Source organism: Numenius arquata, chromosome 14, assembly GCF_964106895.1.
Source record: "Numenius arquata chromosome 14, bNumArq3.hap1.1, whole genome shotgun sequence".
NCBI classification, from domain to species: domain Eukaryota; kingdom Metazoa; phylum Chordata; class Aves; order Charadriiformes; family Scolopacidae; genus Numenius; species Numenius arquata.
In genome coordinates this window covers 4884807-5163807 of record NC_133589.1, presented here as the reverse complement: position 1 = coordinate 5163807, position 279001 = coordinate 4884807, and the positions used below count along the sequence as shown (strand labels likewise).

The 279001-nt window shown below is 54.2% G+C and overlaps 9 protein-coding genes across 12 annotated transcripts; 6 read left to right on the top strand and 3 right to left on the bottom strand.

Moving 5' to 3' along the window:
* The first annotated feature begins 44570 nt into the window (after positions 1 to 44570).
* PEMT (phosphatidylethanolamine N-methyltransferase) lies at positions 44571 to 88243 on the top strand. The gene is made up of 8 exons (XM_074158614.1): positions 44571 to 44696; positions 47081 to 47188; positions 67718 to 67833; positions 76557 to 76702; positions 80970 to 81081; positions 85134 to 85208; positions 85990 to 86050; positions 86810 to 88243. Exons 1-7 carry the CDS (start codon positions 44571 to 44573, stop codon positions 86042 to 86044), a joined length of 738 nt encoding a protein of 245 aa, XP_074014715.1. The 3' UTR covers positions 86045 to 86050; positions 86810 to 88243.
* An 8372-nt stretch (positions 88244 to 96615) lies between these two features.
* On the top strand, positions 96616 to 97718 carry RASD1 (ras related dexamethasone induced 1). The gene is made up of 2 exons (XM_074158669.1): positions 96616 to 96901; positions 97168 to 97718. Exons 1-2 carry the CDS (start codon positions 96616 to 96618, stop codon positions 97716 to 97718), a joined length of 837 nt encoding a protein of 278 aa, XP_074014770.1.
* A 1719-nt stretch (positions 97719 to 99437) lies between these two features.
* On the bottom strand, positions 99438 to 105046 carry MED9 (mediator complex subunit 9). The gene is made up of 2 exons (XM_074158676.1): positions 104886 to 105046; positions 99438 to 101256 (listed from the first exon to the last, which is right to left on the bottom strand). The coding sequence occupies exons 1-2, from the start codon at positions 105029 to 105031 to the stop codon at positions 101040 to 101042; spliced, it is 363 nt and encodes a 120-aa protein (XP_074014777.1). The 5' UTR covers positions 105032 to 105046; the 3' UTR covers positions 99438 to 101039.
* Positions 105047 to 133200: 28154 nt separating this feature from the next.
* On the bottom strand, positions 133201 to 138289 carry NT5M (5',3'-nucleotidase, mitochondrial). Its single transcript, XM_074158621.1, has 5 exons — positions 138026 to 138289; positions 134523 to 134623; positions 134069 to 134129; positions 133567 to 133681; positions 133201 to 133358 (listed from the first exon to the last, which is right to left on the bottom strand). Exons 1-5 carry the CDS (start codon positions 138287 to 138289, stop codon positions 133201 to 133203), a joined length of 699 nt encoding a protein of 232 aa, XP_074014722.1.
* Positions 138290 to 140090: 1801 nt separating this feature from the next.
* Positions 140091 to 155341, top strand: COPS3 (COP9 signalosome subunit 3). Of its 4 annotated transcripts, XM_074158213.1 has the most exons (13): positions 140172 to 140299; positions 141142 to 141241; positions 142863 to 142992; positions 144723 to 144835; positions 144927 to 144976; positions 145835 to 145927; positions 146649 to 146828; positions 148353 to 148493; positions 149602 to 149775; positions 150596 to 150682; positions 151028 to 151141; positions 151739 to 151819; positions 152082 to 155341. In XM_074158213.1, the coding sequence occupies exons 3-13, from the start codon at positions 142868 to 142870 to the stop codon at positions 152133 to 152135; spliced, it is 1212 nt and encodes a 403-aa protein (XP_074014314.1). In that variant the 5' UTR covers positions 140172 to 140299; positions 141142 to 141241; positions 142863 to 142867; the 3' UTR covers positions 152136 to 155341. The 4 variants fall into 4 exon arrangements, with proteins under 4 accessions (XP_074014313.1, XP_074014315.1, XP_074014314.1 ...); XM_074158212.1 differs by lacking the exon at positions 141142 to 141241 and having other exon boundaries at positions 140091 to 140299; XM_074158214.1 differs by lacking the exons at positions 141142 to 141241; positions 149602 to 149775 and having other exon boundaries at positions 140167 to 140299; positions 152082 to 153320.
* A 2404-nt stretch (positions 155342 to 157745) lies between these two features.
* On the top strand, positions 157746 to 168746 carry FLCN (folliculin). Its single transcript, XM_074158458.1, has 11 exons — positions 157746 to 158024; positions 158824 to 158970; positions 159631 to 159852; positions 160351 to 160511; positions 161294 to 161385; positions 162130 to 162320; positions 163585 to 163698; positions 164077 to 164200; positions 164570 to 164701; positions 166368 to 166473; positions 167271 to 168746. Exons 1-11 carry the CDS (start codon positions 157776 to 157778, stop codon positions 167470 to 167472), a joined length of 1740 nt encoding a protein of 579 aa, XP_074014559.1. The 5' UTR covers positions 157746 to 157775; the 3' UTR covers positions 167473 to 168746.
* Positions 168747 to 170642: 1896 nt separating this feature from the next.
* On the top strand, positions 170643 to 172869 carry PLD6 (phospholipase D family member 6). The gene is made up of 2 exons (XM_074158641.1): positions 170643 to 171066; positions 171183 to 172869. The coding sequence occupies exons 1-2, from the start codon at positions 170643 to 170645 to the stop codon at positions 171422 to 171424; spliced, it is 666 nt and encodes a 221-aa protein (XP_074014742.1). The 3' UTR covers positions 171425 to 172869.
* A 1963-nt stretch (positions 172870 to 174832) lies between these two features.
* Positions 174833 to 258591, bottom strand: MPRIP (myosin phosphatase Rho interacting protein). The gene is made up of 24 exons (XM_074158366.1): positions 258472 to 258591; positions 246294 to 246371; positions 244060 to 244125; positions 221880 to 222031; positions 218676 to 218760; positions 214002 to 214212; positions 212457 to 212973; positions 206334 to 206475; positions 205666 to 205782; positions 203950 to 204006; positions 202499 to 202567; positions 202197 to 202286; positions 201709 to 201818; positions 196723 to 197308; positions 195682 to 195798; positions 188760 to 192629; positions 185607 to 185754; positions 184881 to 184998; positions 183988 to 184147; positions 183738 to 183857; positions 183155 to 183241; positions 182337 to 182499; positions 181804 to 181889; positions 174833 to 177697 (listed from the first exon to the last, which is right to left on the bottom strand). Exons 1-24 carry the CDS (start codon positions 258589 to 258591, stop codon positions 177626 to 177628), a joined length of 7341 nt encoding a protein of 2446 aa, XP_074014467.1. The 3' UTR covers positions 174833 to 177625.
* A 10193-nt stretch (positions 258592 to 268784) lies between these two features.
* TNFRSF13B (TNF receptor superfamily member 13B) lies at positions 268785 to 274517 on the top strand. Its single transcript, XM_074158728.1, has 5 exons — positions 268785 to 268902; positions 271129 to 271269; positions 272246 to 272362; positions 272968 to 273219; positions 274243 to 274517. The coding sequence occupies exons 2-5, from the start codon at positions 271131 to 271133 to the stop codon at positions 274515 to 274517; spliced, it is 783 nt and encodes a 260-aa protein (XP_074014829.1). The 5' UTR covers positions 268785 to 268902; positions 271129 to 271130.
* Positions 274518 to 279001: the final 4484 nt, after the last annotated feature.

Genomic DNA, 279001 nt, shown 5'->3' with positions numbered 1-279001 from the left:
GGACCGTGCTTTAAGCCACCTTTGCCTTGAGCGGGGAGATGCCAACCCGCCCCCCCTCTCCTTTTCCCAAGATCTGGGCCAGAAAGACTGAACACTTCATCCCCTGCGCTCTCCCCCGGTGCCACAGCCTCGTGGGCTATTTTAAGAGCTCGTCTGGGAGACTGGCACAGGCACCGCGCTGCCGGGAACTCCCTGCTTCTGTTTCAAAAAAAGCTGGAGGCTGGGAGCCTGCTGGGACTCACCCCTGTGATTCCCAAGGTCTGACCCTCCTCTCGCCGGGACTGGCGCAACGCTGCTGAGTCAAACGGAATTAGTCCCAATTAGCACCGGTGAAACAGGAGGAGAACCGTGCCCTCCCCGGCATTTTCAACCCCTTCAGCCGGAGGCTGTGACCACGAAGCCTCCCCCTCCAGCGATGCCCCTGCTTTTCATCTCCCTGCTCTCAAACCCTCTCCTTCCAGTGTCGCCATTCCCTGCCTTTTCCACACGGATACTCTCTCCCTTTCCCATTACGATAGGGTCTTTGATTGCACGATCGCATAACTATAATGAGACAAATATTTATTTTGCAGATATGGGTTAATCAGACCGAAGCTATAGAAATATTTCATGCGCTAATCAGCGTACCTTCAGCAATCAGTATAGTAAATAACTCAGGTAAATTAACATAGGAGAGTTCCCTTATCAGGTTTTAGTCTAAGATATATGTGCATTAAGGACTAATTTGCCCTCCCCCCTCAGATTTGGGCTGGAGCCCAAGATGAGGTTCAGACCAAGGTTCCCTCCCATCGGCTTTCACGGGGAGCTGTGCGGGCTTTGCTCCTGGCAGGATCAGACGCCGGGATGAATATTCAGCAGCGCGATCGCCTCCTCGCCTTTGTTTTCTGTGCTCTGCACCTTTAAATTTCCAAGGGCTTCGCTGTTTGCGGCTCAGACAGCCTTTTTGCATTCAGTTCGTTGAGAGCTGACACAGAAGACAGGATGGAGCAGGTTGTGTCTCCTGCTCTGAGCCCTTCACGCCACCCTGGCAGCGTTCAGGGGCCATATTAAGAGCCGCGAGTAATTAGTGAATTCCTCCTGCCCCAGCATGGCGCGCAGCAGCCGTACGTGGCACCTCGTGGCAGGCTGGCAGTGGCTGGCCAGCCCTACGTGGTGACAAGAGCCAAGGTTCAGCAGTGGCTGTGGGGATGCTGGGCTCCCGTGAGGGTCCGCAGGGGCCGAGAGCGGGATGACCCAAGGGACAGCCCAAGAAGGTCTCCCCCGGGGTGCTCACCCAAGCTCCTGCAAATTAATGGTCCCAGGAGACACCTTATGTGGGAGCGCAAGAGCCGCCCAGATCCCCTGGCCTCCGTGTCCCTTGCTCCCGTGTCCCCAAACCAGAAGGGGCCATGCTCCTGCCCCAAAGAAGCTCCTACAATTGCGTTTTCCCAGTTTTGCTCAGAAAAAACTCCCGCAGAGGCCACATGGAGGACCTGGAGATTCTGCCCTTGCCTCTGTCATGTTTTGGGATCCCTGAGAACAAAAAGCACCAGAGGAATGGCAGGCATTATAGTAACGATGGTGACAAATTTAATTAGAGCAGGAAGCTCTGGAGTGGATTTCAAATGGCAACACGGCATTTTGTGTGAAAGCATTGCCTCGCTCCCCCCCTTCCCTCCCCGCCTCCACCACGAGCCTCCATCCAAACCCACTCCACCCCGTGGGATGCATCCCTCTAATTTTCCCACATGTCATCCCCTTCATCCCTCCCACCACCACCCCCACCTCCAAGGACCAACACATTCCCGCGGTCTGGAAAATGCAACCGTAGAGCAATTCAATAATACAGCGGCCAGATGTGCAACAGTATATCCAACATGTCATTCAAAGGACCCCTTCAGTGGAGCCGAGACATGCTATCCCGCAATCTTAACTAATACATCCTGGGGCCCTGGAGGAGTTGATGGATGTATACAATTCCCTTTCCTACAGCTGTGGTCCCTTTTAGAGGGGGCATCCAGACTCAACAATAGCCCCGCTGTTGCTTTCAAGAACAGAACCTCTTCAGACAAACCGGGGCTTCATCCTGACCCCACTTTACGCCCGCCCGGACTCTGCCGGGGTCGGTGGAGTTTGCGAGCCCAGGGCCGGGGGCAGGATCCGGCCGCACGGAGACGATGTCTGCCGTTTCACCTTGTGCTACAGCCTCTGAGAAACCTTGGTAACTGGTTGGAATATAACCACCTTGGGGAAAAGGCAAGCAGAGAGAAGCAGGTAATAAGATTTCTAACTGGTGCTGGTGGAAAGAAGGAAGTAATATAACAGTTTAATTAATCTATGCCTATTAGCGTTATTAAAGAAAACAGGGAGCTATTGGAGATTTACCTCGGAGAATATCATCAAACGGGGACCTTCTGCGGGGAATTTTATGTCTCTGTGCCCAATTTATAACCAGCACGGAGGTGTGGTGTTAGTGACAGCCAGTGCTGAAATGTCACAGTGCTTAGAAGTCATTAGCTGGGGACACAGGGAGAGAGAAAGAGAGGATGGAGGAGGGGACAAGGGAGAAATGGGGAAGGAAGGAAAAGGAATTAATTTAATTAAAAATATCTTTAGAGCCTGTCTCTTGATTTGTGTGGTTTTGGGGCTTGGCAGAGCTGCTGAGAACGGTGTGGAAGGAAAATCAAGGTTGCTGGGGCTTTTTGAAGCTGATAAAAAAAAATAAGCACACTTTTCATGTTCAGGAAGATAAATCCCCATTTTCTCAGTCTCAAGACAATCCAGTTATTTACTGACAGTTTTACTGTGAAATAAAAAGGGCTTTAAGCTTCTTTCTACTTGATGTCTCCATAGCCTGAATATTATTAGATCCCAGCCTGGTGCAGCTGGAGTTTTGGTTAATAAATTTAACGTCATTAGACAGAAAAGCCTTCTACTGAATGTTGCAATTCTTTTTTTTTTTTTTTTTTTTTTTTTTTGCCGTTGCAGTCAGACTGTATGTAGGTGGTAAGAATCAAAAGAAAGGAAGTACGCTTGGCAAATAGGGGAGTGCTAAAAAAAGGTTTCGCTCGGGTTCGGCGCCGGGGTGTTTCGCCCATCGAGGAGGCAGGGCTGAGCCCCCCGCCCCGGGCAGACAAACCCCATCGCCATATCTCTCTGGAAAACACTCTGTTTTCACAGAGATGTCGGGTCTTGGGGGTGCTGGCCCCACTGGAGGGAATGACACTGCGGGCGGCCATGTCCACCGGGTCGGGGAGGCCTCGTGTGGTGGCGTTATACCCCTGGGAGCAGCAATGCCATGACACCTTGGCACCGCCACCACAGGGCTGTGCTTGGGGTGGCTTTTCTGAGAGGAAAAGTCTTCTTTTCCACCCAAAGTCTGCCTTGGGGCCATTGCAACGCCAAGAGTTAGCGCAGCAAAATGCACCTTGGTGGGACAAGGAGGGGAACAGCCATGATGGGGTGGGCGAGGGGAAGGCAGATGGTGGCAGTGCCTCTCTCTTCCCCCGTGGGGAGCCGGGCAGCTGCAGCCCCTCAGAGTGGGGCTCACTCTCATGGAGGGAGAGCTCCCACTCCAAACCAGGCAAGGCCCCGTTCTCCCCTCTGGGTAGCCGCCATCTTGAGTCTTCCCCGTGCCACCCCTTCTCCTCAGCTGCTGCCCCTGCCATGGCCGCACGCCTTCTCCTGCCAGGAAACACGCCAACTGTGAGGAAGACACTGAGGAAGATGCTGAGGAAGATGCCACAGCACTCATCCCCTCGACACACACCTACCCTTGTTCTTCCCCACCTCCTGCCCTGCTGCCTTTCCGCCACAAGCAGGAGGCTGCCATGGCTCAGCCCTCCCTCCCTGCCAACAAGCCTGAAGCAAGGCAGGGTTGGGGGGACTCTTAATTTTGGGGAGCTGGTCCCTGCAGTTTGGCTCAAACATGTCCCACATGGTGCGTTCCTAACCCCAAAACCCCGTGGGTGTCGCGGACACCAGGAAAAGCGCTTTGATGGCGGCAGCGGGGCCATGAGTCACCTCCCACCCCCGCAGAAAGAGCCTCTGCGTCCGAGATAAGCCCTTTTACAAAACAAATAGCGTTGGCTGGAAGCGAAGGAGCAGAAGAGGGGTCTCGGGGAGATAGCGAGGGGCCAGGGCTGGCCGGGGACGGTTGTAGAGCCGGGGGCTGCCGGGACGGGAAGGAAGTGGTTGTTGTGGGAGTAACGTCAGGAAGAGCCTCCGCTGGGGCCCGGGCGGGCAGGGAGAGGGGAAGATCCGACAGATGACGGGACAGGGCATGGGGAGGAAGCGCTCGAGGGAGAGGAGGCCGAGGGGAAAGGTCCAGCGTGGGGACGTGGCTTAGATCACATCAGTTTTACATGAAATTAAGACTGTCCAGGAGGGCACGCAGCTGCTTCCATGGCGAGCCCCGGGGCAGCGGTAAGCTGGAAGATGCTCGTCCCGGGAGCACAACCAGCCCCAAAATACTGCTGGATTCGGTTTACTCTCCTGCCCAAAGCCATTTCTAAAAAAGATTGTGGTGGTGATTTTTTTTTTTTTTTTTTTTAAAAAAATCCCCCCTCCAGTGAATGAAAGCAAAACAAATAATCGGAAGAAGCGAGGCCGGGTAATTAGCAGCAGATGGCTGACGATGACAGGTACCTTCATACCTGTGCACCCCTCGTTAACAGCCTTCCCGCTCGGAGGGGGCTCCCGGATGGGATGGGGGCTCTCGCCAAATGAACGGTCGCAGCCCGGCGAGAGGCACCGGAGGCACCCGTACGGGAGCGCAGACGGCAGCGCCCGAAGCTGCTTGAGGGAAATCCAGTTTAGAGCCAAGGCAATGCATGCAGAGTCATTAATCTAGGTCTAGTGCCAATAGGGATGGCTTTGCATTAGCGCCGGGCCCCTTTGTAGTTCAGACAATCAGTCGTATTCAAACAGCGCGAGATAACGCTGCAGAAAGCTGAGACCATCGCAGCTCATTCCTCCTGTAAGGGGCGGGGGGAGAGGATTTACAGGCAAAATAGCATTGCATTAATGGGACTGCTCAGTATTCTGCACAGACGCTCGCGGATAATGTCTTTGCAAACTAACTGCAATAAATTAATTAAATTAATCTACTATGCCGTGCTTGTCCCCACCCAACATCAAATTCAAGGATGATCAGGGCTTGCCTTATCCTCCATAGCCTACGAAAGAATCTGATCTCACTTGCTCTAGAGTTTCTGAGGCACTGAATTGCAAAGTACCACCTGCCTCACTAAACTAATCACCAGCCTGGTGGTTTAGATCACATCAGTTTTACATGTAATTAAGACTGTCCAGGAGGGCATGCAGCTGCTTACATGGTCGTTCCCTCTTATACAGCAACGTGCCTCCTGCTCAGATAGGTGCAATTAAACAAGCCTGTTCACAGTCATTAAGCATTAATGCACCTCATTAGCATAAGAACTGGAAGAAGCTTTGATGCAGGGAACCCCGCAGGAGAAGGAGATAGAGAGAGATGTACATACAGACAGGAAGGCGAAGGGCTGGGCCACCACCTCCTCCTGGCCCCGACCAACCATTCCAGCTCCATTTCTCCAAAGCAATGAGCCATGCCGTGCCCTCCTCCCCAGAAATGGGACTGGGTTATCTTTCTCTCCCCCTCCCCCTCTTTCTAAATTATGCTGGTGAAAAAAAAAAAAAAAAAACAAGAAAAAAAAAAAAAAACCCAAACTGTTGGGATATTAACCTAGCAAATCCATTAATAAGCTGAACTCTCTGTTGGCTTTGACACAGCACACTAAAGCTTTAAAGAGACAGGGCCCCAGACACTGGAGATAGGGGCAGAGACAACAGCGCTAACAAAGAGCCACTGTTGCCACGGCCGTGGCCATCTCGGGTAGGTCCAGCTGTCTTTGGTGTTCTGTTTTCCAGACACAAAGAGCAGACTGAACCGTTTTGGTCTGAATGGCTTTCATTTGATGGTAGAGAAAATGAGAGGGAAGAAAGAACCTAAGTAAAGTGTCCAGGAGAGGGGGAAAAAAAAAAAAAAAGAAAAAAAAAAAGAAAAAAAAAAGAAAAAAAAAAAGAGCATGGTGTGCTGCAGGTCTTCAGTGAGAAAGGCTGCAGCTCCCCGCAACACAAAATGGGGCTGTTTCAGGGCGCAAAGGAAAGGCGACATCGTGATTTTGGAGCAGTGGATGCCACCACAAGTGCGGAACTGTGGGTAAGCAAGGATGGAGGCTCTGGGGGAGCCGGGATGGACACTGCCCGTCTCTCACGTGCTTGTCCACCACTTTGCACAGGTCTCTCAGCATTGCCAGACCACAGACACCAAACACCTTGTCTAACTTGGGTTTAATCTCAAGGGAACAACCTCTGTTTGTACAGCTTCTGGCACAACCAGGCTCAGAGCCTGTGAGGAGACTCCAGCCTGGACCACCACGCGTTAGGATACAGAGCCTTGGAGAGCTCTACTGTCAGCACGGCAAGAAATGGGCTTGTACCGGAAACGTGAATCAGCTGGAAAAAGTGAATCTCCGAGTGAAATGGCTTCAAGGAACCACCACGTTCACATGCTGTTCAAAATCCACACCTCAGCCCAAACCATATCCCGAGGCTCCATCCCGGGATGGGACGGAGATGCACCCACCCTGAACAACCCTCAAGATGCCCAAGTCATGCCCTCGCATCTCTACCAGAGGCCCAACCTGCATCCCATAGACTTGAAAAACAGGTCTGAAACATCCAGGCCGGATTCCTCTGTTATAAAGTGCAGCTCTGAAAGACAGAAATGGAAGCTGAGACCTCTTAAATCCATAGACGCACCCACTGGAGAGCCACACGGGCTCGTCCCTACAGTACGCGCTCTGGCCCTCCATCCAGTCCAGTTCGTAAGTGATAAAAGCGTCCACGGCTGCAGCTCTCATCTGGGAAGAAGAACAAACAACCCAAGCAGATCTTACCACTGGGAAATGGTTTCTAAGGGTCTCCAGAGATATCCTCTTTCCTACGCTCATTCCATTAGTGCTGTGCATGCTCCATTGTCCCAGTCTCTCCCTCCTTAGTGGTTACATCCTACAAATACAAACAGATTTCGAATCCCCTGTAGCTATTTGGCCCACGTTGGTAATAATTTTCCCTCCTTGAGCACCTTTTATCTAGAGATCTGGAAGCATCTCCCTGGCATTAATAGTGATTAGCTCTCCACCATCGTGCAACATAGGGTTAGCACCGTTACATTTTACAGCTGAGGGGAACCCGGGCACAGCACAGTCAGAGATTCAGTCCTGCCAAGCGGAGCATCCCCTCCCGCCCTATGGAATGGCTCAGGGATGGCAGCATTTGGCCCCTTGCTGAATCCTGCCCGAATCGGGCCCCAAACGATTCGCCAACAGCGTCAGAGAGAGGAAGAGATCCCAGGTTTGTGCCTGAGTCACCAAACCCTCTGTTTTCCCTTCTGCGCCTAGAGAAGTCAACGGAAAGTCTCCCATGGACAGCAATGGGAAGTTCATGCTTTTTGAGTCAGTTGAAACAGCTTTCTTTTTCTATTTTTTTTTGGGGGGGGGGGGGGGGGCGAAGAGGCTTTTACTGCGCAGTCGTTTCGATAAACCAAGGAGCCGGGCTTTTACCCAGCAACAGGCTGGGAGAATGACTGATGGAGACCATGACCCCAGTGAACCACAGCCTTGCTCCCCAAGTCCCTTCCCATTTGCCTTTTGTGATTACAATTAGTAGTGGGGGCCGGCAGGTGGGGGAAAAATAAAATAAAATAAAATAAAAGCCCCCCCGCTCTCCCCCCCCCCCCCCCCCCCCCCGGCCCCAAGCCCCGCTTCCACCCCCTCATTGTCTGCGTGAGGCTGGCTGAGCCTCTGCACGCTGCAGTCCTCTGCCCATTGTACTGCTGAGAACACGCGAACAGACGCTCTCGGGCGATGGGTTTTATTGAACGCAACTTCAATGGCAAATGGAGGGGGGGGGGGGGGGGGAAAGGAAGGAGAGAAAAAAAAAATAAAGGAAAAAAAAAAAAAAAGCCTTGAAAATCCATGCCAAAAAAAAGAGGTGGGGAGGGTGTTTTTTAATGCAATCAATGGCTCCTTCCTATAACTCTGCCTGTTGTGAGGAAATTTCTTTCCAGTAGCAGCCAGCAGCAGTCCCAAGGCTGTGACATTGCTGTAACGCTTGGAGCTCAGCTCTCTATCTCTGGCAGCAGCCCCGTCTTTTTGTCATTATTGGCTGTGATTGCAGGGGGTGCACGCCAGCTCGCCAAGTGCTGAGATATTGCTGTCTTCCCCTCCCTCTGGACAACCTGCCCTCGGAGAGAGGAGTTTGGGAGGGCGGTGGGGAGGACATGGGGGTGAAAGAGGGAGCTGAATTCTCTCTGCCTCCCCTGAGTAAGCTTCTATCCAAACCCACATGGATAGGTAGAGGTCCCCAAGGCCCTTTCGGAAAGCTCATTAGGAAAGTAGTGACAGATGCATTAGCTATTAAAGAAAAGGGGGGGAGAAGCTATCATAGAACTTAAAAAAAAAAGCAGCAGCAGCCGCCCGACAGTTTTATTGCTGTCAGATCCTTTTTTTTTGGTGGGCACGTTGCAAAGCAGGAGAGGTTTGGGTAAATATCTGACACATGCACACCCTTCCCATGCTCTGGGCTGTCAATAAACCAGCCGGGGTATTTCTCACCCCCCCAGGAGGGATCTACCAGCTCTGCCTATTGCCACCACAGCCATTTGCCCTCCCTGTCCACCACAGCACCTCCCGGAGAGGAGTTTTTGGGACAGACGTGTCTGGCTGCGCGTGAGGCTGCAGGAAGAACCCGTGGAGATGCCACGGGGGGCCAAAAAACCTGGGCATCAGCTGCTGCCATTGCCGACTCCAAGCTGCAGCCTGGGGAGGACAGGTCTTGGCATGAGATGTTCCCTCCTGATCTAAGCAGAGGCCGCTGAGATGGTGATAGAGTCCTGCGTGCCGGGACCTGCTGTCCCTGCAAGTTCCGGCAAAGGCGCTCAGTGGAAGGACGGGTACAGGTCACATTGTGCAATTGCATGGGATGCGCAGTCGGGCTCCCAGCCCCATCTCAGCCCCGGTCCCTCCATCGCTCCAGCACAAGGTTGCAACCTGCAGCTCTGGGAGCCTGGGGAACAGGTGTACACACCGGCAGGAGTGCAAGGAATTGCCTCCCTATGCCAAGGGAGAGCAACACATCTGGCAGCAGCTGGCAGCCACGGAGACCCCATGCAGGGACTGGGGACCAGACACGGAACAGGGTGGGAAATGGTGGGTACTGGATGAAGACTGGGTGCTCTGGATGGTGGTCTAGGCTGGTGAGCTGTGGTGGGCAGGGTGGTAGATGATGGGAAGGATGGGGAGGCAGGATGAAGGTGATGGGGCAGGTTTGGTTCCCCCACCGTTGCCCATCCTTTGAACCAAAAAGGCCACCACCGCTCTCACACCTGCGTGAAGAGCAGACCCCAGGTAATAGCAGGAGAACAACAGATGTTACACCTGCATGACAGCTCCCGAACAGCACCAGACGAGCTGGAATTCACATCTGAGCCACAACGGCAAAGCTCTTCCCACAGACAGCAGTGGGAAGCCGGGATCAAAACACCACTTCCACAACCGCGCTCCCTCCTCCTGCTTCCACGCATCACGTTTCCCACGGACCATCCTCATCCCTACAGGACACTCACGCCAGGCACAAGCAGATCCCCTCCGAGACCTCTGCATCCCTCAAAAAGGGGCGCAGCTATTTCAAAACCAACCAGGGGGGTACCAGAGGCAGCCGTCAGCCCGTGCCCCGCAACCTCCCCTCCCGCCGCCTCCCAACCGCAGTCAGGAGGCAGAAACCTCACCGGAGGAAAACAGCAGCAGCAGAAAACGTCCCCCTCGGTCGAGTTTTAAATGGCTCTCGGATCCCTTCAAACAAATCTAAATGCACCGATCCTATTGTGTGCATAAATCTTTGCACCGGGGCCTGCACGCCTCCACACTATTGATAAAGAGAAACGAGTCTTAAATATTTAATGAGCGAATAAACCCGTTAAGAGGATATGATTAACTGCACGCCACAGCTCTGCATTTAAGGTGTCCCTGCTGTACCTTTAGAGGGGTTTTATTTTTAAGGGAAATCGGCAGCAGCAGCTGGTGGAAGCGAGCAGCCGGGGTGTGCGGGTGCCGCACGAAGGGGAACGCCGGCGCAACGCTCCACTTCGGAGGCATAAATATGCCACTGGAGCCCGTGCTATTAAAGGGGGGGGGGGGGGGACGGGACACGGGGACGGGGATGGGTGGGGTCCCATTGACTCAGCCCAACGGCAGGGAGCAGAAAAAAGAGCCAAGGAGGTTTTACAAGAGGTGGCAGGAGCCAGGCTGTGGGTTAGAGAAAACATCTGAACTCTCCACCTTTCTGTCTGGCCTCGTGGAGGGGAGGGGGCTGCTGGGGGAAAAATCGGGAGACCTTGGAGCTATTTCCAGCTGAACCAGGGAGCTGGAGTGTGACCTTGGGCAAGTCACTTACGGTCACCCTCTGCCTGGAGTCGAGCTCTGCGTGAGACAACCAGGGTCTTGTCTGCTGCGGGCGCGGATGGAGGCTTGTACACGGAGCCAGGCTGGTTCCACATCCCTTCCCTCGGCCTCCACCGAGCCTGGGAGCGCCAAGCAGGGCCAGGGTACCACCTCACCGCCCCACACCGGCCAGCCCACAGGATGTCTCTCAGGCACACAGAGAGCCGTCGATGGAAGATTTTATGCAACCCAGTGCTATAAATGTCCCCTTGCTGTGTGACTTCGTATGTTTCTGAATTATTTTGATCATTACTTTTACCAGAGCGAGGCGAATAATACAAAACAAACCACCGTGAATCATCACTCCGGTTTTCAGATATGTTAAATTTAGCTGTTTTGGTGCCACCTTTTTGTTTATATTCTCCAAGTGTTTCTAGCCAACAAGTTACCAGCAGGGATTTTTGGCCAGGAAGGGGGAAGGAAAAAAAAAAGACAAGACAGACTGTTAATTTTAAGCGGCAACTGAAGATATTGGAAGAAAGTGAATTTCAAATTCTTAATTGCAACAGTTCCCTCCCCAAACCTCAAGTCTAAAAATTAAGCCTGCCCAATCGGGAAGCCAAAATCCATCATGTGATCTAAGATCCCAATTAAAACAACTCTCATTCTTGAGACCAAGTATTCACAAAAGAGCAAAGACCGCGAATTATTTGCAGAAATTATCTGGAGAACAATTTTGAATAATGAATACGATGGGGGAAATCACAGTCACTTTGAATACTTAATGCAACTACAAAAAAATCATGAACAATTTGTGAATAGAAAAGAGGTGAAACACGTGGAATAGATCATTTATCACAGTCCTGCCACCATCGGCAATTATTACATAGGAACGATGCCCCTGTATGGCTGTAAATGCTACAGAAATTAGCGATAGCGACTGATGGACAGATGGAAGTCATGCTTGGAAATACACCTAATCGAAGAGGCTGTGCCACCACGGCCAAGTGAGGGACCCACATGCCCGTGACCTAGTATAAATCAGGGTGAAATAACTCGGGAAACGGGATGTACAAAGCAACCCCGGGCAGGAGGAAGGGATGCTGTGGGTGACGCAGCCGAGTGGAGAGCAGCTGTGAAGGAAGAGGCACGGAGCCTGGACACACACTGGCCAAATCCCAAGAGGCACTAGAGCAGAGTAACATCAAGGACAAGCTTCGGGACTGTGTGACTGTGACCAGCAGAAGGGGTGGGAGATGCCTGCTCCCCTCCTGTGCATGGGCAGCAAGCAGGGAAGGAAGAGGCTCCAGGTAGGTTTGGACGAAAGGCGGGTGGATGCTGCTTCACTAAAGGCTGGCTCTGCAATCATAGAATCATAGAATGGTTAGAGTTGGAAGGGACCTTAAAGATCATCGAGTTCCAACCCCCCTGCCACGGGCAGGGACACCTCCACTAGAGCAGGTTGCTCAAAGCCCCATCCAGCCTGGCCTTAAACACTTCCAGGGATGGGACATCCACAGCCTCCCTGGGCAACCTGTTCCAGTGCTTCACCACCCTCACAGGAAAGAATTTCTTCCTAATATCTAATCTAAATCTCCCCTCTTCCAATTTAAAACCATTACCCTTTGTCCTGTCACTACACTTCCTGACAAAGAGTCCCTCTCCAGCTCTCCTGTAGGCTCCCTTCAGATATTGGTAGGCTGAAATGGGAAATACCCATGGGAAATGGGAAATTGATAGGCAATGGGAAATACCGTCCTGCCGGCCACAGACTGAGCATCCAGACATCTGCAGGGTCTGAAGCTGAGAGCTGGGGCTGCACCAGACCCCACTCTGTCTCAGCCACCTCTCCTCAAGCCTTGGGCTGAGCCAAACTCTGGCTTCACCCTGAGAACTGCTCCCACGGCCACCTTTGATGCTCAGAGAGTGCAGGACCAGAGAAGCAGGCATCTGCTAAAACCTGAATGGTTGTTCTTGCCCAGTAGTCAAACTCCACGTCTTTGTTAGATTTACTTTATCACAGCAGTAGCTTTGCATTGCATCTACCAGCACTGAACTTGGAGGCCAAACCCTCAGCAGACTTGCTTTTCTGCCAACGAGGTTCAGCTGGGAGGGAGGAGCTGAAGGGAGAAGGCAGGGAGAGTTTGGGGGGCAGGAGTAAGTAAAGGAGAGAGGGTGCTGGAGGATCTTAGGAGGCCACAGCAGGGCATGGAGGAGCTGGGAGAAGACACCAGCGTGGAGAAGCAGGGCAGGTGGCTGCAGAGGATGTGACACGATTGTGACACTGATGAAATAGAAGGGAACAAGTGCCCCCAAGCAGCATCGATGGTAGGGTACAGCCATGACACTTCAATAACACTGTTTTTTTCCTCTCCGGTGCACAGACTCTCTGCAGACCACCCGTCCCAGCAAAGACCCCTTCATCACAGGCTGGATCACTGCATGCTGGAAACCAGGGACCCTGCCGGGCGCTGCCACCAACTTCAGCATGGTCAAAATCCGCTCTCGCAGTCGCTGCCAACGCTTTCCCCACAGAGCACACAACTGCCCCTGCATCGGGCAAAGTCTGCAAGCACCGCTCCGGTGGGGAGACACTGGGCCTCTTCCTGCCCAAATACTGTGTGTGCAAGGCACCGCAGCAACGGTCTGGTAGAGATGGAGCTTTTTTACATCCCAGTCTGGTCAGCTGACATTTATCAGGGTAACAAAAGGTTACAGCCCGATCACAAGACAGGCTGACAATGCATCTTCCCCTTCTGGGGAGGAAAGTCAAGCGCCAAAGTTGTAAAAGGAGTCCAGTCATCTTTCGTATCTTCTTCTGCCTGCAGTTTTTGACGTGCGGAGAGATGGTGCCTCTCGTCTTCCTTTGAGATGAAAGAGGAAAGGAAAATGCAGAAAGTGCTGCATTTTAGGTGGAAGAATTAAAAAAAAAAATAAATCAAGTTCTAATGTTTCAGGTCAAATATTCCCCAAAGCTTCTGTTGCGGTACTTGAAGCAAGTAATGGTTGGATCTCTTGAATTCACTTGAATTCAGGATGTTTCTATCAATTTGTACCAGCATTTCAACAAGCCTGGCTGCGTATGCACAGGAAAGCCTGGCTGTTACACGCCTGGACTGAGGCATCGAGAGAGCCACTCAGGAACCAAGAGTCATTATTTGTTATTAACTCACCTGGAATCTGTGATTTCTTACATGTTATTTTGCTACTTGGCTGCTGAGTGAAACAGCTCCTTAAAAAAAAAAAAAAAAAAAAAATGGAAAAAGTGAACCATCCACCAGCGCAGGATGATCTTTCCAGTGGACTCCAGCAGGTCACCAGCAACCTGGATCAAAAGCAATTAAGCCTGTCCTGGTGGCTTCAGGGTTTTTCTTCTTGTACCCCTTTATTTACTATGAATTCCCTCTGTGGCAGCACTAACCAGCCCCTGCAGAGATCGTCCTGCTCCAGCCTCCTGCTTTTCCAGGTTTGGGCAGGCGCTGGGTATTGCATTTGGCTGTTTTCGGAGCGTGGGTGTTTGCTCCACGTGTCCCCATAGAACAGAGTCCCATCGGAAGGCTGTTCCAGGCAGGAAATGCTGCTGCTCCTGGTCAGGGAATTGCATGGAGAAAAATCAGTCGCTCTTTCTTTTATAAAAGCCTCTGAGTGAGGAGTTTGTTCTGGAAAGATGGAGAACTGCCGAGATCCCCCAGGCCCTGCTCCTGCCTGTCCAACGAATTCCCCACAGCACCAATTTGGCTAGTCTCGTGTTTGCCGTACTGATTTTTTAGGGATAACAATTTTTTGGGATAACAACTTGCTGGGATAACGACTTAAGGTGCGCAGGGCACTTCTGTGCCCCAACTCTCTCACAGCATTTGCGTGTTATCTTGCTGACGGGGAAATCGAGGCACAGAGCTGACTCTGGAGATGGCCCAGGCTCCAGCAGTTATCTCCAGTTGCAGCACCCGGGTGCTCCAACGATGCTGCCCACGTGCTGCGATAACACCATATCGCCCACAACCCAGCTGAACTTCCCCAAGGTCCCCTGATGAGGGATCTCCTGCGTCCCTTCTGTCCCCAACTCATCCACCACAAGCCACCGGCCTTGGTCCCTCTCTCTTGAGCATCGGTCTCTGGAACCCAATGGGTGCCTCTCCCAGCATCCGGGCTCTGCCCCCCTGATGCTCAGGGTACCAGTTTTCTGCCCACCGTCCCCAGGAGGGCATCACGGCAGGGCTTGTGCATCTCTGCCGTGGCTGGGGATGGCGGGGCGGACAATGACATTTGCTGCAGGAGCCTGACATTGAACCCAGCCAGTCAGAACGGCGGGTGTTTTGCTGGCAAGGGTAGCAGCTCCGCTCCGACACCATCAGCGAGGGGACAGGAGAGGGAGGGGAAAGGAAAAAAGCCGAAGCAGCAGCCAGACAGCTGCCTCTTCCTCCTCCTCCTTTTGTGCAGAAATGTGTTTTTGTTTGTCAGTCAAACAGATTGTTTTCTCCTTCTTTGCAGGCCAATTGTTTCTGCTCCTGCAAGATAAGGGATTGAAAAGGGCTATATTTTTATGGCACTGAATCTAGGCCCTCCGAATTGGAGGGGAGACATCAAGTGGGAGGAGATTCCTGTTCAAACCAACACTCCTCTCCCCAGTTCCACTCTCCAATCCTATTTCCACCCCCATTTTCCTTTTTTCTCCTTCCTTCTCCCGCCTGGAGCTGCCTCTCAGCCCTCTCGCTATTTAATCTCTGTCTCTCTGGTGGACTCGGGAGGTTTACGCAGCTTCGTCCTCTTTGCACCATCTGCTGAAAAGAATCCAGCTGTCCCCTCACCGCTCTGTCCGGCTTTCTCCTGAAAAAGGGGAGAGCAAAGCTGGTGCCGCCGCACATATATGTCCAGATGGAACAAAAAACAGGAGGGGTTTTTCCTTTTCTGTGAAGGTTTTGCCCAGAGAGCACCTTGGAGAGACAGACCCCAAAGCGGGGCAGGAGCAGGAAGCAAAAAAAAAAGGGAGGAAAATGGTTAATAAGAGCAAGCCCAGGCCGTTTTCTTCACGGTGAGGGTGACAGAGCCCTGGAACAGGCTGCCCAGGGAGGTTGTGGAGTCCCCTTCTTTGGAGATTTTCAAGACCTGCCTGGATGCAGTCCTGAGTAGCATTCTCTAAGCAATCCTGCTTCAGCAGGGGAGTTGGACTAGATGATCTATATGGTCCCTTCCAACTCTAAAAAAAATTCAGTGAAATTCAATTCAATGAAATTCAGGCCAGGATAAAACAGCAGGTTCCTCTCCTGGCTTCCAGAGCGGGTTCAAGGAGCCTGAGTCCAGCCTCCTTCCTTTCTCTTGTTGGACTCTCCCAAATCCGCAATCCAGGTGGGATGCCGTGACCAATGATGATGGTGGAGAGCGGAAACACCAGAGCAGTGACCACTGGAAAATCATCAGCATCGTATTCACGCCATTGGAGAGGGTCCCCAAGCTCCTCCCCTGGAGAAGGTCCTTGCTCCAGGGACCACCAGGGCTGGAGGCAATCCCAGCCCTGCAAGCGATGGGGACGCTCATGTCCCAAGCACAAGTCCTTTGCTCCCGTGGGCTGGTCACATCGCGCTTCGTTGTTCGATGCTGAGGACCGGAGGGAGGTTTTGCCTCCCCTCCTTGGGGGGGAGGAGAGCCTGGAAGGGGGCAGCGTGGTTCATATCCAACTCCTAAGCCTCTAAGAGCTCAGGCTTGAGGACTGAGATTCACTCAATTAATTTCGCTTTGGCAAAAAGTCCATTTTTATTGCTATTTCATGCCTTCAGTATAGATTTTCCCTGCTCGTCTCAAAGGGATAATAAAACCCGACTCGTTCTTTTTATAAAAGTCTCACACTCCCTCTCTCACCAGGCTCTGTGTTCCCCAGCTAGAGATGTAAATTTAAAGGGGAAATGCTGTCATTTAAAACAAAACAAAACCAAAAAAAGCAACTCAGAAAGCCCATCTTTGAGCATATTCCAGCTCTCAGAACTAGGCCGTGCAACCGAAGCAAAAACCAAGCGGCCGCCTTCCCGCAGCAAAGCGGCCTCCCCACAGGGATGCCCATCCTCCCGCTGGGGGACCAGGGGTGACTACCAGCCCCAGGAAGCCCCTCGCCATCTTGCACAGCTGGCGGTGGCCCTCAGCTCGCTGGGACGTGTAGTTTTTGCTGGCTGGGCGATGGCGAGCGCAGGTGGCGACCGCTGCTCGGAGCCAGCTCTTTGCACTTGGCCATGATGCTGGTTCCCCAGAGCCTGCACCTGCCTCCCTCCTCCTCCTCCTCCTCCTCTTCCTCCTCCACAACGGGTTGAAAGCCGGCCCCGAGCAGCTGTATGAGCCCTCCTGGGGGAAATCCCAACTCCACACCATGCCAAGCAGGTGGATTTTGAGCATGTTTCCAAATGGATGGTGGGACAAGACACTGGCATGGGTCTGCCCACTCAACCCCAGCTGGGATGCATCCTGCCCGGCCTTCGGAAGGGCTGTAGCTGTGGAGCATCCCTCCGAGAGGTGAAGAAGGGAAAGGGAAATTGCCTTTCCTCTGCCTCGTGCCCTGCTGCAGGGGATGGGATGCGAGCGGAAGCCACCCTGCATTGCTGGAAGTCTGTCATTAGTGAGTGGCAGCAATTGCCTGGGGACAGGGTGGGTTCCCCAGCACCTGCGGTTTTTAGGAGCGTGTTAGATTCCGGTATCCACCAGGAACGGCCTGAGGACGGACTCAAGACAGTTTCCTCTGGCCCTGGCTGTGCGTCTGACTCAGTGACGTGCATAAATCCGCTGCCACCGGGACTGCCTCAGCGGAAACCAGGAGCGAATCCAAAGCAGAGCAAAGCCGCGTTGAGGCAAGAGGAGACATGCTCGCACTAGCCACACTAGCCACACTAGCCCAGCGCTCAGCCCTGCGCCGCAGCACGGGACCAGACCAGCCGGGAACAGGCCGAGGGGTGACAGCCGAACAATTTGCGTGCAAATGTTTCTCCTTCTCCTCATCTTTTTCCCTTCGCCTGTGCCCCACGGCGAAGCTGCCGGCACACCCCGGCTGCCGGCAACCCAAACCCTGCCTGCATCTGGCAGGGCAGGCAGCGCCCACGGCGAGAGGAAACCCGCGGCTCGCTCTGTTCCTGCAGGTGTGTCTTCAACCGACAAAAAGTTTTTGGGCAACTGGCACTGGGATGGGCAGGAGAGGAAAGATGAGGGTGAGGAAACCCCCGGCGATATCACGCTTCCGGATGGCCCGTCACCTCCGGGCTCAGCTGGCCGTGCCCCCGGCAAGGCTGCGGCACGGCTCCATCAGTTAAACCAAAGTTGTGCCGCTTCCTCTGATGGCAGAACAAACCGTCCTTTCCCCACCACCAGCTGCCAAGCCTGAGGGATGCTGCAGAAAATAATTCTGCAGGTTCCCCCGTTTCGGGGGAAAAAAAAAATCAGTCGGGGTGCTTAGATTTTCCTGCAGAGCCCTGGCAAGACTCAACCCTCCGGGCTGGAAAATCCTTAGCGAGCTGTGACAACCTCTGCAGCTCAGGCAGAGGCGAGAGATGATTAAGACTGGCTGAAATCTCCCAGGACTCTGACGTCTGAGAGGCCCCATGCAAGAGAGAGAAACACCCCAGGCTGCTCCTCGCAACCCGCGACTCCCCTTCACCTTCACACGGGGGCCGAAGGGAGACCGGGGACCGAGGGAGGCCAGGAACCAGGTCACCGCTGCTGGTTTCCAGGCAGCAAAGGTTTGGAAGAGCAGAGGATCATTTAGCAGAGCGACAGTGAAGGTTCAGAGCAGAGCCTTCAAATTACACGCTACAGAGCACTTTTCCTGCCTAAAAGGTCTCTGAAATGACTGTGGCGGCTCTGAAACGAAGCACTCTGTATGCAATTGTTCCCTGGGGCTTCCAGAGGAGACAGAGCCGGGAGAGGAGAGGTGGATCTGCGGTCCCTGGCACGGGCAGCTCCTCATCAGATGAGGACAACACGCTTCTTCTGGGTTCCACGGCAGAGCCGTGCCCGCTTCCCTAAATCTCCCCAGGCAGTTTCTACCGGTCGTGGTGTATTTTTTTTTTTTTTTTATTATGTTTTTCTTAATTTCTCACTTCCTGCCTTGAACTTCACACAGCTCCCGGCCCCGGGCTGCAGAGCTGCTGCTTAGGGTGGCCCCAGCTCCGAGCCCAGACCCCTGCTGAACCCCTCCACCACCGTGACTCTCGCCGTGCCTCAAGGCACACCTCGATCCCGCAGGGAACGGGGAGGGAAGAGCACTCAGGGGGAACATGTCCTTTTCTCCATCTCCCTTGGCTGCTTCCCATCCTTCTCCACTCCGTCCCCTAGCAGCTCGAGGTCCATTTTCATCAGCCAGCGACAGACACCAGGAGATGCGGTCTCAGCACCAGCTGAGCAGCACCTGACCCATGCAACGCTGGGCCACCATGCACAGCCAACCTCCGCCTCGCCCCTGTGGGTCCCCCCACCCTCTCCCACCAACACACAGGTGACCCACATCCACAAAGCCACCATGGCACTGCTTACCCCACCTGGGGAACACGAGCTGCCACCCCAGGGAAGGCAGCTACGGGGTAGAAATGCTCTGCAAAGTCCCAGCACCCAGCAGAAAACCATTCCTGGACCCTCAAGGAGGCTCCAGCGATGCCCATGAGCTGGGGCAGCGGGAGCTGACTTGGAGGAACCCTCAGAAGGTGGTGGCACCACCAGCGACGCCTTCCCTCTGCTTGCACAGGTCCCTAGGAGCGTTCTGCCACGCAAGAACCCCCACTGTTGTTTTTTTTCCTCCAAAACATCACTTCGGGAGGTCACCTGAGGGCAGCCAACCCGGGCACCGCTGGCAGCCAAGGGGAGAGCAGGCGGGAACCCAGTGGGCACAAGAGCTTCTGCAAAGCCAAATGTGCTCACGTCTAAGGGAGGGCATCGCGCTCCATCAAAGGCGGCGGGGAACGAACGCGCACCCCAACAGCTCCCCGCTCTGACGTCAATGAAAACCTCCGGCAGGTCTGCGACGTCAGCCGCGACGCTTCGCCACCGGCCGGAGAGCCCTGGGGATGCCGACCCCTGGGCCGAGGGAAGAGGCCGGACAGCATCTCCGTTGGGATCCCCGGCCATGGGAGAACCACCCTGCCCTGTTCCAGCTGCACATTTCCAGGGGGTGGGTGGGAAGGGGGAGACACACACACGCACACACACACTGGAATTTAGCTGGAATTTAGCAGCTTAAAAGCAGCTGCAGCAGAAAGAGGGGGGGGAAGAGGGGGGGAAGATGGGGGTCCCGGGGCGGGGGGCTTCAAATGCACCAATTCTCCCCCCCCCCCCCCCCCCGCGTCCCCGCGCTGCCAGCCGGGAGCACCGCGGCCACCCGCAGGGCCGGGGAGCCCCTCGCTGTCCGTCCCCGTCCCCCCCCCCCCCCCCCGTGACGTCACAGAGCTCGGGCCAGGCTCGCGCTTGGGGGGTGGGGGGGGATCGAGGCCGGGGGGGGTCGGGAAGGATGGGGGGGCCGGAACGGGCTGCGGTTGTAAATGGGAGCGCGGGCGGAATGGAGCGCTGGGCAGCGGGAAGGGAAGGGAAGGGAAGGGAAGGGAAGGGAAGGGAAGGGAAGGGAAGGGAAGGGAAGGGAAGGGAAGGGAAGGGAAGGGAAGGTGCCGGCGACGCGGCGGGGACGCGGTGCCACCGCCGCTCCAGCGGCAGCAGGAATGCAGCGAGCCCGGCGGGAGCCGCGGCTGGAGCCGCCGTTGCGAGGCGAAGCAAGCGGGGCGGTAACGCGGGGCGGCGGGCAGGGACCCCCCCACATACCCCCCGCACGCCGGCAGCCCGCCCCTCTCCCCCCGCCAGACAACGGCTGTCACCCCCCCCACACACACACCGTCCTCCCCGGAGCCGCCGGCCTCCCCCCCCCCCCCCGGGGGCCCGCCCGGAGCCGTAACCGGAGCCTTCTTACCTGGCGGGCCGTGCCCCGCTGGGTCTCAGCGGCGGCGCTGGGCGGGGGCGGCCCCGGCGGCCATCCCCGGGCGGCCGCGCCGCTCTCCGCCGCGCCGTGCGAGCCGCCTCGGCGGTGTCAGCGGGCGGGAGCCCCGCGCGGCGCCGGGAGGGAGGGGAGGAAAGTCGGGGGCATGACCGAGCGCCGTCGGAAGTGCACGCGCGCCCGCCGCCCTGCCCGCGACGGCGGCGACACCTGCCGGCCGCCCCGCGCGCCGCCGGTAAGGCGGGCGACGCGCGCGCGCCGCCGGCAGCAGCGGGCAACGGCAGCGGGGGCTGGTAGGCGCATCGCCTACCGGGTAACCGGAGACCACGCAGCGTACCGGGACTCCGCACCGGGCGAGCGGCTGCTGGGCGCCAGCAGCGGGCATCGTACGGCAGCTGCTGGGCACCGGTTACCGGGCACCGGTACGGGGTGCGGGGCACCCCGATGGGCAGCACCCGCCGGGGGCTGGGCATCGGGGGCTGCGCGGCAGGGGGAGGGTCCCGGGCGCTGGGCGCCATGCACCGGGGACCGCACACCGGATCCGGGGTCAGGGCTTGGATCCGGATTTGGATCTGGGTCCGTGTCCGGATTTGGATCCACATTTGGATCAGGGCTGGACCACATGTGGAGCTGCACTTGGATCTGGATCTGGATTTGGGTCAGGATTGGGGTCTGGATTTGGACCCACATCTGGATGTGCATTTGGAGCTGGATTCACATCCTCATCTGGCTCCACATCTGCATCTGAATCTGGAACACCCATCCTTTGCCAAGGATGGAGGTGGCACGTCCGACCCCCTGCTCTCTGAGCATCCCACGGCAGCCCCAGCGGGTGACGGAGCACCCTCATGCCCCGGGGCGCTGACTCCCCAAGGGTGCTGCCCGCTCCCCCTGCCCCAGGCATCTTGGGGACCCTCGGGGGAAATCTGGGATCCGCAGCAGCCGTGGCAGGAGCCGAGGGGAGGGACAAAATGGCAGCGGTCCCGCTGGCCTTGGGCTGTTGCTCAGCGGTGCGTCTGGGGCTGAACGTGCTCCAAGGAGGAGCTGAGGTCAGGGAGGGGGACGAGTGCAGGAAACGTATTAAGCCAGGAAAATTGGCTGCAGCCAGCGCTGCTGCCTGCCTGGGATTTTCCTCTCCATCAGGTATCTGCTATAAGCCCTCGCCGTTCGGTGGTCACAGCTGGCCAACCACTCGCATCTCAGAGGTGCCACCAGCCACCGGTACCCGCTCTGCACCCAAGAGGGGTGGCACCCAGCACCCCTCCTTGCTTGTGTCCCCGGTGCTGACACCCGGCTTTGGCCACGGCACCACGTGCAGGTATTTTTTAACGGGAAGATTCTAGGCTTTCGCAGCCGGGCTGCTAATTTATAGTCCTGGGGTTTTTTTCTGTTAAAATAAAAGCCTCTCTCTTACTCCCGAACGTGAGAGCCAAAGTGAAACTATGAGGAAGTCCCTGTTTGCAGAACACGCTGTGAAACGCACAAAGGAAACGGAGCGAAAACAGCATTTTGCACGTTTTTTAGCCTCATTTTAGCTGGGACTTGGAACCGCAGAAGGGAAATCTTTTCCAGCAGGATGTGCACAGCGGGGGGGTGCGTCGAGCTGCTGGTGTCCCTTTGGAGCGGGGCCACCTGCCTGCCAAGGGACAGCAACCTCTGCGGGTCCTTGCTTTGTCCCCAAGGGGTGTCAGGTCCCTTAGGGGTCCCAGGGACGCGGGCTGGAGCAGTGTGTCCCCTGCCAGGCGGGGATGGCGGCCGACGGCAGGAAATACCTGCTGCTCCGCTGCTTCTCCGGCCAAAGCGAACAAGAGGGAGAGTGTTCCGAGGGCGGCTGGGGCCACGTGCGGCAGGAGGAGCCTCCGAGGGACACACGGGCCATTGTTCCTTGAGCGCACGGGCCGGAAATTCGGGATGGACCCCTTGTGTGCCGCCCTCCCAGCGCTGCCGGGGGCTGATCCCGGGCTGTGACCAGGGGATCCCCCGAAGCGGATTAGGCCGGGAATTAGTCAAGCCTCACATCTGGCTGCTGAGCCGCTGGTGGCGGTGGTGGGACAGCACTGGTGGAACAGCCCTGGTGGGACAGTCCTGGTGGCACAGCACACCTGAGGGGGCTCTCCTGCTCCTCATGGCTGGAGCCTGGCATGTGCCCAAGGACTTTTAGCCTTTCCAGAGCTCTCACTGATAATTGTCATGGCCCTGCCGTAGCGCTGCTGTCTGTCCATCCGCACCCCCGCCGGCAGCCTTGCAGTAACCTGGAAAGACATTTCATATGGTCTGGTTTAGATCCACACTTTGCCATTTCTTTAAGCGCTCCCTGATGTTTTCCTTTCGCTTGCACGGAGGCTTTTACCACCAACACTCCCCCATTTCTTTAAAAAGGAAGAAAAAGACTTGCAGAATACGCCTGGCCTTGCAAATCCCTAATTACCCTCCGCACATCCAAGGAAACGGGCTTCCCTTGGAGCAGCATTGCTGTCAGCAGGGAAGGGCTGCAGGCTCTCCCTGAAGCAGCCGATAACGCCAGTCCTTCCCGCTGCCCTCGCAGGGAGAGCAGAGAGGGGTTTGTCTCGCTGCTCCCGGCCAGCTCCCCTCTCCTTCCCCCGGCCCCTGTCCCTGCGCTGGCTTCCAGATCTGAAGAGGTTTTTTTGGGAGGGAGGCTGCGAAAAGGGGGAGAGAAGAGAACGTGCTGCTCTCCTTCCTGGCTGCCGCGCTCTGCCCTTTCTCAGGAACCGGCCAGATTGTTTCCATTAGGAGAAGCTGAGGATCCAAGTATTTGTCAATGGCCAGGAGAAGATTTGCTGATCCTGACTGCCGTTCCCTAGAATAACGTCGAGCGAGGTGCTTGGTGTCTAACCATCCTTTTATGGTAAAATTAGGGATAAACGCTTGGTGGATTTGCATTTGAAGTTGATTGATACGTGGCGTTAATGCACACGTAGATAATTTTGTATTTTGAGATCGCTGAGCAAGGAATAATTTTTATTTTGGGTCAAAGATAAGGGCATTGTGTGGAGATGAAATATGCAGGGTTTTTGATCTGTGTCGCAGGCGGTGTGTTTCTCTTTGCTGGGTAAGGTGATGGCAGCCCCGCATTACACATTCCTACCCTTGCTTTTAAGTGCTTTGGGTCTGTGCCCGACACAAGGAGTAATCCCCTGCTGTCACTTAACGCCAGGACGTGGTTCCAACTTTCTGAGCTTTGGAGTTTCCCATTATTAAAAAAAAAAAAAAAAAAAAGAAAAAAAAAAAAAGAAAAAGGAAACCTGTGTTTTATTTTATTTATTTATTTTTGTGCAGGCAGAAGGCTGTGCCACTGAGAAACATTAACTAAATAGAGCAGCGCAGCTTGATCGGTACGGGGAAGGTACAGGCAGAATACTGCCAAGATGGAGATGCCTTTCAAACCCACCTCTGGCAACCTGGACTGAAGCCATCAGCAGCACCTTGGCCCTCCCCACTGCTCAGTGCTGGTCCCTGCCCTTGTGCCAGCCCTCATGGCACATCCCGGGTCGGGCGGCACAGCCGGTGTCGTGCCGGGAGGTGCATGGGACTGTCGGCTCCCTCACGTTGCTCGACCTCTCTGGGTTTCTGCGTGCTGAATGCGCTCAGGCTTTTGGGAAGCTAAAGCCTGGGGTATGTCCCTCTCAGACGGGCATCTGTTCCCTTTGCAGCAGGACATGGGCTCAGCCCCCCTGGGGACTTGGTGGTGGAGGAGAAGGGCTCCCCTTTGGGTCCCCAAGCCACAAGGGCCAAGGAGCTGGGGGATACTTTGCTAAATGCATCAGCACAGGGCATCTGCGGACAGGAGAGGTCATCCATCAATCCATCCATCCTTCCTTCCTTCCATCCATCCATCCATCCATCCATCTCCCAGAGGAGGGTGCCTCCAGGAGAGTGGCTTCCAGGAGGAGCACGTGGGCTGTTTCGGCAGGGACAGGCAGCAGGAGGTGATGCCATTCACAAGGTAAAGGGAGCTTTAATGAGAAGGAACCATGCAGACATTAATTAGGCAGGCAGTTAGATCCTCGGGTGCAGATAACTCAGCAAAAGCACCGGGCCATTTGCATGCAGGAGACGGCAAGCGATTGTGTCCCAGAGATACACACTGAACCCCCCCGGCATCCCTCCTTGCCCCTTTGGTCAAGTCCCAGAGCCACCACAGCCAGTGGGGCAGGGGCTGGTGGTGGGGGGATATGTGGCAAACCCCCTCCTCCTCCTCCAAAGCAGGTGGGGGGGGAGGAAAAAAGGAAGGGGAAGGAGGAGGGAGCAGAGCTGAGCAGCAAAATAAGCAGCGGTACAAAGCGCCCCGAGCAGTCACTTGTGCTTGAGGCCATCCCTGCTGTGTGGCCGAGTGGCTTTTTCCAGGCCTGGCAGGAGAAGCCTGGAGGGGTGGGAAGGGAGATGGGGGCGAGGAAAGGGGGGAGACGGCCCCGGCTCAGGCAACGCGCGTTCGAGCCTCAATAGGTTTCAGAGGCTGCGGCGTGTTTCGGGGATGAAAGCTGCCCTGGGGCCCCTCCCAGCCGGCAGCAGCGCTGCGAGTGAGCTGCGGGCATCGCGTTTGTCTGGCTGACGACTTCCTTGTTACGCTGAAAACAGTAATAAAATATAAAAAAAAAAAATTACAAAAAAAAAATAAAAATCAAGACCTACAACAACAAAAATTATAGCACCAGCGCCCCCCGCCCCCCTCCACCCCCCGTTTCCACCACCCAACAACAACCAAGAAAGGCAAGATCTTTCATAAGCCCGGAAGATGTCACCATAGAAACAGAAATCAGACCCACTCCAAGGATCCTGCCGCCTGGGAAGGCGATAAAATGTTTTCTATCGATTGCTGTCGGGAAAGTCACTGCTGATAAGCCATCCGAGGAGAAATGGAGCAGGGATGCAGGGACGCGAGAGCTCTTCAAGGGAGCCTCCAGATGGTCCCGGAGCTGCCCCTGTGCGATGGTCGGGGGCCGAGGGAACCCAAGCTCCCCGGGGGGGCGGCTGCTGTGCCCCGGGCTGGTGGCAGCGTGTGTGTGCGGGAGAGGAGGTGCGAGTGTTTCGTGCTTTTGGTGTAGCGATGTGTGCGTGCCCTGGCTGTTCTGAGCATGAAGTGGAAAGCCAGCTGTCTGCTTTCCCGTTTGATTTTCCGGCAGAGCAGCTGTTCCGGGCGAAAACGCGCCATGTCGGGGCAGAGGCGGCTGAACTTTCCCTTGGCTCCTGGCGTGGCATCGCCAGGGTTTGCCATCCTCTTGCCTCCCCTCGGAAGCGGCAGCGATAAAGTGCCCGCCAGCCTTGTTCCCTCACAGGACTTGTGTCCCCGGTCCCCATTTGTGTGCAGGGGGATGCTCTGCAACTGGGAGCATCCCCGCGGCTGCGGCGCCAGTCGGGATGTGCGGGATCTTCCCAACAGCTCTTCCCAGGGCGCCGCACAGCGCCGGGGCCTGGCTTGCGCACCCTTTGAAGAGACGGAAAATCCTATTATCTGCTCATTCTTCTCACAGTGTGAAGCCTCAGAGCATTCAGCAGCAGCCGAGTGTGGTCTGCTGCCTGCAGCCCCGAGCCTGCCTCCTCTCCCACCCACACGGGAAGGTCCCCAGGTCACCACGGATGGACATTACCTTCACATCCCCTGATCCATGCCAGGTCTTGGGGATACAGCTCTCCCCGCAAAGCCATCAGCAGCATCCAGCTGTGGGACGCAAGGGCTGGGTGTACAGGGAAGCAGGTTGGGGGGCTGTGGGCTGATTCCCCCCTCCCCGGCTCCGTGGGGAGCTGAGGCTGCCGCTGCAGCCTGCAAAGCCTCACGTCATTAGGGCCGGGAAGGTGGTAACCCATCTTGCATACTCCATCCCCGCGGCATCTTTGCTGCCAGTAATTGGCAGCAATAAAAGAGGCAGTTAATCCAGGCCAGCGTGGGATGCAGGCACATTGATGTCTGCGGTGAAAGGCACCCTGGCAAGGAGGAGCTGGGGAAGAATACGCTCCTGGGCACAATTTGCAGCCCTGGAGAGCTGGTTGGATGCCATGGGGAGCATTTGCTGGGGATTTTGTTAATGATGCAGGCGCAGCCTTCCCAGCTTGGCCTGTGCTAAAGCTCTGGCTCCCACAAGCTGAGGCTGTTTGGCTTGAACTTAGACCAGCTGCTTTCCACTGGCTGGTGGATTTTTGTCTTGTTACTGGGTGGCTCCGTGCAGGAGATGAACAAAGGAGCAGTTAGTGGGTGATTTCACCTTGGGGTGGTTTTTTTTTGTTGGAGGAGGAGGAGGAAGGAAGGGTTAAACCGGGTCTTGTTACTCAGTTATTTTAGGATGGTAGCACTGCAGAGACCACAAGAGGATTTCTCTGCACATGGGAAGATGGAATTTAATCAATATTGACAAGAACCATTCACCAAAACAGACTCATTCGCTAATGAAAGCCAGACCTGGTGACTCCCTTGGGAAGGACAGCTTTGGGAAAGAGGGGAAGGAGGCACTGGGAAAGCCAGGGCTCCTTCTCCCATACTGCTGGTTCTTATGAAACCAGGCTGCATTTGGGGCTGATTTTCCCAGCATGGAAAGGCTTTGGCTTGTTTGCCTCGTTGATGCAGGATGCCCAGGACTGGCCCTCGTAGCAGTGAAGCAACGGCCCCATTCCTGCCCAGGGACCTGAGTCCATGTCACCCCCCCAGGCACCGATGTCCCAGTGTCAGGCAGAGGCTGGGACACGTACGATGACAGCAAAGCCGTCCCCAGACCGATGGCGAGGTGGGGCAGGATGGAAGTGCAGGGCTTTGCCCTCCAGCTTGGACCACAGCCGGGGGTCCCTGCACAGTGAAGTCTCCTTCTGTGAGCCAAGATCTTTCCGTCCAAGCCATGTAATCTCTTGGGATTTCCAGCACCTATTGAACTCAAACACCCACTGAGGCGGTGGCAGAAGAATGTTTTGTCAGAGTTTTGTGTTTCCCTATCTATCCTTGCAATTAAAAGCAGAAAATAGCCAAGTCACCCCCGAGACCAGCCCCTTCCGACAACGTAGCGCATGAAGAAACCTATTTTCTGTGGCTGGCAGCTGATATTTCCCTGTCGCTGCTGGCTTTGTGCTCTGGAGCTGACCTGAGCTCACTATTCCACAGTGCTGGGGTCTGCCCAAAACCCTGTGGGCGCAGACAGGGGCTCGGGCATTGCCCGGGGGCAGCTGGGGCTGCCGGTCTGGGACCTGCCTGGTAATTTCCCTGGGCACGCAGGGGTTCGTCACCGGGCCAAGCCACAGCCAGTTGGCAAGTGTGACCTTGCAGGCATGCCAGTACCTGAAGCTGCCTCCCGGCCTCCAAAATCACTAGTGTGGATTTGTTGGGCCATAAGTTTGACTCTGAGATTTAGGATTTAGCAAAATATCCAGCTGTTTACCCCCTGTGTGTCCCAAACTTCCTGGAAAGCTGTGGAAAACAGTGAGCCCAAGCATCATCCTGCTCCATTGCAGCATCGGTGCAGTGCAGCGACCCGTCCCTGCCATAGTGGGGGGTCGGCTTAATTTGTTGGGCACGTTTTTCTCCTTCTAAAAGGCAGCGTTGAGTCCCCCAGCCTCCTGGTGGGGCCGCGGGGCTGCTCCCGGAGCCGGGGGAGGCTGAGCGGGATGCGATTGGAAAGAAGGAAGATTTTGATCCCCCGCCAAGCCCACACAATCCCGTCCAAGTTCACACTGGCAGATAATGAGCTTTAATGAGCAGGCCACACTAATTGGTAAGTGATCCCAGAACCGTCTGTGGCAGAGGCGAGGGAAGAGCAGCGGCCGCTCTGGGTGAGGAGGGGGCCAGGGCTGTGCAGCCCCCGGCGCTCTGGAGGGCAGGTGGTGCCAGAGCTGGGGCTGCCCGTGGCAAGGGCTGGGGTTGCCCGTGGCAAGGGCTCTGCCTGTCCTGCATGGGGGCTGCCGGTGGGACTGCAAGCAAGACCACGAGATCTCTTCCTTGGTGCCCGGCCGGCTTTGCAAACATCACCGGGGTGAGATGCATGGGCAAAAAGAGCCATGGGAATCCCCATGCCTCCTGCTCTTTAGTGGGTGAGAAATAGGGCACAGGGAGCTGGAGGCTTTTGGACCACGCGGTGATGAGCGGCCAGAGGTCATTTGGCACCCGCAGCCCTTGAACCCGGAGCAGAGCAGGGTGAGCCCGTGTGGCCGGCCTGAGCGGGCAGACGTATGGTGCTGCCAAGACAGTCCTAATCGGAGATCATTGTAAATTCCCCTCTCAAATGGAGTGGAAAAATGCTATTAAGCTAATAGAACATCACGGGGGAAGGACGTTCCACCACCATGGTCTCTGGGGAATTGGGCTGTAATGAGAGCAAGGAGCAGGAGATGACAGCAGCCAGTGTGCTCGGGGCGATGGGAGCACAGATCAGCTCAGGGCCACCCAGCCCCGCTTTGCTGTGCCCTGCCTCGGTTTCCCCACGCGGCCAAGGGACAGTGAGCTCTGCTCCAGCAGCCAGCAGACCCTGGGAGTTGGCTGAAGGGCTTATTCGCCATTGATCCATCGTACAGTCTGGGGAAACTGAGGCACAGGAGGCTTTGCCAGTCACCCAGGAGATCACGGACAGCGGCAGAATCCTGCATTCCCTGGGTGCCTCAGTGCATATTCCCTAGGAAAAAGATGTATGAGGCACCTTGTTTAAATAGAAATGTGACCAGGAGGGCAGCTGGAGTCAGGGGTCATCCAAACTCTGGGATTTGAGTGCCTGTGCTGGCTGGGGAGCAGGAGCTGGGGAGCAGCATGGGCTGTGGGTTGCTGGCAGGCAGGGGGCTGCTGGTGTTGCTGGTGGGGGCTGCTTTGATTGATGCTGAAAAACACGATGACGGCTGATGCGGGCAGTGCCTGGGGAAGGTGAGGACGTATATCAGCTGCCTCAGGGGTGCAGGGCTGGCAGGGGGTTACACAGCAGCAAAGGCAGCGGGGTGAGTCCTGCCAGCACCCCAAGGGACAGGGCAGGGGGGTGGAGGACCCATCAGCCCCATTAGCAGTAATTAGCTGGGCTGTTTTTAGATGGGACCACCAGCACCCAGGGCAGGCTGGGCTTTGCCCAGGGGAGCTCAGGCACCCTGGGGTGTGAGCAGGAGCCTGGTGGCCTCTCCAAAGAAGCAGAGGGGTGGCCTGTCCTCAACTGCAGGCACTCTGCCAGGTCCCTACAGCAGCCGTGCTCCCTTCCAACACTAAGTGGCAGCCTCTGCCCGGCTTTGGGGCAGCCCCGGGCAGCAGGGCCCTGGGCAGCAGCATCCTCAGGGGGAGCATCATCATCCTCAGGGGGTGCTGGGTCCCAGAACCCCCAGCCTGGCTGATACCTGCCTGGGCGCAGACCACACTGGAGGTCCTGCTGGGGGATGTCCTCACCCACCCAGCCATGGGTGTCAGGCTGGGCCCTGCTCGGGGTCAGATAGGGTCAGTGCTGCCTGCTAGGAGGGAGATAAGAAGCAGGGTTGGCAGCTGTTGGTACCATCTGCTGAGTTAGAATCACAATGCGCTACACAAATAGTGTCGTGGGATAAAAACGTGCTGCTTAAGGCAAGGAGGTATTTCTGCTGCAGGTATTGCTATGACCTGCTAACCCACCGCGGGGATTTGCAGTGCTATAAAGAAGCGCAGGGACATAAATGAGCGCTGGGAGCTGTGTCCTGCCCGTGTGCGTGTCTGTGTGTCCATGCCTAAGGAAGCACGTTGGGTCTTGTGCTGTATAAAGTGCCGACACTTTGGGGAAATGCTGCTCTGGATTTTCTGCAGCACAGAACGAGGGGATGGGGAGGAATAAATCAAATGACTGTCGGGGTTTTGGCAGAAGCCACCAGTTCAGCCCAGCATGAGAGATCAAAGAGAAGGGCAGCGTGACATCGGGGCAGCCCCTGCTCTCTCCCAGGCATTGCCCTTGGCAGGATACCAAATATTATCCTTGGGGAATCGCACCCAGCTTGCCAAGATGTTCCTGTGCAGAGCAGAAACCTTCACTCCCACACCGAGCTGCTGCTGGTCCTACAGCCTGTCCTGCACCATCGGGGCATGAAACGCTGCGTGGGAACTCAGCATCTCCCCAGCCCTGGTCTACCCGAGCCTGTGCAAATAACACATGCATGTAAGGTCCTGCATGAACCTTATAAAATAGACATAGCAGGCTATATTATATATGTACCTCAACTCTGTAGTCACCTAGAGGGGTACATAGAACCTGCAGGGCTGCAGACAGTTTTTCCCCTGGGTTGGGGACAGGTACAGCTGATGGTCACCCAAGGACATGATGGCTTTCGGCAGCACGCAGGTCCCAGCCAGCCCCGCTCCTGGGAGCCAACACCGACGCTTTGCATCTGCGAACGCCGATAAAGCAGGGCCCGACTCGCCGGCCGCCAGCTCACTCGCAATGTAAGCCCCTCGGTGCCGATGCTTTGTCACAGCTAAGCGCTCACGCCGGGTTTAACACAGCCCAGTCGGCTGGCACGCATTCCACTCCACATTTATCCCTTCCAATTTTGGAGCAACCAGCCGATCATAACTATTCGCCCTCCTGCAAACAGCCCCGAGGCTGAGCTCGGTGCCTGCTCGCCCCGTGCTGCGCCACCCATGCTTGGGAAGGCTGCATCTCCTGCAAGCTAAACGAGGTACATGCCAAAACCCCCCAAAATCCTGGAGAAACCCAGCCTCCAGCAGGCCTGGGAGGTCGTGAGGGAGATCTTTTCTCCCTGCTATCCTGCGATAGGATGCATGGGAATGGTTCAAAGCTGCTGCAGGGGAGGTTTAGACTGGACATTAGGAAGCATTTCTTTACCAAGAGGGTGGTCAAACACTGGATCAGGCTTCCTGGAGAGGTGGGTGATGCCCCGAAGCCCGTCAGTGTTTAAGAGACATTGGGACAGTGCCCTTAACAACATGCTTTAACTTTTGGTCAGCCCAGAAGTGGTCAGGCAGTTGAACTAGATGATCGCTGTAGGTCCCTTCCAGCTAAAAATACTCTATTCTATTCTAAATTTTGGAACACATTCCTACACCCACTCTGAAACACCTTTGGCTTTAATGTATCTCCCTCATTCCCCCATGCCCGAGCTCGGACCGCTGAGTTATTTCTATCGCAGCCAAACGATTTGTGGCTGCCTGCCACCGCTCAGAGGACAGGGATGCTCAGATGAACCATCCAGCATCTCTCCCCACCCGGGCCCTGGTATAAATCAGCACAACGCTGCTGATTTCAGCGGGGCTGATTTACGCCAGCAGAAGGACACTCCAAAGTAGGGCCGTGATTTAGCAATCCCATTAGGACCTTGCCACTTCTGCAGAAGAGGCACAGCAGGTCGGTTTGTCTTCTCCTCCCCAAGAGAAGGATGCAGCGACGAGCAGTGACGGCGCTGGCAGCCGGCTCTGCCGCTCCTCATCGGCTGGCTCCAGCAGGATCAGTACTCAGAGAGCACGGCTTCATCCCGGGAAGGTAAAAACCTCCTCTGTGATTTACAGCAGGCAGGAGATTCCAGTCCCATCTGCTACCCCAGGCACCTACTCTCTTTTTTTTTATTAAAGCACGAAAGCTAACTGCGAGAAACAACAGAGCTGCAGGAAAAGTGTCTTTCATGGGCACGGTTCCTGGGGAGGCAAAAGCTGCAAGGCAGCTGGAGCTGAATTTACCTCCATGGGAGCTCTGGAAAAGATGAGTATCATTTTGCAAATGGGAGAGTGAGGCAGACAAGCCAAAAAAGTCACCCAGAAAAAAAGGAAATCTCCTCTCAATGCTCTCTCATCCTCCTTTCCTGACCCTTCCTCTGGTCCCTGTACTCACTGAGGGCATTTTACCCTACACGGTGCTCTGCAGCCGGTGCTCGTGCGCACAAGCAGAGCACGGCCACCCAAATCACCCCTCAGCCAGGATAACAAATGACTAAACAACTGCAAAGGCACTTTGCAGCATCTTTTTTTTTTTTTCCAACAGATTTAGCAGCAGACTGGCTTTTACGGTGCAGCTCTCCCTTCAGTTGCTTTATCCAGCCTCCATAATGTACCACCCCCTCAAGAAAAAAAAAAAAAAGAAAAAAAAAAAAGAGAGGAAAGCAGTTAAAAACCAGGCCATTTCAGAGAAACAGCACCCACATACAAAATGGCTCCTTGAGGGCTGCTGTAGCCCTCCATGCTCTGATTTAAAGGCCAAGCAATTAGCGCAGCAAGCTGGGAGAGCGCTTACAGTGGTGCTCAGGTAGGAGGTTGGATGCTATTTTGGGGTGCTGAGGCCGGGAGCAGGAGCCGAGCAGGCAGCGCTCAGCTCGGTGCAGGGGTCAGGGGGAGGTTTGCAGGTCCCACTGGTGGGAAGGGGTTGCTGAAGATGAGGAAGACCTCTCTGGAGGATGCAGCTGGGGGAGATGAGCATCCTGGTTGAGCATCCAGGACAAGGTCCTAGTCTGGATGCTGAGTGACCTGGTTGAAGGAGCATCTGGAAAACGTCTGGGTGCAGGGTGGCTTGGGCTGACACAGATAACACCAACCCATCGAGCAGAAGGGTGTTAAACTTCCCGCAGGCAAAACCTGTCTCTCACCTGTCTCAGCCAGCTTTCTGTCTGTGCCTTCTTTGTCTCAGCAGTGGCCTCAAGGCTGTGGGCTTCTCCATGTATTTTTGGGGGATGGTTCCTGCTGCATCGCCCCAGCAAACAGCCAGGTCCCACCAAGCGCAGCCTCTCTCATCCCACTTGGGCACCCCCAAAGGCTGGTTTACTGTCTCATGGCACCACCACCGCTGGGAGCAGCACATCTTCCCTTGCTTCATACCAGCAACATCACCAGGATGTCTCATCATCATCCCTGGAGGTGGGGGACCCGTGGGGCCACCCCTTCCCCACTGCTGCTCGCCTCACAGCTGAAGAATCATGGAATGGTTTGGGTTGGAAGGGACCTTAAAGATCATCTAGTTCCAACCTCCCTGCCATGGGCAGGAACACTAAGAAGAGCTGCTTAGGGGCAGCTGACTGGGGAAAAGGAGGTTTTAACCCAAGACGGACCACAGAGAAAAAGGCTTTCCTGTGGAAGTGTTAATTGAGATTAATTGAGCCACGGGGAAATTATTTGCATTCACCAAATCAATCACCTGCTGCTCATCATCATGGGTGCATTTTGGTCACAAGCCACTACTTGACCTGGGCACGTGGCTGGCATTGGGCTTTCCTGCTTCTACACCCCAAAACACGCTCCTGTTTTCCTTCCTGATGGCTTTCACCCGTGTCCCCCTGTCCCAAAGACTCCCTGGATCTTTGCTGGGCAGATGTGTCTCCTCCTGGGTGGAGAGATTTGCTTTCCCAGCCCTCCCCTTGGCTTCTGTCCTCTGTATCTTATGGCTTTTGGGGCCCTCGTCCCCTGTCCTCCTTCCCCAGGCGCTGACCTGCAGGGATGGTTGCCCCGGCACGGCTGGCTCGGGTTGGTGACACTGCCCGAACCCTGCCCAGTGCCAGGGCAGCCACAGGTGCCCGTGCCACGGTGGTGCCCTCCCCATGCTCTCCTCTTGAGGCAATTTAATGACATTTCAGTTCCTTTTTGCAGTTTATTGTAACAAATATCCTCAGGTTGGGTTTTTTAGTGCTTAAAAAAAGGGGTTTTGTGGGTTATCCATCCTGCCTTTCCCCTTGCCTCTGCTGATGGCAGGATCAGGACAAGATGCCAGGTCTTTTCCCTGGTGTCCTTAAGCTCAGCGCTGTCATCAGCTGTATTTTGGGGGGGATAGAGGAGCTTTGAGCTCTGGGGAAGCCATGGGGCAGCCCAGGGACACCCCCAGCTCCCAGGGCAGAGTTTGACCTCCACTGGCCAAATCTTCCCCCTTTCTCCACCTCCCTCGTCCTTCCCTTCCTCCTCCAGGAAAACAAAACTTCAGTGGCTTGTCTCCCGCAGAGCTTGGGCTGGGGTGATGCTGTGCCAGCAGCCGCAGCCTTGGAGAGCCGGGGACGGGCTGTCCCTCCAGGGAAACTCCCTGAAAAGTCAAGGCCAGGCTGGCACTGCATCCAGAACACTCAGAGAAGGCTTAATTTACTTCTGACCATAATAATCGTGTAATAGCACAGCCTTGCCGTGTGCCCTTGGTCACATCCCTCGTTCCCCACGCTCCCCAGCGATGACGATGCTGCTGGAGACCGTGGGTGAAAACATAAGCATGATGGAGGGATGGAGCAGGAGGCTGCCGGCCACACGCCGTGCTCCTGGCAAGTCTGGGAGCTGCAAACATGTAATGCTGCTTCTCCCTTGCGGTCTCTAGGATTAGCTTAATAGCACGGGGAAATAACAGGATGAAAAATTCGCTCCCCTCCAAGCACTAAAAGCCAAGTTTCAAGGTTAATTGTCTGCCCTGTAGGAATAGCTTTTGCACGCTGCAAGGGGCTTAATTAGTGTCATTTTAGCCAAGCAGAGAGAGCGTGCCCTGAACCCATACCGCATGCCCCCAAGCCTATTTTCCTCTCCAAGCGCTGGGCGGAGAGGTGATAGATTGCAGGCAGCTTCCCTCCGCCAGCACCTGGTGAGGCCGGATTTGGGGCGGATCAGGAAACCCTGAGATGCTCTTTGGCAGCTGCAGCGCTGCTGTGGGTTCATACCCCATCCCTGCCCCCACGGCACCCCTGAGTCCTGCACCCCTGGGTCCTGTGCCCGGTGCTTTGCCGGCCTGTCGGGGTCACCCCATCATGCTGCAAGCTGATGGAGCAGAGGAAAAGCATCCGGATGCAACCACATGGGGAATATCCAACATGGGGGGTGAAGGGCAGCGTTTGAGAAAAGTTGGAGCAGGTTTGCAGCGGGTACAGCACAGCCCAGAGTCCTGCCCAGCGCCACAGAGGCGATGCCCAGCTGCCATGCATTGAAGTGGCTGGATCCTGCCTTCTTCCCCACATCCACCCTTGTCCCCCCCTGGCCAGGGGGGTCACCTTCCCCACCGAGTACCCGTCTGGGAGAAAAAGTACATGCTGCCAGGCTTGGATTTAATGAGAGGCACAAGGAGATGGAGGTAATTTCTCTTCCCAATTAGGGTTGTCCTGCATGCCTCTACCAGCTGTGGGACATGACTGTTCTCCATGCAGCTGAGACTTGTTTGCAGCCCAATGCCAATCCCTGGCAGCTGGTGTGGGGGCCAGATGCTGTCTGGCACCAAGGGAGGAGGAGAGACAACTTCTGTGAGCCCTGGAAACCAGGGCTGGTGCCAGCAGTGGGGTCTCTGATGGCACAGGGACAGCCCGTCCACAGGGGCCACCCAGGGCAGCTGCTTCTCATCGCAGCATCCTCAGCAGCAGGGTTGACCGGGGCCCTGGGTGTCCCCATGGAGGGTCCCTGTGCCCTGGTGTGGAGCCACCAGCCACCCCCCAGTGTGGTTTCCCATCACCCAGCACCCATCCTCTCTGGGCTCCGGCTCGCAGAGCCCACAGGGACAGCCGTGACCTCCTGCGCAATCCAGGCCAGGAGGCTCCCCTGGACGCCTGCCCGTCTGGGCTGGAGCAGACCTTGGAGAGGAGCAGCCTGTTGGGATTTAAAGTTTTCTCCGTACTGAAGAATTCACAGCAGCCCCCGCTAAACCCAGCTGCTGGCAATACCTCCTTATGCCTGCTCCAGCCATGCTTCCAGCTGGGCCGTTGTCCTCCCACCCCTGCCATGGGGACAATGGCCTGCCGTGGGGCTGGTGGGTGCTGGGTCCGGCCCATGCTCCCAGCCCCACTCCAGCCTCTCCTCCTTCCCCCTCTGCCCTTTGGATTCAATTTCTCCCCCCGGCAGCCGACGTCCAAATGGGGCCCTAGGGGCTCCCCACCAGCAACAACAAACTGTGGCAGAAAACATCCGTCCCGACGGCCGGGGCTGGCATGGAGCCTCTGTGCCCCTGCCCGAGCAGCGACCAGCAGCCCAGCCGGTTGCCCTTTTTATGGGGATTTGCAAAACTTCCCCCCCCTCTCCCCCCCCCCCCCCCCCCAATTCTTGGCAAGTGGGTGATGCTGCAGGCAGGCACTCCAGCAAAGGGGACGTCTGGGTTTCGGTGCTTCCAGGCAGTTTCTGGCTTCTCCCAGCGTGGGAGGAAGAAGGGATGTGTGGAGGAGGGGAGCAGGGGCAGCATTTCGTCTTTAGCAATAAGGGGATTAAACGCCTTAAACCTTAAACGAGGTAAACAGTCTGCTTTTGTTTGGGGGGGGAAACACCAGACCTTTTGTTTCAGGCCCTGTTTTCTACAAAGCAGGGATGAGTTTGTGCTCAGTGTTCTTCATCTCGCTGAAAAGGGGAAGGAAAAAAAAAACATTGAAAAGTTGGCTCCAGCAGCTTCTTCTTGCTGAAAAGACCTGAATCGGCACCCAGCTCCCAGTCTGCCTGCAGGGAGGGTCATGGCAAGGAAAGCTGGGTGCGTGATTTCAGGAGGTCCCCATGGGAAGGGTGGCACCCATGGCTCTCCCTCCCCTCCTGCCACTGCAATTCAGGGCTTCGGGCTCATGATGGTGAGGACCAATGTATTTTTAATTTGTTTAAGGGAATTAAGCTCATCTGTGTCTGACTACTCACATTGCCTCCACTTTCATTAATTTCTGAGCTGCTTGCCTGGTTTCCTTTGGCTCTGGCAGGGCTTTGGCATCGCAGGGAGACCAATTTCCTGCAAATTCAACAAATGCTGGTGGCTGGGCAGCAGCAGGAGACCCCGTCAGCCCCATCCTTGCAGTGGGTGGCTCTTTTGGTCACCCACCACATCAGTCCTATGGGGACCTGCCGCCTTGTGACCAGCCACCGATTCAGGGATGGCTCGGGGAGCTGGCGTTGCTGGGAGATGGCAGCACTCGGTACTGGGATGCATCCGAGCGGGACCGGTTCATCCCAGCAGAGGAAAGAGTCTGGCCAAAGGTTGGATGGAAGTGGAGCAGAAAGCCCCTGGGATGCACCAGGGAGAAAGTGGGAAAGGCTCTGCTGGGATTCTACAACTCTTCTGCTTTCAAGATCAGTCCAGCCCAGGGCGAGTGCGATGCCTGGAGTGGAGGAGCTCCCTGCTCGAGGGGCTGCCGTGCCCCTCGCCAGTGGGATGTGAGGGCAGAACTCTTGCTCATCATGTGTTGCTGGGAGGGCAGCACCCTGGGAGCTGGGGAGCTGCTGGCCACAGGACCTCTGCCCTCCCGGGCTCCCTGACCTTCCCCCCTGAGTTCCCGACTTTCTTTCCGTCTTCCTTTTGAGATGCTTCTGCAATGCAGCTCGTAAACAGCTGAAAAAGCAGAGGGGAAAGAAGAGAAGATAAAAATAACAGCAGCAGGAGTGGGTTTGAAGTAAATAACAGCAAAACATCAAAGCAGAGGGGGAGTGATGCTCTGAGGAGGTATTTATAGCCGGTTCTGTGGTTCCTCAGGATAAACCTGCATGCCCCTGTGGAAGCATCTTCCCTGGCCCCCGCAAGTGTGTGTTTGTGTCTGAGACCTGCAGGTCAGCCCTTCTTCAGAGGCTCCCCGGGTGGTTTAAGGCCGGAGGCAGAGCACATCCCCGCAGACTACTCAGGAAGGGCTGATGCCCCCAGTAGGCTCCGAGCCCAACTCTCTGCGGCGCTGAGCACTGGGGCCAGGCTCCTGCTGCGGGGACCGTCACGCACGGCACGAAGCAACCCCCACTACCAGGCTTTAACCCCCACCGAGTCCTCGATGGGTTTTTTTTTTTCTCTCCGCAGCCCTCCTGGGTGTCACATCTGAGAGCAAGGCTGATTGCCTGGGAAAAGCCATCTGCCAGCAGAGTGAGGGATGAGAGATGGCCGTGGAGGTGATGCTGGGCTCCGTGACTCAGCTCCCTCCATCATCCCTGCTGCGGCGAGCATTAGGTGAGAGCCTGGACCGCTCAGCATCCAAAACCTAGCTGCTCGGCTAATGGGGACACCCTGATTATATGTGTCCAGAGCAATGCCCCATACCCCAGGGCTGATGATGTGAAGTTTTTTGGAGGCTGGTTCAGCCCTCTGCAGTTTGAACCATATGGGCAAAGGTTCTTGGAGTGCGCAGCATGGTTTTTAGGTGCAGAAAGGACCGGGAGATGCAGGCAGCGTTAGGAAAAGCTGCCCAGTGTCCTTGGATGGACCTAGGGGGCAATGAGGACTGCTTCCACACTCCAGCGTGGGCAATGCTTGTGGCTGGGGGACATGGTAGCAGTGACCTATTCAGCTGCCCCCCTGCCCCTGCTTTGGGAAGCCACAACTTCTCCTAAAGTATCTATCCCCATGAAAGATACTTTGGAGGGATTTAAAGGGTTTGGGGGATTTAGGGCTTTGAGGGAGAGTAGATTGGCAATAAACCCTCCAGCCAGCTGTGCAGTATCAGTATCTCTTTTGGAGAAGAGAAAGCCAGGGGGATTTCCACCCTCCTGGAGCCCCAAAATGTCCTCCCTCCTTGCAGCCATCTCCCAGGCTGGGGGAGCAGCCGCCACTCCGCCGGGCTGTGGCAGCGAGGGCTTCTGCACACCCTGGCTGCTGCTCTCTAATCAGACACGGGGTTTGCAATTAAGCGACACGGAGTACCCTGGGGACAGAGCCTTCTGTTTGAGCGGAGCTCAGACGAGTTCGGGGAGGGAGAGACCTGATTTCCCACTTAGCAGACAGGTCACGATCGGTGGATTCATTGATCCCAGAAAGTAAAGCCTCCGCTTCATTAGAGACACGCTGGTGATGAACGTGGCCTCGGGGAGCAGGGAAGCTGTTGTGAATCCTTCCCTAAGTGTTGTCTCCACCAGGCTCAGAGTGCGGATGCTGGGAAGCTCCTCCAACAGCTCGGCTTCCTTTGGAGGGAGCCTGCTCCTTCCCACAGCGCCCATCACACGCGTGGCTCGTGGGGCACCGGAGCTCCCTGGAAATAGGTTGGAGGCTGGAAAGATGCCCCTTAGTGCCTCTGTGTCACCTCGCTCTGCGGTTCTCCCCACCGATGCGTGACCAGGGCACGATGCCCCGGGTTAAAGCAAAGCGAGCTGTGGTTCTTGCCAGGGCAGAGCACCGAGGTGAGACCCATGGCGGGGGGGGAGCTCCCCAGCTCCGAAACGCTGAGGTAAGGTAGACCCAGAGCCAGCTGCAGGCTTCCCAGAGCCTTGGGTGCTCACGAGGGGTGTTCACCCAGAAGCATGGACACGACAAGGCCATGGAGAGCCAGTTCTGGTGCACGAGGAGAGCCTTGTGGAAGGTCCTCCTTGCTCTGCTCCCAAACCAGGACCTCGCATGCGCAAAATGTTTTGACTGTAAAGGCAAAGGGGCTGTTGTTATTCCCCTTTGCCTGCAGGAAGGGCAGATCCTGCTCCGTCCTCTGCTGCGTTTCTGATTTGCCCTCCCCAGATCAACTCTCCCCGGAGGGAGGTTTCCTCGCTGGCTCCTGCCAAGAGTTACTGGCAATAACTTCTCGGTGCCCTTCGATGCAGCTGCTCAAGACAGCAGATGGGGACGTGGGTTGTAGCTGTGCCAGACCGGTTGCTCTGCAAGCCTGGTTCAGGATAAGCCCTGTTTATGCAAGTAGCTCCATCTACACCCAAAGCTCCCCTTCCCTCCTGTAAATATCGACTGAGATACCGGTGTGGTTACTGGGAGCACAGCGGGAACAGCTTCACCAGGGGTGAGCACTGCCCACGAGCTGGAGTGGGGCCCTGTACCGTCCCCTTCCCCGCATCACGACTCTGCACATAAGCCAGCACGGTAACAACACCCACAGGCCAAAAAAAAAAAAAAGCAAGGGAAGGGCTGTGAGCCATCAACGTGAAAATTTTGGAGGTTTTCCTGGTTCTCTGCGTGAGGGGAGCCAGGCGGCGGACATGGCTTTTAAGGAGGTTTCTGCTCCAGGGAATGGCGCTGTGCTGCTGGTTCGGGGCAGGGATGTGTCATCCCACTCCTGCGGGTGTTAGGACTCTTTGTGGCTAATTCTTTCTTTCAAGAAAGCGTCTCCCGTGGGCAAACCTGCCTGGCAGGACACCCCGACGCCAACACAGGCATCCTCAGCTTCCGATGGTGACAAGCCTCCCACGCTGTGACACGTCTCCTTCGCAGGGGCTGCCGTTCGACAACCGCTCTTGGGGCAGATCTCAAGCTCCTGAGCATTTGGCTCCGGTTCCTGGCTCATGCCGGTACACGGAGGAGCTGGAAGTGAAGCATCCTCTTCCCAGCCTGGCTTTCGGTTCGGGAGCATCTCAGGCTTTTGGAGAATTTAGGAGTTGATCTTGGTTGCTCCCTCCACCTTTGGGCATTTAAGGGAATGCAAGGAGCAGTCGGGGCACGGAGAGAAGGAAAGGAGCAGCTGCCTCTCTGGATTTACAGGGATCAGCAGCCGAGCGAGTCCCCAGCATTAACCAGGGTGTAACTGGGAGCAGAGCCTGACTCACATACCATATGTTCCCAATCCACCGCGTTCAATCAAGCCTAATAAAATTGATAGGGGAGCATTGAAAATCTCGTGATTAATTCTTTATGATCTGTAATAGGGGAGCTGTGTGCCAATTACTCGAGTAAATCATTCATCAGAATATAAATAGAGCTAACCTCCAGCACAAACACCAGAGGATTTCCACTAGGATTGCAGGTCTGGATTGCAGCATTGCACTGCTGGTGACAACGTGTTATCTGATGGAGGACAGAAGAGGATCTGCAATTTTGCTGCCTCTGCCCAAGGTTTCAGCTCTGTGCTCCAGCGTTATTTGCTCCTCTCCAGGCTTGCAATGCTGTCCTTTACCGTGTGTTTTGATGCTCCGTCCTTGATCCCTGTGACCTGTCAGGCCAAGCAAGGATCAAACCCACGAGGGTCAGCTTTATTTCGGGGCAGGTTTGAACACGTGGGCCGTGACACAAGGAAGGGGACACAAAGGATTGTGGAAAAAGCCCCCTGCCCCACGCTGTCCTCCATCAGCAAGGGATGCAGCTGGGGTGGGACCAGGCGGGTTGCAAGCTCAGATGTGAGAACCCAAGGTTGCCAGCAGAAAGCAGCCCTTCCTGGTGACCACCAAGGCTCACTGGGGACAACCATGGTTCACGTGGCTGGAGCGATGGGCGAGAGAGGTGTTATAGGAGCTGCAGGCAAGCAGGGGACTTCCTGAGCTTGTCCTGCTTTGCAGAGGATGGCAGAAAGAGTTACCTGCAGAGAGTGGAAGCTGTGGGTGCTTTATATCCCCTTTTTTCCTTTTTCTCAGCAAGGAGACCAATCCTTTGGCCTGGAAGCCTTCTCTTGGGCTTGTAAGGAGAGCTGTCGCTCTGTGCTGAAGTTGACCTGGCTGCAGTTTCCCAACCGATGTCCCGTTTCTAAGGGAAACCCGCCCAACAGCACTCCCTGCCCTGGATTTCCACGCGTTGGGGGAGTCCCCTGGGTCTCCTCATGTTTGAAACCCTCCCGAGCAAACTGCAGCTCGCCGAGTCGCAGTGTCCTGTGAGTGTCCTGAGAGCATCCTCCACCGGGCTGACGCATGCACGCATCGCTGAGCTGCATGCGCTGAACATGTCAAACGTATGGAAACCCTTCGGTGCCACCAACGTGCCTTAGAGGGACACCACTGCTGCAGCGGATGCCAGCAGGGACCGTGGTGGCCGCACGATCCCTGGGTGCCATTAACAGATGCCAAACGGCTCCCGGTCCTCCCTCCGACAGGGCAGCCCATCGCCGCCATTACGAGTGACTTCGTTTAAGCGCTTTCTGCCCACGCAGGCGTTTGCAACTCCGTATTCATCTGTGACCTCTGAGGGCCGTGGTGGGATTTCAAAGGGCTCTTGTGGAGGGGGTTCAAGCTGAGAAAGGACTTGGGAAAGCCGAGGGCAATGCCCTCTCCCTCAGCTCGGTGCTTGGAAACAGGGAGCTGGATAAAAGGCACGCCACGGGGAGAAGGGGAGGGATGGGGACACAAAGGAAAATCCAGCCCCGCAGAAAGCCCTCTTTGTCTCCTTCACAGCTGCTGGGATGTTTCCGAGGCGGGACAGAGGCCGGTGTGGAGGGGCCCTGCCGCCGCAAACACCCCCCCCCCCCATCCCTCTTACATGGAAAATGCTCCCTGGACAGGGGATTTGGCAGCAGGAATGGCGTGGAGGCTCCGGGGTTATTCCCTGCACCACACACAGCTGAGCTAGTGGTAGGACACTGGGCCCTGCAGCACAAGCCATCACCGGGTGCCCCCCAATGTGGGGTGACAGGATGGACGTGTCCATGACAGCCTCGAGCAAGGAGCCAGCGAGATATCTCACCCCTCTGCACCTCCTCACCATCCATCCCTCCCTCCATCCCTCACCCAGATCCGCTCTTCCTCCCAGCCCGCCACGGCATCCTTGTCCTTTCCCAGCTGGCAGCACCAGGACCTTTGGAGAAGGTTTCTCCCTGCTAATTCCCTCCCTGGGGGGACGTTTCCTCCTCTCTGAACACGGCCATCATTGCCTTCCCCACCGCGTCCCCTTCACCCTCCCCGCTGCCCCAAGCACCCAGCTGGTGGGATTCGCAAAATAAACATCCTCCCATCTGCTCCCGCGCCCCAGCCTGGGAGATGACAGAGGCGATAATTACACACTCGGCACAGCAAAATTATCCAGCGCGAGGGAGAAGAGGCCGGAAGCAGCTGGAGATCATCCACGGGGAACGCTGCTCCCACCCACGGCGCCTTCGTGCGTGCCTCTCCCCAAACTACTGGCCCGGCGCTGCAATTTGTACCGGGAATGTGCTTGTCGGGCCCAGGGCGATGGGGTCCAGCCCTGTGCGAGCACCCGAGGGCAGGAGCTGACCCTGCCGGCGGGGAGGTGGGGATGTGCTGGAGCAGAGAGGGGCTTGGAGCAGCAGAACTAAGGAAAGACAGTTTTTCGCGAAGCCGAGAGTCACAGCTGGGATCCCCTGCATCTCCTGAAGGGCATCCTCCAAGGATGCCATTGTACCGGGAAGGGCTTCACGTGAGCCATCACTCACACGTGTTTATGGTGCCGACCAGGGCACGAGCGCTCAGACATCCCGTCCCTTCCCCACCCCCAGGAGACCTCTGGGAGGGACACTTGCAGCTCATTCGCGAGGGTTCCTCTGTACCAAACTCCTATTTGAAGAAAATTTATTTCCCCTCAAAGGAAGGTCTGCGAAAGTAGAGATCCTCAGAGATGTGAGGGGATGATACTACCTGATTTCCCACACATAGAGACTGCAGCCCATGAGGTGCATTAACCAGAAACCTCCTAGAGAGCAGTGAAGAAGAGAAATAATATTGGTATGAATAATAACAGCAATTAAAAAAAATAAATTACACCTGCTGAAGGGGATTAGGGCGCAGTGAATTGTCCTTAAAATAGATCCAGACCTTGATGGCTTTATATTTTGCCCTGGAATGAGTAATATTGGGCAATCAGCATTTAATTTCCACAGTCTTTCCTGTAGCAGAAAAAAACACTGGAGCTGTTTCCATCCTCCTGGCCCTGCTTCGAGCGCTGATCAGGGGCAGCGGACAGGCAGGGGGACAAGTAGGATGGGCAGGGGGACAGGCAGGGGAATAGGCAGGGGGACAGGCAGGGGAAGGGGCAGGGGGACAGGCAGGGGAAGGGGCAGGGGGACAGGCAGGGGGACGGGCAGGGGGACGGGCAGGAGGACGGGCAGGGGATGGGCAAGGGGACAGGCAGGGGACAATCAGGACAGGCAGGGGACAGGCAGGAGAACGGGCAGGGGACAGGCAGGGGACAATCAGGACAGGCAGGGGACAGGCGGGGGCTCTGCCTCCCCTGCTGTGCTGGCACCTCGGTTTCTTGCCCACCCTCCCCTCCGGGCTGTTTTTACTCCCACTCCCACGCTCGGCCCCGCCGCCAGCCCCACGCCGACTCCCCGGGGGGGGGGGGGGGGCACAGGGGCCCCGTCCCGCCCGCCCCGGTGTGTGTTGGCGGGGGGTTGGTGGTGGTGGTGGTGGGGGGGGTGTTGGGGGGAGGCCGACCCGCGCCGCGGCCCGGTTGCTTCACCGGGCAGGGTCGAAGTCCAGCCGCCGGCAGCCCGGGCCGCCCTCCCCGCTGCGGCCGGACACACGCTCCCAGCCCGCGACGGAGGCGGCCGGGCCCGCGGCGAGGTCAGTGCTTTCCCCGGCGCCGCAGGCCCCGACCCGGCCACCAGGCCCGGCTTTCCCCGCGCTCTTACCGGCGGCGGCGGAGGCGGGACTACGGTTCCCGTCAGCGCCACCGCGGGGCTCCGCGCTCGACCGGCCCGGGGCGGGGGCGGCGGGGAAGGGGGGGAGAGGGGGGGTGCGACCCCGGCCCCGCGCCATGGCGGGGCGGCCCGGGCCGGGCGCGGGGCGGCGGGAGGAGGCGGCGGCGGCGGCGGCGGCGGGCGGGGTCCGGCCCTTCCCGCGGGAGTGCTGCGAAGGGCTGGGCGGCCTGGAGTACGGCCAGGTACCGGCGGGGCCCGGGGAGGTGGCGGGGGGAGGGGGGGGCGGGCGGGGAGCGCCGGGCTCGCTGCGGGCCCGGGGAAAGGCCCGGCCTGTGGCGCTGCCGCTCGGCTGCGGGGGGCGGCCCCGGGGCCGCTGTCCCCCCACCTTGGTCCCCCCTCCCCGGCCTCTCCCGGTGCCATCGAGGGGCTCAGCAGGGCTGGTTCGCACGGGGGGTGGCAGTAACACCACCACCACCACCCCCCCCCCCGGGCTGTGTCTGGGGGTGCAGCACACCCCGGGGATGCTCGGTACCCCATGCCTGAGGTGCAGCCACCATCGACCCTGGCCTGCTTCCACCCCGGCACGCTCTGGACACGTGGCAAGGGCTGCACCGGCACCGCACGGGAGTCCCGGATGCCCGTGCAGCTCTTGCCCGGGTGCCCACGCAGCTTTTGCCCAGATGCCTGTGCATCATTTGCCCTGATGCCCGAGCATCCCTTCCCCAGATGCTCGTGCATCACTTGCCCAGGCACCCGTGCAGCTCTCACCCGGGTGCCCGTGCAGCTCTCACCCGGGTGCCCGTGCATCACTCGCCCGCCCTGACTTCGGGGCTGTGGGCAAGCAGGCAGCATTTGCCACCGTTATTGATCACCCATTGGGGAGGAGGGAGCAAAGTTGGATGTTCTGTGCCTGTTACGTGGCTGTCCCGGCAGTTTGCAGAGACAGCTCATCCTAATGGGCTCCCTTTTTATCCCTAAAAGCACATCCTAAGGCACAGGCCAATCTGCCTCCCGCTGGCAGCGGCGGAGTTTGGTTGTTGAGGAGGAGAAAAGAAGGTGAGAGCAATGCTAACGATGTTGCCAGCCAGGAGTTAGTAGGTCAAGAAGCTTTTGTTCAGCCCGTGCTGGCAGTGTGCTCAGCGCCGTACGAAATGAGAGGAAAGAAGCCGTCCTGGTCCCACGGGGTTTCCAATTGAAGCGGGACCAGACAGTTTGGCCCCGGCGCCGGCGGCTGTCTGGGTGCCCGGGTTACGGCATGAAGGGACCAAATCTGATGGCAAAGGGCTGCTGAGGGGCGAAGGGAGGGGAGACAAGGCCTGGGAGGGTGGAAATAGGGGAAAATGGGTCAGGATCAGGCCCTGGGGACTGTTCCCTTCGTTCCTTGCCAACACCCGTATCCCGAGGGCTGGGATGGAGGAGCTCAGGGGAGCTGGGGCGGTTTGAAGGCAGCTGCGGACCCCCGTGAGGATCCCCCCCCATTTCACCGGGGCGGTATGGCCTGTGCTTGTGCACTTTGCACCGTGGGCGTCCCGAGCGGCTGGACGTGTCCCAGGACAGTGTGGGAGCCATTCCCAGGGCCTTTGCTCTTGGCTGGGAGAGACAGCAGGTTTAGCAGCCCCTCTCCAAGAATCCCACTGCGGCTCTGGTTCCTTCAAAGAACCAGTGAGGAGCCAGGGGGGAATTTCTCTCAGGCGAGGTGGAACTGATGCCTTTTGGAGCCTTTCCTGTCCCCTGGCATCCGAAGGACTTGCAAACGCAGCTGTGTTTGAGAAGCAAAAACCTTCCACGTCTCGATGTTGTCTTGATTTTGATTCAAGTGAGGGAAGGGCTTGGGCTGGGCTATTTTGTCTTTTGTTTTTAAAGTTTTTTTGGGGAAAAAAAAAAAAGTCGCTGGCTGTTTTTCATCCAAATACCACTGCAGGGAGAGGGGGCGGGGAGAGAGAAGCAGCATGGCTTATTGCACGTAAAAATGCTCACAATGTCAAGGAGCCGTCCTGGGAAAAATACCTCTTTCTTAAAAGGAGAAAGGGGGAAAAGCAGCAACCTTTAAGGGGTTGTTGTTGCCATTAATTAAGACAGGAAGGTCTTTTGCAGCTTCTTACAATGCAAATTTATCCCCCCTCACTGTGGAGGGGGTTTGAATCACTCAAGTTTGAGGCTGACGCAGTTCATTGCTTGGGAGTTTCCATGCAGACCAGCATCCCTGGGACAGTCCCCCATCCCTGGGGACACTGTGAAATGGTGCTCCCTTCCCTGTGGCTTGGAAATACGCTTGGGTTGGCAGCTGCCCCGTAGGGCTGGTGCTTGTCCCCACCACAGCAGTGTCCTCCCAGCGCCCATGTCCTTCTGGGCACTGCTGCAAACACAGAGCTCCCAGAGAGCCTGGTGCCCCCCAGGTGCGGGGGAAAACAGCTCGGAGGAGTCCCCACCCCTCTTTTTGGCTTTGCACCCTGACACAGTGCTTTGCAAGCCCTAACAACGCGTTGCTTGGGGACAATTAAAGATTTGTCCGCTCCTGCAGGGCACCTGATGGGTTTGGTTTGAGATGAAGTGCCCCGTATTCGGGTGCAATGCCCGATGCTCCCGCGGGAACCCCCACCTCCAGTAACTGGCTCTCCCTCCCCAGGTGGATGTGACAGCCATGGCGCGGCTCTTCGGCTACGTGGACGTGACTGACGCTGGCTTCCTTGCGGCTGTTGTCTCCATCGCCTTCAACCCGCTCTTCTGGAATGTGGTAAGAGCTGCTTGCATGCCATCTACCCCCATTATTCTTAGCTTTCCTTTTCCAGCTACAGTGGGCTCTCCTTTGGGCCACACTGGAGGAAAAACCTCTTTTGGGGAAGTCTGGTGGGCTGGGTGGGCTGAGCGGTGCTCAGTTATTAGGCGTTAGAAGTGGGGGAGCAGGGAGCTGTGCTGCAGAGGGAGCTCCTGGGGCTGGGGGTGGCTGTCACTGGTGTCACAGAGGAGATGAAGGTGGGAGCCAGTGTGGGATGCTGAAGGAATTAGGAGCTAAGCTTGAAAGGGGGGGCAGAGCAATCAAACCCGTCCTTCTGGCACCTCCCACCCCAGCAGCCAGGCACTGGTTACCACTGGGACTGAGCATAAACAGCATTAGACCCCAGCGGGGGCTGCACTGGATACGTTGCCTGCTGCTTCCCCTTGAAATTTGTTGGCAGCTGGTTGTGTGGATGGCAAGACACAAAACCAGTCAGCCAAAAGTTAACCTGAAGAAATTCCCCCTCCATCATGCCCCGAAGTCTGGCAAAGAGCTGCAGAGCTTGCAGCAAGCCAGCCTTAAGCAGGAGCAGTGGTACCTGTGATGCTCGCTGTCTCGGTGGGGGCCATACAACTTTGGGAGCTGGGACAGGAAGAGTCTCCGCTGCCCTTTACTGCTGTGGTTCACTACCTCCTTGCCAGAGCAGTGAGAATCTTTCCCATCCCCATTTCGGAGCGTTGAAGAGCCGTTGTGGCAAGTGGGGACCCCAGGCTGGCTGCCACGGGAGGTGACTCCCACCCTGCAGCACCCTCAGCAGCACAGCTGAGGTGCAGGGTGAAACCTTCTCCCCACAAGCGCTTATGGCAATGGGATGTCATCTCAGCCAAGATTCCCAAAACCGCCCGCCAAACCTCCCTGTAGGGTTTCTCACCCTGAGGAGTTCTCCTTAAAAAGGCTTTATTTTTCCAGAGGGGGAGGACTCGGCTCTCTCTGAGTGCGGGGGCTCTTGAGATTGTCTCACGCTGGGCTTTGGAAAAGCGAGGCTCTCCTGGCTGTGAGTCACTTTGGAAACCTCCGTCGGAGCTCTTTGTTGCAGCCTCCCTAATTTTTCATGCAACTCGTTATTAAAAAGTCTCACGGTGTCTGAAATGTGAACTAGAATATGCCACATTATTTCGACTGCGGAGTCATCATTTAGCATAAAGAATCAATGAACAAGAAGATTCAGGATGTGGTCTCTGGGGGGAGAGACCGGCTCCAGCGAGAAACTGCATAAAAGAAAAAGAAAAAAGTACTTTATTAGCGTCTGCTGCTACGCCTGCGACTCGTGGGACGCCTGCAGCTTGGGAAATAGCGTGGTTTTTTTGGATCAAGAGTTTGGCTGCTGTTAAAGGAGAGGGAAAGCTGATGTAACAGCAGGAAGTTCACTGCTCTGTGTTGCGGTTGTCCCCTTCCAGTGTCTGAAGAGCATTGCCGTTGGCGGCAGGTGGCACTGCAAGCAAGACATGCAGGGCCTGCGCCGGGCAGCAGAAGGCATCTCTGCATGGGTTTGCAGTGAGCAACCCGGGCTGGTTGTGTTGGTGGAAAGCTCTGGGGAGGTGAGCCTGGCACTGGATGCTTCCCCGGCTGCAGCCAGGCTGGGTGGCTCGTGCAGTCCATGTGCCTCCATCCATATGCTTGCTCTGCACAGGCCCTTCAGCATCTCCCTGGCATTTTCAGGCTCTGCCCCCAGCGTGTGGCTCGCACCAGGCACTGCTAGAAGGTTCTTGTGGGGGGCTGTGGGACCTGCAGCCCTGAGCAGGCTCTTGCGTGCATTTTAGCAGGAGTGGCCCCAGCCATCCCTGGATTTTCCCTTTACCTCCTCGCCATCCTTTTTTCCATGTGATCGGTGTCCCCTGCCTGCACCTAGCCAGCAGCTCTTCTTTCTTTCTCTGCATCCCTGCACAGGCTCCCTTTGGTTTTTTGCTATTTGAGTTCCTTCCCAGCAGCTGAGATCGCTTCTGCATCTGAATTAGTTTGGGCTCGCAAGAGCTTTAGTGCAAAGGCTGGATTTCTGTGCAGTGCCAAGCCCTCTCCGCTCTCTTTGCTTAACAAGTAATGTGAGACCCTGGTCCAAACCCCTCCTGTGCGTGAAATTCCTGATTTGGGTAGAAATCGGGTGGGGATGCATTGGTTTAGTTCAGTGTCTTAATTCCCCATTTCTGCTGAATTCCGGCCAGGTCTGCCTCTTGCAAAGTTTGGCGCCGGGTTGTCCTCGCTGTGCAGCGTCTCTGAATAAATACGTGGTGGGGAAAGCCCGGCTCCGAGCGGTGCTCGGCCGACGGAGAGGCGTATCCCAAGGCCTCAAGCATAGCGAGGCGTTTGCCCTGGTAAACACCGGCCATGTTTCTTTGGGACAAAACCTGCAGGGTTTGGGGAAGAAGCACAAACTCCGAAGGCTGTGGGGGAGTGTGGCTTCGGAGAAAACCCTGACACTCGTCGGGTCGATTTATGTACTTTGGTTAAGAGAGCAATTTAGAAGACCAGAGCCTAAGTGGGGCAATTTGCAGGACTCCAGCCAGGCTGTGCTGATGCTCCCTCCTGTTCTCCGCAGGGGAGAAAAGCTCTCCAAAAAAGGCCTCAAGACTCCTAATCCCCAACCTCCTCCCTGCAGGCAAGTGCCGGGGGGTACCATGAATGTCCCCCCAGGTTTGCCCGCTGTTTTTCCCCACCGAAACCAGGCCTCACACTCCCTCTTTTGCTTCCCCCCCTCCGTGCCAATTAAAATCTTGCCTGTCCTTGGGTGGCCCCCAGGTTATGTTGTCCGTGGCACAGCTTGGATGTGTTCCTGCACTATTCTCTGGGTTTTTTTCTTTTTTTTTTCATCTCTCATCCTCATGCTGTCTCTGCTTTCCCACCCACCGTGGCTGTTACGAAAGGAGCTGCTGGGAGCCACGATCCCATGTGAGACACAGCGCAGGCGAGGCCCCGAAAGGCAGCAGCGGAGCTGTTTTGGGGATGAAGTTGCTTAAAACTCCCCAAGGATGTTCAACGCGGCTGGGAGACCTCAGCCACCGTGGGGCTGTTGAGGGGCACCCGGAGAGGAGTAGGCGCGTCGCTGGAGCCGTGCTGTAAAACGTTAATGAGGTCAGAGTGATAGAAGCTTCAATAAATCCCATCTGTGTTTGGAAAGCTGCAGAACGGTGGGAGAAACTTCCCGTCCCTTGGTAACTAAGGAAGGTATTAAATAACAGCTCCTCGGGGACAAACATTTTCAAGCCAGGAGAGGCAGAGAACCTGCATGCAGGAGGCTTTGAAGAGCTCGCTGAGCCTTGGCACATGGGGAATTTCTAGAAAGCGGGGAGGTTTCTGGTACCCTCTCAAAAACAAACAGGCCAGGGACGTAGCTGTGAGCCAGGTAGTCTGACGTCCATCACCACGCAAGTGAGTTTCAAGTGGGGAGCACGTCCATCAGCAGTCCTTTTCTTGATTTGAGCCTCTTAAAAATTTACGGCTGGCGTCACAGACAGATTTAGAAATGGCACATCTTCAGCTGCCTCCCGAGAGCTTACTCCTCCCGTCACCTCCGGTGACCCCCTCGAGACACCCGTGTCTCTCGCAGGAATCTGCAGGGCGAAACCTCAAATGTCACGGTTAGGAACAGGCTTAGCGTAGTTTAGCATGATTTTAAAGAAAATGGACCCCATTAGACAAACGTGATTTTATTCTTCAAGGTCGCAGCTTTTCCTGTTCAGGGTAACAAGATCTCTGTTCTAGACTTCTGTCAAGCGTTTAAACTGCATGAGGTTTTGATTAAAGAAGTAGTTGCACAGGGACCTGGGCTGACAACGCCTGGCTCCTGATGGATGTGTATCTCTTGGTTCATTTATTTTTAATTTCCCATCCTTTTCTCCCTCTTTGGAGACTAGAGGAATCTGCCAAGTGGATAAAGAGTGCCTGTGCTGGCAGGGAGGGGGGAGTTCACAGGTGCTGGCAGCCCAATTTCACCTGCCTCTGACCACTTCTTGCTAAACTGGGAGGAAGGTGCCTGGCCCAAAACCTCCCCACACTGCTAGGAAGTGGCTGGGAGCTCGGGAGCTATTGGGATTCAGACCTTAGTGAACCAAACTCTGAGAAACCTCCTAGGGGCAGGAGAAAAAAGCCTGATGCTGGGTGATTTCAGCAGCTCTCGCTGATTGTCTTATAGAAGGGAAGGATTTGAGCAGCGGTTTGATGGCGGTGTGTTAGCACCTCGCTGGGGAAAGGAAATTGCAGGGCATGAAATGGCTGTGCGAGGGCTGGAGCGGGAGGCAGAGCCTCGCGGGGAGTACACCTGGGTGAGCTGAAGTTGACAGGGTTGGGAGATGAACGAGTCGGAGTTGATTTAATCATTTTTTCTGGCCTTCGAATTTGGCAAACCTGCAAGAGTTTCCTGGGCTCCCCTGCAAACCTCTGCCTGCAGCTGTGGGTGAGAGCGGAAAACCAGCCCTCAAACATCTTCTGGAAAGTGCTTTTAGATCCCGTTGTAGAAGCCACAGCACAGCGACGATGATTATCTGCTTACAACAGATGCTAGATCAATAGCGGGGCTTCAAGCTACGCTGCGAGGCAATTGACTACAGAAAGTGTTTCTTTATTGGGGTAAAGCTGGGTTTTGCAACGAGGCTCGGATTCGCTCTTACATCTCCGTTTTTAAAATGTCACCCCAAGCTCTGATGCCTTTCATCCTTTGTGCAGGGAGAGAACGCACATTATTCATAATTGGACTCTCTACCAGGCAGCAGTAGCCGTTTTCATTTCCTACAATGCCCGAGAAAGAGCAAGGATTTGCTTTTTTTTTTTTTTTTCCCCTCCCCCCAAACAGCATTTAGTAGCAATTTTATTCTGAGTGACTTGGTAACGCTTCCCACTCAGGCTTTGCAGCGATGCTGTAACGCGGACGGCGAGCGGACGGCATCGATTCTCCGGCTGTCGCGTAACCGAGCAAGTCCTGGCCGGGTGCGTAACGCTGTTTGGCTCCTAAATTTAGCTTTTCCAGTGTGTCGGCACCACTGCGAGCCACATAACAGGCACCAAAACTGGGTCGCATCCTCCTGGCCTGCTGGCTGGAGTGACACAAATAGGAGTGCTGTCACCTTGAGGGAGAGGCACATCCTTCATCCCAGCACCGCTCCCCTGCAGCCTCCCAGCCAGGGGTGGTGGTGTTGTCATCTAAATCCTCTTTAAGAAGCTGTGCAGTATCTTTTTACGGTGTCCTTGCAGGCTGAGCTGCCTGCGGTGATTGGGGGGGGATGATGGAGCCCAGCCTGGGTTGGCAGCTGTGAGCTGAGATGCTTCATCTGTGTGTCGAGCCAGGCAGGGTCTCAGCCCTGGGGGCTCCATTCGAGCAGCCACCCAGCCACCGTGCATGGGTACCTGCCCAGGCAGGGTGTGCTGGGGCGGCCGAGCTGTTTCCGTGCCCATTCCTGGCGTGAATTTGGGATCCAGCTGATGTGCGACGTGCCTGCTCAGCGTTTCCCTGAACTGAGGTCAGAATCCGTCTCTCACCTCACAGTCCCCTATGGATCGTGGCCAAGCTGACCCGAAAAGCAACCTCCTTTTTTTAGCTTCTGCAGAATGCTTCTCTAGAAACCCGGGGTGCTGCTTGTATATACTGGACTTTTCTTGCTTAGTGTTTTAAAAATAAACTGTGGGCTGCTGGCAGCCCTGCTGGAATAAGTCAGCACAGGCACAAAGGATGAAAAAATGTATTTAAGCCAAGAGTCTTGTTTCCATATGCACCAGAGGTTTATCTGTAGACCCTAGAAGCTGGGAGAGGCTCCTTCCTCTCTGTTCCTCTCCATCCCTATCCTGCCATGCTGCTGCTAAACGCTTTCTCCTGCTGAGGTGCTGCTCAAAGATGTTAGTCTATGAAATGGCAAGTCTGTGACCATCTGCATCCCATGGGAAAAGGCAAAAAACTGTGGCTGGAGGCAAAAAAGAAAGCAGTATGATCTACCCAGACCTGGAGGCGTGGAGAACGTCAAGTCCTCCCATGTGGCCCTGGGCTTTGACAGCATTTGTGTGTTGCCCCAGGGCTGGGAGCTGCTGAAGAAACCCATTGCCTCCCCCAGGGACATCAGCTGTCCCGGGGCCGGATGGGGGCTTCCCAGGTTGAGTGCCTGCCATGATCGCAGACGTGAGCTGGGTGTTTTCTGGCTGTGTCATGGCGCAAACCGTTTAGCAGAAGCCTGCCCAGTTCCCAGAAGGATGGGATCTCCCAAAATAGGCTGCTTTGACGAAGAAATGCAGAGACACGCAGTCTGCTGGGTGCTCTTGGGAGGTTATTTCCGTAAGACCCGCTGCCTGGCTTCCGTCACAATGTAATTGCATCTCCTGCGTGCCTGGAGACTTGTGATGGGGAGGGAGGCGCTGGGGTTCCATGGTGGGGTTGCTGGATCTGGTTTATGGCAAGCTGGTGGCACACAGGGTTGACACCCCAAAGAAAGTGCTTCCTCGTTTTCTCTATTTTCTCCCCACTTGATGAACTCCAAGGGGACACTTATCTCCCGTTGCTCACACGGCAGTAGCAAATGGGTAGTACAGCAGATTAGTAAATCAGTAAGGCAAAACCTTCCTTCTCTTTTCCACCTGTATTGTGTCCCCAGTGACATGAGTGGCTGGAAATGGCACTTGGCAGGAGCATCCCACATCCCTGCTCTCTTGAGTGTGAAGCCAGGTAGTTCAGCAGCCCAATGACAGCAGCGCTTGGTGGGCACCGGTTCCTGGTAAATATTAGGAGCCTCATCCCAGTTAAAGCAAACAAGTATCTGTACTCCCCCCAGGGCTGCCTGCCTGCATCGGCTCCCTTACATCCGCCTTTCTAAGGCATCCTGACAAAGCTTTGAAACCCCTGTACCCCAACCCGGGGAGAAATAACTTGATTTTTGGAAGCTTTTGGGATGAAATAGACCTACCCAGCCAGCCGCTGCCTGGTTTTCCTTTTCCCTGCCAAGCCATCCAAGCTTCCATGCTTGTTCACATGCAGGGAAAGAGGAGCAACTCTGTTAGAAAATGATGAATTTGGTTGCCAGAAAAGCTAGAAGCCCCAGACTTGCACACCTGCCTGTGGCTTCCTCAAACTCCCCCGGTCTCCCAGGGAATGTTGGGGTCAGGGAGAGAAAAGCTGGAGGGAGCTTTTGATTTTCCCATGTGTCATTGAAATCGTGAACCTCCGCAGTGCATTACCTAGCCATCTGGATCTGGTAATGTCTTCCTTGTTTTTTTTTTAACTTGCAAAACCCTTTTTGTTCCCTCCTTTTACTCCTCCAGACCAGGGATGATGCAGACGTGGGCTTGTTCTGCAGGTCGGGACGTGCGAGCTGCTGCTTTGTCTGGCTGAAGGGTTTTCACTGGCTGTCTGTGTAGGCGCAGTCATTTTTGGTGTGATCCTTTTTGCGCTTTTGGGAAGAAAAAGCAGGCTGCGAGCAGCTCACACCCCTGAAGTGGGTGAAATGGAGATGGGTTTTAGCAATTTTCTCTGCCGTCGGCTGTTGGGGGAGGCTTGACCGTCAGGGCTCATAGAACGCCTTCGTTGCCTCCTTTGTGCGGTGGGAGGTTTGCTCATTATCTGGCTTGTGCTTTGCTTATAAAAGAAGCTGTAATTGTAACAGCTCCTTGCCATAAAAGCGCAAAGACATTTTCGGGGAAGGAAAATGTACGTGCGGCTTTTGTGATCTTTTACAGTGCTCCTTCTGCCTACTTTTCTCGCCTCCTGCCCTTTCTCCAGCATCAGCTCTGTGCCTGCCTGGTGCTCAGTGTCACCGCCTCTGGCTCCAGCCTCTCCTTTGCTACAAAAATGCCCCTTGTAGAAAGAAAAAGTTGAGCATCCTCCTCATCAGTCTTGTTGGGTGAAGAGGGACCCCAAATCTCCCCCAGGAACAGGGTGTTTCTGTTCCTGCCTCTTCCCTCAGGGCTGTGTTTTCTGCGGTGAGTCCGACAGCAGATGCTCAATCTGCAAAATCCTGGGGAGGATTTTGAAATGGGAAAAGAAACCCTGTCCATCTGTCTGTGACTACAGTGTTCAGCCGTAACAGGACTGGAGTAATACCAAATCAGATCACCGTGGGGCACGTGTGGCCGTTCCTATTAAAAACTGAATGACCTCAGATGAGATACAGTATTTTTAACTACGAATCATTCCTATTAAGTGGCCTTTCCGGTTTATTTTTACCAGGACCTTGTTTTAATGACTGGAGAGTTACTCATTTGATTCCCAAGGCTGGAGAGCAGCAGTTTCATTTCGAGACTCTGTCGTGCAATCGTTTTCCAGAGAGTGATGTACTCGGAAGCCAAAGCGAGTATGTTGCCCAACTGAGGAACATTCCTGCCTGTAGCCATCAGGTTTTGGTCCCTGGTGTGGATGTGCGGGGATCCTGAGTTGGAATGACTTTATCAGCCTCCCCCATCCACCTCCGTGCAGGGCTCCGTTACAAAGGCATGGAGCAAAAGACGGTAAGAGGGTTTGAGCAGTGCCTGTAGGGCTGGTACGTGCATCTCAGCGTTGGGCTTTGAGTTTGAGGAAGGAGAAAGGAGCTCCCCTGGGGTGCAGATCGCTGGTTTTGGGGATGATTCATTGTTCACTCGGCTTTTTGGGTTACGTTTCTTGCATTGAACAAATACCATGGGGCACGTGGTTACACCCACCAACACCCACAGGAACCCCAGCGATAACACCAGCAAGCCCGAGGGGTCTGGTGGTTGTATTTAACCCTTCAGTTTGTTGTTACTTGTTGTGCCGCCCGGTGTGAACATCTCATCCCCGAGGAGAGGGGGAACAGAGCGCGCGGCTGCCCGCCGTACATAAAGATCAAACTGTCCCTCTCTATTGTTGGCCGCCGGGATGACAGCAGCATCGCAAACATGCGTGTCCCCAGCGCCGTGGGAAATGTTCCCAGGGGAGGCTTAACAGGGAGCGGGGAACGTGATATGTCGAGCAGCGAGAGGACGGGAGGCCAAAATCCCGGCCAGTGCAACCAGTACCTCTTTTCCAACGAACTCTCACTACTCTGCGAAGGGGTATTAGGTTTCTCTTGCATTTTGTGCTCTGCGAGGCGTATTTATTTCTTTTTCTCCCCCTTTCCCTGTCCCCCCCTCCCATCGCAGCCCCTGGGGGAGAGATGAGCGAGTACACGCTGTCCAAAGGACGGGTGTGTTGGGAGTCCTTATTAGCAGACTTATTCCAGAGAATTAAACCCTAATTTCACAAAAGGGCACCAAGAGAGCGGCTGCGGCTCTGGGAGAAGCTGAGCCGGCTTTGTGTGTTGTTTGCAAATGGCACAAGAAGTCCTGGTCCAAGACTGCTGGTCCTGGTCATTGGGGTATTACGACCAACAGAATAATTGTTGTGTTTCTTTACTGTTTAAAACAAAAACTGCAAAGTAGTTTACAAGAAAACCAGTCGTGTCTCTGCCGGTCTCTGCCACGCTGTCGCTTGTGCCTCCACTTGTTTTGTTTTCGGTTTTGGGCAGGGTTTTAAAATGTTCCTGATCATCTTCCGCTTCACCTTCTGACAACCCTGCTGCAAAATGTGCCTCTGCGACACCCGTCATTGTCTCTCCCTGAATTAATTGTTGTGTGTAATTGCGACCTGCTGCAGGACGCTGTCTTGCTCTATTAAAAAGAGAGATGCTAATGAAGAACATTGGGTACCATATTACGGGAGAGCCAGGCTCGACTCGCTGGGACGTGTACTTGGCGTACTGTTATTGCCAGCCCGGGCAGAAATGGTGTTTCTGTCTCTCGTCAGTCACTGGCTAATGATTGTAATTTTAACTTGCTGAGAAACTCTGGATATAATGGACTTCATTAACGGATACATGAGATGCTACCAGACCTGCATTAGGGGGAAGAGAGGAAGAAAACAACCCCTGCGTGGAGACAATTTTATTATTTATTTGTAGCAATAGGAGTGATCCAGAATTAGTGTCGGATGCAGCGGTGTGGCTAATGAGCTGGGCTGAGCTGGAATCCAAGCAAACCTATTAACGAGAGCAAACGGCAAAGGCGATGCCCAGGTCTACAAACCCTCACATCAAACACAGGATCCCAGGCAGCGCCGGGGTGGCTCTGCTGCTTTTCCTTCCTCTCCATGGGGCTGTGTGGTTGTGTGCTGGTGCGTTTGCATCTCAAGAGGCTTCTGATGGCTGATCATTCCCAGCCTTTCTCCATCACCATCTCTCCTGCCAGCTCCATCTTACTCCTGTACGTTGGGTTGGGTGAGCCGGAGCTTCTGATTTAATCTTTAAGACAGCAGCACCCAAGTATTTCCACTCCCATGGGCCACGTCTTCTTGAAGAATTGCCTGACTTGAAATACAGAATCACAGGATGATATGGGGTTGGAAGGGACCTCTGGAGATCATCTAGTCCAACCCCTTGCCAAAGCAGGTTCACCCAGAGCAGGTCCCACAGGAACATATCCAGGCAGGTTTTGAATGTCTCCAGAGACAGAGACTCCACCACCTCCCTGGGCAGCCTGTTCCAGGGCTCTGCCACCCTCAATAAAGAAGTTCCTCCTCATGTTTAGATGGAACTTCTTATGTTCAAGTTTGTGCCCATTGCCTCTTGTCCTGGCCCTGGGCACCACAGAAAAAAAGACTGGCCCCATCCTCTTGAGGCCCACCCTTTAAGTATTTATAGGCATTGATATTTATAGGCAAATACTGCAACATCCAGCCCCAGTTTTGGGTGGCCGGCAGTGGCACGTCTGCAGGTCCAGCTGGTTGGGGACATGGTGACAGAGCTGGGCGCTCACACAGCCCCTGTGTATACCCGAACGCGTATCAGAGCTGCAACTAAATACAGGTCATACGGGAGAGCAAAAAGGCACTTGAATTAGCTGAGATCTCCGGTATAGCTTTATACGGTCTCTTTGCAATGAATCAGAAGCTGCAAGAAATGTCAGAGTCGATAGGTGACCTCAATCTCCTTTTACCTGGAGCCAGCGAAGACTTGTCTCGGCTCAGTAAGAGGGTATTTCTTACATAGGATGCACTTAGTGAAGATTGTCCAGTTTTATTCCAGCTAGAATAACTGGGTTTTAATCAGGCTGACCTTATTTGCATCGGCGATAGCGATTTGAGCTAGAGGTTTGCAGCGATGGTTGGAAAGCTTTGAGGAGCAGGATAGATGCTTTGTGACGAAGACAGGAAGCTTTGTCCCCCACATTTAAAGCCAAACCCAAGGCGTTGGAGTCTGTAGCGAATTCAGAGGGACTTGACCCCAGAGCTGTGGATCCGCTGGGATCCGGGGCCTCATTGGGAAATAACGCCACGGAACGGAGGCGCGAAAATAGAAGGGAAGTCTTAAAAAAATAAAAAAAAAAAAAGAAAAGAAAAGAGAGGCGTTTGTCTTGTAACGTGGCATTTGTACTGAGTGCTTGCTGACAGTGTGGTGCAGCAAAGAGCTTGTCTGCCTTAAATCGATGCCAGTTCAAACATCATCAGTGCTATTGTTGGATCGCTTTGTTTGAAAATGGGTCTTTTGGGTAGACGGCCTGTTTCGATAAAGCGGCTGCGTGTGTAACACTTCAGGCACTTTCCCCGGCTTTGCTTTTTTTAGCGGTGCGTGAGTATGAGCAACGGAAAAAAAAGAAATAAAGCAAATACAGGATGTGAGACGGGCAGAATAGTCACTCGCCCGAGAGAGCGACACACACCTTTGCTTCGGGTTGGTTTGGGAAGGTGCCTGCTGTCGGCTGCCTGAGCTAAATCAGCCCTGTTTCGCTTGGAGAAAACGCTCCGGTCTCTCAGAAAAATGTATGAAAATATGAGATTTGAGGTTTTCTGGATGGGAACTGTGTGCAGGGGGAAGCTGAGTGTGGGCCAAGTCATCTGGGCATGGAAGATGAGGAAAAAAAATCCAGCAAAATACCAGGCAAAATGCTTCCCTGTCTTGTACAAGAGATGCTCAGCACTTGCCTTCCCTCTGGGCTCCAGCAGAGCCCCAAATCTTTGTGCAGTGGCAGCCTCTGCCTTTCCCTAATCCTGGGATATTATTTTTTTGGTTGTAGTACTGGATTAGAGGAGCTGGGTGGGTCCTGGCTGCTCCCCATTCCCCCACGCAGCCCATGTCCTTCCCAGTGCTTGGCTGTCCCCACCACGTCTCAGACTGGGGCTGGAAAGGTCCTTCCCCATCCCGTGCTGCGCTCTGGAGAAATCATTATTTTCCAAGTACTTTTTCCATGGGTTTTTTTGGCCGGGAGAGTCAGTTTGGGTCGTGTGGGCTGATTCTGTGCCCTGGAGCGCATGGCCCTTCCCCTGCTCAGTCTCGGAGAGCTGCTCATAAGGGCTCCCAATGCCCACTCTCAAAATTAATTAACACGGCTCGTTCTGGATTACTCAAAATCACCTGCCTTCAGCTTCCAGCTCTTCAGACATAAATCATGAGCTCCTTGCCTTGAGGAGAAACTGTTCAGATTTTGTGTTGGAAATTGCTGGCAAATACAGCCCATATTCCGTGTCATTTTTGTTTTTATTGAAGAGGAGAGGATGTGGCTCATGGAACATCGACGGACCCGGGCTGCCTCGGCGTACGTTAAGCAGGGGCTTGTTTTCATTGCAACCAGCTAATGAGATGGTACTTTGACAAATCACATAAACGCTATTAGAGAAATGAAATTTATTATCTAGCTGCTTATCATGAGTGGATTCAAGGTAAAGACTCGTGTGGAGGTAATCTCAAGGGATGGCTTTGAGGTAAAGCGTACCTAGTCCTTATGAAACCCTTATCTGTTTACCTGCCGGCTTGTTTTGTTTCCCCACCTCAAGGCTGTTAGCTGAGGTGACCTGTGCCATTTCAGTCCAATTACTTTCACCGGGGATGGCTGCGAGAGGGGGTATTTTTTAGGGCTAAATTCAGGCGGGCTGGGCTTCTTTAACAGTCGTCTTTCCACTTCTGAAGAAGGGGAGTCACTTTACTCTTCTCCCTGTGTTGAAGTGCTCAGACTGGACACGTCGAACCCCTCGTTTGTTCTGAAAGTCACTAGAAGAGGCTCTCCAGCTTGCCTTTCGTGCTCTTAACTCGGTGGTTTGGGCGATGGCCATCGTGGGCAGTGAGGGTTTGTCATGCCGGCTCGTCTCAGCGCTGCAGCTCCACAGCCAGCCCCTTGGTTTTGGAGAGGAGCCCGCCCTTCTTTCCACTTGTAGATGGTTCTCTTCTTCAGCCCCTTGGATGTTCTCATTTTTTTTCCGTGCTTTCCAAGCCTCCGGTTCCATTGCGGGAGCCTGCAAACGTGTGGTTTTTCCCTCCGTGAAACTCCCCATCACCTGGGCGTGCAGCCCCGTCGTTCCAGCTGGCTGTTCCACGCCGCGGTGGAACCAACCCCGTCCCTCCCAAACCCCGCTGCTGTTTCTTTTGGCTGGAATAAACAACCACCCCCCCAACCCGCCCAGAGCCTGTGAAAGGCAATGGAAAAGTCTTCCTTGAGTCAAATGGACGCCTTCCTTTCCAAACTGAAAGCCTTTGGCAGAGACGGGTGAGCTAAGCCATCCCGCTCGGCTGCAGCTTGCTGATGGCTGTTATTGCCATCGTACTGGTGGGGAAATGGGAACGGGGAAGAACTAACTGGTGTAGCCTTCTGGGGAGACCTTTTGTGGCTGAGCCAGCCCGTCCCCATCTCTTGGGACACGTCATGGCTCTGATCATCCGGTTGGGGTGCCCAGACCCTCCAGGGTCCGACGGGGAGTCCCTCCCCTGCTCCAGCTCCACGCACATGGGCTGTCACCCGTTGTCCCCAGTGCCCGTTGCTCATCAGCAGTCCCTCTCTTGGTGCACCTTTTCTTGGTGTATTACCGTAAAAAAGACCTTCACAAGCTGCATGGGCAAAGTCTCCAGCCTGTGTTGTCTTAGAGCTCACATGAAACTGTTAAGTCAGTGCCTGTCTCTTCTAATATTGCTTCAATGTTTTAATTGCATGAACTGGAAGCTGCTGCTCCGGTACTTAGTGGGGGAACTTTCCAGGGCTTTAATAACGTGCTAAAAAGCTTTCGGGCTCCATTACCGTCTCATGGCTCTCTGTAATTGAGTGCCTGCAATTTGAGAAGCCTTCAGAGAAATAACTCGGTTTCTAGATCGAGTAGTCCAGAGCCGCTGTGGCTTTCTCCAAGTGCCGGCAGGAAGCAATTAAACCAAGTTGAGCCTGTGGGGATGCTGGCAGGAACTGGCAGGAGCTGGCAGCCTGTGACCAGCTCCTTTGGGTTGGGGGATGCATGAGGGACTGGCCTGGTAAAGACTGGAGTAGAATTATAGAATCATCTAGGTTGGAAGGGACCTTGCAGATCACTGAGTCCAACCATCAACCCAACACTGACAAAACCACCACTAACCCATGTCGCTCCACACCATGTCTGCCTGGCTTTTAAATACCTCCAGGGATGGCGATTCTACCACTTCCATGGGCAACCTGTTCCAACGCTTGATAAGCCTTTCGGTGTAGGAATTTTTCCTAATATCAAATCTAAACCTCCCCTGGCGCAAGTTCCTCTTGTCCTATTGCCTGTTCCTTGGGAGAAGAGGCTGACCCCCACCTCTCTACAACCTCCTTGCAGGCAAGAGCAATAAGGTCTCCCCTCAGCCTCCTTTTCTCCATGCTGAACACCCCCAGCTCGCTCAGCTGCTCCTCAGAAGTCTTGTGCTCCAGAACCCTTACCAGCTCCGTTGCCCTTCTCTGGACACACTCCAGAACTTCAATGGAAGAGGGAATAAATCCATTGTCTGCCTCGTGTTGGGAGTCACAACAGATGCACATGGAAGGACCAGCGATGGGAAGGTGACGGGCACCAAGGCGGGTGCCAGGGAGTCACCACAGCCCAACACACTGCTGCCCAGCCACCGAGTCCCAGCCACGGGCTAAACCTCCTGGGTTTGGGGCACCTTCCCGGGGCCACGTGCCCACCCGGGGCTGGCCCGGTGCTCACTGCCGATGCAGGGAAGGCAGTGCTGCCGACGGGCACTTCGTATCGCCGCTGCACGGGGAACGTGACTGCGGGGAGGTGACGGCTAATTGCTGCAGCGAGTCAAGGACTGTTTAAGCAGCTAATTAATTCCTCCTAATCAGCCCTTGATCTGTTGAAAACTGCATGGCATTATCTCCTCTGCTGCAACACCTTGATAATTCCTATCTGAATGGCCTTCACGGAGAACATATTTAAATAAACTCAATAGAGATTTCAGACAGATAGCAACTATAATTACCAGCTTGTACAAATTAAACCGTGGTTTGTTCTGTTCTTTTTCTCCTGCCTTCGCTGCCCAGAGCTCCTGCTAATCATGTTCTTGCTGCCAGTGGCACGCCGGTCCCCGGGGTGTTTTCTGCACATGCCTTCGGAAAGCCGGTGCCCGGTGATGGGGCGGGCGCTCGATGGGCTGGTGTTTCGGATGAGGCTGCACATGGGCACATGCCAGTCTTGCAGGATGCTGGTCTTGTGCTGGGAGCTCGGTGCTGTGCCCGTGTTGTGGTGGCGAGCTGCAGGAACTGCCCCCGCACACTCCTCGGGGCTGCCATGCTCCATCCTCCCCAGGACCAGCCCTGCGGTTTCCCCTCCTTTCTCTCCTGAGGTTTGCAATCTCCTGGAAAAGTGGAATTTTTCTCACCTAGGAGTGGCACAAGCACTCGGATATTTGCCTTGAGTGGCTGCAGGAGCCTAGGCTGGACCTTTCAGCCTGGCCACGGTGTTCCACCAGCACCGTCGGTGCTTCCCTACCGGCACGTGGGCAATAAACCATCCGCACCAAGCGCTGCCGACTGCAGAGGGGCTCGAGCGCGGTTCGTCGGGAGGGATACGGTCAGGCCACACTCATTTCCTTTGCCGTCCCCCGGGACAGCCAGAAAGGCTTGCTCCTCCGGCGTTCAGCAAAGGTCAGCCAGCCCCGGCGGTCGCAGTCGGGCCGTGGATGTGCATTTACTTTGCAGCCCGCTCTGCGTTGGCTCCGCTCTCCTGCTCGCTCCTGGAAACACCACAGTCAGAGCTGGGGTGCTCAGGGGTATCTTTTTCCTCCCCGTCTTTTAGATAAACATCATCGCTGTGAGCAGGGTTGTTTTCCAGCATCCAAGCAGTGATGGAGAGCAGAGAATGTCGTTACTCTTTAACGAGGGATTCCAGGGAATCAGAAAGGAAAAATGGACTTTTCATACAGGGGAACAGATCGGTGTCTCTGGTCCCTGTAGGTGAAATAAGGGGAACATCAGGTTCCCTGCCCTTTCATCAGGTTACTAGCTACCCAGGGCACGTCTCCTGCCATGGGAGATGCTCACATGGAGCCACCTAAGTCCAGAGTTGGGGTTTCTCCTGCCCCAGCACCCCCACGGCTGCCCTAGGAGAGCTCAGACTGAAGGATAAAGTTTAAAAATTTGCTCAGGTTGGTTTTGTCTTAAGGTTTTTTTGAGTTAGGGCTGAATCATCCGTGCATCCAGGGCTCACCCTACTCATGCACATCCCCTTGGGACCAGGGTGCAAACATACCCCAAGGAGCTGAGCGTTCTTGCTCTGGGCTTTTCATGGAATTTCTGAGTTTTAGGCCTATCGGTCAGTTGCTTCCTAGAGCCCATGTGATGGGGCAAAAATCCTTTGTCCTGGCAAATACTGCGAGACAGGTACGGTGAAGACAGCATGTCCTATTCACTGTCATCTTTTCCGAGGCTTAATCTTGGGCACTGAATATTTTTATGCCAACAGTTTGGCCAGGGCAAGAGCACCCCCAGAAGTGGGCAGTGCATCTCCCAGGGTGGGCGATGGGTCTGGGATTTCCCGGGAGGTGGGCACAGCCCTGCTACCCTGCTCCTCGGAGAGCTGGGAAGCAGCCACTCACCTCATTACCCTCTCGTGCCTCAGTTTCCCTTGGTTTTTAGGGAGCTGCTAATCCATCCCAGCCTCCCTGGCGTTCCGCAAGGCTAGATTCGCTAGCACCCACACGGTCTTCTTCAGATACTATGGCGATGGGGCGAGGTGAGGACATGGACCGGCTGATTAGCATCGAGATGCAGAACGTCCCTTAGACCCGAGCCTTTGGGCTATCTGGTTTCGTTCCCCATCTCTGGGGCGCGCCAGATATAGAAATGGAGTCATGCGAAACAGAACAAAGTCTCTATTTCAGAGCTGGGCTTGAACGAATTAAAATGTAGCGCGTTCAAAAGCCAGCTTCCCTGGATGGCAGACGAAAATAATCAATTTCCTTGAAACAAATACTAAATATTAATGAGAGGCAGTGGTCTGCAGCGCACACAGAGCTGTAAAGAGCATTTGCCGTTGATCAGCCGCGGAGGCAGGTTGGCGAGACGAAATTGCTTTTCGAATGGATATTTTTGGCCCTTCTCGAGGTGGCTCAGGAAGGTTTGCCTGCCCCCAAAAAAGAAAAGAAAACTCAGATCCTTTCCATTTTGCATGAGAGCAGCCACTGGGGATGCACACTGGTGCTTTCGTTGTTGTTTACACACTTGCCCGAGTGGTTGGGGAGATGGCTCGGTTCAGTTACGTAGAAATCAGCCCCGAATTTATGTCGAGGAGACGGTGATTCCCTGGGAACGGCAGCTGGCTGCGCCTGCCCCCGACCGGCGCTGGAACGGCCTGCCAAAGGCAGAACATGGGACCCAAGAGCACTCCCCGGCTTTGCAGCCACATCCGCTCGTTGATTTATTTCAATAATGAGCATTGGGGGAAACATTAAAAAAATTACTTACAGCCCTCACCAAGTATCCTAAAGTGAAAGCAGAGGCCTGGGAGCTCTGGAAAAGGAGTCTTGAATTTTTCTATTGCTTTGACCCTTGGGTAAGTCAGGAAACTTTGTATTCACTCCGTTTCCAAACTCAGAGGTTGGAAGAAAAATAAAAATGCTCCCTTTCCTCCCTCACCAGGACGCACAGCCGTGGTGTGGGGCACTCCCCCCGCAATGCCCAGCTCGCCCATGGGGAGCACGGTGCCAGCCTGGGCTGGGAAAGCAAATGGGCACCGGGAATAGCCACAGCCGTCCCCAGGAGGCTGCCGGTCTCAGCCCTGCTGTGTCCCGCACACGGCCATGGAAGATGCTGGAAGCATTTTGCATCCGTCGCGCAGTAAATAATAACACGTCGGCTCATGATTTTATAAAACCATTAAGCCAGCTGCGTAGGTCGAACGAGAGCTAATATTAGCTAGAAATGACTAAAATTAGAAAATTAGAACCGAGCCAGAACTAATTAGTTGTTCAAGGAATAGAACCAGAACCGGAACAAATTAATTGCTGCTGAAATATCACTGCGGGGCCTGGCGGGCGCCGCCGCTTCCAGCCCCATGCAGGCTCCCGCTCCGCTTTCCTCGGGATGACTCCCGGGTGGGCTCAGAAAGGAGCCCGGGGTCCCATCTGAAGGCTGTGACAGCTAAATAAAAATTGCCATCTCAGTCCCAGCCGGGGAATCGGCATCAATGTGATGCAGCGTGAGCTGGGCTGTGCTGGGAGCGATCCCAAGGCTGCCGAGCCAGCAGCTGCCCCGAGGAATTGGGAACGCGTCCCCTGGCCCCACCGCGCTCCCGTCGCTGCCCAGATGTGACTTTCTAAAGGCGAGGGCGATTACGAGGCCGCCTTGATGGCTCCCGGGCTCTCCCCTCTGATCCCGGCGGCGCTGCCGTCTCGTTCAGCTTGAGCTCCACCGGCGGCTGAGATGCTTTGCAAAGCACTCGGAGCGAGCCAGGAGCTGCCGCCCGTGCGGACGCCGCCAGAATAATTTCCAGGGAATTAGGAAGTGGGTACTGGTAACTGGCACGTGGCTGCATTTTTCCATCTGCGCCTCAGTCACCTGTCTGGTCACTTCTTTTTTACTTTCCAAAGGTGGTAACTCATCCTATATTTCTTTCTCTTGTGGCACTCGAACGGCAGCTCCCATTTTAGCAGCAGCATGACGCACGGTGTTTTAAATTCAATTTAGAATACAAACTATTTATACCAGCCAGAAAAAGGCAGTGAAGCAGCTCGCTCTGTCATGAGTGGATTTGTAATTTCAGAGCAATCATTGCATAACTAATTGAATCAGCTCTCAGCATGTGAAATCAGTGCCCTGCTTATCGGAGGTTTTCATCGTTCTCCCCCCCCGCCGAAGCCAGCAGTTCCCCCTCCACCAGCAGCACTTTTGTGCTTCTGCATCAGCCCGGGAAGAAAGCGGGACCTGCAAAGCAGCCTTTCTCCGCTCAAATAGAGCCAATAAATTACTAAATGCGTTCAGAGTAGATGAGTAGCTGGGCTCGCAGGTGCCCCCCAAGAGCTGCCCAGGCTCCGTGCGAGGGAGCGAAGTGCATTTGAAGCTAATGAAGTGCCAGCCGTGTCTGAGAAGCAAATTGGTGCCGAAATGTTCTGCTGACTCCCGCCTCCCGCTTCATCAGCCCAGGTGTGCTCTGTTTGGCTTGAGTTTAGGGTTCTGATCCAAACCTCAGGCTTGGCACCTGAAAATGGAGCCTAAAAGAGGCGATAAATACGGTGGCAGCTTTCTGAGGGACAGGGGAAAGGTAGAAAACGGTAGCTGCAAGGATTTTCATCAGCTGGGGAGTGAGGGTGCTGGATTTGGTGGCTTGGGTGGATCCAGTCCTGCGGATTTCGGGAGCAGCTCCAGCCACCTGCGTGCAGCAGCCGCCCAGGGTGGGAGGGCAGCTCCTCAGCTGCGAGGGGGTTTGGGCAGGGGCCCATCAGCTTCTGGACAACACAGAGCGTAAAATTGCAGCCAGAGGAAAGCGTGCTGTAAAGGATGCTGATGTTAATGCCTCCCCGGAGACGCTGCCTGCGAACGTGCGAGTCCTGGGCTGTCATCAGTGCGCTCTGTGGGTCACACTGAGGCAGCAGGGATGGGTGAGGAGTGCAGAGGAGCCCTTAATGGCTACAATTACTGAGTGCTAACGAAGGCCAGTTGGTTTGGCCTGTTCAAGTGGAAGCAGTTCTCTGGGCAAAACTGGCAGATCTCGTCTTGGGGGGAGTTTGGGAAAGCGCTTGCGAGCTTTTCTGGAAGCGATCAGGGAGGGGTTGTTCCTGCCAGGTATGATCCCTGAGGCTGGGTGTAGGAGATGGGAGAACCTAGAAAATGAGAGCTGGGTGTCCCTGTGGCCCACCCCCTACTCAGGAATTTGTTTTCCTTCTGGGAGAGCGCTACCAGGCTGCATGGCAGGGGCCTGTTGGCTTTGGTGGCCTGGGGACAGCCTTAGCAATGCTCTCAGCTTTGTTGAACGCATGTTGTTTAAGCCACGTATTCCCCAAAACTGATGTGTAGGGTGGTGGTTTTGGTTTTGTTTTGTTCTTTATTTTTCCTTTCCATGGCTGTGCTGCTGGCTGGCCTGGTACCCAAGGGCATATGCAATGCAAGTGCTATGAGGGGATGGTATGGGTAGGAGAAGGAGCTTTCATCCCTAGGCTTGGTTTAAGCCATGTTCCATCAGCGGCCTCCGCTTGCTTCTTGCACAAAGCCACGCTGACGGTGTGTCCCCCCAACAAAGGGCTGAGGCGGTGGGATTCACGCTCCTGGGAATGTGCCCAGGCACCTCCAACCACCCGCTTTGTTTTTCTGTTGTCTCTTCAGGTAGCCAGATGGGAGCACAAAACACGAGCGCTCAGCCGAGTCTTCGGCTCTCCGCATGCTGCCTGCTACTGCCTGGGTGCTGTTATCCTGATGCTTAACTGTGTGCGGAGCCATTGGTAAGGAGCTGACCCTACTGCTACCTATCCATGCGAAGAAATGCCCTTCTAGGGTGGGGGGGATGAGGGGTATTTGCTCTGCAGTGCCGGATCCAGCCCCAGTGTATCGCTTTTACGTGGTTGGGTGCCTTTAGGCAGCAGCAGATTTATTTCAGCAGGTGGAGGGAGGTCATCCTCCCCCTCTGCTCTGCCCTGGTGAGGCCCCGTCTGGAGCACTGTGTCCAGTTCTGGGCTCCCCACTTCAAGAAGGACAGGGAGCTGCTGGAGAGGGTACAGCAGAGGACCACAAAGATGATGAGGGGCCTTGAGAATCTCTCTTACGAGGAAAGGCTGGGGGGACTTGGGTCTTTTTAGTCTGGAGAAGACTGAGGTGGGATCTGATCAATGCCTATAAACACATAAAGGGGTGGGTGTCAGCAGGATGGGGCCAGTCTGTTTTCTGTGGTGCCCAGGGCTGGGACAAGAGGTAATGGGCACAAACTTGAACATAAGAAGTTCCATCTAAACATGAGGAGGAACTTCTTCACTTTGAGGGTGGCAGAGCCCTGGAACAGGCTGCCCAGGGAGGTGGTGGAGTCTCCGTCTCTGGAGACATTCAAACCCCACCTGGACACGTTCCTGTGCAACCTGCTCTGGGTGGATCTGCTTTGGCAGGGGGGTTGGACTAGATGATCTCCAGAGGTCCCTTCCAACCCCATATCATCCTGTGATTCTGTAATAAAGATGAGCGATGCAGCAGCGTGGCCAAAATCATCAGTGTCAACATCCGTTGAGTGTTGCAGGTTTCCTTGCTCTGCTCTCTGGGGGCAGTTTCCCCTGCCCTGTGAGGAGCCCAGGCAACAGGAGGGCTGTTTGCACAGGATGGATCATATGTTACAGCAGAATTTTTTAATTTTCCCCGTAAAAATCATAAACAAAATTAAACCTGTTTTTAAGAAGCTGCAGTTTCCTGTGTAGAAGGGCAGGATTATCTGTGCATTTAGCAAGCAGTCTCTTTAAACTCTTATCTGCCATCTCTTTAAATACCACCTGTGCTAGCTAATAGTACTGTATGACTGATAGACCGTACGCCATGGGAATACGTCCTTTGACGTTCTGAGTGCAGCAGAGGGGTTTACTGCAGAAGATTTCCTCAATGCCAGCAATTTATCTGCGATCTGGTAGGCTTTATCTTCCACGCTGTTAGGAGAGGCAGACTCTCTTACTAAATTCCCAGATTCAATTATGCCAGGGTCAGAGCTAATGGCTTGTTTAGTACTTTGGATAATTTCCCAGGCACAGACATCTCAGGTTGGAATTTGCACATGTAGTTAAGAGCTTTGCCTTCCTGGAAGTGACACCAAGACCTGCCCTTGCCCTTCTGTGTTTGTCCCAGCGATTGCTTATTGCAGAAACTGGAAGAAAGCTTGCAATGAATGGGGCTGTAATTGAATGCAGGCGATGCAGAGGGCATGTGTGTGTTCTGCTGATGTCTTAGCGACACAGCAGGCTTGGATTTCGCTGGGGAATGTCTCAGCAGTCTCTTGCACAAATGACATAGTCGCTTGTTGTCTGGGAAGCAATGCAAAGCCTTATGCCTGGCTTTAATTGAAAACACAGCCGATGGAGGGACAGTCTCCATTCCCAGTGGTCCTGCTGGCTCCTGGGTCAGTGAGGCTTGCTGGGTCACAGTGAGGCGCTGGGGGGGAACTGCTGGGAGAGCCAAAGAGACCTCATCTGTCCCAGCACTCCGTCACGCTTTCCCCCTGCAGACCCCTTAGTGCTCCCTATCGCTGGCTGTGCTGGCTCTGCTCTATTTCGTGGGTTTGAGTGCTGTGGGGCTCACTGGAGTGGCTCTGCCTGTGTAGCTCATGAGTTCAGCCCTGAAGGAAACAGCAAGGTCAACCCAGGAGGCTGAAAAAGCCTCACCTGGATGTTAGTTTTGGAGAAGAACCTCTGGAAGAGGGGGCAGGTTGCCCCCAACAGAAGAGGGATGAGATACCAGCCCACTGTGCTTGCCAGACCACCCTGATGGGCCAAGGACATTTCAGATGATTGCAGCATGACATTTATTTTGTCCAGGTGTTTCAACATGGTTGGGTTATTCCCTTGCCTTTCCTTGGCACAGAATTTGGCCCGAGTGATGGCTAGCAGGCTCTGGAGGCTCTTCAAGCTCTTAACTGTGGGAGTGATGGGATGGTTTCAGGGTGGTCATCAGAGGAGCAGCTGCTGGCCTTGTCCTGAAACACACCTGGGAGACTTGCTGCCTCCATTCCCAGCTCAGCGAGCCCTCCAGGGCTGCCCAAGGCTTTAGTGCTCAAGCCTGGAGAGGTGGTGATGTTTGGGCAGGATTCATCCTGCCCCTTGCCCTGGCATGAAGATATCAGCCAGGTCCAACACGGGGTTTGGCTGCCCAGAGAGGGGTTCATGCGTCACACAACATGGGCACTATCATCTTGGTGGCCAGTGATGCTGGGAGGGATGTGTCTCACCCGCTCTTGCTATTTTGCTTTTCCCTATGTTTTATTTTCTGAGTCACCTGTACTCGAGCGCACTGCTGAAAGCAGGTTTTCTGCTCCTCAGCCCCACAGAGTCAATCCAGCCGGGAAGGCACAAGCTGTACCTTGCACTTCAGCTGCGTGTGGTGGTCGGGGTGGCTCGCACAGGGCATGCTGGCTACTGATAGCAAGCAAAAAGGCAGCCTTGGGGGGGTCCCTCCACCCCCAGCGCTGTAATCCAGCCTTTAAAACTCCTCTCTGCGTGCTTTGGAGACTTTTTATGTGGGTGGGGGCTGCCAGGCAGCGATTGAGGAGCCTACGGGATGTCTCTTTTGTTTTTAAAAACCTGCTTGCTTTTTTTTGCAACTGAATTTTTGAAAGGCTCCGTGCAGGGGGGCGGAGGAAGGGAGGGCAGAGCAGACAGAAACTTTGCGAGTGGGTTGACATTGTGGCTGAAAGCACCCCGGAGATGTGCTGTGCTGCTTCACCAGCCGCCCTACGCAGGGGTCTCTGCCGTGGTCCTGTCCCCAGTTCAGCGCCATGATGCTCTCACACAGGCTTTGCTCCGCAGGGATACCTTGGGTGTAAGAAGAGGAATGTCTTGTGCTCAAGTAAGCTATTAGGAGCTTCTCAGCTCTGAGCTTCATTATCAGCCTCGGCTTGCTTCTGAGAAGCAATCCAGAATGACCTGTGACCAGGGGGGACCTCCTTACTCAACTGCACCAGACAAGCATTCTTAATTGCTTTGGTACAGTGATTATTTTCATTACTGCTATATTCTTTCTGCAAGAAGCAGGGAACTTCCATCACCGAGGCTCTTATCTGTGAAAACAATTCCTGACTTTTGAACTATCTGCACCGTGTGCTCTACCCCAGCGGTTTACGACTGTTATCTGTGTGACACGGGACGTGACAATCTTTACTCTCCTCCAGACTGACATCCAGTGTCACCCTCTCCTGCCTTACCACGTTGTTGATATCTTTCCCAGCATCAGCTCCACCATTAGCCACTGGCACTGCCTCTGAGCCCTCCTGCGTTCCCTTTTGCACACCCTGGCAAATTCCCCATCTCAGGACCGGCGTGTGCGGGTGGATTTTGTATGAAAGGAGCTTATGAACTTCCCACCTTGAGGGTCTCGGGGTGTTTGCCTGACCTGTAAAGGCAACACCCTGAATTGGGAGGGGTTGCAGATGTGAGGGTTTTGGGGTGCCCGGGGCTGTGCTGCCCCCGGTGGGATTGAGCCCCCAGTACCCACCGAGCATCACCAAAGGTGCTGCCTCGCTCTACTGAGGCTGAGCAAGGGCAGCACCTTTGGTGATGCTCGGTGGGTACCATGCTGCCAGTTGACGTGGAGTCCTTCAGTGATGCCACTCGCTGGCCATTGCCTCCTGCATGGATGGGCTTCTTACTTGGAGCTGATGCTTCCAGGAAAATGAATCAACATTTTGGGATTTTGCTCAGGGAAGGGGGTGTTTTGTTATTGCCTGGTAGTGCCTCTTGGTTTTGCGCTCGATGCTATTTAATTTTGTGAGCTGGTGTAAACGCTATCGATCCAAGTACCACATGGCCTTTTGTGCAGAAGTGACCAAGTCTGATGATGGGAATCGAGCGTCGCCTGAAGGAGCCGATGTCCCCTCCGAGCCACGCTACCAGCAATCACTGGTGGCTGTCCAGGAAAAAGCCCAGTGGCCGACAGTACCTCCTGTCCATCCCAGCATGGTTGCCGGGCATCCAGAAACCAGGCAGCTGAGATGTGAGGTTGGGGGAGAAGCTGCTACAGCCCCCAACTGACCTAAATAACATGCGCACCGGCGTTGGCAGAAAAGCAAAGTCATTATTGGCAAAAGAAGCTGTGAAGATGATGACTGGGCTAACAATTGCCGGTGGTATCGGCAGGACGATTTCAGTATTCTTGGGGTTGTTTTTTTTTTTTCCCAAATCAACAAGGTCTTTTGTTGCAGTGTGTGCTGCCGGGCACCACCGGATGGTTTGACCCCCGTTGCCTCCTTTTGCCGAGAGGAACAAAACCTTGGGCTTGGGGGACGGAGCGATGTCCCGCGTGGTGAGCAGCCCGGCACCTTGCAGCGCCGACTGCTGCCTCCGAAACCATGGACACCTTCACCACCGCTGCTTCCGCGCTGCCTGCCAGTCTCTGGCCCAATTCTGCTCCAATTGCCGTTGCCAGCCCCAGTTTCCGGGCTGATTTTTTGGGATTAGGCAAAGGGAGTACTGCTGGGCTGCTCCCAGTAGCGACCCAGTTTGCTGGACGAGGTCTTTGCCCTCCTTTGCGGGGAAAGGATTGTGAAATATGCTCACTGTGGGCCACTGAGAGAGGCCCAGAGACCTAAAAAGCTCAGCTGCTCTCTTAGTACAGTATTTCCAGGTTTGCTTTGTGCTTCGTGTGGCCTTTGGGGATGTATTTTGGGCTGTGGGTTCGGTAAGTTTTCTGCTGTTGCAATCGCCATTCTCCAGTTGAGTAAATCAGCGCTTGCTTGTGCAAACCTGGCCCTGTGTCCCCGCCGCGTCCCAGCGAGGGGACCTGCAGCTGATTTCCCTCGGTCCCACTTTCTTCCTGCGAGCCCACCCGCGTGCCATCTCCGGCCCCATGCTTCAGTACCATTTTGAGTGTTTTTCCAGTTTGTGTGGTTCATTATGTGGTAAACTAAAAGAGGGTAGATTCAGACTAGATGTAAGGAAGAGATTTTCTTATGATAAGGGTGGTAAAGACACTGCCACAGAGAGGTGGTTGATGATCCATCACTGGAAACACTCAAGGTCAGGTTGGACAGGGCTCTGAGGAACCTGATCTAGGTGAAGGTGACCCTGCTCATGTCAGGGAGGTTGGACTAGATGACCTTTACAGGTCCCTTCCAACCCAGACCGTTCTGTGATTCCCACGAAGCAGTGGCACACGTGCAGCAACAGCTGAGTGTCTGAGCCAGCACGTCTCTCTTTTGGGAAGGGTTTTGGGCAGAAGAACACCCGCTGTTTTGGCTTCCCCATGAGAACCCTGTGGCAGTTGTGCAGCCCGACCGCAGCCACCACAGCCGTTCCCACCCTGCCAGAAATTGGTCAAATCTGCCCATTGGGCCAGAGCGGAGCTGATGGATTTGGGTTTTTCCCTGCTGGGGTGTAGAACGGGTGCTTCTGGTATCATGCTTCATGCTGGCAAGCGTGGGGAGATGTTGGGGGAAGGCCCATTTTTCCAGTTTCCATTTGCCAAAGCTGGGGGTGCCTCCCAGGGCTCCCCCCCCCCCCCAGGGCAGGCATCCTCGTGATAGCAGCCGGGTATGTGATTAAAGTAGGTCGCAGCCCACCCACCCCTCCGCTGCGCTGGTAAGAGGGATGCTCCTCACCATGGCAATGGCTCCGCTCGGTACATAAAGCATTTCCAGGTACTGGGACAAAGCGTGGCTTTAATTGGTGTCCTCTTGGGTGCCGAGCTGGGCCGCTGCCTTGTCGTGAAGCCAGAAATAAATGCTGTGAGAAACGTGACTCAGAGGCACATGGTGGAAGGGACCGGTTTAATGACAAACGGGCTGCATGACTAGCTCCCCTGGCGAGGGAAGATGGCCAACACCTTGTCCTCCCCCTGCCAGGGAGGGTGAAACGCGGTGCGGTGAGGCTCCCCCGCCACCCAGGAGCAGCCACGGATGCCAGAATAATTGACGGCTCCGTGCTGCTTGTCGTGGCCCGGCATCATAAATGCTTAAAAGGTTTATTTACCAATTCTGAAAACTCCTGCGCGCATCATGTTTAATGCAAATAGAGAATGTGTTTAGGAAGATATAAAACATTACTAGAGGGAAAGGCAGTCCATTATCTCCGTTCAAACACCTCCTTCTCTAGCTGTAAGCCAAACAGCAGGGGACCGAGCAAGACATACTGATGAGGGTAACTAATGCAGGCCCATCCGACCATGAAAAGGAAGGATGGGATCATCTGGAGCAGGGGAGACAGCTTTGCCAGAAGGAACTGTGTCACGTGCTGGTTGCAAAACCTCGGGGGCTGATTCACACTCAACCAGTTCACGCTCTTGAAGCCACCTTTGTTCTTCTCCTGCTCCGAGGCCAAGTTCAGGTCTCTAGCATAGGAGAGACGAGCCTCGAGGATGTAAGATGGCGTGAATCCAGTTCATCTGGAGCGAGAAGCTGCCTCCAAGTGCTGTGCTCTGGCTGTACCTCTCTCTGCTCTCCCATCTCTTTGCTGGGGGCTGGGATCCAGGCAGGAGCCAGCTTGGTGCTGCTCTCCCATACCTGCCTCCCCAGGGATCACCAGGGAGCGGTTTTTGATTGCTGTGAGATCTGAGAGGTCCTGGCCAGATGAGGAGTCAAACCCCCAGTGCTGTGAAAAAGTATTAGCATCTTCCTCTGCGGGAGCTCCAGAGCATCCCCGTGGATGTCACATTGTCCTTTGAGAACACGGCCTGGCCAGGATTGCTCGGGTGGATGGGGACATCCCCGAGGGGGGATTGCTTTCCTCCCAAACCCAGGCAGCAGGGATGCGGCTTTGGGCTTCCTCATAGGGGAGGCTTGTGTCATTTAAAAATAAATAGCAGGGAAGTGGTGCAAAGGGTTGTGCAGCTGCTGCTGCTGCTTCACGTCGCAGCCGGGTTTGTGTGTTCCCACCACCACTGATTTTAAGCTAAAGGAACGTGAGCCTGGTGAGAGCAGGGAGGTGCTGGAGAAGGACCAGCCCCGGGGACATGTGCCATTACGTTACATCGCCCGGGGCCACGCTGTCACTCCTCTGCCTGTGCTGGGCTCCCTGGAAAAGGGAATTTCTCAGTAATTTCCAGTGGTGGGGGCAGAGTGTAAATCACCAAGATGCTGTGTTCTTGCTCACTCCCAAGCACGTTACGTTTACTCTGTGGTTTGTTTCCTTGCTCCAGTCCAAAGTGAAGATTAAATGGCTTGCTCTGAGTTCCTGAAAACTCCCCGATGGTAGAAAACCTAGTAGGGACGAGCTCCAAGGAGAAGAAAAAATATCATCCAGGTCCTTAAACCATGGGTTTCAAATATCATCCTGGACTTTGCTTGGTGCATGTAGCTTGCCATCTGGTCTTCGAGTCTTCGAAAGGTGCATTTCCAGCCGCTTGTCCACCAGCAGGGCAGGCAGGATTGTCACTCTCAGCTTTCATTTGGGCAACAGAGAAAATCCAGGGATTTGCAGGGCTTAGGGAAGCTGGACATCGGGGGAGAAAATAATCTATCCCGAGCCCTGCAAGTAACGTCATGGAAGGACTTTCCAGCCGAGGAGCCCAGGAGCGCGGGCAGGAGCAGCTCTGCTGGCCCAGCCCTGGCAAGCAGCGGTGGCCGAAGGCACGGGAGAGCTGTTATTCCACTTGAATTCCAGCCTCCAGGGTGCTCATTAAAAAAAAAGGCTCAAAGTTTCCTACCTCATGTGTCAGCAACATGTGGAGAAACACTGCGTATGGCTCTGCGGGGCTGTTATCTCCTCTCACTATTATTAATGGGCGGTTTTTTTAGTCACAGCGTTGTCTCCTTTGTAGTCATATGTTTGTATCGGAGAGATGTGAGATGCCAAGCCCTGCTCTGGGCAAAGTTCAGGGGGCTGAAAGGAGGGGTCACAATTATTCCACTCACAAATGAGTATTTGGAAGGTCAGACCTGAAATGCCTGAACAAGCCTGGAGCCGAGAAGCTGTGTTCGCACTTGAAAATGCGTGTCTCTAGTATTTTCCTTGCGCTGTTCCAATCCTCCCCCTGACTGTCAGACTTCAGCCATGAATCACTCCTGGGCACGTGGCTCACACATGAAGGCTGCAAAATATTTTGATGGAGAGGTACGGGGGTGGGAGCACGAGATAACCCAGCCGATTGTTCCCAACCCTTCAAGTCCTGTGCCGAGGCATCGCAGCCTCCAGTGTTTCACAAGTGTGTCTTTTCCAGAGCTCCCGGTCACGGTGAAACCTGAGGTTTGGTGAGCAAGGTGAAGTTTTTGATATTGCAGGTCAGTGGGGTTGGTGTTTCCAGGAGTGAACAAGGTTTGCAAGTAGAAATAACTGTCAATAGAATAGAATAGAATAGAAATAGGTCAAGCTGCTCACAAGGCTTCAGCTCCTTGCTTCGTTGGGAGGGCGAGGAGGTCCAGGTGGAAAAAGGGACCTAGTGAAAGGTCCTCCTCAGCAGCATCCTCTCCCAAAGCTCTACATCTCCCAGGGAGAGGTGGGTGATGTTCGTAATCAGTCGCTGCTTTTAACAGCCCTTGTTGTCTCTCCGACAGCTTCACAGAAGCCATGAAGAGCCAGCCGAAGCTGGAGGGCTTGGACTGCCACTGGGCCTATTACTTGGGCTTGGCCATCTTGGCTGTAGGGACTCTGTTTGTCATCTCCAGCTTCTTAGCACTGGGATTCACCGGGACCTTCTTAGGTAAGCACTAAAAATTCAACAGCTTTACCAGAAGATGCATTTAATCCTTGCAGGGGTCTTTTGCTAGGGCAGAGTCTGTAAGAATTTCCTTGTTGCCTTCAGGGCTGTTAGATTTGGTCTTTATGATGCCAACGCGTGATCTAACCATGCTGTTACCTCGCATGGCGAAGACGGTGCAGTGGTTTTATATGGTGAGTCGCATCACCTTCAGTGTCAAGCCTGGAATTTTAGAAAGCAGCTGATCATCTGACGGTCCAAATGCCCTCCAGAAAAGGGACCCCACCGGGCAGGTCAGCACCAGCACAGGGGGTGCGAGGTGTCCGGTGGCCTTGCTCTGAGCCCCCACCCACTCGACACACGCGCTGAAGCAAGATCTCGTTTGCTCTTCCCTCTGCAATAAACCTGACATTTGTTGACAGATTCTTTTATCTGCTGCTTTATGGCAGAAAGCATTTTCCACTGTGCCTGCTTGCACATTTAGAGAGTAATTCTATTAGTGTTGTTGACTTTAAAAACATGCCAGTATGTGTGGAATTCATAAAAATAAAATAGAGACAGGAACAATAAATATCTAAGGAAAGGGGCAGCTCCCGCTGGCTGAAATAATCACAGCCCCAGCTTTGACACTGCATTTAAGCTGTGCTTTTGCAAGTGCTTTACAAACCAAATTCAATTAGCTCCTGCAGCGTCGCCAGGAAGAAGAGAGGGAGGTAATAAGCCTTCCTGGTTTCAAGTGGAGTTGCAAAGAAATGTGTTGAGTTGGCCAAGATCCTGCCACCAGAAATAGAGCTCAGCACTCCTGAATGTGTGCCCTCGCCCTTCATCTGTGCAGCCCCGCTCCTGGACCCATGTTACAGCCCTGTCCCCCTGCTACTGGGCAGCGGCACCCTCCAAAATCACCTGCAGCCCCCAGGAGCGATGCTGTGCCTGTGGAGACGTGTCCAGAGAGGCCAGGCACAGGAAAACCCACCAGCAAAAGTTTCTTGAATGCTTCTGAAGTTCAGCCAGGTCTGGGGTTGTTTACGTAAAGCCTGATTCATCCGACCAGGAGGATCCACTGGACTTGAACTGCTTGAGAAATGCAAACAAGTGAGTCAGGCTCAGCGTAAGCAGTGAGAGTGGCCCTCTCTCCCTCTGCTCTGCTGGCCAGTGGCTCCTGTATTCCCTGGGGCAGGGAAGAGGCAAGTGTTAGTGGCCCATATCAGGTGCTTCTGCTCCATCCTCTCTGCTGGCAGAGGCTCTCCCTGCCACCAGTGCACCAGGCTGAGCCCGCGTGGCTCCAAGCCTTGCGTGACGCAGCAGGGAGCGAGGCCAGTTCTTTCTGCTCACCTGGGCACGACGGGCACCAGGGCAGAGCTGAGTCAGGGTGGGGAGATGCCAAGACCATATGCTGGTGCAACCAGGCTGGCTCGGGACCTCTGTGCCACAGAGGCATGGGGCCCTGCAGAGCATCCATCCTTGGACCGACAGCAGCTTCTCAGCTCCATGCAAGCCCCCACAAGTCCAAATCAGCAAACTTTTAATGGAGGATGCTATTCAGCGTGGTTGCTTACCCAGTCATGGGGTAGACAAGTGGTCTGCCGGTCTCAGAGGATCTCATGTGGGATGTTCTCTTGTTCAGGACTCACTTGGGACTGGTGTCCTCCTGCATACATGGTTTCAGGGGTGTGCTGGCACTGCAGGAGGAGCAGGGTCGCCCAGCGCTGACGGCATTTCTGACTGCAGGTAGCAAAGGGCTGCGCTGCTTTGGCAAGAAGGGGGTTATAGCATCATCCATCTTCTTCTCACAGTCGATACCTGAGCTTGAGAGAAGTTTTGAGAGAGCCTCTGACACCCAAGCGCTTCAAAAACTTACTGGAACAACACTTGACCCTTCCCTTTTGGGTTTTCCTACAGCAGCGAGGGCTGAACCAGGCAGGGCCCGGAGACCGCATTGGGGCTGCCTATTAGATCCCTCTTTACCAGCACATTTAAGTTTTGGAGCGGCTGCAGAGCACTTTGTCTCTTAAGTGTGGGCTAAACAGTGCAGCAGGAGCCACGTGAGTCACCCTTCTGCAAGGGGCCTTTCTGTGCCACCCCATCACCCCGACGGCAGCACCGACCCCAGCCTCTGTTTGCAGGGGCTGGATGCAGCCCCTCGCCCCGGCAGCCTTTTCCCCCTGCAGAGCGATTCTCCTGGATCCCCGTCTCCGCACCGGGCCCTCGCAGGGATTCGGGCATCAGTTCAGCACCATCTGCCTCGCAATTTGCCCTATTTCCCAACGAACGTAGTAATGAGAGCTTGGCTTCCCGGAGGCCGAGGGCACCGAGAGGCAGCTCTGCCTGTCTGAGCCCATCTGTCTCCCGCCCCAGCGTGGTTCCTCCCAGCGCTGACCAACATTTCAAGTAAATCTGACTTGACCGAAGTCTGTCACTGGGCTACGGTGAAGCCGGCGGCTCCCAGAGGTGGTGCTCCAGCCCAGGTCAGGCTCTGGAGACCGTGAGGGACCTTGCGGAGTACATCAAATGGCTTTTTGCTGCTGCGATCCAAAGCGTCTGCCCTGTGCAGCGAGACGGTTACACTGACCTCCAGCAAAAAATCAACTCAAATTAGATGCCAAAGTCCCCCAGCCTGACAAGGAGCCGATTCCTGATTTGAGGGCTTAATGGAGGCAGAGGAGATGCCCAGGGTGGTGCTGTACAAACCTGAGCACCTGCCTGACTATTAAAATACTGCAGGTCCTCTCTGGTGGTCGCGTTCATTTAACTGTGGGGGTTTAGAGGCAGGGTTTAGATCAGGAAAGCTTGTGTCCTGGGGGAGCTGCCTGCTCCCCCCAGCTGCTGTGTGTTCTTGCTTGCAGGGAGCCTGCCCAGTGGGTCCCACAGCCCCACCAGTGCCGGGCTTAGATAAGCTCCTGCCAGCCCCACAGACCCAGGGCTTTGTACAAACCTCCCCAGTGCCAGCGCCATTTGGGGACTGAGGTGTTCAGCCCAAAGGCAAGGGCGGGCAGGGTATAATAAAGCATTTTGACACATAAGAAAGCACAGAAATGGGTTGTGGCAGGGGGTGATGTGTTCTTTCTACCAGAACAATCTCAGAGATGCATTGCCAAGTAACTGTGAGAACATATAGTATGAATACCAGGCAATTATCTCACTTAGTGGCCTGTAGTTAAAGCCCAAAAGCATTGTCTAATTGGGCAGGCGCTGTTTATCCTTAGAAATAAATGTTTCTGCACCGTGTGAGGTCAAAGAAATTACGCTACGATCCAGGTAATAATAATAACCTTGAATAGTTTGTACTCCTGTAATGCCTTTTATCTGGATTTCCAAGCACTTTCTCACCATACATTAATCCTCACCACCCTCTGCGCTATAAGAAAGACTGATATTATGATCGGTGCACAATAGCACCAGGAGGGACGGAGGAGACTTGCCCAAGGTCAGGGAACGGGCTGGCAGCAGAGCTGGGAACGCAACCCAGGGCAGTGGCAGCTCCCTGGGCTGATGGACCAACAGCTCCTCGCTGATTGATGCTGCGTCTTCTACAGTGGATACAGAGCAAAATCCTTGCTGGGCTTTGTCACGAGCTGCACAACATCTCCTCACTTGGCATTTCTTTTCCAGGCTCCTTTCAGGAGGGTGGAAGGATTACTCCAACATAGATGGGAAACTGGTTGGATGCTGACAGTTCTGAAAGCTTTCCTCATTATAGATGACAATCACCTATTATCATCATCATGCCGATAATTGAGTGTTTTGTAGGCAGAGGTGCCATTTTCCAAAATTCTGAGAAATTCTCTGAACTATGAGATAAGGGTGGCACTGAATGAGGGCATTTGGTGGTGGCGGTCGTGATTATAACATCTCGAAACACCATTACAGTGTGCTGGTCTTATTTCCCCATTAAATGGTTTTGATCCTATGCACTTGCTTCCTCATCAAGTGGCATCAGACGGGCAGTTTTCAAATGAAAAAAGCCAATTGGGACCTCGAGAGCTGCCTCCCGATGAGGGACGTGGCTGCCGCAGCCTCATTGCAATGCACAAACCTTCCTCATGGGCAAAGAGCCATTCCTGGAAAAGCTGATAGACACGGAGTAAACAGCCAACCTATTTGTTGCTGTTTTCTCAGCCTGGAAATCAGCAGCGAAAACCCCTCGTTTGCCTTTGCTCTGCCTCCCTGGCAGGGATGCCCCGTGGTGTCGGGAGGGTATCGGTGTGCCAAAGCCCCCTGCAACTCTCAGCTTCATGGGAGCCTAACGAGAAACCCTCTGTTTGCTCTGCAGGTGATTACTTCGGCATCCTGATGGAGGCAAAAGTGACCCGCTTCCCCTTCAACGTCCTGGATAATCCCATGTACTGGGGCAGCACCGCTGTCTACCTGGGCTGGTCCCTCATGTGAGTACGTGCTCCTGCCAGCAGCATCGGTCGTAGGGCCAGTGCGGGGTCCGTGCTCAGCAAGGCATAAGGTGCTGGGATGCATCAAGGGCCAAAGAAACTCTTGGTGATGGCAGTCAGCTAAAAAAAAATAAAAATGGCAGGGAAAGTGCAACACGGCCTGGTTTCTCGCTTCCTGACTATTTTTGTGCGTGCAAAGTCTTCTGCTGTCATAAAAGACTCACAGCAGTAATTGTAGAAAAATAAATAGCGGCCAAGTGCTGGGGAGAGGAAGCATCAGCAAACGCTCTGCAGCTGAACGGGGTCCTTGGCAGGCTCTGCACGTGGAAAAATCAACAGTCAGGGCTGAATTCATGGCGGGTGTCACTCGGCAGGGGCAGGGCACTGATACCGGGGATCAGTGTGACCCTGTAATTACCTCTGAGACAAGCAAAACAAGCCAACACACCCTTTCCCCCACCGCACGGTGATAACACTTCCGAAACACTCCTCACATGATACAACACAGCTTAATAGTCTGTTTAGGAGGAAACGAATAGGCTGTAATTTAGCAGCAAATGAGCAATATACTGGATCATGTGTAACAAGTTTTATGTGGTTTTCATTTAGTATCACATTTTATTTATTTGCCTAGGAGAAAAAATAACCCTGTCTGTGTTATGTTGGGAGCCTGTGGAGCATTGCGGGCTGTTATCACTAGATATTTTGCACTGGTTCTCCTGAGTGTGACCACCTCTCTTCTACTTCGCTGGAAAAAATTAAGTGCTTTGCCACTTTTTGGTCTCCTTTTCGGCCATGTGTGCAGCGCTTTCTGGCCCCTGGTAATAAGTAAAGCTGATGTTTTTTCTCCTGTCTCCACTGAGCCTTGCTGCTGTTCTTTCTGCACTCAGAATCCCTCCTGGTGCAGTCAGGGCTGGCTGCACGGGGCCGTTTGCTTTCCTGGCACCCCCATGGCACTGGATTGGGTCCAAACCCCGGGATATGGTGCACGAGAGCCAGAGAGAGCTCACTGCTGGGGCTGGGTAGTGTGGATATATTGCTGGGGGGAATGGGGCAGAACTGGGGCAGGATGAGCCCCCCCAAACCACACCGTAGCCAGAGGCAAACAGCACCACCACGCCTACAACCACCCAGGAGGAATTTGACCAGGAAGAATTATGAGGAGATTTTTATTTGTTCAGCATCAAACTATTTCCTAGAACCTTTCAGAACCAGCTGAACCCTCCTGACCTGTTTCTGTCGCAGAAATCCCTTCTTTGCCCCTGTGAGAGGGCAATCTCACACCAGGTGCGTGTTGCTTGGTCTTCTGGAGAAACCCTGGGCAAAAGCAGTTCAAAGCGCCTTGAGACAAGAGGGTCATTGCCTCCTTTTTCTCAGTAAAAGGCTGCCACCATAAAGGGCAGTGAGGCATGACAAATAATTGCTGTTAACAAATTGCTGGAGCCGTACGAAGTGGCACCAGGACACCACCCGCCTGCCCTGGGGAAGCTCTGCACAACCCTTCGCATGGGGTTTTTGACTGTTTCTCTTCTCTGGGATCTCAGCTAGGATTATTGAGGTTTTTTGGGGGGCCCTGGGTCTCTTCTGAGGTCTTACTGAAGTCTAAGGGCTTTCAGAAGATGTTAGGTGGCTGCCCTCAGAGGCCGGAGCTAATGGCTGGCTCCGTGGCAGTGGGAGGAATGCTGGAGGAATGTGTTCGCTGTCTGGTTTTGGACAGATCTAAAACGTAGAGCGTATTTGTCCTCCCTCGGTGATGTATCACGCTCCATATCGTGGCATCGGAGCCCAAAGGAATGATTCATTTTCATCTGTAAGGGCACATACCACATAACGTAAGCGAGCCTGGCAGCGCACCAGCCAGCCTGCCTTCCCGCTCCAGCCAACCCTAACAGCATCCCGCGGGGCAAGAGCCGCTGTTTTCCCCTTTGCGGGATATTGCAGCTCTCCTTGGCTCAACTCGTGGCAGCTCTGCAGCCAAAATAAACATGTCCACCACATATGCTGGAGAAGGCACCTCCACTGGTCACTGTGCAAATGGGACCTCCAGGAGGAAAAGGTGTCCCACTTCCAACACCTGGGACCAGCGAGGTCGGTGGGGAAGGATGCAAGCCCTCACCATTCCTCTTGCAGACAAGCCACAGCCATGGGGAGCTCCAGCAAGAATTAGGGATGGACAGACTTCCTACCCAAAAAAAAAAAAGTCCTACCCGGACCACAAAACCCTCCTGGCTCATCATCAACGCTGCTACGACACGAGCCATTGCCCAATAAGTAGGTCGAGCTCGTAAGAGAGAAACAACTCACCCAAATGCTTCTCGTCACCCCCATTGAGCAGCCTCGTTTCTCCCGAAAGACAAATGGAGCATTAGCTGTTCGGGGACAGCTTTGTGTATCTCTGGTAGGGAAGTGTTTTAACTCATGGCAACAGGCTGTGTAAATCAGAGCTGGAGCTGCAGCCAAATGATGCAATTAGAGGTCTTGCTGTCAACAAACAATCATGCAAATTTGTTCTCTCTGATACAAATCAAGGAGGAGACATGACTAAGCATGTAATAGGAGGGGGTTGGGAGAGGAAGAAGTTGCCCGATGCTTCCTAATGAGGGAAAAAAACTTATTGCAAAATGGAAACGGGGAAAAGGTGAAGATTTGTGTGTGTCTCTCCAGGAACTGATGTGGCCAGGCAGCGGGTCCGGTACGAGGTGTAGGTAGTTCTGTCTCTCTGAAGACATGTTTTCCCAACAGGACCATTCCCTTTGCACAAGGCTCTTGGGATGTTCATCCTCACCAAGGACCTGCAAAGTACTTTTTTTTTTTTTTGCTGACAGCCAGCACTTGCCCCCCTCAGAGCTGAGCTGTGGCCAGCAATTAAAGGCAATCAGCAGTGTCCTAATTAAAGGCAATGCTTGCAGCCATTAGCTGGAAGTGTAGGATGAATAAAGCATGTTTTGGCAGGGGGGGAGGGAGGGTGCTGGTGTGTGATGAGGCAGACACAACTAAGCTCCTTGCTGGGGAGATGGGGCCAGGACCTCGTGGGTGCTGGGAGAGCAAGTAGGGGATGGCCACTGGTGTGGGTGCTCTCACCTGGGGGAATTTGCACACCTTGGAATAGTCTCAGCACCTGGTTTGGGGGCTGTAACCCACTGGCTGAAATCCTGGCTCCTTAGCAAAGCCTTTGCTGGCATCCGCCTCAGACACTTTCAGGCCAGGCATCAAAAGAAGTGTCCCCACGTGGGCAGTGCAGGTTTGCAGCTTATGTTGACATCTCTCTTTAGAGCAGGAGGTGATGGGGATTTTTTGGTTCGGAATCTTCAGCCTCGGTGTTAGAAGGAACAGCCATCCCCATGGCATCCGCAGCCCTCGAGCCCCTCTGCCCATAACCACGGTGCTGTAGGCGAGTGGCATTGGTCCCCCGTGCTGTGCCTGGTGACATCTTGCTGAAGAACAGCATTCATCTGGGCCTTGGGGAGGTGAAAGGCTGTGTTCCTAAAACATCTTGAAATGGGTTTAAATGTGAACTGAGCCCCCGAGCACCCACCCCAGCACCCTTCAGGGGGCAGCCATGACCCTTTCCATCCCTTTCCATCCCCAGTCCTGCCATGGCTCAGCCTCCGTTTCGATGTATAGGGTACCATACGCTGCTCCGTCTGCCAGGTGTCTCCTGCACCCTGGGTGGCCCATCTTTCCGTGCACATCAGGCATTTCCCTTATAGCGCTGGCTGGGAGCCACAGCCGTACGTAAGCAGCTGCTCAGCTATTAAACAGCTTTATAATCTCAGGACTTAGCATCAAAGCAGAAGCTCTCTTAGCAGAGACGTGCAGGGATCAGACTTAAAAGAAGTCACTGAAGTAGGCTGGGGAAGAGTCTTTGCCAAGTAACATCTGTCTAAGACAGTTAACATTAAGTACAAAAAAAAACCAAACCCCTTTTGTTCGCTTCTGATTAATGAGCAAGAGAGTGCTCTCATGGAGCCCAGCGTCTCATTTCACTTTCTAAACTAGGTCTTGCATAAGCCCATGTACTTACCTGATCTTTTCCTTCTCTTTCAAAACAGGCACGCAAGCCCAGCTGGCCTTCTGCTGACAGCTGTAGTGGCAATTTCCTACACAATCGCAATGCTGTATGAGGGGTGAGTAGCTTTGCAAAATTGGAGCGCTTCTAATTATTTCTACCAGCTTTAACTCCCCAGGTTTCGGGGAACTGCAGAAGTAGAGATGTTTTTTTCCAATTAATTCAGCAGGGAAGAAGGAAAACAGAGGATTGTTTTTCAATTGTTTTGATAATGGGCAGATTCCACTCTGAAACTATTTGCTGAGTTCTAGGAACATTTATGCATTTGCTTATTTTTATCAAAATGAGACCTTTTTTTTCTCTGACGGGTCCCTGATTCTGTCTGAACAAGAACAATAAGGAAGGCAGGGAGAGGACTCATTGCGTCCTCTGAAGAGACCCTGCAAGAAGAGCTTGCATTTTGTAGTTCCTTGGATGGGCTTCTCTGATATTTTGTACCACAATAGCCTGGCAGCCCAGGACAGAGCAGCCCAGAATTATTCCCAGAAGCGGCGGTTGTACTTTGGCAGTGAAAGGCCTTTTGTCTCTGCAAGAGAGGAGGAAATAGAGGAGAGCCGAGGCCCGTCTGCATCTTGGGGGAGTCCAAGCATGTGCTGAGCCTCATCCCGCTCGGCCCAGGGATGGTCCTGGGTGGGAGCTGCTTGGAGCCGCTCCATGGTCCAGAGAGACGGAGCCGAGGATTGCCCTGGCACACGAATAGTCAGGCTGTGCCAGCCTGTGAAGGGCAGAGTTTCTGGACCCAAAGGAGAGCACGCAGTAGTCTTGATTTTAATTCTTCCCCCCTTCTTTTGCCCCCCTGTCTTATGTCTCTCCCCAAATTCCCATCCTCCCAACCACAGGCCTTTCACAGAGGAAATATATCAGCAGAAACAGAAGGGAGCGAAGAACAAGTAGCCACAGGTATGTTTGCTGATGGGCGATTCAGCGAGAGGGGCTGCTTTGCTGGGCTCCCCCACCTACGATGCGTTACATGGGGACAGGAGCAACCCCCCACCCTCCCAGTGCGCCTCTGCCCAGCCCTGCCCTCCCCGGCTCCTCCAGAGCCCTTCCTGCACTTCCTAAAGGATTCGAGCTTCAAATCTTCACAAAAACCCGGGCAGGAAAGCTTTACACAGCGGTGGTTGTGTCCGCATCTTGGCACCCGACCAGCAACCCCCTAATTGTTTTGATTATATATTTGAGAGTCGGCGCAAGGGAAAATTGCTGGGGAGCTTCAAGGCTCCAGGCTTAGTCAAAGTCGGGCAGAAAAAAGCAGCTATTGGCCATGGCAGGTGCTCCAGCGAACGGCAGGATTGGTGCAAGAGGGCATGTGTGCCGGACCATCCCTCAGGGAAACTGGGCATCCCAGCTCCAGGCTGCTCCGTGCCCAAGCCGGAGCGTTCTACACATGGGCTTGCATCGGCTCATCCCAAAAATTCAGCCTGGGCTTGCTTTTGGGGGGCCAAAGGTTTCTACAAAAGCATAAGTTCCTGCCCAGGCTCCTTTCCCTGGGGTTAAATTCCCCACCGGAAGCCCCCAGTACACCTACCTGCTGGCAGTGGGAGAGGCTGGACCAGCACACAGTTCACTGCTGGCCCAGTGGCCTCTGACCCAGCAAAGATGCCATAGAACCAGTGAGGTCCATAACAGACTCTTGTCTCTTTGCTTTTCTCAAAGCAGTGTTGGATACCTCGGCACAGCGGGCCTCTCCGGTCCCCACGCTGTCCGATTTGCCTGTTTTCCTACTGAGATGTATCCTACTAATTAGCCCAGCAACCCTTAATGAGCCAACTGAGCACCCTGCAGTATTAGAAGCGATCAGAGGAACAGCCCGAGCACGGCGGCACCTCCTCGCTGCAACCCGCAGGAGCTGGAGGTCCCTGTCCCCAGGTCTCTGTCCCCATTGCCGGGTCACTGCGGCTCCTGCCATGAAGACGATGCTCTCCTGGGAGCCACATGGCGTGGGACCTCCTGGCCTCTTGTTCCACATCAATTGTTTGAGATCTGTGGGGGAAAAAGCAACCCAGCTCTAGCCCTGGACTGGAGGTCAAGGTGGAGACACCGGGGGCCTTTTGTGAGCAAACTCTGAGCGTGGGGAAGCACCAGCTCCATCTGATCCTGAAGATGCTGCCGAAGAGCCATGGGAAGCAAACAGAAGCCCAGGCGAAGCAACGGAGAGGGCTCTGGAGCCCCTGCAGCGTTCAAACACAGCTGGGGAAGGACTTAGCAACACCAAAACCTGCTCTAGACCTAACAGCAAAGGCCCTCTTTTCTGGGAGAGGGAAACCTCCCCATCCAGAGCTGCGGTGTCCCACCTGTAGCATCTCCGCACTATTGGCAAAGGCTCTGAGAAAGGTGACTGAAAAGCACATAGATGTGAATGTACAACCAAAACCACTGCCCAAGGGGGATGGAAGCCATCCCGTGGGAAAACCCCAGCGTGGAGAAGACCAAGGGGAAGAGTCAATCCCCATCCGCACCCTGCAGATACCCCATCCCTGGCCGTGTCCAAGCCCCGGTCCCCTCCACATCCACCCAGCCCTTCCTTTTCCCCGGGGGCCACTCGAGGGTCCTGCCTGTCTTCCCCACCACCCAGTGCCTTCCAGCTATTTTTCACTGCCTTGCAGGGGCGGTGGGAGGGAGGGAGGAAGGGAGGGAGAGAGGGAGAGAAGAAGCTGCTTCTGCCTTCTGCGTTCTGCAGCAGCCGGGTACGGATCTGCCCTTCCACCACTGCCACCAGCCTCCGCGAGTCCCAAAGGGCCCGGTGCTGGATCCTGCCCTGAACGGGAAGATCCCAGGGGTGATGCTCCAGACCCAGGCTCAGTGTTTACAGATTCCCAGAACAGTTTGAGAAATAAGCTGTAAATGACCAAAAAAAACCCACCCCAAAAGCAATGTCAAGCCCCTGGCAGCGGGGCTGGAGAAGGGAGCTGCGCTGCTGCTGGCTCCCGGGATGCGGTGCCGCGTCTCAGCATCGCGTAGTCCCCTCCGCAGAGGGTCCTCCCTTTTCTCAGTGTCACCTCTGCGAAACGGTCCAATTTCCTTTTGCTTTTGCATGTTGTAATTCACCCTTCGGGCGTTGCTCAGCAGGAATTAAAATGTTGGTTTCTTTTCAGTCCAGCCTCTGTTTCCTTCGTCCCGGCTCACGGACACCGTGTTTGTCTTTCACCGCTTCAGAACCATTACACAAGGTTTTTTTATTTATCTCCATCTCAACGACCTTCCTCTTAAAGATTTGGGCATAGTATTTTATTTTTAGATAAGTTTCCACATCCCCTTCACAGTTAATGTTTATAGACGGAGGCTAAAACAGCCCAGTACCCATAGCAACCAGCAAGGAGAGGATACGTTGCATTATTCAGACAATTTATGTCAGAGTTGACAGTCCTGGCTCAAAGTCTCTGATGTAAATAAATTGAGATTTGTTGATCAGTGAAATCAGTATTTACCGAAGAGACACGTGCTTGGTCGGGAAGGATTATTCTTAACGAGAACTCAGCGAGGGCTGTATTTGTGCTGTCTCATTCCCGGTCTGGGGACCACGTACGCCTTTCCCTGTCCCTGCCACGAGACTGAGGGGACCCCAGTTGTACCATTCCCTTCCCCGGCCAGGTTTGGCCCCCCAAAATGGGTGTCTGTCACCATAAACCCCAGTGGTGGAGCTGCTTCCCCTTCCATGCTCACAGCATCCCAAATGTGCAGGGGTTTGGTGCTGTACCAGGACCAGCTTCACGGCCTCCTTCCCCCTTGATCCACTGTCTCAAACCCAGCCCTTCCCACTTCCCAGCCGCTCCGTGTCATCTTTGCCTTGCACAAGGGTTTTTCTGGGGCTATGCCAGATATATCCCCATTTTTAGTAGCTCTTCCTGCAGCAGCCAGCGTGGATTAATGTGTCTCTGCATTGTAGAACTGGTTCTGGCTGCCGTAAAGCTGGAGTCTTGACATTTCAGAGGCTTCTGCTCTGTTCCCTAAAGCAAAACCGAGGAGGGAGGTGATGTTCAAGCCCATCTCGCGGCGCCCAAGCCAACCTTTCTCCTTTGGGATGAGGGGGTTGGCCCTGGCTGGGGCCAGTCCGTGGCAGTGCTGTGCCACTCACTGGTGCTGCAGGGAGGAAAACACAGAGAGACCATTATTTATATTGTTTTACAGCACTTAACAACGAGGGATTAGGGGACTTTTCCTGGTTGTAAGGAGAAAAATGTGATTCCTCTCCAATTACCTCATATTTCTAAAAAGCTGAGATTACAGAGCGTGGGGATGAATCCTTCAGGCTGAGCATGAAGCACTGATGGTGTCAGAGCTACTTCCCCCCTTCCCATCCCCAGCGTGTGCTGCACTGATGCAGGGATGGACCCCCACAGCCTCCGGGTCGGGATGTGAGACTCCTGCTGCTTCCTAAGGAGAAACCTGCACCGTCAGGACCAGCCGGTTGCAGCCCCGCCATGGTGGGGCGCATCCCTCCGGCTCTCGGGGATGCGTTGAGCACCAAGTGGGGTCCCTGGAAATGTGGTCACGGGTCCGTTTTCAGAACTTCATGGCTTCAGAATGCGGTGTGGGGCTTGCTGGGCCCACCTGAGCTTGGCGGGGGTGGGGGTTGTTTGCAGCCTTGGGAAATGTCGCACGCGAGCATCTGTGTGCAGATGCTGCAGATAACGCCTCCCTTGATGTTGGGGACATTTCTCCGGAGCAAACACAGGGAAAGGAGAAACTGGTTAAAGCACAACTCCGGCCTGGCAGGGACGGCCGGGTCACCGAGTCCATTGCACCGCGCTGCCTCGGGTCACCCCGTCCTGCCGCTCAGCCCCCCAGCGTGGCTGTGCCCGCCTGGGTTTTCTCTGTGTGGCCACTTGTGTGGCTCCCGGGCACGTGCCTCCCCTCCCTGACACTGCATGTGATATTTTTTTGAGGGTGGGGGGATAGCTTGGACAAACCCGAGTGGCCCCAGTGATGGGCACACCATGCGGGACCGGCTCCACACTCACGGGATGCTTCATCCAGGGTCACTTTGGGAGATGGAGGCCACATCCTGAGGTGCTTTTCCTGAAGGCAACCTGATGGTGGGGACATCCGGAACTGGGGGCACATCCTTGAAGGCTCTCCCCTCCGCTGTAACCACTTGTAACCCCTGTGCCCGTGTTTGCTTTCGCCCAGCGAAACTGCACTGCCTTCACCCCGGGGAGGGACGGCCACCAGCCCTTACGTTGGCAAACAAACATGATTAGCCAGGAATGGAAAATAAACACACGGCGCAATCAAGGCAGCCTGTGTCGTACCCATGGAGCGATGGAGAAGTCACGATTCCCCTTGGGCTCCTGCCAGCCCCGGCTTGCTGAGTCTGCACATTTGCTGTTCGGGAAGATGGAGGGAAACGGGGGGGTGCTCAGGACTCTAGTGGAGGCTCCACATCCATCCCAATGTCCAGGCTGAACTTCCACATGGCTTTCAGGGACAGTTTGGGCGCTGCCTGCTTTATCGGGGACCCCTTAATCCAGAGGAGGAAGATGGGGGACAAGACAAGACTTTACAGGGGAACAAACCAGTCTCCTCCATCCCTGCTGCCCAGGCAAAGCAGTCTGGGCTTTAAATGGTCACAGAGAAACACAATGGGAAGAAGGTCCTGGTGGGACACACAGCTATTTCCAGGCGGGAAACTACCAGTTTGGAGCCCCAACAAATGCCTAGTGCAGGACCAGGGTCTGTCCCACCTCGGCAACGCCAGGGTTGAGCTGACTGGTCGCCACTGGCAGGCTCCTGCTCTGGGGTGTGTGGATGCAGGCAGCCCCCCTCTCCTGGGTGTCCCAGGGGATGCTCCAAAATGACCCCCGATACCAGGAAAGCAGCAGCACCCCGTGCCCACCGTTCCCCTGCCCTTCGCATCTCCCCTGCCAGGGACAGCATGGAGATGCCATCTATCCCATCCCACCCCATCCCACCTCCGCCCTCCACCCCGGGGTTCCTTTACGCACGGAGCTCCCGCCATGTGCCAGAGGACAAGTTACGAGGCTGTTTTCTTTAATTTGCACACTAAAAAACCGCCCCGGGACAGCCCGGTGAGCTGGCCACGCTGCGCCGCATCCTCCTTGGATCTTATTTCAAAAAAAAAAAAAAAGAATCGTAGGAATGTGCTGCTTTTTCCATGTTGTGTTTTCTTCGGAGCGGAAAGGTTTACCAAGGGCAGCTCCTTTCTGAATGGGGGTCGCAGGAGGGAGGGGCAGAGCCGCCAGAGCCCCCCCCGGGGAAGGAGAAGTTGGGGCTGGGCTCTGCTTTCAGTCCTGCTTTGCTGCTGAGCATTTGCGGGAGCCTCCAGGCTCCTCGATTTGGGCACCAGCACCGAGCGGGGCTCAGCCCTTGACCAGCTCAGCCCCCCCCCCAACCCAACGCCCCCACCCACAGCCTCAAATTCTGTTCTGGCCTCAGCCCCCTCCGTTCCCACAGCCGAAGCAGCAGGGACAGATGTGGGACCTGGACACGAAACACCTCCCGGCTCCAAGCCCTCAGCACCGACTGCGCATCCCTCTGCCAGCTCCAGCCCCTCTCTGCCCGGCCGGCTCCCTGCCTCCTCTTGGGCTTTTATTTTTGTCCTATAACCCCGGCAGCCATTGCTATTTCCATGGGAACCCTCCTGAAATCTGTAGCAATGTGTCCGTGAGGGTCACTGAGCCTCCCTCTCCCCCGTGCCCTATATTCCAAGCCCCGTCTCTGGTTACAGGTGACATTTCTCTCTAATCCCAGGGAGGCTGCAGCTCTTTGGAAGGGAGCAGAAGGTGCTGGAGTCTGGGGACACATCCAGGACATGTAAACGCCTTTATCCATGCTGGATGCTGGTGGGATCCTGCTGCCTCCGAGCAAACCATGGACAAGAGGGTGGCATGAGGTGGGATGGAAATGGGGAGCAAGAGGCCACCCGTGCGTGTTTGAGCTGCCAGGAAGGAAAGCAGCAGCACCGAGTGATCCTCTGGAGGGGTTTTTGAAGTTTATCACAACAAGCCATGGGTTTTTGAAGTTTATTGCAACAAGCTCGCACCAAAGATGAGTGAAGGGGAGCAGACACAGAAGATCCGGAGACCACGGAATGGCACGAGTGTGCTCCGGGAGCTGCATCTCACCGGGCACAGGGATGGAGTCTCCGAGCGAGCTCTCACCACCCCTTGCCTGGATGACTCAAGGAATTGGGGATTTGAGACATGTCTCAGGCTTTCAAATTCTCTGTTAATCAAATCCCAAAAGCTAAAAGGAATCAAGCGACATGAAAAGTGTTGCTAAAGAAGTAGGGGGTGGGAGAAGGAAACAAATAAAGCCACCACCACCCCCCCTCGCCCTGGTCCCCAGCGACAGAGCAGCCCACTTCTGCATCATATCTCATCTGGGAAAAATTATATGTTGTGAATTGCGTGCTTCTTTTGAAAAGCCTTAAAGGAGATTTAATAAAATGAGACAAGCTAATAATATAGGGAATGAATAGCAACCCTGGATGTTGCATCTTGATTTAATCAGATGCTTTTCCCCAGGGGGACGAGCAAGAGCTATAGCTAAACCCTCCTTTCCCTTCCCTACCCAGCTGCTCCCCTTGTCCTCCAGCCCCTTGCTCCTTCTCCCATCCCAGGGGGGCAGCCAGGGCAGGATTTGGGGTCCCACAAGACCCCAGTGTTCACCAGCAGCCACTGGGAATAGCACAGCCCACACTGGTTATTTGCGAGCTGGCTAACGAGCAGCACACCGGGATGCTGTACACCAAACAGGGAGAGGATCCCCATCTGAAGAACAGGTCCCTGTCCTGGGGGAGAAAAGCAGGAATTTGGGAGCCAGGAAAGCCGGGCTGGGGAGCAGGGTTGGCTCCACGTGCATTATCCCAAAGTCCCCTCTGGAGCCAGGGAATGCGGTGTGCTGCTCTGCAGGGAACAAGCCCTTGGTAGGACGTGAAGCATCTTAATGGCAAAGATAAGGAGCTCGTGTTGGATGTGCTCGTCTCTGTGGCCTGGGAGAGTCTGTGGGATCTGTGTGTGCCGGGGCGGGAAAGGCACAAATGGCTGTTCCAGCCTTGTCTTTGTCCCTGCTTGGACCCACAGGACCCAGCTGGGAACAGGGGCCGGCTCCACCCCCGGGTGATGATACTTCCCGGCTCCGCAGCACGCTCAGAAATCAAAGTCATGTTCTCATGTAATTGTTCTTTTCTGAGTATCCCTACGCTCCCCTGTCCCTGGGCCGGACACCACGATGATCCTACCTCCTGGTACATTTTGCTTCCTACATTTTTTCAGAGGCTGGAGCTGCTGTGAGCTTTATTTTGCTGCTTGCACAGTTCGTCCAAGCCGGACCCTGGGGAGCCGCATGTTCTGTTGCTGGGATGTTTGTGTGACTTTCGTGGAATTTCCTTCCCTCAGCCACTTGCTCGTGGCAGCCGGGTGGGTTTTGTTCGTTGGCAGGTGGCTGGTAAACCTGGGAGGGTGCAAACAGGGAGAGAGACAGCAAGAAACCGGGGATTGATCTGTGCTGAAGATGTTCGATTTCATTAAAGGTGTCTGCAGTCGCTGGGTTTCACGCACAGCGACCTGCCTCAGGCTCTCGCTGTACTGAGCAGCTGCGTGAAAAAGCCCATATCCTCCAAAACAAGGCGAGGAGCAAAACAGCAGGGTCAAACTCTGCGCAGGCGGTACAGCAGCCGAGGGGGAAAATGTTGCTTTACCTGCCCCTGCTTAACACTCGGGCTATTTGCAGCCCGGTCAAAAATAGGTGATGATTTTTAATAGAGTCATAACCGTGGGAAGGCTTTGCCTCGCAGTGAGGTGAATCCTTCATCATCCATCACTGGCAGCCAGCTCCCAGCAAATGTGCTTCCACCAGGAGATGAGTTTCTAGATGATCTTAAGGGGAGTCAGCCTAATGCCTCGTAACGCTCCTCTCCTGGGTTTCTCCGTCACTCTGCGAGGAGCTGGGCTCTGGGATAGTGCAGGCAGCACCCACGTCCTCTCCCCAGGAGCTCCCGCAGCCATCGGGTTTCCTCCACACGCCTGGGGTCCCTGCCCATGCTCCTGGGGTCCCTGCCCTTGCTCTGGGGTGGCTCCAGTCGCACCCCTCACCCCTGAGCCAAGCCCACAGGGTCCCAGCAGCACCTGCCTCGTGGTGTGCTCTGACTCTGCTGTTGCCAACGGGCCTTTTGGATGGAGCAAATGGATTTTCCGTTGCTGAAGCCTGTTAACCGAAGAGTAGGCTTCGAGCCGGCTATTTTTGCCTGTTCCTGGCACTATTAATAGTTGTATGGTTAACAATAAACGCCAATCAAGATATTCGATTTGTCTGTCCCCCAGAGGTCAGCGCTTCCTATTCCCCCTGTTGTTTTCCATCAACTGCTTCAATTAAATGATCTTTTTGTTATTTCAGGGTGATCCATTTGTGCTCTGCGAATGGCTATTAAACCTCTTCGCTGTCGCACACACAGATCAATAAACATGGGAAACTGTCCCACTTTCTCTCCCCAAAGTGTCCTTGTGCCTCTGCTGCCAGGCAGGATGTTTCCCTGCAGGCAGGGACGGGGCTGCTGTCTAAACTGCTGCTCCCTCCCACCCCACAGATGACCGTAATTCCTCCGTAAACCTTTGAAAATGTATTTAAATTAATATCCAAGTGTGAGACCACACGTCAGGAAGATGAAAAGCTCAGCGGTGGTGATGAAACGCACCACCCCGTGCAAATTTATGTGTTCTAGCTGTCCCTGAGGTCCCTCTCAATGTTGCAGGTGAGGCTTCTGCTGTCCTGAACCTTATTTAAGCATCACCTTTTGCAAAGTTTCTTTTCTGATAGATTCTCATAGGGTTGGTTTTTTTTTTTTATTCAAACTTTCTCATCAGCCCGATGGGGTCTGAGGGCTTTCCTTGGGCCCCGTCTCTCACTCACTGGTGGCACAGAGATCACTCAGCACAGCAACACTCCCGTTTCCCCGAGGACTCTTGCCCGGGTGCTCAGGGAGATGCTGGTTAAGTCAAACACGCTGCAGCCCCGCAGTGTCCAGGGGCTTGGGGGGGAGGGAGGGGGGCTGGCTTGTCTCCAGTAAGAACCAGCAACTAACTCAGCACCCAACAAGATCAGGACCCCGATGTGAAGCAGCACCCTGCCCGCCCCAGGAGCATCCCTGCTGCCTGCATCCTTGCTGCCTGCATCCCTGCCGCCTGCATCCCTGCCAGCATCCTTCCTCCTCCTCCTCCTCCTCGGGCAGCGTCCCCCCCTTCCCCCCCCCGGCCCCACAGGGGCTGCAGGGCCCTGTGCTGCGGCTCATGCCCCCAGGACGAACTTCCCCAGCCCTGCCTGGGGCAACACTGCAGGTTCCCTGCCTGCCCTGCCTGCCCTGCGGGCGCTGCCCGCCCTCAGCGCCCCCTAGCGGGGGAGCCGGCGCTGCAGCGGCACCGCGCTCGGAGCCCCGGGACCGGGCTGGGGTCGGGGCTGGGGGGTCGGGGTTGGGGTTTCAGGGACGAGCCACCACGCAAAGGCCTCCTTCCCGGTGGCACGGCGCAGCCTCCAGCCCGGGCTGCGGTGCCCGGTGGAACGGGGACGTCTCCTTCCTCCCGTTCCCTGCACCCACCGTAGAGGGGCTTTTCCCTGGTCTTGCTGCGGGGCAGGTGCCCGCACACCCCCGCTTCTGCGCCGAGAGAAAGTGTAAAACGGAGTAAAAGCACATCGGGGAGCGGGCTGGGACACACACACACACACACACACACACACACACACCGGCACCCCGCGTCCCCGCGCCCGGGCAGTGCGGGTGACAAAGGGGTCCCGTTCGGGGCGACCCCACTGCCGGGGCGTGCGGAGCCCCGGGAGGCTGCAGGGCGCCGGGATCCCGCACCGGGCTGCCAACGGGACGGGTACAAAGCAAGGAGTCCCCGGGCTGAGCTGCAAAGGGGTCGGCTTCCAAACGGGACCGGGAGCCCGCACCGGGCTGCCAACGGGACCGGGCTGCACGTTACCGGGAGTGTGAACGGGACGGGGCTGCGCAGCACCGGGAGCCCGGCCGGGGCTCCAAAGGGTCCGGCTGGCAGAGCACCGGGAGTGAGCACCGGGCTGCAAACGGGACCGGGCTGCAAAGCACCGGGAGCCCCAACCGGGATCCGAACGGGAACGGGGCTGCGCAGCACGGGGAGCTCCAACCGGGCGGCAAAAGGTCCGGCTGGCAGAGCACCGGGAGTGCGCACCGAGCTGCAAACGGGACCGGGCTGCCAAGCACCGGGAGCCCCAGCCGGGCTGCGGCGGGGGCCGGGGGGGGGCGCGGAGCTGTGCACTGACTCAGCCGCCGCCGCCCCGGGCCGTGACGCGCCGAGGGGCGGTCGCTGCCGCCTCCATATAACGCGGCGGCGGCGGCGGCCGTGCAGAGCTCACACCGGCCTTTCCTGCGAGGGGAGAGGGGCTGAGCAGCCGGGCACACGTTGCCTTCCTCCTCCTGCTCCTCTTCCTCCTCCTCCTTCCTCTCGGCGCAAGCTGCTCCTTCGTCGGCTTCAATGAAACTGGCAGCGATGATCAAGAAGATGTGTCCCAGCGAGGCCGAGCTGAGCATCCCCGCCAAGAACTGCTACCGCATGGTCATCCTGGGCTCCTCCAAGGTGGGCAAGACGGCCATCGTCTCGCGCTTCCTCACCGGCCGCTTCGAGGAGCAATACACGCCCACCATCGAGGACTTCCACCGCAAGTTCTACAGCATCCGCGGTGAGGTCTACCAGCTCGACATCCTGGACACATCAGGCAACCACCCCTTCCCAGCCATGCGCCGCCTCTCCATCCTCACAGGTACTTTATGGGGAGCAACCAGGAGGAAAGGCGGGGGTCCCTTTGCCAGATTTCAGGTGTCCTTGCCCAGTTTGGGAATGTTTCTCCAGTCCTGGGAGGAGGGAGGTGGGATTTTGTGTGTGCACAGGGTGGGCAATTTTGCTCCCTGCATGGGGTGGATGGGAGGATGCAGGACCCAGGTCCTTCCCCGAGTCTCTAGATGGCTTAGGCAGGTCTCTGTGTGTCCCCGTCCCTGCAACCATCTCACGTTCCCTTTTTCTCCCCAGGAGATGTGTTCATCCTCGTGTTCAGTCTGGACAACCGGGACTCCTTTGAGGAGGTGCAGCGTCTGAAGCAGCAAATCCTGGAGACCAAGTCGTGCCTGAAGAACAAAACCAAGGAGAACATCGAGGTGCCCCTGGTCATCTGTGGCAACAAGGGCGACCGGGACTTTTACCGGGAGGTGCAACCCCGGGAGATCGAGCAGCTGGTGGGAGGGGACCCCAAAAAATGTGCCTACTTCGAGATCTCGGCCAAGAAGAACAGCAGCCTGGACCAGATGTTCCAGGCGCTCTTCGCCATGGCCAAGCTGCCCAGCGAGATGAGCCCTGACCTGCACCGCAAGGTCTCGGTCCAGTACTGCGACATCCTGCATAAGAAGGCGCTGAAAGGCAAAAAGCTGCTGAAAGAGGGGGGCCGGGGCAGCACGGAGGAGGCGTACGGCATCGTGGCCCCCTTTGCCCGGCGACCCAGCGTCCACAGCGACCTCATGTACATCCGGGAGAAAGCCATCGGCGGCGGGCACAGCAAGGAGAAGGACCGCTGCGTGATCAGCTAGGAGCCCCCAGTCGCCCCGCGATGGGAAGGAAGGAAGGGAGGAAGGAAGAAAGGGAGGGGGGAAAGATGCTTGTTTCCGAACTGACTTTGGGCAGGCAGGAGGGTGGGCAGGTGCCCACCCGGGTAGAGAGAGAGAGAGGGTCGCCTCTTCCCCAGCCTCCCTCCTCCTGAGGCATCGCTTTCATCGGCTCCCTCCCCCGTGGGTGCATTTTGGGAGCAAGGGATGTGAAGGAGGAGGCTCAGGAGAGAGTGGGGGTGCCTCCGGGACCAGCCTCCTCTGGGCAGAGAGACAGGGAAAGGGTGAGCTGCTGGGCAGCCAGGCGGGAGGACGAGCGTGGAGGGCAGGGACCTTGGTGTTTCTTTCCCTCCCAAACCACCCAGCCTCAGGCACTGCCTTCAGAAGGGAGCCTGGGGCTTTGGGGTTGGTGTTTTGTTGGTTTGTTTTTGTTATTTTTTTAACTTAAGAAGCTGTGCACGGACTCTGGCTCAGTGTCATGTGTTCATCTGTGTCGGCAAAGCACGTGCAGAAGACACTCCTAAGCTGTTGCAAAGACATTGCAGAGTTACAGCCCCGATGGACCAAAAAAACCTGACTCTTGTTTACATTTGTCTTGTCTGATTTGCAAGATTTGGGGAGGGCGGGGGGAACGGGAAGGGTTTTTTAAATAAGAAAATAATAGGCACTTTATGTAGGTATTGGTTGTCATTGACATGAACAAAAAAAAAAATCTTCAAGTGTTTCTACCGTGGGTGAAACTTGATGTTTTATTTTTTCTACAAATTAATAAAATCTTTTTAAAATGACACCTGTGGGTTTGCCTTTGCTTCTCCACCCGGCCCCATAGCAAAACCAAATCCTGTTAAACCGAGACCTGAGCCCAACCCCGAGGTGCTAAAAAAGCCCCCCTCGACTCAATCCCTTTATTATTACCCCATTTTCTCCGACTCCCAGAGCAAAGGTTTCCGTCCCTGCAAGCAGCCCATTTCTTGCCACACAGGGGGTAACGAGGGGCCACGCACAGACTTAGTTACTCAAACGGGGTCAGCGAGCCAAGACTCTTTCCTCACTTCACTAACGGCGAGTGACGATCCTGCCAGCCCCATGACACGCCGGGCACTGGCATGTCATTCACGGCAGAAACCGAGCAAACTGACATCACTTCATTATAAAGAGCTGATTGTGTTTCATGCTTTTTCCTGATTAACTAAGCACGCTTTAATGATGTCAACAGAGAGTGATTCATTTGCGCCCCGTCCTGGATACTGTTTTTATTTTGCAATATGAGTAAAGGAAGTACTTTGCTTGAAAGGTCACCTTTGCATTTTTAATCTCTGCTTAATAACAAGTTGCAGTAACCATTGCTGGAAGTGAAAGGGAAAGGGGAAAGCTCTTCCAAGAACAGCTCTCCCTGGCTCCAGCTTCTCTTTCAGTTCATTTTCAGCCCCCGTTCGCCCCCCCGAGCGGCAGAACAAATCTACATTTAATACATTTTAATGGCAAAAAGATTTCTGCCGAAGCCACAAAACTAAGGTGGGCGAGTGAGAACTGCAAACCAAACCACTTCAGTTTCGTTTGAAACTTGGATTCAAGTTGACAGAGTTAATTTGTTCCTGTGCTCAGTGCCAAGTATTTCTTTGGAAACACGTTGTTTCTTCCAGCCCCGCATATGCCCTGATTTCACAGGAACAGCCACTGGCAAAAAAAAGGGAAACCACTGTCCAGGCATGAGACACAAGAATTTATTGAGCTGGGACAGGCAATGGTTGGCAGAAAGGTAATTTCAGTAATAAAAAGAGCGTACATTGTGCTTTGTTTATCTTGGTGTTCTGCTTTGCTCAGGGTTTACACACTGGCACCTTCCCAAAGAAAGTACTAGCAAAGTATTCCAGCGGGAACAGAGTAATCTCTAGGCTGCAGGTGAGACGTAGCCACCCCAGCTCCCCACCAGCAGAATTACTTGCCTCTTGGCTTAAGAAAGGAAAATGCCACCCAGACAGACTTTGCTTCTCTTCTGTTGAAGGCACAAGTGCTACCTGCCCTTGGGTGGCTGGTTCTGGATGGATATTGTGTTTCTCTTGATGGTTTTTAACCTCTTCCGCTACTGACCTGCACCATCTTTCAGCATTAATTCAGGGAACCCTGAGATTTAAGGTCCCATCACATCTTTGTTAGTCGTCGAGATGCGGTGCCGCTTACCAGGCTGCCATCAGCCACCGTAACAGCGAACGCAGGACAGAGGGCAGGGAGCCCTGGGATCCGTCTGACTGCGAAACAACATTCAAGAGCTTTCCATCAGCCCCTGGCAAATGTTCGAGCCGCTCAAGTGCTTGTGTTTATGGGAAGCCCCTGGAGCACTTCAGCTGTGGAACTGACCCGTCCTGTTGAGCCTGACTTTTGTCACGTGTGGAGTAACTAAAAGCTCTTGCCATTTATGCCCTTTGTTTTGATTCTGCTTTCCCTTCTTCTATTTTAAAAGCAAGATGCCCAATGTGCTGCCTACAAGATGCAGTCGCCACAGATTTACACACCCAAAGCCTATCAGAATCCACCCTCCCGGCAGTCCCTGCTTTGCTCTCCCAAGTCACCCCGCTTCCAAAAAAGCCATGTCAAGACGCAGAAGCTGGGCCCAGGCTACACACGTCCTCTGCGCTGCCGAAATCCTGCCCCTGCTCAGCCCACATCCACTCAGTGAATACACAAGAGGGGCAGTTTGGAATTTCACCGTCTTTACTTGACTCATCTCAGACACAGCCAGCACTTGTTTAGAAAGAGAGAAAGAGAGAGAAATACAAAAGTAACTGAAAGCAATCTTTCCTCTTTCGACACACTGAGACTGGAAAGTGTCCCAGAGACCCTTTCCAGGAGCAGGGCCAAACAGCTCACACTTCTCTCTTGTGCTCCCTTTTGATGTTTGGCCACTTTTAAGTAAAAAAAAAAATTAAAAAAAATGCAGAAAATGTCCCCTTTTTCTTGTTGAAGTTAACCAGCAGGTACTTTGACCCTTAGAGAGGAGAACACGTCTCCTTCTTGCTTGAATATAGAAAAATACTACCTCACCCCACCCCAAGAGAAAACAGAAGAGATGCATATATAAATGCACAGTCCTACAGCAGATCAAAGTCAATGTGCCGCTGTAATCATCATGTGTGAAGCACACAGTGTTCTGGTTCAGTGTCACACGTCTGCGATCCACACAGACACAACTTCAGAGCAATGCCACCCAAAAAAGCATAAAAGAAAGAAATGTAAACTTCTGCCACGTTTTTCTCTCCTGTTCAGCCCGGAGAGGCGGTTTCTCAGACCTGGAGAGCAGAGCAAATCCTACTCCTTGGGGATTTCAAACATGCAAAGGCTCTTGTACTTCTGCAGCAGTTCGTTTTTGGTCCGGACCTGCTCCCGCAGGTTCTGCAGCTGCTGCTGCTGCTGCTCTGGGCTCACACCAATGCCGGGCATGGAGCTGATCAGCTTCCTCATCTCCTGGAACTTGTTCTTCAGCTCGTTCAGCACCTGGTGAACATCCTGACTGTCCTTGTCCATGCTGCAGAGGAGAGAAAAATGAGACACTGTTCAATTCTCCTATTGGAAATGCCCCTTCAGCCCACAGAGGTGACACTCATTTCCAGTACAACCAGGGCTTCAACTGCAATCCACTGGGAAACTTCTGCTTTTGGTATCTAGCTACACACACCTAATTCACCTATCCCAGTAAAATGGACACAGAGAGCTATACAGACTGGGTAACCTCTGGGGCAAACTGGTTTCCTGGTAATTTCCAGCACACAATCCAGTTACCTCAGGACCCATCAATCGGGTAAGGAGCCGGTCTGCAGCTTTGAAAACATTATCATGGAGCCAGGTAAATTCTCCCTCTGTTTGAACTCCCGTATCTCTCTTTGGGGAAGGTAAGATTACATACGTATGTTGTGTGTAGGCACCTAGAAAAAAAAGATCTCAGTTTCACCCGTGACCTGTTGCTGCTGTAATACAAAAAATCAATGCCGTCAAACAGCTTGACAGCAGAAAACAGAAACTGTTCCCCAAAGTATCAGAGAGTATCCAATGGCAGAGAAAATGGTACTTTGGAGCGTTAAAACAGCTCTCTGGGGATATATATCTAATAAAAGAGAAGCGACACCTTTTTTTTTTGTTGGTTTTTTTCTTTTTTTTAACAACAGCACAATTGGTGCTGCAGCCAGCTCTGTGCTTTTCAAGGATCAGTGTTGTCTGAGGCAGCGTGTGCCCTCAAATCCTCATTAGTATCTGCCGCAGCTTTGTTAGCACCAGCGAGAAGTTTTACCGATTCCAGGCAAAAGCGAGTCCCTGCTACCAGGGCGCCTGTTAATAACGAGTGAGGGATTCTAATGGTCTTTGAAAACTGGGAGCCCGCTCAATAGCCAGACCTAAAAATAAATCTGCTTGGCACGACCAGGGCAGAGAGGTGCTCGATTATAACTTTGGGGAATCATGACACGGCTGAGAGCAAAACTTTTAACCAGATGGTCGTGGTTCGTTTCAAAAGCTGGTTGGAACAAAATATTCATTACTCCCTTCTAAATAAAACTGCAGCTGGTACTATAATGTATCCCCATTATGCAGGCATTCACGGTCAGGTCGGCAGTGGAAAAATACAGGGGCACACACACACACACAACCCCATGGCACGTCTGCGGAAGGATGGGTTGACACTGCCTTTAACCCACCATCGCTGCAGGGTGGCTTTGAGAGGGACGTTCTCTCCGCTCCAGGTCTCCCCAAGTCTTCTTCCCTTCCCCACACAGAGAACTGATGGCTGCTCATCCAGCTGCTTGATCCAAAGGAGTAATTATTTCAGGTTTGGGTTTTTTTCTTTTTTCCGATGGGTGGTTTTCCTGATGGATCAAGCCACTGAAGGAACTCCTGCTTTGAGGGCAGGGACAGGCAGGTGTGAGGAGGAGTGGGAAGAGACTGCAGGTGCCTGCAGTAATGCAGGATTCAACCCAACGTCCTACCTCAGCCTGAGCTGATGGACTGCGCATAAGACCTGCCTTTAAGGCACAGTGTTCTTCATTACACCAGCACAACCCACTGTTGGTGGAGCCACGCGCTGGGACCTTAGTGGCAATCCCATTTTATTGTACAAGGCTGCAAATAAAGGCAAGCCCTGCTTGGGAAAACTTTCTTGGGACCCAAACAACAGGAAAGAGCACGTGTCCTTGAATGTAAGCAAATTTACGCGATACATCCTCGCTCTCAAGCACAGAGTCACCTTGGAGACGTGTCTTCATGGCTGAGTCAGTGTCAAAACAGCAGGGCCAGGCTCTGTGACTAGCAGCAGCGTTAAAGGATAATACGTTTGCCATCTGTCAGGGACATGAGGCAACACATCCCACCGCTTGCCTCTGTGGTCCTACCCATCTACAGCACCGTTCAGGGTACCTACGTCTGCTTGTGCTGCCCAGGAAATGCCATGTGCGAAGCCAAGGAAGCAAAGGGAGTGGGTGGCTCAGTGGGACAGGGCACAAGATATCCTAGGGACTGTCATCTGCAGGGCACCATGACCTGCTCGGTGACATAAAGAAATCTGGGAGTTCTCAGCCCATGGCTACTGCCCACTTTGCTTATGTACGTGATTGCACCTAGCAATGGGCTTAGCCTCACTTCTGTGGCTTGGAGGGATCTGGCAGAATCGAGGCCAGGGGCAACCACCCACCCTCAACACAATGGGGAAACTGAGGCAAATCAGAAGGTTTGCATTCTCACACCCGTTCTGAATCCAGACCGGTGTGTCAGGAGGTGTTCAGTCTTTCCTTGCCACGGCACAGGCTGCAGAGCCATTAAGGGTGAACCTCTCTCACCTTTCAGACATGTTTGATGCAAGTGAAACATCAGCAGGACACAAACCAGCCTCAGCTCCTAAATAAGTGCAGAGGGAAAAGGCAGCCAGGCCCACAACCAGTAACAAGGGAACTCATGCTCCCCATGCCCTCTGCCTCACCCCGCAGTGTGCCCAGGTGAAAGCACAGAGCTGCCCAGGATGGATTTTTACGGCAGAGCCATACCCCTACCAGGATCTCAGACCGGCATCTCTGAAGGGGTTATTCCAGGCCAGAAACATGGCAGTTCTCAGTGCCCTTGTACAAGTACCTTTTACCCCTACAGTACTTATCTTGAACCAGGAAGAGAACAATTTAACCCGTACCACTGCAGAAGTCATCCTCCTTTTTACAGCTCCCCAGAAATGGGCTGCATTCTTGCCCCAGCACTGCCTGTACGTTCCGAGGCTGTTATCAGCCAAATAATACAGTTATCTGGAGCAATAACCCAGCGCAAGTACAATGCTCCTGCTCCTGGGTGTTGATGGTGGGGCAGTGTACCTGGGCCATGGGAGCAGCTGCATCACCCAGGTGACCCAAACACCACCCTGGCACTGGCGTGACTCAGAGCGGAGATGTGCGTGGGGCTGCACCAGCTCCCTCTGACACTCTTCCCAGGAACTCCAGCCGGGAGGAAAAGGGCAAAGGAGACTCTGGGAGGTTGGAGAGCATCATTAGAGGGGTGACCTCATTGCCCTGCTAGCCATCTGGGGCACCCTGAGGATGTTGGCAGTTAATAGATGGAGGACCCCATAGCCCCGCTCCCCATCCAGGACCCCCCAGGGATGCTGGGGGCTGCAGAACATCATTAGAGAGGGATCCCATTGCCTCAGTCCCTGTCCAGACCATCCCTGAGGATGCTGTGGGTGGGAAAGCACCGTTAAGGGAGGGACTCAATAGCCCTGCTCCCTGTCCAGGGCATCCCGAGGATGCTGGGGCTGGAAGGGCATCATTAGAGGGGGGACCCCATAGCCCTGCTCCCCACCCAGGGCACCCTGGGAATGTTGGGGATTGGGAAATATCATTAGAGGGGGATCCCATTGCCCCACTTCCTGTCCAGGGCATCCCTGAGGATGCTAAGGGGGGGAAAGCATCATTAGGGGGGGGGGGGGCATAGCCCTGCTCTCCACCCAGGGCACGCTGAGGGCGCTGGGGGTCAGACAGCAGCATTACAGGGGGGTGGCTGGAGCAGGGGTGAAGTGCCCGGTCCCGGTCCCGGTTCCGCTGCAGGGCAGCTCTCGCCATGCGGTGCACGGCGGGAGAGGCCCGGTCCCGGCGAGGCTGGGGGAGGCCCGGTACTTGCGGCCGCCGTTACCATTTGATGATGTCGTGGACGAGCGGCAGGAAGGAGAACTCCTCCTGCACCGGCGGCAGCGGCGGTGGCGGCGGCTTCTGCTCGGCGGGCGGCTCGGGCGGCGGCGGCTCCTCGGCGGCGCGGGCGGCGGCGCCCCCCGAAGCCATGGCGGACCCCGGGCCGGCGGCAGCGGCGCCGCGCAGTGACGGAGCGGGGCGGAGCTCGGCCGCGCCGCACCGCCCCACCCCGCCGGCCGCCTGCGCCGGAGCCTGGGATGAGCCTTCTCCCGAGCTTGGGCCTGGGCCTTTCCCTGAGCTTGAGCCTGGGTCTGGGCCTTGGGCTGGGCCTACACTGGGGCCTGGGTCGGGGCCTGGGTCTGGGCCTGCTCCAGAGCCTGAGCTGGGCCTTCCCCTGAGTTTGGCGTGGGCCTGGGCCTTCCCCTGAGCTGGGGCTGGGCCTGGGCCTGCTCGTACTCCAGGGCCTGGGATGAACCTTCCCCTGAGCTTGGCCTGGGCCTGGGCTTGGGCTGGGATTTCCCCCGAGCCTGGGTCTAGGCTTGGGCATAGGACTGGGCCTGGGCCTTCCCCCGAACTTGAGTCTGAGCTTGACTTGCGCCGGGGGCCTGAGCTTGAGCCAGGTCTGGGCCTGGGGCTGAGCTGTGGTTGGGGCTGAGGCTGGACCTGGGTCTGAGTTCGGGCTGTGCCCCTGTGAATCCCCCCCGGCAATCTCCCTGAGCCCTGCTCGCCCTGCTGGCGCATTGCCCCACGCAGGACTGAGCTCCGCGCAGGAGCTGGGGTGTTGGAGGAAGGACAGAGCACAGGGTCCTGCACCCCAAGGGCAGGACGAGGAGAAGAGGTCCCAGGAACCATCCTGAGCTAATCTGGTGGTGGCTCCCAGCCCTTCGGAGCACTCAGATTGGTGTGCCAAGCCTGAGTGCATCCCTCCCTTTCGAGCCAAATCTTAGGGGAAAAATTGCATTATTCTCTGTTAAATCGATAGCTATGGCAGGGTTTTGCTGTCTCTTGGCTTTCTGCCGTGGTTTTTCATTAGTTGGTGTCCTTAGTTTGACTTTAATGCAATATGTCAAGGGGGCTGAGTGACAGGGATGTGGTCTTTGTAGTGCCTTAAAGACGGATGCTTACGTGGGAGCAGGCTTTCTGCCCAAGGGAGAAAGCATGGCTGACATCAGTTGGAGGGAAGGCAAGCTGGAGCATTGGCTGAGAGCCTGGGCTGGAAGGTGGAGGAATCTGGAGGAAGAGAGACAGAAATCTGGTGTCGGGGCTGGGACCGCTGTGGAGCTGGGAGAGGGGGAAGAAATGGGGCTCTGGCGTGCCTGCGGGTGGAAGAGGCGGCTTGAGATGGCGTGTGGTCGAGGCTGGGAGATGGAGGATGATGCCCCTCTGCACCAAACGGCCTCAGAGTTTGCCTCAGCAAACTGCTGCCGCTGTGTTTAAACCCCTCTACCAGCACAAAGGATCGCAGCGCTAATGATAGCAGCCAGAGTCATGAGTTTTTCTTCCTGGGTTGGCTTACAGAAAATGCATAATTTAATTTTTCATTTGAAATAGTCCCCCTGCTCAACCGTTGGGGGCTGAGGATGACTGGGAAGGCAATTTTCTTTTTTAAACCAATTTCTTTCAAAAAGCAAACAGAGACTATTTATATCTCAAAATGAGAATGCTGGTAACCATTTAGATACGTGGAGTATTGACTGTTTGCTCTAAATATAGCAGATGCAGTCGCTCACTTTGTTCCTTCTGTCAGGAATAGATCCCGGCTCGGGTGCTGATGCTGGAATGTGCGAAGGAGCCTGGGGGAGGCCCATGTCCCGCAGACCAGGTCCCTGCGGGGAGGCTGGTGGTATTTATGGTCCTTGACTGCGCCAGGCAGGAGGTACAGGATGCTGCGTCCTTCGCGTAGGGCTGAGCTGAGAGGTTCATTTCTGTCACTTTTTATGTCCTGTTTCTAAAGCGAGACTTGATTCAGGCTCCGTGGGGGACGCTTTCTCTGTACTATGTTGGTTTTAACTCTCCCCTTGACTTTAGGGAGGAGGGCGGCTAATTGCTAGGCTGCTGGCCGCCTGCCTGTAATGGGTGAGTCAGGCAGTCATTAGAGCAGGTGACAACACGCAGATACCATTCAGCCGTACCTAAAGTGCTGTCAATCAGCATTTCTTTATGCGATTCAGTTCCCATTTTGGGTCATGTGTTCCCACAGCAGCTGGAACACAACAGCTTTATCTAGTTGACGTTCCTCCTTCTCCCTGCCTCTCACCTTCCCTTTTGTCCTGGTTTGAGGCCCAAACCACAACACCTTCTTGTGGGAGCAGCTCCTCTAGCTCCCTCAGGTCACCCATCTCTGTTCTTTCTGGCTTGCCATGTCTGGTGGCAAGTCCAGGGGAGAGCAAAGATGTTTTGGAGTAGGGTTGTGGTTCGACAGGCTCCTCCATCACTGAAGATGCTGGTGAATTGGTCGGATGAGACTGTGTGGTCACCATTTGAACATCAACCTGTGCGAGGGGCACAGTAGAGCTGTTGTCGATACCATGATGGCGTGTCCATACCCCTGGTGAGGGCAGTGGGGAGAGGTGAGACCCAGCTGATAGGTGTGGCAGGGAGGAGAAGGTATTTTGGGTGTGCAGACAAGTGTTGAGCTCAGGTGAGGAGCACTGTGGTGTGCCCTAATCTTCACCTGCCCTTGTGGAACTCCGGGCTGTGAAGCCCTTGTCCCCATGTGGTGAGTATTTGATGACCTGGGTTACGTCCTTGTAATGTAGTTCCTAACAGATACTGCCAACAACATGGTCTTCCCCATCCACATCATTTTGCAGTCCTCTTGGGGTCTCTATCTCAGACGGAAGGGCTGTGTCTGACCATCTGCTGTTCTCATGCGGAGCTGGTGCTCGTCTGCAGTTCTTCCTAATTTTCAGTCTGGATTTCGTTACCCACTGTCAGTTCCTCAGCAGAAGGGTTTGAATGAACAACCTGTGAAAACTCCTAGTGAGGCAGCTAAAACACGAACAAAGATGCTTAGTGTTGAATGAAAAGAATAATTTCCCCCTGGATTTGGTAATAAACCTGAAGTGCAAATGATCGACCTGTTCCTCACACTTGATTGTGCCTCTTTGTATAATTCGCTTGCTGAACAGCCAGTTTCTGAAATGTGCAAATTTCTCCAAATCAGCTGCTCCCCCATGTCTTAAAGCCATCATGTACACTCATTGCTCACCCAAACACTTGGTTAACCCCAAAAACCAGCTAATCCTAAAAACCAGCTGATCAAATAATCCGTATCCAGAGCCTCTTTTGTTACTGGCAGTTTTCTTTACGATACCAATGGTTTTTGTTTTGTTTTGGTTTGTTTTTTTTTTTTATATTTTCCTGTCATTTCTATACACAGTGCGCCTTTTGTCCTCTTCCAAAGGTAACTTTTGAGGGATTTACCACTAATCATTTAATTCATCACCAGGTGACTCTGTGCCTTTCACCGTTTCCTTACAATGACTTCACGTTTCTGTGTTGATGGTCTGGCATTTCAGTGGACTCCACTTCTCTCTATTGGACCATCTGGAGCTTGTTGTGCTGTTGCCACCAGCTCTGTTAACTCTTTTTTTACTATAGGGCTATCACCAGGTTGAGCTTTAGCTGCTCCTGCACTGCATCGTCAGCCTGAATTTTCTGTTTAAGTCTTGCTAAGCTGCCGTGGTGGGATAAGTCTTTATTGCTAAGTTGGGAAGGTGCTGGCGGGTTTGTGGCCACCTGGGATGGGGTGATAGGAATGAGAAGTTACAGCTCCAGCCCTTGGCTGCGGTCAGCAGCACAGAAATGTTGGACCTTTCCATTAGGTCGTGGCTGTGATCCTGCTACTGCTCAGGTTCCTGGCCAAGATCCCCCTAATTTTGACCAGATGGGAATTTGGTCTCAGGCTTTGCCCTGTCTTGAGTCTTGGTGTCATTCAGGGACCATTTCAGGGCCCTGGCATCCTGGGCTTCTCAAGGGTTGCTGATGGGAATGGGAGTGTCATAAGCCGAGCTTCATCCTTTGAAGCAATGTTTTAGCCAGAGAGATTTAGACCCTGGAGGTCTGGCTGCCCCCAGACAGGTAGCCCTGTACCACCATGTGCTCCCAGAGCAGCTGGTGCCTCAGGTACCACCGGGGTTTAAGATCCAGCTGGGGTGAACAAGCAGCACCAAACGCATCCAAAGCCCCCCAGTGCCTCCTGGAGCTCACCATGCTTTGGCAGAGCTGCTGGAGAAACCCTGCAACGCCCCATCCTAGGGCTGCCGTGGGGAGGAGGGCTGTCATCCCATAGCCTGGGAGATGCCATCCTCAAGGAGGGTGGCTGCCTGTATTGGGAGACCCCCGATACAGGACAGAGCTTGGGACAAGAGGTGGCACAGGATGTTTGTCCAAGCTGCTTGTAGCCCCGGGTCGGGTGTCAGAGCTGCAGGGCATTGGCCTGGCCATGAAGGCCAGCACTTTGGGGGGAGAATGGGATTGGGGATGATTCAAGGGCACAGGGAGTGGCAAGCGATCTCCTGATGTTCACTGATGCCATCCCACCGCTGAGCAAACACGGGGGCTGGCCCAGGCTGCAGGCCACCCAGGGGGAGGCACCCAAAATAGTGCGTGGGCAAGGGGAGCACAGAAGGGCTTCTTGCGTAAGGTCAGCTATGCAGAAACGCAGATCCAGGAAAACACGCAGCCGGATCAGCCGCAGCCCCCAGCCAGGCCCGTCTCCGGGCACAAGCGGCTCTGAAGCTCACTGTCTCCATCAGACAGTGGGATGGTGGGTCCTGGGAGCCACCGGTCCCCGCAGCATCCCACCAGGTCATCCCGGAGCTGGGCTTGAGCGCTCCCAGCCTCATTTTGCACCCAGTGCAAACAAAAGGGGCGAAAGCCACCTCGCAGGAGCAAGGCAGGAGCTTGGAGTGTGAGTTTGGGGTGTCCCTGAGGAAACCTACTCCTGCAGAGGGAAGTGCCCTTGTTACCACTGGGCAAAACCAGCCCCGGATCCCTGCTGGCTCTCGCCCGCAGCGCGGTGACTCAGCAACGTCCGTGCAATTATTTACAAATAATGAGTTATCCAGAAAACACGTGCCACGACATACATGAGGCAGCGGCGTTTGCGCTCTCCATACGCAATCACGGCCTTGAAGCAACGCTGCAAGAGCCTGCACCAGTGCCCAGCCCGGGTAGGGATTTCTTCCCTGACCTCCCGGATGGCACACCCTGCGCGTTGGGAAGGTGATGGAGGGGGGGCAGCACATCCATGGGCATCCCTGGGCACACGCGTCTCTGTGTGTGTGTGTGTGTGCATCCCTGCGTGGCTGCAGACCCTGTGTCTACATCCCTGTCTGCATCCCCGTGCTTGGGCATTCCTGTCTGCATCCCTTTGTATCTGCATCCCTGTGTATCTGCATCCCTGAGCTCGTGCATCCCTGGGTCCCAGAGCAGCGCTGCCCTGCTCATGGGCGCAGCGCGGGCTTCACAGCTCACTCTTTTCAAAGAACGGGCTTGAGATAAATTTATCTGGATACATGGAGCAGAGGCTTCCTAATGGGGTCGAGTTAAGGACTGTACTGAAGTCCCTGCTCCCTTTCTCGGTGCCGTTCTTATTCTGCTAAAGTGGGTCAGGCTTTGTTTGTGTGTTTGTCAGGTTCCCTTCAAGTGCGGCAGGAAAAGCCATTACCTGATCTTTGAGCACTTCAACACGTTACTCTTTGGTTACTTAAAGCAAGGGGAGAGAAAAGGAGCTTGCTTTTTTGGCGCCACTAAAAAGGCATCGGGTTAAGATTTTAGGCTGTCCTTTGCTCAATTTGGAAACACCATTTCGCTATAATTGGCCTAAGAATAACCCAAATTTTACATGGGCTTTGCAAGATGAATCAGGTGTCCTTGAGGAATACAGTTTTATATGCCAGAGCAGTGGGTTTCTGGGGCAGCGCCGGCGTCGTGGGAGACACGTCTCTTGCAAATCAAGGGGCTGGGAGATGGAAAAGTCTCCATCCAGCTCCAGCAGGAAACCATTTAATCCTTCTCCTGACCTGGGGAAAGGTGCATTTCTGCAGACCCACGGCCGTGGCAAGAGCAGGATTTTGGTGAGCCTTCCTCCTCCCAGCCCTGGGCTCCCTTTGGAAACTGCAGCCAAGTCAGGACCCCCGGGGCGGTGCCGTCCCCCAGCCCAGAGCAGCTTGTCCCCCTCCTTGGCCATGCTGGCAGTTCTTGCTCCTTTTTGGAGCTGCCAGTCCGAGGGGCGGCTTGTCATGGTCACACATTCCCCGCCCCAAGGAGCCCTGTTTGCCAACGGTTTAATATTTAGCCGCTAATAAACAAAGTGTATCAGAGAGGTTTTGCTGATCAGGTAGCTAAACTTTCCTAGGAATTTTGCTGGCTCTTACAGCGCAAACAATCCCAGGATGTGGTGGTAAGCGTGCCTCAGATAAAATTTTCAATGGAAAATGACCTGGGTTTTCCTAGAGCAGGCTCCCTGCATCCCTCCAGCTCCCACTCCCTTGCTCCTGGCCACTCCTCAGGCATCAGCTGGTGTTCCAGTGCTGAGCCGTGTCTCATCCTGCCCAAAAGCTTTCTCGCCATCCCAGCCGCACTCTGATTTATCCAAGGAGGAGTTTTTTATCGGCCTGGGGTTGTTTTGGGGTTTTGGCTCCGAGCAGCTGTCGGGGAGCAGGGCTTGCTTCATTCTCGCAGCGTCAAAATAAGGTTTACAAACAATGTCAAGGGGGAAAAGAAAAACCCTCCTTGTTGTTCTGACTCGAGAAATGAGTGAAGTTGTCCTTTGTGCCTTTACCCCATGGGCATTTCTTAGCCAGAAGCCTGACTTTTTCCCCCAAAGGAATGTGCCCTAAAGCCCAGCTCAGCGACTGCTGCCCGGCTCGGTGACCATCAGTGACCATACGTGGCTCGATCCAGCCCAGAGCCAGCTTTTGCCCATTTTTACCTTGCAGATAAAGCTGGGCACAGCCTGGCTCCTCTCACGATGGCAGCCGGCAGAGAGGGAGGCCGGAGCATCACGCAAAGCAATTCAATCTGTAACACCGTCTTCTAAACCCAGCGTGGCTCAGCCCGTTTCATCATTAATCTGAATGCAAACAAATGGCATTAGAGAGGGGCATTTGGCCCTCAGATAAACACTTGCCCGTCCGTGCTCTCCCTCCCGCGCAAAACCGTCCCTCCTGGCACGGCAGGAGGCTCTTCGGATGCTCCCGCGGCGTTTTGCTCTTCCTCCACAGCAATGGCAGCTCCTGGCAAAGCTGGGCTCCGTGTCTCTCCCGCTTGGGGATTACATCGGGAGCTGGCTGCCGGCCGGCCCGTTCCGGCATCTCTCAGCAACTGCAAAGATAATTGCCATAAGTCTAATTGTTCCTGCTGGATAACGAGCATTTTGCATCATCATCCCCAGCTGCCGAGAGCATCATCTGAGTTGCTATTTCAGGGGCGGAAAGCGGCTCCTCTGAGCCAGGAAAGGCTGAACCAGGCTGGATCCGACTCCCGTTCTGAGCCCCCGCTGACAGCAGCACCGGTTTTGCAGCCTGCTTTGGGACAAGGCACAGGCCAGAGACTATTCCCAAGAGGCAGCCTGGACAAGAGGGTGTGCAAACGTGGGATTTTCAACGTGCTGATGAAACACGGCCAAATCCCCAGGGATTTGTGTCTTCAAAGGGGTTTCTCCCACGCGGACACGACATTGTCCCTGCGGGATGCAGAGGGCTGGGGATGCACGTGCACACACATGGACGTGCACACGCATGGATGCACACAAGCATGCAGGCATGCACATCCATGTGAACACACACACGTGTGTGTGTGTGCACAGAGCTACTCCCACGTCGGGGACTTGCGGGTCAGTTTCCCTGCCGACCTGGTGGGCTTCTGCTCCAGACTTTCTCCCCCATGGAGGCTGCTGTTTGAACCTCTTCTTCACGCAGGCACGGGTGGCCATGAGCTCTGGAGGATGGTGGACCTCCGAGGTCCATCTTTTGCTAAATTTCATAATTTTTTAAACTAGCTAACAGGCTCATAAACCAAGCAATTGCAGGGTGGAGCTGGCAACTGAGCAGAGAGAAACCTCCTCCCCTTAGAAACCAAGGATTCACCTTTACAGTGCCTGGTCGCTGCTCGGTGTAACGAGCTGTGTGCGTTCTCAAACATACCACGTTGCTGTCGATCCAGTGGTGCCCCTCGTTTTGGGTGATGTGGTTGCAGACAGCAGGGCTTGCTGCAGCCTCCCCACGCTGTTGCACCAGGCAGACCCGCTCCGTGCTGGCGAGACACGCAGCCCGGGCTAGGACCACAGCGAAAGTCACCTTCTCCCCCCCGAGTGACAGGGCAGATGAACCAGCCACGTGGCAGAAACCCCACACTGGGCATTGATTTCTCCTCCACCAACAAGCGCTCTGCAAGACGCAGGAACCCGCCACCTCCCAGGCAAGACCGAGGATGGCCAAGGCTGCTCTGATGCGCGAGACTGGCTTGGCAGCAGGAGCGAGCGTCTGAGCAAGCCGAGAGCGTGGCGCTTTGCTCCCTGCACCCCATCCAGCACCTGGGGTGGCTGCTGGTAATCGCTCGGTGCCACAGGATGTATTGAGTAGCTGTGGGATCCCTGCTCCACTCACGCTTACAAACATGCGGCCTTGGGGCAGCATCAGCAGAGGCTGTACATCCTGTCTGTCCTGTCCTGTCCCGTCCCGTCCCATCCCATCCAATCCCATCCCATCCCATCCCATCCCACCCCACCCCACAGCTCCCAGCCCAGCCCTGGGCTCCACACCTTGCTTGCTTTTTATTTATTCTCCACAAACCAGGAGGCTGCAGCCGATGGTCAAGTGCGATCCTTGTTCTCAGAGCAGCACACCTCGAATTAACCCTCCAGGCTCCCTGGGCTTGCAGAAGCTTTCAAACACTATTTTTCCCTCTCCTGCTCCAGGGGTTGCCTGGCCACAGCCCAGCAGCGAGGAGGCAATGCTGGGCAGTGGGGTCCATGCTCTGGTCCATGTGACTGCGGCCAAGCTGCCTTCGCCATACCCTGCTTTGGCTTCTGGAAAGGGTTTGGGGACGTCAAATGTGCCATAAAGATGTAAGGCAAAAGGACTTTCCTGCCAGGTTATCACTTGTGCCCCTAATGCCATGCAGAAGTCCCTGGAAATGGGTTTGCAAAGGATGCTGCTGAGCATGCCTTGGGAAAGGGTGATTCAGGGCTTGAGATAAGAGTCCTATGAGCTGGCTGGGAAAAGAAAGAGGGGAAAAAATGTGTCAGGGCAAGAGAGGAGAGAGATAAGCAGCGCATCTGGTCTGGGAGCATGAAGCCGTCAGCCTCCCTGGCGCCACGAGGCTGTGGGGTGGATGGATCCGGGCTGCGACAGCCTTGGATGGAGCCGGCCATGCGGCAACCTTGGATGGAGCCGGCCACGCAGCAAAGCCTGCTGGCTGTCAGGGCTTGGGCAGAGCCACATGGGAGCCAAAACCCTCTGGCTGCAGAGGGCAGGGAGGAGGCAGCCCTGCCTGGGGACCCGCTCTGGCTCCCAAGGGGCGCAAGAGGAAGGGATGGCAGGGATGGTTGCCCGCAACTCCTCGCAACCTGCAGCCCACCCTCGGCCCCGCTCGCTGCCAGGATTGTCATCCCAGGGCACAGGATTTGGTACGTGCCAGGTCACGGGCTGCGCTCAAGGGTGAAAGATGCTAATTTAGTGCCATGAGCTTGTTCTGTGGGTGACCGTGTGTTACACCTTTGGGAGCTGCAAGGCACTTTTGTATCAGCTTAAGCTTTTGGGGCTGGGGTATGTTTTGTACTGAAGCAGTCTCTGCTGCTGCCCAGAGTGGGGTTTTGGGGAGCCGGGAGGGAAGGCACATCCCTGTGATCCAGCTGGGCCCTTGCAGCTGATGCATGTTGTCTCCTAATTGCAGTTCTTCACGTTCTCTGAAAACAAAAGGCGTAATTAGCTATAGGATGGGAAACGCCAGGAGATGGAAGCAGCCTCCGGAGCTGGTGGTGAGGGGGCGGCTGCTCGAGGGCTGGGCTGCGGCTCCCACTTTTGCAGGTTCCCTTCTCCCCCCCACCAAATCAGTCACTGGCATTTCTCCCGCCACCATCACTGTCCTCTGCATCCGCTTGGGCATCCCGGGAGGAAAACCAGGCGCTTGGGAGCAGCTCTTTGCTCTCATCCCATCACTGCCGCACCCCTCCAAGCATACAAACACGCTTCTCTTCTGCCAGTTCCGCATTTGCAGCCACTGTATATACAGTATAATCCACCCACAGGGTGTCCAGGCTGTACTTGGCCGGGAAGGACAGAACATCCTTGTGATTCGAAAGGTCAAAACGAATGTCAATACCCTGTCGGTTTGACTCAGCAAGAATGCCAAAGCTGCCTTGGGGACACAAAGTGCTCGGAGGGAGAGTTGTGGTTGTTGGATACGCTGCTCCCTGCACATCAGGCACAGGGTCCCCGAAAGTGCTCTGCTTGCTGCAGAGTCGGGCAGGGCAACTATGTATTAATAATAATAATACATGGTGTGCAAACAGCTTTGCCTGCTCAGCCCGGAGGTCCCGGTACCCCATCTCCACCCCTGGATAGCGAGGGGTAAGCAGGTCGTGATGCCCCTCCACGACATCCTCCCGGCTTCCCCCAGTTTCTGGCTCCGAAGCCCAGCTCTGTTTCCTCCCCAGGGCTCCAGTGCAGGATTTTCCTCCCAGGACTCAGCTGTGGAGGATGTTCCAGGTCCATGGGCAAAACGCAGCCATTTGCTCTGGGATCTGGAGGGCAATGAGTCCCACAGAGCCCCGGGCTGGGAGCAGCCAGTCAGGGCTCATGGCTGGAGCAGGAACAGCATCTGTCCTGGTCGGACCTTCTCCTCCTCCCTGATGGGGAGAAACTGGTGTTGATTTGAGCTGGGCTGGAGGAAACTTGGCTTGGGCGGATGGCTGGGATTGATTTCCAAGTGACAGAGGCACTCGCGTGTCCCTTGAGCTCCCGGCCCTGTGCCTAACGATTTTCTCTGCTAATAATCTCCGCTGAGCAGGCAGCAGCACATGCAGGCACCGAGCACGGGGATGAGGGGGACAGTTCAGAGCCTGACATGGCGATGGCAGGGCCATGCTGCTGTTCCTGACGTAGACACCCTTTGCATTTCTCCCCCACCCATCCCAGCAGGAGGGCTGCCCACAAAGCCCTTGATGCCAGCGTCACTGGCCCCTCTAACGATGGCCCTGCCTAAGGAGAATGAAGCCGCCTTGGGGCTTGGGGGATTTGGAGGTGAATTAGGAAATCCCTTCACAGTGGCAGGGCAGATCTCAGGAGCTGATGGCGTTTTGCAGTAGGGCATTGGAGGTTTCAAGGCCATGCTGGGCATAGGGGGTCCATGGTGTGGTCCTTCCAGATGCAGATTCCGACGGCATCTTCCCTTCCCTCTCCCCACGCAGTGCAGGGAGCAGGAAAGAAAGCAGGAACTGGGGTGCAAGATGCTCCATACGTGGGCTTTTGGGGAGGGCCCCCCAGCTCTCACCAGCCCGGCGCTGCCAGCAAGGAGCCTTGCAGCCAGGCAGGAGCTGTGGCACATTGGTCCCCCTGTGTGCCGAGGCCGGGGCAGGCAGCGGGAGCTGGCAGTGCCACCCAGCCTGGCAGGGCTCTCGTGGCCCCGACCTTTCTGGCTTTCAAAACAGGACAGGAACAAAACGCACTTTTGTTTTCAGTTCGGGAGCTGGAACGGGACCTTCGGGCTGTTCCTGGGATGTTCCGGCATCCTGGCTGCTGCTGGGCGGGGGGACCGCGTTCTGACACCCTGGACAGCCTCGCTGCACCCTTGCAGCGTTCCCATTTTGTCCTTCGGCGGCAGAGCCCAAAGCTCTCCCTGTCCTCTCCTGCAGCCAGGCGGGCTGGGGGTGCTCGCCCAGGGCCGCCAGCAGGGACGAGCAGCTCTCGCGAAGGGCCAGCCTTCAGCTGGAAACCCTGACGGCTCTCGCCACGGCTCGTGTGGCTGGTGAGCCCCGGGGAGGTCAGGGAGTTTGTGCCGCTGCTTGATGCACAATGTGACTGTTGCCCTCGGTGGCACAGGGCACTGAACTAGAAAACCAGCCTGTCCCCACCTTGCCTCACCCCTAAAACCTGGCTGGTGGCCACCCACTGGCCCCTGGCCAGCGACCCCGGACCCTGCTGTGGGGACACAGCTGGGGACAGGAGGGCAGGGAGCAGCTGTGGCTTGCAGCGAGGCCGTGCTTATGCCCATCACATGGGGAAAAGGAGGATTGAGCCCCACATCTGGCCATTAGCAGGGTTGGCTGGTCCTCACCTGGGGACCTTCAAGTCACAGAAATTAGGGACAATGTGAGCCTGCATCACCAAAATTAGGAAGATGCCGCTGGGCAGCCTCTCCCTGCGCAGGGCTGGCACCGTTTTGCTGCTCAATGTATCGGCCCTGAGGCAGGCAGGCAGCAGATGATGAGGGTATTTTTTCTTTCCTTTAGTGTGAAAAGGGCTATTTCTAGAAGAAAAAGCAAATCACCGCACCCCCTCGATAGCCAGCCGGTGGGGACGTGGCATCTTGCTGTCACCCACTGCCTGCCCTGGAGTAGCCCCAAGGGCAAAAAGCTCAGTGACTCTCTGCTTCCCGGCCCCTCTCCTTATCAATCTCCCACACCCACAAATGGAGAAATAATCTACTGGGTTCCCGTAGAAGAGATTGTGGAGCCGGCCGGTCATGAGAAATAACACAGGCCCTGCCACGTCGGTGTGCGTGGCAGTCGCTGCCGGCAAGGAGGCTCCTTCCAGTACTTCCCAGAAAATCCCTGGGATGTACCCAATAATTCCCTGGGAGCCACTCGCACTCGCCCGCCGGGGTCTCCTGTCCCTCTCGTGTGCCAAGAGCCCATTTAATCTTGTTGAGTGACAAATTCATGCCACCCTTCACAGGCTCAGGCTTTCTGTGGCATCTGTCATGGCAGGGAAACACGTTTTTTTAAAAGAAAATCATGATTCCCAGGTAATCTCAGCAGTGGGGACTTAAGGAGTTCACTAGGAAAAATAAAGCCTGTTCTCAACTGCCTGTGCCACAGAAAGCCGGTGTGAGGCTGTTTGCGTGTCCTGTGGCGTTTGGTCCAAAATCTCCCCAAATCTCCCCAAACGCTTCTGCTGTTAGAGCTTAGCCAGGGCTGGATGGGGACAGGTCCCCACGGACCAGGAGCTGCTATGGGGCTGGGAATAGGAGGGTTTGTAAAGCGTGAGGCTGGGGAAGGTGTGGGGACCCCCCAGGGCAGCTCTGTCCCTGTCTCCTTTGGCTACAGCCCCTCCGTGGCGCAGTAACACCTGGCATCGCCTTGAACCCCCCAATGCTGTGTATCCCTGTCCCCCACGACCCCGTTGCCCTGATCCGTCCCTTTTCCTTGTGCCGGCATTAGGGTTCACGCAGGAGCCAGGTCAGGGACTGGATCCAGCTGGAAGCATGTGCCCTGCCGAAGGTCTGTGCCCCGAGTCGTCTCCGCACGGGTCCGGCTGGATGGGTGCCGCCCCGAGGTGCCGCCGTGCCAGCACCCCCCTGCTCCGGGGCTCTTGTTTGTGCCTGCGGGTAATATTGTCCCTGCGAAAAACACGATCTTTGTTTTTGCTGCCTCAGGGCTGAACCGTTGCCCTCCCCAGGGATGGGTCCCTGAGGGCTGGCGGGGATTTATAGCTTGCCGTGATTTATGCCAGAGGTGGAGCGGGATGGAGCCGTCGCAGCCGGCACCGAAGGAACCCAACACCAGGACTGTCCCGGGGTGACCTTACCTGGCCATGCAGGGCAAAGTCATGGGGACAGATGAGTGTCCCCTGAGGACAGCGGTGGCATCCACAGGATGGGTGACAGGGTGGATGTGTTCAGAGTCCCCCGTCCCCCTCCTGGAAAAAAACAGACATGAGATTTTAAAATGCAAATCTTTGCTTCTAGTTCAGGGGTTGGCTCCTCTGCCCCCATCCAGGAGGGATGTGGTGGGAGCTGGCACTGTCAGGAGGGACACCAGGTGACCCAAAGGCAATGCAGTTCAGGGCAAGTGGTAGCAGATGTGGTGTTGGACTTTGAAAAATCACCTGAGAAATAAAGCAAGGCAGAGGGGCTGTTGAAATAAGGGGTTACCGAGTAACCGGGGCCTGGGGACACCCCCAGGCACCTCTCCTTGCTCCATTGTCCCCCTCTGCGGGGGAGTGGAGAGGGGAGAGGGCAAAGCCAGCCCTGAGAGCCGACCCCAAACCCCAACCGCTTCCCCTCGGCTGTCAGCGGCCCCCGTTCCCTTCCTGCCCGGCTCCTCCTTATCGGCGCGGGGCTCCTTGGCCAGACCAAACAGCCGCCCCCGCCGCCGCCGCACGTGGGGCAGCGCAGGGAGAGTTGGGACCCAGACGATTAAATAAGAGCATCTTGTCTTCTGCAGGGTGTCGAAATCCAGCCCTGGGTGCCCCAGGCGGCTCTGCTTTCCCTGCCCCCCTCCTCTCCTGGGTGAGAGGTCTGCGGTTGCTCAGCTCTGTTTACTAACCATGGATTTTTCCCCTCCAGCTGGTTCTTTATTTTCGCTGCAAAGTGATGCAGAACCACCTTGGCTGAGAGCAGGTGAAAGCCCAGCGCCAATACCTGCACCAGTTCAGACCAGCAAGGAGCTGGGATGGAAGACAAGGGAACGTGGGGAGGTCCCTATGGCAGGATCGGGTGCGCAGGGTTGGGGGCTGCCATGAGCTGGGGGACACCTGGGGTGCTGGAGGTGGCAGGGTCACTCCGAAGCCAGCGCTGGCTGGGGGACTGCTGGGGACCGCCATCCTCTGGGGACCTCACAAGGATCCTAGGGCCATCAGGATGGGGCTGTCCCCTTTCTGAACCTGAGGCTGAAGTGTTCCCCACTTCCCACGTCACCAGCATCCCTCCTGGGACAGCTGGGGACAGTGGCTGGCCTTCCGGACAAAGAGCCTTTGGTGATGAAACGCCTCTTGAGCAGCTCCGTACCAGTGCGGCTGGACACACAACCAGCCCATACCAAGGTCATGCTCTTCCCCTTGGGTTTCTACCAACCATTGAGTTATGGCAGGAAGAAAGAGCTGATTTAGCCTTAATTTATCCTTGCTGCAAAGAGCCGTGTGTCTCTCCCCGCAGCCCCAAACCTCCTTGGATCTGGGGTGGTGGGACCCTTGCCCTGCTCCCTCCGCATCCCCCGTGTGTCCCTCGCTGCCTTGCTCCTGCAAGGTCCCCGCTGCTGACCGGGTGTGTGTGGATCCGTGGGGACCCCCAAAACACTTCCCACCCACTGGAGCCTTTCAGGGACCTGGGCAGACCCCAGATCAGCCCTGGTTTGGGTCCTCCCGGGGTCCCCAGGCTATCCCTGCTGCCCAGCCTGCCCCGGGCAGAGGGAAGGCAAAGGGCTCCAGCACACATGGGCTGTGCCAGCCCCGTCCTGGTCACCGGTGCTGGGAAACACCCTGGGAGCCCACAGGATTGTACTCACGGGAGTATTACCTGATCGCTGTTGCCGATAACGGCCTTTTACGGCTCTTACCTGGGCTCTCCAGCAGAGGTGAATCGGTTCAGCCTCCCACAGCCCCAAGGAGAGGTAAAGGAGGTGCAAAATGCTAAAAATGAGTTTGGGGAGAGCCAGGGCCAGGCTGTGCCAACTCCTTCTACCTTCCCAGTGGGTATCGAGGCGGGCATCGCGCCCTGGGAGAGCCCATTTGCCTGCCACTTACCCCCTGCTAATACTTTCCAACTCCAGTGCTCATTTTCAGCCAAATTGCACACAGAGGTAGAAGTCAAAAGGCTATTTCTATGCGCGTCAGAAGAATTGCTGATGGAGAAGAGAGGCAGCTCCCGCTGAGAAAAACGCTGCAGCGTGAGCCCAGCCCTTTACTAGACACCAGAGCAGCCACCGAGCAGCAAAACTTGACGGGAAATCTAGCTTCCTTGGGCTGGCCGCTCACGGCGTTGCTGGGTTTGTTTTGTTCTGGGCTTGAGATATTGGTCGGACAAAAAAAAAAAAAGGTTTGTAAGTATTGAATTAAAAGGATGATGCAGAAGCTGCAGGGTGCTTCGGCTAGAAAACGTGAGGGGTTTGCAGTCGGCCCCAGCGGGGCACAGGCTGTTTGGAGAACATGGGGTTCCTGCGATTAGCCTGCTCATATGACTCAATATATAACCACCAGTTACACACTAGATTTAATCTTGGGTCAAAAGTCATGGATAATTCAAACCACGCAGAAAGTGTTGATCGCAGGCTTGCTGGAGCTGTTTTTTTTTCTGCTCTTCTTTGTTTGGCCCAAACAACCTGTGCGAAGAAAATGCACCCTGGCCCTGGGCAACAGTGGGTTGATGTTACCTGGGCTGGTTTCTTCCCTGGCCAGAGCGAGCTCTGCTCCTGCTCCAGGAGCTGCCTGCTCTGCCTGCATCCCGCATCCAGCTTTCTGAGCCTCATTTCATCTCACCCGCTTGCTATGGGAGGAAAAAGCCAGGATGATTCATGCCCTAAACCTCCCATCGGAAGCATAGCATCGGTCCTCAGCCCAGTTATTTTCCTGTTTGTGCAGGTGACTGCAGTGAAGGTGCCCTCCTCATCCCAAATGAGCAGAGGTGTGGATGCTCCCTGCTGCATCCCTGTAGCAGACTGGGTACCCGGCTCAGCACATTCTCTATTTCCATTGGTCCCTCTCGGGTGCTGCCCCAGTTTCTTGTCTTGGGCAGCTTCCTTCCCGACCGAGTCACGAAAGCCACTTTGGTATCAAAAAGATGTCAGTGGGGATGTTCAGGAACATCCTGCCTGGTTAGGTTAATTGAGCAAAGGATTTCAAAGCAGTGTCTCGGGAGCATGGATCAGGGTAAGGACCTCGTGCTCTGAAGTTTCGGTGCGGGCTGTGGGGAGCGCTGGCTGCTCCGCACACCCAGGAGCGGATCGTTGCCCTCTCACTGCTTTCTGGAAGCATCAGCTGCAATTTCGTTCTGGCAGAATACTGTCTTGCAAGGATGGTTATTCATAGGGAAGGCATCGTCCCATCTGCTGGTGGCAGCAGACGTCACTACCTGGTTGTTGCATGGGGACAAGGGCCTGTCATGGACCACGGTTGAGCTCATCCGTCATTGAACCTCCTCTGTGCCTCCATCTCCTCTTAGGTCATTAGGAAGGATGAGTGATCCCTCCCTTCTCGTGCAAAACCCTTTGCCATGCAGCAACAGAGAGAAGGATGCAAATAGCCCCTACGAGCACAAGAAAGCTTTTCCCTGCAGGAACACGGAGGAGGCAGGGAAGCAGCATCACGTCCATTTTGCAATCAGGAGAGGCAGCAAGACAACCATCTCACCCACGGTTGGGCACCATGATGCTAAACCCCATCATCAGGCAGACCCTCCAGCTCCCCAGCTCCTCCTGCCCTCACCATGGAGCCAGTGGCTCTGGCCGTAGGGTTTTACTGGCACAACCAGAGGGTTTTGCCGGCAAACTGGGGATCTGAGCCTGGGCTAGAGCCAGCCGGAACCTGGGAGGGCCGATTCCTCTTCCCAGCCCCAGTACATCTGCACAGGGAAGAGGAAAAGCCCTTTGGGACAAGGAAGAGAAAGCACTGGAACAGGCATAAATAGCTTAGTAATAATACTAATGATAGCACTTAGCACGTAGGCAGCAGTTTGCAGAGCAGAGCGCTTTACAAACATTAATTAGTGCTGGTAGACAGTTCAGCGATATGGTTCCCATTTTGCCAACTACTAAGAGCAGAGAACCGACCATCTGCTTAAATCCTTTTTAATTTAATCCTGGGGCATTCGTAGGAAAATCCTGAGCCCGTTTCAGCATCAATTCGAGCACACACGGGCCCTTCAGCCCCGCTCGGAGAGTGGCAGACGCTGAGCATCCCGGGAGAGGGATGTTTTGAAGGGTGTTGGTGGCTGCGGGTTGTGCCCAGGGCATGGAGCTGGAAAACAAAGGGCGGCTGTTTTCCATGTCAATAAATACACGTGCTGTAGCCAAAGCCCTGGCGGTTTCCCTAAAGGCATGTTGTGCTGCTGGCACCTTGGGGGTTTGCCAGCCGGGGATGGAGGGTTTGATGGGCTCCTCTAGCCCTTTACAGGTCTCCACTTCACCTGTGGCAGTTTTGACGACCTCTCAGGACACCCAGCTCATTAGCAAATATTAAAGCAGCTGCCAAGCATGATTGGGGCAAGTTGGTTAAAGCTGTACCCAGGGCTCAGCCCCATAGGATGACCATCCCAGCCTTGTGGCTGATACTGGGGGCACTGGATGTGGCAGCAGAGGATGCCTGGTACTGGGACAAGCTAAAACTGCTTAGTATAAGGTATTCAGTGCTTTTTTTTATTTAAAGATACCTGCTTTATATTGCACAGCAAGCAACATCCCTGCAGCTCACGCTGCGGTGGGGTTTTGCTCAGGGTGGGGGTCAGGGCTGGGGGCTTGGCCAAGGGGCTGGAAACAAGTTTAAAGCCAGCACGAGGCAGACACATCAGCTGCACCCCAAAAAATCCTGGGGGAATGCAGATATCACAAGGTGCTGAGCCAGGAGGGTGAGTGGCTGTGGATGGCAGCCGGCTGGTGCTGGCACGGCTCGGATGGAAGCAAAGCTGCTATCGCACCTTGAGCATGGGCCGTGCAGCCGTGCATGGTGTTATTCTGCAGCTTGAACTCTCTCCACGGGTAATTTGCAGGCAGGAAAAGAGGTAAATGAAAACATGGGGGATGGGAAAGGCCAACCCTCCAGCAAGGAGATCCCCTTCCACTTCAGCAGCAGAAAAACATGTTTGTCCACTCTTAAGCTAATATCGAAACCTGCAGCCCTTTCCCAAACATTGCGTTTAAATTTCCCACTGCGTATGAACTCATCAACCCTACAGAAGGAAAAGCCTGCTCAGCTACAGCACTGGCTAGTTTTCTCAGGTTGTTTCATTAGAATTAGTGGCTTTTTTTTATTAGGTATAGATTTAAAAGTCTGTAATGATGGAATTTTTCCTCCTCTCTGAGCGGATGGGTCCTAATTCAGAGCATGGAGGAAAGGGTCAAGTAGGACTTACAATGAATTTTATTTCTTCTCCAGACAAAAGAGCTCCGGAATCACTTTGTCCCTGACTGAGCACACCACGTATCCTGCTTAAACCCCTTGCTGAGCTATCCTGGACTTGCAGCTACATTGCAATTATGCAGACGCTTAAGTGCTTGGCTAAATCAGGGCCCCCTGCCTGCTCACCATCTCTAGGGCCTTTCCAAATTATCCCCCAGCCCGGCCACATTTTGGATCCAGGATGGTGCAAACAGTCCAGATAAGGCAGATTTCAGCAAGATCCTCTAAGCTCGGGCTCAAGCTCTCCCTGAACATCTCCAGCTCTTGCTTGATTTTTGCCTCATGGATGACTTCCCTGGGCAGCTCCCACATCCCGTCTCCACACCAGGTTGCCTTGTTAAGTGTCTGATTTTAATTTCTCTCCATCAGGAGCCGGGCCTGAGCAATTACATAATAACGAGCTATTCATCCAGAGGGAGAGTGCGGATCTAGGTTAATTGGTCTGACAATTGAGCCCAATCCTTTCCGGTTTTGCCCAGTTTTCCTTATTTTTCTCTCCTTCTGCACAGTATCTGTAAAGCTCTCAGCCTTGTTAATTAAGAAGGTAACTTCACCCCGAGGGCTGTTTTGTTCTCCTCTCCCTCCTTCAAAAGCAAGAATAGAAAAAAATAAAAAGCAGCAAGAATTAGCTAGTTTGGGATGAAGCAACCACCTCTGAGCAGGACGGAGCCAGTTGGGTCTGACGGGGGTCAGACTGCGTGGAGCTGCTGCCGTTCTCCTGGGCTTTGGGGAAACAACGCGGCACAGAGAAAGCAGGTGCTGTACTGGGAACGCTGCTCCTGGCACGTTCGATAGACACGCTGCAAAGCTGGGAATTGCAGAAAACATCAGAGTCCCTCAGGCTGGCTGCGTGTTGGGTCATCGCCGGGGCTGGAAAGCTGAAATTTTGGGAGAAAGATGCAAAAGGGTTTATGGCTTCTTGGGAACACGCAGCCTAAAGGTTCAGGTACTTCTGAAACCCTTTTAAGCAACAATTACTGTTGCAAAAGCCCTGTGCGTGGGGGTGTGATGGCTGAGGGATGCTGGAGTCCAGCATCGTGCCCTGAGGCCACACTAGAAATGAAGCTTTGCCCTTTTTTGCAGACTCTTTGTGGCTTCTATTTATGAAGACCCAAAAGCAGGGAGCCCATCACAGAGCTGGGTCCTGACCCGTGCTGACAGGGGTGGGACACTCACCTCCTTATTTTCTTACTGACCATAAGTGTCCCAAGCCCAGTCCCAACACCACTATATATGAAGGAACTATAGCATATCTTGTGCCTCTGTTTTCATCATCTGAAAAGTCAGTCGTGGGTAACCCAGAGGTTGATTTTGGACCAAGGAGGTCCAAAGGAGGACCAACATGTTTCCTCGGAGGCTGGTATGTCTTGCAGAGAACAAACTGGCATCTTCAGAGAGGAGCCCCATTGCAAGGGTGAAGCAGTTCTGGCACGGCAGCGCTTGTGTCCCGAGCTGTAGAGAGGTGCTGTGCCCGGCTGGGCTGTGGCTGCCACCTGCACCAGTGCCCATCCCCAAGAGCCAGCTCAGGAGCACTTTCCCCATGATAAAAAAGGATGTGTACAAGATGGATGAGCAGGAAGCACAGCTGTGAGACAGCGCTGCTGGACTGGAAAGAGGAAAATCTGTGATAAAATGGCCATCCAAGGCGTGAGTTTGCTTTTCCAGAGGATGCCAGGAGCCCTGGATGGGGTCTGGGATGGAGAGCAAAGGCGATGCCTCCAAGAGGAGGGGGTGGTAACACCTGAAAAGCTTCAGGGACCGGCTCCCTGTGATGATTCCTCAGGGCTGATGGAGTCATTAGCTGGCGTGGCTGTAAGTGGGAGGGAAAGGAAGCAGGGCCCCCCCGGCAGGACGAGGCACGGCTTGTCCCCAGCAGCCCCTGCCAGGTTGGGGTGATGAGCCAGGTGGTTCCCAGCTGGTGCTCAGCCAAAAGCCTTGTGCAGGCAGGCAGGCAGGGTGACATGGGCACCAGTAATCCCAGTCCCACCGAGAGCTGGCTGGGAGCAGGCACTGGCTGCTCCCAGCTGGTGCCTTCAGCAGCAGTATGGCAGTGGTGGCACTGAGCCTGGCTCGGGTGGCACCAACACTGTGTGCTGGTGGCTTTGCGGCACTAAGTGCAGCAGGTCCCTGCCTTTCCCATCCCTTCTCCTAGGAAATCCTCGTCCCATGCAGCACAAGCTGCCCCCAGTCCTGGTGCACCTCCCAGCACACACAGTGGGACCCCCCTCGCCTCCCCTTTACCAAACAGAGGCCAATTCCTGGCATCCATAGCTGCCCCTGCCGCATCTCCCAGCACCTCTGGGAAATTCCCCAAGTCCGCCAGCTTTTTGGAGCTGTCCCCGGGAGCTGTTAGATGACTCACTGCCATCACCACCATCACAGGCAGAGGTGGAAGCGTTGAAAGCAGCGCAGGTGCTGCCCATCTGGGCTGGCATGATGGAAACGTGCCACGGGCACCGAGCAGGTCACAGGGGATCTGTGGGGTTTGGGGACAGCTAGATATGTTTCCATAGACCCTCAAGCATTCTCACCTGATATCTCACTAATAGTCTTTCAGTTGCTGCCGTTAATCTCCCTTTTTTGGATCCCAAGAATCTGGACACGGCTCCAGTCCTGGATACCTGGGGATGCTGAACGGAGACTCTGGGACATGGGGCATTGACCCGGCCACAGCCAAAGCAAGTTCGCCCCAAATTCTGGCAAGTTAGAGTTTTAAATATTATATTTTCAGAGTGAGTCTGTTCTGGGAGATGAGTGGCACCATGTCCCCACAGCACCTTCTCCATTCTGGCAGCATTGCTGGCACCCGCCAGCCAAAGAGGAGCGGGTGGGCAAGGGATCTGTGGATTGGGACAGGCTCAGACCCATCAAGGGTGGCCATGGGACAGGGGTATGCAAGCTCAGCTCCATGGGTGTCTGCCCACAGAGTGGCCTGAGACCAGTGTCCTCCCCTATGACAGGTATTTATGGAGCTGGATGGGATCCCCACAGCCCTTGTGTCAGTGCCCCGTTGGCTGCAGGACATCAGGGACGTTCGAGATCGTGGTCAGACCCTTCCCCTGGCTGCATCCCTGCTCAAGGACGGAGAGCTGGGAGCCTCCAGGAAGGAGCCGCTGGTGGGACGTTCCTGGCAGGTTTGGTGGTTGGTGGGAATAGCAGGCGAGGCGTCCTCGTGCTCGGGGTTGCCGGTCCCGGGGGTGCCCACGGGTGCAGCAGCAGCAGCAGCCAGTTTTTGGCAGCCATGAGCCGTGGCCCCGCATCGCCCATGGGTCTGGCCCCGGGGAGGCAGGGAGAGGGTGGCACGCTCACGTCTCAACACAACATGTTCCACAAGCATGTTTGTTAACGCAGTCACAAATAAACATTTTGCAGGATCTTTGCCAGGAGGACAGGGTTAACGTGTGTGGAGCCCTGAAGGACGCAGGAAAGCAGATGCAGGCCATCACCATGGGCTCTGGTCTGGCCTCCCCAGCACTGCTGGGGCAAGGGAAGCTTAATTCCCCTCTGGGGAGTGCATTGCTTAAGTCCTTGTGTACAAATAGAGAGGCAAAGCCCCATTAATCCTACCAGGAGGGAAACAATATTGTGGTGCTGGGGGAGAAGGGGAGGGTGAGAGAAAATAGCCAAAAACCTCCCCAATTCCACCCACCCTCGCCACTGGTGGCTCTGCTCCCCCTCTGCCCCCCACAACGGGCTCCGGCTTCAGGGTCGGTGGGAAGAAAATGCAAAGTATCAGCCCTGGGTCCTTGGGGAACTTCAGGCTCACAGGGACAGGATGAACAGTCACAGCCCTGGGAGAGCTGCAGGGTCCTGGGGGGGGAACGGGGGCAGAGCTGAGCAGGGTGGCATGGAGGAGGAGGAGGGGGGATGCACTGAGCTGCTGGGGGTCATAGCTTGTATGTTTTTTCTATATGGACCCGATAGACCCCCAGTTCCTCTTCTAATCCACAAGTTTTTCACGCTTTTTCCCTTCTCATTCTCTCCCCATCCTGCTGGGGGGGGGGTGTGAGTGAGCGGCTGGGTGGGGGCTTCGCTGTGGGGTCCAGCCCAACACATTTCCCCAGCGCCTGCAGCATCAACCTCTCTCTGTAACCCCAGGTAAGCTGTGACCCCCAGACCGCAGTGCCCAGTGGGAGGGATGCAGGGGGGATTGTGAGCCCGGGCTCAGCTAAGCAGGAGGGCTGAGGGCTGGAGGGAGGATGGAGGACTGGTCCTGTGGCTGGAGGAGCTGGATCCCGCTCTGCGGCCGGGATGGCTGCTGCGCTGCCACATGCGATCGCACAGTCCCCTCTAGTGGATATTTCTCCTGCATCAACACAGCGGTCCTGCCCAACGCTGGGCTCTGGACCCTGGCCCTGAGAACAACCCCGGGCCACCATCCCTTTTCCTCTCCCAAAATCGGGCAGGTTGACCTTGCAGAAGCAAAGCCCTGTCTGGCCACCACCATGGGCCCAGCCATCGCTGCCTCCCTTCCTTCCCCTCCTGCGTGTTTGAGTGACTCATCCTCCTGCCGTCCCCTGCCCTGGCTTTGTCCCACACCACCCGCCGCTCTTGCGTCAGGGCTGGCCCCGGCCGGCCCCTGCAGCCCTCGCTCTCCCCCTTCGCTGGGCTTTGCATCGGCTCGGAGTTATTTGGGCATCAGCCGACGTGAGAAAGAGCTAACGAACACCCACGTGGTGACAACTTCCCAGGGATCCAGGCGTGAGCATCGCTTGCTCCCACCCTGCCGGGGTCTTGTAAGCTTTGGTCCAGCTTGGATCGGGGTGAATTGGGCTGTTCTCGGGGTGAATTCCCTAAGGGGGTTGGGTGCTGGCACCCCCATCCCACTCCTGATGGCTGAGGGGTTTCATTGCCAGAAGGGCATCCAAACTTCCCAGAACTTTTCCAGTGAGTTTGGGCAGCTGAGGGCAGTGCTTCCACGATGTTAAAGACAGCGTCTTTGCTTTTGACAGCCTTTCCACCACAGCCGGCAGCGCTGCTGTGGCCAGGGCCACCTTTGCCCAGCAGCCCCTGGCCACAGGAAGGGTATGAAGGCTCCCATCATCACCAGACCCAAGTGCTCCCCTGTGCTTAGGGCCAGGGCCAGGTCACCACCACCTCCTTTCCCCTCCTCTCCGCCTGCCTTCGAAACTGTTCTTGTTACCTGGAAGGTCGGGGATATCTGTGACCTGAGGCTTTTCAAGTTAAAAAAAGGCACACAGGAGAACATGGAGGAGCAGACGCAGACACAGACTTGCAGGTCAGCTGCGTGCCAGCAGTTCGTGATGCTCTGCCACCCCTTGCCAGGCTGGTGGGGATGCGGTCCCTCCACCTTGCTCCATCCTTTGCTGCAAAAGACATGGCCCTGTCCCCAGTGCCACCACCGCGGCAGCTCCAGCTTGGGACTGGTGTCAAACCCACTGCCTCTGTCCCTGTACTGGGGAAAGGATGGCATTGCTCTGGGGAGCTGGAGCTTCCAGCATGGGCCACTGCCTGGCTGGAGCATCCTTCCCCAGAGCCCGATCCACAAATGGGGATCTTCCCAGCCCTGTCGGGATGGTCCTGCAGTCCTCCCTCCCCGCCTTCGCTCCTGCGTGTCCGGCAGGGCTATGGCACTGCTTACAGCATGCAAGCGCCGGTCAAGCACAGGGGTCACCCGTGGCACACGTCACCCACAGAGGGCAGGGGAAGCCTGTGGACACCTCACAGCCAGCGCACGTGGATGTTGACCAGCCCACAGTGATGGACAAGGTACAAAATCCCAGGGAGAGCCAGCCCACGACAGCACCAGCCCCTTCTATTGCTTCTGCTCTGCGTCCCAACAGGAGACACGCTTTATGGCTTTATTTATTATAAAAGATCTTTAGGAAGCTGTTTGCCACCTAAACCCACCCCTATTGCTGCCCACAGGGACTCTGTCTAAGGGGGTAATGGCACTGCTGGGGGCTGGTTTCAGGCTTTTGGGACACGGGGACTTGCCCAACCCCACAGCTGAACCCCCCCATCCCCACACAGAGGGCAGAGCCACGGGTGGGAAACTGCAAAACCCAAACTCCGTTTCTAGGAAGCTGGATGCCAACAAAACCCAGTGTTTATTGCAGTGCTCCTCATCGGCCTCACTTTTATAGATGTGCATTTAAAAACAAAAGCTCTGTGCATCTTAGCTGGCCACAGAAGGGCTTGAACGTTGAAAGAGCCAATTTGTCTGGCGATGGAGAGCCACCTCAGCAGGAGCAAACAGGCCAGCTACCTCCTGGGATTTCTGTGCGTCGAGTCAGAGCCTCGTGCGTGAGAAACTCCAGCTCTGCTTTCAAGTATATTTGGCGTGAACCGACGTGGTCTCTACTGCATCACATGTCCCACCAAAGGGGAAAGACCCTCTGGCCCCCAGAGAGCCACATCCCGTGGGTCCATCCCAAGCTCGAGGGAAGGTGGCTGGTTTGGGAAGCTGCAGTAATGACACGCCGGTTCCAGTTTTGGCTGGAGGATGGGCAGCGAGAAGGCTCTGGAGAGCTTGGACAACTCGTTTTTAAAGAGTGCCACTGGGGAAAAGAAACAGCCCAGACCCCATGAGGCCATCCCAGCTGCAGGAAGGGGCCAGTAGGGCTGCGGCGGAGCTGAGGGTAGGTGATGCTCAGCAGACGTAGTGGCTGCCCACAGTGGTCATTCGCTGTCCCAGCTTTCCACCTGCAAACCCTCTGGCCGAGGCAGCTCTTGGCCAGGGGTCTGCACCTCAGGTGGCTGTACATTGCAAACACACACCCCCCCCCCCCAAATACCTCCCCGAACCAAACCTCCTACCACCTGGAGAAGCACAGTGGTTTAAACCAGAAAAAAAAAAACAAAAAAAAAAAACCAAAAAAAAAACAAAACACCAAAAAAAACCCCCCCAACAGAGCCTTGTGGTATGTAACTCCCATGCCATGGGCCAAACTGTGCTGTCTTTACACGATCACCCTATCCCAAGAGATGGGGCAAGTTCCAGAAAAACCCAAGACAACGTGGGCTTCGTCCCTGGCCCCACAGCAGCCAGGGAAGGCACAGACTCGGAAGCACCGACTTTAGTAGCCCCTCCAGGTCCCAGGCACGGTGGGGGGCTGGCTGCCGCTGCTGAAATAGGTTATTTGTTAGCTATGTAGCTTTGAGCTCACATAGTTTTTTGCTGATGGGGGCCCTTTGGAGAGAAAAGAGGCAAGCCAAAGGCATGAGCAAGCAGCGTGGGGTGGCTAACCCCAGCCAAGCCCTGGCTACCGCCCCGGCTCATGGGGCTACGTGTCCCAGTGGGGAATTTCACTCCCGCAGTCAGGGAGTCCTCGGGCCAGGAGAGCGGGAGCAGGCGGTGGGATGCTGGACGGTGTGGGGGCAGGCAGCAGCGGGGGCCATGTGGCCTCCCCGGTGTCAGCAGTGACGCAGACGCACGCCGGCCCTGACGCACCCGGCGTGTCCCCGGGGCTTTGCCTGGGGCAGCCCAGCGCTGGCCCCCACCGTAGGCAGGGAGGGGACGCTCGGCTCTCCCCAGCAGCTGGGATGGCTCTTCTCTGGGGCAGGGAGGAGGAGGAGAAGCTGCTGCGGCTGCTTTCTGGTGCTGCTGCCAGGCCCAGACAGGTCCCTGCAGTTCAAGCTTCCCGTTAGAACTGGCCACTTCAGAACTCCGCAGCCCCAGCACAGTCATCCAGCGGTGGCAGCTGGCATGGACATCCGCACATGCCACAGCCCCTTGGCACCGGGCAGGCGGCCGAACACCTTGCTGCAGGGGTGAGTGGGGCCGGCAGCATGGTCTGTCCCCTGATGTCTACAGCTGGGACAGAAGTGGAGCCGCAGGAAGCTGCAGAACAAACTAACAGCCTCACGGGCACCTCTGAAGGGCTCCCCAGCCTTCAACAGCAACGTTTCCCCAACTTCTTCCCTTGTGGGACACGAGGACTGAAAACAGCATGCATGGATGCAGTTGTGACAACCCTCCATCAACGCAGCCCTCAACCTGCCTTTTGGACCTGTGGTGCCTCTGCTTTGCCCACTTCTCAGTGATGCTGTAGCTCCTCCACCAGCCCTGCTTCTCCACCCGGCAGAGTCCTCCCCGGCAGCTCCACACTGAAGACTTCAGGACGGTCTGTGGCATCAACCATTCCACTGCCTGACCCTGGTGGGACGCAGCACCCAGGACCTTCTGCGTGGAAGCAGGGCGCCCGGCAGATGCACGCCCAGAGCTTTCCTGGCAGGCTGATGTTGGACACCACCAGGAAAAGGGAGATGGGGTGCTTTGATCATGAACTTGCATGTGCTGACCTCCCCGGCTTTGAACTCCAAGGAGCTACCGTCCGATCAATGTCTGGCAGGGTGAGCGATGATCTCCTGCAGGAGCTGCCAGGCTCCCAGGAAGGTCTGGTGCTGGCACTGCCATTGCCTGCTCACTGCCCCAGCGATGCCCTGGGTGAGCAGCTTGCAAGCAACAAGCAGGTGTGAGGAGAGCCCCTCTCTTCATCCCGAATCAGCTCTAAAGCTGTGGCAGGTCCTCAGGGATGAGGGCGAGCAGGAATCCCTCCTGCCAGCTGGAAGACGGCTGGATCTCAGATGTGATGGTGCCTCAGGACTCCCTCCCCATGGCTGGATCCACAGGACGAGTGGTGCTGTCCCCATACCCTGCTGCAAGGACTCTTCCTGCAGGGAAGCATGGAGCCATCCCGTTGTATGGGGTGCAAGAAACAGCACAGCTGAGCCAGCGCAGGGAGCCTGGGCAGCATCCACCAGCTCCCCGTGCCCTTCCAACCACCCCTCTTCCCAGACCTGGGTGCTGGCCAGGAGAAAAACGTCACCCAAGGCAGCCCCTTGGTATGAAGCCCTGCAAGGATGCAACAAACCACCTGAGCAATCCCCGACTGCAACACAGAGAGGAGGATGGAGAGCCGGCGTGTGCCACATGGTGCACTGGACAAGGGCAGTGACACACTGAGGGTGACCTCATCTATCAGAAATGCCGGGCTGTCCTCGTGGGGAGTGCAGATGCAGCCCAGAGACCCACAGAGCTGGGGAGAATTGCCCCCCAGCTGGGCTGCCAGACCCACGGAGCCAATCCTGCTGCCAGTCCCTTGTGGCACAACCAGGCTGGGGTCTGCTCCCTGGGTACAGGTGGCTGTGACACTTCAGGTCCTCCTCCTCTTCCTCTCCGCAGCAGGGACAGCGTCTGTCTGTCTGTCTGTCCATCTGGGGTTTCAGCCTTCAGTAGGACTCTGCAGGGACACAAGCAGGTGGCTACAGCCCTGGGTGGCCACAGGAGGCGGGGGTTTAGGTGGCCCGGCCAGGTGGCAGGCGTTTGCTGTCCAGAATGGCCTTCCAGTCATCGGTCCAGGAGTGCAGCCTGCGGCTGGGGGGCTTCAGCTGCAGGTGCTTGTTGTGGCAGGCCGTGAAGAGCACATGCTCCCAGCTGGGGTTCAGCTCAGCCCCTGCAAAGCAAGGAGAAAGGTCGATTCTCCAGACAACTCCTCCACGAAATGCAGAGGTTGACCTTACTCCCACATGAGGACCCTGCAGACACAACCCCCTAACAAGAGCCTAATCAGCTGGGCAGGGACCAGTGCCCATCAGTCCCCTGATGCCATCTGCGCCTTGGGGCTGTCTTCGGTCACTCCTGCCACCCCGCACCCGCCTTACCTGTTATATCAGGTCTGTCGTCTATGAGCAGGTCAGCAGAAACCACTGTCTTATCTCGTGTCAGAACGATCTGCTCGAGGAACTCGGGGCCAAAGTGCTTCTCCACCCAGGCGTACTGGAAGGCAAAGGGGTGAGCGGTGAGCGCAGGAAGGCCAACGGACAAGGCAGAGCCCGGCACAAGCCCTGGCCTCCATGCAGGGAGGACATCTCGCTTAATAAGTGCATTAGTGGGAAGGATTCGGATGCTGCTGGAGCACAAGCTCTTTGAAAGCCAAGCAGCTTTTGACATCACCATGAAATATTAAAACCAAGCGCCTCAGTGCATGCAAATGGCAGAGCTCGGCTGACAGCGGAGCCGCCACTCTGCAAAGATGCTTAGGAACAAAACTGGTGGAGCAGGGAAATATCGCTGCCATTTTACAGCTGGAAACACGCAATGGTCAGCTGGCTCTCGCCGGGCAGTGTGGGACGGGACGGGGAGCTGAGATTTGGACCTGCTCACCTTCTCGTAAGGGCAGTAGCGGTACTTCTTGATCGGGCTTGTGCAGATGAATACATCGGTGCTGGCACGAGGAAAGAAACGTGGGCAGAGTGTCAATCCATGGCCAAACACGCTGATCAGGCCCTGCTCCCCTTGAGACACACCTGGTTGCCTCTGCAAGACCCTGCTCAGTGCCTGAACATCCCCCATCCCACAGGATCCCACACCTGCAGCACAGGCATGTTTCCCTTTTCGCCACCCTTACTGGGAACTGAGAGCTGAAGGGAAGGGGCTGATTTTCTTGACAGCTGCTCCAGGAGTCAAAGCTCTCCCTTTCCTCCCATTCCTAGTGGGCTAGGAGGCATTTTTAACAGTGATGTTGTACTTGGGGCTTCTGCCGAGAGGAGGACGAGCCTGCAAAGCCACTGCTGCTCCCCCGTCCATTTCCCAATACCGCAGGCAGGTTCCTACTCACTCTGCCAAATTTGCCATTTGCTTCACAGCTTCCACAGCCCCAGGGAGCGGGTCCAGCTCGATGAAGAAGTTCTTGGATTCCCATATGCTAATGGCTTTCTCCTGTGAAGGGAAAGAGAGCAGTTACTGCACAGGGCTTCTTGCTACTCTTATCCTTGAGTATGCATCTTCCCTGCTCTTTGCCAGGACAGAGGATGGTGGCAGTGAGAATGGTGGGAGCTCTGGCTCTGGTCCCCTCCTGCTAACCCTCCCGGCCTCTGTGGGTGCCTCTGTTCCCCACCTGCCAACTTCCACCCATCCCATACAATTCAGATCAGAGATGCTCTGGAACAGGCTTGTTTTTGCCTGTGCAACCCCAGACACAGAGGGAGCAGCACGTTCCTTCAAGGTGAAATACAAGAGATTGTCCGGAACCAAACCAAACCCCAGCTCTGCGTCCAGAGGGGCGCTTCCATGTGGATCTGGCTGATGTGGCCTGCTAGCCCTGCTGTAAAGTGGTGCTGATTAGCCACAGATGCTGTCTGCCCTATTTGTCTCAATCAGACCACTTAAAATAGCAGCCGGGTTGCTCTCTCAGGAGAAAGTGTATTGTAGGATGAACCACACATCAGCATGAATGCAGATGCTTTACCTCAGGGATGCCTGGGCAAGGTCTACCAGGCAAATAGAACATCTCCAGGGAAGGGTTTGAAACAACACGCAGGTCAGCAACTGGGGAGCACTGGTATGGCACACAGGGAGAGCAGAGCAGAGAGAGATCATGGGGAGCAAAACCTTGGGGCGAAGGCAGAGTCCAGGGGCTGCCTGCGATGGGTCCCGCACAGCTCTAAGGAAGAGCATCCCCTGCACTCCCTCAAACAGGTAATGGCGTGTCAGCCCCCCCAGCAAAGCAATTATTTTGCACAGACACCAGGTCGTCGGGGAGGGGAGCCTGGGAGAGCTGCAGCGTGGCTGCGGGCAGAGGAAGCAGCTGTGTCCCAGCCTTGTGACACGGCTGAGCCCCTGTGGCGGGGAGAAGTTTTAAAGGGAGCCCTGCCCTGAGGATTGATCTTGAATTTGAGCACCTCTGGTTTTGTATTTGAGGAAGGGGAATAGGGACAAGAGGAATTTTAAGCCCATCCTGGCTTCCTTGCATTGCACAGTAAGGAGGAGCAGAGCATCGGGGTTGGGGAGAGCAGCCTCAGTGATGTTTATATGATGATTCTTAAAGCTCATAGCTACAAATTGGCTGGTTGGACACACCAGCTAGACTCGCAGCTCCCTCCTGCCTGATGAGTGGGAATGTAGTGGGTAACCACCACGTTTTGCCTTTACTACACCTATACTAGGGGAAGAAACAGGCAACCATGAGCAACTGGGAACTCCAGGCTCGGGGAAACAATACCCCAGAGCAAACACTGGGGTCACTCGGGGAGTCACGTTCTGCTTCATCCTGCTGGCTGCCTGTGCCAAGACGCTGGCTGCACACCTTGCCAGCTCTCAGGAAGGTGAATGCATGAACCCATTACATATTTGGGCGCTGAGCATTTAACATGACATTCCAGAATGAAGCCCTGTATTTCTCAAAAAATCCCAGATAACGTGAGAAGACCAGACACCCAACTTAAAAGGAAAGAGTACTCAGATCAAGTGTTGCACTCTTCCCTTTTGCCTGAGAAGCAGAAAACATTCGTGGTGCAGAGAAGGGGAAAAAGAAGCCTTCTTCATATCTATTCAAAATTAAACATGCTGATTCGGTGCAAGAAAGCCAGCAGAAATGCCTCCTGGCACCGCAAGAACAGCTACCCTAACAGTTTGCCACGGGGCCAGGCAAACCTTCAAACTCCAGTTGAAGCAGCTTTAGACCGGTGAGCAAAGAATGATGTTCTATTTTTGAGATACCGACTGTAGTTGCATGAGAGACATCTGAGAAATACGCCCTGATACAGCAAAGCACTTCAAACCGCACTGAAGTGTTTTCTTACGGCAAGGACTTCCGTAGCTATTCTGCTTCCACTTATGTCAAAAAGCATTTTGCAATCAAGCTCGATGGGGGAAGAGCTAAGCTCATCTTGAAGAAAAGACCTGCTCGGCTCCCAGAGCCAGAATAACTCCCTGCGATACCGCAGCCAGCACACTGCCCGGCAGAGGGAAAAACCCCCCAGGCTGGGAATCCCACCATGTGCCACGACAGACCCTCGATTTCCTCCTTCTATCTCTCCCCATAAGCAATTTCCCTGCCTGCCCAGGGCTCGCCATCCTGCCAGGTCTGCGTGCTCAGGCTATTGCTGAGGTGTTGTTCTCTCTTTCAGAGCTGGGACCTTCAGCTCGTTGGACTCTTTGGCTCCTATTTTCTGCTCTCCGACAGCAGGTCGATGGTGCTCTCTGATGAGAGGGGACTGGAATGGCCCATGTGCCTGTAGCCACAGACAGGCTCCTGCTCTCTTCATCCCAGCTCTGAAACCACGGGTGAAATCAGGGCTGCCCTGAGGTTGGTCTGTGGAAGTTTTGCTATTTTTTCAGCGCAAGGTTGTGGTGGTGTTAGAAGATCACAGGCAGACGCAAGATGAACTCACTTCATTTAACACATCCAAAGTAGTTAAGATCAAGAAAAAATAAAGAGTCACCATGCATTACCCCCTGCCAAGCTTTTAGCATCTGCCTTACTGCATGAATTACATCCTCCGTTTCCCTTTCATCAATCCTGGCTAGAGAGGACACGTTATTCTTTCAGCTCGTCAAGCTGTTCAGGACTTTACCATTGGGAGAGCCCCAGATCTTACGCATGTTCCTTTCCTCGTAGCCATCATACCACTAAAAACAAGTTATTTGCTGTAACACCTTTCAACTAGTGCAACTGCATGCCGCAGACGAGACCACAAACATCCCATCGAGATGGGAAACTTGTGGGGGCAGAAACCGACTTTCTGCAGCGCTCAGCCCTTCGTTGAATGATAAAGAACAACATAAAGAGAGCTTCCACTTTTAGGCTTTAATTATTAAAATGAATACAATAATTTTCAGGCATGGGAGGGCTTGGGGTTGTTTTAATTTTAAGTAAGGCCTCATGTGAAGCACCAATTGCATGGTTTGCTCTCAACTTCTCTGCTGTGTCCCACCCCTCCTGTTGCTGTTGAGGAACTAAATAATCCATCTAGGAGCAATATCAATGTGCGTTTCTTGGCCAAATCCAAGCTAGAAAAACCCAGCAATGCAATTTGGGGTATTTTAAAACAGATGTTCTGAAAGATCTCCTTTCCTTGCATCTGTCTCCAACCATGCACGCAGGGAAAAAGTGACAGATGTGCATGAAATAATGCTGGATTTCTGGGGAAAAAAAAAGGCACCGCTGGAAGCCCTCCTGTACCTGTGTTTCGGTGGGAGCTCCGGCCAGCACCCGCAGCCCTCCCCAGCGCTGCACCCACGAGCTGGGGGGCCAGTGGGTCTCCCATGGGGCCGGAGCTCCAGCTGCAGAGCCACGAACGAGAGCCACGCGCGGAGCCAGGGGGGGATGCATAGACTCACACTCAGCTCGGGTCCCAGGCGCCCGTATTGCTCCGACACCCAGAAGCCCCTCCGGTCCTCCAGGGCAATGTAGGGCTTGTCGGGGTACCTGGCCCTGAACTTCTTGAGGAAGCCTCCCTCGAAGTCGGCCAGCACCCCGTCCATGTCCACCAGCACCCGCAGAGCCCTGCGGGACCCCGCTGCGGGGCCGACTCCCCTGCCCAGCCCAGCGAAGGGGCCGCAGCGCCGAGGCCGAAGGTGCAAGAAGCTGCTCAGCAAAATCATGGTGGAGGGGGGGTGGTGGCGGGGCAGGGGATGGGGAAGGGGGATCTCCGGGCGGGGAGGGGGCTTTATTTCAAGCACGCAGCCTGCAAGCAGGCGGCCCCGGCAAGCCGCAGGAGGAAGAAGCGGGGGGGGTGCAAGGGGGATGCAATGGGGAGCAGAGGGGGTGCAGGGGGGGTGCAGAGGGGATGCAAAGGCCCGTCCTCGCCCCCAGCGCCTTCTCCCCCTCCCCGCCCCATCCCTCCCTTGCAGCGAGCGCGGAGCAGGCGGCGGCGGCGGCGGCGGGGTGCCGGGGGCCGCCCGGGGCACGGCGGTACGTTCTCCCCGACCCGGCAGTGCAAAGCCCAGTTCCTCTTCCCGGTGCCTGACCGAGCCCGGAGCGCCGGCACCGCCTTAAAGCGGCACAAACGCCCCTGCGACGGCGCGGCTCCAGCGCGCCTCCCGCCTGCAGCCTCCGCCGGCCCCGCTGCCTCCCCTGCCCCGGAGCCGGGGCTCGGAGGGGCGGCGGGGGGGCACCGAGCCCCGGCCTCCCTTTCCCGAACTCTCAGGCTCGGGGGGACCCCACGTTCCGTCTCCCCTCGCCCGCTGCGGACCCTCCTCTCTGCCCCCTGCCTGGAGCGGGTGGTGGGTACGGCTTTGGGGGCACACGTGCATGGTTTGGGGGACAGACGTAATGTGATTTTTGCAGCCAAGCCTTAAATACATAAAATACACCAATTTCTACCCCTCCGTGAGGAGGGGGGACACACTTTGCCCAGGATGTCAGTCCGTGTGACGCAGCTCTGTCCTCACGGGGTGACGGGAACCCTCAAAAAGACGACACCCGGCCCCCAAAGAAGCACTGACATAGGAACAACACGCCGGGAAGGTCTGTATATTCTGACACAGGAGCAAAGATCACGTCAAAAAACACTGCGGGGATTAAAGCTGCTAAAGAAGGGGGAGGCTGCCGAGTGTGACTAACAGGATTAGGCAAATGCCGAGCTGGGAAAGAAAAAGATATTGGTCAACGGCAATAATACAGCTTTAGCGGTTCCAAAATATTTAATCTTTCCATTCCAGAATGTTTTCCAGCAGAATTTATCGTCCTTGTTTCACGGGAAGGGCAAAGGAGCTGTGGGGGTCAGGTGATTTGGGGAAGGTCACATTCTGAATGAGGAAAAGGCGCAGAACTGGCAGCCAGGCCAGGAGGGTAAACATGAAAGTGACTCGAGGAGGGAAAACATGTAAAGTTTCAAGTCCATGTTCTGCTTTCGCTTCCGCCGCAGGCACGTTGCTCGTTGTAAGGAAAGGGATTGCAGCGAAACTTGACATTTCTGACTGGGCGGTGAGGGAACACATACACGGCTCCACAACAGGCGGGAATTCTCCTCCTCCTCTGCCGTGTGTTGAGGGATTGACCGATTCCGTGCCCGCAGCTGCGCGGGGGCCGCGTTGCTTCACCGCCTCGGCTCCCGCATGGACGGAAAACGCAATTCCATTAATATCAACCCAATTAAACCTCAACAGGGCATTCAAATCCTGAGGGGATGAGCCCGCTGAGGGCCCCATGTCGCGGTGTGAGGGGCCACGGCCCTCCACACCGCGACGCGGGGCCGGGGGGTGTGGTGTGTGGGGGGGTGTGTGTGTGGGTGTGACGCCATCATAACGTCATCCCAAACCGCCCCCCCTCAGCCCTGCTGAGTCACCGCTTCTCGCGCCCAACGGGCCTCCCTTGCGCTTGACGCGGGGTGGGCCCTTCCGGGCGGGCGGAGGGAAGGCGGCGGTTACCATAGCGACGGCGGTTCTCGCGAGAGGCGGCGGGGCGGCGGAAGTGACGCGCGGCCGGCGGGCGTCGCGCGGCCCTCCCTCCCCCTCCCGTCCCCCCCGCCTCTGATTGGCTGGCGGCGGCGGCGGCCGTAGCGGTGGCTCCTTCCCGCTTCCCCCCGCCGCTCCCGGCCGCGCCGCCAGCCGCCAAGATGGCGTCGGCCCTGGAGCAGTTCGTCAACAGCGTCCGGCAGCTCTCGGCCCAAGGTGACCGTGAAGGGGGGGAGCCGCGTGTGGCGGGGAGCCAGTGGGGCCTGAGGAAGAGGAGGAGGAGGGGGCGGCGGCCGGTGGAGCCCGCCAGGCCCCGCGCGGCTGTGGAGGGCGGGCCGAGGCCTGCCCCCTCTCACGGTTCTTCCCTCAGGCGCGGGTCTGGGCTGTAGGGTCCCTTGCCGGGCTGTAATTCAGGGCTCCCTCGCCGCACGCAGAGGCGGCCTGGGAGGGATCCCGGCGGCGTTTCGCCGCCGCTGGGTTGACAGGGCGTGAGGGGCCGGCTGTGCCCTTCACAGCGCTCCCTCTCCCGGGGCAGCGGCACGGTGGCGGCTTTCGGTAGTTGGAGGTCCCGGGTGAGGGGAATGAAGACGGCACCGGCGGCCGTGTCAAAACCTGAGCCTTGGAAATCCGGGAGGAGGAGCGGGCATCGCGGGGACCTTAAGTGGGATCGTACAGCCCAGACTGTCGCCTAACTGATGAGCTTGCAAGTTGTAGCATGTGTGTTTTAAAATAAATTTCAGAAATGTTAGTTCCTGGGGACAAAGTAGAGCGTGGACAGAAAGAGTCCTGCCTTACGAAGGAAGCATGCGATAGGAGGCCTGAGACTGTACATTAGAGTTGCCATAACGAAGCATTCAAAGAGTGTTTTAATAACTGTAGTTAGCATTTCTTAGTTTCATGGACAAACTCCTAATTTTCCTGTCTGTGGGCACAGCGTTTCCTAGTTCTTGAACTTTCTGCCTGTGTTGATGCTCCCTAAAATGTGTCCTAAGTGTTTCTCTGCATGGCATGTTTGCTGCCTTGAACTGATCAAAAATTGATGCTTTTCTCTCTGGCAGTTACTTTTAGGTGGAGCTCCAGCTTTCTCTTACTTCAGTTTAACTTATAGAGTATTTTTACTGGGGTTATTGGATACAAGAGACAAATTATATCTGCAAGGTACGGGTGCAAACCGGATGATTCTTTGTTTGCCTTGTAGTTTAGCTGGAGAACTTTTTATTACAAGGTTTTGTGGATGCGAAAGGTTCAAAGGGAAACTGGTTGACTTTATGGAAGTTCTCCCGTTTGGGATGAGCCAGATAGACGTTCTCTGTGAGACAGTAAATCCAGGCTGCTGAATGTCATGAGAGCACACGGGAAAAGTACATGTGCTTGTGGTGGTGTTGGTTTCTGGTTATTAGCGTTTGGCTGCGTGGGAGGACATAAATGGACATTTAGTTGTGCCTGGTGTGGGTATTTCTACTTACGCTGTAAGTTGTTCAGTGCGTGTTTGGGGGTAGAGGGCCATTTTGAAGGGGTTTGCTTTGTTTTTTAGGGGAATGCTAGATGTTAGCTGTAGAATGGGTGGATTTCTCTACTAGGGAGGCCACCAGAACTAAGGTTTTGCAATGCTTGAATACCGTTATCAAACCACAGAGCGTTTTACAAGCCCTGTTCCTTCCCACGCTTATGCCTGGAGTTTTAATTCTGAATGGGGAAAGCAGTTTTGGGGATGGGTTTCTGGAGTTCCTGGGCTCTGGTCCCTCATTCAGGACTTTTGATCCCTCTGTTACTTCAAAGCTAACATTTCCTTGCTAGGGCTTCCCAGGTTTTTTTTTTTCAAAGGAAAAGGCCAGAAAACTGAGGATAGTGTAAATCTCAGTGAATGGAGGCACTATTCCTCATTTCATGAAGCTTTTTGTAGGGGTGAGAGAACCTCTGTTTTTTTCTCTCTAATCTGCAAGGATTGAACACTGGAACAATACTCTGCTTCAGAAAAGCGTAATTTTAATTCGAGTAATTGTGGGGGGAGGAAAAGTTTGAAAGCAGTTCATGATAATGAAAGTAGTTCATGGTCTACTTTCTTTCTAAGGTTTTTTGGACTTACCGTACTTTCCTGTTTGAAAATAGTTGCCTTTTGTGCTGTGTTCATAGCTTACAACAAATAGAATAAGACTGTAGATTTATTTACATGAAGTAAATTTAAGAACAGGTTTTTTTTAATCCTTTTGTTATAGGTACTTAGTTGAAATTTTAATGTCTACTTCAAAAAAATGCTTATGAGCCAACTTGGGGAGTGAATAGGGCACTTGAGAAGCAGCAAGGAACAAGCTCTGGTATTGGGATTTTTTAGAAAGTGGAGGAAGCTATTTTTGCTACTGTTTTGGTTTTGCTTTGGTTTGTTTTTTTGTGCCTACAAGGCACAACTATAGATAAACCTATCCACATGAGGTAAAACGTTGCATCACAGTACGCTGGCCAAAGTTTTGTAGACTTGGCTTAGATGGAGCTTGGCATTGATACGAGACCCTGAAGCCCCCTCCAACAAGATGAGCTGATGCCGCTTTTCGTGTTGTGTTTGTGTTCAGAGGGTCTCCTTTGCAATCCCGAAGTCCAGAATTTTAGCTGTCACCTTATAAAAAACATGTTGAAAACTAATGCCCGTCATATTAAAGAAAGGCAAATTCTGTGGGTGACACTACTTTTTCCTCAGGTTATATAGTGAAGCAGGGTGTAACGAAGTATGGGAATGCATGAGTGCTCTCTAATTAGAGTTTGACACCGATGTTTTGTATTTCAGGGCAAATGACCCAGCTTTGTGAACTGATCAATAAAAGCGGAGAACTGCTAGCAAAAAATCTTTCCCATCTGGATACAGTGCTTGGTGCCCTGGATGTGCAGGAACACTCGTTAGGCGTTCTTGCCGTCTTGTAAGTGTTGCTTTCTTTTAATTAAGTATCTTTAGTATTTAAACTTAAGCAAATTGCTGAATTGTCAACCAGAGGTTTTTCTTTTGGACATAATTTTTTTCAATCAGCATTTCTTAAAATAGTGCTCAGTTTCCCTTCAGCGATGCACATTTTATTAATAAAAATACCAAGGCAAATTTGTATTTTCAAAAGGAAAAAACCTCTGGAGCTTGTAAATGTTGCTAGTGTCAAATGGTAATATTGGGAGTTTGTTTTCCTTAAGGCTGTATCTATTGTTTATGTCTTTATAAGTTCTTTTCCATACGTGTTCAGCAAAAAGGTATAAAACTAACTTTTAAAACTTGATTCACAGGGCATTAATGCACTGAACTGTAAGCATGAAGCAACACTTCTTTTTTTTCTTTTTTTTTTTCTTTTTTTCTCCAGTGAAGCAGGGCTTCTTATCATAGTTCTTGGGTTTTTGTCTCTAGACAGCATTGAGGCTCTTGCTTCTGTCTGTAGTTTAAGATAATACTTGAAGTGTCTCAGTGATGGTGAGGTAAGGTGAGGATGCTTGGCTCTGAAGCTCAAACTGTTGTTTCTAGCTGTACCTAACCGCAAGTGAAGCATCTGCAGGTTCCACTGTTACTTTAAAGTTCTCTTTTAAAGGAAAGATCAGAACTCTAGTACTAGTTCCACTGCCCTTTTGAAACAAAAAGTCTGTAATACACAGAGGTAATGCACTTAATACTACAATTTACCAGCATCTCATTAAAATGCATTATGGAATTTACAAAAAAGCAGGGCATCAAAATTGTATCATGCAAAAGAATTGTATCATGGGGTACATGAAAACAGTCATTAAAACAGGTGGAAGAAGGAAGATAATTGTTGATAAGAAATAATTTGTAAAATGTATTATTTGAAGAGATGGTATCAGTGGAATGTATAGGAAAGTTCTCCCAGCTGAAACTCTCCTGTGGCGAACTCCTGCACTGGTAGAATTAAACTCTGGAGAGACAGGGAAGGGGTGGCAGCACATAACTGGACAGTCATAAGCCTTGGGAAGGGCAGTTCATGATCTAGGTGGGTTTGAACTGCATACTACAGTGTGTAGCAACTGAAGTATGGGCAGGGTTGGGTACCTCCCAACAGCATTAAACAGAGTAGGTTTTTTCTGTATGTTTTTGTGACATTTGTAGGATGCATAGCTAGAGTTGTCATTGCCCTCAGATGAGCATAATCGTAGCTCATCTAACAGGAGAAGCAATGTGCAAGGCTACAGCCTATAGGGTGCTAAGGAACCACCAGAGATGGAAAGAAACTGGAAGTGAAGAAAAAGGCCTCCAAATGAGATACACATCTAATAACTTAATAGTTGAGAAATCTTGAGCACATTCAAGAGGGAGATGGCTGCAGGACAGGCAAAGAAGTGGTGTGGCTGAGTATTACAATTTATCATCATTAGCCAGTGATTTTAACTGCTGTACCAGCTAATATGATCTTTGTTTGCCATAGTTTGTTCTAAATTGTAGTTCACTCTAGATTGAGAATGGGGGTGGGCACAGAAAGCATGTTTTCAAATGTTGTGCAGCTCCTGGGGAAATCGTATGCCATCTGTCATAAACACTTTTGGATTTGTTTGCAAGCATCTACGTGCATCTGCAGAGACTTAGCGATGAAGATGAAGCTTTTTTATTGATATCCAAATGTTAAGTGTTAAACCTTTTTTTTTGTTGTTTTTGCTGTAGGTTTGTGAAGTTTTCTATGCCCAGCATCCCTGACTTCGAAACGTTATTCTCACAGGTGCAGCTTTTTATCAGCACTTGTAATGGAGAACACATTAGATATGCAACAGACACTTGTAAGTTAAGCTCACTTTCAGACTCGATATATTTTCAGATGGTGTGTTTTTACTGATTATTTTTTTCAATTTTGTTTTTTACTGTATTTAGTTGCTGGCCTGTGCCACCAGTTAACAAATGCCCTTGTGGAGAGAAAACAGGTGAGCAAGTATCATCTACTACAAATAAGCTACCTACAATATCCGAGCTCTTAAAGGGGGATGTTACCAGTCTCTTACTTCAAAAAGATTTGCCACTAACTCCAGGTTAAGTATTTTTGTTCAGCACCTTACTTATTAAGTTTACGGAGAGGTAATGAACCTAGACCAAGATTTTAAGACTTCTTTAAGGAAAATATAAGAAAGATAAGTTTTTTGGGGGAGAGTCACCTAAAAATGTGGTCTCGCACACAAACTGGGAAACGTGCAGTACCAAGAATGTTCTTCAGACAATGTGTGCATGAGTAGGAGAGCTGCAAAAACTATTAGCGCTGAGGAGTCAGTGGTGCTAGTTCCAGTATTATTCTCACCAGTGTTATGTAATGTTCCTAATGAAATGATTTAAAATGTAAAGGAAACTTGATTAAGACATATTTTTGTTGATAAGATACTGACTTTTTCAGGCCATCTTAGTAAAATCTAGCCTGAAATAGAAACAGAGATCAAGGCTGGTCTAAGTGGAGTAAAGCCAGAGCCTTGCTTTTGTTATTTGGTGGGAGTTGAGATGGTCTCATGGAGTCAAGAAAGGTTTTCTTACCGATACAAATTACTGTATTCCTGATGAGGCTGGCTTTGTGGAGCATAATTTATATGACTAGTTTATCAGCAGAAGTTTTATGGCCAAGGTTAATTTTTATTTTCTGAGAGACTGCAGTATCCTACAAAAAAGGGAACCTCAAGTTAACTATTACTTAATGGAACCTGTCAATTAGTGTTATTTTTCATTTGTAAGTGTCAACATAAGATCCAATGTGCTGCCATCTATGAGAAATTATCTGAAAGAGATGTAATTTCTGACAGCCCCTGCGAGGAATTAGCATTCTCAGACAAGCCATAGACAAGATGCAGATGAACACAAACCAGCTGACCTCAATACACGCAGATCTCTGCCAGGTAAGGGGAGCATAAGGGCTTTTTATGAGAGTAAAAGCTTTTTAAATACCTATAACCCTTTGAGGAAATGTATGTTCACATATTGCAATGTAAAAATGGCTTTTAACTGTTCTGGTTTTTTTTTTCAATACTAAATAATATGGTATACTGAAATAAAATCCCCTTCTATTAATGTTAAATGTTCCATTTATGTCCTCGGATCTTTCATTTTGTTGATGACCTCTGAAAGTTCTTTGACATCCTTCTGTCTGGGTTGAAAGTCACACACACAGCTCTTGGGCAGTATAAGTGTAATATCCAGATACTGTTTGCTCAAGTTTGACAAAAGGCATGTTTGTCTCAGTGTCTTTGGCCTGGATTTGCACTTCTGTCTCGTTCTTGGCTCCTGGGACTTAGGGCTGGACAGGAATGTTTAGTGCAATATCTAGTGGTGCCAACACGGTAGTCTGGAAGGCCTGGAGTTTCAAGCAGCTTTGTCAGAGTCTAATTTCTTTGGGATTTAGATAATTTATAACAGTTCATAATCAGTGATAAAGGTTTTCCAAATATCATGATACAATGAATAATGTGTTACAGCACTGCTGATGTGCACTGTTTTTTTTACTCTTGGAGAAGTGAGATTTTAATAAATTTTACTAGATGAATTTAGTTTCAACTTCTTCCTTGTTGAAATTTGAATGGAAATGACTAATTTATGAAAACTTGATTTATTTTCTTGTAGCTCTGTTTGTTAGCAAAATGCTTTAAACCTGCCCTCCCGTATCTAGATGTGGACATGATGGATATTTGTAAAGAGAATGGGGCATATGATGCGAAGCACTTTTTATGTTACTACTACTATGGTGGGATGATATACACTGGGCTAAAGAACTTTGAAAGAGCACTCTACTTTTATGAACAGGTAACTTTAAATAAAATGGTAAGTCTGAAGTGTGATCAACTGAAAGGTGAAAGTAGCACGTGTGATAGTGCTGAGGTCATCTTTGAATTGCCACCAAGGATGGCCATAAAAGCAGTGAAGTACAGTACAAGCAGTCTCCAACTATTTTCATTTAACCTTAGGGGTATAATTCTACTAATGGATCTATGCTGCTCATCCTTCACAGAGGTTTTGCTTTAGCACGTGTGTTCATCATGGGGAGGGTCTGTTTACAAAGGCCTGCAGTGACAGGACGAGGGGCAATGGTTTTAAGTTGGAGAAGGGAAGATTTAGATTGGATATTAGGAAAAAGTTCTTTACCATGAGGGTGGTGGAACACTGGAACAGGTTGCCCAGGGAGGTGGTTGAGGCCCCTTCCCTTGAGATATTCAAGGTGAAGCTCGACGAGGCCCTGGGCAACCTCCTCTAGTTGGGGGTGTCCCTGCTGACTGCGGGGAGGTCGGACTAGATGACCTTTGGAAGTCCCTTCCGGCCTGGACCAATCTATGAATCATAGTAATACATAAAAACTGATTTGGTTTAGTGTTGACTATTAGCTCTTTTACGAAAGGTACAACCTGAATGGTTTTCTTAGTGTATAAAGTGAAGTAACAAGCAAACTGTCTTTAGAGGTGTTTTCCTTTAAGAAGGTCTCTTATAGCCAAGTAACTATTGCACCACAAAACTATGCAACTCAAAGGTTGATGTTAAATTTATCTCCCTATAAATATTTTTCAAATGCCTGCTTATTACTGCTTGCATAGAAACAGGTCGCAGGCTGACATTCAGAACTGTGTATTCTTAAAGAAAATATAATGTAGTAGTTTTGCTAAGACCTTTGCTAGTTTTATGAGAGGAGTTATACATCTTCAAGGCTCTTGCAATATTTGCTGCTTTCACTTTCTCTGTGAAAGAAGATCACAAAATTGGGAAAACTTCATGTGTGTATGGGGGGAGACTCTTAAATGTGCAAAATAAACTGGTGCAGTCGTCATCTTTTCTGTAAACGAAGGGGAGCTCTTGAGTAGCAAGCAGTGTCACAGTAAACTTAAATTCCTTTTCCCTAGTCTGCTGACCTCTTTCAGCATACTTAAATATGATATCTGATGATGTCATTGCTTTATAAAACCTCTTTAAGGTTTTGTGTAAATCCAGGTTCTACAGGAACTGTATAATCGTTCCTTGTAACAAGTAGCTAGAGGTGCTTTCTAGTACAGCTTTAGATATATACCAAGGAAAGAAGTTTTGTTTTGATCTTAACAGGGTTATTCTAAGGTAGGCATCGCTGTAACATGATATGTTTTGAGTAGCTTGTATAGAATTTAGTTTTTTAGGACGTTTTTGGGTAATTAATTGTGACATAAGTTAGTTAAGCTTTAGTGATTAAAGGTGTATCCTTTGATACACACAGCTTTAAACTCAGATTTTTATTAATGAGTAGCTACCGGGATCTACCAGTAAGTATACTAAATTTCTATTCCATTTCTTTCTTTCTTGCTTGCTTAGGCAATAACTACTCCAGCCATGGCAGTCAGTCATATTATGTTGGAATCATATAAAAAGTATATCCTAGTTTCTTTGATACTACTTGGCAAAGTTCAGCAGCTACCAAAATACACTTCCCAGATAGTTGGTAGATTCATTAAGGTAAGTCTTGTGAATACAGCTAAATAATAGATCAACATATCTGAATTTCTAAATTATTTTTTTTCTACGCTAGTTTGATGGTGCTGTTTAACATTGCAGATCATGAAAAATAATGCACAATGTGCCAGAGTACAACCTCTTGCTGCCTTTCTAGTGTACAATACCTAAAGATTGTCTGGCAGCTTCTGTCTATTACAAACAAACTAATGATACAGGCTTTTAAAATTAAATTTGCAAAAACTCAAGGGTTGAATAGTACTTACTGATCTTCACTGATACTGCACATCTCTTGATAGCGTTTTATGTTAGAACTCAAACGAGACTCAGATTTCACTTGGCTTTCAATATGCAGAGTCCTTGTAAAAACATTCAACCTGCAACTTCATCTAGTTAAAGTGTGAAATGCTAAATAGTTTATTCCAAAATCTCAGCTGTATAAAGAATAAAAGCTTTTGAAAAAGCTGCAAGTTTGAAGTCCGTAAACATTCTGATTAGGACTTGTAGGATGGAAGACAAAACTGCTAGCGAGAGTTCTGATCCTAGGCAAAGAACACACTTTTGAAAGTTTGTTCTTATTTAACACTGCTGATTTGTGACCAACATTTTAGAGTTCAGAAAATCTTCTAACGTCAGATACTGATAAGCAAGCTCAAACAATTGCCATTTTAAAGTCGTTTAAGTGAACTCTCTGATTCACCCTCTGATTCTCTGTTGTTCATGTGGTGATTCACTGTTGTCTAGGATGACAGTGTCTTAAAGGGTAGAACAAATACAATCGGTGGGCAGTGACTGGTCAATATGCTGCTTACTTCACATGCTGGTCAGCTAATGGGCTTTTTCTGGTTCTCCCGTAACTAGAACTGTCAGACAGAGGTCATTGAGCAATGTTTACTACATCTTACATTGCCGTAATACGTATGGAGTGTATGAGGATCTATCATTGCTGTAAAGCCATGTATGGGCATCACGTCATTTTTATGAGATGCTTGATCTACTTACATTTCCTTTTATGCCTGCGTGGTTTCTAATGTTGAAGTAGCGAGTAGATTTTATGAGGCTGGTTGAACACCATGTTTTTTAAGAAGAGTTCTCATTTTTCTAATTGCAGCCCCTTAGCAATGCTTACCATGAATTAGCGCAAGTTTATTCAACCAATAAACCCTCGGAGCTTCGAAATCTGGTGAACAAACACAGTGAAACATTCACAAGGGATAACAATATGGGGCTGGTTAAGCAATGCTTGTCATCTCTCTACAAAAAGAATATTCAGAGGCTAACCAAGGTAAGATGTAGGGGTTTTGTTTTGCTGAGAAATTGTGATTAGTTTTTCTCAACAAGCGTATCTCTCTGAAATGTATTCAACTCGGAGCAAAATGATAATGAAGTAATGTCACGGAGAAATGACTAAAACTGAGATTTGTGTCTCTGAAACAAATGAGACTGAAATGCTTTATAGGAAACCAATTCAGTTGACTACTTATGCATTATTAAAAAGGTGGTTTAATCGGTGTGTCTGTCACAGGGGTTTGCCCATGCGATTTTCATACATAATCAAAAAAGTTGCGAGCGCTGCTACCAATGACCTTCATCTATTCCAGAAATAGGAAAGCTGAACTTTACAGATCACTTCATTAGAGAAGACTGAGTGAGTGGGACAGATTTGGGAAGGAAAAGGGGCAGCGGTGGAGTGATGTGCTCCTTCAGCTGAGAGATCAGATTAATCCTCAAAGATGATCAGGGAAAGGTCTTTTTTTGCAAACCCACATGATGTTTGTTGCAGTGGAACTAAGTTCAGAAGTAATGCAATACGTGTCTCTCTTGAAGGAAATTCAAGGGGTGGGCTCTTCTGTTTCTGGGGTAAAAAGCAATTGCAGAAATGGACTAATTGACTCCCTTTGCTCTGCATACGTCGCGGTGCAACAAATTGGTACCTTTGGAGGAAGAACTGACTTCACTCTCATGGTGCTTTTATAAGTAATAACTCTGTGATCCACTTGTTTCTTCCCATAAGACTTCAAAATAAGATTGCATAAGCCATGAAGGATAGATGCTAGGAACTTCCCCTATCAAGTTTTAACTGCTTAATACTTTCTAAATTTCAGACATTTTTAACATTGTCATTACAAGACATGGCAAGTCGGGTGCAGTTGTCAGGGCCCCAAGAAGCAGAAAAATACGTCCTCCACATGGTAAGACTTGTGACTTGGCTAAACTGTCCTAATTTAAAAACTGGTCTGATTTAAGACTCTCTAAGCGTTTGGTTTGGCAGTGCAAATTCTGAATGGCTGAAGAATGGTTCTTTTTCAGGTTGAAGGAAATACTGTCAGTCTGCTGTGGTGTTTAGACTGTTCTCAAAAAAAATCCTTAAAAGATATTCTCTGTCTAAGATAAAGCATGCATCGTTTGTCTTTGGGAAGCTGTTAGGAAGTAAAAAGCAAACAAGTTAAAGATGATTCCACAAGGATTCTGTGTGTTGTAGTTACCCAAAATTCTGTGCTTAGTGATACCTTACATTAAACACTCTCTCATTTCAGATAGAAGATGGTGAAATCTTTGCAAGTATTAATCAGAAGGATGGTATGGTCTGTTTCCATGATAATCCTGAAAAATATAACAATCCAGCTATGCTTCATAACATCGATCAGGAGGTAAATCTTTAAGATATTAACTGCTTTTGGAGTTCCTACTAAACAACCTTAGTCTGTGATCGGAGCACTGCTGGGAGAAGCCAGTGTAGGTGATTTGCAAGTAGAGGCTGAGGACTAGAAATCGTTATTTGGCTGTTTCACAGTACCAGTATTTAAAGCTTTTTAGATTGATTGTCTATTACTGTCAATACGTTCCCTGTTGTATCTTCTGTACAGCTTGAGATGTTTCCGTAGGCTGACTGCTTAATGTTGGTGATGGGAAGTTCCTTGAATTGAATGGATTAGAAAGATTGGGTTTGGAGTTTCAGATTTCAAGGGTCACTTCCACTGGCTCTGGATAACCTGCCTGTAGGTTGAGGTGGTTGACCCACATGGGACACTGTCAGTGGCCTTAAAAAGGATTGTTAGGAAGATGTGGATCAAAATAAGGGAAAAAAAAGGGGTCTGACACCTTTTCTTTGGGAGAAGAGGGATGAGAACATTTTGACGAGCTTTTGTGATGGCAAAAGTTACTGGTTCTGCATAGCACAGCCGTGAAATATCTTTAAGATCATGTACAAGCTGGACAAAGTAATCGACTTAATATATATTTTTAAGATGCTGAAATGTATAGAGCTTGATGAACGACTGAAAGCCATGGATCAAGAGATCACTGTGAACCCTCAGTTTGTGCAGAAGGTAATTGATTTAGTGTCTTGTAAGAGTATGTCAGAGATTCAGTGCAGTGAGGATATGTTGCACCGAGTGTCAGTATTTACAGTGTTAATAATTACATTACTATTAGTAATACCTGCATAAACATCATGCTTTAAAACAAAAAGGAAGTGCATGTTGTTTCACATGCACTTTATTTTCCTACCTGTTAACTTCAAAGAACTGTGTGTCTCAAAGGTGAACCTTCAAACCTGTTTTTGAAAACAAATAACTCTCTCCCTTCCAGAGTATGGGCTCTCAAGAAGATGACTCAGGGACCAAACCATCCAGTTATTCCTGAAATTCATGTTGCTCACCACTCCGCTTTCAAGTAAAAGCTTATGAAAGAATCACGCCTGGAACAGGGCATTGAGGAGTTCCATGAAGAGAGCAGAGAGAACTGAGCTTTGCTTTTCACCTGGACATTAAGAAAATAAAAGAACACCCTCTCAGTACTGTATAATATCAGAAATACTCTCTGCAAAGAAAAAGGAAATCTCAAAAGAAACTTAAGTCTGTTGTGGATTTATTTATCTTCAGATTAACATCGTTAATGCATTAAATAATCTACCTTTTGTTTTAAAGGGTTTGAATGTTGCTGTGTTTCTGTAGCAGTCCTTTTTTTCTCTTCAAAAAAAAAGTGTTATTCAGGGAAGAATACAAACTAGTGTTGGTTCACTTACAAGATAATTACTGGTTCATTATTCTGTATTTAAAGTTGGCTCAAAGTGCAGATTTATCATATGTATGGTGGGGGGAGAAGGGTGGATTTTAAGTAAATTCTCTACATTATAATTTGCATATGCCCAGTGTAGCTGGCTGCTGTCTATTAAATGAAATAAGAACCGTGTTCTTCCCAAAAGGATGAGCATTTAAATGAGTCCTTGTAAGGTACTTTTTGCTGAAAAGCAGAAATCACTGTAGGGAATCCATACACGACAGCTATTTATCATTTTAAATTTCTGGTACAAAATATCTCCTAATAACAATTGCTCTTAGATCAAACTTAGTAGACCTAAACAAAAGGATATTTGAAAGATCTTGGTGTTCTGAAGGATTCTAGATATGAAGTTGTTCACACCAAAATAAATTTAAATTTTTATTCCTAGACAATTGGCATGAAGGTATTCAACAGGCTAATGCTTATCTGTGGTGGTAGAAAGTGAAGGCCCTGCTATAGATCTTTGTTTCCAGAGAAAATAATTTTACATGGAACATAGAATTCTGTACGGCTCTGAAAATGCAGAATTTTATTTGGAAATAACATGCTGCAATGCTATCTGGTTTTTGATTCACTGTTTGAAACATGAAAACTTTATTGTTGGATTCTTTAAGTGCTTCACCCTTAAATCAATAGGGTTTTTAATTTTCTGTAGCTCTCATGTATCTGAAGATTCTCACTGTTAAAACACCTTTGAAACACTTCATGTTGGTGCGAACCTCCTACTCCTGGACATAAATAAACCTGTCGCCAAGTCAGAACGCGAGAAGCTCAGCATCCAATGCTTCCTGCTCAAACGCCTGACCAGGAGCCGCTGCCAACCCCCCGGCTTTTGTTCAGGAGCCCGAGTGGGAGCCAAGCGTTCCTGGCTCTTGCCGTGCGAAGCTTGTTTGTGTGCAGGTCACCTGTAGCTGAAAATACTCCGTTTGTGCTTCCAGTGCTGATACAGAAACTGTTGGGGTTTTCATTTAAAACTGGTGTCTTAATTCTAGGGGAGCCTCTGTGGCAGCGGTGTGCTTTCTAGTAGAAGGGAAATGCCCCCAGCTTGTTCTCTAGGTGGTGAGTGACGTTTTTAAACGTATAAAATAGCAGTTTAGTATTGAACACAGCATAGGTCTGTAGTCTTAGTAGCTCACCATTGAGTACTTGTGCTTCCTATCATAGAGACTTCCATGTTTGAAGGCAACTTTTACACCTGATCTAAAAGCAAAACCTTGGGTTTTTTTTTTTTTCATAACTTGCCTTACCAGTCTTGCAATTAAAGATATTTATGATTTTTAAAGTTTTTTTTTTTTTTTTTTCCCAAGTTAATCCTGCAGTGATTTCAATGCTGAATGTGCTTATGCAATTTTCTCCTCTGGTGCTGTGGGAATGTTTAATTAGTGTAATAGCAATGTGGTGGGCTCAAGCATGGGCCGGGTTGTCCAAGTGTTTCCATCCATGTGCGGTAGTTCACGGGAAGAGACTGCAAATGACTAACCCCAGGCTGCCACCCAGCCAAAAGCGTGGATGGCTTTGCCGCTCATTGCTGAGGGTTCACTTGCTGGGGGTTGGGGGGGAAGACCAGAAACGTCCACGTCGCGGTGGCTGAGCTTTTATATCAGTAGATCCTCTCGGTGAGCGTGGACTAACTGCTGAGAGCTGCAGGATGGCTTTCTGGCTGGGGAATTGGAAGCAAACTAACACACGCAGCTGGCAAACAGCAGCCATGTTATCTCTTTTTATTTTTTTTTGCCTAAAGTAGATAAAATAAATCCACGCTCACATCAAAAGAATGGTAGCAATAGCTACGTAATAGTTTCAAATGATATATCACACTTGTTCTTAATCTGATTTTTTAAGAGGGCAAATGCTTTTAAGGTTAGAGAACTGCTCAAGTTGCTTTTCTCACGTGGATAGTCGTGCTCTTAAACTCCGATCGCTGTTGAAAATTCAAAGTCAGGTCCCACCTGTAGAATGAGTAGAGATAAAGCGTTCACCAAAAGTGCTTCGGGGAAGGGCTTTTAAGTAATGAGTTTGATAAACACATACGGTCTGGCGTCTGCATGTCTTGAGATACTGTTGAAATTAAGTCAGATTTTTAATGAAGTAGCTCCTTCAAGTCTTGGAACTAATTGCATGGGCTGTGGTCAGCTGAGGCGCTTTGAGCACACTTGAGCTTTCTGGTTTTAATTTGTATTTATTGCAGAGAAGGACTTGATCAACTATAAGAACACTGTGTGCTCTGCTCCTCCAAACTTGGAGTCTCAGAGGTCCTGTGGCTTGTTCTTCCCGTCAAGCATGGCCACGCGATGTGTTCACGAGATACCGAGTGCATGCTTTTTGATGCCTAACTCGTATTTTCACGCATCTGAATTAGCTCTAAGATATCAAATGCAATTCTGAAGGTAGCACTAGACTTGCAACTCCACTTCTTAGCCACAGGAGGGGTCTCCTGTTCAGTTATGCTTAGCGGGTAATAAAATGGTTTGGAGAAGGCCTGGTTAGAAGCTGTTTGTGTACAACCACCCCTTCCTGGTTTTGTGCCACCAAGGAGCCCCCGTTGGCCACCTCTGTGACCGCTCCCGTAGCACTGCCGTTGTCCCACGTGCTTTCACGTAACTCCAGCCGCCTCTGTCTATACAATTTCCCCTCTCTCTTCTCCAGCACCACCCTTGTATGTGTTGTCACAGGTGATCTGTATAACCCAGGAACTGTGTTCTGCATGGCCAGACTGGCTGAGGAGGTTAGTCCTGAGAAGTTGTTTAAATGTACTATTGGAAAATAAAGATAACAAATGAGCCGTTCTTAGTTTGTCTTAAATGAGATAGTAGGTTTTTCCTAATTTGGCTTTTCCTTAGCTTTTTTTGGGGGGGTGTTTTGTTCTTGTGGCTTCTCAGGCCGTGAGGTTCTGGCTGACGGGTGGGACGCTGCTAGTTGTCTGGTGTGGGTGGCAATGTCATCTGCTTGGGGGTTCTCCAAGCTCTGCTGGTGGCTCCTCGGAGCTCTCCTGAACGCTCTCAAGTAGAAACAGTAGTTCTTTTTGTGCAAATGGTGTGTTTCCCTCATAAAGCACTGCTGCTGGCCCTTGTCCGAGATGGGCTCCACAATTAGATGGACTTTGGATCAAACATTTCTGTCCATCTGATCAGATTCATCTCATCTTTGTGTTACCGAATTCCTCTCATCCTTTTCTTCAGAGGTGTAATTCTTAGTCCACGCGTGGCTGCTTGGTTCCAGGGGCGTATATTGTAGTGATATTGGTGATAGTTGCTCTTTTTTTTTTTCAGTTAATAAGTACAAGTTTTACGATCTATGCTGTTATCTTGTGGAAGACTTACTGCTTTTGTTCAGATTCAGGTATTTAAAACTCCGTAGGGGTCAACTCCAAGGTAAAGGGGGTAGGGGCCAGATTCAGTACTTCTATTATTTTGAATTTCACTGAATTTTTAGAGTTGGAAGGGACCGTAAAGATCATCTAGTCCAACTCCCCTGACGAAGCAGGGCTGCCCAGAGCACATCACTCAGGACTGCATCCAGGCGGGTCTTGAAGATCTCCAGAGAAGGGGACTCCACACCCTCCCTGGGCAGCCTGTTCCAGGGCTCTGGCACCCTCACCGTGAAGAAGTTTGAAGCCTGCAAGGATTTAATAGTTGATATGGAATTTGGTTTATCTTTCCACCATAGTTTTCCAGAGATAAATAATCATCTACTAAAACTTAATACCCTGAAGAGAAGCTGGAGCGGTTTAATGGAGGGAGGATCTGTATTGAAGAGCCTGGAAAAGAGAGGCTCGTTTAACTCAAGTACTTCAGAGTAACCGCTTTGTAAATGGAGTGGGGAAAGGTTCATGGAGGACTCGCATTCTAATTAGTTTAAGGCGCTAAAACACCCGATGGGTGCTGCCAGCGCTTGTATCGAGCGTCGTTACGGGGAGAAGTCGGGCCCCGCCCGCGTTGGGGACAGGGGAGGGACAAGTGGAGCCCACGGCGAGGCCCCTCCCGGCCCCCGGCAGCCGCTGGGCCCCGCTTCCCCTCGCAGCGCCCCGCCCGCGCACGGCGCCTGCGCACGGGACGCCCCGTCCCCTCTCGGAGGGGGGGGGGAACGGCCGTACGGCCCGTACCACCCCGCGGGGGGGATCGCGGCCAGCACCGGCTGCAGCGTCCGCGGGCTGGCAGGCGGCCCCTCGCCCCGTCTCGTCTGCTGGAGGTCGATGGGATTTTCTACTGTCTGCGGCGCGACAGCGGGGATCGCGAGGGAAGGAAGGAGGCGTCGTCCGGAGCTTCTCGTCTCCCCCCTCCCGTCCTGAGGTAATGGCTCTGCCCAGCCCCCGTGGACAGGGCGGCCGTGGGCCGGGTCAATGCCGCACCTGGGGGGGTGTTGGGATCCTCGGGGAGCGGCGGGAAGGACCGGCTCGGTACCGCGGTACGAACGGCCACCTCCTCCCTCTCTCCTGCTTCTGTCTTCCTCTTCTCGCTGCTCTGTGGCGGCGGCGGAGATGGGTGGGCAGCCGGGAAGCTGCGTGTCCCTCTTTCCTCCCCCAGCTGCCAGTAGGGATGGTACGGGCCGGTGGGTCAGGCTGTGTCAGGCGCCCGCTGACACGGGACGGGCCGGGGCGGGGGAGCCCGGAGCGGCGGTGAGCGGGGCAGGGCAGCGGGGGGACGGGCACGGGGAGCCTGGGCCGGGCCGGTCTCGGAGGGGGTTGGCCGTGCCAGGAAGGATAGGGCCTGAGGTGCGGCTGGGCCTGAGGCGTTCGAGTCCGGGGGCGCTGAGCGGGGCCGGTCTGGACCCGTTAGGGCCTGAGGCCTTCGGGAGCCGGGAAGCTGCGCCGGGCCCGGCAGGGCCTGAGGTGTCCGGGCGCGGAGGTCGGGTCTGTCAGACCCCAACCTGTCCCTGTAAGACCGGAGGTATCCGGGCACGGGGCACCTGGTCCAGTCTCGTCACACCCCTGTGGGGCCTCAGGTGTCCCGGCTGAGTCAGGGGCCCGGGCACGGGAGGGGGGTCGGTCTCTGCTTTAGTCCCATCCCATCGGGGCACGAAGGGGCGGCCCATGTTCCTGTCACCCTGTGGTGGAGTTGTGCTGGTCCCTTAGGCTGAGCGTAAGGCCAGCCGTTCCTGGAGGGACACAGAGCAGGGCTTACACCGGTCAGGCCTAAGAAATGCTTTAATGTCTGTTGTGCTGATATTGTGTGCTTTCCCCCTTGCCTGCAGGAGGCCTGACGCGTGTGCTGAGCTCTCACTATGAATGCTATTGTTGCCCTCTGCCATTTTTGTGAGCTCCACGGTCCTCGCACCCTCTTTTGTACTGAGGTTCTACATTCACCGCTTCCCCAAGGCGCAAGCAGCGGGGACATCTCTGGGCAGAATGAGCAGGCAGAAGAGGAAGAAGGTGGCATTCAGATGAGCAGTCGGATCCGCTCACACAGCCCGGCAGAAGGTGCCAGCGCCGACTCCAGCAGCCCAGGGCCAAAGAAGTCTGACATGTGTGAGGCAAGTGTGAATATCAATGACCCTTGGCTTAACTAAAGGACTCTCGGATTCTCTAATGCAAATTTATTTAAAAAACGTAAACTGCACTCATTTTGTATGTGACTGCCCGTACCAGAAGATCTCCAAGTCTTCATGAACTGTAATGATCCATGACAAGAGGATGAAGGAGCTGTTGTTGAGCATATAGATCTTGACAAGATAGTGTCTTGAGGTCTCTTTAAGCCCTGTGATCTGTGATTCTCTTGTGGCTGAGAAATGCTTTCCTCATCCTTGAAGAGCGTTTACTTTATTAGATTAGGTCTGGTCATTTATTAGTAATAATTTTAAGAGCAGTATTGATTAGGAAACAAAAAAACGGCTAAAGCAGTTAAGACAGTAGTGAAAATGTATGTTCTCATGCTTGTCTACTATTAGTACTTGTTCTTTATTATTTATTGAACAATATTATTTATTGTTCTTTCAGGTTATGTCCAGTTTTGTTAGGCCAGTTGGTTTCACAGCTGCTGTTTACTGAATTTTACCACTTGTAGAGCCAGCAGCAAGTTCACAGTCAAATTAAATAGTGGAAAATGAGCATAAGAACATATGAAGTATATCGCAGAGAGTTCTATCTGAGGAGCTGGGTTCCAATCCTGACCCTGACTCTTGTCTTCTTATTTCTTGTCTTCTAAGTATTTGCGTTCTTGTCTGTATGAGTAAATAATGTGTCCTTACATTTTGAAAGGAAAACGTAGAGGCCTTTGTAAACTTTAGATAACTGCATGCTCATTTATGGCTGGATTTGCTTTTCTGTCTTCAGGGTTGCCGCTCTCTTGCAGGAGGACATCCTGGGTATGTCAGCCACGACAAAGAAACTTCAATCAAGTACGTCAGTCACCAACACCCAAACCACCCCCAGCTGTTCAGCATCGTGCGCCAGGCCTGCGTTCGCAGTCTGAGCTGCGAGGTAACCGCCGTGGAGTACAGGGTTATGGCCTTAAGCGTTGTTTCAAATCCAAGATAGTGCTTTGCTGATCCTGGCTGCTCTGTGCAGCCTGAAAAAAAAGAGGGCTGGAGGTGAAAAAGCAGACAGATAAGGATTCCAGGATTAGTGGGAATTTTTAAGGTTGATCTTTGATAACCTTGAGAGTTCCGTACTCTCCCCTTGTGAGACCAAAAATTTCCCTCTCTTGTTTTTCCTCCTATGTGTGTATTGTTTTTCTTTGTAAGATAAACTGGTTTTGTAGAAACATTGGAATCTGTTGTTTAGTGCCAAGAAATATTTGAGTTTTGTAGACCGTTAACATTCAGCATCTCATAGAAGTGAAGGGAGAACCTTTACTACAGATTAATGAATGTTTGTGTGTCAGGATCAGCAAAATCCCTTGTGGAGTCTCAACAGCATTGTAGTCGAATAGAGCTGAATTCTTAAAATCCACGTAAATTGAAGGTTTGTAGGATACTTCTGGAGGTCTGTTTGACCACACGTTTTGGATAGTAACCTAAAAAAGGCTTGTTTTATTTACCAAGTGTGTGTGAAAGAGTGGGAAGCTTTGTTCAGTATATTATGGTTTCAGCTGCGTGATGTGCTTAACTGTTTTGGGGTGTGTGTCCCCCTCCCCTTCAGGTCTGCCCAGGACGTGAAGGCCCTATTTTTTTCGGAGATGAACAGCATGGTTTTGTGTTCAGTCACACCTTCTTTATCAAAGATAGCCTGGCTCGAGGTTTCCAGCGCTGGTACAGCATCATCACTATCATGATGGACCGGATTTACCTCATCAACTCCTGGCCTTTCTTGTTGGGAAAAATCAGAGGCATCATTGATGAGCTTCAGGGCAAAGCACTCAAGGTACATCAGTGCCCAGAGTCCATTTGACTCAACGTTAGTAAAACATTATGATAGTTGTTTTACAGCTGAGTCAAAAACCTGATCCAGCTCATTGCTGCCGGGGTGGTCATTAAGGTTGACACAAGGGACAAGAGGACGGTGCGTATCTGGGGGTGCGGGAGAGAAGGAACAGGGCGCCTCTCGCATTTTAAGCCAGTTGTAACACTTTTCACAGACCTAACTGCTAGACAATAGCTCTGTTAGAAGTTAAAGTAACTAATGTTGTGAAGGACAATGGTTTTGGAGCACAAGTGTTACTTAGTGATAATTTTAGTCAGTCTGAGAATAAGATGTCCCTTCCTTCTCTTTTCCCATAATTTACAATGTATTATGGATGACTCTGTGTGACGCACCCTTTTCACTTTCACTTTGTATTTTTCTTGGGGTTTTTTGGCTTAGCTTTATGTAAGAATTTTACCTGTCTTCAGTCTCTTATACTACCTTTCTTCTGTGGTGCAGGTGTTCGAAGCGGAGCAGTACGGGTGCCCTCAGCGTGCCCAGCGGATGAACACGGCCTTCACCCCCTTCCTGCACCAGCGGAACGGCAATGCGGCCCGCTCGTTAACATCACTGACCAACGATGAAAACCTGTGGGCGTGTTTGCACACTTCCTTTGCTTGGTAATGCCACTTGTGCTTCTAGCTTCTACAAATACTTCCAGAAGAGAATATTGCCATATTCTGAAAGGGTGGAAATGAGATTTGAGTATTTGAGCATTTTTTCCGGAGGTAGTAAGTTGGATTTTGCTAAGTAGCCTCTGAATTGGAAGGAGCTAAGCACAGAAAGGTGGCACCACTTGATGCATTTAGGAATGACAGGAAAAAAAAAATTCTTGTTGCTGTGAAGTAAACCTGCTCACGTGGCTGCTAATGGAAACCATGTCTGTCAAGGTGGAAAGGCTTTGCAGTATAAAACTTCAGTATGGAAGAAAGCCAGAGAAGATGCTCCTACCCCCAGCTTGTTGTACCTGGGACTCACCCGTGAAGCACGGTGGTTGTTCGCCTGGAAGTGCCCGTGTGTTGTGATAGGCAGCGCGGGAGGTGCGGCCGTTTGGCAGAGTAGTGTGTCTGTGGGAGTCCAGTTGCTCCAGTGCCTGGTTGCCGATCCAGCTTCCCTGGAAAGATGCCGCGGAGAGGGTTGCGACACTGACATGTGACTTGGATGGGGGATAAGTGTGTTGTACAAAGTAATTGCAAAATGGTAGGCCTTTCGGTGACTTTGAGTGGCAGTGGCTGTAAGATACATTGATAGTTACCACACCTGGGAAAGCACAGAAAGGAAACACAAACTGGTTTGTGGTTGGATTTTTTGTTAAGCTCATGGCACCGAGTTTCGTACTGGATTTTTGCACCGAGCAAACAGGCTTAATGAACTCTACTTCTATTTCTTTCAATGTCTCCAGGCTTTTGAAAGCTTGTGGCAGCCGACTTACAGAGAAGCTTCTGGAGGGAGCACCAACAGAAGACACCCTTGTTCAGATGGAAAAACTTGCAGGTGAGATAGAAGTTTCCGGAGCTGGAAGACCCTCTGAGAATGCATTGGAGGGTAAAAGACCAAGTCCTTTTAGCAGCTTCGTGAGCGCAGCCATCTCTCATCAACTTAGTGGTAGTCCTGCGGTAACTGACGTGCTCTCCCATGTGGAGATGACTCTGACAGGAACGTGAAATCAAAGCCCTTGGCCTCGTGGGCTCTCTGCGTGCACATGTGGTGTTTGTTACTCGTGTAGGAGTGTTGCATCATCATGATTATTGTTCTCTCCAGCCGGGTTGGCCCTCCCAATGAATCTCTACAGCCAGAAGAATTTGCAGTCACAATATATGGACTTCTTGCTCCTTTTTCTACAAAATTCCTGAAATTAATGGATCTTAATTTTTTCTTGCGCTGAATTATTTTTATTAATCCATTTAGACTAGAATCTACAAAACCTGCCTCAAAGCTTTGGCCGTGACCTTTAAAGCAAGAGTAGAGAACAGGCAGCTGGTCAAAAGATGTGACTTTGTGTCCTGTAGAAGATGAAAATTCCTTCTTGACCCTTCAGTGGTTATTGTGTATCTGAACTGTGAAACTTCATTAACACCTCATGGGGGTCTGTGACACTGGTACTTTCAGCTACTGTGTTTTGAACCCCACATAAAGCCAAAATCGATTGTCTGCAGTGTGTGTAGGCACTTCTGAGGCAGTTCCTATGCCTAGAGAGCAGCAATTTTTATGACCGCTCTACTTCTTTTTTTTGCCTAGACCTGAAAGAAGAGTCGGAAGGTTGGGATGGTTCCGAGGAAGAAGAGAAGCCTTCTTCCCAGCCAGATGTTGTAGAAGGGCAGGAGCTATCTAAATGCTCACCTGAAACATCTCTGATGCCAGATTGCAACAGCTGGAATGTGGCTCACAGAAGGTTGTCCGTCTTTCGCTCTCTCAGGCACATGAGACAGGTAAGAGGAGCACAGTTACTCTGATGCTGAATTCACAAGGTAATAACCTCTTTTCTCCTGATAATGTTTATTGAAAAGATATTTATTTCCTGCAGTTTGCACTTCTTTCCTGGTTCTGTGTTCAGCACAGTGCCTACACAGCTGGTAACGCTGTGCTAACTGCGTCTCTGAGGACTCTCCCTTCCTCGGAGGTCACGTGAGCCTCTAGTGATCATCGGTCATGTGCGATGGGATCATATGATTTCTCTCAAATTCTGTACTTTTCCCAAGAGCAGTGACAGTAATTTAATACAGAGGTTGCGCAGCATCTTCAAAGCCAAGTATTATTTGCTTAAAATGACAATGTTTCAGAGGGGGGAAAAAAATGATTTAGAAACAAAACCAATGGTTCTGTGCAGATCTAGCTTTTCTCCAGTGCTTCCAGTTACCTGGATGAGGGGGAAGGTTCGGTGCATTTGACCTACAGTCTCCAGCTTGCTTTCCTGGATACTCCTGACAAATACCTGCCTTATGTCTTTAGGCTCCTTTCGTTCTACTGTCTCCCAATTTAGAATGCTTGAAGCTATTGAACTATACCACTGTACTGCAAGTGTGTGCTTTTGGGGGCTTGTCTAAGAATATTGTTTCATCTTTCCTGCCTGAACTGCTGTTGTGAACATAACCCAGAGCAGGGAAATGCCTGAAAGTTGTTATCATCTCACAGAAGTTGTTCAGTCCCATTCCAAACGGGCCTGTGTCCATCTTAACAAAACCACTGATTTGGGCAAGTGGGCTGGTTGGTGCTGGCTGGCCAGGGCACCGAAGAGTTGGGAGCAACCGAGAAATGAAACCTGAAGCAACCTCATCTAGTTGAAGATTTCCCTGCTCATTGCAGGGGAGGTTAGGCTAGATGACCTTTAAAGGTCCCTTCCAACCCAAACTATTCTATGATTCTCTTAATGTGCTTGATATTGAATTGGATCATTGATTAGTAGTGTTGGCAACATAGTACTTTGCTGCTGTTTGTTCTTGGAAGCGTAGATGGGGGCGAATATTGTTTTGCTTGACAGTCTGACACCTTTCAAAGAAATACTTGATCTTCGTGCTGTGATTCAGAGCTATTATTCTGTGCACAGAGCAGCTAAATTATCATGTTATTTTCTGCTGTTCGGTTCCAGCCATTTTCTTATGTGGCAGTCATTGTTTGTGACAGGGCAAACTGGACATTTCACTAATTTTCATAACCAACGCAGAATGTTCGTGGATATGGTTTTTTTTTTTGCAGGTTCTTGGGGCATCAGCATTCCGCATGCTGGCTTGGCATGTTCTGATGGGGAACCAGGTCATCTGGAAAGCTCGAGATATGGATCTTGTCCAGTCTGCTTTTGACGTGCTACGGGTAGAAACTTTTTGCTTTGTTTCCCGGCTGTGTGTTTTTACATCTATTTCTCTAGTAGTCCAGCCATCCTAATGATCTGTCTCTGACAATGCAGTCTTGGGGAGAATGTGTTCTAAATTATGTGGCTTGGAAAGAAAAAATAAAAAAAACCCCAACAATAAAAAAGAAAAACACTCACCAAACTAAAAAACCTCAACCTTTGCATGTCTTGGTTGTCCTCAGCAACTGCATAGTCTTTCAAGCTGAGTAAGATACTTCTCATCCCCCAAATCAGGAGCATCTGCTCCAATTCTTGGCTGGCCCTTGAAGTCAGGGGAAAATTGTACTTTACTGATTTAGCTTTGGTGTTTCTCTTGACGTGTTTCCGTCCTCTTTTAGACCATGCTGCCTGTTGGTTGTGTGCGGATCATCCCCTACAGTGACCAGTATGAAGAAGCGTATCGGTGTAACTTCCTAGGGCTTAGCCCACACGTCCAAATCCCGTCCCACATATTATCATCTGGTAAGAACCTGGTGCAGAACCCTCTCCTTTCCCTATTATTTTATGTTAAAGGACACAAGGTTATTATTATTTTTTTTAATTAAGTATTGGCAGATTGTCTAACAATGCTGCATGAACTAAAACCTATACCACTTAGAGGGTTTTTTTTCACCCATCCCTCTGCCTGTTCAGCAGTTGAATGGTGTGACACCTGCTTTAAGCACTGACCACGCTATAGCTGTTAGTCCTGGTTCCTACTGAGGAAAGGTTAATGCTGGGCCAAATATTGTAAGCTGACAGGGCTGTGCTTTCTTAGAGCAGGGTATGTAGCTGGATTTTAGAATCTGGGCCTTGTACAGTTCACGTTCTTTTGGGCTCTTGTTGCTCTAGAGTTTGCGGTCCTTGTGGAAGTTCGCACTGCGACCCGCTCCAGTCTCTACCCAACCCTGTTTGAGGATGAGCAGTCCCTCAACAAGTACGAGTTTGTTGTCACCAGCGGTAGCCCTGTTGCAGCGGATCGAGGTGGGTGATTTGAAAGCAGAAAGAACCTGTATCATTGATACTAAAAGAGCGTTTTGATCTTTAACTGTTTTTTCTGCTGTTCAAGTACTGGCCCTTAAGGAGGTCTGAGTAGAAGCCAGGTCAGTATAAAACAGGGGTACTATTATTTGGGGTGAGGTTTACCACAGTCTTTGTAATTGTAGAGGGTTTGCTTTACCTGATCAGCATTTTGCTTATTAATTTTCAGATATGAGAAACAAATTCTATAACATAGGTACAGTAGCAATTGTAGGAAAATGATTCTGTAATCCACAATGAATGTTTTCTATCCTGGAATACTTGTGCGTTTAGTTTAAGTAAGTCTAGCTTCTAAGGACCATGACATTCCTCATCCCCCGTGTTCCGCTTGATAGACAAGTACGGCTGATACAGAAATGCCCAGGCCTTCTTTCTCTCTTTCTTTCCCCCCGCTGTCCCCCCCCTTTCGCCCCCCTTTCCCCCTTTTTTCTTTTTCTCTCCTCCTCTCTTCTCCTCTCTCTCTCCTTTTTTTTTTTTTTTTTTTTGCCTACTTTGTTCAAGGACTTGAACACTTGCACCAGATGTGATTTGAGTCAGGTCCATCCACCTTGTGTTTTCTGGGAAGCCTTAGTGTAGGTGAATTGGCCTCATTGACTCTCAAAAGACTTCACAGGCAGCAAGGGTGCAATGCAGAGCAGAGACTCACTCCTTCTGTGATGTTCTTCCTGTGCTCCAGCAGCTGTTGTAGGTTCCCCAGGTGTAATTACAGTAGTCTACTTGGCATCCAACCAGTGGCTTTTCCAGAAGATTCTGGACAAAAATAGTCACTGAAAGGTCTTTTCTCCACCACAGCATCAAACTTATTAGGCCACAGACTGCTGGGAAAATAGTCTCCTAGGGAATGCCAAAAAGTGGTCCAGGAAAGGAATGCCTTGGGTTGGTTGTCGGTTTGTTTTTTAACTAAGTATCCTGGAGCTGCCCTTAACAAGAGGAAGATTAAATCAAGAGTAAGTGGAGACTTTAAAATTGAGGGTTTATATTTTTTTATATACTGTACAAAGCATGAAGGTTTTTCATAACTTTGCATTTTTTTAATGAGCTTTTGACATGGGACTAGAAACAACAAAATCTAAACAACTTTGGTGTAAAACTGGGTCTGAAGAAAATTAAGGCCCCGGAACCAGTGTGCAGTGTCCCAAGATCCGTCACAAAATTCCATGTTACTTCTTGGATCAAACATTTTTCTAGTGGCGTGATCTTTAGCTTCTCTTCCATGCAAATCAAATCAAGGCAGGCCACTGGAGGGTATATTTTTCCACTTCGTGGGATGGGTAAGTTTCTTCCTGACTTAAGATTATTATCTGTGAACTAATCAAGCCAAATTCCATGTTGAAATTAGCTGTGCTGTTATTAATAGCGTAGCTTTCAGCATCCAGAGGAAGCTGCATTAATGCACCAGACCAAAGTACTGCTGAAAAATGAGCAGGGGGGCTAGTGCCCTTGAGCAGAATAAGAGGTGGAACAAATGTGTACTCTTGTCTGTAATTCCAGGCCCAGGCCATAGAATAAATGGACTAATCTTTGCCAACAGTTACTGGGATAAGCAGGTAACCTATAGCTTGTGTGTCTCCTCTTTCTCACCCATTTCCTCCTCTTTCTGACCCTGCAGTTGGCCCCACAATCTTGAACAAGATCGAAGCTGCCCTGACCAACCAGAACCTTTCCGTAGACGTTGTGGATCAGTGCCTTGTTTGCCTGAAGGAGGAGTGGATGAAGTAAGTACGACCGCGTTGCTTTCGGAGACACAGCTCTGGCACTAATCCTGCAACGGTTACAGCAGAGTCCAGGGCAGACCTGCAGTCAGGTAACTCCGGCTTTAGTCTTGAGGGTGTAGTTGGCTGTACTGCTGGGAGTTCGGAATATCTGAGTGCTTCTACTCTGGTCCCAAATGTTTTTGACTTTCAGCAGTTCTTAACCTTTACGCTTCAGTTCACGCACCTGTAGGTTACCTACATGACAATACTTGTCTGCCTTATATATATGGTGAGGATTAAGTATGCAAATACGTGTACGCCTGTCAATGTGCGCTATATTCCACTGCGGGTAACGTGCCAAACAGATGTCGTGATTGCGCCTTCAGGCGCTACATTTCAAAGGTGCAGGGAGCTATAAAGGAAGACCAAGCGGTCGTGTGAAATAATTCACGGAACATTACGATTCTGTGCATTTACCTGAAGGCCAGATGGGCACTGGATGTGTCTCCCGGGGAGATTCCCAGTTGTCACAATTAATTATTCTACTTTTTGCTAGAATGAAAAAACAGAGTAGAATTATACATATTACTACTGAAAATGAATAATCCCCCTAAGTAATCCCCCCCCTTTTCTTGTACTCTTCTTCCCCCCCACCTTCTTCATTCAAAGCATGAGAATAGTTTCCATGGGATATTGTTTGAAGCTTTTATTAACATTTAGTTGCAGGAGGTTCCGAGAGAAGCTACAGTTACTGCTCATTCCCTCTTTGATGCATCCAAGACCATTGTAATAGTGACAGGAATTTCTTGTTTTTGCAGTAAAGTGAAGGTCCTCTTTAAATTCACTAAAGTGGACAGCAGACCCAAGGAAGATACCCAAAAACTGCTGAGCATTCTGGGAGCTGCAGAGGAGGACAATGTCAAGCTTCTCAAGTTCTGGATGACTGGCCTGAGCAAGACCTACAAGTCCCACCTGATGTCAACAGTTCGCAGCCCCACGTCCTCGGAGTCCCGGAACTAAAGGGTGCCCAAACCTCACTTGCTGCCTTCAGATAATGGCAGGGAACCCCGAGTTGCCTCTGCTGAGCCCGCAGCATGGGATGATGGAACAGTGAAACTCCATCACTGTTCTTCTGGTCCTCAAACTAACTTGAAGAATGACTTGAGTCTTTTCTAATTGCTGTGAGACTGGACTAATAAGTGCTAATAAATAGTGCTGCTGTCTGTCCCAAAACGCAACTCTAATTCTAGACCTCCACACTCAAGACTAAAATACGGCAACACTCAAAGAATCAGCGTGAATTAATTAAAATCTCGTGCTGTCCTCATTAAGCATTATGGTGCGGCAGTAGACCTCAGTTTTAGATTTCATTGGCAAGACTCGGATACCTGTGACAACATCCAGAACTCCAGGGAGTGGATATAGTTAATCTCTCTGAATCCCACATAAGTCTCCTAAATGCCAACAAGAACTAAAAATAAGTGACACGTCACAGGGTATGGATCACGTGTAAATTATTTCAAACCACTTTATGCTCGGATTTAAGAAGAGACTATTTTCTGCTGTAGCATAAGTCAGGATATCCTATTGGGAGTCCTGTCACTCCACTTTATTTATTTATATCTTAACTCGAGACAGGTTCAGCGTTTGCTTTGGAAATCTTGTCTGGGAGGGAGAATTGTAATATAAGATGTCTCAAAATGCAGCCTGCTTGCCTCTCGGGAGGGTAAAATACGCGCCTTGTTTTGCCTGTGGTTGCAAAACTTCCAGGTAATGAAGATAACCTCGCCAGGGTAAGGTTGCTGGTGGTGTTCTGTCTTCAGAAACCGTTTTGTAGCTTCCTAATTAAGTTAAGCAGAAAAAGATCCAACCTGTAGGTGCTCCCTTCTTATATAACTCTATAGTAGCCGTTTTGAATGCTTAATAGTTCATGGAAACATTGGTGCATTTTTTAATTACCTACACAGATATTCCTTATCTGTATTGTAAGGAATTACTGTTTCTGTTGTGAAGTCTTTTTTTTTTTTTTTTTTTTTTTTGTCATTTTTGTTTTTTTCCTGGATCATTGTTGGGAAAACTTGATGTTACCGTAGAGATTTTTAACAAGTTAGAGGCAGGTTTTACCCAGGTGACCTTCTACACTCATTCAAACAAGATTCAAGCTCAAAGGGGATGTTCCAACTTGTCACGAGTTCTCTTCTTATGTATAAAATATGCAGGTTGATTTTTGTCTGGAACATCTGTAAAATAGAGACAGGCATTAAATCTCATGAAGAGCTATTTTTGTAAAATGGACAAAGCCTAGTTTTGTGTTGATTTTCAATGTGCGTCTGTGTCGGGGCGGGGGAAGCAGCAGTTGATCCACAAGGTAATTCCCGTGCCTTAGCCTTGATCCAATTTACAGAATTTAACAGGTATTTTCCTCTTTACTATGTATTTATTTCTTGTACATATCTGAGCATCTCTTGCTCCGTATATAAATTCAGAATGTTTAACTGGACATAAAACAACTGCAGGTTATTCAAACAGCAAACAGATACTTGGAAAAAAGACATTACTCTGTCACTTCAAAAACTAACCACTTGTTTAATTTCAGGGTTTGCAAAAAGGCTTGTATTTCCCAATTGTCAATAAGAAAACAGGAGACAAAAGAGGTTCTCAAGCTCTATCCCCAGGAAAGGAAGCTTTGAGTAGTATATGCATCTTGCTTCCTACGTGCTGGGTGCAACTCATGAAGGAAAAAATTCCACTGAGAGTGGGATAAAAGTTACAGAAGCCGTTAAAGAATTGTGGTCTAGTGAGGCAGAATTTCTAGTACTAGGTTGATGCTCGCTCTTGTGGCTACCTTTTATGTGACTACTACTCTTTTTTCTACTGAAAAGCTGTTCTGGTCCAATTCAGAGATGCGTAACAGAACAGGTAAGACATTATTTGGCATTTAGACCTTCTCCATTGCTGAACAGTTTTTAATCTTTTGAAGAGTAGCTCTCCCAAGCAATCCCACGTTAAATCTGAGTCTCTGGCTAACCTGCAGATGGTGTATGAGCACCCGTTAGCAGAGCCTGTGTTTCTGAACAGAGGTGTGGTTTCTTCCAAGACAGCAAAACGGTGATCACCAGGTCAGGCTTGAGGCTTCATCATCTTCTTCCTTGTGCTTGTGCAAACGGTGAGTTGTAGGCAATGGCGATCAGTCTCCCTCCTGATCCCAAACAGGGCTGTGTCATGGACAAACAGACCCCGGAAAACGTATCATTTTTAAAGTAGGGCAAGGAAACCACTAATCTAACAGGTATAAAATACCCACAGGAAAAAAGGGGGAGAGTTGCTGAAGTCTGTGAACCCAGTGCTCCTACGTAGCTTAAGACCAGATGTGCTTGCCTGCCAGAACAGATCTACGTGTGGGATTAGCAAATAATTGTCTGGGCAAGTTCCCGCAGCTCGCAGATTAGGCCGCGGGCCCTCCTTTTGCCGTCAGCGATAGCTGGAATGTGCACAACTTAATTAACAAAAAAGCATGTCTGCAGCCATCTTTCACCACCCTCCTTCCCTCCGAATGACACACCTTAAAGACAAACTGATTAAAGCGGGATGTTTCTTCATCCCGGCACCATATCTGCCTGGCCGAGCAGAGGCTGAGGGGCGGGAGGTGGGAGAGTGCTTTTTAACATAATTCTGCCACCCTTGTCCCCTCAGCCAGGGCCTGGCGATGCAATGGGGCCGGCAGGTGTTAGGGAACGGCTAGTCGGATGGAGCCGCTCCTCAGCACACCCAGTCAGGCGAGGCAGGCCAGGGGCAGCTCTTCACTGCTTCCATCCATCTTTTCCCCATCCCCGAAGCATCTCGAGCCCTCGGGGGTTCCGGGAGGCGGCCGGGGGCCGCTCGACACCCACCGCCCCGGCGGCGGTTCCCTGAGGAAACTTCCCGCCTCGGCCGCGCTCGGGGCCTCGGCCGCGCTCGGGGCCTCGGCCGCGCTCGGGGCCTCGGCCGCGCTCGGGGCCTCGGCCGCGCTCGGGGCCTCGGCCGCGCTCGGGGCCTCGGCCGCGCTCGGGGCCTCGGCCGCGCTCGGGGCCTCGGCCGCGCTCGGGGCCTCGGCCGCGCTCGGGGCCTCGGCCGCGCTCGGGGCCTCGGCCGCGCTCGGGGCCTCGGCCGCGCTCGGGGCCTCGGCGCATGCGCGGCGCGGCGGCGGGGGCATGCGGGCGGCGGGCCGGGCCGGGCTGGCGCTGGCGGCGGCGGCGCTGGCCCTGGCGCTGGCGGCGTGGCGGCGGCGGCCCCGGCCCCGGCCCCTACGCGAGGTGCTCTTCTTCCCCTCGCCGCCTAGCTGCACCGAGGCGCTGCTGGCCGAGGCGGCGGGACCTGGGGCGGCGACGGGGCGCGGGGTGGTGTCGCGGCCCTGTCCCTGCCCGCTGCCTCACGGTGACTGCTCCCTCAGCCGCCTCCTGAGCCGCCTCCTCGCCGCCCGCCGCTCCCTCGAGATCTGCCTCTTCGCCTTTTCCAGCCCCCAGTTGGGCTGCGCCGTCCGGCTCCTCCACCGCCGTGGCGTCCGTGTCCGCATCGTCACCGATGCCCAGTACATGGGGCTGCAGGGCTCCCAGATCGGCCTCCTCCGGCAGGCCGGTGAGGTGGCCACCGCCGCGGGGCAGGGCACGGCATGGCACGGCCAGGCGGCGGGGTGGCTGTGGTCCAGGTGACGGCCGTCAGTCACCACTGAGGAGGTGGTTGTGTCTTTGTAGGGATCCAGGTGCGCCATGACCAGGAGAGTGGTTACATGCACCACAAGTTCGCCATCGTGGACGGGAGGATGGTCATCACAGGCTCCCTCAACTGGACCACCCAAGCGATCCAGAACAACCGGGAGAACGTGCTGGTCATGGAGGATGCTGAGTATGTGAAGCCTTTTCTGGATGAGTTTGAAAGGATTTGGGAAGAGTACAATCCCATCAACTACAGATTTTTTCCCAAAGACAGTAAATGATTGAGCTGCCCCACAGGGCTGGTGGAGGACTTAACAGCATCCATGGACTTTATTATTACATATGGACATCATTGTATTATCCATCTGTGCGTAATTTAGGTCAGCTCCTCCAGAGAAGCAAAGTGCTCTCTACCCTTAAGTGCCACAGGTCCCTTGCAGTGGGTCATTCCCGTGCCAGAGGGAATGACCCAGCTCTTTGGTGAGTTGTTCTGTGAGGATAGGGGTGCGTTCCTAGAGCTTAAAACCACGGGCAGGCTCGTTACCGTGCCCTGGTGCCATCATAGGCCAATTGGGCCTAAACCACGACACGAGGTCTGTTCATACGGTGCTGGGTGGGTGTTTCGGTGGACATTTTCCATCTTGGGATACTGCAGAATGGAACTGTAGCCCAGTGTCTCATCTACATTAGTAACTCTAAAGTTTTAAAGAGTTAAAAGGGCTACGGCAAATCTCGAGTTTGTGTAGAGAGATTAAGCACCTTAGTTACATTTCCTGTTGGCATTAATTGTTGAAAGTTTGTAAAAGAAATTGTTTGGGGAACGTGAAAGCAGAAATTAGAAGTAGGTTTTGATTGTGTACGCATTTCCTTTGGTTTAAGATTAGCAGAGCTCCAGCGTAAAAGTGTGAGAACAGATACTAATGACAGCTCGTCTTCCAGCAAGCAAGTGTAGGGAAGTCTGAAAAGAAATGAGAGAAACTATTCTTTGGGATCAATCGGTCCCGAGAGCGGACGTAGCTGGAGTGGTAGAAGGAAACCCCAGTTCATTCAGGTGGGGACACTGTGTCCTGGTCTTAGGGTGACTGTGACTGACCGTGGTGGCAGCAGCAGGGTGGGGGAACAGCAAGAGGGAGGCACGATCTGTCCCTTGCCTCTTCCCTCTGAAGAGTGGAACAAAGATGGGTGTAAACTTGGGAATTTCAAAACTAAATAGCGTCTGTGCAAGAACTACTTTATACTGAATATAAAGTGCCTCAAAGTCTCTCAAAATGACAAAAGGGCTTAACATTTTGTTACCAGTTTCGCTTGATGCAGTAGTGCTGGGAGTGGGACTCCTAAATGCCACTAGGGTGGGCATTTTCACAGAAAAGCTCAACATCATCTGGTTTTTGCACTCCAGGCAGTCCTTGTAGGTTGGTTGTTCCAAAGATCCGAATCAGTAAAAATTCCTGTAGATCCTTAGGTGTTATTTAGGATACATGGAGTAACAGCAACAGATTGCAGATTGGTTCTATTCTGTTTGAGAAAGTTGGCGTGGGTCTGGGGGAAAAGTACTGTTGTCTCTGGTGTAGCAACCGTGGAAGAGGCTGAGGAAGGTCATTATTTAGCAAATCCCGTTCGGCAGCATTAGATTTACACTACTTTAAACGTGTTATTGCTATTAAAATGCTACCTGTTGCTTTTTCTTTGTGAAGCGTTGACTATAAAAGCAAACAGCTCACCCGTTTCCAGGCTCCGGCCTCTGTGCTGTTCTTTCTGCAATAGCACCCTTTTTGAAAGAAACGCCTCGCTACGCAACATGCAAAGGGTGGTGCAAAAATAGTTTATTACGATATAGTTAATGTAAAGTTAGGTAATTATATTTACAAAATAAAAACAATCAGCTACACCCATGGGAACCTAGCGTGTCGCACAAGAGTTTGTAAGGAATAAATACTGTGAGAGAAAGTGACGTTTCTATTACAGTGAGCAGTTGATGGGGAACAGTGGCTCTTAAAAAAGCGCTGAAATAAACTGGAGTGGATGGGAGAAGGGGAGGAGAGAGGAACTCGCACGTACTGAGAAACAGGAGCCTCCAGCACCCATTCCTCTTTGCAGAGAGAAGATACCACGTGTGAGATGTTATTTCCCAGACTCATCTGTGTGGAAAATGCCCCTTAAAAGAGGCTGTTGACCCTACGGATAGGGCTTGGGGACAACTGTGCTGCCTCCTCTCCCCACCGTGATCATTCCTGGGTTTGAGCCGCCAGGATTCCCCATGGCTGTGAGGCTGCGGTGTCCCGGTGCTGCCCGGGTACCACCATCCCTGCTCCGCTGTCACATCGCAGGGCGGAGGGGGAGGGCTGGTCCCTGTGTCCCATCATCACAGAAGCTGGGAAATTACTCGTGTCCTCATTCCTCACCATTCCTTCGGGTCGTTTCCAGAGTACAAGCGTGGTGTGTGCCTGGTTTTAATGCAGAGCGAGTCCCCTCCGGTTACGGGTTAAAGCTGTGCTGGGACAAAACTAAGGGAAGCCGCCTGTTCTCCTTAGGACTGTGCAGGGACTGACCATCAGTCCCCGAACGGCCGGTGCCACTTCAGGTACCACCCACAGACTTGGCAGAACTTTCTTCTCTCTCCCCAAATCTTCCTCCTTTCAGGTAAACGATTCTTCAAAAATCTCAGGTCATCCAGAACTCCAGGTCCCGGGAGGGGGGACGCGGGTCAAAGACTGCCCATTCCCGTCTGCTTTCTACTTACCACCGCGTTTAGTATTTTACAACATACTTTGCTGTCTCTAGAACAAAGAGTGAATGTTCCTGACCGTCCTGCACGCAGGCAGTGTGCGTGAAGAAGATAATTGGAATTGCACTCGTTATTTACGAGTTCACGAGTTCGGTTGGTACCAACTCGTCTGGCTCATTGGGTTTCTGCTGGAAAAATCCCACACCCTCCGTTTCCTCCTCGTGGTCTCTGACGGAGGCAGGTAAACGTGTAACACCGGCGTTATTCCCAGCCTGGTGCTCCCTGCTCCTTGCCGCGGGACCTCGGAGCCTCTTCTGAGCGTGGTTCGTACTAGAGGATCCCGCACGAGATCAGCTCCGTAGTAAGGATGTCGTACTGAAAGTTATGTTTGAAGTTCCACGCTGTGACGGCCCCCGGCTACTGCGCAGGGACGAGTAGTCGCTGCTGCTCCGTGTAACGAGAGATTTGCACGCTCACGGTGTTCGTGCCGCTCTCAAACACAACATTACTGAGTTCTCCGAACGGGAAAAAAAAAAACCCAACAAACCCAAGTTGATATCAACCAAGTTGATAGTTGATACCAAGTGAGGTAACAGTTCTCAGACAGACTGCGCACGCTCGTTGGACCGGTATCTTCCAAACTAAAGGTGCGGGTCAGTGGGAAAGGTTTGAAAATATATTTAAAACGGTCAGTGGACCCAAACAGAGCAGTTTCTCAGGGCAGACGGGGTGGGTTGGACACACTCGGGGAGCCTCTCCCAGCCCCCGCGTGGGACATCGGTGTTAGAACAAGATTTAAAAACGAAAACCACAACTTTGTCACAAAAGAGAGCCCTCCACCGATTTCTGAGTAATAAATATTTACATTGCGTGCTTGGAATACTATACAGCTTTTAAATTACTTTTTTTAAAACAGAAGAATAACAAAGCTTTTTTTTTTTTTTTTTTTTTTTTTCTTCCCCCCCCCCTAAAAAAATGGAAAAAAATTACAGAGCGAAGGCAAGCTACACCCGGTGTGCGCGTGCTTAAGTGTTCACAACAAACCAAGTGCTGCATCTGCACCACGGAAACCAGGCAGGGCTAGTGGAAATGCAAAATCAAGGCCAGGGTTGGTACAAAAGAAGTGACACATTTTTTACAAAGCTGGGGGCGGCGCTGTTAATGGAGTCCACCTCTATTACAGAAATAAAGAGACTTTTCTGGCTGGCAAGTCAGCCCACAATTCTAGTTTGGAAGCAACCGAACACAATTTGCTTCTTGTATTTTATATGCGGGCAAGGGAAAGGTCACGTTTAGAGAAGGGTTCAGTCTGTTTCAGGGGAGACGGCGCGAATGGCAGGAAATTTTTATGCAGGAAAAAAAAAAGAATATTCCTCGGAGCAAAACAGGTGGTGTCTGCGTCTGCACCTTCCTCGCACTTGACTTTTCCCAGACCTCGCGTTTCGGTACTGTCAATAGCGTAGAATTGTGTGAAACGCAGCAGGTTGCGTTTCCCATGCGACGCCGTGTGTATTTCGTGCCCTGGAGCAGCTGATGCGGCTGGAGCAGGAAGACGCGAGAGGATAACCAAGGACCACTGCGGTCAGCAAAAAGCTTTCCACCTGGCTTTTCCCTCCCCTGTTTTTTTCTAAAGCACTGCTCTCCGCAGAAATATTTCAGGTTTTGACTTTTTATCGGTGCTGCAGGTTCTCTTTCTTTAACGTAAAGGCAGGTGACGTGCTGCCTCTCGCTTTGGAGAGGTGCTTTGATGGGTGCCAGATGAGCCCCAAGCCCGGAGCAGGAGTTCAGAACAGCCATCCACAGCATCTTCCCTTCTCCACCTTCTCTTTGTGACTCCCAGAACTCACAGCTACAGCCGTAGGACGTGGTGTACAGCGTTCCCGCCTGGTGAAGCGCTGCCCCAAAGGGTGAGGTTGATACTTCGGGAGAGCAGAGCCTGGTTCTCTGCTCTCCAAGGAGCCTGGCTCCCCAGTGGGAGATGGCTGCTCCGACAAGCTACCGCATGTGAGACCACCACCACTATGTCCATAAAAGACCCCTTCGCTTCGCGACAAATGCTTTAAACCCATGAAGTTCAGCACTAAGATTAGTTATTTGACTCGTTAAGCATTGCTAAACACATAACAATGGTGGCCAGTCCCACCCGTCCCTCCGCACGCCGTGTTCCTGCCGTCCAACACATTTTATTTCGGCTGTATCTCCCCAACTTCATCCATGTGTCATGCGCCCAAAAGAACCAAGAATCGTTGCTCCACATGAAGACCATGGCGTATCTTTAACAGCCCGGCCCGACGTCCCGCCGGTCACTTGGCAAGGGTGGTGGGTGAGGCAGGACCTGGAGTCTCTACAGCTGGTGGCATCTTGGAATGCTCTCGGGATGAAGCCACCGGGGGCAGCCCTAGGCTTCTTCTGGGAAGCCACCTTCTGCTCGGCTGGCCATCTGCTGCACCTCCCACACCTCGCTTTTGGTTTATCGGCCTCGCGGTGCTAAACTGTAGGCTTTTTAAATACCAAAGCTATTAGGACTGAGAAGGTCTGAAGCACATACTGGTTTTGAGATTTTTATTTCAGGAAAAGATTAAAGAATTAAAATAGGAGCTGCCCTGCTGACAAGAAGAGTTGAATTCAAGAAGCTGATAAAAAAGGAGCATTATATGCATTGAGCACTGTGCATTTTTCAGTCAATATTGGCTCTACTTTCTACTCTACTTTCCTTTGACTAGGAAAAGGGAGTTTCACATGCGCACAGACCCTGGGATACACGGGACTCAATGAGAGGAAGGGAGTAACAGCAAAAAAAAAAAAAAACACAAAGAAAAAAAAACCAAAAAAAAAAAAAAAAAAAGAGTGTGCTGGGCTTGATCTAACAGAGGCAAGAAAGTGATCTTACAGCTCGGCCCCCGAAACACCGACTCCGACCACCAGCGAGACGGGAGGCGAAGAGACGCCGATGGGGCGGACTCGAGGCTGCAGGTGAGTATCTGCAGCTCCCTATCCGTAACCACCCGGGCAGCCACCGAAGCTCGGCGGGCTCCGGCGTCGCCTACATTCAGGACACAGCACAGTCACGGGGCAGGAGAATCCTTTCTTGCCTCCTTCTCCAGCGAGATGTCAGTGTTTGTACCTCCAAGGCTGTGTACGCCGGCACGGACTTGCGCTCCCCGACAGCTTTCCCCCCCCCCCCAGCAAAGGCTCCCCCCCCCCCCCCCCTCCTTGTAGGTGCAAGTAATGCAATCGAGATCAACGGTTATATCAGGCTCCTGGCGTGCTCTGAGCACTGGGTCTCTTGACAGCAGTAAGAGCTAGGTATGGCCGATACCACCCAGGCCCTGCTTGCGTACCAAAAGGGTTGGTACGACAGAGCTAGCTTATTAACAGGCTACTGAGCCTTAATACTGACACTTAGTGTAATGGTTTACAGTAAAAGAAGGATTCTCCTACAAAGCGCCGAAGGGAGGGGGGGGGGGGGAGGGGGAACACCCCCCCCCACACACACACACCCCCCCCCAATCCCTTCCTCTCCCTCTCAGAGTCTCTGGAGCGTCTCACAAGCAGGGAAAGGTGCTGGGGAGGGAAGGGGGCGGCTGGGAGCCGGGGTGGAGGGGGGTGGGGAACCACCACCGTGGCGCCGGGTCCCGTCGGGGGCGTCAAAGACGAACGACAGCAAGGGACAGTCGTAAGGAACGAGAGACAAACGGTGCTGGTGCTGTGCTGCCTCAAGCTGGGAGGTGCGCGTGGTCAAGCGGAGCGGGGAGAACTAGTCTTTCTTCAAGTCCCTGGATTCAAAAAGCTTCAGGCGTTCTTGCACGGTCAGGCCTTCCTTCAGACTCTGGGAGAGACAAAAGACAAGACAGGGTCGGACGCGGGCGGGCAGCGGGGGGGGGGGGCGCAGAGAGGGTGCGATGCTCGGGCAAAGGAGACGTGGGCAGCGGGAGAATGGCCTCCTTGGCGGAGAGATTAGTGGGACACGCTAAGAGAGAACACACGGTTACGGAGGGCAGTTACTGGTGAATGGCGCCTAGAGAGAGGGTGAGATTGCAGACGAACCAGGCGACGTACTAGAAGCAGATGAGAGGCACACCATGCTGCAAGCGGGATGAGCACGACTCGGAAAGTGACATCCCCCTCCCTCCCCTGAGCCTGCGGTGCAGTGGTGGCGTGGGACAATTTCAGTGGAGCCCCCAGCACTGCGGGAACCCCGGGCAGGCCAGCTCGGATCTGCTGCGCCGGTCCTCCCCGAGCCACCGACTGACCGTGTGTCCTGGCTCTGGGGTCGATGCACAGGCTTTGCTCAAGCAGCCCTGGAAACTGCCTTTTTATTGCCACCAGTGACAATCCCACCCTTTCTCTAACCCCGGCCTGGGGGCTCGCCCAAGCCAGAGCTGCCTCTACTGCGCAGGGTTAGACAGAGGACTCGCTAGATGCTTGCTTCAGGTCTAGCAAGATCCGATGCCTGATCCAATTCGGATGCAGCATCCAGATTTCAAGGCACGACACTCAGCTAGCCAACAACCCATCCCGCTAGCCTTCGGCATTTGGGTTTGTGAATCCTCCTCTTGCCTACGTGTGGGGATGAGGGAAAACAGCAATGTGAGGGGTAGAAACCCAGAAGCAAACTGGTTTCCCCCTTGTAAGACAGCTTTAGCCTGAAACGAGCCCAAGGAGATGCACAAGCCTAAAGCCAGCCTCCCCTTCCTCCCTGCAGCCCCGAAACTGTGGCGTAAGAGCTTCAGGGGAGCCCAGTTTTCCCTGCTTGGTGCTGCTGAGGAGGCACAGGCTTCTCCCCAGCCGACAGCCAGGACCACGGAGCAATGTCTCTGCCCCAGCGTGCTGCAAATGGCATTAAACATTGGAAGGGGCTGCCCAGGAAAGTGGTTGATGCACCATCCCTGGAGGTATTTAAAAGACGGGCTGACATAGCGCTTAGTGACACGGTTTAGTGATGGGGTTTTTTTTGATCGGAGTTAGGTTGATGGTTGGACTAGATGATCTTAAAGGTCCCTTCCAACCTAGATGATTCTATGATTCTAAAAGCTTCCATCGCTGGGCTGCAGCTGCCCCGGGACGGGCAGCACCCCAGAGGTAATGGCCAATTCCTTGCAAGTTACAAGGAATTAATTCTGCCTCTGGAACATTATTTACAGATCTGCACACAAAGCCCCTTCTACTCACGGGCAGCCATCTCCCCTTTTCCTTTTCCTTCCCTGACTGTGGTGCCAGGGGACTGTACAGGCAGCAGGTTAGACTCTGGGGCTGGGTTCTGTTTAACCTGTGTTTATCAAGGCAGGGCTCCATGATAAACTCGCCCCGAGGCTGTGCGGATTCCCATGGTTACTCTATTTCTCTAAATGTTTCTCCTCCCACAGGCCCACAAATGCGGAACAGCTTCGGGAAGCGGCACGGAAATGAAAGCAGTAAAATGGATGGGTTTGAATTTACAAATGCCGTGTGCTTTCTTTTCAAGGGGCAGCGGGGTCTCTTAGGATGCGAGTCCCTAAGCACACACTTCCTAAAGGAAGTTTACTTTGGGCCTCTTTAAACAGGCAGCTGCCCGTGTGTTCCAGTTTGTCCATCCCAGTTCTCGTTAGATGGAAGGAAGGAAACAACAGAAACCATTAGACTATTCTGCCTGATGGTACAAATGCCAGTAAATTCACCCCTCAGGCAGTCTCACAACCCACTTGAGTTGCTGATGACGGGAGCCTGATGAAGGAGACTAATGTAGGATGAAATCTGTGATGAAGGGATCCTCCATCAGACCTTCTGGGGCTCTGCGGCCACCCCTCTGCCACCGTGCTGGGGACCTCCCCTCTTCTCTGACCTCCCTCCGCAGGTGCTCTAACCTCAGTCTCGACCATGGGCCAGTAAATTAACTATTTTTGCTCCAGTTACTTGAGATATTTGGGTCATTAGGATCGGCCTGTTTCTCATCAGCTCCCTCCTTTTGCTGGATGAGCTCAGAAGCCTCAGGCCAGTGTGTGGGATGGAGGCGCAGCGCCAAGGGATGGAGCAGGGGGAGGACACCAGGGAGCTGGAGGAAGCCTGGAGAGCAGGAGGAGGAGGTTACTGGGCAAGGAGGGCTCTTTTGCTCAGGCACAGATCAACCTAAAGAAGCAGCAATTAGGGGTAAAGGGTACACAGGGCAGCCTAGGACAGCCCCTCTGCAGCTGAGACGGGGACCACCATTTTACACGCTACTGGTCTTTATGGGAAATGCATTTATAGGCATCACTGGCCCACTCCTCCGCTGGGCTAACAGCAAAACGGCTGTTTCTCCTACCAGACCTGGATGTTGCTGAAGTTTAGTCTGAGGCATGCAGAGTCATTCAAGCATGCACACTCAGCGTCCCGCGCTCCCAACACAGCAAACAGGAAAACGTGCCCCCACCGCCTCCAGATCCTCTCCGTGATGGTTAGCTGTGTTGGCGAGGGTGGGAGGAGCAGGAGGACGAGAAAGCCATATTCCCCAGGGAAGAGCCAGCGAGATTTCATTTCATACGGATCTTGGGTACGCTGACTTCCCCCCTTCCCCCTCCCCCAGTAAAATAATTAGCCGTGAATAAACCAGGCAATCATTAAGAGAAGAAGGGCTCTTGTTTGCCATGGAGGTGTGAGCAGTGCATGCAAAAGTGGGCCGCTCCAGTCGCTTGGTGGGTGCCGGTTTGATTACCTACGTGGCAGGGAACCTGGACTCGGGTTCATTTCAGTTATCCCATGAGACCTGCTCAATAACGGACTGTTGAAGGAAAAAGCAAAATAAAGAAAAAAAAAAACACAAAACAAAACAAAACAAGAAGCTCATAAATCCTGAATGCATTGGCGTTCGCGCAGCCCCAGCACCCCCCAGCCCCGGCAGGGATGCGAGCAGGCAGAGCCCATGCTTGCTCTCCTCTCCTCTCCTCCTTCCCCCACCAAGCAGCACGCTCGGGGGACCACATGAGAAGTGGTCCGAGTTGAAGTGGTGAAGGGAAACCCAACATCAGGCCTGGCCCAGCAGGTCCGGGCTGCCCCTGAAATGCGCAGAGGTGCTCTCCGTATTTACTGGGTGCAGCGCAGACACCCCAGGCTGATGACCAGCCCCTCGCAGAGCTCGGGTGGTGACCGTTTCCCCAGCGTGGGCACCGAGCTAGAAGCCTTTTGGCTGCTTGGCTTCTCGCTCTGCTCAAGGTCCCAACCACTTCAAACCCCAGCATGAAACACCAGTTATCCTGCGGTGACAGGTTTTGCCCATGCTGATCTTCCTTCCGACTGACCTATGTTTAATGATGGCTTCTCAGCGGCTTTATTTGCCCTTTTTATCCCTGTGGCCCCACAGGAACAGCCAGTGTGTAACGTGATATAACTCTGGGGTTACATCAAGCAGGAGAGCTTGGCACGGTGTCACTGGGCTTGGGGACCAACAGCAAGCACAGAAAAGCCGGAGAAACACAGGGCCATCTGCACCATGCTAACACACAAGCAAAGCCTGTGTTAAATACGCCCAGGACCAAGGCATCGTTGATCCATACAAAGACCAAAAAAGACTTGCAGTGACGAACACTGTAAAACCTAAAATGATGTGCACATTTCCACCTACTGACACCGCCTAAATTTCAACTGAAAACGGGAGAGTCCTCCTGTGAAAGACCAAAGATCAAGGTGAACTTCTTCCTTTTTTAAGCGGGGAGCGGCTTCGCGCCTCGACCTCGGCAGGGTGAGGAGTGTGGGTGCCCTGCTGGGCATGGCAGGGGGAGCGGGTCCTGCCTGCCTGCACAGCCAGCCATTTTCACACAGTCCAAAGCTCGCTTCTCTCCCCAGTGCCATCCAGGCCAGCACTAGTGACTAGGAAATTCTCGGTTTTCTTTCCCTATCAATTTCTTCCCACCTGGGACCCCCACTAGAGAGTAACATCACATGGGGCGTTTTCATCACACGGGGAAGGAGATCTGAGCTCACCTTTGACCTGATATTCCTTAGTTGCCGGCTAACACTGGATCTGTCTTTCTTCAAGAAATCAGGGTTGCTTTTTGATTTCATAATATCTAGGGAGAAGCAAAAGAAACTGTTAGTGTGGTGCCCATGTGCTTCCTCCAAGGAGCAGGGCTGGGGCTCTTCTGCCCTCCCAGCCCAGGAAAGTGCCCCGATGAGTCCAACTCAAGCAGCAGAGGGGACTCTGGGGGGTCTCTGCTCCCCTGCACTGTGTGTAGCATGAGGTTTTTCCCCAATGCAAAATGCCAGAAGGCTTTCAAGGCCCACCAGCTTCCCATTCACGGGGCTGGAAGGAGGAACTGTCATAGGAGGGCGATTCAGGGCTGCCTGGTCCCTGCCATCTCCTGTGAGACTGTCTGCAAGGAGCAGAGGTGAGAAGCAACATCAAAAGGCAAGAAAGCACCACTCAGACCCATTACTGCACAAGGGCTTGGACAGCAGGAGGCACGTGTTAACTCGGGGAACCCGTGGTTGCTTAGAGCTGCTGGAGGAGGACTGACCATATCCCGATACAGTGGTGTTCACAGGGGATTTCTCTCCCTGAGCTTCTGTGGCTGCTTTCAGCTGCTCTTTCAACCTGCTGATATCACAGTCTGCCTTGGCCTTCACGATGCTCAGCTCCGTGTAGATGTCTTTGTACTTGTCGCTGGCGTATTTCTTATCCTGGCAAAGGAACAAGAACAACCCAAGGGAGTCAGACGTACAGCTGGAGCCAAGGGGGGTTGTGAATGCACTGAACAGGAGCTTGGCAAACGCCGACGGAAGAAGAGCCGGCAGTGGGGAGAAACGCTCGGTTGGGGTAACACCGGTGTTTTAGCAGTACAGGACTCAAGACAGGCAGAAAAGCTGCGAGCCCAGTGGCGAGCAGGCAGTGCCGCCCGTGCACGCAGCCCCAGCCTTACAGGATTGCTTGTTTGTGGGTTTTAATTTTAGCAAAGACACGGAATTCAAGCAGAATTCCCAGAAATGGTCTTGGCAAAGAGGCTGTCTGGAGCAAACCAGATCCAATGCTGGAAGGCTGGGCAGATCTCTAACACTGACTATTGCCATTTCAAATCTGAATCTGATGTGACAGGAAATAAGGGAAAAACACAGCAGGGGATATTTCCCCACAAGAAGGGAGAAGGGGTGAGTCCTGCGCTGACACAGTTGTGGAGTGCTTTACTGATGCCACCAAAGCGGCCATTCAAGTTCCACTCAGGGGAAAAATTAAATGTTGTTTCGAATGTGGGGATAAGTGAGCTGAAATCTAAGTGCACACACACGGGAACAGACCACAGCCCCTAAGAGGCTTTTCAGAAATGTCCTTGGGCATTACCCTCAGCGCCGTCTGCAGCTCGTCTTTGAGGGAACTGATCTCCTGCTTCAGGTACTGGATTTCTGATTCTTTGACCCGCAGCAGGACCTGTGGGAACAGAAGCAGTGTGTGTTCAGACCCGAGCTGACACACTGCCATCCTGAGATGCTCCCCAAGAGCAGCCGGTGACAACCGAGCCAGGGCTGGAGGTTCAGTTCCGCACCGGCTCCACACCAGCACTGCAAAACTGCTGGTTCACGCAGGAAAATTACTCCTGGGTCTTGTGGGACCTTGTCCAAGCTTGCACCGTTGATGTGCTCCCTGCAGACCCCTTGGTTTCTGTTAGTCCCCACTGCTTTGTGAGGACTGGATCCCAGGGAACAAGCAGGGGATGGAGAAGGAAGAGTGATGTGTCTGGCCTGACATAGTGAGAAGGGAACATTAGGGCTCCCAAAAGCTCCTGGTCCCAATGACCGCAGGATGCACAGTGCTGACAGCCACAGAGACCCAATGTGTGGAGGGATGGATGGCTGTGCCATGCTCCCAGGGGGTCTGCAGGCACTTGTGCCCACCAACGCTGCCCCTTCGGTGTGGCAGAGCTCACCTCCAGCTCGTAGGCGTCCTTGCCCTGTGTAAGAGGCGATCCAGCAGCCTCTCCCCCGCCTTCCCCGGTCAGCAGGGTCCGCAATCGCGTGATCTCCGCAGCCAGGCGGTTATTCAGCTCCTGGGAAGAGGAGGAAAGCCGTTGTGGAAAGGGGAAGGGTGGCCACAGCTCGGCACAGGAGTCCCCTGCGCGGTTTGCCCGTCACCCCCTACCCACACCAGCTGCCCCCGGGCACTGTGAGGACCCTCACCTGGTTGTGGGCGTTGAGCTCCTGGTTCTCCCGCTGGCACTGGCGGAGGGCCTGCCTCTCAGCCTCCAGCGCCTGCGCCAGGTGGGCGTTCTCCAAACACTTCTGCGAATACTGCTCCGAAAGCACCTCCAGCTCCCGCTGCACCGACTGAAGCTCCTCCCTGGGGAAACACACGCCGGGTAGTGCCCTCCCCGCACACACCTGCCCGTGCACCCTCTTCCTCCAGCGCCCTGGGACACCCCAACAGGGATCTAAGCACTGAGGAGGAGGACTTGCATACTCCCTTTGGGAGAAACCTCGAGCCCTGAGCGAGCCAGCCCTTCCCTCTCCTGGCACAGCGGTGCTTAGGCACCAAAGGGGACAGGAGGTCTTTCTCTAGGAGGTTAAATGGCAGAACTTCCCCAGGTTTCCAAAAATTGAGCTGAGATCTATCAAGTTTGCTCTGGGCACTCGGGACGAGTGTATTTGCACACCTACACAACTTGTGTAGATGTATCAAGGTAAATAAAGCTGCTTGGCTGTTCCGCTCGGCTCCCACGTGAGGACAGCCTCGCCATGAAAAGCTGAAAGTGCCTTCTTGCCTGGTTAGACTTGGTTGAGCAACCCTCCTGCTGCAGCTACATGAAAAGCAGCCCCGTGTCTGTACATATGCTACTTCTGGTGACCACGAAGTAGCTGAATTTGGGTAGTGTGGGGACACTGATCTGGAGCCCAAAAGATTACAGGCAACCAGGAGCCTCTGATGGGTGCAGCTGGGTTGGGACCAAGGGAAGAGGTCCCTGTGACAACAGGTCTGCCCCTAACTCATTGCTGGAATCAATGAGAAGGGGTACCCCGCATGTGTGATGTCCCCGCAAGACACAGTGACAGACAGAGGATGATGATGGTCTTACAGGTATTGCCTTTGGAGGGCCTCGATGTCGGCGTTGACGCTGCTGATCTGGGAGCGCTGGGACTTCTCCAGCTCTCGCTCCAGCTCCTCTCGGTGTGCGTTCTTCATGGCTTCGATGGCTGTGTGGGACACCACAGCGTTAGCACCCAGCACCGCTCCACCCAAGGACGGGGTTTTTGAGTTTTCGTTTGTTTGTTTGTTAAAGGAACAAAACCCAAGTCATCCCAGTGAAGCCCCCATTGTTTTGCGGCCCCTTCAGTCTGCACCCCCGGCTGCAAAGCAGCAAAGGGGCTTCTGCAAATCCCACTTTTTATTATAAAGTCAAACCGATCATCCAATTCACATGTTGTTTGCAGGATTGCAGGACTCCTAATTCAGAGACCCTCGCCTCCAGCACTTTAAAACTCCCTGGGACATTGAAGAATGAATTCAGTGTGGAATTGGCAATAAATTAACCACAGGAATGACTAACATCTGAGATGGAATGAAAAACCGATCAGACCATGCTACAGCCAAGGAGAGGGGAACCAAGCCTGAAGAAGAACCAGGAGATGGGCCTCCATCCAAAATGTATGTCCCATCAGCCTCTCCCCATCTTCCTGTGATCCCACCCAGCTCTCATCCCACCCCACGCTCTGCTCCTCCACACTGGAGCAAACGCAATCCCCATGTCCCCATCAATACGGAGCTGCCCCACTGCAGAGGACCCTCTGGTGTGTCCCCATACCTGAAATGGTGGCAGCTGTTTCTTCTGCCAGCAGGCGGTCTTTCTCCTCCCGCAGCTTCTCCAGCTCCCGCTGGTGCTGCCGCTGCAGGTCCTCGATCTTCTTCTGATGTGTCTCCTCCATGGCTGCAAAGCCCCTTTCACATGTTGCCTGCAAAAGGGACGAGGGGAAGGGGTTGGCCGGTGTCACAGCGGTGGTGAGCCTGCCAGGAGCCGCACACCAGCAGGTACGTTGGCACCCAAATTCCATGCTAGGGATCTTCTCCCTCCTGAACCATGGAGGAGCCGGCCAAGGATGGACCTTGCAAGGTCCTGACAGCTTGAACCCTGACAGCTCCGGAGAAAGGGAAGGACAAGGTAAGTCTGGGTTCAGACCTGACTGGGGAATCGGAATTTAACATATATGTTAAAAACAACCAAAAAAGCCTCCTGTGCCCCTTCTGCTCTCTTTTGCAATGCCTGACTTTATGCGGCCACCTCAGGGGTGGAAACCAAATGACTCGTGACAGCAACAGGATCTTAATTCCCAACCGTGTATAGCTTCAAATGCTGCACGGGCAATTATTTGCTAATTGAATTACTAGGAGTGAACTTAGGCCAGGCTATGGGAGCAGCGCTCTGGGGTCTGAGGAGTCACCAGCTGTGACTGAATTCCAGCCTGGTCCTGCAGCAGGCACAGACCCCGCTTCTGCCTCTGCAGCGGGACAAACGCAAACCCCCATTTCCAGTTCAGCCCAGCTGTCCCCACCAAGCGCATCGGGATCCTGGACAGACACATGGCTGCAGGACAGAGGCAGGACAGCAAAGCCGCAGGCTGGCTCGAGCCACGAGCTGGGAAGGGACATGGACCAGGGATGCAGGGCATGAGCTCCGTCAGAATTCTGGGGACAATCCTGAAGCCATGCACTGCACCAGGCTTTTCTCCCTCTAATGTTACAGGCTGGCTTTATTTCCTGAATTCAGTGGATTTCTTCTTGATTCATACTTATGTTTTCCACAGGAAGCGAGAACTGTCACTTACTGGAACTCTATGGGAAATTTCAAGGGGACAAATTCACTCCCCCAGTGACAAAAGTGCTCATGACACTCTAACACCCGCTGACCTACCCCAACATACACTCCTCAGCATCACTTCATGTCTAATGCTCTGTAACCTGTGCCCCTGTCATTCCCAATTTTCAGCTCTGGCGCTCCCCTTTAAGTTTGATCCCTGAGGCATTCTTCATTTTCTCAGCCTTTTGTGTTTTTTGAAACTCCTAACTCGGTGCCAGAACCTGTCTGGACTTGGCTGACTTGGAGAGGCACGAAGCAGCCTTGCAGGATTCTTCATTACCCCTCGACTGCTGGAGGAAATCGGTGGATGCTCCTCCATCGGTCCGGCTGTAGATTCAGTATTTAATGTATTGTAAATGCATTGCTGTAAATCCAGGACCTCTGAACGTGTACAAACCGGCACCTCACTGATGTTACGTTCTCCATCAGCTTCAGAAGAGAAGAACTGAGCACATTTTAACCTGTAAATCGGACCGGTCTGTAATCACCTGTTCAGTTTTCTAACCAAGGGCAGTTTCTATTTTGCTGTCTGTCCCTCTCCTTCCTCCAGAGGTGCAGAGAGAGCCCGGTTCACTCTGCTCTCCTCCTGGACCGCTCTGCCCAGAAGATGCCACTTGCCTTCCCACCAGGAAAACCGCAAACTTGGCAGAGCAAAGCTGCAAACAGAGGTGGGAGGTCAGGTTCACTGCTTGTTGTTACTTTGCAGCCTCTATTTTGGTCCTGGCCTTTTTGCTTCTTCCAAAGGAACACCGTCCCCCAGTACAAGCAACTCTGTTTGGTGCCTGGCTCGCAGGGCAAGGTGTTACCCTTGTGTCCTGCTGACCTGAGCTGGGGGTTCAAGAAGGGGTTTTCCTTCCTAAGGGTTAAGATGGAGGAGACAGCATTCAGTGACCACCACCGCTTCCCTCCTGTCTCCGCTGGACACCTGATTCACCCCTGATGGGACACAGCAGAACTACTGTTCAAGGCCAGGTTGGATGGGGATTTGAGCAACCTGGTCTGGTGGGAGGTGTCCCTGCCCAGGGCAGGGGGTTGGAACTGGATGATCTTTAAGGTCCCTTCCAACCCAAACCATTCTGTGATTCCATACTGCTCTCTCCACGCTAAAACCAGCTTTTGGCTAGAGCTGAGCCATGCTTTACCCCCAGCCCAAATGTGTGCTGAAGATCTCATGGCTGGAAGTGAGCTCATGCACGTTTTTGCTGACTCTGAAGAACGACTGCTCTGTGAAAGCCTCTGCGTGCAGCCCACACCACTGCCCTTTCAACCTGGAAGCCTCCCTGGGTGCTGCTGAGAGTCCTCTACTGCCCTAAACCCACTGCCTAATTGGAAATGCTCTCCTATCACAAGCAAAACACCAAACCCAAGAGGGTTTTTTGGATGCCGTACCATCTCAGGCTGGTTTCACAGCCAGTCCTGACTGGTGGAGCAATCTGAACACAGGCACTTCATTGCCACTGCAATGATTTTTCTGCACCTAGCCTGGGTTTCCCGTAACTGTGCACTGTTTGTTGTGTGAAGAATCACTGGTGTCCAACACCAGGGTGGTTCTCCTTGCAGCCTGGTGCAGAGGAGCTTTGCTTTGCTACAGAATTTGGCATCTGTTTGCAGCTACTTTCTTTCCTCAGCAACAGACATTTTGAGAGCACTGGGTTTCCATTTCATCTTACGTTTTTGAAGGTAGCAGAGACAGACCGGAGATTTGATCAGACTGGAAAAGACAGAGTTGAGGAATGCTTTTAAAGGGAAGTCACAAACAAAACTTACACCTCAAGTACGAGGAAAAACTCTACGGTCTTCATACTGAAGGATAACGTGAAGTTATCAAGCTACTTTGAAACCCTTCTTCCCTCTACAGGCAGAGACCGCCTCCAATAACCAACACTCCCACCGAGACCAAGCCCTCAGCAATGCATTTAGAATACCCCAGCATGGAGAAAAGGGAAATGCCATGCTTTATGGAGGCCTTTCTATCACTTTGGGGCTTTATTTGGCATGCTGGCTCTTTTGGGGGACACCCTGGGTTCCGCAAGCGAACCCCAGGACCGAACAGGTCCTGCACACTCAGCAGCAGAAAGCGTAAAGCGTTAAACGTATCAACACCTTTAAGTTTTCAAAGTCTTTCTGGTATTTTTCCCTCAAGGTGGAAGCGTTCCCCTCCAGATGCTTGTTCTCCAGCTCATCCCTCATGACGTTCATCTGGGCCTCCAGCTCCTGGATGCGCTCCCTCAGGCCGTGCATGGAGTCTGGGTCGCTGCCGGGGCCCTGCCCGGTGCCACCCGTCTCACCGGCTGCCCAGGCGTCCCCACCGCCTGGGCCCGCCACGGGGGACACCTCTGGGTGCTGCCTCTGGTACTCATCCAGGGTCTCCTGCAGGCGCTGCAGGTTCTGGCTGTAGTGCTCCTGCAACGCCTGCAGCTCCTCGCCGTGGATGACCTGCAGCTCCTTGATCTTGGCCTGGAACTTGTCCTCCAGCATTTGCATCTGCTCCAGGTGATACCGCTCCATGTTCTGCTTGTCGCGGACGATGGCATCCAGCTGATTGAGGCCCTCTGTCCTCTCTGCCTTCAGAGCATCCTCTGTCCTGTTTAGCTGCTCTATCACGTTTCGAATCTCCTCCTCGTACCGTCCCTGCAACTCACTCAAGCTCTTGCTGTGTCTTTGCTCTTCTTCCTCCAAGAGCCTTCGCTGGCTGTCAAGCTGGGCCACCTTTGCTTTGAGATCAGCGTTCTCCCGTTCGAGCATGGCAATCACCTCGCCATACTCACCCTGCTGCTTTCTGAGCAAGTCTTCATACTCATCCCGAAGGAGAGAGACCGTCTTCACACGCTCCTGGCAGAGGGCGTCCATGCTCTGCAAGGACTCCTTGTAGGACTTCAGCTCTCTCTCATACTCCAGCCGGACTTTGCAAGCGGCGTAACAAACCTGAGCCTGGACAATTGCATCTTGGACTAACAAAGAGGAATACCGTTCCAGGTCTCCCATGCACGAATGATATGAAAGACTCTGAGATATCTTCAGGAGCTTCTGACAGTCTCTCATTGCCTCCTCAGGAGGCAGAGAGAGTAAGGCAACAGATATTTCTCTCAGAACATTTGATTTGTCCTTCAGCTGTTGGGCAAGATCTTCCTGAATGGAAACAAGAGCTTCACTGCTACGGTCCGGCAGGCTGCCAGCCTCCTCTCCCTTGGTTAACTCCTGACACGGCACCATTTGCAGACGGCTCCCGTCCCAGGAGATTTGGGTTCTTTCTGAAGCGTCTTTTTGAATTTCAAGTGCTTCAGAAATCTGGTGCATAACTCTGTCAAAATCAGGAGTCCTGTATGCTTTGATGATCTCCTCCAACATGCATTTATGCTGCTGGAGAGCTGTTTTGGTGTTATGGAGGTCTTCTTCGATCGTTTTTAATCTCTGATGAAAAGATTCTCTCATTTTCTGTGCGACAAACCCAAGTTCTGCCTTGATCAATGTAGCGTCTGCTACGGAACTGAGAAAACATGGAGAAAAGCCCAAACCTGTTGTTTCTGTTTTGCCCTCAGCTTCTCCTTCTCTGGTGCTCAAGTGCACTCTCAGTTCCTCCACCTGGCTCCAGAACTCCCCTTCCAGCAGCAGCTTCTTAGATAGGACGTTGGCCAAGTCGACTGCTGTGTGAGAAACATTTGCCGGCTCCAACAAAACCACCTCAGCCGTTCCCTGGATCTCTCTCAGAAGCTGAGATATCTCAGAGCTTGCATTTTTCAAAGACTCTGCTATTTGGTTGATGAGAGAGGCCTCAAATGCCACTCTCTCAGAAAGCCATCTCAGCTGGCCGGCGTCAAACATTTCCACTCTCTGCTCCTTGGAGACGTGCTCCTCTTCTCCTAAAAAACCTCCTTCTGGAGCGGGGCTTTCTGCGATAAGGCTTTCGCTCTGCTGATACTCCGATGGGACTGGCGCCCCTCTCAAGGCTTGGATTGCACTTGATAAGGTCGTTTCCATGCTGGAGAGAGTAACAAGGAACAAATCACCCTCTTTTTCCTTGTCTGACTTGGGCAACGATCTTAGTTGCTCCCGGCACTTCTCTAAACAAGTCAGCGCTTGATCATTTTTCATTTGGAAACCTCCCAGCTTGCTAACGTGATTTTCTATGAGCTTGAACTTTTCCTGCCTCTCGCTCTCCAGCTGTGAGATCAAAGCACTGACTTGGGATAAGCTGGTCTGAAGTTGTTCCCGCAGCTGAGACTCTGTGCTGGCCCACTGATGGTGGAGGGCGATGAGCGTCTCCTGGTTATGGCCGTGCTGGCTTTCAAGCTTCATCGTCACATCTTTGAGTTTTTCCTCTGTAATATAAAGTTTGGTTTCCAGGGAATGGATGATGGAGAGATAGGTCTCGGAGTCGCTTGTCCCTGATGATGGGTAACCAAGAGCTGGCTCTGACGACATGCTCTCTTCAGACAGCGATCTGTCTTGGCTCGTGTCTGAAGAGGTACTGCTTGTCCAGTTTTTCTCTGATCCGTCTGGATGAATGTATTTTTGGCACTGGATGCTCGAGAAACGGATCCTTTGCCTCTTGGCCCCCATGATTCCTACATCAGGCTTTGCTAAGGCTTTCTGAACTAACTCTTGGTCCTGGAACTCCACAGCTTTGGACGGGGAGCCAAATTCCTCTGCTTGCCTCTGGCTGGTCTCAAGAACCTCATCCTCTTCTTCCTCCTTCAGTGCATAAGTCAGAGCTGGGAGGACATCCTGAGTTTGCAGAGGCTGCCCCAGTTGGGATGGATGACTTTCATCAGCCTCGAGATTGGGGCCAAGGTCTTCCACCTCCTCAGCACATGGACCTGTGCCTACACTAGCTAATTTCTTTAAAACCTCCTCCTTGGCCTTTAGCTTTACTTTAGTCTCCTCTAAACTGCTGTCTAAAGCAACCATTTTAACCAAAGCCTCACTGAGATCTTGATCTTTCTTCTCCACAATTCTCAAGTGCATTTCCTTAACGTGTCTCAGCTCTTCTTCTTTTTCTTTCAGCACCTTCTGCACACCCTGGAACTGATCCGACACCTCCTCGAACGATTGCTCCAGATTGTGGTAGTTGGTCTCTTCCATCTTCAGCTTTGCTTGCAGCTTGGCAACTTCGTTATCTGACTCGGCAACCTGATTCATGAGCTCATGGAACCGACATTTGATCTGATCTCTCTCTCTTTCCAGCTCCTTGATGTGCTCTGCGAGTTTCTGGATGCTGGCCTCCTTCATCACCAGCTGCTCCTCCAGCTGGTGGACGAGCTCGCTGCCTTCGAACTTTGCACTCAGCTTCTCCTTCTGCAGAATCTCCATTTGCTGCTCGGTATTTTGCAGCTGGTTCTCATACTCGTTTGCCTTATCCTCCACCTCCTTCAGACTCCGTATTAAGACCTGCTTTTCCCTCTCGCAGCTCTCCAGCAAAGCCTCGTAATTCTTCTGCAGCTTCTCCTCCATGAGGATCCGGGCTTGCTCGCTCGCGTTCAGCTGCCTGCTCAGGTCCGCGATTCTGTCTTGGAGCCGCTGCACCTCCTTCTGATGGTCCCTCTGCAAAGCCTGCTGCATCTCCAGGTCCCGCAGCTCCTGGGTCTTCTCCAGGAGCAGAGCCTCCGCGCTCTTCAGCTTCTGCTCGCTGGCCTTCAGCTGGGAGCTGAGGGCGGCCTCGCCGTGCTGCCACTCCTCCAGCTGCTCTTTGGCTTTCTCTTTTTCGCTCCTCAGGTCGCTCTTGAGCTTGGCCAGGGTCTGCTCCTTGATGGAGAGCTCGGCCGCCGCGTTACTGAGCCTCGCCTGCAGGCTCTGAATCTCGGCTTCGTGGTGCCGGATCACGTCCTTGGCCTCGGCGTAGCTGCGCTTCAGCGACTGAATCTGCTGATTGATCAGCTCTTGACGCTGGCATTGGGCTTCCAGCTCGCTTTGAAGGTCTTGGTTGACTTTGTGGAGCCTCTGCCAGGCACCTGATGGCGAGGCGGCCACCTCGGTCTTAAAAAAATTGATTAAATACTAGATTAGTAACACTCTTGGCACTCCCTTCTGAGTGTCACACCTCTGGCCAGGCAGGCCATGGAAAAGCTCCTCGCAGCGATTTGGCTGCTACCCACATGCTCCAATTGGGATGATTTGTTCTTGGCACAATTTTTTTGTTTGTTTTAACCAACTTTTTTTGATTTTTTTTTGTTTTGTTTTTTTTTTTTGTAATGAGCGACAACTGCTTTCCAGTAACAGAAAACACGGACCACAACATCAAAACAGCTGTACAGTAACAGGCTAAAAGGGGGAAAAAAAAAAAACCAAAACCAAAATTAAATAGAACCAAAAAACAATGAAAAAGAAACACCAGCAGTAAAACAGAGACAGACAGACGAGAGAAAAACGGGAAGGGTGAGAAGGAGGAGGGGATGAGAACAGGTCGAGAAGAAAGGAACTGCTTTTTTTAGCATGTCTGTTCTTTTTTTGTGTGTGTGTGTGTGTGTGTGTGTGAAACAAAAAGTGCACAGTTCAGGTAACACAGTCCTACCGACCAAAAGCAACAACAGAAAGTGAGGTGACAGCAAATGACATCACATCCCACCCAAACGCAGGGAGACAGGACAGCCGGCGATGTCATTTCTGTAACTGCCAAACAGGACTTAGTGGCTGCTCATCGCATTAAAGAGATGTTGTTATGCTAAAGTTTAAGACTAGGGAGGATTTAATCACCTGCAAAAACAAAAACAAAAACAAAAAAACAACCAAAAAAAACCCGACAAAGGACAAAATAAAAAGCCCGACAAGTGAAGGGAGGGAAAAGGTGTGATGAGAATGTAAAATAACAGAAACCAACCTTTGTGAGATTCAAACCAAAGCAATGTAGCATGCAAAGAGAAAACTCACAAGAGAGAGTCATGCAAAAGGTGACAGATATTATGTATCTTTAAAAAAAATACACAGACAGGAAGAGGCGAGAGAAGCACAGCGTTAAGCCTAGGAATTTGGCCTGCCTTGCTGTACTCTGGTTGCTGATAAGGAAAGCCCACAGATGTGACACTCAGTTATGTTAAGTTAAATTTCATGCTTTACACCAAAAAACATGCAAGAACATCCGCCCGGGACAGGTTAGTACGTGACCCCCCCCCTCCCTCCCACCCTGACCGGAGCTGGGAGGCATCTCCAGTCGGTTTGTGAGGAGCAGGAGCCCCCGCTGTTTCTCCCAGTAGGGTTCAAAGTTGGGGTGCCCCATCCCGAGGAAGCTCAGAGCGAGAGAGGGGTTACAGGAGGCCGGGAGAGGCTTCGGTGCGGGGCACATGCATGGGGGCGGGCGTCTCAGCGGCTGCCTTGCGAAACGTGCAGCGTCTTTTATGTCGGGGCAGCACTTGGGGGTCTGTACGGGGCTGGTCACGCTACCAAGGAGGGGTTGGTGCCCCCCAGGCAGCTCAGGAGGGATGGGCTGGCAGCAGTCAGGCTCCTCCATCATCCCTCCCCATAGACAACGTAGGAACCCCTCCAAAATTAGGCATGACGGAGGTGGAGGGCACATGAAATTCAGAGGGTCCATCCAAAAAAAGACCCCCCCCCAGCGATTCCATTCCTTCCACCCCAGCAGGGTTTGGTTGGGTTACTCCCTTCTGCAACACGACTTTAATCCCTCCCCTCCCGGGGAAACAGAAGGGAAACTCCCAGAACAATTAGACTGGAGCAAGGAAAAGCCTCCAATACTTCCAAAAACCCTCTCCAGCTTCTAGGTCAAAGTTTGGGTCACTTCTCACTGCAGCCATGACTTGCTCAGCCCTTCTGTAGGCTTCCCCTCTTGCCCCCACTCCTTGTACCGAGGTCCTCCAGCCAACTTCAACACAGCTATGGATTCAGCATCCAGTTTTCAGCCCCATTCCCTGATTTTTCCAGGCTCCAGGAAAAGGGAGGTCAGATGCCTTTGCCCCAGGGAAGCGGGAGTTAGTTACTCTTCCAACACAGCCAAGTGACAATGGAACTCCTCCAAGCAAGCACTGTCAGCTCGGGGACTCCAGAAATAAATGCACTGATAACTCCTCCAAGGAGACCACTGGCAAGGAAGGCAAGATGCCCCCCTACCCGGGATGCTCCCACTGCCTGTACCACTTCTTCAGGGGAAATTTCTCCCGTGAGAAATAAGGACACAAAGTTCAGCGTCGACACCGGGTTTGCTGCCACAGGAGCGCAGTGTGCGGCCACGCACAGCCACTTTGATCCAGAGCCAGTCTGGCCAAGCAGATTTGAGCAGGTCAAAATGCTGCCCCTGCACAAACCAGACCCATGAGAGCAGCCAGAAGCTGCCCTGCAGGCGTCACGGCTCCTCCAGGCACGCACGCTCCCAGAGGAAGGGCTGAAAAAAGTCGGCTTTGTTTGGAGGAGGAGAGGAAAGGCTTCGCAAGGGACTCTCCTGCCTCTTTTGCCAGAACCTCCAAAACACACTTCTAGGCTTTGTTGAGGAAAGGTGCCTTGTAACAGAAGAAACAACCACAGCAATCCAAGAGAACAGGTTTTCCTGGTGCAAACTCCTCTCTGGCTGCAGGGAACGGGCCCAGGATACACACCTGTGTGTGCTGTGTTTGCCCATGTCACCACCTCACAAACTCCCCGGCCAGGAGCAACTACTGGGCTACAAGAGGCTTAGAAAGCCTTACGTGCACCCCACTGCCCAAGGGGAATATCTAGGGCACAGAAAGGGGGAAAGAGCTGTTGCATAGGCAAACAGAGTATGGGATGGATCAGAGGTGGACTTTGCTGAGGTCCCACCTGCCTACCATGGTTGCGTTTTGCTTTCCCTCGGGGATGCCAGTAGGTAATGCTATTTCCTGTCCACTGCACCCCAGATCAGAGGTTTTGTTAAGCAGGTGATTCTGGTAAGGCTACAGAATTAGCAATATTTGCAAGAAGGTCAGATCTCTTGGAGCCCACTCGGTGGTGCACATCTCTGCGTCAACCAAGATGCGCCCACGAACACCCTGGACTGAAGCCCACCAGGGTCCCCCTTGGGCGCAGAGGAAGATAGACTTCTCCCTCCTCCCCGCTCTCCTACCTGCAACACGTAGCCCTCCCGGGCGCTCTGCTCCCGGCCCAGCGCCACTTTCAGCTGGTCCTGCAGGTGCCGGTTCTGTTCCAGGAGCTCCAGGGCCTCCTTCTGCTTCTGCTCCAGCTGGAGGGACACGAACAGAGACAGCGTCCAGCGAGTGGGCAGGGGGTCGGCCATAAGGAGCAGGGGGCTGAGAGGGGACGCAGAGCAGAACGAACGGGCTTTTGATGGCACCGCTGCTTTGCTCTGCCCTGGGATCTGGATTTCATTTTGCCAGGCAAAATCCCTCCCCCTGAAAGAACTAAGTCATGCATTAGTTTAATTCGTAAAGCTCACTGCAGTGAAGGCTGAACGGCACCAGCTCGTGCCAGGCATGACCCCGGCAAATCCCAGCCCGGTTCAGATCGGCGATACTCCTGGTTACTCCACGCCTGCACCCCTTTCATTCCCGCTAATACACCTTAATCCCAACTAACAACAACCTTTGTTATCCCAGGCGTGGACCTCTTCCAAGTGAGCCGAGTCTCCTCTTTTCTTTTCCTAAAATTCTAAGATTGTTTGATGTAGGGTCCACAGAAAGGGAACCTTTGTGGTGTCTGCTACCACTCAAGCCAGCGTATAGTTTTGTAGACATAACTGCAGACACGAATCTCTACAGCTGCAGAGGCACACGGAATTGCGAGCTTGAATTTAGAGTCTGGCTGATACAGATCAATTGTACCCCTCTCATCAGAGGCAGGATGGCTAACAACCACCAGAAGCGGAGGCTGTGTTGGCTGGGAGAGGGTAACGAAGTACCACCCTTGGAAGAACAGGCCATTCTGTAGACGTGGGAACACTAAAGTTGCTGGCAGAGCTGTATGGAAACGGACACGGATGTGTGCCCTGCCAGCTCCCCAGGGGACCCTACAGCATCCCCACTCGTTGCTATTCCAAAGTAGGAATAAATGCAGCTTTTTTTAAGCCTTGCTCAGGCTTCTTACAGCTCCAGCAGTGGCCTGAAGGCCATTTCAGCAGGCAGCCTGCACCCCATGCACCCCGCTTTACCTCCTTCTCCAGCAGCGTGGTCAAGTGCTGCTTCGTCAGTCCCTCATCCCGGTCCTCGGCGTGGGCAAGGTGCAGGGGTGTGATGGGGATCTGCTTCTCCTCCCGCAACGGGGTGGTCTCCACCTGGTGCCAGCGCTGCTCGATCTCCACGTGGACGTTCTGCGGTTTGATGTCGGCCGGGCTGGGCAGGATCCGGTCCACCTCCATCCTTAGCGCTTCTTCTGACCCTGCCCCGTCCACAGCATCGATCATCTCAAAGCGCTTGCGCCGCTCTTCCCGCCGACGGGCCCGCTCCCGCTCCAGCTCTCCCGGGTCGGCGTCGGTGGCACCGGTGTCCCTGGGGAAGGCGGCAGAGCCGCCCTTGGAGGAGTCTGCAGCGTTTGCACGTTCCTGTGCCAGGGCTTGCTGGATGGGGCGAAATTCAGCCCAGTCAAAGGTCTTGGACCGTCCTTCTCGCCGGCGCTCCCGGGCACGGCTCCGCTTCTGCTCCGGGTCCAGCTCAGCTTGCTCTGCATCTGGCTTCTCGCTCGGCTTTGGACCAGTCTCGAAGGAAGAGCTTGTTTTGCTTTTCTCTTCCGGCAGGGAGCTGTGAGGACAGAGAGAGGGTGAAGGAAAGCGTTAGTGTGTCCTCGAGACGGCCAGGCGCTCCCACGCATGCCTCGAAGAGCTGGGTGGAAAGGGGCTGCTGGAAGCCCAAGCCAATGCCAGGTGGGTGCCTCCCTGCCCCTCTGTCTCCTGTCACCTCTTGGGTGCAGGAGCCGAGAAGGGGTCGCACTGGTGTGCAAAGCCTTCGTGCAAGCGGCCCCGGCTGCTCCTGGGCACCCCCAGGCCCCCGGAGAGCGGCTGATCCTGACCTCGCTCCTCCCTGGGGCCAGCGACTGTGACCTATCAGCAGCCCGCTGCCGAGGCAGTGACCCCGAACCGTCCTGCCGGACAGGAAAGAGGCCTCAAAAGCTCCTCCGGTGCCTGCAGGCTGGCTCGCAACCCGCCTCCCCGGTTGCAGGGCTCCATGCACACACGCTGGTCCAGGTGGCCACAGTCACGTGCTTGCAGGGAGGATGCCACCAGTCCCACCAAAGTCAGTCTGGCTTCAGAGCCGCCGGGTGGAGAAGATCAGAACAACTCCCAGAGGTCTTGGGTTAGGAGGGGGGAAGGTTTTCCTCGTGCTTGGCGAAGTCGGGGTATTAATGGGTCGAAAACTTCTCCGTGCCACTATCTGCACTGAAGGCACAGAGCTCCCCCGGGGAAACCAGCCTTGTGGGCAGCCGCCCGGGCAGGGGGGCTGCACGCTGTACGTGCAGTTGTTGGGGGCAGCAATGAGAGCAAGAGTTATTCAACAGACCACGGACGTCACCGAAAATGTCCATTTCTCAAGCAAGGAATAAGTTTTAGTGCTGAGTTAGAGGGTGGTGGGTTGAGAAGGGAGACATACTCATCAAGCAGGGTAAGTTAATAGGGGAAGGCAATACCGTTTCCAACCTACTAACCCATAAGGCAGTTATTAGCTTATTAAACGCAGACATGCCAGCCTTGTAACATGCAGATCAAAATTAAAAAAGAAAATAGCAGTATGCTAAGTTGGCAGAGGAAGCCTGTGCCCAGGGACTAGCAGGCATTTGCTGAACACTCTTTGCTATCAGAAGCCCCCGAGATGCCTCCTGAGGCGCAGCCCTGATGCTCAGCCTGACTCCTGGCTCTCCCCCCTTCCAGTACAACCACAGCATCCCCCTTCCCAGGCTCCAGCCTCCAGCACAGCCTCCACAAGCTTTCTAGAAAGGAGAAGTGGGAAGAGCTGGGAAAGCAGCTCCCCAAGCCCTTCGCTGCAGGCAAATCACCACTAACGGGGACCCATGGACAACATGCACCCCGAGTGCCAGGACTAGGAGGGAGCAGCAGTGGCACAGCTTCTCCTCCCACCTTGGAAACACACCCCAGCTCCCACAGCCAACAACCTCATGTATGTGCATGTGCCCAAAACAAAGAATGGAGCAGAAGAGATGACTCTACGCAGGTCCAGGGCTAGTATCTTCCGATGCACTTTCATCCACGATCAAACCACAGGCTCAGCAGAGCTAGGTTTCAAGAAACTCTGGCAGTTACAGGCTAAAACAAGCTCGGAGATAATTCCTTCTTCAGCTCTGTCACTTGCAGCTAATAAAATAATCCCAAAAGGCACCACGATGAAACCTCCTCGCTCCTCAACCGTTAGAAGACATTGCATGACTCCAAAGCCAGGCACTCAATCTGGAGTCAGTTAGTGATTACAGCTGCATTTTAAGTAAGTAAAGCGGGGATGAGATGGAGTCTTAAAATGGAGAAGAGCCCTAGGAAAAAAGGGGTTCCTGGGGCCCCTTCAGACGTTGTTAGGAGACAGAAATCACGCTGCTCTAAATACTACATGGAAGAATCTCGGCATTTCTAGAGGTGACATCTCCCACGAGCTCATTTCTCCTCTGCTGCTCTCCAAAGGGCAGGGGATGTGTGTCGGGGCGCGGAGGGACAGCCGCTGGGAATTGAGTTAAGAGACTCAGAAGACTGACCTGAAGTTTCTCATTTCATCTCCCGCAAAGTGCCCCATGGCTATTAATTCTGCCCAAGCGTTTCGCGTCTCCTCCATCCCACACAAATTAATTCACATCACATGGGAGGGGGAGTCTTTTCCTCGCAATGGTATTTATAGGTCAAAATAAAAAGTATTTTTTAAAATATGGGTGGCTGTGGGAGCAGTGCAAGCTGCGGGCTGAGCACACTGAGGGAGCGTGCAAGAAACACGTGAAGGAACTGGGGGGGACAACTGGGGAACTTGGCCTCACTGGTGCTGGGTGCTGAACAAGGACCCACTGCTGAAGCGGCCACCTTCTTTCTTGTGGGTATTTTCTACCTGCACGGTCATCGTTAGCAGAGTGTAGTTAGTGCCTCTGCAGATTGCAGGGCACTGCTGAGGGCAGGGAGCAGTGCAGCACCTGCCCCCCCGCCCCGAGTGCTGACACGTGCAGCAATGTAAACAGTAATTAGGACTCGAGTAACCCAGAAAACGCGTGTTTGGCTCGGTGGAGACATGGGAGCGGGTTAACGAGACGCAGCGGAGGGCTGCAGGAGCCTGCGGAGTAGGACTGGCCCCAGGGATGGGGCAAACATTGCTGCCCTCCTGGCACAGCCGAGCATCCGGACTAATGTCCCTCTCGCACCCCAGCCATGCTGTGCAGATGTTTGCCACCTCTGCCTTTGGCAGTCTGTCCTTCAGCTTTCCAGCAGCCCCATCCACAAGCCGCTCCCCGGGTGTGGATGTTAACGATGTGCCCGAAGCCAGGCGGGACGGGCTGGGATACCCCAAACACCCACAAAGGGCTTGCGAGCAGGCAGCGGGCGAAGACAGCCCCGCTTCACGCACAGCACAGCCCTTCAGCTCACAGCGACAACTTCTCAGCAACGTGACTAACCCGCGCCAGAGCCTACGCCATCCGAAACCAGCTCGGTGGAAAACGACAGAAGTGCACTTGTAATTCCCTTTTCCCCAGCTCAAGATTGAGATTCCCGGTCTATTTATGCAGCGTAACAAGTTACTGCCCAACTGGTACCCGTGCTTGGACCCTCTCACTGGGGTAGGCCAAGTCAAACCACTTTGCGTGGGCTCAGAGCACAGGACGAACGTGCTGCAGTAACCCCGTTAGGCTATAAATATATCTGTCCCTTTAAAGGCTGAGATGTCTCCTCAAATTTCCTTGGTCTTCATCTTCATATCTAGTCACATCGGAAGATACCAGTGTGGGGAAATCAAGTGTCAAAACCAGGTTGCTTCTTCCCTTCTCTCTGGCTTTTATTTAAAGGGAAAAAAGAAAAACAAAGGGGGAGGAAAAAAAAAAAAAGAAAAGAAAGAAAAATAAATGGAAACTGCAGGACTTCCCATCCGAGGTGCAGAAAAGGAGGAGCATGCAGTGAATCACGAGATATACAAACCACAAAACGTTAATACAGGAGAGAACACAGTTTTCCAACCTGGGCTTCAGCACGGATAGTTTCAAAGAGAAGTTTTTCCTGGGATTGCATGGAAATCAAACATACACAGGAGTGAGGAGAGAGGTGGCTTCCCCGAGAACCCCACGAGATCCACCAGAGCTCGGGCAGGGCTGGGAAATGGTGGCCGAGTGCCAAGCGGGATGGGGAAGGAGAGGCTGGAGCATCTCCAGGTCAACAGCACCGGGTGGTTAAGAGCCATTCCATCAACGTGGGGACAAACCTGGCAAAAACCTGCTTGTTGCAGCTACGGTAAGGACAGGAGACGGAGTTAATGGTGTGGCCGTGTCCACGAAGCCTGTAAGAGGTGGCCCGTACGAGTGTGGCTTGGCACAGTTAGCTGTGAGGAGGTCAAACACCCTTTACCCACAGGCACAAGCGCTCACAGAAGGGACTCTGTGAAGCAGGGGGGGTCCCTTCCTCTGGCACTGATGGCAGGAGGAGACGTGAGCGTTACTAACGCATATGGGGAACGAGCTGCAGCAGCTATCTGGAAGATCAAAAGAGGAGGGAAGACGATTTTGCTGGCTGGAGTATAAGATAAATCAGAGCCAAACAGCTTCTAAATTGAACCCTGGGCTCGTGCTGCTGTGACCTGCGGAGGGGATGGGCAGCTCGTGCTGAACAGTAGCCAGAGGAAAGGGGGAACCCAGCACAACTGAATCCAAGTGGTTTCACAATACCTGGTGGGAATCCAGAGGAGCCTTGATATAGGAACAGTATTTCATATTCCTATGCACAAATTAAAGCCACATTTTCAACCCTCTGAAATCTGCACGCATAAAAGTAACTCAGCATATCAGCATCCCCACAAAGTGTATCCAAATTAAGCCCAGAGAGAGGGATGTGAGAAAGAGCCGCGGCTTCCAGGAACGGACAGGCTCAGAAAGAGGAAAGAAAGGCGATAAGGGAAGAGTTACTCCAGCACAGCAAACCAGACAACTGCAGGGGCTGCTACACTCCCCCCTTTACCTTGTTACATCAGGAGCAGTGGTGGGGCGAACGTGCTTCATGATGGTCTGGATCCAGTTGCGGCGAATGCCCGACGTCATGGCGGAGAGGGTGAATTCCCCTTCCTTCGTCTAGGGAGAGAGGAAGACCAGCTCAGAGCTGCTGACTGCACCCACCAGCACCTTCCCACACCCCCCAACATCACCCTGCACCCAGCCCCTCCATCCCTCATCACGCTCATGGTGGGAACTAACATTTCTCAGCCATCCGGCTGTTGTTGCCACAGCTGAGACCCTGAGGCTGAGACAAGACCTTCCCTTTCCCCTCCACCTTTCGTCAACCAAAAAAAGCTGCCTCTCAAACCCAAGGCGACAGCTTTCCAGAGCTTGGCAGGGGATGCAGGGTGGCCTCTCTTAGGTGTTTCGCTTGCCACGGATGAGCATCCCCAGGCAGCAGCCCCGTCAGCCATCCCACAGCCGGACTCTTCTTCCTCCCCGCATTTTACTTACGTGGATCTGGAAGCCGTAGTTTCGCTGAACCGGATACTCAGTAACATCATAGCAGGTGGATAAATCGATTTCTCCATCCAGGTCAGCTGCCTGGAGAGAGAAGAGGCAAAATAAGCAATGCCAAAGCATGGTGGGCTCACAGGGAGGCACACAGCAAGTCCTCGAGAAGCACAAAGTCTGAAGAACAATGCTCCAGGACCTTGGCATCTGGGCAGACAACCTGCCCGGGGTCAGTTTGGGAGCACCTGGGGCTGCCCTGGGTGCAGAGGGATGGGTTGAACACAGATGGGGAAGACACCTACCTCCTCCGCCACGGAATCCCGGTAGTATCTCAGGCTCTGGTCGGTCAGCACAAACCAGTGCTTCTTCCACTAGGAAACAACCAAGATGGGGCAGTTAAAATCCTGCTCCTTCCCTCGTCACAGGTCACCCAGCAGAGATGCCCCGCAGGGAAGCAGCTTGCAGCCTCTCCCCTCCCAGCTCCACATCCAGCATTGCCATGAGGCCCTCCAGGTGGGAAGGGGAGACCCAAAAAGGTGGCAATTCAAGGGATGCCGTGATGGTTTGCACCGCCAGGACCCCAATTTCCCCAGCGCTGCCGCACCAGCAGAGCGCTGGGCCTTCAGCGTCACCAACCTTTCGCGTGACGGTGGAACAACGCAAGAGCCACGGGGGCAGTCAGAGCCTTCCCATTAGCTCCACTGGCCGGACGATGCTTTTAGTGGCTGCACTTAAAGCCTTGGAGGGACTTTTATTTTAATTTTAAAAAAAGCAGTAAAACATTCATGTTTTATCTGCAGTACCTAGAAACTGAGTTGGAGCCTATTCCTGGCCCTTGTTCTATACAAATACGCCTTCTGCACGCTCCCAGCGAGGCACTGGCTTACCCAAGGCAGCTTTCAGTTAACAAAGCACTCGCTCCAGCAGCTGATTCCCCCTCTGGCTACCTACAGACGTGCCCCAGGGCCCAACGCACCGGCAGGAACCCACAGCGGAGCCCAGGCCACGGCGCTCACAGCTGTGAGCGAGTTGCCCTCATTTTCCCTCGATGGGCTGAGCGGGAGGGAAGGGAATCCAGGGAAGGGGCATTTGGAAACAGCCACGGGCACCCACACCGCATCAGCATCGGTGCCCGTCCCTAAGGGTCCAAGAGCAGCACGTCCCGCATCCCTCCAGGATGGACAGGAGGAAAGCGGCAGCGGCTGCTGCCCTCAGTGCCAACTCAGAGGCATTTATTTATTTCTTGGCCTTGCCATTTCCCTGGAGCTCAGGAGACTTTATCTGAGGCTCATTACTGACGCCAAAGAGGTTGCTGGGTCACAAGGGAGGTGGGACTAATAGAGAACAGGAACACGAAACCAGTGCTGCTATCCAAGCTGCCCCAGCTCCCTAGAAACCCACGACACAATATCCAGCCGTGAGGCTCTGAGACCTCCCCAAGACAGAGAACCAGCTACTCCCGCCCCAAAACAAACACTGTTTGCACAGGGCTGGCACACAACCACTGCTGCCTGACCCCAGAGCTATACCAATTCCCTGTCACTGCTCTGCCCAGCATCTGGTTCCTCCCATCTGGAGCACGGCCCAATTCTGATCTACCCTGCAAGAGCATCAAGGCTTTGTCACTACCAAGAGCAGCCTCATGCACAGCCTGCAAAACCGGGATGTTGGAATGAGTGTCAGCTTCCAGAAACCGGGACCAACCACGGTACCAAAGACCAATGTGAAGGGCAGAAGCTTTGCCCGGACTCACCTGCCCGTCCTCGTACTGCTTTGTCAACCAGCCCTTCTTGAAGTTCAGCAGGTCGGGCTGCAAGAAAGGAGAGAGGCAATCAGAGGGGAGGATGGAAGCCTCCGTGCCCAACCGGGGAGCAGGCAACTGCACTGGCTTGATAAAACACAGAGCAGAAATAAAAAGAGACCAGCAACAGTTAAATTGGATCATTATACTGCGTGGAGCTAAACGTTTGCTCCCAGGAGGAACACAGACCTGCTGTACGGTTTATTCAGGCTCTCCCTTTCCTAGCATTTCCCTTGTAATTCCTACTGCGTTACAGAGGAAGGAGAAGCAAGGAATTAGCAAGACTGCAGGCAGTTTTGTCCTTCTATTATCTACTATGAAAGAAGAGCTATGTGCTATTGATGCGAGGCTGCAGGGTTCAAAACAAGGCTGAGTTCCCAAGGCTGGAAATACAGGGAATCCCAGCGCTGCACCACCCAAACGCCACCTGCTCCTTCCTCCAAAGGGGGTGCATCGGGGTGTTGAAGCTCTGAGAAAAGCAACTGCGACAGCGTGGGATAACTCTGGCCAGCCCTTCCTCCCAGGGAAGGATGTGCTGGAAATGCTTTGGCTCCCTCGAGGCCGAGCTCCTCCAGCTGCTCCACGTGCTGCAGAGCGGAGGAGGAAAGGAGAGCAGCGTGTGAAATGCAGCTGTAGCATCTGAAATGAGCCACAGCAAGGGGAGCAATGGAAAATTGGAGTCTGGAAGCCTGTTCCATCAAACTTATGCTGCGGGGTGTCACATCCCACATTCGGGTGCTTCCATGGTGGCAGGAACCCAGCCCCGCTCCACAAAAACACAATGGCAAGTAAATGCCACCTTGCCCTTCTTGAACCCCTAGAGAACTTGAGGAGGGTGTGGATAACTGACCTGATCAGACACAGCGAACCCGATGGGCAGGGGAGAGTCTTGCAATCACGGCTGCAGGCCGTTTTTCTTATGTTGCTACTTTTATAGCAGGAGTGGTACAATAAAGATGTATTTAATGCAAGGAAAAGGTTTTCTTCCCACTGACTGCATGATTTTCTCACCTTCATTAGATGATGTGCACGGCCAATTAATGTGCACTTCTTGCACCTTTTTATTACCACCAAGAATTTGAAAATCACTCTTGAGGCTCTACAAGTCTACATGAAAAGCTACTACAAAAATGCTAAGCTACTGCATTTTTCTGAGAAGTCCTTGAATAGAAGCTGTCTATCCACAAAAAAAAAATAAAAAAATGCAGCTCTTATTTACAGTGGCTGTGTAATCTTTTTGAGAGATTAGCAAGAGTATTTATTTTGTTCCGATAGAAGGGTGGTGAGTGAGAAGGGAGCATTTCTGTGTTTGTTCTGTACTGTTTGCCTCCAGGTCTGGTGAGCATCTGAAATATGCAAAGGGAGGAAGGCTCAGGAAGGCAGTTTCAGCCCTTCCTCGCAGCCTTCGTCCCACTCACACCCACTTGCAACTGCGTAAACATCAAGGAAGCGGCATTAGAAAACTAGGCCACGTGTTTGCTCTCCTTAACAGGCCAAGTGTCAAGCGTGACGCCAAGTCACTGAAACCTGCTCCGAACCCGAGCGTATCCTATGTCCTACGTGCTGGCTACAGGGGAAGCTGCAGACAGTCCAGTTTTCACTGGACCTGACTGGGAAGGGCCTCTCCCGTCCTCCCCCGAGGCAAAGGACATGTCGCCGGTGGCTCACCGTCATAGAGGACTCCGTGGACCTTCTGTCCAGCGACTTTGCCCGGCGATGTGGGGACAGAGGAGACGCAGACACATCCAGGATGGAGCCCACAGCTGCACCTTCGCAAGTGAAGTCCTGTGTAAACAAGGTTAGCCCAGATCAGCGCAGGAACTAGGACAGCGAGTCCCACTCTCTTGGCTCATGGCATAAAAATCCACATATTTAAGGGGCATCTCAGGCTCAGAACAAGTGTCATTTCGTTGGCAATACATTTTTTTGGTCCTCTCAGGCACTAATTTGTTCCCAATATATCTAAGCGTATCTGGGACTCTCTAGACTGTCTGTTCCTTTTGTTACTTCACCCCATCCTGATGTGTCCTGCCATGCCAGGTCTGAAGTTTCCCTCTTTCTATTTGGGAGGAAGTAGAAAAGACAGCCTGATTTTCCACTCCGATCTGTAGCCGGGCCAAAGGAGGAGAGCAGCAAGTAGCAAACCTGCACAGACTGAGCACACACAGCAGTTTGGCTCCTGCATGAGCCTGCCTGCGACTCCCGATCCCCTGCTCCACCCAGGGACAAACCCTATAGCTAAACCCTATAGCTAAACCCTACAGCTAAACCCTCAATTCTGGGCTGCTGGATCCCAGGTGCCACCCTCCAAACCCCATCATGAGACCTCGGCTTACCCGTTTCCGTGGGAAAACCCTCTTCTCGCTCCTGCCCTGCCGTGTCTCACTGGAAAGGGCAGCACCGGCCGACACGTTCGTTTCCATGTGCTCCGCGTTCTCAATATCTAATGCCTCAAATTTTTCAATCACCTGGGATCGTCTGGAAAACAGAGAGAAAGGGGAAACCAGAGCCGGTTTAAACACAGGAACAGCGACTGCGCTGAGCTGTACAATCCCACAAATTTAAGGTTGCAGAATTGCTCGACCCAGTGTTCATGCACACCTCGCTTGTGGTCCCTGTTTCTCTGCAAGCTCTAGCGTGCACAAATCCGGGGCAAAACGCCCCGATCTGACGTGCACCATTTTACCTGCAGCCAAAGTGGGGAAAAACCTCACGCTACTCAGCTCCACAAATAATATCTTAAATATCTAGAAAACCCATGCAAAACCAGCAGTAACTTTTTCACTTGTAAATTTGACAGCCCTTTGAGAAGCAGGGATTATTGGGCAGCTTTGGTTTAAGGTTTATCTTTACTCTCTAGAACCGCAGCTATCGACGACCCCCCCAGGCCACAGAGCAGAGACACATCAGACCAAGCTGGGGTGCGGAGGTAACGGGTACCTGCAGGTCACCCTGTGTGTTCTCAGCAATAGATACCCTGCAAAAACTCAGCCCTGCATGGGTAACGTCCACAGGATTGTACTGAGTGAGAAGTGTCTGTAGGTGCCTCCAGACAAGGGGTCTGGCTCGCAGGGTTCACTAGCTGAAGAGGCAGGAGATGGGGAGCACCCCGTGCAGGGCATCACCAGCAAAACCCCAGGGCTCTACCCTCCTCTAAAACTGGTCTGCAAATCCAGTATGGACAGCAGGGAGCACAACTTGGGCTCTCAGACACCACCTCGGTGGCCCATCACACTGTGGCACGTACATCTCCGAGGATGGAGGAGAACTGTGAAGAAATGTGGATGGAGCAGGAGCCAACCCCAGATCAAACCCAAATGGGATGTTCCTAAGAATGAGCAAACAACAGGCCTTTGCAGGTGGAATTAAAAGCGCCGTTTCAGCACGAAAAATTGCTCGCTGACCCACAGGAGAGGAAATACTGGAATTTTCAAAGGACCTGCTGGTGTCTCCATTTGCATGCCCAGGGGTTTGGGCAAGTATCAACCTCAGGTCTTTAATCACAACCTGGGAACGTGAAGCAATAACCCACTACCAACACACACGCCGGCTAAGCTCCAAGCTGCGAGGTTTAAGCTCCATTTTCAACCTCCCCAAAAAGCTCAATCTGGGTGGGTTCTTGACACAAAATTTGGACACATGCGTGCCGCATCTATACTCGGGGCTGCTTGCTCTGTGTGAACCTCTAATGTGCATGAAAATCACAATGGCAACCACATGAGGGAAACAGGTTATCCAAAGAAAAACATTTTTAACACTTCCCACAAAAAGGAACAGCAGGTTAAGGACTCAAAAAACCATAAGATGTTCAGTTTTCAACCAACATTTGCACCAAATTCCATAAATGAGACGAACAGTCTGAGCACATCACGTCCCCCAGAGGGCTGGGGGCCCCCCCACTGTTGCTCAGAGCCAGGCTGCCAGGACCGGGCACTGAAGCCCAAAACCACAGAGGAAGGGACAAAATCGGTGGGGAAGACTTTGCTTTGTAAATTCAAATGATGTTTTTAGCAGGACATCTGCTACCTCCCAGTTTGCACACTGGGAGTGGGCAGATCCCGGGCTCGCGCAGAGCTCCCAGTCCCCCTGGGATATTCTGCTCATGAGATGCCCATTTACATAAGCCTGTGGAGCATAAATCCACGTCCTCCGTTCACCAACGGACAGGGAACTGTTTTGGAATCACAATTTTTTAACCCTTTTTACACTGGCCCAGCCTTCTCTGAGTCTCAGTTTAGGAGGGAGTAAGAGGTCCATGAATTAACATTGTCTGTGCCCTATTAGGTGAAGGCCTGAAGAAAAACAAATCAGGAGAAAAAAAAAATCCCAACCAAAAAAACATAAAACAAAATCAAAAGCAGGTTGATTTCTCATGAAAGGGGCTGCACCACCAGGTTGTTCTACGGCTTGAGATTGAGATGAGATGGTAGCGAAGCAGGCGAAGTAAAGGCGGACACGTCACACAGCAACACAGCAGGAGAAGGTGGAGAGCAACAAGACCTGGAAGAAAACAAGGCTGGAAAATGAATGAACAGAAGAGGAAATTATATATCTGCATCTACATACAAAACAAAATCAAAATCATTCCAGTAATTCGTCATTGAAAAAGGGAGGAGGAAAATAAATCACTGCAACCAAATCACAGCCCCAAGGGTTAATATCATCCAGATTACAGGAAAGAATCATTTATTTTTTTTTTTTCCCCATTAGCTCAACATTTCAGAGAGGTTACTGCTAGAGATCCTAGGGGGACGGGGAGGGGAAGGGCTCTCCTCTCCTCCCCACCGCGCCGAGGAGCTGCTCCCTCTGCGCAGCAGCTCTGCGTTGACAAAACAAGGCTGCAGACAGGTCCCAAGAAGCGTTTTAAAAGCTGCGGTGCCATTTAGTACTTTCTCAACTAAAAGCTCATCCCAAGGAGTTCCTGGGCCATGCAGGCTGTTAATCTTTTCCAGGCCACTAAACCCGAGCGGCGGATCTCGGCTGTTAGGTGGAGGGGTGCGTGCGGTGGGAAGGAAAGCTATAAAGACCAGCACGAGCTATCGTTAAAGTGATTTTCCTTGATTGGAAGAAAGGGCTTGTTTTTATTGGATTCATTCATTATTTAGCAGCAAGAAAGACAGCGAGTGTCAGGAAAAGGAAGAGTTTCCCAAAGGAAGTTTCCCAAAACGGTCCACAAAAATGAAGAGGAGAGTTATACAAGAAAAAAAACAACTATACTTGCAGGCACTCCTCTCTAGGGGTGGAAGCAGCATTCAGAGCAGAGCCTTACATCTCAAGAAGCTCCAGAGAAGGAATTTGAGAAAGAAAAGTTCTTTTAAGTGATTTCAAGCAGCTCTGCTATTTATTGAGGCTAGAAATACTCCCCAGCCCCCTGACCACGCTCCTACAGCAGATCGAGCAGGCGCCACAGCGGACTCTTGCCAGGATGAGCAGAACGTGGGGTCAACCAGGAAAGCCGGGGTTTTAGAGGCTGCATCCCTGGAAGTGTGCAAGAAAAGCCAAGTTTGCCAACCAGAATTCCCAGTGCTCCCCAGGGAGCTGCAGGAGGCGGGTGAGACCCACAGCAGCACACCCAGAGGAAGGGGGTCCGAGTCTCTGCACCCAAAGGACTCCCCACCCGATGGTGGTCTCCTTCCCAAAGCTGCTGACACCTTCCTGAGATGTGCCAGGATTTATCCCCGCAGCTTCAGGGCCCAGCTGAGATATGGGTCCCAGCATCCAAGGCTGTCCCTGCAGCCCTCTCTGCTGTGATTTTGTGTGCAAAACAGGCTTCAAGTTTTATCCATGGGGTTTCCAAAGAGCTGCCCCAGCTCTTCTGCCCTAGGGATGGGTCTGAAATGGGAGACTGGAGGCACGGCTCGACCTCTCTGGACACAGACCCTCTCCCCCAACCAGTTTGGGGTCCCTGGTGCGGTGCCGGCAGTGCGGTGCCGGCCCCGTGTGCCAGCAGAGGGAACTCGCACTCCGCCGCTCTGCCAAAATCATGGAGATTATCTCTCTTTTTTTTTTTTTTTTTTTCCCTGATTCATGTTTCTGAGCAGCTGTGAGCTCAGACGTCGGCACGGGGCGTGGAGTCAGCGTCAGGTACAAATGGTCAACATGGAAAATTTCCAGTACGGTCCTGGACATAAGTCATGTAATATCTCTTGCTATAAGGAAACAGGGACAAGAAGCTTGAAAAACAGCTTTATCTGGAGCTCAGCCTACAGGTGTGTCGCTCAGGATGCAGCACCGGGTACCTAAAATAATTCTTTTTCATCCATCCCTCTGACACTCACACTGATTTACGGTGGGTAAACGGAAAATGGGAGGAAGAGCCGAAAATACCAACAGAATCAGAGCAAGTTCATCTGGTTGCACTGAGAGATGAAAGGCCGATCTGAATGATGCCCGGCTGGCGCCTATCGGGCTGGCATGTAGGCAAGCGATTTCAGGCAAGCGTTCCCAGACGTGTTAGTGGGTTACTGAGAAGGATTATTAGAAATGGTGTTAAACCTGGGGGGAAAAGCTGACCCCACAGCACAGAAATAAGTTATTGTATTTGCCCAACCTCGAACAGCACAGCCCGAGCTCGGAGGAGAAAAATGGGAGGGATATGTGGACTAAGTAAACTCAAATTTAAAAAGCAGCCAAGCCAAGCTGAGCAGGGTGCTGGCGAATGTTAATTCTCTGGTGCGACGTGGGACTGCCTCTCTGTGCCCTGATGAGTCCACCCGAGCTCTGGGACACACGGTTCCCCCACCCACGCCACCCACATGGCCCAATTCCCAGGTTACCGGAGGAGACAGCAAACGTGCCCGTCCCTAAACACCGCTCGTCCCTGCTCACAGCACACTCCTTCGGCGCCATGGGCTGTGATCCCCAGCCAAACCCTCTGGCAGATGGGGACCCCTGACCCTACTCTTTGCCATCACCCCCCTCCCCAACACTGGACTGGGCTCAGCCCTGTGGGCAGCCAGACCCCAGCATCTGGCACAGAGCTCGCTCCTCTCCCTACACCCATCCTGCTCTGATAAAGGCCCGGGGCTGAGATGGGGGAATTTTTGCCAATACTGATCAAGCAATAAAAACCTGTTAACAGCCCCAGGAGCCCAGCTGGGCTGGGAAAAACAGACTCTCCCTGGGAAAAGGCACCCGCCAGCAGGCAATGAGCGGGGCTGACATGAAAAAAGGACAGTCTCTGGCAGCAGCATCCTCTCCTGGGCCCCGTTATCTGTCTGTAAATCTGCTCCTCCCTGTCCTCGGCTGGCACATCCCAGCTCCGAACTGGATCCCAGTGCTGCACGATACCCCCGGGGCTGGAGCCAGGGACTGTCGGCACCAGAGGAACATGCTGTCCTCTCACACAGGGGCAGGAGCTGGCCAGGGCATCCTGTGCAAGAAAACCCAGCACGGACACCATTTCACCCACACCTGAGCCAACAGCGCTGCACCAGTTCAGCCTGCAAACCAGCAGTCACTGGTCCTTCCTCAGCCCCGTCCCCAGCCAGGGTGGCCAAAGGACCCATGTGGCATCCTTCTTCTCCATCATGGGGAATAACCCAATTCCCAAGGCAGAGGAAGCCAAACCCATGCTCTTCTCCTTTATTCCCAGCCCAGCACTGGCTGCGCATGGAGCTGGGCTGGGTTTGGGATCCTCCTGCCGACCGGCAGCATCGGCACAAAATTACATGGTGCTTCCCAGCCCCGCTCCCAGCTCTCGGAAGCCAGGCTGGAAAACAGTCCTTTAGGGGCTGGGAAGAACTAGAGAAGAAGCTCTTGCTGAAACCGTGCGAGAGAGAACATGCCCGGAGGAAAACCAGGGCAAGAAAATCAGACTGGCAGGCGGCCCTCTCGCCTGGGGGCTGTCTCCCGGTTTGCTCTGCTGCCCTCGCCGTACAAATGCGTCTCTCCCAGGGCAAGTCGAGCCCATCCTTCGCCTCGCCCGGGGAGCACCAGGCACGCCGGAGCACGGTGTGGGCGGACACCCTCCCCGTCCTCCTCCGCACTAAGCTGTTTTGCTGCGCCCTGCCTCAGCGCTGCACCCGCCTTCTCCTCTCCCAGATTAATGCCCTGACATTTTGAAACCTCTCTCAGCTCATTAGGCAGTTGCGTAACGCGCCCGGCGCTAACACCATTTAGAGAGCTAACCTAATTAATGGTGCCAGCTGCCAGCATGTGCCGTGCCGGGGAGGGGATGGAGAGGGTGGGCTTGCTCGCCAATATGGCCACCAAACGTCACCCACCTCAGCCAGCTTGTCCCCAAAGCAGCCAGGCAGGGTGACACCTGCCTTCTGGCACTACTGAGGACATCCCAACCGCCTGGTCAGTGTGGATGGGCATCCCTAAACCCAGGAGAACTGGAATACAAAGGTGCTTCACCCAGTAAATACCGTCTGCTCCCTCCTGGGCTGCGGCAGGGACCCAGCCTCGCTACTGTGGCAAACATGCAAGGAGGAGATTAGCCACTCATCCCTTACCTTCTCTCATTGCCAAAGAGCCGGGCCACTTCTTCTCTCCCAGGGCTACGGGCCCGGGTTCTCCGCTCTAGCCGCTTCCTCTCCACCTGGAAGGCCTCACGATTACTGATCCTAATGGCCTTGGGAACGTCGGCCAGGGTGGTGTATTGCCGGCTGGCTTTAAAAGAAAGGGGACGCCCCGATTTTTCAGCTCCCCTTCCTACATCTCTGCTGCCGGAGTCCTTGTGCATGGGGCAACTGCTCTTCGAGTCCAAGGAGTTCAGAGAGAAGCTGTGAATCATTCGGTCGCCTGCTCTGGTACCTGGGGAAGGAAAGGGCTGGGCATGCTCCTGTGAGGGCGATTTGGGATAACTGTACCTGTTGTTCGGGGTGCTGGGGCTGGGCGGGCTGGGAGGGGGCGGCAGCTGCTGCTCTTCCAGCTTCGAGTCTTGCTTGGTCTTCTCCAAGGAAAAGTACCCGCTCTCCACACGCGTCTTCCGCCCACAGTCTATCCGGTCTCCATTCATGGAGCTCTCCTCTAAAGGACAAAGAAGTCACCGTGCTTGGTTTCAAGTCCGAGTTCTGCTTTTAACAAAACATACCCTGATTCCGCCCAGGACAGGGGCAGGAAATGAGAGCAGAGATGGTCTTGGGCCCTAGCCCCACGCTGTGCCACCTCTTGCACCCTTGCCTTTTCCACCCTGACCACCCTTCATGCTAATGGAGATGGTAGGACAGTCTGCAGGGAATTGGGGATGCTGGTCCAACCCCTGGTTAGGCTTGCACAGATGAAAGACCCAAACCTTCAAACCAAGAAATGGATGGCTGCAGTCACTGCTCTGCACTGATTTCCATCCCTGTCCTTACCAGCCTGGCATCGACCACAGCTCCATGGGTGCAAGGTGATGGACACCTTGCTCCTGGCTGCCAGGAGAGGATGGGAAGAGTCCCCCTGATCTGAGCGGGCAGATAAAGGAAATGGCCGCAACGTGTGGGACCTGTCCACGGCCCCAGCAGGAAGAGTCCCCAGCCCATATTGTTCCAGGGAGAACAATGCTGCGGCCATGGCGCCTTCCAGGGACTCATCGGGGAGACCAAATATAAACAGGGCCCTGACGCAGGGGCCAGAGGAGGAAGCAGCACTCAGGGCTTGGCAGCCCCGACAGCCAGGCTGAGTGCAGCGCCGCCCCGCTCACTCCGGGTGCCCCAGGGGTGGATGTGGAGGGGCTAAAAAAGGCATTTTCCCCCCTCATTTTGCCCCCACCATGAGGACAACATCACCAGCGAAGGCGGGCAGCTCCATCTCCCTGCCAGGGCAGGACTGGGCACCATGCTGTGATTTTCCAGCATGTGATATCAATTTTTTCCTTCCTGAACTTCAGCCCGTAACGCCTCGCTCCGGTCCCCGCACAGCAGGGATGAGGTCTGCCTCCCCCTCCTTGCTGGGATGCTCCAGGAGCTGAACCCATGGAAAACTTTTCCCTGTATGGTGTTTTTTTGCCAGCTCAGCTGCCTGAAACTGGGTCACCGCAGCATCACACCAGTGCTGGCACCCCTGTCCCTCACCTTCCTTGCTTTCCAGCACGGGATCCTTCAGGGAGCTGGCAGCCCCGGCCTGGCCTTGCACCGGGCTCGGTGCCGGGCTGATGCCGCTGCCTCCATCTGTTTGGTCTTTGCCCCTCATTTCTTCCTGCCAAAGTGTGGACTTGGTGGCAGGGACCTTCTCCGCGCTGGGGATGTTGCTGCTGGTCACGGCCATCTTAGCAGGACCAGGCTCCTAAAGAGAACGGAGAAGACAGCAGGGTTAGAGGGGTTTGTCCCAGCTCCGCATCCAGGGTCCCCATCAGGCTGTCCCCAGAGGTGTGGGTCCCACACAGCCTGGGTGCTGGCCACGACAGGTGTCATGATGGGACAGGGATGGGGCTGCTCAGCCATGTGCCACTGCCCTATTCCCACGGGGACAATCTTGCAGGTGGAAACCCTGCTCCAGGATTTCCTCGGCCAAAGGGACCATCGCCGCTCTCGCAGCGAGAGAGGAAATGTCCCTCGCTGTCCCTCCCTGGGGCGGGCTCCCGAAACCGGCCGCACCACCCCACACATCCAGCTGGGAAAAGATCCAGAGCAAAGGTGAGCCGACAAATGATGGGAACCTTTGGCCAGGCGCTGCGGCAGCAGAGGGGCTCGCTGGCTTTGTTTTTGGATAGGAACTGCCCCTCCCGGCATGGCGCACAGGACGCTGTGGCCATTGACACGTAACTCCTTGGGAAAAGCTCATTTCGTGCTCACACAGCTCAGTCCCGAGCGAAGAAAAGCCCATGCCCTTCCCTGGCATTCAGCTTCCCAAAAGCCGTCCCATGCACACATGGGGCCCTGCACCCGAATTCACGTGCAACGCTGCAGACCCGCAGAGAAACAGGTCTGTTGGGTCCTGACTCACGGGGAACCTGGAAATGCTCCCGTCACCTCCGCCAACACCCAGTTTGGGGTGACAGTGCACCCTCTGTAATTGATGCCAATAAACACAGCGTCCCCCGTTTCCCTCCGCATGTCCCCGGTCCCTCTGTGGGCTGGCTCACAGGCAGCCGCTGCCTTTCTCAAATACAGACCAACACCAGGCTCCTCTCCCAGGTCCCATCTGCCAGGACTGAATTTTCTCAGCGTTACAACTAACGTTAAAAAAAAAAAAAAAGAAACCAAGCTATCGGGATGGAAGAGGAAACTAATTCCCTGCCACCAGCAGCCGTGTCGTTTGTCACAGCTGGTTTGCTTTGGGCCACTGATAAGAAGAATAAAACCCAACCGGCGCTCTACTCCTCCCGGGTGTTTCGGCTACCTAACAGGCTGCTTGTCTTAAAAAGGAAATACAGCATCGCGTTGAGCTTTATGCTATTTTAAAACAATACCCATCATCTTAAATGTTTCTCTAGCTCATGAGGGGCTCTGGAGCCCATCAGACGATGATGCCATTTTGGTGGCCGCAGCCTGGGCAGCCCAGGTTCGGCGCACGCCCCAGAAGAGGCAGCAGCTCTCACAACTCCTTTAGGGTTTGGCTTTGTTCGCTAGCAGATGTTCTGCCGTTGTCGTATCAAGCTTCTGCGTTAGCAGATTATTTTCCTTAAAGCCACCAATAAATCAATGACAATTAACCCCCCTCCAAAGTCTCTGGATGGTGGGAAGTTTCCTGGCTTGTTTCCCTTCCCTGCAGCAGGAGGAACCCAGGAGCACCCGATCCAGCAGCCGTACGCTGGGGACACAGGCTGTGAAGAGCATCCCCTCCATCCCCTCTCCCACGTCAGCAGAGCCACCGGTGGGTTTTAGCCCTGCACCTCTAAATCAGCATTTGTAGGGCTGCGCCGGGGGATCTCCCAGGGAGCGGGTCCTGGCTCCGTGCACAGCCACAACAAGCAGCAAATGACCTCAATTTTTAAAAAAATCCCCTCGGAAATTTCACTGCAAAGGAATGCAGTGTTGGAGGTAAACGATCCCGAGTTCACAGGCGTCCTGCTCGAGGGGATGCTGCTTGAGCAAGGGGGTTGGACCAGACAATCTCCAAGGGCCCTTCCAACCTCAACCACCCTCTCATTCATTGATCCGAAAGCTCAAAGCTAATCTCCAGCTCAGGATATGTATTTTTATATATTCCTTACACACACCCCCATATAATTATTTGTAGATGTGTATTTAATTAGACAAAGATATGAGGGCCAAAAAGCAGTCTATAAGCAAGCAGAGAAATTAACTCTTCGCCGCTCAGCAGTATGAAGAGCTACAAAAAGGAGCATGGACCAAAATTGGCAAAACCATCCTCCAGTTGAATTAAGTATGTCTGGGCACGCTCTGCTTACCCGAGCCTGCCGCACCCCTGTGCAAACCCGTCCTGCAACACAGAGCAGTGCCTCAAATCCCAGATTTCAGCCCCAAATCCTGTCCCGATTTCCCAGGGACAGCAGGAAAGCAAAGGCAGTAAGCCCAGTCTCTCCCGCTGCCTGCAGCGCTCGGCCGGAGCACGGCAAAAGCTGCAAGAGAAACCTGCCCTTTTCCCCCTACGACTGCAACCTGCTCGCAAAGCAAAGGTGAAAACACCTCTAGGGCTGCACCCAACAACTCCTGTCCAAAAATCTGCAGCTGGAGTGATATTCCCAGCTTCGCTTGCATTGCGATCCCACCCCGGTGATCTTGCAGGGGGAAGATGCAAAACGATGGGGGGAGCTGAAAATGGCCCTGTTGCCCCAGGAACGCCTGGCTGCAGGCAGGCTCTGCTGTAGCACAGACATGGAAAAACTACATGGGAGTGAGAAAAAGCAGAAATATCCATTGTTTCAATTTTTTTTTAAAAAGCACAAAGGTGTCTGTCCCTCCCTAAGTGGCTCTCAGACATGATCCGCTGCCAGATTAGCGGGTGGCCATCTTTAGAAAGAAATCAGGCTTTCTCCACTGACACATGGAGAGCAAGCTGAACAGCAGCCAACTTCAGGAGAAGCCATTTCACAGAGGGGGATTTGGTGCTGATTTTCTCCCCAGCATCCTTTCTCCTTCCCTGGACCAGCTGCCTGGCATTGGCAAAATTCAAGACACCGAGTAGAGATGCTTATTCTGCCTTTGCAGGTTGCTCCTGAGTGCCCGAAGCAGGACAGCATCCATCCGGCAGCCGGTCCCACATGGAGGTTGGTTTTGCAAAAGTGAATTTGAGAGTTTTTCTGGTGCTACGGGGCCGGCAGCGATGGGATGGAGAAGGTGGAAGGAGGGTAGGAAGCGGGATGATCCGCTCGGGGCAGACCACCCTGCCACCAGGGTTTGTGCTCACCCCATCGCCAAGCACCTGGGGAGCCCGTCCGCCTGCGGGGAGCCAGCATCCTTCCCGCAGTCGCTTCCCTTATTTGGTGCTCAGGAGCTCGGATCCTGTACGGTTTCCAAGAAGTTGCCATGGTGATGAAATGTAACCCAGAATGATGTTTTTCTGGCTCTGCGCCCCTTCTCCTCTCCGCTCCGTCCCCCCCCTGAACCCAGCCTGTATTTAGCCTTGTGCCAGGGATGGGGTGAGCATCCCTGCCCTGTTGCATCAGCTCGCCGGGGTGCCCCGAATGCGGCAGCCCCCTCCCTGGGGCTTGAGGACAGGCAACTCCTAACACACCAGCTCTTGGCCACGGAGGGAGAAGGCATCTTCCCTGCAGCATCACCAGAGCCAGCACTCGAGGGGCTGTGACGACCCCAGCTCTTGGCAGGGGGTGGCTCAGACCTCCAGCTTGGTGTGCGAAAAAGGGATCATCTTCCCCCTATTTTTTTTTTTTTTCCTAATGCCCAGAAGCTCTTTATCTGGTGCAATGGTGGAAACCTGCTTCAAAAAAACACCATACAAAACCCACACATGGCCCAGTTTGCACCAAGATCATTCCAGGGACTTCATCGAAGGGGACCTGAAAACCGGGGCTCAGGGGAGCCCCGATGCTGTTTCCAGTCCCCCAGTGCCGCAGCCTGGCTCGTCCGGAGGAGCCCTCCCAGCCGGTCCCCTGCGGCAGTGGGACACTCGCCCCGAGGTCAGGCGGCGTCAGGGACACGGCTGTTCTCAGCCCCGACGAGGGACGAGGGTGGCCTCGGGGTCACGTTCCCCATCTGTGGGATTCTCCCCCACTCTGGCCACGTGGGAGCCCGGCAGGAACGAGTGAGTCACGGCCAGCCCCGCTTTTTACCATTTATAGTCAAAGTGAGCACGAAGCCACCGCCGGGTCCCTGGAGAGCCCGGCTCCGGCCCCCAGAGCTCCCAGCCTGGCCCTGGCCTTTAGTATTTTCCTTTCATTCCCATTATCTCTGGGGTCATCTGAAAGCGGGTAACCGGAGCCCAATGGAATTTCATCCTGTTTTTGCCGAAACAGCCCATGAACGGCCAGCACCTCTCCCTGGTCCCCCATGGGGACCACATGGCTCTGTGGCCGCTCCGGGGACAGGGTGTGCAGGGCCACTGCCACATGACAGTGCCTGGGGGGGCAAAACATGGCCCCAAAGCAGCCAGGAAAGCAGCAGCAGCAGCGTGTGACCCTGGAAGCGATGACCAGGAATTAATTCACACCATCCTGCGGATCTGGCTGGCCCCCTATCCCTCACCCCGATGCAGGCAGCATCAGGGGGCCAGCAGCCTGCTGGTCCAGCTGGTTTGGGGGCATCTTCCCCAGGAGCAGAGCAATGCTGTGGCCCTCAGAGGAGGCAAGGGACCAGGCAATCACGTGTGTGTCCCCCTGGGGTTACCTGGGGAGTCGGGGGCTCTACCTTCCTCTTCTTCTTCTGATTCTGCTTGTTTGTCCTTGGATAGACTATCAGCATCTCCAGCCACCTGCGGGCAAAGAAAGCAGAAGGTGAGGTCTGTGCCAAAGCTCGCCCTGTGACGCTCGCGCTCAACCATGGGCTGTAACGTGGCTTCCCACAGGCTGCGGACCCAAAAGCTGTTTCCCCCCAACAGGTGGCTCTGACCACACTGCCCAGAGAGATACTGCCCTATCCCGTCCCCGGGGCAGGCTGCCTGCAAGCTCCAGAGACGGAGCATCCACATTTCATCCCTAACCCCAGCTTTCCCCGGTTTGTAACTTGGCCATAAGCACAAGCCCAAGCTGGAGCTGGAGCTGGGGACACAGAGGAGCTCAGCTTCTCCAACCTGGTCAGGGTCAACATGATAAATAGTACCCAGAAATCATCCCAACCAGCTCCTGGGGGAAAAATGAGGCAGGACAGGAGGGGAGGAGGGATGACCCCAGGGTGCTTTGGCTCAAACCCTGCTCACTGCAAGAGCAAGGCCATGGCCAAGGCTGACATGGGACAGGGATTCAAGGATCCTGAAAGAGAGCCGAGAGGGACAGAGCCTTCAGCAGGACCTTCCCCCTTCAGCGATGCCAACACTGCACACAAAGCGCTTTTGTCCAAGAAAGAGCAGCGTGAACTTGGCATTGAGAAGTCCATTCCCTGCACAAGTTGCTTGTTTGGGGGACCCTCCTGTGCCCTCCCCACCGCGGCCTGACGACCTGCCCCTGCATCTCTGTGATCTCCACAGGGATCCATGCATCACTGGGAAACATTCCCGCTTCAGATGTCCCTGCTTCGCTCTCCTGTTCCCCCCCACTTCACACGCTGCTGCTGTAAAGCGTTTTGAGATGACCACATCAAGTAGGTTTTGGTTAAGCAATAAATGCCAGAAGCATGCAACGAACGTAAAACAAATTCTCCCCCGGCCGGCGAAATCTTCCTGTCGTGCTGCAACTGCAAATGAAACCCGCCTGGCTGGGACCCAGAGTGGGGCTGTTTGGGGATGATTAATGCTTGCAGTCAGGAGCAAATGCACTGCTTCAAAATCCAGCGCCGGGCCAATGAACAATAAATCAGCCCCACCTTGCTCTGCAATGCCTCTCCCTCCTGCATGGCGGGCAGGAGCGGCAATAAAAGGCTGAGCTGTGAACGGGAGCGTGGGGAGAGGGAGAAGAGAGCAGGCCATGGGGGCTGGCCATGTTTGGGGGCACAGCCATTGCTCCTGCCTTGGCTGGAGGAGAGGAGGGGGCTCCCCTGTGCCACGATTCCCCAGTGCCTCTGCATCCCGGCTCCATGGCTGCTGCCACCCCACAGCTGTAAATAGGGCCAGAAGGGGGGCCGTGCTGCCGCAGGACAGGTCTGCCAGCCCACGGACGGGGAATCAGCCACACTCATGTGTCTCAGTAGAGCAGGGAAGTTTCGAGGCATGAAAACACGCATCTGATCAAAAAACCTAAGCTCTTGGTCGAAAAATGCCTATTTCAACCAGCATTTACCAAAACGGGGGGAAGTCACAATCAAAGAAAATGCTTGGAAATAGAAATCACCTCAAAGAAAGCACTGACTCTGCTGCTGCCAGGGCTTGGGCAAGCAGGAGAGTGCTTGGGAAGAGTGGGAGACCTGGGAGACTGCCTTGGGAAGAGTGGGAAAGAGCGAGCGCTTCATCCCTTCAACTTTCTGCTCCAGTTTCAAATGTCAACAAATTCTTGGAGGGAGGCTCCGAGCTCCAGACATCCCACATGGGAAATGCTCACAGGTGAGCAGCAGCACCATCACAGCCCATCGTTGTGTGCTGGCGGCTCAGCTCTCCCACAGCTCTGCATCCTCACCAGCGCCAGCTCCAACCCAAGCCGGCACGTGAACGATGGACGAGGATGTTTCTAGGTCACCATCCAACACCTGGAGTCAGGAAATCTACCGCGATTTGCTCATTTTAGTGGCCTAATCTTGAGTGTTGCTGAGCAACTGCATCCCGGTGGCAGGAGCTCCTAAGAGCGATGGTATTTTAATCGTCCTTGGAGGTCAGATGCTCTGCTGGAACCAGGGGGTGGGCTGCATCCCCCCCTCTGCCTCCCTGCCCCACAGGGATCAAGCCAGGGAGAGCCGGGCGCTGCGAAGACAAATCCGAATGGGGATGGGGTAAATGCAGAGCAGGCAGCTTCAGGAGGCCACGTCCACCCAGGGATGGATGAGAACCAGAAGGCGTGTAGCCCTTGGGGTTGGACACACCAGCCCCGGGACTACGGGACCTGCTGCTGGTGCGGGAACAGGACCTGTGCCAGCGGGCTGCATGCCTGATCGATGCTGTCCTAAAAGCACCATGGGGTCACCCCAGCACCCATCAGCTTCAACCCTGTCCTGGTGTTCACCCTGTGGCCAAGCTTCTTCCCCTGGCCAGCTGCTTTCTGCTGGGGCTGAAGCTGCCATGGCCAGCCCAGGAGAACCTCGGCATCAGATGCACCCTCTGAACATCCCACAAACGCTCCAGTGTAGCTCAGCTCACTCCTGGGGGGAAATGCCGCAGGGAGTGTTGTTCTGCAACGGGGTGTAGGATATTGCCCAATGGCAGACAACAAAAGTGACTTGAAAACGGTGGCCTTCATAAGTAATGAGTGACTCAGGAGCATCTCAGCTCCAGGGCCTGGCCAAGGCTCCTGGCGGAGGCTGAGCTTCCTTGAACACTGGCTCTGAAAGGTGGCCGGCATGTTGGGAAGCCTCAGGCTCCAGCCTGGCAGAGCCGAGCACACACAAAAGGTGCAGAGGAAGGACTCAAATCACCCACCACCACACCGGTGTCCGCTGAAGTCAGTGCTCATGCTCACAGTGTAAATCTGGTGGCTCTGGGGATGCTCAAGCCCCCTCTCTGCTGCACAGCACCAGACAATGGCAGGGGTCCACCAGCCAGGGGAGCAGGGAAGAGGGAAGAAACCTGGTCCTTGCCAAAAAGGTGGAAAAAATGGAGCTGAACTCCAGTGAGACAGCAGCTACAGCCAGCCCCCAGGACTGTCCCCCCAACAGGCTGCGATCGTCACTCGGGGATCACCCTCTGTACACACTGCCACAGCAACCGGCCTTGGGCAAGGTCCTACCTGCCCTCCTCTTCCTCTCGGCAGAGGGAAGAGCCCCACAGCAGCTCAGCCCAGGACCTGCACTCACCCGCTGATGATCTCCTTGTTCTCAGCCCGGATGAAGTGCTCCTTCTCCGGCGTCAGGATGCACAAGGAGAATTTCTGCCCTGTCCGTCCCTCTCCGTCCACCACATCTGTGCACTGGTTCATGTTGATGGTGCCCTGCGGGAGCGTTGTTGGCTGCAAGGGGAAGGAGAAAGGAGTAACATTTAAGGAGAGAAGAGCAGATGAGTGCAGACTTGAGCCCTAAAACCTCTCCTGGTGGCCACCAGGATCCTCCACACCAAGATGCTCTGCCCACGAGTACCCAGACCCATCTGTGCACCGTGTCGGAAGACAGCAAAGCCCTGTGCCACCCGTCTGGGGACACAAGCAGCAGGTACAACACCTGGTAGACCAGTCCAGCTTCTCCTATGCTCAACGCCCCAAGGATGGCTGCCCCGCTGCAGCATGGGGACATCAAGGCAGGGTACTGTGTGGCTGGCTTCAGGTTTGCAGCTGCAAACCATCTGGGGTGGTGGGGTGGCACCAGGGGACAGGGGGTGGCAAAGACTCCAACTACCCTCAGCGCAGGATGGCTCTGACACTAGAGACAGACAGACACGCATGCCAAGCTTTTTCCATTGAAGTAAACAAAACATGGAGTTTGCCAGGGAGGGACCACAGCGTGGAAGGGCCTGATAGGCTTTACAAACACAGTGTCACCTCCTGGCCCCCTTGCTCCAAGCAGACACAGCGGAGTGGGACAGGCAGTGGCCTCCCTGGCCTGAGGGGACATGGAGGGACCCAGAGGGGTGTCAGCACTGACGAGAGCTGACAGGTCCATCTGGAGCGGCGCTGGCTCATCCGATTACAGCGTGGCCACCCGCTCCCGGTGCATGGTGCCCGCAGCCCTCCCTCCCCAGGCAGTGATGCCACGTCTCCCCCATCCCCAGCCTGCCTGTGCCCCACCAGGCTCGGTGACACTGGGGTTCCCCTGACATCATGGTGTGAACCTGCACCTGGGGCACAGATGACCGGGCGGAGGGACCCCTCCAAGGTGCCAACAGCACCGAAGGAGCACCCAAAGCAGTCCATGGCCACCTCCTCACGCTGCTAAAGCCTCCTCCTGCCCTCCAGATGGCCGGGCCAACGGGGAGGTGGATTTTTGGCAGATGCTGTTAAGGTTTTTATCACGGAAATCAGCTCCCCTGCCAGTAAAACCTCTCCAAAAGCAGCCTGCGCCACGCAAAGAAGGGGTGATTGGGGAAAGCTTGATGGCCCCAGTCTATGACCCCAGGAAATTCAGATCAGTCCCCTCAGGCCCCCGTTTTACCCATCTGCGGGCCACGGGAAATAGCCCCCTTCCCCAGGAAAAGGGCTTTTCCTGCTGCTGTGTCCCAGAGTGGGAGCATCCTACGACAGCCCAGGGGTGGCATGTAGCCATCACGGGTGCTGCAGCACTGGTGCCCAGCATGGGCACACAAACGGGACAGGTCATACATCAGGGACACCAAAACCATCTCTTTTCCTTTGTGGAAATCACCATCAGCACCCACAGACCCCATGAGAACGAGGGAGGGAAAGCAAAGCTGATCCCAGACCCCCGGCACGTCGCAAGCACAGCCGCCCGCCCTGCACCACCACGGGTAGTCGGCTCCTAAGAGGATTTTTTTGTCTTAGACAACAAAAATAAAACCCCGCTTTCCGGGAGCTATAAAAACCCAACGGAAAAACTTTCTCCTGCTCCAAGTGGAGTCTCAGAAACGTTTTTGTCTCACTGGCCTTCGGCACAGCCAAGGCCTCCAGGACTGTAAGGTCTGGGACCAACCTCCTTCCCCATCCAGAGCATTTTTGCACCAGGGAATGCATCCAGGATGGGGAAATAAAAGGGGATGAGGGCAGCTCCAGGATGGAGTCCCGGTCCCTCATGGGGACCCTGGGCCACTCAGTCCCTCTTACCATAGGCACCCCTTGATTCCCCAGGAAGCCCGGCAGGGATTTGGCAGGGAGCTGGCACAGGAGGAGAGGAGGAGACAGACGGCTCCCTGCAAAACCCGCCTGCTCTCCTCTCTCTAACCCCACAGCAGCGTTCAGGGCGGCTTCCCCAGCCCCGACACAAGCACACCTGGAGTGGAGGAGCCGGTTTGGGGCCCCCGCCACCACCGGGCCAGCCCAGTGAAGTGGTTTTGCCACGCACCCCTCCTCGTGAGGGTGAATGCTGGCATCTCGCACAGCCTGACGCACGGGTCCCCATCCACCGAGCTGGGACGCCAGAAGAGGGGCTACGAGAGCAAAGCCAGGGCTGCCCCCCTTGCCCCTATGAACAGGGACAGGATGGGCAACAGGGAAGAATCCTCCACCCCACGGCAGCCCCCCTGTGCCCCCAGCAGCAGATGAAACCTGACGGACCAGCAGCATCGCTTGCTCGGGATGTAAATTCCTTTACACCATTTATTTCCTTCCTTGGAGGCAGCGCAGGCACTTTGAAGCAAAGTGAAATGCAGATGGTGCCAAGTGGAAAGGTGCACATGGAAATTTCACTGAGGAAAAGGATGGGGCTCAGGCATCACTGCGCCCCAGGAGCACCTCAGATCCAGCTGGGGATAGCCGGGCGAGGAGCTGGCGATGGCGTACTGCTGCTCTCCCTGGGGAACCAGGGGAATAGGGATGGCCCTCCTGTGCCGAAGCTGTGGGCGGTGGTGTGGGATCAGGGGAGATGGGAGAGATTCTGGAGCAGAGGACGAGGACACACAGACCCCTTTCCTGCCTCTGAGCATCTGTTTCCGCACTAGGGGGTTTCTGAGGGCTGGGGATCCCCAGGGAAGGATGAGCAGAGCTGGTCCCACGGCAGGTAAGGACCCCATGGCTCCATCAATTGGACGGGAATAAATAAATGCAAAAGCAGGGAGGTGTCATACAGCTGAAACACCAAGACAATAACAAGGTTGGGACTTCAAGCAGCCCTTTGAAGAGCTTTGGTAGAAGGCCGAACCCGGCATCAGACCCCCAGGGCCATGGGGAGGCTTTGCATCCAGGTGAGGCAGGGGTGGATGCTCAGGCTCAGCTCCAGCCCCAGCTGCTGGCTTCTGCTGGTGTCCACCTTGGGGACAGCCCTGTTCCCAGGTGCTGGCCCTGCCTTTGCCATTTCTCATGCTGTTGTCAGTGGGATGAAGCATGCAGCTACTCCCTGACTGGATCTGGTGCCTAGGTGTGGAAGCACAAGAGGGTGCACCAGCAGAAGAGACACCATTACAGGCACCATCACGAGCAGCAGCTCTCCTCGGTGCCACCAGCCACCTCTGGCCGCTCACACGTGCCAGCGCACGGAAGGCAGCACCCACATGATATGAACAACTACAGCTCTCCACGCTGCCAGTATGAACAGAGGAACTGCAGCCAAGAAACAATCGCGTTGCTGTTTCCCTCTGGTATGACAGATCCGTATTTACACACACACGTGCTTGCAGCGTCTCTCTCCATACTACACAAAGCTTATAGTACGCTCTCTTCCTCCTCCTCCTCCTCCTCCTCACCCTTCCCAGGTGCCCAGGACACAAGTCACACCACGCTCTCCACATCCACAATCCCAGCAGCCTCCAGACGAGATGCAGGGACCTTCAGATGGATGCTCTTAGGATACAGAGCCCAGCAACTGCAGCATTCCCCACCCTGGACAGAGGAAAGGAGGGAAAGAAAGAATGGGGACCTCTTCAAGCCCAACAGAAGAAATCCCAAGCGGGGCATTACTGTGGAGACCCGGCTGCTGCGGCAGGAGGATGCTCTGTGGGCCATGAACTCACGGGCGCAGGGGCTGATGCTGTAAAGTCAACACAGTTTATCTGCACAAGACCCTTGCTTCCATATGGTTTTGCAGGGCTGAAGTAGAAATACAGCATTATTTAGATTCAAAAATTTCCTAATTTTCTCCAAGTACCTTCCCCATCATTTCTAACACACAGGAGCTCGATCCAAAATACAACAGAGCTTCGCTCAGCAACGGTACACACAATGTTCTCTGAGCAGGTAACCCCGCGGTCAAGCTCCCGAGGAGCGGCTCTGCCATGGCCTCGGTGGGACACGGCCAATGCCCACGCCGTTCTCCGGGGCTATTACACAACGTGGGTTGATGAAATCTGGAACACAACCTTTAAAGAAAGGCAATGGGGCAGGGGGAGGAGGAAACCAAACAAAAGGGACATTTTACTTTCTGCCAAGAACCAGGAGAGGAAGAAGAAAAAAAAAAAACAACAAAACACAAACCCACAACCATTTGTCTATCTCGCATGGCGGGCTCGTTGCCTTGGCACCAGGGCTCGGGGCAGGAGGGGGGGAGATCGTGGCTCTGCTGTCCCGCTCTGCCGCGATGTTGCTCGGGAAGGGCTCTGGCTCTGGCTGGCTCTGCCCTGGCTCCCAGAGCAGCCGTGAGCCTACGGCGCCTGGGGAAGAGACATCCACGCTGCCTCCATAAATGCTTCTTGACAAATGTTAATTCTCCCAGCTAAAATATTCATGAGGGCGGCTGCTGACGAGCGCGCTGCTCATTCGCAGCACTCTTGAGTACTCGGCAACGGCAGCTGCCGTGTTTGCTAAAAGCTTCACCCATCCCCGGTGGCCGGGCTCGGCTGATCGAGGTGGAATGCAAGTGGGATCTTGGCTGGGCTGTGGCGTGGGAGGGAGGAAGACTCCGCCGCCCCATCGCCACGGGTGCACCAGAGCAACATGGAGACAGCCATGCCTTGGGCAAGGCCAGCAATGCAGCTTGGACAGGCAGCTCCCGGCACCGGTGCGGCACAGGGAGCCCACACCAACGCCGCATCCACCATTCCCACCTGGACGTCATCAGCAAGAAGGCACCACCTCCTTGAAAAGTCACAGGGAGCTCCCTTTTCAGCCGTGCGAGGCTATTCACAGCTTCACTAGATCCCAGTCGGGGATGCACCGTGCAGGCACCGGGGCTGGCTCTGCCGGTGGGCTCGGCTGGGTGCCGAGAGGGTGGCCACGGTGTGCCCTGAGCTGGCCTGGCGCCGGGCGAGCGGGGCTGGCACAGCAGCAGGGCTTTAATGAGCATTTTAGGCTTCCTGCCACTAGACACAAGGCTATATCGATACGGCCACAACGCGACCGGAGCTCTGCGGCGGGTAGATTTTATTACACTTATAGATCGTCTAACAGGCTGAGCATCCTGGATTTATTAACTTAAGACAAAGGCCCTTGAAAACAACCTCTGCAGGCTCTGCAAAAGGACGGACTGGAGCAGTCACCCATCAAAGGGGAGAGGAAGGTTGTGCTCCTCCATCCCACACCTCCCTGCATCCCATCCCATCCCTGCCGTCCCCTCGGCAGCTCTCTGCTCTCCCTGTGCCACCCAAGCAGGAGGCAGCTATCTTTTCTTGGCCACCTGAGCACACCTTTCCCACCTGCAGCCTTCCTGTATCAGCAGCTACTGCTCAGTGAAGCCACTGAGAAACCTCCAGCTTGCTTGGGCAGTGCACCAGGCAACAGAAAAGCAGGTTTTTACCATGAGCAAGGGAACGCAACGGAGGTATCAAGCAAAACGTGTGCCTCTGCATGCACACCTCGTGTCCCTCTGCAAGAAACAAGGGAAGATGCCCCTAGATCTCACTGCTGTCTGGACTCTCCATCTCACCAGAAGCCATCACCTCCTCTCACAGATGGAGGCACAAGTTGTGCTCTGCAGATGTGGCCTTTGCACATGCCAGGGTGGCTCTGCACCAGCAGCAAACCTGGCTCACAGTGCCACCAGAAGCCCTCCGTGCCAGCGCAAGGAGAGGACAGGACCTCTGCCCCGGTGTGCAGCCAATGATGCAGAAACACCCTCCCAGCTGGATAAATGCCCTAACACTTCCCCCGGCCCCAACACACATTTCCCTACCGTTGGGCCCTGCCTGTTCATCACGGGCACCGACTGAAATTTGATTCAGCCACCTCCTGAACTTTGTTTTGCCGGAGAAGCTCCCCACAGCCCCAGCTCACCCAGCCCAAGGAACCAGCTCAGGAAGGTGGGCTTGAAGGATGGGATAGCAAGCCCCATGCACGCCCTTGCAGAGCCTTCCCGAGCCTCTACCAGGAGATAAAACAACATCAGCTCCACTTCCGCCACGGGGGGAAGGAATTTTCTTCCCTGGGAGCAGTTTGGGGAGGGGGTAAAGTGCAGGGGTTGGGCAGGAGAGTTCAGCCAGGGGCCGCTTTTAAGTGGAGTCGGTGTTTATGTCCACAGACAGCAAGTCTAAACACTGAGCGAGGCGGCGAGCTGGCCACGAGCTTCCTGCGAACTGGCCGCGAGCACCCTTGGGCTCCTCTCCCGCCCAGTGCCACCTCAGCAGCCAGGCACGGACATCCTGGGGGTCCCCAGGCAGCGAGTTTGGGGCCAAGCATCCCATCCGCAGCCCCATCCCCACGGATGCCCATCCTGGGAGCGCGCGCTGGAGCGGAGGGAGCTCGGCCGGGGCTGCGCGGGAGGCTGGAGCCGGCTCGTCTTGGCCTTATATGGCGATTTTCGCGCCGCTCTTGCAGCTCCCAGCTGCTCCCCACCCCAAAGCGGGGTCGGGAGCTGGCAGCCAGCGCCTCGCCTGCCTCCTTCCTGTTAACCTCTTTCCTGCTGAACGGCCTCCAAGGGGTCCCTGCACGACGGGGACCATTGTATCCTGTCCTGACACAACCGCCTGCAGCGGGCAGGGAGGGTCATCAAACCTGGTGGTGGTCATCAAGTGGGTACAACCTCCCTCAGCGCTAGGGTTCGACCCTCTGGGTCCTTGGCAGCATCCCCAAATCCAGGAAGCCCTTCAGGGGAGCTTGCACCCGTGTACATGCACGCTCCACGTCCAACACTGCTGGAGGGGAAGAAGGACAGAAGATGCAAAGAACATCGGCACCAGAACAGGAACAAGAGCAAGGTCCCACCAGGACAGGGGTTGAGGGGCTGCTCCGAGCTGCCATCCTGGCTCTTTGGGGACAAAAGCAAAAGCCCAACATTGCAAAGAGAGCTTGGAGCAGCCACTCAACCCATATCCCAGCTCTCTGGGGTCCAAAGAGAAGTCCAGCGTTGCACAGGCACCTTCTGGCCCCACCATGCTGAAGCCACCATCTCGCATCCCTGCAAACCCAAGAGTTATTCTTCCCTCTTGCTCTCTGGGATTTAAACGCATTTAAAATGCAAAATGTCCTCCTCGCCTCCTGGGAGGGGGGTGGGAAAAATACATGATAACAGATCTGACCCCATCTGCTCACAGCTGCCAGCGTGGCATCTTCCCCGCTCCCCAACGCGCAGGCACAACAGCTACCCAGCCAAAGGGGAAGCAAATATCTGCAGCGTTCAAGCGAGTTGTCATGGCAATCAGCCCGATGGCAAAAGCCTGGCGAGACCAAGCACCAGGACAATATACACGAGACCAGAGCTTGGTGCAGGGACCACGGCAGGCGAGTTGCCTGCAGAGGGAAAACGCAGTGGTTTGGGGGTGGGAAGGAAAGGAAGGCTTCATTTGCATCTCAATATTTTAATTTTAAATTGCACAGTTCCAAATTGGCCTTGTCAACTTTATTCTCCACCCCCTCGGTGTAGGAGACAAGTCCCAGGTGGTCCCTGCACCGTGCGCTGCCAGGCACACACATGCAGGCGCTCACCACCATGGTGCACGCTGGCTCCACGTCCCTCCCCAGGACCAAAGGACTTCACCAAAACATCAGAAACACGTCCCCAGACCAAGACTCATAAGGTCACCCATACCTATGACCATGAGATGGTCACAGCCACGGTGATGCCAATTTTAGAGCCAGCTCAGGAGGTGGAAACTTGGATCCAGGCAGGATGATCCCCATCCAGAGATGGTGGAGATGCTGGCCAGCCACCCAAGCCCTGTTCAACTGCAGCTGGACCTGGATTTCTGCTTCATGGGGGTGGAGGAAACAGCTCGAGCATCTGCCTGGGCATCGGCTGTGCCGGAGAGATGAGGCTGAACTAGGGGAAGTTCTGCTCAGCAGCACAGGCTGGCTCCACTCACCAGTCACACCAGGGCTGAGGCTGCTGCACTGACTCTCCAGAGACCTTTTGCTTTCCAGCCTGGAGTTGGGTAGAAAAACTGGTGAGAGGGGCCCCAAACCCCTATTTTCATCCCCTAGGACTGTCAATACAACACCTTGCACCAATGCTCAATGACTGCAGAAGAGGCGAGGACAACCCTGGGGACTAGCAGCGCCAGATCTGCCGGAGCCTCGGGCAACTCCCACGGGCGCAGATGCTTCAGTGGAAGTTCTTGAATCCGGCCAAATTAGTCTGGAAATCTCATTACTCCCCAGTGCTGCTCTTACGAGCTTTGCAGAGCTTCCTGCTGGGCTGGGAATACCATGAGGCCGGGCTCCCAGGGGTCTGCAGCTGGAGATGCAAGGGCCAACCCAAGCAGAAGAGGTTGGGTTGGCCAACGAAGCAGCACCCACATCCTGCACCCCACGCCTCACCCGTATAGAAAACCCCATACCTGCTCTGTGTTGCTTCCAACAGCTTCCAGACCAGCTTGGACTCTGCGGACATTCCCAAAAGCCAAGTTGGTGGACAGAAAGTGTTTTCCAACCTTTGACCGTTGGCCATCCCACAAAATGGCACAAAATGGGAGGCTTTTTGGCCAAGAAAGGAAGTTCCAAGAGGAAAAGCTCCCAACAGGCGCACAAGGCTGTCGCAGGGCAAGAAGACCAACCGGCAACAACTCAAGCTGGGCTTTGCTGCCACGGGCAAGGTGCGGCGGAAGCGCCGAAGCAGACAGCAAAGAGCCCTCCTGGCTGGGCAGGCACCACCAGGTTCAAAGGCAAGAGGCACCCGGGGGGAAAAGCGCTTTGAGCCCCTGCCCCTGTCCCTGCCCCTGGGACAAAGGCTGGGAATAACATACCAGGCTGCCAGAGCCGTCCTCATGTCCCAGGGGAGCAGCATTTTCTCCCTAAACCTGCTGCTCCCATCTGGCTCCTGCACTTGGCAGAGGAGTTCAGGGAGAGGAGCGAGTTCATGGCGTGAGCTGCTTCCAGGAGCACTCCCCGCCATCTCCTTAGGGAGCAGCCGCTCGGCCCCAGGAGAGAGGAGCAACCTGGGGCTGGTGCACGGAGGAGGTTTCTCCATTCCCCATGCCTGGGATGACAGAGTTCACCCCCCAATCGGCCTGTGCATGGCATTAACTGCCTGTGCAAGCCAAACATCCCCTTCCTCCACACACCTGCTCCGTCCAGAATCCTTGCTGTCCCTCCCCTAATGGGAAAGCAGCCAGAAAAGAGAACCAAAACCCTGATTATATCCCAGTAGCTTCCCAGCGCCCTGGTGATCCGCTTTATCGATGCGGTTGCAGCAGGGCTGATGAAACGAGAAGAAAAGGGCCAAGGCTGGTCGTGCTCCAAAAACCCACCTTTTCTCCCCAGCCGCAGCATCACAACGGGTGGAAATCCTGTGCAAGCTCAGGGTGCTACCGGGATGTGTCTTAAAACCAACCCGTGCTCCCGTCCCCTCCGCCTCCTCTCCCCAGGGACCCTGTCACCCATGGCAAAGGAAATACTACAAGCATCACTGTATGGGGACCAAGAAAACAGCAGCGACAACCTGCTCTCTCGCTGCAGCCAGGGCCTCGCTGGGCGTCCCCCAGGCCACTGTTTGGCCATAAAATCATGGAGAGCCACAGCTATGGCACCTGGAGCCACAGCACCCGTGGCATGGGGTGTGCAAGTGTGGGGACCCTCGGGATCGCATCTCCAGAGTGAGGGGTGCAATGGCAGCAGAGACATGGCAAGGGTCTGGGGTGCAAGCCAGGAAAACATGGAATCATAGAATGGTCTAGGTTGGAAGGGACCTTAAAGGTCATCTAATTCCAACCCCCTGTTCTGGGCAGGGACACCTCCACTAGAGCAGGTTGCTCAAAGTCCCATCCAACCTGGGCTTGAACACCTCCAGGGATGAGGCAGCCACAGCTTCTCTGGGCAACCTGGGCCAGCGCCTCACCACCCTCAGAGTGACAAATTTCTTCTTAATATCTAATCTAAATCTGCCCTCTTCCAGTTTGAAGCCATTACCCCTCATCCCACCACTACATGCCCTTGTAGAAAGCTGGTTCTTGTAGGTGCCCTTCAGACACTGGAAAGATGCTGTAAGGTCTCCCTGGAGCCTTCTCTTCTCCAGGCTGAATAACCCCAACTCTCTCAACCTGTCTTCACAGGAGAGGTGCTCCAGCCCTCGGATCATCTCTGTGGCCTCCTCTGGACACAACATGGAGGGAAGAACCCTCCATGGTAGGTGGGAGCCTTCCCCAGCTCCCCCCATCCCTTGGAGCACCCCAAGCCCTGCAGGCAGTACCTCTGCCCCAGGAACCTGCTCTCCCTCCAAAGCAGAAGAGGTGGCAGAGGAGCCGTGCTGCCCGCGGTGGGTGGCAGGGTGAAAGCCTTGTTAATATACACAGACAAATCAGCTCCTGGATCCTGCGGGAAGGAGGTGAAGGGTAACGTTAAGTTGCTGCGCACGTGATTTACCTATGGTAATTTTAACTTTTAGCAAGGCTGGCTGTCTCTTTTATCTTGTTGCCTACTTGCAGCCAGACTTCAGTGCCTCTTCTGCAGCTTTGAAAGGTCAGGCCAAAATAAAAAGGTCTTAAAAAATACCCGTTAGCAAAAGCACATTCACACACTGTTACCTGGTCTGGCATGTATTTTCCTGGCATTTTTTTTTCTACCCTATATATCTTGCAGCTCATGGTAACTCAATGAGCAAAATCAATAATAAAACCTGCCTGGGAATTCTCATTTTTTCCACCAGAAATACCTCAAAACAGTGTGGACAAAAGGTGGAAAACCTCAGCGAAAGCCCTGCATTCAGTAACCCTGAGAAAAGCTGTTTACAAAACCTCACTGAAGACCTCGGCTTGTCTCCACGCAAGTTTTAACCTGACAATGTCCCTTTTACAGACTCCAAACCTGATGAATAATGCATGTCCGGGATAAACCAGAAATATAATATTCACTAACGTTTACCATAACAGAGAAACAAGGACTGCAAATAAGTAATTTATTAACCCCAAACCGTGTTGCTGCTTGAACAGAGTGCACACCTCGGCTTTCCGCCCCAAAAACACCAGCGGAAAGTTTGCTCTTGAGCCGTGGCAAGAGCACGCCAAGGGCTGGCTGAGACCCCCCCCCCCTCTCATCACACCTCCAGCACAAACATGCCTTGTCCTGCACTCTAGGAGATGCTGACGGGGGAAAAAAACCCGAGAGCAAAAAAAAAAACCAAAACCCTCCTTCCTCCTCCTCGGGGGCGCAGCCGGGAGGAGAGCAGCGATGGGAAGCCCACAACCCCGCACTCGCCCACGGCTCCAGCCGCTTTCTCAAGCATTCCAAAATTTGGCCAGAGCCTCTTTTTGCAGCACACACCCCCCCCTGCCATGGCTGGACGCCTGCCTAATTGCGTATTTATTTATTTCTGCATTTTCCCAGCACCCTGCACACACTGGCGGGGGGCGGGGGGGGAGGGGGAAGCCAAGGCCGGCTCCCAAGGCAGACCCAAAAAAAAAAAATAATCAGGGGAGTGCAGCTCCCCCCCCCCCAATTCCCCGGAGGCCGGGAGGGAGCCGGGAAGAGCGGAGCTGGCCAGGAAAGGGCTGGAAGAGGGGGGCAGGAAAGGGGGGGACGCCGGCAGCATCGCCCACCCCCTTTGCTTTGTGCGCGCGCTTGGGGAAATTAAAAATAGCTGCGTCCAAAGAGTGGCTGCAAGCGCCACAAAGAGCGTGTTGAGCGGAGGCAGCTGCAAGCTATTTTGCTGCCCCCGGTAATCAGCATCTCAGTTTGCAAAGGCCCCCCCTCCCCCCCCCCCCGGCCCCTTCCTCCCCCTGCCAGAAGCCGCCGCTGCCTTTCTCCAACCCACATATGTCATGTCAACAATCAATGAATGCAGGATCTCTGCCGGGGGAAAAAAAAAATAAAATAAAAGGGGGAAGGTGCTGTGATTTTTGCAGAAGCTTCCTTGCCTTCGATTCAGGTCCTCGTTCTCCTCTCTGAGCTGTCACCAAGGGTTTTGCAGCACCAAATCCCACCAGGCGAGGCCAGGATACCCCACGCCACCCGGCAGAGATGGGACCCTCGGTGGGAACGGGGATGTGCCAGCCAGCGGGATGCCATTTCTTCCTTTACGCAATGGGAAAAGGGGTGCTATTGCCCGGTGTTACCCAACTGGTAGCCCACAGCTCACTGGTGGTCCTTGCCAATCTCAGCTGGTGGCCTGCAACAAGGCTGGAAAGAATTAAAACCAATTCTGACCCCACAGGGGGATGCTTGGGAGCCCAGTGCTGCCCCAGCTTGCAGAGAACTGGGACCAGGCACCCACCGCTGCAACCCCTTCTTCAGCTGCCTGCAGAGATTGCAGAGCCCCCACTGCCTTCATTTCAACTGCTCCAGTAGGAAAAAAAAAAAAGGAAAAAAAAAAGGAAAAAAAAAGGAAAAAAAAAAGGGAAAAAAAGGGAAAAAAGGGGAAAAAAGGGGAAAAAAGGGGAAAAAAGGGGAAAAAAGGGGAAAAAAGGGGAAAAAAGGGGAAAAAAAGGGGAAAAAAGGGGAAAAAAGGGGAAAAAAGGGGAAAAAAAAGGGAAAAAAAAAGGGAAAAAGGAAAAAAAAGGAAAAAAAGAAAAAAGAAAAAAAAAGGAAAAAAAAGGAAAAAAAGAAAAAAGGAAAAAGGAAAAAAAGGAAAAAAAGGAAAAAAAGGAAAAAAAGGAAAAAAAGGAAAAAAAGGAAAAAAAGGAAAAAAAGGAAAAAAAGGAAAAAAGGAAAAAAGGAAAAAAGGAAAAAAGGAAAAAAGGAAAAAAAGGAAAAAAAGGAAAAAAAGGAAAAAAAGGAAAAAAAGGAAAAAAAGGAAAAAAAGGAAAAAAAGGAAAAAAAAGGAAAAAAGGAAAAAAAAAGGAAAAAGAAAAAAGAAGGGGAAAAGGGGAAAAAAGGGGGGAAAAAGGGGGGGGAAAGAAAGGGAAAAAGCAACTGGAGCAACTGTCCGTATTAAATACCAGCGGTACCATCTGTCACTCGCCGCTGCGGTACTGGGGCCGTTGCTGGAGTGCTGTGTTTTGTTAGACATTTACAGCGTGGTGGGACGCAGGGGAAAGGCAGGTCCGAGGCAGAGGATGGGAATGCACCAGGCAGGGCCCAAAGGGCTCGTGTGAGGGTAACTGTGCGCTCGGCAATTAGCTGTGTCATTTCACTACCAGCTCTGACATCCTCACTGCTAAATGCCATTAGAGGCACGTTTGATTTCTGCGCTAACGTTTTACAGCGGATCACGCTTTTTCTTTCACCGAGAGCCTGCAGCCAGGCTGGAGGCCACAGGGATGGAGCCCAGGTTTCCAGAAGTCACAAAGAAGAAACTCCAGCTGCTGCAAGCCCCTGTATCACTCTGCCTCCCACAAGCCAGATAAATGCAATTTAAAATCCAGCTCGTTTCCCTCACTGCTCTTGCACGCGTCTTCTACACAAACATCTTTGCTAGGTCTCAAGAGATGGCAGAGCAGGAAAAAAGCAGAAAGGACAGAGGCAAAAGCAGAAAGGACAGAGGCACTTGAATCTGTCCTCATTGCTCAGCCTAAGAGCAATTCCAGCTTTGCAGCTCGCCCAGCAGAAGACAATAGGGGCTGTGTTGTTTGCAGGAAGGAAGCACCTGGGCCAGGTCATCAAAGCTGCTTGTTCATTAGGAGGTCACTGGCTGTATCAAGCTCTCCCAACTCTGCTTTCATTCCCTTGCCTTCTGTTAACTCCCAAACCTCCCACCACGGACTGCTTCACACCAGGGTCTCTCCCAAGCAGGGCCTCCAGGCAACAAACACCCTTCTCGTCAGGGCTGGACGTGGGCATCAGCATCCTCCATCCACACTTGAGAAGACGGGAACAGAAACTGCCAGCTTAATCCACCTAAGCTTACAGTAAACCCAGGCACTTTTTGGGTGCCAGCGATCATAGAATTATAGAATGGTTAGAGTTGGAAGGGACCTTAAAGATCATCGAGTTCCAACCCCCCTGCCACGGGCAGGGACACCTCCACTAGAGCAGGTTGCTCAAAGCCCCATCCAGCCTGGCCTTAAACACTTCCAGGGATGGGGCATCCACAACCTCCCTGGGCAACCTGTTCCAGTGCTTCACCACCCTCACAGTAAAGAATTTCCTCCTAATACCTAATCTAAATCTCCCCTCTTCCAATTTAAAACCATTACCCCTTGTCCTGGCACTGGATGGTGATGGTCCCTGGCCATAGACCCAAGTGCCAGGACTAGTGTTGGAGCCATCCCTAGAGAAGCCCTCTTCTGTTCCCTGTTTTCTCAACCCCCACGAACTGTTTTCTGCAGCTCAACAGTTTTACTTCCCCAAAAATCACAATAAACCAAACTAAAAGAGGTAAAATAGAAGAGGGTAGGGTAAGGAACCATTCACGGGGGTGACCACAGGTGTCTTGACAGAAGGACACACCTCCAGTAGCAACTGGGGCCAGACACTTTGAGCAGACAGAAAAGGGAAGACGTGAACCCCCCCCTGAAGCCACCGTTATGGGATCCCCATACCCAACCCCAGTAAATAAAATGGCACGGGATCAGCATCAAGCAAGACATTGATATTAGAAAGATCATGAATGAAGATCTCCGTATCTTCCCAACCCCTCCAAGGCTGCTTTGTCCCAGCTTCAGCAATGTCCCGGGGAAAAAGTTCCCAGGGCTCCCTGTAAGTTCATGGATTTTTTTTTCCCCAAAAGCAGTATGGAAAATTAAAAACAACAAATCCATCAAAAATCTCCAAGCTCTGTCGGGAACCACCAGCACTTGTGCTGTCTCTACATCTCCTGTAGAGCAATCACATGGATGTGCCTTCTCCCCTCTCCCTTGCACCCTGACTTCAGGTGTCCCTCTCCTGGAGGAGAAACGATAGCTGCTCCCCAGATATTGCCAACCTTTCCTTATTTCTACTGCATCATCTTTGAGATCCCAGGTGAAACCTTCCCACAGGTCATCTTCCACCCCGCTCCCCACCAAACCAGTTATCTCCCTGGCTCTGCTGCCCACCACTGCCCATCACTCCCATCCCAGCTGGCTCACATCCTGCATGATTCCCCATCCACACCATGACCACGAATCCAAGAGCTCCTGGGTGGAACCATTCCATAAAGTGGTGGGACTGGCAGGGCACTATCATCAACATTTGCCAAGGTGAAGCACCACCTCCAGACCATCACAGGAAGTGGTCAATTTCCCTCTCCATTGGGGTCAAACAAAAAAAACCCAGAGGAGACAGGAAGCAAGACCAAGTCAGACCCATGCCCTGGAAAAAATCTGGGGTGGGAGTCCCTGCCACCATCCGAGCCTTGCACAGCCTCTGCCCTCCAGCCCCTTCTGTTTCAACTTGCTTTAAATGTGAAACACGCTTTGATTCAAGCCAAAAAGCTTTTTATGCTAAACAGAAACTGAAAGTCTTGAAGATCTGGCAAACAGAGGCACCGGCAAAATTGTGTCTGTGGCAGGGCGGGGGGGGGAAACACCAGGGACGAGGGCAACAGGGGTCTGTAAAACCTGGTGCTCCCGCGGGGGAAGGCGCAGGGAGAGCTTGGAAACACTTAAACGGTGAAACGTGTGGAAAAAGTAAGGACAGAGAGGCCAGGATGTTTAAGGTTCGTTTTTAATTCCTGCCAATGAATTTCCATTCCGTGCCAAGACTGAAGTAAACTGCTTTGATCTGAAAAGGAGGAAAAAAAACCACAAAAAAACACATGCACATATTCTTGGCTTCTTAAAACAATATAGATGACAAAGGAGGGAACTACGATGGAAATGAACACAGCACAGCTCTGCTGATGGTGACGTTTTAAAATGCCCCTTTCTTCCAAATAAAGAGTATTTTGGAGGGGGATTGATTAGTGAAATAATTAGGAAATAATAATTACATGCATCTACGCATCACAGCGTCAGCGGGTACACATTGCTCCGATCCCCCACCAGCAGCCACCGATGCTTACACCATTCTCCTTTTTTTTTTTTTACCCATTTATCAATTCCTTAGGTTTCCGTGGGGTCTGGGGCCGCGCAGGACTCCAGATGTGACCCTGCAGCCCCCTGCGCAATGCCAGACCTCCCACCTCTGAGCCGGCCTCTCTTCTCCTATTTATACACCGGGTCCAGGGGTCCCAGTGCTCCCCTAACCATTGCCAGATGCCGGGATGGCCTTCCTCATCATCCTACCCTGATCCCATCAGCTCCCAGATCCCTCCTGACCTCCCTCCCAGCCATCGTGGGCTGGAGCAGGGATGTCCACTCCACCGTACTGAGGTTAAAGCTATTATGATCTGCCTGAATTCCTGATTTAGGAGTAGAACTACTGTGCTGTGAGCCCAGGAAGGGTCTGCAACGCCACCATGGAGGATGCAACCACCCAACTCCATATGCATGAGCTAACTCTGGCATGGAGGTGGCTGATTAACGGTTTAAGCACCTTTTTAGACCTCCCCAAACAGCAGTCCTAATGTCCCCTCCCCAATTTTAGAAACCAACTTGACTCCAGCAAATAAGGGGTAGAGTAGAAGCAGGGCTCCCAGCCCATCCTCACACTTTGCTCCACCACGCAAAGGAAGGCGCCAGACATGGAGCGAGGCCAGTTTGTTGGGAGAAGGACACGTCGTGCCCAGGGATGCTCCTCCTAATCCCCCACAGGGGAACAAGGAAAGCTCATCCAGAAGATGCTCCCACCTTAGTGGTAGTTATCAGCAACACCAGCAAGTCTGAGATGCTCCCAGGTGAGCCTCAACTTTGTCCTGCTTTCAAAGCAGCATATCCACAAAGAAAATAAACCAAAATTAATAGTCTCAGGCAGCCATGGAAAGGAAGCCTGGTGTGATGGAAGAATACCTCCAGGGAGGACGCAGCTCTCGCTGGGGGCAAAGCACTGGTACAAATGCCAACCTAATATAAACCCCAGTCCCAGGGAAGTGGCAGAGGGGTAAACCGAGGCACAGAGACTAGGCCTGGCCCACGGACACGTAACGAGTCATTAAGAAGCTGGGCTGGAGATCCAGACCTTCTCTGGCCTGCTCTAGCCCCAGGGCTGGATCCATCCCCAGGCGGCGCTGAGGCCATAGCCCACCTGCAGGTCCAGGGAGGGACGGGACAGTGCTCTCCATCCCTGCAAACCGCCCCATGTGCACCCACTGCCTCTCTACTACGTTCCCACGCAGTAGGGCTCTATTTATAGAGACCTCGGCAGCTAATTATAGATCCCAGCAATCAAAACAAAAGGAGGCAAACGCTCTGCACTTGCCGCTCTCTGGCTCCATTCCCTCATCCTGGCACAATTTTTGTGGCAGTTCCCATACCTCAACCGACCCCCCCCGAACCGCCCCGGAACCGTGGTGCCAGGCTCCTCTCCCGCTGCAGTGGCAGTGGTGGTTTCGCAGGGTGTTTTACAACGTGGACTGAGATGTTGCACAGCAGGAGGCAACGTCAGAAGGTGCAGCTGCAGGCACCGGTTTGGGCATCTCCCCCTGGGCAGAGCGTACCGGGATGCAGCCGCCTGGCAAGCAGCAGCCAGGGGAGGTTTTGCTCACCATCCTGTCACGAGTCCCCCCTCGTCCCCTCGAGTGACTGAGAACAATCCCTCCCAGCCTGGGCAGGGCTGTTTCCCCACAGGATGAGGACTTTATCCTCTCTACTCTCAAATATCCTGAAGTATCAAAGGTCTAAGCTCCTTGGGTGACTCTTCCACCACCAAAACAAGTCTCTGGACACGTTTGCCCCAGCTTAGTTTTTTTGGCAGCCTTTAGCCTCACACTCCATGCAATAAGGAATCAGGGCATGTATCTTTTGGAAAACCAAGGAAGTGCCACAGGACCAGCATGGGGAGCACATGGGGGCAAACGTCCTCGGATACAGTACAGCAGCTTGTCCCCAAGCCTGTCCCCAGCTCCCTGCCACCCTCTTTCCTGCCTTCCCTCAACTCAACCTAAGAGTGTTTTCACCATCCTCCAGCTGCAGCCGAGAAACATCAGCCCCTGCACACCATCTGGCCTAGCAGAGAGGTTTATCAAACGGCAGGAGCAAGCCAGCACCGAGGGGTAATCACGGTGGTTCAGCATGGGAAGGCAACCCCAAGCAATCACCCAACCTCCGCATCCACCCACGGCTGGGAGGGAGGAATTTCTGCACATCTGAGCAGGCTCGGCTTAGCCAGGGCTCAGCTTAGCCGGGAACAGCCGCTGGCACGTTCCTTGCAGAGGAGAAGGGGATGCGCTCCCCTTGGCGTTCCCAGAGGCTAAGGCAGGCTCTGGGTGCAGGCAGGAATGGCACCCACTGTGAAACAGGGAGAGCCCAGGGAGTGAGTCTGGGGGCTCAGCCTGGGTCTGAGGGGATGGAGGTCCATACCTTGTGCATGTCCTACCCATCGCAGCCATCACACAGAACTGCTTTGGGTTTTCAGAGTGAAAATATGGCAGAGAAAGGATGGAGATGGAAGGGTGAACATCCAGAAAAAAAGGTGGCTAAGCAGGAGCACAGAATCTGGATCAACTTGGGGATGCCCGTGGGCAGGTCTCGGGAAGGGTCTGATGCCAGCAGGGTGGCTGGTGCCCACTTGTCCCACCTCCTGCTAAGGGCTTTCCATGTCCAAAATGCTCTGATCCAACACCAAACTTGACCCACCCCACAGCAAAAGATTCCTGCACCCGAGGCTGCCCCATCCCATGGCCTCTGTGTACTGCAGCACCAACATCTTCGGGGACCTCCCAAGGTCCCCCAGCTCACGGCGGGGCTTTGAGCCACCCCTCTACATCCTGCTGCTCTCCAGGCTGCTAGGAGCAAGGAGTGGAGTCTCCCTGGCTGGGCACGGAAGTGTCTCTGCCGCCATCGCCAGCCCATGGCTCCCCTCCCAAGCCCACCCCTCCTTCCCCTCCCACTTTTAATAAGAGCAGAAATTGCCAAACCCACAAAATTAATGTCTAACAGGTTCAAGGCAGAGCAACTCAATCCCCATTTGCAGCAGCCTGGGAGGTCTCCGGCCAGCTGCCACCCGGCTCCCGGCACGCTGTGGAGGCCACCCCCATGCTGAGACCCCCACGGGACCCCCACCGGGCTCCCAGGGGATGTAACTGGGGTAAATCATCCCTGCATGGGCTACAAAGTGGATGCCCCATGCAAAAAAACATGTGCTCGCTGTGCATGGAAGAGGCACATCCCTGTCCCGTGGAGGTGGCGGGGACATGGCAAGGAGCTGGCACAGCCAGAGGGGTGGAGAACCACAGGCAGGGAGCAGACAAACACCTCGGGGGGGAAACAGTGTCCCCCAGCAATGTTCAAGGTGTGGTGGGCAGGGAGCTGGGTCCCCCATGGGGACATACCTGCTGACAGCCTGACCGGAATACCACCAGTCCCCTCCAGTGACCCCCATCACAGCCTGATGCTGTGGGCTGGTGACAGTGGGTCCCAAACCCACTGTGGCATGGTGGGCTGCCTGAGATGGGGGGGGCCTGGACCCATCAGCAGAGCCGTGCCAATGACTAATGTAGAGGGGTCAGGGACTGGAGGTTTGGCAGAAAAAAAACTTCCCCAAGGTCAAGTGGAGGACGTGCCACAGGACACGTTCCCACACATGGAAGAAGATGGTCCCTGTCTGTCCTTCCTCAGCTCCCCAGCTCTGCTCCTGTGTGGGCTGAGCAACAACAACAACCCCTGTCTCCTCCTGCTTGGGGGCTTTTCCTCCTGCCCTAGAGCAGCAGAGGATGCTCCAGAGGGAAGGGACCAGGGGAGGCTGTGCCCAACTATGGCCAGGTGACACCTTTAGCAGAGCCAGTTCAAACAGCAGCGTGGATCCCACAAAGTGATGTGGGGGAAAGGTCGGGAGGGTATTTTTAAACTGTATGTCAGACCCCCATGAAGAGAAGGGAGCATCTCCTGCACCTACGGCCATGGTGAGGCCAGATCACGCCCTCCTGCCCAGTGGGACCCATCATACGACAAATAGCTATGGGGGCAGTGAGTCCCAGTGCCCCATCCTGGTGATGCTCTGCTGGGTCAGAGCTGCCCTCCAGGACACGCAGGGCTGGAAGGATGCAGGGACCCAGCAGTGGCCAAGGAGGGCAACCATCATAGAGGGGTGCCAGCACAGTGGTACATCGTGCTGCCCAGGACACCAACCCACACTGCACATCTGTACACTCCCTTTGTTTGGTTGGTTTTTTTCCCCCCAGTTTTTCCCCTTCTCAAGGGGAAAATGCCCAAGAGGTGCTTAGAGAACTGTGGGATGCTCCTCCATCCTCTGCATGCTCTCCAGCAATGGTCCTCTGCAGTGCCACAAGGTCCAGAGGGCAGGGCATGGCGTTGACGCACTGCCCGTTGGCTCCTGCCTAGATGCAGCAGCACCTGGGGCTGGTCAATCTCCCCAGGATGCAAAACAGCAAGAAAAACATTAAAAAATGTGTTTTCCAACATCCTTCCACCTCTCCTTGGATCAGGAGATCTCCCCACCCCAGCCAGCCGCACACTGCTCTCCTGTCACTGCAGGACATAAAACACCAGCTCGGTGTGGAGCCAGGCTGCCAAGGCACTAGAAATGCACTGAAAGCCTCCACCGCTCCTCCCCGAGACATTTAAATTATTTAGGGCACTTGGATCAACCCCAAGAAAAAAAAAAAAATAATACAAACAAACAAAGCATGAAACTCGAGCAACGCTCTCTGTGCTGCCATCCCTCCCCATCCCACCGTGTCCTCGCAGGGAGCCTCCCCGCCGCCATAAACGCAGGTCCCCACATGTCCCAGCTCCGTATCTCAGAGTGCCCAGCTTTGTGAGCCTCCCACCCAGGCAGATCCCAGCACACAGAAGCCCACCGTGCCATGTCGTGCTGGCACGTTCAACCTTGGGCACCCTCCCACAGGTTTGCTGTAGCCGGGAGGATAAATCAGCAGCCCCGGGGGGTCACAGCAGGGCTGACCCCCTGGGATGGACACCCCCACCTCACAGCTCGCAGAGGTTTCCCTCTGTCTCCCCACTCTGTTTGACCAAGGGGAGCAGCGCCGGTGGCGTGCTGTGGCTCCGAGGCGGATGAGCTGCGGGAAGGCGTTCCAGCTGACCTACTTTCCACGGCATGGCCAAGCAGGGCCTCCTTCCCCAGCACTACCGAGGCCATTCACTGCCACCAAACAAACCCCAGCAGGCACAGGGCAGAGCAGAAAGCAGTGGGGAAAACCCTAGGGACCCCCACCAGTGCAGGGACTGTCAGCAACTGATGAACCCACTGATGAACTGATGAAAGCACTACTGAGGAGGATCTGGGAGTCCTGGTAGATAGCAAACTTTCCATGAGCCAGCAGTGTGCCCTTGCTGCCAAGAAGGCCAATGGGATCCTGGGCTGCATAGGGAAGAGTGTGGCCAGTAGGTCGAGGGAGGTCATTCTCCCCCTCTACTCTGCACTGGTGAGGCCACAACTGGAATACTGTGTCCAGTTCTGGGCTCCCCAGTTCAAGAGGGACAGGGAACTACTGGAGAGAGTCCAGCGTAGGGCAGCTAAGATGACCAAGGGATTGGAGCATCTCCCTTACGAGGAAAAGCTCAAAGAGCTGGGGCTCTTTAGCCTGGAGAAAAGAAGGCTGAGGGGAGACCTTATCTATGTTTACAAGTACCTAAAGGGTGGTGGGTTGACGGATGATAGAGCTGGACTCTTTTCAGTGGTTTCCAGCGATAGCACGAGGGGCAACGGGCACAAGCTGGAACATAGGAAGTTCCATTCAAATATGAGGAAAAACTTCTTTACGGTCAGAGTGACAGAGCACTGGAACAGGCTGCCCGGGGGGGTTGTGGAGTCCCCTTCTCTGGAGATTTTCAAGGCACGCCTGGATGCAGTCCTGAGTGATGTGCTCTGGGCAATCCTGCTTCAGCAGGGGAGTTGGACTAGATGATCTCTAGAGGTCCCTTCCAACTCTGACAATTCCATGATTCCATGAACCCCAAGCCAGGTGGGACCCACACGCCTCCTACACACCCATTGTCCTCTGTTGACCGTCCACCAAGCTCTCACACAAACCCAGCCTGGCAGCAAGTCAAACCCAGAGAGTAAAACTCTTCATCAGTTTGGCAGAGACCTCCCCACACCGTACCAGGAGCCTCGCCAGAGGCTCTGATGAGGTCAGCAGAGGTGGCCCCGGCTGATCACCACAGTTTGAACATGGCCACACGCCTCCACCCGGCAGCACTTACCATCTCGTCGAGGGCGTAGCGCAGCAGCCCGTGCTCGTAGAGGATGAAGAACCGACGCTGCCATTTCTGCAAGAGAAGACAGCAACGCTGGTCACAGCAGGGCCCTGTTGGGGACACCAGAGCTGTACCCCACAGAGCTGGGGCAGAGAAAAGGCACCGAAACCCCTCGGTGGCAAGGGACTCATGACAACAGGGCACATGCCCAGGTTTCACTGAGCACGGGAGCACAGCTGCCAAAAAAGCAGGGGAACCCCCCAACACTGCGGGGACCATTCCTAAAGGGTGAATGAACGTTGTAGAAATCTTTCTGCTCAGCCCCTCACACCCCAAACCCAGCTGTTTGGGGTGCGATGGGCTTCGCAAAGCAAGGTCCTGCCAGGCCATCTGACAGGGCTCTGCTGGGGGTCTGCTCACACCAGCCCACATTGCTCAACACTGATTTACTGCCTGGCTTCGTTAGCACCCAAGAAGGGGCTGTTTTGGGGTTGCTTCCCCACCCTGCTCCTTTCTGCATTCAGACAGACCCCAAGATGGTCTGGTTTAACCATACAGGGGACAAAAATAACCAGAGAAAAAAATATTCCAGATACTGGCTGAAACCACGATTTTCTTCCTCCTCTCCTGAAGGACACCCACAAGCCCTGTCACTGCTCTCCAAGGGACCCAAGTCCAGCAGGACACCAGAAAGATCCCCTGACCAAGTGCTCCCAGCCCTCAGCTTCATCCTGAATGGTCTATTCCAGCACCCATTGCTGCAGGGTGACAGGGTGTCATGCTAGACGTCCCCCAGCAGTGCATCAGCTGGATCTGGATGGTGGCTGCATCACCAGGGGTGGCACCGCCTAGGCACCACGCTGGCACTGCTGCTTCTGCAGCCACACAGCAAACCAGATTGGAGAACTTATCTGGCTGGAAAACTGCCTTCTTTTTTTTTTTTTTTTTTTTGTGTGTGCCAGGTTGTTTTCAGCCAAGAACAAAAACTGGTCGAGCAGGCTGAAATAAAAAAGGTCCTAGATTCATAGCCCCAGTGCAGCAATTCTTATCTCGATTTTCTCAGCCTTTCGGGCAAAGTCCGAGGTGCTCAGGGACAAGCAAAACTAGTGAGGACCCTGTGGACCTCCGCATGCCCCAGCTTAGCAGGCAGCCACCTCTCCAGTGGGGGGACAACCCAAGTCCCATGTCCCCACAGTACTGGGCCAGCAAGCCTGTGACTAGCTGTGACTCCAAATAATGACCCATATACCCCAGGCTGAACTCAGAACCCAATTCCTGTTCACTCGGGAGAGATTTTTTTTTTTTTTTTATTACTAGCAGCTCGAAGAGCATTTTGGCTGCGTGACAGAGGGTTCACGGACCATTGCCATCCCTCCCACGCACAAGACAGCCCTGTCCTGGAAGCCTCAGCAGAAAGTTCCCTGGAAAAGCAGCCTGGGGACAGGTTGGGAGTCCTCACAGTGAAAGGACGTCAGCCTGTGGCCACGTCCTCAAGCCTCACACCCCCCAGGGGCTGGAAAGTGGGTGATGCTCCAACCCCACACGATGCTGCTGTTTCTGCAAGGCATGAGCAAACCCCTTTGGGCAGGAGCTGAATGTGCCCCGCTCTGTCTGCGGGTCTCTGCTGCCAACGCACTCAGCTTCAGAGCTCTAGAGGGTTATAGCGAACAGGAATCACCTCTCAGCCCCTTCCTTGCCACAGAACCTGCCTGACACAGGCTTATTCGCATTAGGGGATGGGATACAGCCTTCCTCCAGGGCTCTGGGCATGCCCATGAAGAGCTGCAGAAAATAAAGTAGTTGTTTCCGAGAACCAAAGGGAAATTAGGAGCCTTGCTGATGGTCCCAGCATGGTTCAGAGCCGCACAGCCCACATCCCACCAGCCCGAGAGCCTTCCTGTCAGTACGGCATGCGTCAGGCCAACCTGACCCCAACCAGAGTAGCATCAAGGCATCAAAAAGCAACAGGCAATAAAAGTGCACAAACTGAGCCTGACTTGCATCTGCAGCATCCCAGTCTGCTGCCCAGCACGGAAGCCCTCGCGTCCCGGAGGAGGCATCCGAGCCCTGCTGCAGGAAACATCTCCCAGCTTCCTGGTTTGCACAAAAGGATGGGTGCATGGAAGTGCATGCGATGCTCTCGGGGCCACAGCCACCCCCGAGGGCAGGGACAGGCCCTTGCTGCTCCTCCTGCCACCCCCACCCACAGCACAGGGAGAGGGCATCTCGGCTTTGCTTACCCGGGAGCGATGGACAGGGTTGTCAAAGTCCGTTCCTTCTGGGGCCAGCAGCAGCCAGCCACCATAAATGGGTTTGGCCTGCGAAGAAACAGCAGAGAAACACATCAGGCAGAGAGGAAACCAGCCCATCATGGACCAGCACCACAGGGGATTGATGGTTGGGGACCACAGGAAACTCCACCAGTCCTGCCAGTGCAGGGAACACTGTGCTCGATGGCAACCCGTGGCGTTACATATGCTGTGTGCAAACGGGACTGAGAAGAGGGCTTGGGAGGAGGTAAAACCCCAGCCACAAACACCTAACTCAGCTGCTTCTGTATGGCATCCTGCCCAGAGCACCAACCTCCCGGGTACTGCCAAGCTGCAGAGCCCGTCCTCCCCGACACCTCTTCCCCTGGCCATCGGCAGCGTGCCTCTACTCCAAAGCAAAAACATACTCCAAAGGAGAGCTCGATGTTTTCCTTTCGTTAATTAAGAGAGGAAAAACTACCCGGCGCTGGCAGTTCTCCAGCTCGCAGCCGCTTTCCGTGCCGTGCACATCCAGCACCCGTTTCCCCGCAGGGCCGGCCCCTGCCTCCCCGCTCCTCCGCGGCCGAGCTCGCAGGAAGGTCAGAGCCAGGCTGGGGGAAAAACAGCTCATTCAGCCGGCCGGGAAGAGAAAGGGAAAGAATACCCGGAAAGAAATGCCTTACAGCACTGCCGTTTATCAGTGGAAAAAAAAAAATAATAAAATATCCAAGCTCTTTCCACCGATGGTTTGGTGCAGAAGTGGCCGGCGCGAAACAGACCCCACGTCAGAGTGATTGGTGGGATGGGGATGGGCACCGGGCATGTCCTCCCCCGCAAAGTCCCACAGGCACCACTCCTACTGCCTATCAAGCTGCAAACTATTAGCCAACCCCATTCCTGGCAAGGGCTGGGGCCAAATCCTGGTGCAAGAGTGGGGAGGCATTGCCACACCGGCAAGGCGGCTCCGTGGAGGTATCGGGATGGGCCAGGAGGGTGGAAACCCGAGGCAGATCCAGCTTCAGGAGCCCCCGCGTCCGAGGATGCTGCTTTCCACCATGAAACATCCATGCACACCCAACCCCAGCCCAGCCCGGCCACACAGCAACACGGACAGACATTCCCAGCTCCTCTCAAAATTATTTGGTTAATCTTGTTGCTTTCCTTCTCTTCTTTTTTTCTTTTCTCTCCTTAAAACTTAAAACTGTTTCCAATTCGGTACCTCCCCTGGATTCCTCCTGCCAGTTTCTGTGGTTTTGTAATGTTAAAAAAAAAAAAAAAAAAGTTTCCCCTCTGGAAAAATCCCTGCAAACAATAGAAGAAACTGCCTATGCACCAAAAACTGTCAAATGCATGAAGCACTGAGTAAGCAAACTGGAAACAAGCCGGAGGAGCCCTTTTACTGTTTATAAAGTGAAAAGAAATAACAAAATATCTTATCCCCCCCCAACAACGTGACATATCAGCTCTAGGTGTTGCTCTCCCAGCAGCTGGGAAAACATGATTTGAGAAGACCTTCCTTCCTTCCTTCCTTCCCCCCCTCTTTAAAGGGGATTAAAAACAACAAAAATGGAGTGCCTGGAGTGGGATCCAATTTTGGGGAGTTGCTTCCCTCCCTCCCAGGGGCATCCGCCTGTTCCCACGACCAGCACCAGCCTCACCCACACCGTGGCGGGGGGGGAGGGGGGGGGGTGTCCATTGCTGGCACAGATGGGCACCCTACCGGCTCCGCAGCCCCCAGCCCTCCCTGAGTTCAGCCAGGAGCCCCTCGCTCCTCGCCTTGCCCCCAACTCACCTGGGTGCTGGCACCCTGCTCGCCCATGCTGCCCCCCCACAGCCGTGGCGGCACCCGCTCTGCGCCGGGCCCCGTGCCGCCCACGCCACGGGGTGAGCCGGGCTCCGCCACTCCCCCGGCGCACCCCGCCGCAGCCCGCCCCGCGCCCCCACCCAGAGGCACCCGTGACGCATCCGTGCCCACGCTGGGGGAGAGGACTTTGGAGCCAGGGGCTCCCATCGCGCCCGGAATGTGGCCACGGCCACCTGGGCAGGGCCACTCACAGTGGCCTTTCCCAAATTTCTCTTCTGTTTTCAAAGCAGAATTGTAAATAACTAATTAACTAATTAAAGATTCATAGATTGGTCCAGGCCGGAAGGGACCTCCAAAGGTCATCTAGTCCGACCCCCCCGCAGTCAGCAGGGACACCCCCAACTAGACCAGGTTGCCCAGGGGCCTCGTCGAGCTTCACCTTGAATATCTCAAGGGAAGGGGCCTCAACCACCTCCCCGGGCAACCTGTTCCAGTGTTCCACCACCCTCATGGTAAAGAACTTTTTCCTAATATCCAATCTAAATCTCCCCTTCTCCAACTTCAAACCACTGCCCCTCGTCCTGTCACTGCAGGCCTTTGTAAACAGACCCTCCCCAGCCTTCCTGTAGCCCCCCTCAGGTACTGGAAGGCCGCTATGAGGTCTCCCCGGAGCCTCCTCTTCTCCAGGCTGAACAACCCCAGCTCCCTCAGTCTGTCCTCATAGGAGAGGCGCTCCAGCCCCCTGATCATTTTGGTGGCCCTCCTCTGGACCCGCTCCATCAGGTCCATGTCCTTTCTATATTGAGGGCTCCAGACCTGCACACAGTACTCCAGGTGAGGTCTCACCAGAGCAGAGTAAAGTGGCAGAATCACCTCTCTGGATCTGCTGGCAACGCTTCTTTTGATGCAGCCCAGGATGTGATTGGCCTTCTGGGCTGCGAGAGCACATTGCCTGCTCATGTCCAGCTTCTCGTCCATCAGCACCCCCAAGTCCCTTTCCTCAGGGCTGCGCACTGAGATGACCCAGCAGAGAGCCGGGGAGTGCCTTCAATGGGTCACTGCAGCAGGGAAGGGGGGGGGGGAGGTCCCCAAACTCCCATGAGAGGCACTCGCAGTGTACCCTGAGCAACCGGCTCCAGTGCTTGAGAAGATACTGTGAGTGGCCTTCATCATCCGGGAACGAGGAAGACAATGACAGTGGAGGCAGGACGCGGCGTCCCCAACGCTTGGCACCACCATAAGGAGCCATCAGTGGTGATGCCACGAGCAGTTGAGCCACTTGTGGGGCTTAGCCCTCCTCCATCCCCTGAATTTCCCCTCCGTGCCCCACCACAGCCCCTGGGCAAGGCCGAACGCCCAACCCACCAAAGCCCCAGGAGGAGAATCTCTGCCCAACACAAGCCACAGCACTGTAGCCCCCCGCCCCCCCACACCCTGGCAGGACCGTCCCATGCCACCCCCATCACCCCAGCAGCGTCCAGCCCCACAGAACCCGCAGTTACACAGGCAGCGGGCAAGTCCAGGTGTCACAGCAGGGATGAAGCGACCATGAAACCCAAACAGGCGACACCAACCATCGCCAGGGTCAGCAGCGAGTAGCCCTAACCCAGTATTACAGGTGACAAGCCCTGCCCTACCTCAGCCTGGCTCACACCCCTCAGCAGACGTTATTTTGCCCTCAGTCTCTCCAATTTTGGCTCAACTGACTGTATATAAAGCACCGAGCACCTGAAATACATGCCCTTAACACAGAGCACTGTCATTTCTTTACCGGCGTCATAAAAAAAAAAAAAAAAAAAAAAAAAGAGAGCACCAGTGGGCTATACTTACTTCGGCAGAAGCATCCAATTTCAGATATTGAAACCAAAATAGCTGAAAGGTATGAGTTAGAGCCAGCCGGCGTGGGCAGCCCGGTTCCACCCGCCAACAGATGAACACTCAGCAGCGCTTTTTAAAGCCAAAACAAAACAAGCCACAGCTAAAAACCAAGCAAATGCCCAGAGAGGTACAAGCCTAAATAAAAGGGATGTGAATCGGCGCACAAAGTGTCTGAAATAAACCCATCACACCTGCATCGGAACGGCCCTGGTTTAAAATAAACCCGCTCGATGCTGCTGTGGGAGGCAGGTCCCAGGGAAGCGTTACCGCACCGGGATGGAGCTGGAGCCACACGTCGCTTGGCACCAGCTCAGCTTCCTCCGGAGAGCTCAGCAAGAGGAGGAAAATACAACACGCAGCACTGAGCAAGAGCTCAGAGCACAAACTCCCCCTGTTCAAGCAGATCTGTTCAACCTCACGCTAAGGTTAGAGTAACCCTGGGGTTCCCAGGATGCCTTTGACCACGCAGAGCCCCGTCCGCCTCCTGCAGGCTCCGGCCATATCCGAAGGGCAGCTCTGGGTGGTTTTCCCACAAGTAGCAGCCACGCGGGATGCTCAGGCGCTGGGTGGCTTTGCTTTTATCCAGACGATACCTGGCCAAAGGGCGAGCCACAAAACGACATGGAGAGCAGAGCGGAGGGCAGCTGCCGGCAGCACGGTGCATCCACGTCTGGGGTGGGGTGAGGAGTGCTCCCAGGACAGGCAGGAAGAGGAGAGCCGGTTCCTCCGGCACGGCTCACGGTGACGAAGCCAACCACCCACCACGACCTCAGTGGGGAGGTGCCGAAGCTGGTGCCGAGTTGCCCCGGGAGAGACCTGCAGGCACCTCGCTGCCCAAAAAAAGTGATATGGCCAGGGTGCCTTCCAGGGGCACCACCACGCGGGGGGTGAGGCCGGGTTAGACCCCCACAATGCCCAGTCCCATCCCGTGGGACCGGTGGTGGAGGCTGACTCAGGATGAAACGTCACCGCTCCGCTTCCTGTCGCACCTCTGGGAACGCCCAGGTATCCCATCCCGCCTCTGATCTCACCCGACCCTGCTTAGCTTCAGGGCCCACCACCAGAGCTGTGCTGCGGGTGCTCCACAGCCCCTCACCTGCCTCTCGGGCCACCGCCCTGGCCACTGCATCCATCCCCTTGGCTCGTAGCCCCGTGCTGCATCGAGGGGGAGGACACTTGCCTCCAGCCCAGGGCTGGCGCTGGCAGCACAGCGGGTGGGAGGAAGCCGAGAAGGAAGCGGCCCCAGCTCGGTTTACATGAAGCTGTCAAGCTGCCGCGCTGATGCTGCCCAGGCACAGACAAACCACCCCACCCCAAGCAGCTCCACCAGCACTGGCAACGTGATTCCCAGCAGCCAGGAGACTGGGCTGGAAGGATGTGCAGAGGCACTCAGCGCTTCCCAAAGCACAGGGTGATGCAGGAACCCCTGCACATCCCCAGGGCTGCAGGGCGGAGAAGGGACGGTGACCTGCTTCCAGAGGACAGGTCACAGGAGACCAACAGCCCACGGAGCACCAGGTCACAGGGCTGGAGGTGGGCTGTGACACCTACCAGGGTGCCTGTTGGACAGGCTTTCACACCTGCAGTGTTTGTTGGTGGTACCTTCACCTCTTCCCCTCCCCATGCAAACCAGCCAAGCAGGCTGCTCGGCAGCACCGTGCCGGCCATGTGGTTCCCCCCAGGAGCTCACTGCACAAGGTGGAACAGGAGAGCTTTGCTGACATCCACATCTCCTTTTAGGCTCCAGACTCAACCCTGTGGCAGAGCATCCACACCCCCAATGAGGTGCTGGGACACGCAGGTGGGCTGGGGATACCCCCGCAGCCCATCCCTACCCACCCCAACGTGCTCCAAGGGAAGTCCAAATCCATCGCCGGGAGAGACTCCTGGCTCCCAGCGCGTGGCGGGAGGGATAATCTGTTTAGGCTGCCGGCAGACGTCATCAGCCTGTCTCGGGTGGAGGCAGGGCTTGTTTTGTTCAGGCTTGGCAACTGAGCGGGAAGGGGGGGGAAAAAAAAAAAAAAAACAAACGGACCGTGGCAGCTGAGCTTTAGCTTCTGCCTCCAACACTGAACGCAGCGAGCCCTGTGCACGGGGGAAGCTGTGCGGGGGCTTCCAGCAGCCCTGCTAGAAAACAACAGCCCCAGCCTGACCCCGGCTGTGGGTAACTCCCACAGTAACTCCCATCCCACCACCTTTACGGGTTTAGTCCCAATATTCACCAAGGGGGCCTCTCTGAAAGCAGCCCCTGCTGCTCCCTGCACACATCTCTGGGTGCTCAGTAAGAGCATCACAGCTCTCAGTTGGACCCACAGGAGACCATGGTCCCAGAGCAGAGAAGGCAAAGGTCACCATCCCCTGTGCACCAACTCCCTCTGGGCTCCCTGGAGGGAGGGGCTAGTTTCTGGCATAGCTCAAGGGAAAAAAAAAAAAAAAAAAAAAAAAAATCACCACAAACGCTGTAGTTGCAACCTCAAAAGAGGAAATCTGGGCAGTTTCAGCTCCGCTCTGCTCTCAGCTTTGCACACCTTGGAGCCTGAGAGAACATCGCTGATGGATGAGTCGGAGCAGCCATCACCTGGGAGGAATGGGGAAGGTGACACGGTGTTTGGGGCAGGAATGGGATGTGACACCCAAAGCAGGCTTTCCTGTCCACAGCATGGCTTCCAGGAACCGAGAGACCGGCATCGCTTCGCATTTTGCACACTCCCAGCGGGATGCCACATGGATGGCCTCAGACCCAGGACCCCAGCCAGCAGGAGGATCTGCAAACTCGGGCTCCGGTGGCAAACAGGATAGCCAGGGATATAGCCCAGCCTCGGTGGTTAAGCCGCTGACATCTCAGCTTCCCTGCCCGTACAGTGTTTTCCCTTCTGCTGTATGTCACTTGGCGATGGGCAGTAGAGCAGGGCCAAATCCCAGCTCTACATCCAGGCTCGCTGCCCCCAGGTTCGGTCCAAGCTCAGCTTCCTCCAGCCCGAGACCTGGGCAGCTCCTGGGGACAGCCCTGGATGCATGGGGACATCCTTCCCTCCATCCACCTCCCACTCTCCTGAAAAACCACATTTGCGGGCACGAACCAGCTGCTGCCCTTGAAGCTGCAAATCGCCCAGGCCAGGTGCTCACCACCAACACATCTCACCACGCAAGAAGAGGCCAAACCAGACCAGACAGACTGGACCTGGGGTGCGAGGAACACGAGGCGCCGCTGCCGTGGGGGTGGCCGGCAGGCACCGGGCAAGGCACAGCCCTCCCGGCAAACCAGCAGCCCTGACCCAGCCACCGGCAAACCTCAAAGAAAGGAGCTGCCCGGGCAGTTTGCTGCGTGGGCAGCGGGAGTGACCGACCGACCGGAGGAACAGGAAGGGGAAAGGTTGAATTCGCCCTCCCGTGCAAACAGCCTGGCTCCTTCTGCAAATACCCTGGCCCCGGCCCCAGGGCTGCGCTGGGGTCCATCAGCTGCCCGGGCACTCGGAGCAAGGGCTGGACGAGGCCAGCTGCAGTTTGCACGGGCAATTTGTCAAGCAGCAGCAAAATGGAAGTGGGATGGAATGGGCTCCGCAATCCCCGCTCCCCCTCCTCGAGCCGCCCCAAAGCCCAGCCTGCCCCACAGCGAGCACGCGTATCTAACCGCCTCCCACATCGGGGCTTCCTCAGCACTGGGGAGAAGCCACAACATCTCTTCAGAGTGGTGGAGAGGGGATTTATCACTTCCTCGGGTGCCAGAGCAGATAAGGTGCGGCGCCATGCAAAAAAAACCAAAAAAACAAAAAACCACCAAACCCATCAGCAAATAAGTGAAATAAGTGTGCAAAGAGGAGGGTTCTCCAGCACCCAAAAGCACCTCCATGGCCCTGGGCCATGCAAAGGGTCAAGTGCACCCAAAGCCGACCCTGGCACCCAACCTCACGTCCCTCCTGAGCACCCGCTGCTCTCGCATCGCTCTCCAAGGGTTGGATGCAGCCACCGTGACCGTGCCCGTCCCAGCTCCTCTGGCCGTGTCCCCCAGGCCCCTGTCCGCTGGAGCCGCTGATGGAGGCGGGTTTGACATTTGCAGAGAATCTCCCCCTGTTCAGTCCTAATAATTAGGCGGATTTTTGCAGCATGATACAAGCAGCCGGGAGCAGGGAATGCAAGCGCAGAGGCTGCTTTCCAGGAAAGAGGGGGCTTTTCCTTCCCCGAGGAACAGGGGGTGGAGGTGAAAGTGTGGCCGGGACATGATCCCTCACCCTGCCACCCTTCAGACAATGCACAGAGCCAGGACAAGACCCTGTCCCAGGGCATCACAGCCCCGTCCATGCAACGCCTCTGAGCAAAGCCAAGCCTGTGACCCAGCGCTGACACTCTCTGGCCTCGGGGCTGCCGGCAGCCGGCTGTTCAGCGTCCAGAACAGTAGGAAAGTGATAATGTCCAAAGGAGGAGAGATGGAAATAACCACCAACCCCCCCTGTCACTGGGCAGTGGTGTCACGGGCTGGGGCAGGAGGAGGCAGTGGGAAAAAGTTTGTAAGCTCTATTTTCCAACTGGGTGGTCCTCTGGGCATTCATGCCACAGTCCCGTTCCCCCCCCAAAAAAAAAGAAAAAAGAAAGAAAAAAAAAAAAAAAAGACACTGGTAGCTGGAAAGACGTCCTCAAATTCCTCTCTCTGTGCCAGTCCCCATGCCCCGAGAGAGCACACGCATGGAGAAAATTAAAAGCAACTGCTTTACGCTCTGCCCTTCTTCCAATTCAGGCCAAGCGTGATTTTGAGGTTAATTCCCAGCCTGTTCCTGTTGTGGGGGCTTCATCTTCCTTACGAACCAAAGGCATGAGGGACAGGCATGGCTCAGTCCAGGCCAGCTGACGTAGAGAGCAAGGACCCCATAGGGACACCCCCACAGCCCTGCAGAGCCCTAGGTGGCTTCCTTGGGAAGAGGGTCCTGCTGGCCAGGCTGGCTTTCTACTGGAGATGGAAGAGGGTCTCCAGGAACCGTCCATCTGCCTGGGGCAGGCTCTGGGGAGCTGACTGACCTCCACACGAGGTATGCAGGAGGTGAAAGGGGACCATGCGGTGCTGGTTCAGGCACGTCTTGCCAGGAAAGAGGGAATTCCCACGAAAAAGGGAATTTCTCCCTTGCCGGGAAAGGGGCAGTGCCAGGGAAGCTGGCAATGGGTGAGTAAAGCAGACAGGACAGAGCCATCAACACCCCTCTGTCTGCCATGGACCACGGGCCTGATCCTGCCACCACACAGGATCACAGTGCCCATGCCGGGACTTCGGGTCATCGGGACAGACCCCCCAGCAACAGATTTTCCCAAGGGAGGAGCAGATGTGGCGAGTGACCCAGTTTTTCCCATGCCATACGGGCACCACAGAAGGTCAAACACAGTTTGAGGGGGGATGTCAAGGGCACATCACCTCCCGCCTGCAGCCCAGGGGGGGATGGCCAAGGCTCTCCAAGGGGTGGTAGGGCCACACGTAGCCACCCCAAGTCACACCGACCCCCGGCCGGCAGCACAGCCACGCACAAAAACAACTCGTGAACGCAGCGCTCCCGGGATTAGGGACTTAGCATCCGCGCAGCCCTTTGAAGTTGGAAGCGCTAAGTCCGATTATTATTAGAGAGCTCCAGCTCATTAATCCTGATGTTTGGGGCTGGTTTCCCCCCCCTCCCCTTCCCAGCCCCGTTCCTAATTCGGTTCCCGTGTACGACGGGGATCCACTACGACCGATAAATATATTTGTGACACTTTGCAAACGCACCCCGGTCTCTGCCCCGAGCGGTTCCAGTGCCCCGGGGCACCCCGGGAAGCAGGAGGGGCAGCTCCTGACACCCACACAGGTATTTTTATATAATAAAAATCCAAAAAAGACACGAGTGCGTAAGTGTGAAGTACCTTCACCTTTCCGGCAAGCCAAGTAGAAAAGGTCAGATGACTCAAAAGGACTTTTCTAGCCTGACTCTAGGTAATCAGCAACACGGTCCCCGTCCACGGGGTGAGTGGGACGCGCTGAGGACAAAGACCCCACGCCACAGTCCGTCCGGGATCCCCCCCCTTACCCAAACCAAGCTTAAAAAAAAAAAAAAAAAAAAAAAAAATTAAGTTTAAAAGGAAAAAAAAAATTCAGAGCTGTTAAATGAACCGTTATTCCTGGGTGTGCTTTGGAGGAGCACACCCCCACATCCAGCAAAGCTCCTCGCCATGGCATGGAGCCTCCTCCTCCTCCTCCAAGGGGGACAAATTCGGAGGGGAGGCAGAGAGGGTGGGGGGGAAGCGGGGCTCCTCGGCGGGGCGGGAGGGTGCGTGCGTGCATCACACGCTCCCAGAGCCACCATCTTATCTGGGAAGCGGGATTACTTCACCCCGGCTGCAACGGGAGAAGCTGAGCAGGATCGCGCCGTTTTTCCCAACCGGAGCCCCCCACGCAAGGGCCTGGATCTGTCCCCATGGTAGCCGCCTGCGGTGGCAGCCCCCCGCAAGGCCACCCGTCACCCCGAAGGGAACAAAGCAAAGTAGGGGCTGCCCAAAACACAGCCCTGGGTCCCTGGGGAAGGCGGCGGGCCCCCCGCAGCGGGACTGCCAGGCGCTACGGGGGTCAGCGTGCAATGCTTTGAGCCCCCCCTCCAATAAAAATAAAAAAGCCTTGCACCCAGGAAGCGGCAAAACCCCGGGCAGGGCAGCGGGAAGGGGCCGACTGGGAGCGGGGGGCTCTTTCCGAGCCCCCTCCGGGATGGCTCCTTTGTCTGGGCACGGCCGCGACGCTCCCTGCCGCCCGCCCCTTCCCGCACACACCACGGCATTTTTTCCAGTTACATTTTTTCCATATTAGCCCTCAGATTTCATTATGCCCCCCCCCCTCCCCCCCACCCTCCTCTCTCTCCCGGTTCCCCCCCCTTCCCTCCCCAAGCGAGCGCAGCAATATGTCTGATCTCATTGCCATAATAGGATCGGGAGTGGGGATGTCAGCCCCGGCACAGAAAGGTGTGGGAGGAGGGAGGGCGGCCCTGCTCCCCACACCCCGACACCCCAAACATCCCCCCCGCCGTGGGTGCACGGGTCTCCGGGCCTGCCTCAGGCTTGGGAGGAAGAGGAAGAGGAAGAAGGCCCAGCCCTGGCAGCCCCCCAGCCCGGGCCCTCAGCGGGAAGGGGCAGCGGTGGCATTCCCGTCCCCCCGGGAAAGCGGGGGGCTATGGAAGCCAGGGGGGCACGTCCGGCACCTCCAGGAAGGGACATTCTGTTTACAGCTGAGTTTTTTCCCCCAGGAGTTTTGGGATCTTCCGATGGGGCCCACGGAATACCCCTCACCTGCTGCCACGCACCCCAAGAGGGGCAGAATCACCCCCAGGGTGGGTGCTGGTCCCCACACAGCCTCAGGAAAGGGGTGAGGCCCCAGGGTAGGAGGCCACAGCCTAAGGGACAAATGGGCATCCGTGGGGACGCAGGGTGCCCTGTGGGACGCCTGGGTATCCATGGGGTCAGCAAGCACCCCATGAGATTGCTGGACACCCTACGGGACCAGAGGGCACCCACAGGGCTCCTAAACACCCCGTGGGATTCATGGATAGCTGTGGGTCCCTGTGCTATCTGTGGGGTTAGCGCCCTATGGGACCCCACACCACCAATGGGGTCAGCTAGCACCCCATGGGACCCCTGGACATCCTACGGGACCAGAGAGCACCCACGGGGTTCCTGAACACCCCATGGGATTCATGGATAGCTGTGGGTTCCCATACTACCCACGGGTTTAGCAGGCACCCCACGGGAACCCACACCGCCCATGGGGTCAGCAGGCACCCCACGGGAGTCCCAGACATCTTAAAGGACCAGAGAGCACCTACGGGCTTCTAAACAGCCCACGGGATTCATGGATACCAGTGGGTCCCTGTGCTCCCCATGGGATCAGCAGGCGCTCTGTGGACCCCCTGGACACCCTACAGGATCAGAGAGCACCCACAGGGCTCCTAAACACCCCACGGGATTCACAAATACCTGGGACCCCTGTGGGGTCAGTAGGCACCCTTTGGGACCCCACAGCACCCGTGACAGCCCACACTACCCGTGGGAGCAGCAAGCACCCACAGGGCCCTGCAACATCTATGTGACCAGCAGGCACCCCATGGGACCCCTGGAGATTCCCTGGGAACCTGTGCTAACCATAGGGCCAGCAGGCACCCATGGGACCTTCTGCTATCTGTGGGACCCTAGGACATCCACGGGACCCTACACTATCCACAGGGTCCTGGGCTATCCGTGGGGTTACTCCTGGGACCCTAAGCTACCCAGTGGACCCCGAGATACCCATGGGGCCACCAGTCACCCACGGGGCTCTACACCACCCACGGGACCCCGGGCTACCTAGGGGGCCAGCAGACACCCCACGGGGACGCAGGGCACCCCAGGGCCGGAGGCGTGGGGGCGGGAAGGGGGCGGGGCGCCGGGGCGGATTTTAGGGGGGAAACCAGTGGGGTTTGGGGTCGGGGGGTGGGGGGGAAGGGAAGGTCCCACCTGGTTGAGGTCCTCGTCGTTGAGCAGGTGGGACTCGCGGGGCTTGAAGCAGTTCTGGCACTTGCTCTTGTTGAAGATGTTGGCCTGGAACTTCCTGCAGGGGTTGTCCTTGGCGGCCATGGCGCGCCCCGCGCCCGCTGCGCGCCCGCTCAGCGCCCCGCCGAGCGCCCGCCCGCCGCCGCGCCCATCGCCGCCTGCGGAGCGCGGAGAGGGAGGTGGTGGTGGTGGTGGGGGTTCCTCAAACAAAACAAGCAAAAAAACCCAACCAAAACCCCAATGAATAAATCAGATAAAATTTTAAAAAAAAAAAAAAAAAAAAAAGGGGCGGAGGGGGGGGAAACGGCAGCAAACTGCAAAGCGGCCGCCTTCCGCAGGGGCTCAGCGGGCGCGCATGGCCGAGCGGCGCGGAAGGCCGCGGTTCCCCCGCCCTGCGGGGCTGGGCCGGGCGCGGTAGGGGGGGGGGGGGGGGGGGGGCCGCGGTGGGGCGGTGGGTGCCCGGTGGCGGGTGCCCGGCAGTGACGGTGGGTGCCCGGCGCTGCCGACTGCGCCGCCCGCAAAGTTTCCAGCGTCCGCGGAGCCAGGCGGAAAAGGGGGCGGGGCCTCGAGCGCCGACGGACGGCCCCGCCCGCCAATGGAGGCGGGAGTCCGCCGCTAACAAAAGGCCTCCCCGGCCAATGGGGTGCAAGGAGAGGGGAGGGCGCGGCGGGGCCGCCTCGGCCCCCTTCGGACGTGGGGGAGGGGCGGTGCGCTGACAGCTGGGGGCGGGGCCGGCTGGGCCCTGCTCCCCCCACCGTGTACTGACCCCCCCCTCACCGCGTACTGACCCCCCCACACCATGCACGGACCCCCCGCACCGTGTACTGACCCCCCCCCCAGCGTGTACTAACCCCCCCACCATGCACAGACCCCTCCCACCGTGTACTGACCCCCCCCACCGTGTACTGACCCCCCCCTCACCGTGTACTGACCCCCCCACACCATGCACAAACCCCCCGCACCGTGTACTGACCCCCCCCCCCAGCGTGTACTAACCCCCCCACGATGCACAGACCCCCTCTCACCGTGTACTGACCCCCCCCACCATGCACAGACCCCTCCCACCGTGTACTGACCCCCCCCACCATGCACAGACCCCCCTCACCGTGCACTGATCCTCCCTCACAGTGTACTGACACCCCCCCACCATGCACAGACCCCCCCCACCATGCACAGACCCCCCCTCACCATGCACAGACATGCCCCCCCCACCCTGCACGGCTCCCTCATCCCTTGCACTGATGCTCCCACACACACACATTGTGCACCAGACCCCCCCCTTTTTTGCACAGGCCCCTCTGTGCTCTAAGCCAGCCTGTGGGGACCCCTGTGCCACTCACCGCTGTCCCCCCCCTCCATGCATGAGCCCTCCGCATCCCCTGCACCACACACAGCCCCCCCCCCCATATAGCACAGTGACCCCCCCGCACCATACAGCCCCATGCACAGCCCAGGTCCCTCCTGGCCACCCAGCAGGGTGGGCACAGGGTACGAGGTGTGGGGTTTGCACCCCCACAGCCTCCCCCCAACAGAGGGATGCCCCGGGGGGCAGCTCTCCCTCCCCACACACAGGGACCAGCCCACGCCCCTGCCCCTACGCTTGGAGGGTGCATGGTGACATGGCCCCAAGGGTGACACAGACCCCATTAACCCTGACCTCGGGCACAGCCCCGACCCTGGTTCAGGTGGGCACGTGGGAGGGGGTTCATCACCCGTTTGGACACCCAAATTCGGCAGAGATGGGGAGGGGGGGGAATAGGAAAATCATGCCCCTCCTGCAGCTGTGCAACTTGTGGTGCTGGGGACCTACTGGGACGAGGCAGGGGACGGGGTTGCCACCGCCCCAGGGCCGGCAGGGAACTCCTCTGTTTGTCCAGTGCATTTTTATCCGGTGGAAACCGGCAGCACCGGCCGGTAAATACACCCGACCGGACGATAAGGACCCGGAGCGAGGGTGCGGATTTGGCCTCCTGGCTCCATCCCTGGGGGTGGCCGAGGGACCCACCCGCGGGCACACACCGGGTCTGGTTTTACCATCCCATCCCTAATTCTGCACAGAGAAGAACCAGAGCAGGGACCTCAGTGCCTGTGGAGCATCACCGGGGCCGGAGAGACATGGCAACGCCAGCCCCGGAGCGTGGTGACAGCAGGAGTGTCCCAATCCTCACCTCCAAAATGCATCCCAGCCCGGCACGTCCCACCAGGCTCGGATGCCGCCGGGGCACACAGCGTCTCCCGCTCACCCCAATATTCCCCGCCAGCGTGGGACGCGGCCCTGCTATTAGGGACAGCCACACCGACCTTCCCGGGTTTGTTGGGACCAGGAAAAACCCGTCGGAGAAGAGGCGGCGGCGCGGTCCCCTCGCACCCGGCGCTGCCCCATCGTTTGATGTGGGGCCCGGCCTCGGCAGCCTCGCCACGCCGGCTCCGCGCTGTCATCCTGGAGTAAATAAAGACCAGCACAATTGCCTGCTTGTTTATTAATTTTTTTTTATTTTTTTTTTCTTCATCAAAGGCTGCTTTAATCATCTCTCTCCCTCCTGCCATCGCCACTCGCAGCACACACGGAGCTGGCGTGCCACGGATTAGGGATGGGACAGCGGAGCTGTGGGGTGGCCCTGCTCCCGCACTGGTGCCACCGCAACTAAAAACCCATTAAATAAAAGAGATAAAATTAAAAAAGGGGGACTGCACCCTCACCTGACCCTGCACTGGCTGCCTGGGCAGCCCACGCGATGCTCCCGGGAGGGACATGCAGGCTGAAGGGTGGCCACCATTTCCCCCATCACTAGTTTGGGTGGATTTTCTCACCTTTCCCTTGACCCTAATGTTGTAAAAGCAGCACGGCTCTTCCCCGGGGAGGGAGGATTTTCCCCTCTGGGATTTACAGACCCTGACACCCTCGCCGTGGGTCCAGGGTTCACCTGGCACATGACTGCTGAACTCCGGCTCTTCAGACAAGGGCGGGCGATTTTCCTGATCAGGTCTTCTCTTGCCCTGATCCCTTTTTCCTCCCCCCCTCCATCCCCGATCTTGTTGGATTATTCCCTGCCACATCCCTTGCTGAGGACCTGCCGTGCCCTGCATCCCACAGGTCCCAGAGATGCCCAGAATTTTTTTTCCATCAAAAATTCCCTCTGCAGCTTCCCAGGCACCTCTACCTGCTGTCCCCATGGTCCCTGGCTCTTTGCCACCTACTCGGGGTTCCCCATGGGCTGGCAGAGGCACAACGCATGGCCAACACGAGGGCCCCTCGTGCACACAGCATCCTCCCGCGCTCCCGGGATGAGCAGGGTGACTCATCTCCCAAGGGATTTGGGTGGGGAGCTGGGGGACAAGGGGACAGGGGTGACCAGTGCGTGTGTCCCCCCATTGATATGCAGAGAGATGGAGCAGGGACCCTCAGGCTGAGGGGACCCTCCAGAAGCGAAGGGTCTGCCCTTTCCCCAGCACCACGGGGCACTGTCCCCCCCCAAAAAGGGCACGGTGTTGGCACAGAGCACGGCAGAGGCCAGGGCTGGCATCTCCCACGCCACGGGCTGACATGGCCGAGCTGCAGCGTGGCTGGGGGCCACGACCTGGCGCCACGCACGGCCCCACCGGAGCCGGCAGCACCTCGCGGGAAGCAGCTGGTGCCGGTGCTGGCTCCAGCCTCTCCAAAAATCCAGCTGAACGGGACGGGCCTCTCCGCAAACCTGTCGAGCCGCATTCAGCCGCGCCGGAGCCAGCGTCCGTGCGCCGCCAGCCGCCCGTGTGCCACGTTCGACGTGTGCAGCCGCCGAAAACTCGCTGCCGATGACTCTCCACATGCCCCAGGCCTCGGCACAACCGTGGCACCGAGGTCCCCCATGGGTGCCGCGGAGGCACGTGTCCCACCCCGCCGTCCCCCCCATCGCCCCCGCCATGGGGACACCCGGTTGGGACAGCCGTGTGTAACAGGTCTCCTCAGCCCAGAGCCAGTCTGGAGCAGTTTTCTCAAATGAGGGCAATTAAAGTAATGGGAAAATGGAAAGTATTCGTCAGGGAGCTGCGGTGGCGGGGGGGGGAAGGCGCTGCGGTGAGTCAGCGATCCAAACTGAAGCCCCAGCGCCAGGTAAACAAGCTGCAAACCAGAAGGTGTTAGTCACCGGCTCTGCCTGCGCCGGCCCCAGCCTGGGACGGGCATCATCGAAACCCTCCTGCTCCGGGAAAGGGTTCGGTGGCACCAAACCCCACCGGCAAGAGGAGAGCAGCACCCGCTCCCCACCGTGGCGTGGAGGTCCCGCCAGGGCCATCCATCTCCTCCATCTGCGAGGATGTCACTGGAATGGGGACGTGGGACGTGTGGCCGTGCATCATTTTTCAGGCGAAGATGTGATGCAGCACTTTTTCCCACGGGGCCGGGTGCTGCCAGAGCAGGAGCAGGATGGCCAAGTGCTCCTCCTGGGTGGCCATAGCTCCCTGTAGGACCTTGGGCAAGTCATTTAATCTCTCTGCGCCGCCACCTCGCTGTCATTATGGTGGAGCCAGACGGATGGATGCCCAGGGGAGAGGGCAGGATTCATGGTTTAAATCCGGCAGGCCCTGGGATCCCCATTGGATCCAGGCTGGGATGGAGCAGTGCCTGTGAGGGCTCCCCTCCTCCTGCCCTGCACCAGGTGAAGTCGGTGCCATGAGGGGCTGGATGCAGCCCCTAGAGCCAGCCAGGCCAGCTGGAGGGGGGTCCAGAGCCCCCCTAGCCCAGCCCTGCCTGGGGAATATCTGGCAGGGGAGCCACTGGCCAGGGGAGGCTTGGATGCCCCTCAAGCGACCCTGCATCTAATGGGGGTGAAACCCACAGGTTAGAAATCTGTATGGGGGTGAAAAACACCCCTCACAGATGGAGGCGAAGCCCCCCAGGCTGCCCCAGTTACTGTCTCTGTGCCCTGCCCGACCTGTGTCCAATTTTCCCATTGGGAAAAATAGAAGGACACAAATTATCCACTGGAGGAAATCCACAGCGCTCAACTGCAGCCCAGAGAGGAGGATGCAGCTCCCATGGGGCCGGATAAGACCATGGGGATGGTCCAGCGCAGCCCTTTCCTTTGCTGGATACTCACACACACAGAGGCCTGAGCTTGTCCCAGAAACCACATTAAATCACGTCCCCCCGAGCAGAGATTTCCTCTTGTCAAGAGACGCCAAATGCCTGTGAGTTCATACCCTTCTCCTAAAATTGGGCCAATGGTTAATTACGCTCCCGGTCGGGTTATTGGTGACGGGGTTCCATGGCTGCTTCCTGCTATTGGACCTCGCCGGGCTTCAGCAGGGAAAAATCCAGCTCTTTTGTTCCCACACATGCCCCTCTCATCCGTACCCCCCCCCCCACCTTTTGGCTGGGCTTTGCCTGTTCAGCTGGGCAGAGCGGATCCCCCTGCGAGGGGACCGGCTGCTCGTCCTGCTCGCTCCCCTCTCACCGCCAGCCTCAGCATCCCTGCTACAAATATTGTCCCGTCCAGCTTCCTCCATCGCTAGCCCCCTTGGCCACTGCCCCCCGAGCTGCCAGCCACAGCTGTCGGATGTCTGCTCTGCTGACTCCATATAATGCAAGTTTTACAAACGAAAAATGTCACATGGCTGTAAATTAAATACTTTGGAGAAACCCATTATAATGCAGCAGCACAATTAGCTTTATCAGCCTGCCCAGAGTCATGCCAAAAACCAAAGCCGACTCACTTGACAGGAGCTGCCATCCATGAAACCAAGCTAACGACCTTAATTATATTTTTAGCTTCTAATTTTTGGCTGACAGTATCCCCAATTACCCAGCCCATAATTTGCCCAGGCACTGCGATCCGTCTACCTGGTCTGTAATTCCCAGGGTCAGCCCTTTTATCCCTTTTAAATATTAGACTCCCACTGGCCGCCCTCCAGCCCTCTGGAATTTCCTCAGGGTTTTTAGTGTTAAAAATTAACAGCAGAGCTCCTCGGCAGCCTGTGAGCCCCTTCCCGCCAGGGTCCTGCCAGAAACGCCTCTCATCATGAGAAGATCCAGCGATGCTGGAGGTGGGGATGGGGAGTTAAAAACACCCTGTTATCCGATCAGCTCCTCTGGCCAAAGATTGTTCTTTGACTCATTTTCCTTATCTGCCACCCACGCTTTACACCTCAGCACACTTCCCTGGCGCTGAAGCCTCCTTTCCCTGCCCCTTCGTTAGGCATTTATAGGGTTTTATCCTTGTTTCTGTGCCAGCCCTCAGCCAAGCCGGGTCTCTCCCCATCCGGCTGTCCTTCCCCTCCAGTTGGCTACTGGGTTTGGGGAGCTGGCCCTGAACACAGTCTGGTTTTCAGTAACGCTTCCCTCTCCTCATCTGCACCAGGTTTTGGCAAGGTAGCTCTTGCAGCATCACCCACGATGGGCACCCTGGAGCCTGTCTTGCCCTGGGGTTCACCCACAGCCCCCCTGCACAACCACTGCGAGGGGGCAGACCCCACTGCGTGGGGGCTGCCAAAGTGCCCAGACACCAGTGTGTGCTGGGCATCCTTGGGATGATGCCCCACTGCAGCCCCGTGAGGCGATGGCAGGATGGGACAGTGGTGCAAAGGGAGGAATGGAGCGGTGTGGGGTGTGTGGGGGCACCTGAACCCCACGTTGACCTTGGGGCTGGTGCAAACAGAGCAGGTAGGAGCCAGCCTGTGGGGCAGCATCCTCCCTGGCACAGAGACCATGACCATGCTGGGCAAAGGCAGGGCTGGAGTGGCCAGTTGGAGGATGTAAAGGCAGCCAGGGCACCCAGCGGGGAGGCAGGCTGGGCTAGCCAAGGGTGCCATCTCCTGGGGAGAGACCCAAACAGCCGGGAGCACGGCTGAGGACTGAGCATCCTGGCGCAGGATGGGTCCCCCATGGGCTGCAGGAGTGGGGGGACTGGTGATGCACCCCGGGGTGCAGCATCCTTGCTGCCCTTGGCTGGGTTGCGGTGTTGCAGGCCGGGAAGGCAGGGATGCTCCAGCCACGGCGGCAAACATGCCGTGGTGGTTCTTCACGAGCAGGATGGTCACGGTGTGGCTGTGGCTCCTCAGCTGTGTGTGGACACCACGCACTCGGCTGGGCACCTGCCCGCACCAAAAAAAACAGGTGGCGGTGGCTGTTTGCACCAGAAACCTTGTAGTTTTGGTCACGGAGCAGCTCTGCGTTTCACCACGAGGAATCGGTGGTGGTGGCGGGTCACTGAGGACAGACAGCACAGGGGACGGGCCCATCCTGACCCCAGCGCATTCGAGCGCATGTGTCCACAGGGAATTAGGGTGAAAGAAATGAGTCCTCGGAGCCATCTGTGCTCAGCTCGGCCTCCCAGTTGCTGGTTTCAACCCAAAATGACTCCTCTTCCCCTTCCTACCCCTGCGGCCCCTCGTTTCGGGTCCCAAAGGGAGCACGTGTGCGAGCAAACGCCTTGGCCAAGGTGGCCGAGCCCTGCCCAAGCACGGGGACCACAAAGGGCAGAGAGGCTGAGGAGAGGCCGGGAGGAAAATACCCCAGCAAAGCTGCTCAGAGGAAAGGAGAGGCATCCCCCCAACATTTTCAGAGCCGAACATTACCCACCCTGTCTGCCTGTCACCTGCAGCTCTCCTTGCAGCGATGCCGCTGGGGCAAGAGCCCAGAAGAAAAAAAAATCATTTCATTATCGGGACAAAATTGGGCTCTCTCACCCCAAATTGACTGTGGCATCTCTGGAGCCACATGCAGATGGATGCTGAAGGACGGAAAATGATGCAGGGGGATGCAGAGGGGATGCTGTGGGATGCAGAAGGATGCAGAGGGATGTACCACACTGGGAGGGATGCATGGGGAACTGCTGATCGATGCTCTCCCACCAGTGGCACACAGCAAAGGAAGGGTTTAACCCAGAAGAAGGTGCTGGCAGCAGCTGCCTGATCCCTGCTGGTGTCCCAGAGCACAGGGACAACCCCAAGCAGGGCAGGTCATCAGCCACCGCTTGTTTGGAGGTGCTTAAGAGCCACACATGGTCCTCGGAGGCTGAGGGAGAGGGTGATGCTGCTCAGGGCACAGAGGGTTGGGCTGTTGGGGCTCATGGCTGAGGAGATGGGGCTCCAGTCACAGCACACACTGAGAATTTTAAAGCCGAAATCACATTGCCTGATCTCTGCTCAGCGAGGAGGGACAAAGTGCTTCTCACTTCCCTCTTGAGGGCACACAAGGGTGGAAACTGCAAGTCTCCCACTGCTATTTACAGAGGCAGGTTTCCCCTGCAAAACCCCGAGAGCCGGAGCGCAGGGCTGGGGCCATCGCTCCAGGGCCGTGCTCTGCCCCATTCAAGCAGTGCAGGCAACACCAAAATCATTATTTCCTTTACCATCGGCTTTAGCTCTGCAGGTGACTGGGCCATGGGCTCTGCCATCTGCTCAGGACACAGCACAAGTGGGACGAGTCTGCATATGGATGGCCAGCAACTATGTGCAAAGGTGTATTTTTCTCCCAAGCCCTTGCACCACGCAACCCCCCTCTCCCAGCCGTGCCTCTGCCTTCCCCCTCCCTCCCAGGACCCTCCACAGGTCTTCCCGGTGGGAGACTCAAGCCCAGCGATGATCCCATCCCTTACATCAGATGCACATCAGAGCCACGACCTGCGTTGGTGCCGCAGTGTCCCTGTGGCCATGGTGTCCCCCCCCCTCCCAGCCCTCGGTCCAAGCCCTGTGGTCCATCGGATGGTGCCGACGCTGGTTCCCTCCCTCCCGCAGGAGCTGGGACACGATGGGCCACATCCAGCCGCAGTTTCTCTGCTTTGGTCTTTGTTCCCTGTGAGAGGGTTCAGCCTCCGGTGTCCCTGCAATGGACACAGAGCGGTGCACCCGGCAAGTGGCCTTTTGGTCTCCCTCGGTTGCCATGGTAAGCACAAAGTAGGAGTTTTTGAACTGAACGGAAAAAACCTTGACGCTGCCCCACTGATGTTTATAGAAAGTAACAGGTATTGCTTCTTCCTTCCCGCTTCAGCTGCTTCTGCAGAAAGGTCCCACCGGGCTGAGCTGAGTCACTGTCCTGCCACGCTCCCAGCGCCCCTCGCCCTTTCCTGGTGGCAAGGTCATGGTCACGTCACAGCCCTTCCCAGCGCCTCTATGGGAGAGGGGGAGAAACCTCCAGAAATGAACGCCCTGCCAGTGGAAAAGGGAGAAACCAGTAACCGGACAGTCCAGCATTGCTTTCCACCGGCCAGATCTACATGGGGTATTTTGCTGGTTGGAGGCCCCAGGGCAGTTGTGGTCGCAGCCTGCTCTCTTCTGCCCTGGCTGAGCAAAGGGAGACGGTCCCACCACCACGGTGGGGGCAGAGTCCCCACCTCGGAGGCAGCCCTGGGGGTGCTGCCTTTGGCTGCTCTGTCCCGGGTTCGCTGATCAAGCCCATTCCACTTGCAGGGTGAGGTGAGATCTAAAAATAAATATACAGCTGTACTCTTGGAGGCTGCCAGCAGCGCAGAGGTAGCTCTTTCCCTCTGTGAACACCAAGCGGTGTCATTATTGCTTCATGCACCTCCACTGCTGGCAGTGAGGGCAGCGCCGGGCTCCGAGCCCAGCCGGGACCTCCGTTGCCCACGCAGGGCAGCACAGCACAGCACAGCACAGCACAGCACAGCACAGCACAGCCCTGCAGCAACCCTCCTGCCTCCACGGAACTAGAGAAAAGCGGTGTTTAAAGCATCTTATTGGGGCCCAGGAGATGCTCTACATGCCGTGAGCAGGAGACAGGCCAGTGGGGTGGGCTGACCGTCCTGCGGGCAGGGAAAGGATGGGAGCACAGAGTGATGCTCGGTCCTGGCTGGAAGCAGGGGAAGTGCCATGTGGCATCAGTGCGATGTCACCCACAGGGCTCTGCCGGCTGTGACAGAGACCCCTGGCAAGGGGGACTTGCTCCTCTCCACCTGCAGCATCCCCTGTGGCTGCACGGCCTCTTGCGCTGACATAGCTGCTCCTTCTTGGCAAATCCTGGGAAAGCAATAACCCACTGGGTCTCCCACCGGCTCTCCTGACCCAGGAAAGCTCTTTATGGAGCAAAACATCCTTCTCCGCAGAAGAAAACCTCCCACTGCAGCCAGGCAATGCAAGGGCAGGTGCTGCAGAGCCCCCACCCCTGCAAAGCCCCTCTGCAATGTGGCCGCCTGTCCCAGGACACCCCTCCTCGATGGGTGCCTCCCTCCGTCCCTGTCCCCTGAGCCCAGGGACGCCCAGCGAGCCAATGCAACGCGCCGTGCGTGCGGCAGATTTGCATCGAAGGGATAAGGGGAAACCCCAGGAAACGCAGAGCCCAGGCATTAATCAAATCTATCTCTAATAATAAACCTCCTGAGCAATGCGCGGGCTCGGGGCTGGAGCTCGCCGTGCAATGGCAGGAGCCGAGGGGGACTAGAAGCCGCGGGAGAGTCAAACGTGAGTGACCCCATGGGCGCTGGGGACCAGGGACATGGGGGTGAGGGGCTTGTCTGTGCCAGAGTCTGGGGCCACAGTGGCATTTCCAGAGTGCTGGCGGGGAGTGGAGGGTCTCCCCAGGCTCTCGCTGGAGGAGCAGACCCACCACAAAGGGCTTCCACCCTGCTGAAGATGGTCAGTGTCATGGGGCTGGAGATGAAGTGGTCGCTTAATGCTTTGGATGAGGGATCCGTAGGGGAGTTTGGGGTGCTGGTTCCTGGTGGGTGCAGGGGCTGAGGGGGGGACGCACCCGGCTCTGCTGGAAAACCTGTGGCTGCAAAGCCTGGCTGCACCATGCCAGGAGCACCAGGCAGACCTTGAGGCTCCCCAGAGAGTGTAGCTCAGCTATTGGGCAGGATTTGTCCCACATGAGGCCAAACCCATCTTGGACCTGCCTGTGCAGCAGAGGGGAAGGAGCTGCCCAGTCTGCAGCCCCCGGGCTTAGACACAGTCCCAAATCTCCACTTCCCATGCAGTTACCCCATGTGAAACCCCACTGTAGCTCAGGGATGACCAGGCTCACCGCCATCCCCAGGGCTCGCCACCATCTGTGGGGGGGCTTCTCTTTCTTCTCTTTGGGTAAAAAAATATCTTCAAAGAGCATCTGAGAAGAACGCCAGCCTGAGCCTCGCTCTGCCCTGGGGAATGTCTTCAGTCAGCTCAATAGAAAGTAATTATTTAATTTTATAGCAATGTTAATTGAACAACTGGGACTACAAGGCCAGCAACCCTGTGCAGAGTGGATTTATCCCTGAGAACGGGGAGGGGGGGGCTTTCCATGTGCTGCCCCAGGAAGGAGCCAGTTCACAGCAGGCAGCGGAGGGAGCCCACCTTCAGCCCCTCTGCAGGGAAGGAGCTTTGTGGGTGACGACAGGACAGATGGACACGCAAAGTGCCCGACTGCTGCAGTCCCACGTACTAGAGAGAGAGGGGTTTTCTATATAAAAAGGAGGGTTTCTATATAAAAATCAAAGTTTGGCTTTGCAACGGCTCCAGCCAAGGCGAGGTGCAGCCTTTGGGCACGCGGAGGCTGATGCAGTGCTGCGGCATCGGGGGGGGGGGTTTAAACCTTTCGGGTGCTGTCAGCCCCGGCAGGAAACAGCTGTGGCTGCCGGCACGGCTCCACGGAGGGATGCGGTCGCCCACCAGCTCTCTCGGTCACCAAACGGCACATTTCCACTGCGGCCGCCCTCGTGATGGGTTAGAGGTTCCTGCAGATGCTCGGTTGTGCTCGCCGCAGACCACGCGTGTGGCTCGGCACGGCACGGCTGAGATGGACCGAGACCATCACTTGGGTTGCCTCCAAGGCCAAACCTTGCGGTGGCACAGCTGAGGTTGCAGCCAGAGATATGCAGCACCCAAAGATGGGGACAGGCGCAAACAGTTCCTCTGCTAATAAGTAAAAGCTCATTAGCAACCTAATTCTTAAAACTCTAAGTTGTTGGCTAGATTTTTGCACTGCTGCCGACGTCTCACTCCTGCGCCTTTGGTGTCGCACCAGCCCACACAGGCACAGGGCGCACCACGGCAGGAGGATGGGACAAAGGGATCCTCGCAGGGACAGGAGCACATCCACCCCCAGGCGTCCCGGCTGGCGCTGGTTCAACCAGTGCTTAAAGCTCTCCCGGAGAGACCTCCCTCCTTCTACCGCTCAGAGGAGTTTTACACATCAAAATCGGGTTTCGCTATGATGCCAGAGCACTGTTATGACGTCAGAAATTACGCACAGGGTGGCACGAACCGCCCCGATGCCACAGAGGAATTCAGAAGTTTCCAGAATTAAAAGTAGTTTCAGAAGACTTTGACAGTGGCCATTCTGGTCTTCTTTCTGTTATTTTCAGAAAAGCGTATAAAGGCAGGAGCGGTTCCCACTGCTCTCGCTCCCGCAGGCAGTCGTGTGTGTCGCCAGACCATCAGGGCACAGCACAGGGCCCACCTATAAGCCGGGGTGGTCTCCCTGGATGTCCCCAGGGACTGGCACAGGACGTGCTCACGTAGGGCTATAATTTGAAGAGCTTAAAAAAGTAGATTTTGCTGTATGCTCTTGCCTAAACCAAGGACCAGAGAAGGCTGGGTCACAACCGCGCACCCCCCCTGCGAGGGGTCCCAGCCCTAGCAAAGGGACGAGGTGGCCGCAGGGCAGCCCGGTGGTGGCCACCCCCTACCTACTCACCTCCCGTTCCGCAGCCATGGATGGGATGCACGTCGGGTGGGATGCCATGAACAATTGCACCGACCAGCAGTACTGGGACACCCTCCTTTACCAGTGCATCCCCTGCAGCCTCGTCTGCGGCTGGCCCACCGTGAGGAGGTGCGCTGCCCTGTGCGGTGAGTCCCGGGGGACGGTCGGGGGTCACCGTGGGGCTGTTACTTGTGGGGTTCTCCTTGGATGGAATGGGCAGCGATGGGGCAAAGCTGGGAGGGGAGATCAGACCCTGGGACGAGCCACAGGGCAGGCTCTGATCCAGCTCAGCTCAACTGAGCTTCAAGCCAAAAACGGCAGGGGACGCGACAGCTTCCCAGCCATGGTCAACACCCATATCCCCCATCAGTGACACCCCACCCTCCAAAAGCAGGGCCTCGGGACACATCGGGCTCATTTGATGTGGGTAATTATAAACTCAAGCTGTACGTTTGCGAGGCTGCACTGCGAGCCTTGTGCTGGGGCGGGCACCAAGGTGCAGCGATAATGGATGAGGTCGAGGGAGACGGAGGCACTTTGCACCCAAACCCTGTGCGTGGCCCCTTCCCTCCCCATGGAGCCGTGGTCCGGGACGGCTGCACCCTGTCCCAGGGCACGCAGGGCTGCGAGCAGTGACAGGTCACGTCTCCCCACTGGGGACAGGAGATGCCACCCCCGGGGTCCTGAGCCAGCGCTCAGGCAGGTTTTGGTGTGTCCCAAAAGTCCCAGGGCGGCAGCAGCTCTAAGAGGAGCAACAGGAGGTGCCGCGGGTGGGTACGGCTGCTCACGCCTGGCTGGGTACCGTCCCCTCCCCGCGCAGCCGCCGGCTGATGCTTTTCCCCAGTATTCATCCTACGGCCAAACGCCACTGCAAATCCCGTGGATCTGTCACCCTGCCAGCCCCAGAGAGGTTGTCAACACTTACGGCAGCGCACAGGTCTCGCCCTGCGCCCGTCTGAGCCCTGAGCTCGTTCAGGGTGGCCACAGGCACGTCCTCGCGTGACGCAAACACCCAGGGTGGTGGGAAGGCAGTGGTTTGGGAGCTTCATGCTCAAACGACAGGAGAGGAGGAGAAGGAGGACACGCACAGGACACCGTGTTCATCTCCCTCCCCTCCCGCAGAGTCCATGGACTGCAACAGGAAAGCCGGCTTCTACTACGACGAGCTCCTGAAAAAATGCATCAACTGCACCACGATCTGCGGGCAGCACCCGAAGCAATGCGCCCCGTCCTGCGAAGGTAAGGCTGTGCGGGAGGGCAGGGAGAGCCGGGATGCGGGGCTGGAAGAGGAGGCGGGTTGGGGGACGGAAGCCTGGAAAGGGGCAGCAAACCCCCTCTCTCCGTCCTGGAGGTTGCGCGTGCTGCCACTTCACTGGGACCGGGGAAAAGAAAGCCAGGGTGTCTCTCTCTCTCCAGTTTTCTCCATCATACGGTGCATTTTCCCTTTAGCCTGCCAGTGTTTTACAGACCTGCCCATCGGCTCTACCAGCCAGGGGCAGGGTGGGTAGTTGCGTTCCCCACTTTGCTGGGCTGCTTCCAGCCCTTGGAAAGGGGGAGCAGGAGGGGATGGGCTATTCTCCCCTGAGATCTACAAGTCCCATGTTGGGGTTGAGCCGTGAGCACTGGAGAAGGGTGGGATTGGGGGGTGGGAAGGGATCTCCTCTACTACACCATGGAAGAGAAACGCAAGCAAACAGAGGTGGTGGTGCATAGTTGCTTTCAAATTCTTTCCAAGCAGAGTGCAGGAGTGCCATTAACAACGCCCTTTCCTTATCAAAGAGTAAATAGCATGAAGTGTGTCCCCGAGGGGTCTCTAAGCACACCCATCTCTGCCTGGCCCACAGGAGGTACTCTGGTGGCCACCCCGCCTCTGGCTGCAGCCCTGGACACGGCCTTGCCCCCGGCGTCTGTGCTGGAGCAGAAGGCGTGTGTGGAGCAGGAGCCATGGCTGGTGGTGTACCTGCTGCTGGGACTCTGCCTCTGCACCCTCCTCTGCTCCCTGCTCCTGGGCTGGACCCACCTGCGGAGGAAGGGAGAGGTGGTCTCCTGCCAAGCCACCCCTGGGACCTGCCACCGCAGGGAGGACTCCTCTAAAGGTGAGTGCTGGCTTTACTGGGGGGACTGGGAGAGGATGGGGAGCTTGTGGTGGTACCACTGCGGGGGGGACGAAAAGCAGAGCCAGGTTGTAAGAGGGTGGGGAGGAAAAGCAAAGCCAGTGATGTGTGATGCGGTCCAGTCTGAGCCTGGAAGAGGAGCAGACCTGGAGCCCTGTGCCCCAATTCTCCACCGGAACCCCCTTCTCAGTCTCTCTTTTGAAGTCACCTGCAGAGCTTCCCGCTGCCACACAGGGGCTGGAGCTGCACCATCAACCTGCAGCTCTCCTTCTCCGTCCAGAGGCTGAGCCGTGGCGAGGTGGAGCTGCAAAAAGCCAACCCTCTTCCGAAGCGCTCCAGGTTCCTTCGCCTGGGGCTGCTTTGGGGCGAGCTGCTGCCTGGCAAGAACATGGTAACTACTTGCTCCTTCAAAGATGCTCACGATGCAGCCGCTCCTCTGAATCACCTTGCGGCACCAAACGCTGAAGTTTTAGCCCTGGAACCAGAGGAGCTTCACAAATCTTTGCTTTAGGGAGAAAAGATAGGGAAAGGATAACATGCAGTAAGGCAACATAGTAAAAAAAGATGGTTTTATTCTCCCTCCTCTGCTCCTCACCTGCCTTGAAAAATAAAAAGGTCTGCTCACTTATTTACGTATATACGTACACGTTTACATCCGTACACCTCAAAGCCAGTCGTGGTGGATGTCACAGAAAAAAAAAAAAAAAATCACAGAGAAAAAGCCCACGAGCCTGTGCGTAGCTCAGAGTCACTCCAGCAGAACCGTAACTCAAGCCATCCCTCCCTGCTTCGGTCGAAGGACACGGTGGCATTGAACGTTCCACTTTTAAGGGAAGCCGTCAGGTTCAAAGAGATTTACCGTGTGCTTTTTAATACCCCTGGCCTAACCCTGCTTATCAGGTCTCAGATGATGGAGCAGAGCCCTCCGACAGCTCGCGTCCAGCCCGCGGAGGCTAGAAGTGCTCCCAAAACCCCTTAAGTTAACACATACGGGTTTATTTGCAGATCGTCTGGTGGAAGCGGGCAGCGTTGGTGACGGATCCACCGGCAGCAGGGTCCCAGAGCCAGTGGAAACCTGTGGCTTCTGCTTCCCTGGACATGGCTCCGCCGTACAAGAGACCAAATCATGCCACGGCACCTCCTATCCCATCGGGGAAAGGGCTGCTCCCTCTCACACCGGGATATGCAGCACGGGAAGCGCTGGGACCATTCCCAGCCCTGACGATGGCCACTTCAAAATCATATGTTCTCCTTCACAAGAGAAGACGCCCATGGCGTGACCGCAGAGAATGTTCCTGCGCAGGATCAGAAAGGAGAGACGCTCCCTCTGCCCCCAAAACACGGCTGCTTCTCCCTCCATTTCCAGTGACTGTAACGGCTTCTACCAGGACGGGTGGACCCGGCCCAGTCTTTGCCCAAGGGCTGTAGGCTGCAGACAGTGCTGTTTTCTTCCACTCAGGAAATGAGATTCTCATTATTCTTGTGCCCTCCCAGTGATAGAAGTCGCTTCCCATTTAGCATCCTCTGCCTTGACCCCTGCAGACTCCTCCGTGCATCCCAGTCACGAGGAGTGATGTCTCGTTGGGAGTTTTCATCCAGGTTCCACCGCCAGCGTCACTTTGTCTCTGCAAAGAGTGTTGATGCAGAGCCAGGATCTGACCGCGGCGTCCATCGGTCCCCACGGAGAGCACACCCTTCCCTGCTTGAAAACTCTACCGTGTAACACAAGTGATTCCCAGGCAGAGCCGTGAGCACCTCAAACGCGGGCGCAGACCCAAGAAGTCACTAGTGGAAGTTATAACGTCCACTGAATGCCACCGCCACACTCTCAAGGGTGGCGTGTTTCTGACTTTAACAGAAGTTTCTTTACAGGACAGAACATTTGGTAGGACACAACGTGGAAAGCTCCACTGCCGGCTTTCACCACTGCTGGGAAGGGGAGGACAGGTCATGGGTGATGGTGGGGCTTTGCCTCGTTACAGGACACGATGCTGCACGGGAGGAGCTGGGAGAAGCACCAAAATCCCCAGTGGAATTGGGTTTCAATGTGAAAACTCATCCAAGGCTGAGAACTTTCTAAAAGACTGGATTTATGTACATCTGGTCTGGGTTACTCAAAATAGCTGGTAAAAGCGATGGACCAGCTAGAGACAGAGCTGCTTTGAGGGAAGATTTTTATCTGACCTGGCTTTGAAAGCTACCACGGAAAAATATGGGTTTTAACGCGTAACTTGAAGTTCTCATTTTCACTAAAGGAGAATGCAGGAATTTTTCACTTGGTGAGAAATCACTGCTGGCAGGAGCTCATCCCCTCCACTTTCTCAAGCTAGAGCCTCAAACTTGGAAGTATAAATGTGAGTCAATTGATGCACAAATTGGTGCTGGGAAAGCAGGTGAAGAAATCACGAACAGATAGTTGTAACAGACTCTGTCCCCTTCATATTATGTATTTCTTTAAATGTCAATGTTTTCTTATCACTAAAGGCGGCACCACCCCGGTGGTGACCACAACACCACCCGTGCCATGAGTGATGTCCGGTCACAAAGCAGAAAGGTGATAGGGCCACGTGAAACCCGTTAGAACTAGAAAGTGCAGGATGGTTTAAGATGAGGACCAAGAGCCCACGCGCTGGTCCAACAGCCGGTACGCGGGGCAGTTTTGCTGCCTTGGATTGCTCCAGGAACCGACCTGACAATTCTCCATCTCGTTATCCCAGAGCATTGCCTTTCACCTTGTCCCTGTTTAGCAAAGTCCTATCGCCCAGCAGCACGAGGGATGAGGTTTGTACCGCCCTGCGTTCGCATCCGAGGGGAGAAAATAAGCCTTTGCAAATCTGAAATCTTGCTTTACTCGGATGGGTCTCCCAAACACAACGGGTGAGCCCTGAAGGCCACCACCCCACCGTGCAATGGGGAGAGCAAGGGCTTACACACACGTGCAGAAAACAAAACACAGACTCTGGCCACGAGCAAGCCGCTGGCAGGGTACAGTGACAGCGTCAGCCTCCGCTGGCTGGGCCTCCCCCTGGACCTCTCACACTCTTGTCACTTCCCACCCTCTCTCGGCACCCACAGCCCATGGGCTTCCCACCATCCCTGGGCCTCCAACACTCTCACCCTCCAATACCTCTTCTACCTCCCACTCTCTCAACCTGAAGACCCTCTTGGCATCTCCTCTCACATAGTCATCCCCCCTCGGGCCTCCAACTCCATAGCATCATCTTCCATGGCCTTAGCTCCTGTTGTTTCTCTCCTGTGGAATCTGCTGCAAAGGCCTCTGGTCTCATGGTGTCAGTTCTTGTCATCTCTAGTCCTGAGGCCTCCGCTCCCATAGTCTCCAACACCGTGGCCCCAAATACCACGGCATCATTAGCTTCCCAATTCCTCTGAACCTCAAAGAGTCTTTCAGCCCCAGAAGCCACCTTGGCCTACACCCACGCTCAGCCTCATTTCTTCCTCTTTTGGACTCCCATCCCTTTTTGGCCTCAACCCTTGCTCAACCTCAACTGTTCGAGTCTCATCCACTTTTGCCCTCCACCCTTGCAAAGCCTCAACTGTTCCTTAGACTCCCACCCCCTTCTGGCCTCCCACCTTTACTCAGCCTCAACTTCTCATCGGTCTGCATCTTTGCATAGACTAAGCTCTGCATCAGCTTCCCCCGGGTCTCTCAGTTTCTGTTCCAGCTCAGCCTCACTCTTTCTTGCCCTCCCATCGTCTTTTAGCATCTGTTCTTGCTCTGCCTTTCTTCTACACCCTTCAGCCTCCCCCACTCTCCACTTGCATCCCTGTTCAGCCTCCGCTCCTGCTCATCCTCACTCTCCTCTTCCACCTCTCTCAGCCTTTTCCCCGCCTCTGTCCTCCATCAGGCTCCTGGTGGTGCTTGCCCTCCCAAAGCTTCTTGGCATCTCCTCACCTTCCACCGCTGTGCAGTGTCACTCTCCCTCTATGGCCTCCTGCAGCATCACGTCCTCCACTCTCACTCCCGCCTGGCCTTCCCACCACCCTGACCTCCCACTCAGGCTGGGACTCCCCCTCGACCTCCCGGCCTCCCCAGCACCGAAAGCTCTGTCTCTCTTCCTCTTCTTGGTTTCCTCCCCCCACCTCTGCAGGGCAAAGGGGTTTTGCACTTACCCGGGGGCTCTCCCAGCACGTCCCCAGGCACCAGGGCCAGGAGAGCCCCCGGCCCCCTTGTCCCCTCTGCCCAACCACCTCCCAGCGAGGATGGGGGCTCCAGGAGATGGAAACCCATCCTAAAGCAGATGCAGCACCTTGTCACGCTGCCCCTTCCCACCACGGAGCTACTATGGGAAGGTTCAGCCTGGCCCCGGTGCCCACAGACATTCAAGTGTCACCTCCAGGGACAGGCACTCGTCACCCGCGGGAACCCCCAGCCACGCCGCTTGTGCAAGGAGATTCAGAACCTTATTTAAAAATAGGATGGAAATAACATGTGCCACCAGTTCTGCAATTAGGGCATCTCTTGAGGATCAAGAGGCATCAATTATTCAAACGAGAAAGCTTTTAGGAAAGCATTTGTGCCACCAGCACAAGGGCTCACTCTGTGGCGCTGGCGAGCGGCAGCTCCTGCTCCAGCTGGCCCAGGAGGCCACCCGCCTTCTGGCACCCAGGCAAAGCCCATGTTGGGCTGGGGCTGTCCCCTGTCACCAGGGAGCCTGGAGTCCCTGAAACTGGGGAAAATACTCATCAGAAGCCAAGTCCTTCCCCGATATGCAGGAGGGGAGAATTCCTTCCCCTCCTTCAGGGAACGTAACTACTGTTACCAAAATACGAAAGAAAAGGTAACACGGAGCAACCTGAACAAATCAGCAGTGAGGATAACGCACGGGCTCCAGATACAACCCTTGGATGCTGGAGAACCAAGAGGAATCAATGGGTTTGGTCTCACATTCGCAGCCACTGGCCAACAGCCCACCTGATGGAGCACACCTGGAGACACCACTCCAAATACCAGAGGGACATTGTAACTATGGGACACAAACAGAGCTGGGATGAGTTAAACTACCTGGAATTAAGGGCACTGATTTGGAGCCAGAGCATCCAGCTGAGGGTTTAGTCAATTCTCAAATTTCTGCTTTCGCTCAGGTTTTCATTAGGCACCAGCATCAAGTAAAGCTTCGTCTCCAGCCAAGTGGCTGAGGAACAAGAAAATATTATTCTGAAAGCCACTTTCTGGCTACTTTTTGTGCCCCGTGTAGAGCCGCGTTCATTGCTGGCAGATACACTCCGATGTGAGCCTGCATCACCCCGGTCGTTGTTTCCAGTCGCTTCCAGACGCTTCCTCACAACAGACCAAGCCGTGCCGACACAAAACCGTACCTCAAAACAAACCCGTCACCCCCAAACTGCTCCCCGAAATGAAGGGGCTCAAGCGCTGAAGCTGCCCGCCCCCCCCCACCACGCACGGAGGAGGCAGCGCGTGAGGGAGGCGCATCTTCATCAGCCCTTCGTTAGCATCTTGCGGCCGGCGTTTATCCTAAAGGGGAGGTTAAGAGAGTTCTGCAGAGAGAAACCTCCCGGCGTACGAGCTGCGCGGCTGCTCCTGAAGAGCCGAAGGGTTAAGAGGAGGCTGCGTCTGAGGAAAAGCACCAGGAGGGGTAGCGCTGCTGCTCCTGCGACAGCAGCTGGTCTTCCATTTTTATAGGAAGAGGGGAAAAAGAATCGCTCTTCTCCTCCTCTAGCAACCTGCGCTGATTTACTGCTGCTGGAAATAGAAAGGCGCCCGGTGCGATTCAGGGGGAGACAC

Excerpts from the sequence above, each read along its gene's own strand:
- PEMT (XM_074158614.1), top strand. The coding sequence starts at position 44,571 with ATGGCGGGGCGGCCCGGGCCGGGCGCGGGGCGGCGGGAGGAGGCGGCG. Across the intron at positions 44,697-47,080 it reads GCGGCCTGGAGTACGGCCAG|GTGGATGTGACAGCCATGGC; the intron begins GTACCGGCGGGG and ends CTCCCTCCCCAG. Across the intron at positions 47,189-67,717 it reads ACCCGCTCTTCTGGAATGTG|GTAGCCAGATGGGAGCACAA; the intron begins GTAAGAGCTGCT and ends TTGTCTCTTCAG.
- RASD1 (XM_074158669.1), top strand. The coding sequence starts at position 96,616 with ATGAAACTGGCAGCGATGATCAAGAAGATGTGTCCCAGCGAGGCCGAG. Across the intron at positions 96,902-97,167 it reads CCGCCTCTCCATCCTCACAG|GAGATGTGTTCATCCTCGTG; the intron begins GTACTTTATGGG and ends TTTTCTCCCCAG.
- MED9 (XM_074158676.1), bottom strand. The coding sequence starts at position 105,031 with ATGGCTTCGGGGGGCGCCGCCGCCCGCGCCGCCGAGGAGCCGCCGCCG. Across the intron at positions 101,257-104,885 it reads GTCCACGACATCATCAAATG|CATGGACAAGGACAGTCAGG; the intron begins GTAACGGCGGCC and ends TCTCCTCTGCAG.
- NT5M (XM_074158621.1), bottom strand. The coding sequence starts at position 138,289 with ATGATTTTGCTGAGCAGCTTCTTGCACCTTCGGCCTCGGCGCTGCGGC. Across the intron at positions 134,624-138,025 it reads GCCTGGGACCCGAGCTGAGT|GAGAAAGCCATTAGCATATG; the intron begins GTGAGTCTATGC and ends TTCCCTTCACAG. Across the intron at positions 134,130-134,522 it reads CAAATGGCAAATTTGGCAGA|CACCGATGTATTCATCTGCA; the intron begins GTGAGTAGGAAC and ends TCCTCGTGCCAG.
- COPS3 (XM_074158212.1), top strand. The coding sequence starts at position 140,245 with ATGGCGTCGGCCCTGGAGCAGTTCGTCAACAGCGTCCGGCAGCTCTCG. Across the intron at positions 142,993-144,722 it reads TTAGGCGTTCTTGCCGTCTT|GTTTGTGAAGTTTTCTATGC; the intron begins GTAAGTGTTGCT and ends TTTTTGCTGTAG. Across the intron at positions 146,829-148,352 it reads CACTCTACTTTTATGAACAG|GCAATAACTACTCCAGCCAT; the intron begins GTAACTTTAAAT and ends TTGCTTGCTTAG.
- FLCN (XM_074158458.1), top strand. The coding sequence starts at position 157,776 with ATGAATGCTATTGTTGCCCTCTGCCATTTTTGTGAGCTCCACGGTCCT. Across the intron at positions 161,386-162,129 it reads TCAGATGGAAAAACTTGCAG|ACCTGAAAGAAGAGTCGGAA; the intron begins GTGAGATAGAAG and ends TTTTTTGCCTAG. Across the intron at positions 163,699-164,076 it reads CTGCTTTTGACGTGCTACGG|ACCATGCTGCCTGTTGGTTG; the intron begins GTAGAAACTTTT and ends GTCCTCTTTTAG.
- PLD6 (XM_074158641.1), top strand. The coding sequence starts at position 170,643 with ATGCGGGCGGCGGGCCGGGCCGGGCTGGCGCTGGCGGCGGCGGCGCTG. Across the intron at positions 171,067-171,182 it reads CGGCCTCCTCCGGCAGGCCG|GGATCCAGGTGCGCCATGAC; the intron begins GTGAGGTGGCCA and ends GTGTCTTTGTAG.
- MPRIP (XM_074158366.1), bottom strand. The coding sequence starts at position 258,591 with ATGGCCGCCAAGGACAACCCCTGCAGGAAGTTCCAGGCCAACATCTTC. Across the intron at positions 212,974-214,001 it reads CGTGCTGGAAAGCAAGGAAG|AGGAGAGCTCCATGAATGGA; the intron begins GTGAGGGACAGG and ends TTTGTCCTTTAG. Across the intron at positions 183,242-183,737 it reads AGGACGCCTACGAGCTGGAG|GTCCTGCTGCGGGTCAAAGA; the intron begins GTGAGCTCTGCC and ends CTGTTCCCACAG.
- TNFRSF13B (XM_074158728.1), top strand. The coding sequence starts at position 271,131 with ATGGATGGGATGCACGTCGGGTGGGATGCCATGAACAATTGCACCGAC. Across the intron at positions 271,270-272,245 it reads GAGGTGCGCTGCCCTGTGCG|AGTCCATGGACTGCAACAGG; the intron begins GTGAGTCCCGGG and ends CCCCTCCCGCAG. Across the intron at positions 273,220-274,242 it reads CAGGGAGGACTCCTCTAAAG|ATCGTCTGGTGGAAGCGGGC; the intron begins GTGAGTGCTGGC and ends GTTTATTTGCAG.